Here is a 288,358-nt window from a genome sequence, read left to right as displayed (position 1 = left end):
CAGAATTGGAGCTGATGCCTTGCGCCACAGACCGCTCTATGATTTGAGGATTGTAAGCCAGTTCTGGGTGGGAGAGTGGCCCGTTTTTTTGCAGTAAGCCTGGGTCGCTTGTATGTGCGGCCTGCTCCTTTACCCTTCCCCGCTCCTTTGTAGTTATTTGGTGGCATTGGCGTGGGTTTGACCTGCCCATTTCGCTCTAGTTGAGGCTAAAAGGATACCTTAACGCATAGCGCTCTGTATTCTGTGTAGTCTGCTTGCTAAGGGTTTGAGAATATAGACGGGAACCGAGCGCTCATACTAATCCTCCAGCCGCCGACCAGCTTGCAGGTTGGTGGAACCTGTACCTAATCTGTACTTTTAAGGGGAGAACTCACGGCAACAAGAACCTTCTACTTGCTGCCCTGTCAAGGATCCTGGGGGTTGACAATCTCACTTTCAGGATATTTCCAGCCTGCCGTATATTATCTGATTGCATGTTCTGTGGGGGGTGTAGCATCTACTTTAGTTTTGCAAATCAATATATTAGAAAATGTGTTTTGAACTGTCAGGACCAGGACTCTGTCCTGCTTTGAGGTATAGACATATGTGCAGACTTATTGCCTCATCACGTGTTTGGCGGTAACCCTTAAATGCAGCGGTAATGTTATTACCACTGCATTTAAGGGTCTGCCAAATCACGAGTTTGGCAGGATTTACCTCCAGCTATCAGCTGGGGGTAAATCCAATGCGGATGTGCCTATTTTCAGCGTGATTACCATGCAGTAATACTGCCGACGCTAGTCCCGCTGAAAATTCCCCATTGGGCCCAACGGGGAATTCCTGAATGGGCCCGATGGGGAATGGGGAATTTCCGTTCCGCCAAACCAGTGATCCGGCACTAATAGCACTGCAGGGTTTGGCGGTAACGCTATTAGTGCAGGCGGTATCCTGGTGGGAATACCACCGGGATACAGCCCAACTCGTGATGAGGCCTTTAAAGTTTTCCACCTGCCCACTCCACAATCACTGGGTGGAGCTCAAAAATGCACCATTGTGTTATTGCGCATGTGTGAAGTCTGGGGATGTAGCGCTCACTATAGCAGCCCTAACAGGAAGCATTTCTGTTCAATGTGTACCCCCCATATTCCACCTGTAAACAGTCCGTAAGTTAAAAGCTTCAAGTGAACCCAGGCTGGTTGAAACAGCTGGTCTCTTTGGCGACCAAAAGACTCACAAAAAAGACCCTGCAAGTCTTGTAAGTTGATTGCAAACGGTAAATGACCCTTAGGTTTTAGATACTAATTTCAAAAGAAGGTCGCAGGTCACTGGATGAACGGGCAGCCGGGAGAACCCGTCATAAATGACTAAACAAAAGGGGAAAAAATCCAGGACGGAGCGCCCAATCAGGTGCAAAAAAGGTTTTTTAATTATATATTTTCTTAACACAATGGCCCTTAGTGTGACACGTGTTTCTGCCAGGACGGCCTTCATCAAAACAGGGCTAAATACATTCCTTACATAATCATAAAGTGTATATAACAAATGTTGCGTGAGTATAGACAAAAATCCAAAAAGAACATTATAATGAAAATGATATGACTATCCAATGCCATGCCAACCAATATTTGCGTGCAAATCATACAATGTCAGTAACATAAAACCATTAAAAAGTCGTATGTACATGGATTAAATCAAAAAGCACAAAAATCCATTTGTAATGAGCACCAGACAGAGAAAAGAGGGTTGGCAATGGGGGGATACAAAGGAATTAGTGAGAAACAAAATATTGGTTTTGTCCCTTGATGTTACGACATCAAGGGTCCGTCAGTTAAGCCCTTGATGTCGTAACAAGCACGTGAAATGGTGCACCAATGTGTGACCTGCTTTCCGCCAAAGTGCGTTTAAAGCTGGGCAGCACTGGGTGCATTTCAAGATGGTTCTTGTGGCCACCACGTCAAAAAAATAATCTGGAATATGGCAGATCTCAGAAGCAAAGTGTTTGACATAGACTGGGTGGATAGGGTGAGAACGGCTGATGTGGCTTGTTTTCAGGAAACCTGGTTGGCGGACACTTCCTGTTTAGTGGAGTGTTTCCCAAACTTTGCAATACATGCTGTCGATCCCAGGCCATCTAAAAAGAACAGACTGAGGTCCGGGCTGGTAACTCTGGTAAAGAAGCCATATTACTCCTCAGTAGTGGTCCGGGCCTCAGCTAACCCTGCTTGATTAGCATTGTCTATCTGGGGCAAGAAATCAAAAGGGGAATCCTTTTTGACAGTAATTAATGTGTATATACCCCCGAAGTATAAGCAGATATCTAGTCTTAATGAAGAATGTATTTTACCCTCTGCTTTACAGCACTCTAAACTGGACAACGTATTATTTCTGGAAGATTTTAATGCTAAGCTAGGCCCAAGCCCTGTGACTCCTCAAGACAAGTTGTAGCTGAGTGAATGTTGTGGAATTCCTAGGAAAACGATAGGCGGCAAATGCTCCGGTCTGGGGGGACTGATGGATGTATTCATGACAAAATACCTTTTTGTTGAACTAAATGGCAGGACCAAGGGTGACTCTTCCCCAGGTCCAACTTTCTCAGTTGGGAATAGAACTTCAATCACTGACTATGGGCTTGTGAACTGCTTTTCATTTAGGAAAGTCACAGACTTTAGAATCTGATTTTGCCCGGAAAGCGATCACAGCCCCATGGTCTTACATTGGATGCTTGATGGGGATGCAAGTGAGCTCCCAAATCTGGAGCGGTCTTTAAAGCGAATTTGTTCCATGAAAAAGATTTTGAGAACAGAAGTTCGTAAAGTGCTAGCAGATGAGGATATTTCTAAAATATGGGACAAGATATTGAAGGCTTCGTCACATGCTGAGGTGATGAGCCTGTTTGAATGTATTCAGCTGGGAATTAGCAAATTAGTTGTGCCCGCCTCCGTAGCATTTCAGCGCGTTATAAGGACAGTGAGGGCAGATGCCCCCTGGTTCCATAGTAAATGCAGGCAGATGAAGCGGGCAATCCACGTAGCCTCTCGTACACAGAAGTCCACGGCAGGCCACCTCTTCCACCTGAAGAAGTCATATAAGAAATTGCTTAAGAGAAAGAAAAACCTGTTTGTTGAGGCCCAGTGGGACTTGTTGGACAAGTCAGTGAAAGATGACAACCAAAAATGTTTCTGGGGTCTAGTTTCAAAGGGGTTCTCAGGTGCTAAAACAAAAGTGGCAGGTGCAATTATTCCAGAACGCTGGGCATCTGTTGTGTCTTGAATTCTCTGCATTGGTCCTGAATGAGTGCTTGCTTGTGAGAATGCCTGATGGAATGTTATGCTTATGGAATGTTGTGGTGTGAGTGCCCCTGTAAACTCCATGAATGTCCGTTGAAGTGAAGCAGCCTGTGAGAGCAGAGGCTGGTGGATGTATCGTATATTCCTTCCTAATCACTTACCCTTGGACTTATCTGATGTATATACCGTGTTACTATAACTTAGTGAAGAAGTTTCCTTCCCTTACCTGAGTATCTGATCTTTAATTTCACTCTGCAACACTGGCGGCAAGCTGACTTGAGTGAGCTGTCGAGATTGAGCAGTGTCTTGAAGCAAGGAAGGAGGCAGTGAGACCAAGGAGGGCAAATCTACCGGCCCCCATACTCCAAAAGTGAGCAGACCCCTGCGCATAGCATAGCGGCAAAGAAGAGGCAGGCAAGGGGCAGCTGGGGTTGGGAGCGCAACTGCAAAGGGCAGTCATAGGGCCTTGAGTACACTGAGGCGGCTGGGACAACCTGCATCTCAGCCTAGAAGTGACAATTCTGGCAACCATGGGCCTGTGAGAGAGTAGCAGCTGATATGAGATTTGCCAACCTGTGGTGGCAGGGTCTGGCAGTCTAGGACTGGGAGAAAGGCTGTGTCAGCCTCTGTTCCGCAGTTGGAGTGCAAGGATATGTTGATTGAAAATAAAAGGAACTGGAAAAAGGGTCACAAGTGGTTAGATTGTTTGCCACAGCCTTCGTCTTTCTCTGGGCGGCAAAGAGCGGAGTTCCCCATGCAGCCAGCTGTGATGGCGGTGCTGGTTAGCAACCATGTTTGCCAGTAATTATATCAAATGGGAATCTAGGCTTGGAACAACCCGGGAAGCGCTGCACACACCTGCTGCATTTCTCAGAACCATTGACGCCAGAGCTCCTGTCCGTGTGGCTCCGGGGTGGAAATGATGTGGACGTTGCAGAAGGATCCTGCGGACATGGCGATTGCTGGGAGAGTTTCCGAATGAGGATCTGGGAAGTGTGAAGTGCTCTCCGAGCGGCGGCGTTGCTTGGTGTGCGCGTCAAATTTGTTTCAACATTTTAGAGATGCTCTGCTGACCATTGGTTGTTTTATCATATGAAGTGAATATATAAAGTTCAGTAGATGAGACCCTGAAAATAGTCTTATGCACAATATTAGATCTAGTGTGAGGCTTGTTTTTAGAAAAATATGGTGCATGATTATTGAAGTGGGTGTGGCTGTGTTAAGGTAGATGTGTGGTATAATTAATGTGGTATGTGAACTATATACAATTGACTTGGCCTCTGGTTCTAGTAAAATGATGTGTGACATGACAGCAATGCAATTTTTAAGTGTGATATGCATTGCACTAATGTTTCTTCCACAGACCAATGTGTACTTTATGGACTTTTTCACAAAATGTTTAGAGTTTCAGTATTTGGTATGCAATATATCATTTTGTGTGTGATGTGCGTTGTGAGAATGGTGGAGGTTTTTGCTTGGTAACAAATTATGGGGGTTGGGAACATGGCACACATTTTATAGGGGTGTGTTGCCACCCACACCACAAGTTTTGGAGTTTTGGAACCCTGCAAATGTGTTATAGCGGTGTTTGTCACCCGTGCCACATGTATGGGGGTTTGGAACCCAGCACTGGTTTTTTTAGGGGTGTTTCACCACCTGTGCCACAGATTTTGGGGTTTGGAACACGGCACTAGTTTTATAGGGGTGTTTTGCCACCCGTGCCACTGTATTGGGGTTTGGAACCCGGCACTAGTTTTGTAGGGGTGTTTTGCCACTGGTGCCACTGCATTTGGGTTTGAAACCCGACACTAGTTTTATAGGTGTTCTGTCACCCGTGCCATTGTATTTGGGGTTTGCAACCCAGCACAAGTTTTATAAGGGTATTCTGCCACTCGTGCCACAAATTGAGGGGGTTTCCTGGCTGTGCCATGTGGAGTTGGACGCCAGTACCTTAGAGGGTGGTCCTCTTCATTTGCCGTGCACAGAGTGGGTGACTGTGCACTGTGCATTTTGAGCTTTGATTAATTGTTCTGGTAATATACTAGAAGATGAAGGGTGCACTGTGTTTCAGTGCACCTTAGTTGTCGGCAGCAGGATGAATGAGGGTGTTATTTTGGGATCATGTGGGAATGCTGGCGTGTTGAGAGGTAAGTCTGGTTCCTTGGTCTGAGTGTCTGTGGTAGGCCTGCTACAGACTCTGAGTTTATTGGATAGTGGATTGTCTGCTTTGCAGTTCGTTAAAGGGACTATGTTGATGGGAGCATGAGGCATGCCTCCTTGTTCTTCAGAATGGAGTGAGTGAGTCTTGGATTGGAGTTTTGGAGTTTGGAGTGGAGGTGACCAGAATGTTGTTGGTTCATACTTTGGTCGCATTACCCTGTGTATTTTCCCTCACACTTATTTCTCTTACTTGGTTTATGTTGAGGAGGGAGATGTATTGTCTTTTGAGTTCCCTGCCTTGGTCCCGCATGAATGATTGCTTGTGAGAATGCCTGATGGAATGTTAAGCCTGTAGAATGTTGTTGTGTGAGTGCCCCTGTAAACTCCATGCATGTCAGTTGGAGTGAAGCAGCCTATGAAAGAGAAGTCTGGTGGATGTCTCCTGTGTACCTTCTTACTTACTTACCCTTAGACTTATGTGATGTATATATGTTGTCACTGGAACTTAGTAAAGAAGTTCACTTCCCTTACCCGAGTATCACATTTTTAATTTCACCCTGCAGCAGCATCCTATTTTTGAAGAAATCTTGTGGGACCCGGCAGTGGGGTCTTGCATCCCTACCGTATCTGCAATCCAAGGTAGAACTGGGCCAATGTTTGGGCCTAGTATTAACTGAAATTGAAGGTCAACTAAGAATTCTAAAAAAAGGGAAAGCCAGGCCCAGATGCCCTAATTCCCGAAATGTATGGGGAGGCCTGCGACTGGAAGGCCCCGATATTGTGCAGGTTTATAATTCCCTAGCCACCCTGAATGCCCCTCTTATTGCCTGGCAAATGAGTTTGATTGTCCCCCTATTTAAAAAAGGAGACATTTCCGACGCACACTGCTATCGCCAATAGCACTGTTTGACGCGTCATATAAGGTTTACGCGGCCTGTCTGGCAGACAGATTGTGTGTGTGGGCCTCTGGGAATGATGGTTTTCAAAAAGGTTACTCAACAATTTCCTACATGCGATTGTCAAGAAGTATGTTGAAAGACAGAGGCTGCGGCTATATGCCGCATTCCTTGACTTGTCCAAATCATTTGATTCCATTAACCGTGCATTAATGTGGAAGAAATGAAAATCTATTGGACTGTCGCCTGCTCTTCTGGCTGCAATTAAGTTAACGCTTTATATGCAGACACCAGGATATCAGTCAGGTGTGATGATCAGTATGGTACTTGAGAGAATTTAGTAGTAACAAATGGGTGAAACCAGGTTGCCCCCTTGCTCCCCTTCTATTCTCTCTATTTTTATGTGATTTTAATCCTTCGCCCAGACAAACATCTCTTATCCCACCCTCTCTTAACGGGGTCCAGATAAGCACATTATTGTAAGCAGATGACACAGTGCTGCTGGATTTAACCCCCAAAGGCTTACAGCTGAGTTTGCACTATGACAATATATATTTTCAAAACTATCGGCTGACACTAAACCTTGTAAAATCTAAGATTTTGGTGTTTGAGAAAATAAATGAAGCACACCCCTAGTTGGTCACTTAAGAGTGTATCTCTTGAGGTTGTGAATGAGTATAAGTACCCAGGCCTGCTATTCACCTACAATGGATCATGAAAAAATCATATAGGCATAATTTCTAACCAAGCCCAAGTCGCCTTTGGCGGATTCATGCGCTTCTATCATCAATTCAGAGCAAAACACCTGGACAAATGTTTGCAGGTAATGCAGCCCAAGATCAATTTGGCTACTCTTTATGGGGTGGAAGTGTGGGGTGCCAACCTGTGGTGGCGTTTGGAGATGGGGCAAAACAAGGGTCTTCGCAGGTTGATAGGTCTATCTCCCAACTCCCCTGCAGATGCTGTTCGCTTTGAACTAGATGTGATAAACATCTCCCTTTTAGTAGAACAGTACTTTTTGGACTATTTTGTAAAGTGTCTACAAGGCCCTTTTTTTAACCCAAATTTATTGGCGGCAGTGTTGGAACTCAGCAAAAAAGGAAACAAGGTCTGCGAAAATTGGTTCCTGTGTGGGTAGAATTTAATGTGTCGTTGGAAAATGACGGCTAAGGGTGGGACAGGCAGCGCATTTAAGAGCTGGTCTCAAATCCATTATTAAAAAAAGGGCAGCTGAGTTGGAAGTGGGTGCCTTCTTCGAGCGCATGATTACGCTCCCATCCTTATGCTTCTATGACCCTGTCTTGGTGTTTACGAAACCCTCACCAACAATAGTAGGACTACACTCTCCTAACAGCCGCAGGTTGCTGCTTATGGCACGGATAAATATATTACCATTGCTAGCAAGAGTGTGGTGTACGGTGGATCTGATTAATTTATTAACAGTTTGTAGGTTCAAAATTCATGTGAGAGGAGGCTGGCTAAGGCAGCATTTTAACCAGAATAATATAAGAACCTAAACAGGGGCAATTAACTTGTTTATGAATACTAATTATGTAACATTTTTATCTGATACATCCAATTTTATTAAGGAAGCCTTTAAAGTGTCATATTGTTTATGGAAAAAAGGAATCTAATTTTACACAGCAATTGTTGATAATTTTATGTATTGTTGTATCATTTTGTTAATGGACCCATTGTCAGAATAAAATTAATTTCTCTCACAGAGAAGCAGGGGGTTTGGATACGTGGGGCAGGACCCAGATTTGGAGGACCATGTTTTATGGGTGGGCAGAAGGGACACTTTGCATGAAAGACCCCACCTGGACTACAGCAGCCAAGGGTGGCCACAGGCATATGTTCAACCCATGAAGCCACAAATGCAACTAATCCAGCAACAGGCGCAGCCCACACAACCACAGATGCAGCAACCCCAAGCACAAATGACACCACAGCAGGGGCAGGTGCCATTAACACAGACAATGCAGTTGCCCAGACACCACAGGTAAACACACAACAGCAGACAACAGTACCACAAAATGCCTTAAAGGCTCAAGCACAAATATACATGAAGGGGGACAGCACATTGCTAGCTCAGAACACAAACACATTAGACGGGAGTCACAGTTCTTGGGGTTCACCCATTCCCATTTCCAGAAGAAGGCCCAAATGCCCAATAGGCCAGCCCACAGAAGACACATGTATGCCCAATCCTTTCAGTAGCTGAAGATCCCAACGTGGAACCCGAGATAGCAGTCATGATTGAACAAAAATATTTCTAATTTTTGGTCAACATGCAGGCCACCAAATCCTGCATTAAGGACAATGAGGAGAGTGTTTTTCCCCTGTCGACAGAATAATGGACACACAGGGATTTTCTGGGGCCATTGTAATGGTTTCTATCACAGAAGACCTACCAACCACAATAGGCACACAGCAAATAGTAGTGCACATATTGTATTCAAAAGGCACTCCTATCAACATATTAGGAAGAGACATAATGAACAAACTAAATATGAAAATTGGATTTTCAGAGAAGGGCATAGTATGCTCAACACCCTGTATCTTTGAGTGAGTTGCAGCCATCAAACAAGCATTTTGCACACACAGCACTTTACGTGGGTCACCACGCCACCCAGAGGTATTCCTTCATGGGGTACAAGTATTGCTAGGGTGGGTACCCAGAATGAAAGACAAGGTATTCCGATTGACCACAGAATTTATTTTCAGACTAGAATTACACAAAGTTATAGTGCCAGGAACACACACAAAGGAATGACATGGTAATTTTTTATGGGACAGATGAAGACAGTAAAGGTTTTGCGCCCGGTCCTCTGAATTGATCTGACAGTAAGATTAACAGATTTCACTGACAAACAGCTGTTCTCAGAGGACGAAGAGGAGGATGAGGTGGTATTTCAGATATACATCCCATGTCAGGTAGACATAAAGGAAATACAGCCCCCTACATGATGCAGATAGTGAGCACAGCACCAACTCACTTGCCGGAAGATTAGACAAAAGTACCAAAGGTACTATGGACCACTGGCCCTCATGATTTAGGGCTGTTGAAGGGAGCAGTGACGGTCCGCATAAAAGTGAACGAAGGGGCATTAATGCCCAGGGTTAAACAATACCCACTATTACGTGAAGCAGACAAGTGTATATATGACACACTACTCGTACTATGGCGACAGGGCATAATATAAATGTCAGAATCACTATGTAACACTGCCATCTAAGCTGTCAAGAAATCGAAAGGTGGGGCGTGGAGATTCATTCAAGATCTCCGCCCTTGAACAACTTAGTGGAAGCAGAGCTGCCATTCATACCAAACCTAGCCACAATATTATGCAACATACCTAAAGAACCGACATGCTTCACAGCCATTGATTTGAAGACTGCATTCTTTTCCAACTCATTGCACCCAGAATCACAGTATCTCATTGCATTCACTTACTGCGGAACAAGGTTCCAACATGCTCATTTACTACAAGGGTGTTGCGAGCCACCTAGTGTGTTCAATAGTGTGATCCAGATAGACCTAAGCAACTTTGAAAAAGTACAGCACAGTCATCCAGTGCATGGATGACCTCCCTGTGTGCAGCAAAATGGAGGACCAGTGCAGGAAAGATTCAGTTACACTTCTGACATTGCTAGTAGAGAAGGGGTACAAGGTAGACAAGGAGAAATGTCAGTACTGCCAAATAGATGTAGTGTACCTTGGACAGATAATAACAGTAGACGCAAGGAGAATCACTCTGGAGAGAGCAGAAGTGATACACAGCACACCACAGCCAAGCATAGTCAAGCAGATGCAGAAGTTCTTAGCCCTGTGCGATTATTTCAGGGGTTGGGTCTTCGATTACTGCACATTTATGAAGCCCCTCCCTTAAGGGATTAAAAGAAGCACATAAGATAAAAGGACCCAGAAATGAAGGAAGCATTATCACATGCACCAGTTTTAGCAATCCCAAACTATAAATAAAAACTTGTTCTGTTTCCACATTCTGATGGCAAAGTGATGGCGGCTGTCCTCACTCAAAGGAAGCCGCAAGGACACCAGCCACTGGCCTACTGCAGTGGTCTACTAGACCCAGTAATGCAAGGCCATTTCACATGTGAACAGGCCCTTGCTGCAGCAGCATTTGCCATCGAGAAATCAGCAACAATAATGATGGGCTGCACTGTCACTCTCTATCTGTAACATTTGCTTTTTACAATACTAGAAAAATAAAAGTCCACATTGAAAACTTAGAGAGCTTAGGGTATGAGGTAATTTTGTCCAATCCAGTGATTGAGGTAGTAAATTGTTGGGTTGTCAATCCAGTAACATTAATAGCACAGCTCATGGAGGTAGGGAAGTATGTGCATGAATCTGCCTCATATATGGACGGGATGGGCGTGACTCCAAAGTATACGAAGAGTCCATAGAAGGAGGAGAAATGCTCTTTGTTGATGGGTCATCAATGATAAATTCAAGCACGGGTTGTTGGCATAAAAGTGCGGCGGTGGTTTGTTATCATGGAGAATTTCAGGTATGGACTCAGATAAGGTTGCCACTACACTATTCAGTAGAAGCAGCTGAACTGACAGCTCTGATAATGACTGTGAATATGTTGGAGGGGCATGCAGTGAACATTTTATCAGATTCAGCCTATGTCACATCTACAGTGCATTCGGAATTGGCCCGCTGGGAAATAAGGGGGTTCTGGAGGAGCAATGGCTCCCCCGTACAACATGCAGAGTTATTGTCCCGGTTAATAGAGGTACTGCCCCCTCCAGCAGAACTGGCAATAATAAAATGTGCTGCCCATACCAACAGCATGGATGTCATTTCATAAGGCAACGATAGAGCCGATTCAGCAGCAAAAGAAGCAGCACATTTACCTTTACACACAACACTGTTCATGCCTTCTAAAAATGATCAAGCACCTTTGATGGCATTGCTGCAAAGGCAGCAACCCACACTTGTGGAGCCAGTTAATGCATAGCCCATTGTCCAAGTGATTGAATTACAGGGGGGTGCACCCAACAAGAAGGGGAGTTTTTTTAAAAAGAGGGGCCCTGGTGTGGAGACAGGACAGTACAGTGAAGCCTGTGTTGCCCTCAGGCGCTGCTCCAAACAGCCCTGGATCAGCTACATTATCTAGCACATGCGTCCAAAGAGCCTGTAGTTGCCATTGACATTTGTGACATTTTTGATGTCATGTTTGATGTCCTGGGTGTTAGTGTTAGCAGTGCATGGTGGCGCGAGTTATGGTTGCTTATGTTACCATAGCTGCCGAATTTCAGGGGTTTTTCGGTTTTATTTTGAAACATAACGTCCCTTTAACAAAGTTTTTTCACTGAATTTCATAGGTTTTTAGTAGCGCAACTTAACCATAACTTCCCTTTAACAACGTTTTTTTACTGAATTTCATAGGTTTTTAGTAGCGCAACTTAACCATAACGTCCCTTTAACAAAGTTGTTTCACTGAATTTCATAGGTTTTTAGTAGCACAACTTAACCATAATATCCCTGACTTCATATACATGTAACATAGAACATACTAACCCCCTCATAGTGATTTTCATGTCCGCGGACTACCGCCATGTCCGCGGACATATCGAAAATCTGAGCGTGGTGAATGTAAATTTAAATAGTGTGCCCCATTTCCCCTTTGAAGTTGGCTCTGAAAAGAGCCGTTTTTTTTTTTACAGATGCTTGACAGACACCTGTTATTTTGTATTTTTTTTCTTGTTTTTTTTCTTACTTTACTCCTAAAATCTTCACATAACCTTCTCCAAAGCAACCCTTACATTCCAAAATAGAAAGGCATTTCCCGTAAAAGATAAAGAAATGCCATCTTCTTTAAAATTAACAGCATTACTGGCATCAATATTCTCATTATTACAGAAGAACATACCAGCTCTAAGCATGAAGGCACACATGCCTCGGTTGATGACACACCTAGCAATGTTTTGCTGAGAACAAAAAACTGAACTATTGTCCCATATTGCCCTAGGTAGTAATCCAGAAAAAATTACTTTCGCATTTGGAAGGATCTTCATTACGGCTTGAACCAAGCGTTCCAAATCAGCCAACAAAGTAGGGGCACTGACGTTGCCCAAATGGAAAGCACCATAGTGCAAAACTACCACATGCGGACTGTTCATCGTGGCCATATCCTCACAAACTTGTACAATTCCCTGTACATTGCAATCAGGCACAGTGCTCCACACCACCTCCACTCCTTTCACATCAAAGTTCTTTTCAACATGCCTGCATTGAGCGTACTGTTGTAAACCATACACAAACATATCTCCAAGCACCAACACCCTGACTTTCTCTACTTCTGCCATCTTCACCACACACAGTCTCTTTCAACACAAATCCACAACCTCGACATCTGATTGGCTGATCCGTACAGTCTTCTTTCCATGTTGGATTTCCTGGAAAAACCCGGATGTAGCACGCCCTGTCCACGAACAGCTGCGGTGTCCGCGGACGGCGTCCACTTTACTCTCTGTGCCATTTCCTCATTGCATACAGCTAAGCAATCACACAATACGAATAACGTCCTCAGAACACCCCCATTTTGTGAATTTTCGAACATTTCAGGACAATTATCATTTCATTATTCAACATATTAACATTACAAATATTATACTTTCATCTTGTACTCTGCACACAATGCTATGTTTCTCCATTAGTAGCTCAGTATACTAGATAGAATCCCATAATACAATGCTATTTATATCAATGCATCGTTCAAAGCACTAATAACGGTATGATATTTATTGCAATATCCTGGACACTTTTTTTGCAACATTATAATAAAAATCTCTAGTACACAAATTCCATGAAAAGTACATACACATGTGATGTCATCAGTGATTTCATCAATGACATTTGCGATGTCATCTTTGATGTCCTGGGTGTTAGTCTTAGCAGTGCACGGTGGTGGCGCAAGTTATTTTTCATAGCTTACCATAACTTGCGATTTTCCGGGGTCTTTCGGCTGTACTTAGAACCATAATGTCCCTTAAACAAACTTTTTTTAATATCACGCAAACAATATACAAACATGGCGTGCAAAAACCAACTTCTCACAGATGGCTTTACACAGAATGTTGCAAAGTCAGAATTTATGCTCGTTCACAGTGACGGTCAGCTGCTTCCATTTTTTTCTCGGGCCCCGGAGAGGCTCACGAAGCGGACTATAAGGTTGTATTGTGTTTTGACCTTGACAGACAGAGATTGTGATGAAAGACTTCTCTTGAAGGAGTGTTGCTAAAACATAAGAGAAGATAAAGATGAAATTTCTGAAACGAAACCACTTTTATATATTATATCACTATGCGAAAGATCGTTCGCACACGCGGAATCGTATTTTGGGACTGCACTACTCGTAGACAATGGAAATTGCAATTGTACTGTAAGTAACCCTTTAGATTATTTTATACCAAATATAATTACAATAGCGTAGCATTAAAGACCGCTCAAGTTGAACTTGTTCGTTGAAAGTGGCATAATGTTTTTTACCGCGCACTTTCACCGCCGAATTGATCCCCTGTCATTTAGAGGGCTCTGAAAAAGGCAGAAAACACAGGGTGGGTTAATAGAAATAATTTAACCGGTCTATAGGCGGTCAAGCGCTCTACTCGCTGTGCCACTTCACTGTAGCCTGTCAAGTGGTACAGCGAGTACAACGCTCGCTTTGACATCAGTGCACAGCTTGCTAACGCAAGTTCGAATCCCGGCAAGGCCAAACTCAGCCTTTCATCCTTCCGTGGTCGACAAATGAGCACCACACACTGTGGTTAATAATAAGCACCGCTTAGATACCTCACGGTTCTTAGCGCTATATGAATGGGAAAATATTATTATTTTATTATTAACAAACTCCGTTGCACTATCTTCGATAGAAAATAGTTTCACGCCCTAATAAATGAAATGATGATTTTTAATGAAGATCGGCTGGTGAGACTAATTTATGTTTTTTAAAACAGGTATGTGGCCCCATTTTGCCTATGTTACGATTTACAGACTCCAGCGGATGGGGTCTTCAACTGCCAGGTGCAGGTCCAAATATGCAACTTCATGACCCTTACCATTTTATGGGACAATCGCCAAGGACCAATATGCCCTTACGCAGTACTAGCGGCTACAAACAACATACCAACCAATAGTGTGGTCTAATGGCTCGTTGTTGGAGCAACCTTCCGATTATCAGAGCGACCATTTACTGCTTTTATCATAAACCAACAGCCTATCTACCGCAAAGGAACAACGCGTGGCTCAAAATAAACTTTTGCTGATCGACAGCAGAGACAATAGCAAATCGCTGAATATTCACTAAACATTTCATGTGAAATAAATGTACTTTAACAAATGTACAATCCTGCTGTTTACTTTTAAACCACAGTTTCATATTCCGAATTGTGGCGCACTGAGTTGTAAGCTGATCTAACACCCTCTGTACCGCAAAGGAACATCGGGTGCCTCAACATGAACTTTTGCGGATCGACAACAAGACAAATGCAAATTGCTGAATATTCTCTAAACATTTGATGTCCAATAAATGTACTTTACAAAATGTACAATCTTGCTGTTTGCTTTTAAATCACTGTTTCATATTCTGAATTGTGGCACGCTGTGTTGTGACATAATATGTGTTGTCTTCCGGGTTCTCTGTAAAGACACTTAGGACTGCAGAGGACTGGGCGCGTTTGATGACGCACCCTGTAACGTCACGGAGAGAGGCGGGGAATATGAATGCTTTGATAATATCAGGCTTAGGGGCGGGAGATATGATTAAGTGTCGCAAAAGCAAGTCAGCCAGGTCAATAGCGCCAGTTATAGGATTATCACATAATGTCGGCGCACACTAGCCGGATTTATCGTTTCTTTAGTGGACAAAAAGTCGGTTGACGCCCATAGGAAATTGTACCATTAGCGGACAAAAGGAGTGGTCTTAAAACACTTTCACCCTGACAACGAACAATACAAAGAACGTTCTCAGAACACCCCCATTTTGTGTAATTGCAACCATTTTGGGACACCGCGAGTGTTCTTAGAACACATTCAACTAGACAGATTACAATACGGACAGCGTCCTGGGGACACCCCCAGTTTGTGTATTTACGAACAATTAAGTACACTGCGAGTGTTAATAGCTCATTTTTACCTTCCTTGCGAACAAAAATGACACATACTCCGTCCTCTAAACACCCCACCATTTAGTTTATTTACAAAATGTCAGAACAGCCGTGTTCTCCGCGGACAAATCGAACGCAACAAAAACGTCTAGCACATAAAAAAACAAAACATTGAACCTATCTGTAACGCTCACCTGATTCCCGCAGAGGCGCCGGTCTTGACTGGGTGAATGCCGTATCTTCAAAGGTGATGTGTAACACACGGTTGGCTCTTTGGGCTGGACCTCTGTGCACTGTATGTCTGACTCGAAGAGTAAGATGTCTGCAGATAGAAAGTATGGGATTAATGAACTGGGGTTATTGGGTGCCTCTCTCCTCTTCCCTTTCTCTTCTCCTGTAGAACCCCAAAGGTTAACGCCCTCACCTTAGGTAAGTGAACGCCGAGCTCTCCATCTGCCTCGGGGCAGGGTGCCGTAACCAGTTTCTTCACTGGATAAGGGTGCAGGCCTCTTGACCTCAGAGGACTGCTGTCTGTCGTTAACTGCACGAACGGTAAGTTCTGGGCACTTCAAATGTCTTAAAAGTCTTTTGTAATGATATCTCTTGTTTTGCAGGGTTCCGGCGATGGCGGATGGCGGGCTGATGCGAGTTGAGGATCGAACCCGCGTGAGGAATAGAAGCGCCTGGAAGCACGTAAGTAAGCGCTTGTAGCCTGCTTCACGATGCGCACTAACTGTCCCTTTTATCTTGCAGGTACAAGTTCGGAGCTTTAGAGAAGCTGAAGGGTGCTGGAATACCCACTGGATTCGGCGTGGGAAGGAGTAATGGCACGTGAGTAATAAAGTTGCCCAATGTCTTTAAACGCACCTTCTTTTGTCTTTCTGATGCGGGATGCAGCGCCGAAGGCCTCCGGAGCGTGCGAAGAGCTGGTAAGCTTTTGTCTTTCAGATGCCGGAATGCAGTGCGAAGACCTCCGGAGCATGCGAAGAGTAGGTAAGCCTTTGTCTTTCAGGTGCCGGAATGCAGCGCGAGGCGTTGGTGACAGCCGATGCACCAGGTAAGAGATGCGCTGCCACTGAAGACCGTAGTGCTAACCTGTTCTTTCTTTGTCTTTACAGGTGCTGCTGAAGACTGGATTCCAGGATGGTAAGCCTTTGTTCCCTTAGGCCCAGGATCAGAAGCAGAAGACACGATGAGCGTTCTGCTGCAGAGAATGCAGAATAACGCAAAGCAAGATTCATCCATTGGGTGTGGTTTAAATAGCCTCCTGTAGTGCTTAGATGTCTCCTTCCACAGCCACGCCTAGGTAAGAAAAGAGTTCCTGCTTTCCAGAAGAGTTCCAGTGTTCTGAACCTAGGGAGTGGCTCCTGCCCCACCCAACAGGAAAAGTAGTCCCAAACAGAAGAGGATCAGGGGTTCAACTGGCAGGTAAGTAAGCAGCATGGTCTGCTGCAGGTAAGTCCACCCAAGCATTATGAGCCCCGCGCTTCCAGCGCTGGGACTGGGCATCTTTATGAGCCTGGTGCCACTGGCGCCAGGACAGGGTCCAAAAGGTCCCAATTGGGACTGGCTGGCACTCGGAACCGGGATTATGGGTCTGCTTCCAAGGGAGTCGAGCAAGTCCTGATCTTTTGGAAGCAGAGATCATGACACTATCTCATACTCCCCCACCCTCCCCAAACACTCTTACACACCAACACACGGCACGAAATACAATTTTTTATCCACGTTTCACCGCGCTGTACGCGGTCGACGGTGAATACATGATGGCGGGCGCCACAGAAAATCTGACGCGCTCCACGCCCCTCGCCGTCCAAACAGCGAACACGTCGCATGTCCGCGGACATGACGCAAGGCCATGGGCCAATCGGGGCGCTGTCTGCGGAGCGAACAGGGAAGTCCGTCCGCGAAGCGAACACAGATATCACTAATTTTTTTGCCTTACGTTTTGGTCGTTTTATTAAAAACTACTGGACGGATTTACACCAAATTTGCAAAAGCACTCTTTCGGGACCAAGCCCCCGCTCCTGCCGCAAATTTGGTGTAAATCCGTCCAGCGGTTTGGCCTGTGGTCGTGCGCAAAGTTTTTTCCCATTATGTCTATAGGAAAAAACACAAGTTTTGGGACCCCCCTATAACTTTTCCCCCCCTGGACGAATCCTCACCAAACTTTACAAAAAAATTCAGAGTGGGCCATATACTTTATTTGCAATGTTTGGTGAGGATTCGTCCAGAGGGAGCAAAGTTATAAGCCACCCAAAAAATGCTCTTCCTATGGAAACACCAACTTAACCATAACTACATGGACGCTACCACGTCCATGTAATATATATATAGACATAGGGGACTGACGTAGTTCCTCCAATTAGCTTCTGTGACCTGCCCTGAAAATGTAACTAAAATGTTGTATGATAATTCTCTAAGAAGATTATAAATGTGTAGCTGCAGTGGACAGTGTTGATAGATCATTTCATTCAGTTCAGTTTAGTTACACAGGGCGGTTTAAACCTTGCTTCCCAATTGTTTTAGGTCCAATACATTTGCGCTACTTCTTGCTTGATGTACGCTTCTTTTTATGATTGTTTTTTTTTGTTCCTGTGACTACTTTTACAGGAGGTCCCCTCGTACATTTCAATGAGATGATGTCAGGGAGATTGGGTTACTCTTAACTATACCAAGCAGCCTCTTGCAATCGTGGGAAAAGCATAGCATTTGTGATCAGGTTTTAGGAAGACAGTGTAGGTTTTTCTTTTCTATGTGGAGACAAGAAAACTAATCAACATATGGAGGTGAAGGGATTGAGTGTGCTTCCGTTTTGTGAATTCTTGGTGAATAGTACATTCTGAGCTCTTGCATTCCGGCCGTGGGGAAGAAAGCAATCAACGTGGCACTTACTAGGTTGGAGGGGTTTATTACACTGTAGACATGTGATCTTGTGCAAACAGCACACCCATAGCTCTTGTGTTTCAATCAAATAATCAGCAGTGGAAAGTGAATGCATTATTACAGTGCGGCCTGGTGAATTTATTCAAGCAGTATATTCTGAGCTCTTATGCTCTCTTATGAAACATGCACACAACACTGGACAAGAGCCTTTCTTCCATTGATTTGGCATTTGTTCGAAAGAGGCTCTCAGTTGGCCACACATCACGCGTCAACGGGCAACAAAGGCCAAGCCTCTTCCGCTTACAGTAATGCAAATAAAGGCACCACCTATACTTCTATACCTGGGTTAAACACATTAAATGTAATACTAAAGAAAGCTAGCACAAGGTGGGTGGGATACATGCAGACCCCACAGTGACACACTGCGCTTCTGCTTAAGAGTCAGAGATGGGGGAACCAGGGTGGGGGAACGTGCAAGCGTTTCCCCCGGGGTGATTTTGGGCACTGCCTGCGCATAGAGCGTCGCAGGGCTATTAAAGGAGGCATGGAAGGTTTGGGAGCAGGCAAGAGTTGGGACAAGCGTTTGTCCAAGTCGCTGCTCCTGAGCCTTCCCTGCGTTGGTGCCTTGTTCGTAGTGGCAGTGAGGTAGGGCGTAGGGTCGGTTATAGTTAATAAGTTATAGTGGGGGTCGGGTAGATATATAATTAAAGAATACAAATATAATTTAGGGAGTGCTGTAGATAAGGCACCTCCCCTTACCGTTGTCGGAGCCACATCTTCTTCTTCTTAATTATGGGATGCATGGGCGGACCCACGCAGGCGCTTCCCCATCCTAAAGGATGATGTGCACCAGACCCACCAATCAATACTTAGCTTACATAAACTCACAACTCCTCCCACCGTCCCGTTTGCCTCGCAAAATCCAACATCACACTATTCCTCCTCCTGCCTCTCTCCCCTTCACCTCCCAGCAAAGTCTTCCCACTCAGCTCAGCCACACCCACCGCAGACAATCGAACCCTCATCAATTCTCTTTCCTCAACATGTCTCTCACACCTACGCAGAAAATGTCCCACAGTCTCAGGCACACCACACACCGCACAATCTCTCGACTCACGTTTCCCCACTTGAAACAATCATTCAGTCCCGCATGTCCTATCCTCAACCGATTCAGCATCACCTCCTCCCACCTCCTCCATTCCAGACTCCCAGCATCCACCTTCACCGACACTTTCCCACGAACACCAAACATCCACCTGCCCTTCACCCCACTCACCCACCTCTCCTGCCACTCATCTATGGCCCGTCTCACCACCACCGCCTTCACCTCATCCACACTCAAAGGTAATCTCACATCAACCGCTCCCCTAATCATACCCGCACCCGCCGCCAGATCCACTAACTCATTACCCAAAATACCACTGTGACTGGGGACCCACGCCAACTCCAAATCCATTCCCCCGTGTACGCACCGATCAATCTTCCTCCTGATGTCCATAATCACGTCCTTCCTATCACCATCCCCCGCCATAATCGCCTGCAACCCACTCAATGAATCTGAAAATATCACCACCTTATCTAACCCCAACTCGCACACCCTATCGATCGCCAATGCAATCGCCACCAACGCAGCTGTACAAATTGACACATCATTCGTCAATCATCCCACTTTATACTCCCCAGTGCTTTCCAGATAATACGCCATACCCACTCTCCCAGACACAGGATCCTTCGAACCATCCGTAAACACCTTGCATTCTTCCTTTCCTGCCACATACGCCTGGCCCAAAGCTTTGATCTCGCTCTGCAATCCTCTTTTCTTCGACACCACATTCGCTAACTCCAAACACACCTTTGGAGACCCCATCATCCACCTCGGCCATCTCTCCAAATCCGTATCTGTTACAGTCATAAAATCGCCCACACCCCACTGCACTCCCTTTTCCCACATGTGAAACCCAAAAGTGCCTCCTTTCCTCCTCCACCGGTCTCTATAATAATTAAACCTCCAATTATACTTCAAACATTCACGCACCGGATGAGCCACACTCTTCGCACTGCGCTTCACCCATCATCTCATATTCAACGCATCTCTCCTCAACCCCAACGGCATCTCCCCCACAAGCACCTGAACCGCATTCGCTGGAGAGGACCTCATCACACCCGAACACACCCTCAATGCCCTTGCCTGAACCCTGTCCAACCGCAACTTCTGACTTGCTGTGAAACCCACTGACACTTGACAACCGAAATCCATCACACTCAAAATTAACCCCTTATACAACATTCGTAGACGCTTCTGTTGAGCACCCCACTCTTTCCCAGTGACCGCCTGCAACAAATTCAACCTTCGTTTGCTCTTATCCACCATTCCATTCACCTGCAAATTCCAGTTTAACTTCCTATCCAAAATCACCCCCAAATACCGAAACTCTTCCACGCTTTTCACCCTCTCACCTTTCAAAACCAAGTCCAACCCTTGCTGCACTCTTCTCCTTGAGAAAACCATACTCACGCTTTTATCCACAGACATCGAAAAGCCCCATTTCACACACCACTCCTCCATACGCAGTATCGCAGCTTGCAACCGATTCTGCATCAACAAAAAACTTCGCCCTCTTACCCATACCACACCATCATCTGCAAAGAAATCCACCTGACACCCGAAACCCTCCAAAGCTCGAATGAACCCGTCCACCATCACATTAAACAGCATCGCACTAATCACACTCCCCTGCGGTGTCCCATTCTCCATCTTCCAAACCTCTGACAACACCCCCCTCACTCTCACCTGAAAGGACCTGTCAGCCAAAAACACCTTAATCCACCGAAACATCCTCCCCTTCACACCCATCTCCAACAGTCTCACCAGCAACCCACTCTTCCACACCATATCATACGCCTTCTCCAAATCCAAAAAGAACGCCCCCACCATCTCCCCATCACACAAAGCCTCCTCCACTCCACTCACCAACCTCACTAATGGATCTGCCACTGACCGATTCTTCCTGAACCCACTCTGAAAATCGCTCAGACACCCATTCGACTCCAAATAGAACCCCAAGCGCTCAACTATCGTCCGGTCCATAACCTTACACATCACGACAGTCAGCGCAATCGGCCTATATGACTTACACTCTGTCGGGACCTTGCCACTCTTCAAAATCGCTACCACAATCGCTCTCTTCCATAATCTCGGTAAAACTCCACTCTTCCAGATCTCATTGAACAATGCTAACACCTCCAACTTACATTGCACCGACAACTTCTCCAAAAATACATACATGACTCCATCCACCCCTGGACTTGACCACTTCCCCTTCCGAATCGCCCTATACAACTCCGCCATAGAAAACAGAGCCTCATACTGCTCTTCCCAAGGCCCAACATTCGCCAACAACTCCCGCATCTCCTCCTCAACCACTCCCATACTAAGTCTCACTGCCTCCGGGAAGTTCTCTGAACTGTGCACTCCCGCAAAATGTTTCCCCAGCAAATTCGCCTTCTCCCCATCTTCACTGACCACCTCCACCCCTTTCAACAACACAGACATGCCACCCTGCGACTTCATTAACCCGGACATCCGCTTGAACTGCTTCCAAACCTCACCCACATCAGAATTACTCCTCAGAGACCCACAATAGCTCCTCCACTATCCGCGCTTTCTTTCCCTAATCACCCTCTGCACCACCGCCTTCGCCTTCTTATATGCCAACAAATCCTCCAACATTCCCGTTCTCACTGCCCTGGCCCTCGCCTTCTTACGCGCTGCCACAGCCCGTGAACATTCCACCGACCACCAAGGAATCTCAACCTTCCCCCCCTTTCCCCTTCTCTATCTCCGTACAGTCTTCTTTCCATGTTGGATTTCCTGGAAAAACCCGGATGTAGCACGCCCTGTCCACGAACAGCTGCGGTGTCCGCGGACGGCGTCCACTTTACTCTCTGTGCCATTTCCTCATTGCATACAGCTAAGCAATCACACAATACGAATAACGTCCTCAGAACACCCCCATTTTGTGAATTTTCGAACATTTCAGGACAATTATCATTTCATTATTCAACATATTAACATTACAAATATTATACTTTCATCTTGTACTCTGCACACAATGCTATGTTTCTCCATTAGTAGCTCAGTATACTAGATAGAATCCCATAATACAATGCTATTTATATCAATGCATCGTTCAAAGCACTAATAACGGTATGATATTTATTGCAATATCCTTGACACTTTTTTTGCAACATTATAATAAAAATCTCTAGTACACAAATTCCATGAAAAGTACATACACATGTAATGTCATCAGTGATTTCATCAATGACATTTGCGATGTCATCTTTGATGTCCTGGGTGTTAGTCTTAGCAGTGCACGGTGGTGGCGCAAGTTATTTTTCATAGCTTACCATAACTTGCGATTTTCCGGGGTCTTTCGGCTGTACTTAGAACCATAATGTCCCTTAAACAAACTTTTTTTAATATCACGCAAACAATATACAAACATGGCGTGCAAAAACCAACTTCTCACAGATGGCTTTACACAGAATGTTGCAAAGTCAGAATTTATGCTCGTTCACAGTGACGGTCAGCTGCTTCCATTTTTTTCTCGGGCCCCGGAGAGGCTCACGAAGCGGACTATAAGGTTGTATTGTGTTTTGACCTTGACAGACAGAGATTGTGATGAAAGACTTCTCTTGAAGGAGTGTTGCTAAAACATAAGAGAAGATAAAGATGAAATTTCTGAAACGAAACCACTTTTATATATTATATCACTATGCGAAAGATCGTTCGCACACGCGGAATCGTATTTTGGGACTGCACTACTCGTAGACAATGGAAATTGCAATTGTACTGTAAGTAACCCTTTAGATTATTTTATACCAAATATAATTACAATAGCGTAGCATTAAAGACCGCTCAAGTTGAACTTGTTCGTTGAAAGTGGCATAATGTTTTTTACCGCGCACTTTCACCGCCGAATTGATCCCCTGTCATTTAGAGGGCTCTGAAAAAGGCAGAAAACACAGGGTGGGTTAATAGAAATAATTTAACCGGTCTATAGGCGGTCAAGCGCTCTACTCGCTGTGCCACTTCACTGTAGCCTGTCAAGTGGTACAGCGAGTACAACGCTCGCTTTGACATCAGTGCACAGCTTGCTAACGCAAGTTCGAATCCCGGCAAGGCCAAACTCAGCCTTTCATCCTTCCGTGGTCGACAAATGAGCACCACACACTGTGGTTAATAATAAGCACCGCTTAGATACCTCACGGTTCTTAGCGCTATATGAATGGGAAAATATTATTATTTTATTATTAACAAACTCCGTTGCACTATCTTCGATAGCAAATAGTTTCACGCCCTAATAAATGAAATGATGATTTTTAATGAAGATCGGCTGGTGAGACTAATTTATGTTTTTTAAAACAGGTATGTGGCCCCATTTTGCCTATGTTACGATTTACAGACTCCAGCGGATGGGGTCTTCAACTGCCAGGTGCAGGTCCAAATATGCAACTTCATGACCCTTACCATTTTATGGGACAATCGCCAAGGACCAATATGCCCTTACGCAGTACTAGCGGCTACAAACAACATACCAACCAATAGTGTGGTCTAATGGCTCGTTGTTGGAGCAACCTTCCGATTATCAGAGCGACCATTTACTGCTTTTATCATAAACCAACAGCCTATCTACCGCAAAGGAACAACGCGTGGCTCAAAATAAACTTTTGCTGATCGACAGCAGAGACAATAGCAAATCGCTGAATATTCACTAAACATTTCATGTGAAATAAATGTACTTTAACAAATGTACAATCCTGCTGTTTACTTTTAAACCACAGTTTCATATTCCGAATTGTGGCGCACTGAGTTGTAAGCTGATCTAACACCCTCTGTACCGCAAAGGAACATCGGGTGCCTCAACATGAACTTTTGCGGATCGACAACAAGACAAATGCAAATTGCTGAATATTCTCTAAACATTTGATGTCCAATAAATGTACTTTACAAAATGTACAATCTTGCTGTTTGCTTTTAAATCACTGTTTCATATTCTGAATTGTGGCACGCTGTGTTGTGACATAATATGTGTTGTCTTCCGGGTTCTCTGTAAAGTCACTTAGGACTGCAGAGGACTGGGCGCGTTTGATGACGCACCCTGTAACGTCACGGAGAGAGGCGGGGAATATGAATGCTTTGATAATATCAGGCTTAGGGGCGGGAGATATGATTAAGTGTCGCAAAAGCAAGTCAGCCAGGTCAATAGCGCCAGTTATAGGATTATCACATAATGTCGGCGCACACTAGCCGGATTTATCGTTTCTTTAGTGGACAAAAAGTCGGTTGACGCCCATAGGAAATTGTACCATTAGCGGACAAAAGGAGTGGTCTTAAAACACTTTCACCCTGACAACGAACAATACAAAGAACGTTCTCAGAACACCCCCATTTTGTGTAATTGCAACCATTTCGGGACACCGCGAGTGTTCTTAGAACACATTCAACTAGACAGATTACAATACGGACAGTGTCCTGGGGACACCCCCAGTTTGTGTATTTACGAACAATTAAGTACACTGCGAGTGTTAATAGCTCATTTTTACCTTCCTTGCGAACAAAAATGACACATACTCCGTCCTCTAAACACCCCACCATTTAGTTTATTTACAAAATGTCAGAACAGCCGTGTTCTCCGCGGACAAATCGAACGCAACAAAAACGTCTAGCACATAAAAAAACAAAACATTGAACCTATCTGTAACGCTCACCTGATTCCCGCAGAGGCGCCGGTCTTGACTGGGTGAATGCCGTATCTTCAAAGGTGATGTGTAACACACGGTTGGCTCTTTGGGCTGGACCTCTGTGCACTGTATGTCTGACTCGAAGAGTAAGATGTCTGCAGATAGAAAGTATGGGATTAATGAACTGGGGTTATTGGGTGCCTCTCTCCTCTTCCCTTTCTCTTCTCCTGTAGAACCCCAAAGGTTAACGCCCTCACCTTAGGTAAGTGAACGCCGAGCTCTCCATCTGCCTCGGGGCAGGGTGCCGTAACCAGTTTCTTCACTGGATAAGGGTGCAGGCCTCTTGACCTCAGAGGACTGCTGTCTGTCGTTAACTGCACGAACGGTAAGTTCTGGGCACTTCAAATGTCTTAAAAGTCTTTTGTAATGATATCTCTTGTTTTGCAGGGTTCCGGCGATGGCGGATGGCGGGCTGATGCGAGTTGAGGATCGAACCCGCGTGAGGAATAGAAGCGCCTGGAAGCACGTAAGTAAGCGCTTGTAGCCTGCTTCACGATGCGCACTAACTGTCCCTTTTATCTTGCAGGTACAAGTTCGGAGCTTTAGAGAAGCTGAAGGGTGCTGGAATACCCACTGGATTCGGCGTGGGAATGAGTAATGGCACGTGAGTAATAAAGTTGCCCAATGTCTTTAAACGCACCTTCTTTTGTCTTTCTGATGCGGGATGCAGCGCCGAAGGCCTCCGGAGCGTGCGAAGAGCTGGTAAGCTTTTGTCTTTCAGATGCCGGAATGCAGTGCGAAGACCTCCGGAGCATGCGAAGAGTAGGTAAGCCTTTGTCTTTCAGGTGCCGGAATGCAGCGCGAGGCGTTGGTGACAGCCGATGCACCAGGTAAGAGATGCGCTGCCACTGAAGACCGTAGTGCTAACCTGTTCTTTCTTTGTCTTTACAGGTGCTGCTGAAGACTGGATTCCAGGATGGTAAGCCTTTGTTCCCTTAGGCCCAGGATCAGAAGCAGAAGACACGATGAGCGTTCTGCTGCAGAGAATGCAGAATAACGCAAAGCAAGATTCATCCATTGGGTGTGGTTTAAATAGCCTCCTGTAGTGCTTAGATGTCTCCTTCCACAGCCACGCCTAGGTAAGAAAAGAGTTCCTGCTTTCCAGAAGAGTTCCAGTGTTCTGAACCTAGGGAGTGGCTCCTGCCCCACCCAACAGGAAAAGTAGTCCCAAACAGAAGAGGATCAGGGGTTCAACTGGCAGGTAAGTAAGCAGCATGGTCTGCTGCAGGTAAGTCCACCCAAGCATTATGAGCCCGGCGCTTCCAGCGCTGGGACTGGGCATCTTTATGAGCCTGGTGCCACTGGCGCCAGGACAGGGTCCAAAAGGTCCCAATCGGGACAGGCTGGCACTCGGAACCGGGATTATGGGTCTGCTTCCAAGGGAGTCGAGCAAGTCCTGATCTTTTGGAAGCAGAGATCATGACACTATCTCATACTCCCCCACCCTCCCCAAACACTCTTACACACCAACACACGGCACGAAATACAATTTTTTATCCACGTTTCACCGCGCTGTACGCGGTCGACGGTGAATACATGATGGCGGGCGCCACAGAAAATCTGACGCGCTCCACGCCCCTCGCCGTCCAAACAGCGAACACGTCGCATGTCCGCGGACATGACGCAAGGCCATGGGCCAATCGGGGCGCTGTCTGCGGAGCGAACAGGGAAGTCCGTCCGCGAAGCGAACACAGATATCACTAATTTTTTTGCCTTACGTTTTGGTCGTTTTATTAAAAACTACTGGACGGATTTACACCAAATTTGCAAAAGCACTCTTTCGGGACCAAGCCCCCGCTCCTGCCGCAAATTTGGTGTAAATCCGTCCAGCGGTTTGGCCTGTGGTCGTGCGCAAAGTTTTTTCCCATTATGTCTATAGGAAAAAACACAAGTTTTGGGACCCCCCTATAACTTTTCCCCCCCTGGACGAATCCTCACCAAACTTTACAAAAAAATTCAGAGTGGGCCATATACTTTATTTGCAATGTTTGGTGAGGATTCGTCCAGAGGGAGCAAAGTTATAAGCCACCCAAAAAATGCTCTTCCTATGGAAACACCAACTTAACCATAACTACATGGACGCTACCACGTCCATGTAATATATATAGACATAGGGGACTGACGTAGTTCCTCCAATTAGCTTCTGTGACCTGCCCTGAAAATGTAACTAAAATGTTGTATGATAATTCTCTAAGAAGATTATAAATGTGTAGCTGCAGTGGACAGTGTTGATAGATCATTTCATTCAGTTCAGTTTAGTTACACAGGGCGGTTTAAACCTTGCTTCCCAATTGTTTTAGGTCCAATACATTTGCGCTACTTCTTGCTTGATGTACGCTTCTTTTTATGATTGTTTTTTTTTGTTCCTGTGACTACTTTTACAGGAGGTCCCCTCGTACATTTCAATGAGATGATGTCAGGGAGATTGGGTTACTCTTAACTATACCAAGCAGCCTCTTGCAATCGTGGGAAAAGCATAGCATTTGTGATCAGGTTTTAGGAAGACAGTGTAGGTTTTTCTTTTCTATGTGGAGACAAGAAAACTAATCAACATATGGAGGTGAAGGGATTGAGTGTGCTTCCGTTTTGTGAATTCTTGGTGAATAGTACATTCTGAGCTCTTGCATTCCGGCCGTGGGGAAGAAAGCAATCAACGTGGCACTTACTAGGTTGGAGGGGTTTATTACACTGTAGACATGTGATCTTGTGCAAACAGCACACCCATAGCTCTTGTGTTTCAATCAAATAATCAGCAGTGGAAAGTGAATGCATTATTACAGTGCGGCCTGGTGAATTTATTCAAGCAGTATATTCTGAGCTCTTATGCTCTCTTATGAAACATGCACACAACACTGGACAAGAGCCTTTCTTCCATTGATTTGGCATTTGTTCGAAAGAGGCTCTCAGTTGGCCACACATCACGCGTCAACGGGCAACAAAGGCCAAGCCTCTTCCGCTTACAGTAATGCAAATAAAGGCACCACCTATACTTCTATACCTGGGTTAAACACATTAAATGTAATACTAAAGAAAGCTAGCACAAGGTGGGTGGGATACATGCAGACCCCACAGTGACACACTGCGCTTCTGCTTAAGAGTCAGAGATGGGGGAACCAGGGTGGGGGAACGTGCAAGCGTTTCCCCCGGGGTGATTTTGGGCACTGCCTGCGCATAGAGCGTCGCAGGGCTATTAAAGGAGGCATGGAAGGTTTGGGAGCAGGCAAGAGTTGGGACAAGCGTTTGTCCAAGTCGCTGCTCCTGAGCCTTCCCTGCGTTGGTGCCTTGTTCGTAGTGGCAGTGAGGTAGGGCGTAGGGTCGGTTATAGTTAATAAGTTATAGTGGGGGTCGGGTAGATATATAATTAAAGAATACAAATATAATTTAGGGAGTGCTGTAGATAAGGCACCTCCCCTTACCGTTGTCGGAGCCACATCTTCTTCTTCTTAATTATGGGATGCATGGGCGGACCCACGCAGGCGCTTCCCCATCCTAAAGGATGATGTGCACCAGACCCACCAATCAATACTTAGCTTACATAAACTCACAACTCCTCCCACCGTCCCGTTTGCCTCGCAAAATCCAACATCACACTATTCCTCCTCCTGCCTCTCTCCCCTTCACCTCCCAGCAAAGTCTTCCCACTCAGCTCAGCCACACCCACCGCAGACAATCGAACCCTCATCAATTCTCTTTCCTCAACATGTCTCTCACACCTACGCAGAAAATGTCCCACAGTCTCAGGCACACCACACACCGCACAATCTCTCGACTCACGTTTCCCCACTTGAAACAATCATTCAGTCCCGCATGTCCTATCCTCAACCGATTCAGCATCACCTCCTCCCACCTCCTCCATTCCAGACTCCCAGCATCCACCTTCACCGACACTTTCCCACGAACACCAAACATCCACCTGCCCTTCACCCCACTCACCCACCTCTCCTGCCACTCATCTATGGCCCGTCTCACCACCACCGCCTTCACCTCATCCACACTCAAAGGTAATCTCACATCAACCGCTCCCCTAATCATACCCGCACCCGCCGCCAGATCCACTAACTCATTACCCAAAATACCACTGTGACTGGGGACCCACGCCAACTCCAAATCCATTCCCCCGTGTACGCACCGATCAATCTTCCTCCTGATGTCCATAATCACGTCCTTCCTATCACCATCCCCCGCCATAATCGCCTGCAACCCACTCAATGAATCTGAAAATATCACCACCTTATCTAACCCCAACTCGCACACCCTATCGATCGCCAATGCAATCGCCACCAACGCAGCTGTACAAATTGACACATCATTCGTCAATCATCCCACTTTATACTCCCCAGTGCTTTCCAGATAATACGCCATACCCACTCTCCCAGACACAGGATCCTTCGAACCATCCGTAAACACCTTGCATTCTTCCTTTCCTGCCACATACGCCTGGCCCAAAGCTTTGATCTCGCTCTGCAATCCTCTTTTCTTCGACACCACATTCGCTAACTCCAAACACACCTTTGGAGACCCCATCATCCACCTCGGCCATCTCTCCAAATCCGTATCTGTTACAGTCATAAAATCGCCCACACCCCACTGCACTCCCTTTTCCCACATGTGAAACCCAAAAGTGCCTCCTTTCCTCCTCCACCGGTCTCTATAATAATTAAACCTCCAATTATACTTCAAACATTCACGCACCGGATGAGCCACACTCTTCGCACTGCGCTTCACCCATCATCTCATATTCAACGCATCTCTCCTCAACCCCAACGGCATCTCCCCCACAAGCACCTGAACCGCATTCGCTGGAGAGGACCTCATCACACCCGAACACACCCTCAATGCCCTTGCCTGAACCCTGTCCAACCGCAACTTCTGACTTGCTGTGAAACCCACTGACACTTGACAACCGAAATCCATCACACTCAAAATTAACCCCTTATACAACATTCGTAGACGCTTCTGTTGAGCACCCCACTCTTTCCCAGTGACCGCCTGCAACAAATTCAACCTTCGTTTGCTCTTATCCACCATTCCATTCACCTGCAAATTCCAGTTTAACTTCCTATCCAAAATCACCCCCAAATACCGAAACTCTTCCACGCTTTTCACCCTCTCACCTTTCAAAACCAAGTCCAACCCTTGCTGCACTCTTCTCCTTGAGAAAACCATACTCACGCTTTTATCCACAGACATCGAAAAGCCCCATTTCACACACCACTCCTCCATACGCAGTATCGCAGCTTGCAACCGATTCTGCATCAACAAAAAACTTCGCCCTCTTACCCATACCACACCATCATCTGCAAAGAAATCCACCTGACACCCGAAACCCTCCAAAGCTCGAATGAACCCGTCCACCATCACATTAAACAGCATCGCACTAATCACACTCCCCTGCGGTGTCCCATTCTCCATCTTCCAAACCTCTGACAACACCCCCCTCACTCTCACCTGAAAGGTCCTGTCAGCCAAAAACACCTTAATCCACCGAAACATCCTCCCCTTCACACCCATCTCCAACAGTCTCACCAGCAACCCACTCTTCCACACCATATCATACGCCTTCTCCAAATCCAAAAAGAACGCCCCCACCATCTCCCCATCACACAAAGCCTCCTCCACTCCACTCACCAACCTCACTAATGGATCTGCCACTGACCGATTCTTCCTGAACCCACTCTGAAAATCGCTCAGACACCCATTCGACTCCAAATAGAACCCCAAACGCTCAACTATCGTCCGGTCCATAACCTTACACATCACGACAGTCAGCGTAATCGGCCTATATGACTTACACTCTGTCGGGACCTTGCCACTCTTCAAAATCGCTACCACAATCGCTCTCTTCCATAATCTCGGTAAAACTCCACTCTTCCAGATCTCATTGAACAATGCTAACACCTCCAACTTACATTGCACCGACAACTTCTCCAAAAATACATACATGACTCCATCCACCCCTGGACTTGACCACTTCCCCTTCCGAATCGCCCTATACAACTCCGCCATAGAAAACAGAGCCTCATACTGCTCTTCCCAAGGCCCAACATTCGCCAACAACTCCCGCATCTCCTCCTCAACCACTCCCATACTAAGTCTCACTGCCTCCGGGAAGTTCTCTGAACTGTGCACTCCCGCAAAATGTTTCCCCAGCAAATTCGCCTTCTCCCCATCTTCACTGACCACCTCCACCCCTTTCAACAACACAGACATGCCACCCTGCGACTTCATTAACCCGGACATCCGCTTGAACTGCTTCCAAACCTCACCCACATCAGAATTACTCCTCAGAGACCCACAATAGCTCCTCCACTATCCGCGCTTTCTTTCCCTAATCACCCTCTGCACCACCGCCTTCGCCTTCTTATATGCCAACAAATCCTCCAACATTCCCGTTCTCACCGCCCTGGCCCTCGCCTTCTTACGCGCTGCCACAGCCCGTGAACATTCCACCGACCACCAAGGAATCTCAACCTTCCCCCCCTTTCCCCTTCTCTATCTCCGGAACTGCTGCTACCGACGCCGCTCTCATTCCCTGCACCAAATGCTCATTCCATTCATCCACCCCCCATCCTTATCCCGAGAAACAATCAATTCCTGACACAATTTCTTATACAACTCCCAATCAGCCTTCCTAAAATTCAACCGACTTCCAAGCATCCGGGACCTGACCCCTACCTCACCGCTCACAGTCACTAAAATGCCAGAGTGATCACTCCCCATATCCCCATCCTCACGCACCATCCAGTCACATTCACCCGCAATCGCAGCAGACACCCAGGTCAGATCCAAACACGACAACTTCCCAGTCCTCACATCCAATCGTGTGCCCGAACCGTCATTCAGCAAAAACAGACTCAATTCATCCGCCATACCCTCCAACAGTTCCCCATTTGCATCCGTCCGATCACTGCCCCACAACGTATTTGCACTGTTGAAATCACCACATAAAACACAAGGTCCCACATGTCCCCTTATCACTTCAGACAGCACACCCACCTCCACCACCTCACACGGATTATAATAATTCAACACTAAGACTTCTGATCCTCCTACCCGAATCCCCGCCCCGATAACCTCCACTGCTCCATCTACCACAATCTCCCTTGCAACCAACCCCTTCCGAACTGCCACAGCTACGCCCCTCCCTCTCCCCTCCGTCCTATCCTTACGAAACAACTCAAAACCCGGAATCACAAACCTCAGATCACCCCTTAACCACGTTTCCTGAATACAAACCACATCAACATTCAATTCCCCACACAACACCGCTTTCAACTCCTGCCCATTCCTCAACAAGCTCCTCGCATTCCACTGCAAAATTCTCAGGCCGACGCCCCACTCTGTTTCCGCACTTTAGTAACCTTCTTGAACACATCTTCTTCCGACACATCTACAACATTCAAAAACCTCCTCCCTGCTTCCACCACTCCTTTCGTAAGATTCGACACACTGACTGACAAATTCCCCTGAACCAGCTCCAGCACATTTATTATAAAACACATAAACTCAGTTTTTGGGACAACCACCATTTCTACGCCTTTCACCTCTTTCACCACTCCCTTCCTTCCTGCAGCCTCATCCACCACCGGCTCTCTCCTACACATTTCACTCACTACTCGAACCGGTTTCACCTTAGCCACAGCCTCCGCATAAGATAAACCTTCCGCAGCCCTCACCTGCACCACCTCTCTCGCCACTCTTTGACTCTCACACCCCCTAAACGCAGTAGAGTGCCCCCCCCCCACAATTCACACACTTCTCCGGAGTTTCCACCTTACATTCTTTAATATCATGATCTCCACCACACCTCCCACAGTGCCTCTCATTCCTGCATACTCTCGCCACATGTCCAAACTGCTGACACTTATAACATCTCAAAGGCAATGCTACATAAGCTTTCACACGAAACCTCTGATATCCCAAATTCACCACCTCCGGACACTCCGCTCTCGCAAACCTCACTGCCACAGTTGTAGACACCACATTCCCATGTGTATCTCTCCTCCCCAGCCTCCACGCCTCCACTACCCCCACCTCTGCCAGCTGCTCCTCCACCTCAGACATATTCACAGTCAACGGTACCCCATACAACACCCCCTTACACGACACACCACTCTGATCAAACACTCACACCGCGCGCCTACCCAGACAACCCACCTCCAGTTTCTTAGCCTTACTATCAGCACCCATCCCCTCCACCAACAACCGACCCCAGACATCACTTGCACCCGAGTGACATTCCCCACAGCCTCTTTCAACCACCCAGCAATCACCATCGGATTCTCCCCCTGAAACGTTTTCCCACGATTATCTGGCTTCAACACCACCTTCCACACACTGTCATACTGCATCTGCTCCTCCCCAGGCACACCGCTTCCTGAGGCCCCCAGCCCCTCCAAAATACATTTTTCCTGGGTCCCCGACCCTGAGATATCCCTAACCGTCCCCCCACCATCATTCTTTTGTGGAGACCTGCTGCGATGCTGCCCTCATTTCCCCGCTTCCCCCTCCACAGATGTAGACTTCACAGTCAGTGTCCTCCCCCTTTTCTCCCCTTCCTCCACCCCTCCCTTCATTTCAGCCTCCCCCCTTTCCCATTCTTACCACTTCCTCTGAGCACACTCTCCCCCTGCACCCTCCTAGAGAGTCCATTCTATTTCCTTAATCCCAGCTCCCTCCACCCAGACACCGCTCCGCCCTGCCTGGGTCCGCCCACTTCCAGAGTGCCAAAGCGCTTATCTCCTCACACGCCTTCCGACGCGCCTCTTTCCCGCTCACAGCGACCGTTACTGGCGCTCCGCCATCTATCCACTCCGTGTTTTCTGACTGGCTTTTAGATTCGGAGCCACATCTATGTGCCCTGCACACGTCGCGCTCACGAGTGCCATATTAGCATCCGGGTTTTTTGTGGGTTGTGCAGCGGCGGCGAGCCCAGTTTGACCCGTCAGGTCGGAGTGTCCCTGTTAGGTCTGGGGGTGAGTCTTTTCCCTGCTTGCTTTCTCCCAGTGGGAGGGGTGGGGTACGGGCGAAAAGGCACAGTTAATCGGGAGTTTCTGTAGCCTGCTTGTCCCAAGGCTGCTTCTCGGCGACATGTGCACAGTAGTGCGGTGCCATCCTTCTGCCACCAGGGGGCAGTGCAGAGCCCTAAAAGGGCAGCACACGTTTGTGGGCTGAGCAGCCACAGTATTAGTTACCCAGTAGGGTACATTGTTTTCTTTTACCCCGCAGGGAGATAATTAGCGGGATAGGGTTAAGAAGAATTCAGATTCTAGTATAGATTGCTGTGGTCACGTTCCCCTGCCATTTCCTTGCTTGTAAGGAGCATTTCCTTGTTTTTCAAGAGGTCAGTGCCTGGCGGCCATTTTGGGGGATATTATAATCACAGGGGATTTATACAGGTTTTCAGATAGGAACCCTGGTATTGCTTCCAAGAGATATACTGCAGGTCAGGCCCTGCAGGGAGATACTGTTCAGGCTCGGGTGCCAGCTTATTTTGGGAGGGCGGCAAGGGGCAGAAGCATTAAATTGAATTATTTTCAGATTACAACAGGATGGCAGGACAGGGCTCTGGAAGTAGGGGCTTGGTGGTTGCACAGGAATTGAGGGCAGTTCTGAGTAGTTTTAGCAGGGCAACTAAAGCCCAACTGGAAGGGTCAGTGAGGGAAGTTATGGGGGAAAAGGGGGCTAGGGAGGGAAGGCCACAGCACAGAGTGGCGTTGGATGGGCCATCGCTGCAGTGGTGGCTTGTAGCCCTTCAGCGGGAAGGGGGGGATATGGGACAGGGGGGTCAGAAGGATCAGGAGGGAGTACCTAGGAGAGCAACCAGGAGTGGTGGATAAGTAGGCAAAGGGTTGGGTAGTCAGATGGGAACATAATCCCAGCTCCCTCCACCCAGACACCGCTCCGCCCTGCCTGGGTCCGCCCACTTCCAGAGTGCCACTTGCGGGGAGCCCGCAAATGGTGCAGGAACAGGTACAGAGGCGGGCGCGAGGCAGGCTAGGGGCGAAGATAGGGTCAGCGCGGACCAAAGAGGGGCAGCATGGCAGAAGGGCAGAGGAGGTAAATACCTGCAAAAGAGTGCAGGTGGGAGGAGGAGGGCTCTATCCCTGCCGGTTAGCGAGAAAAGGGGAAGGTGCGGAACGACCTCCCCGCCTAGGAGGGCTTTGGACGGAGGGTGTAGTACGACCCCCATGGTTTGTGAGGAGGTGGCAGGAGAGGGCTTGAGAAGGCCCCTCTGGAAGACTGCAGAGAGTAGACTAGAGGGCACAGCACAGCCCCTAGCACAGAGGAGCAAAGGGTGGAGGAGAGAACCGCTCGTCCAAGAAGCGAGGAGCAGGTAGCGGTTGGCACGGCCACGCTGAGAAGATGTCAATGGAGTGGTGGGGCAGATGCCCCGGGCTCACCCGAAGAGGAGCTGCCCAGACCGAGTGTGCGCTCGCAACTACAATGGTATTTTAATGGGGGTGATGAATGGGAAGAGGAGAATGCTGGACAGTGGGAAGGTGTGGAGCAAAATGGGTTACAGGGGAGGGAAAAGGTGAGGAGGGGCTTAAGGTTTGAAGGGGAATGTCAGTTTGGGGGGCAGAAGTGCAAGAGGATGGCAGGGAAATTGGTTAGGGGAGTCTGCTGATGTTTTTTGTTCCCGCAGCAGGAGCCTGGTGAGAAAAGAGAAGAGGAGTGTTGGAGTGGAGGTCAGGATACCGCGGCTAGGTGACGGTGGGGCATAAAGAGTTGAGCAGGAACGGGAGTGGTCAGTGGCATGGCACAGGTTGGACACAAGGTGGGGGACATTCAGGGAGGGAGCTGGGGCACAGGGGACAGGTGGGGAAATTGAGTCTTTGACTACAGACGCCTTGGTGAGGGAGAGGGGGGAAAGTGTATCCTCAGCGGAAGTACTAACTGACAAGGTGGCGGAGCCAGTGGCTCAAGGGATGATTGAGGTTCCTAAGGAGACTGCGGAAGGTACAGGGAAGGACAAAAGGGTGTTTTATATGGGAATTACAAAGCTGCTTTTTAAACTCCTGAACAGGAAGGTGAGAGCGGAAGAAGGGTCTAAGGAAGAGGAGAGGGAGTCAGCCACAAGACCAAAGGTGCCAGTCATGATTGACAATTGGACATCAGCTTTTTATTATATATGCAAGTGTTTACTGTAACATGTTTCCAGATAGGTGTGTAGCGTTATTGAAATACATGGATGTGATAAGGAAGGCGTTTACGAGTTTTGGGGGTTTCGCATGGATGAGATACAATGAATAGTTTAGGGTGAGGATGGTGAATGATAGCCAAGCAGTGTGGGGAGAGATTGACATGGATCTCTGGCTACAATGGATGGCTCCTACGCGGCCAGCACCAACGCTGCATACAGCGACCGGTTTACCTGTGCCTTACCAGCCCTTTCATGGTCGCCCCACCTCGGAGGGTGGAGGGGAGAAGGTAGCGGTCAGCCCTCAGAAGCATGTTGGGCTTTCCATAAAGAAGGCAGCAGAAGGACGATGTGCAAATGTAAGCCCGAGTGCAGCAGATGCGCAGGACGTCATCTGGTTATGCAATGTTTCCAATCAGGGTACAGAGGGAGAGGGCGGGATGCAGGAAGGGGAGTTGTGGGGAAAGGCCTGTACTCCAGTTAGAGTTGTGGTTTTGGAGAAGTGGCTCAGCTTTTACCCGGACAGAGAAGGGGCCAAGATTTTGGGGGAAGGTTTTCACAAGGGTTTTAGGTTCGGTTATCAGGGTCCAAGGTCAGCGTGGGAAAATGTTGAAGTGGTCATGACAAAACTGCACATGGAGGAGTAGGGCCATTTACAGATTTGACGGAAGACTTGGTGGTGTTCCCGTTGGGGGTCATGCCTAAGAAGGTTACGGGACAATTCAGACAAATCCACCATTTATCATTGCCAGAGGGCATGTCAGTGAATGATTTCATTTCACTGGAGGATTTCGGGTTGTCCTGTGTCCTGTGCTAGTGTGGACCAAGTGGTGGGTTTGGTGAGGGAGGAAGGTTGTGGGGTGTTCATGGCCAAGTGCAACATCAAGGCAGCGTTCCGATTGTTTCCGGTGCATCCAGAAGATTTCTGGCTGCTGGGGATGCAGTTTGAAGGACACATTTATATAGACAAACTTTTGCCTATGGACTGCGCAATTTTATGTGCATTGTTTGAGATTTTTTGTTCCTATCTGCAGTGGGATTTTACATACAGTTCGGGATCTGAAGGAGTGTTGCATTATTTGGATGATTTTCTGTTTATCAGTTGGGCGGGCAAAGAACAAGAATGTCGGAGGATGCTGGGGATGTTTCAGACACTGATTCAGGACTTGAGAGTGCCATTGTTGGAGGACAAAACTGAGGGGCCGGCAGTGGTGTTGACCTTTCTAGGGATAGAGTTGGATTTGGTGGCCATAGCCACATGCTTGCCACACAACAAGGTGATCAGGCTGGTAGGTTTGCTGTAGATGGCAAGAGCAACACACAAAATGACATTGGTGGACATGCAGATGTTAGTGGGGCATCTCAATTTTGCATGTAGGGTAGTGGCCTTGGGGCACACCTTCTGTAGAAACATGGCACGGTCTATGGCGGGGCTAAATGCCCACATCACAGGGTGAGGTTGTCTGGAGCGGTTAGGGAGGACTGCAGGATTTGGCTACTATTTTTGGAAGAGTTCAATGAGGTGACCATGTGGCTACAGAGCGATCCAGTTTCGTGGGAAGTGCATGTTTTTTCAGATGCAGCGGCTCATGAGGTTTTGGAGTGTTCTGTGTCGGGGGGGGTAAGTGGTGTGCAGAAAGGTGGCCAGAGCAGTGCCAGAGAGGAAGAAGAAGCATAGCCTTTTTGGATTTTTTCCCTTTGTTGGTGGCAATGGAGTTGTGGGGCAGAGAGTTGAGGAACACGAAAGTACATTTCAATATCGATAACGAAGCAGTGGTTATCAGAAAGGTCTGTTCCAGTGGATATAAAAAAAACCTGAGTCACCCCCATAATGAAAAAAGCTGGCCTTGATCTTATTGAAAATCCTTGATCGCATTGCATACAATCAAATTTCGAAATACCTCAACAAATTCCCCATCTTGAACCCTATCAATCAGGTTTCAGAAGGGGTTTTGGAACTGAGACGTCATTACTGGAATTGAAACCAAGACTTTTGGAGCGATTGGATAAAGGATCTCTGTCTCTCTTAATATCATTGGATTTGTCAGCTGCATTTGACTTGGTTGACCACGCCATTCTGGTTTCCAGAATGGTGGAGGTGGCCAATCTTTCACCTCTCGCAGCTCAAAGGATAGGGTCTTTTTTAGCCAATAGAGAAAGTAGGGCTTCTGTGGATGAGGTAGAGGCTGCTCCGGTGCCAATGGACTTCGGGGTGCCACAGGGGGCCTGCATCTCCCCATGCTTTTATAACATCTTCATGGCTCCCTTCTTTGCCCTTTTGGAGCAGAAGGGAGCCATGTTTTCTAACTGTTTTCTAACTATGCTGATGACACTCAATGTGTCATCCCGCTGACTGGCTTTCATGCCACAGATGAAGGTGAACTTAATAGAGTCTACTCTCTGATTGAGGATTGGATGGATGGCAATAATCTCTCCCTCAACAGAAGTAAAACTGAGGTGATGACTGTAGACCCTGCATCGATGCTAGCGAAGTTGAACCCTGACTATTGTTGCTTTAAGCTTGGTGAAGTGAAACTTTATCCACAGGCAAAAGTAAAAATCCTAGGGGTTACTCTTGATCAACCATTGAATATGAGGTCTCACGTGGCTTGGCTTGTCTCAGCAGCTGTTTATTATGTGAAGCTGCTGGCCCACATGAGACCTTTTATTTCCCAGGATAACGCTACAACCATAGAGAGAGCTATTATTTGTTCTAAGATAGATTATTGTAGTAGTACTCTGGTGGGCCTATGTATAGCGGACATCAATAGACTCCAGAATATCCAGACTAGAGCAATCCGAGTCGTAGTTAGTCTCTCCCGCCGTGACCATGTCTCAGCGTTGAGGCGGACTCTGCATTGGCTCACGGTGGAAGCTCGAATCCGCTTTCGCCTTCTGGTCATTACATTTAAATGCAGATCCAGCCTTCTGCCCCTGCATTTGCAAAACCTCATCCGTAAAAAGGTTAATAGCAGATCCCTTCGGACCAATAATCAAGATCTGCTGGTCCCGCCTAGATGTAAAACGAATAAGGTTGAAAATTGAGTCTTCTTCGCTGCAGCCCGAAGGCTTGGGACTTGCTCCCTTCCGAGCTATGCAGTCTTTCCTCCCTGAGTTTTTACAGAATAAAGCTGAAAGCGTGGCTGTTTTCATATCTTGATTGGACACGTCCCCTCCCTCCCTCCTATCTGACTAGTTCTGTACTCTGACCTCACCTACTTCTTATTCCCCCCTCTGTGTTTCTTGGTGTCTGTCTTGTTACGCACCCTAATGCCTAAGGGTCCATGGCTGCGCTATATAAATATAATAAAGTGAAGTAAAGCAAAAGTGAACATTGTTAACAAGCAGTCGGCAAAAGACCAGAGGGTGGCTAGATTAATGAGAGAATTTGCACTGCGTTGTATGAAGTGGAATGTGGTGTTTCGAGCAACGCACGTGCCAAGGAAGGATAATGTCATTGCTGATGCATTATCTCGTTTTCAGTGGCAGAGATTCTGTGGAATGGCACCAGAAGTGGACTGGAGCAGGCATCGGATCCCGGAGGAACTGTGGCAGCTAGGAAAATTAGAGCACTGTCCTTAGTAGAGGGTTCGCTAGCTCTGGCGTCTAGGACTGCATACAAGAGGGCATGGTCGGAAATGTATAATGGGGGAGCCTGCAGCTGGAAGGGCAGGGAGGATGCAGAGGAGAGAAGGGATGATGTGGTTAACTTTATACTGTAGGGTATAGACAAGGGCTGGTTGAGGGCAACAATATTGGGGAAACTGTCAGGCATTGCTTTTTACAGGAAATGGTTTTGGGGCTTTTAGCCAAGTGGCGGCGAGATGGCACGTAGAATGTTGGAATTTTGGGCAAGAGAGAACAGGAGGGAAAAGGATAATAGGAGACCGATTTCAGCAGCCCTGTTGGTGAGGTTATGTAAAGCATTGAAGGGGGTGTGCTGCTAAGCATGGGAGAGGGACATGTTTTCAACATGTTTCACTTGGCAGCACAAGTTTTAGGAGTCATGAGGAGGGCTTTGGTGGCCGTGGGTGAGAGAGCAGAGGTTTTTGGAACTCATTCTTTCAAGATGGGGGCGACATCGTAGGGTAGCAGGATGGGGCTATCAGAGAAGGATGTTAAAAGCTTGGGGTGCTGGAGGTCGGGAAAGTACAAGGAGTACATCAGAGAGTTTGGAAAAGGGGCCGGTTAAGACCATCGACAAGAGCATGGGGTGGGGGGTGGGGTTGTTAGTGTTGGAGAGAAACTCACAACATTTTTTCTTTTGCAGATGTGGCATGGAGGAGTGGTGAGTTGCCACAGATATGGATTTGTGGACATTCAATTGTTAAATGGGCAGGGAAGGAGGCGCAAAATATGATTTTTGGGACACAACTGGATTGCAGCTACAACACTGCCTTATTGAGATGGCCGGGGGAAGGGGGGCTTAGGTGGGACCAATTGCTGCCCATGTTAGCGGGATTGAGGGAGCGCCATGGGGTTCCGGAGGGAGTCATTGTACAGGCAGGGGAGAATGACTTAGTTAGAGACTCAGGAGTATCATTGTTAAGGAAGATGCAAAGGGACCGTAGCTGGTTAAGGGCGATATGGCCGATGGCAAGGCTGGGTTGGACACAGTTAATGCAGAGGAGAGTTTGGAGGATTCATGACTCCATCAATCTTCAGGGAGGCTGTGTTTCTTTTCCTTTTCAGGTGTGTCTTCATTTCCTTTTCAGGTGTAGCAAGTTCATTGAATTTAGTGTCTCTAAGGATTCTGGTACTTGTATTTTTCACATTTAATTTCTCTTGCAGGTGAATGGAAACAACTCCCTCTATAGCACCAATTTTACCCCCGATAGGGGGAGGGGTAAAGCCATGATTGTGGCTCTCCATTGTAAGGCATGGTGACCCTGGTGCTACAGCCTTTTGAGCCCGGCACTCCTGGAACATAATGTTTAAGAAATAGTGACAGACCACGCACTCTGTTGCCAGTCAAGTTTTCCTGCATTGACTTCTCCTCCAAACGCATGTTTTCATGACTCCATCAATCTTCAGGGAGGCTGTGTTTCTTTTCCTTTTCAGGCGTGTCTTCATTTCCTTTTCAGGTGTAGCAAGTTAATTGACTTTAGTGTCTGTAAGGATTCTGGTACTTGTATTTTTCGCATTTATTTTCTCTTGCAGGTGACTGGAAATAACGCCCTCCATAGAACAATTTTTGTGGTTTGAGCCCTTCACTAGGGGCATATGGGGACCCATCTGCCCCAGGGGGAGCCCTAAACTGCAGGCCCCATCCTTTGCCTGCACACACTTTCCTAGTGGCCCTCTCCCCCCCAAATGGAGTGAAGCACCTCATGTAGTCCTCCCTGGGAGCAGATAGGGGCAGAAATCTGCCTCCAGGGTGAGCTACAAGGGGTGCCCCCATCCACTTAGGGTGGAGGGGAGAGGGCCAGCCCCCTTTCATGGGAAAGAAATACCTGGTAGCTAGTGGCCCCGCACCCCCACCCAAATCTCCATTACCTTTTATTATTTTTTTTATCCCCTTCCCTGGGGGCAGATAATCACCCATCTGCCCCCAGGGGTCTCCATAGGTGTGGCCCCATGCTTTCGGGGCTTGGGGGCTGCTTACCTAGTAAGCAGCACCCCCTCCCCCACATCACAAACAGATCCTGGTGGTCTAGCGGAATTGCTGGCCGCGGATCGAGCGCTCAACGCCCGATCCGTGACCGGCAATGCTTTCAAAAATGGTGTCATTGGAAAAGGGAGGGTCTCCACTTTCCAACAACACCTCCCTCATTCTCCGGCTTTCAATAAAGCCAGAGATCGAGGGATAGGGAGAAGGGCTCTTACCTTCCCTCTTCACCACGGCGGCTGAAAATGGCTGCTGCAGTGAATTTACTTTCAGTTTCATGTCGGTGTGCATTACGCACGCCGTTGTGAAACTGAAGGTAATCCAACCCCCAGGCCTTGAGGAGGGACCTCCTCCTCACATAGCCCAGGGGTTGGATTACTGTTTTGTGCGATCTCTGCTTTGCAGGGATCGCACACAACAAAGTGCCTAAAAGGACGAGCTATCTCGTCCTTGGCAACAGGGAGGGAATGCCAAGGACAAGAAACCTAGGCCTTGGCACTTAAGGGGTTAAAATTCCTCCCTTCCTATGCCTTGTTCCCTTCCGTCTCCTTAAAATCCTCTCAACCTTCATTCCTGCTTTCTTCCATCTTCTCCCCGAGGCCACGCCCCTCCTTCTTCAATACCTCTCCCCCCTCTTTGTACCCCCTAGGTAGCCCGTTCGTGCAAACAGCACCACCCCCTTCCATTGTGCTTCCTCCACCCCTCCTCCAAAGGGTTATGCCCCCAGCACCAGAAAAACCCTCCCCTGAGGTGTTCTTTCTGCCCCACCCCCTCCTACCCTAGATTTTCCTCTATTTCCAACTCTTTATTATGTCTTCCACCACCAACCTAATGTCCACTAGGTAATAACTGTTTCCGTATACCAACAGATGCACCCCGTCCTCCCGGAAAACTGAAAAACCCTCATAAATTATTTCCTGATGCTCCAATGCCTGCACCCCCAAATCACTACAAAACTCCCACATTTCCCTGTTAATCTTCTTCCTCGTCCAGCTTTGCACAAGTCATACGTCTGTGGATTCCCACGGGTGTCCTCTTTTCGGAAATGCATGGGTTCCCTGTTTTCCTTGGTGGATTCAACACCCTATGCCCAAATGTGTAGGTTGTCCGCATGAGCAAAATTCATGAAAATCTTCTGTGCCGAAAGACTTGGGATAACCCGTGTTTTAGGCTTTTCCCTTTGCGCCCAGGTAGGTGCACCCACACATGTGAGGTACCGTTTTCATCGGGACAGCTTTGGAAACGCAGGAAGGTTGGCCATGTGGTGCTGGTGGCGTGTTTCGTTGGGTGAGCAGAGTGGAATGTGTGAAAATGGTGTCTTTTTCACCACATATCGGACTTTTTCACCACATATCGGACTTTGCCAGGGGTTCTGGGTAACCATTTCTCGGCCGATTTGCACAAGTCTGACCTCTGTGGATTCCCACGGGTGTCCTCTTTTTGGAAATGCATGGGGTTTCCTGTTTTCCTTGGTAGCTTCGACACCCTAGGCCCAAATCTGGAGGTTGTCCGCTTGAGCAAAATTCCTGAAAATCTGCTGTGCTGAAAGGCTTGGGGTTACCCGTGTTTTAGGTTTTTCCCTTTGGGTCCAGGTATGTGCACCCACACATGTGAGGTACCGTTTTCATCAGGACACCTGTGGGAACGCAGGAAGGGAGGCCATATGGTGCTGGTGGCGTTTTTTGGTGTGTGAGCAGAGTGGAATGTGCGAAAGTTGTGTCTTTTTTGCCACATTTCAGACTTTGCCAGGGGTTCTGGGTAATACATTCTGGGCCGATTCACACAAGTCAGACGTCTGCGGATTCCACGGGTGCCCTCGTTTTAGAAATGAATGGGGTTTCCTTTTTTCCTTGGTGTCTTTGACACACTAGGCCCAAATCTGTAGGTTGTCTGCATGAGCAAAATTCCTGAAAATCTGCTGTGTCGAAAGGCTTGGGGTTACCCGTGTTTTAGGCTTTTCCCTTTGCACCCAGGTAGGTGCACCCACACATGTGAGGTACCGTTTTTGTCGGGACACCTGTGGGAACGTGTTAAGGCAGGCCATGTACTACTGGCGGTGTGTTTCGGTGGGTGAGCAGAGTGGAATGTGCAAAAATTGTGTCTTTTTGCCACATTTCGGTCTTTGATGGTGGTTCTGGGTAAGAAATTCTGGGACGATTTGTGCAAATCAGACATCTGTGGCCATGGCCGAAGGCAATGACTAGAGGGACTGAAGAAACCAACTGGTGCAAAATGTACAGTGTGCACGGCCGAAGGACATGGCTAGAGGACCCCAAAGAAACCTATTTGTGCAACAAATACAGTGTTCACAGTTGAAGGCCATGGCTGGTGGACCCCCTAGAAACCTACTGATGCAACATGTACAGTGGCCATAGCTGATGGCCATGGCTAGTTAGCCCCAAAGAAACCTATTGGTGCAACATATACAGTGACCACTGCCGAAGGCCATGGTTAGTAGGCCGGAAGAATCTAGAGTGTAACAAAACCCTTGAAATTCTTTGAATAAACTTTAGTTAAGAGAGAGTGAAGGTGATCAAATTAAATGTTAAAAATCCACAGCAACAAAAAATTTGAAATTCAGTGAAACATAACCTTGGTTAAGAGAGAGTTATTGTAATCAGATTTCACACAACAAAATTCCAGAAATTCAGCAATCACATTTTGAGCAAGTTCACCTTAACTATGCGCCCCCTGTTGTGCACCATATGACCACAATGATGACATTAGAGATGACATCAGAAATGGCATTATTGGTGATATCACTAATTACATCATACATGACATCACTGATGACATCATATTGCATCATCCTAGACATCAATGCCGTCACTGGTCAGATTTATTTCATTTTTAAATATGACAACTTTTTTAAATAACATATATGTACATATTTCGTACTTACACAATTGGGAGATGGGGTGGGCACTGCTTTAATTTCTGTTAGTTCCTTGTTCTGCAATAAGTTGTGGGGGCTCACCCTTGAGCCTCGGCACCAGGGTCTGAACAATATCCACACAGTAGGGCTGGAAAACTTCCAACCCTGGGTGAGCTCGCTCTGTCTCCCCTCGACGGGTTTCAATTCACTCTTCAATGCTTTTTATGTACTTCATTAAATAATCACCATTCTTAGTATAGTATTACATATACTTCAGGTATTTATTTATTCCTGGACAATCAGTGTTTCAAAGTTATTGCCAATGCATTTCGGACCTCCGTCCATCATCAGGGCCATTAACACTGTTTGGCTTTATGCTTCCAAAGTGTCCATTCACCACTGTTGCCAGTGTCATTATCTGCACGTATTCTTATTTCCTAGAATACGTGCAGATAATGACAGTAGTGTCCTCCCACTTACATACTTCGCTACGTGGGCTGTCTGGGTGATGTTGTGTCCTTTCCTCTCACCCTGATGGCTCTGTCCAGGTCTTTCCATTGCTTGCTCAGCCCCGGATAACTATGGCTGACAGGTGGGTACTCTCCGCTGCTGCTCAGGTCAGGGAGGCCTCCCTTCCCCCATATATTGTTTCTGCCCTCAGATTGCTCCTGTGCTGGCCATGTCCGTGGAACAACCTTGGGGACAGGCGTCTCGTTGCCTGTGCCTGCGAACCCCAACATTGGGCCCATTCGGGTGTTATTCTCACAGCGTATCTTGCTTGTTCCTGATCTGCTGCATGACTGGGCACTGGGAGGCACAGCCCCCAGCTGCACTCTCTTGCTCTGCTTCCCACTTTGTTGCTCCTCGAGTGTGTTGTGTTCTCCCACGTTGCGCTGCCCTTTCTGTCCGTTTCTGTGCCCTCGCAGCCCCTGGCAGCGCTCTCTCACTTCCCCTACTATGTTGCGGAGGTCCGCTCCTTGTCGGCTTGTCCCCTGTGCCTCAGGATGTTTCGCACAGAAACTGTCCCTGTGAACTTATGGGTCTGCCTAGCCCTCTAGTGCAGCGCCGGAGCTCTTGGACTGGCCAGTAATGCTCTTGGCCTTATGGTGCGTCCCAACTGCGGTCCGGTGGACCCAACCTGTGCCTCCAGAGTAAGATGAATGGGTCTTGACTCTCCCGATCGGGGGCTGGAGCCTGCTCCGCTCAACTTCACCTTTTGTAGTTGTTCTCTCTCTTCCTCGGGGTCCACCGGTGCTCTGGGCCCCCTCCAGCGCCTTCTCTTGTCTTCAGTGCTGTCCCAGCCTCCGGCGCTACACCACCTTCCAAAGGCTCCTTCCCCGGCCTTGGGTGCTCTGTCCCCAGCTGGCGGGTGGACCGGGATCCAAAGCGGCTCTGCCGGGGTTCCTTGTGAGCTTGTTAGCCTCCTACGTATCGAGAGGAGCGGCCACAAGTTTCACCGCTGCGTGTCCAGCAAGAAGGGACAACATCCCGTAGTTACCCTGGATGTTCAACATGGGTCTCTGGTGCTCCCCACGAAGGAGATGGATGGAAGGGAGGTCCAGTACACCCACCACGCCCTGGGTGTCAGGGCTCCTCAGGTCATCCGCTCAGGCGCCAGGCTCGCCCTTCCCTGTCACCACCAGGTCACCGCTGGGCAATTCCCTGGGCTCCAGACCCTCTGATCACACCTGCTTGGTGAGTGATGTCCTTCTCGCTGTCCGCCCTCAGCTAGCACTGTGCTCCACACGTGCTTCCTGGGTTGTTCGGGTGCTCCGTGGTGAACCGGAAACCTGTGTCGCTCCCTAGCTCCGCTTCACAGGTCAGAGACCTCCTGTTAGCGTTGCTGTCCTTCTGCATTCTCGCTCTCTTGCCCTCTCTGTTGCGGGCCACCCTCGTCACCTCAATCACGCTGGCTCCTCCAAGCTTTGCTTCAGTTTAGATTCGCCATTTTAGATCAGCGGTGCGGGTCTGTGCTGTCTTTCTTCGTCGTGTGTTGTCTTGCTCGGATTCCGGTCCCGAGCGAGAGTTGTCCCTGGTGTGCGCTAGACATTCATGGACCCATACGTCTGTTTTTAGCAATAAATTATGCAATTCTCACCAGTTTTGGCTCTTTTGATGTCAGGATCTCGCGGAGCCCTGAAAGCTTGCAGCCTACCACATGGCCGCTAAGCGACGCCCCCTACCACATATACTTATTATATTATGTTTGAAATCCCTCAACTAGATTTACCCGAATCATGTACTTTCCTTGCAATGTAGTATTTATTTATTGGCTATTCATGAAGCGCCTATACAGCAAATGGTGTTTCAAGGCACAACAAGACAAAAAGGGGGGGCAGGGAAGAAAACAACAATAACGGTCCTACTAGGCCTTGTGTCATTCGGATCGTGCAAGTGCAGTAACAAGAAGTGCAGTGGGAAGAGGAGTGGGGAGGTGGAGTAAAGGGCTAATGCTAGGGTGAGAGGGAATGCAGGGCAGAGTGGAGGCACACAAGTGCAAGGGGGGAGGAGGAGGGGAATAAGAGTGCCCCTGGGGCTGGGCAAGTGCTAAGACGATGTCAGGTGGGCAAGTGCCAGGGGATGCAGGGAGTGAGGACCACATATAAAGTGAGAGGACGGGGATGGACCAGGCTCAGTAGGGATGCACACCCCACCAGCCTAGCGAGGAGAAGGGGGCCCAGAAGGGCAAGTACAGGTTGGTGGGGAAGGGAGGGTCAGGGAGGCCAGGGTAGACTGGGCGAGGTGGGTCTGGTGCCCTGTAGTACTCAGAAGGGACCAGGCAGCCAGTCAATGCGGCAGAGGGGGGCATTAGCAGTGGAGAGGGAAACAACAAGAGAAAAGGCGGGGCTTGAGAAGGTTCCAGAATTTAGGTAGATACGGCTCAAGCCTGAGATGGGCAGGGAATCCATTTCAGAGGGAGGCTCCTGCTGAAGAGTGAAATCCCCCCACCCGCTTTCTTCTTGGAAAAGCGGCTGATCCACAGAGAGCTGGAGCTATAAAAACGAAGGGCTCTAGCAGGGAAGTATTTATTGATAGAGTTGGATGATGCAGAGGGTTTTGAACTTGATCGTGCAGCCACCAGGAGCGAGTGGAGAGATTTTAGGGCTGGAGAGATGCCGTCCCTGGGCTTGAGGATAAGTCTTGCAGTCATATTTTGAATTAGTTGAAGGGAGCAAAGGGAGGATAAAGGCAGATTGAGGAAGAGGCTGTTGCGGTAGTCCAGCTTAGAGAGGACTAGAGCTCTGGAGACATTGAGTTTCTGGAGGAAGGTGAGGAAAGGGAGAATGCCTCTGAGGAGGTGTAGCTGAATGTGGGCCTTCTTGCTAAGGTCAGCGATGTGGGGAGAGAAGGAGAGAGAAGAGTTGAAGATAATGCCAAGGTTTTTAGCCTCACAAGATGGTGAGGGGAGGGGACCGATGAAGGGCAGCCAGAGAGTTGGAGGGAAGTAGGGAGGAGGGGTCCCAATGAGAAGGATTTCAGTCTTACTGGCATTAAGGCAGAGAACATTAGCAGCACATCATGCCTGAATAGCAGTCAGGCAGTCAGGAATGAGCGAGGACGAAGAGGAGGACGTGGAGGGAAGCTTGAAGGAAAGGAGTGCTGTGTGTCATCTGCATAACACTGTAAGTGAGGAGAGAAGGTGGAGATCAAGTGGGCAAGAGGGGCAAAGTAGATGTTGAAGAGCCACGGCGAGAGGATAAAGCCCTGAGGGACACTGCAGGTGGAGAGTGTGGTGGAGGAGAGGAAAGGGGCCAGTTGAACCTGGGAAGGTAGGTTAGATAGGAAGGAGGTCAATCAGCCCAGTGCCAAGTCTGCAATGCTAAGGGAATCACAGAGACGATTTATAAGGCTGGCATGATTGACTGTATTAAAGGCAGAGGAAAGATCAAGAAGGATGAGAATAGAAGGAGAGTTGGAATGGAGATTTGAGAGCAAGTCTTCACGGCTGTTCAGGAGAACAGTGCCTCTAGCTGCTCTGAACCCAGACTGGTGGTCGTGGAGAAAACCAACAGAATTAGTGTGGTGGATCAGTTATAGATGGCCTTCTTCTCCAAGAGTTTGCCCAGGAAGGGGTAATTGAGATAGGGTGGTAGTTAGCTAGGCAGGAAGAGTCAGCGGATGGCGTTTCAAGGAGAAGGTGCACAAGGGAGTGCTTGAGGGGTAGTGGGAAGGAGCTAAAGGCAAAGGAGTGATTTAAGAAATCAGCCGAGGCTGGAGCAAGGGAGGCAATGTTTTCCTTGATAGTTCTGGAGGAGCAGGGGAGCACCTGTTTGGAAGAGACTTTCATAGAGAGGACTTGTTTAGAGACCTCATCCATTATTAGGAGCGAGAAGGAGGAGAGTAAGAGGGAAGAGGGGAGGGATGCCAGGGGAGGCCTACGAATGGGTGAGGGAGCAGGGTGGGGGAAAAGGAGAGTGAGGACAGGATGTCCTGAGTTATGGTTGTGAAGTGGGAGGCCAGTAAAGTGCAGGGGGCCTGGGATGGCAGAAGAGGTGTGGAGACTGCAACAGGACGGGCGAGTTCCTTGCAGATTTTGAACAGTTCAGCCTTGTTGTTGGTGGCCCGAGAGATGCAGGCTTGGATTTGGGATTTCCTCTTCGAGTCAATGGAGAGGCTGTATTGCCTTTGGAGCCGGCAGCAGGCCAGTCTGTCAGTGGATGTGCTTGAAGCCAGCCACTTCCGTTCAGCAACTCTGCACTTGCATTTCAGAGAGGCTTGATCTGAGTCATACCAGGTGTTACACTTGGAGGCAGGCTTCATGCTGATCCTCATGACAAGGGCGAGAATGTCCAGGGTATTGAAGATGGAGAGGTGAAGGTTAGCAAGGGCTGTGTCAGTGTGAGAGTCCGTGGCTGGAGTAGGAGGGGGAATGAAAGAGGAGTCCAAAGCAGCAACTGGAACTCGCTTCATCGGTTGAATGACAGAAAAGGAGACTGGCAGTGCCAGTAGAGGCTTAGCTGGGGGACCCAAGCGATTCAGATGAGAGGACAGGAAAGCATGCTCAGACCAGGAGAGAGATGTAGTGAGAGGGTTGGAGATGGGGATGGCTGCTGACAAGAGATCATTGAAGGTTTGTCTGGCGGAGTTAAAAATGATGAGGGAAAGAGAGTCACAGAGGCTGCAGAAGAGTCCAGTGGCTGCATGAGGAGAGTCAAGGTGAATATTGAAGTCTCCAAGGAGGTGAAACTTGGAGGTAGAGGACAGGTGAGAAGAGGTGAGGTCAGATCACTCTGAAAGGAACAGGTAGACCAGACAAGGGGTCCTGTATATGGTGGCAAGAGTCAGCAAGATGATAGGAGAGACACCAAACCTGCAGACAAGGCATTTTAAGGAAGAGTAGGACTTAGTGGCTAGCATAGTAGCAGGGACCCATTCAGGGAACTTCAAGGCCACTCCGCCTCCAGACCGGTTAGGGCTGGGCTTAGAGAGGATTTCGTAGCCCTTAAGGAGTGTCAAAAACATTGACAGAGCTGACAGTGAACTACGTCTCAGTGAGAGCAAGAACATCAAGGTCAAAGTCTTCAAGGAGGTGACATATGTCAGAGGAGTGTTTAACGGAAGAGCGAGAGTTGAGGGTAGCTAAGTGAAGCTGGTTGCCATATTTGATGGTCTTCCAAGTAGAGGTATAGGGATGTGGTACACCCGTCGGTGGTGGCAAAAGGGCCAGTGGGGTGGCAGAAGGAGGAGTGGCAGGAGAAGAGAGGAGGTTGATGGGAGACAGAAGACACCTATCAAATAGAGGGAGGTTGGGTTGAGAGCCCTGGGCCATTACAGTGCCGGTTTTGTAGACATTAATGATGCACCTAGAGGATAGGAAGGGTGCCAACACTACTTCCCATCTGATTCCACCATTAATGGATGAAGAAAAGAAAGGCTAGAGGACTTAGACCATATGGGGAGTCCATAGTTCGAGAGAGGGAATGACAAAGAGGATATCAGTGACAGTCTGCCTGGAAGAAGCATTGTCGTAGGTGTCAGCGATGGGCAGGGCAGGGTTGTGGGCCAGGAGATCTTTCTTGAACTTTTTCCTTCTAGGCTTCGAAAGAAAGGTATGATAAGTGATAGAGTAGCAGTTAGAGTAAATAGGGGGGTTGGAGAGCACCATGGAGGGAAAGGGCAGAGAGATTAAATGGGGAGCAAGACAGAGAAACTGTACAATGCATGATAAACTCACCAGGCAGCCTAGCAGCAAGACAGGCGCAGACGAAATCAGGTGCACAATGCCACCCAGGTCGCCGAGCAGGGTATTGCCTTGATCCAGCAGCAGAGGAGGAATGAAGGCGACTCAGGTGGGAAGAACCCTTCTCCGGAATAAGAGGAAAGTGCCTTAAATCACCAGTCACAAAGCACTTCTTGTGATTGCATTGTTATGGCAGCTTGAAGCTGAACTCGATGCGAAGGCTGGAACTGAGCTGAGCTGCTGGGTGAGCATTTATATGAGTGTTTTGTGTTCAAGTGTCTAGCATGTGAGTGACTGGTGTATTTCATTTATTTATATGACATTTTTATGGCACCCATACACAGGTGTATCCAGGTGCCACAAGACAAGGGGGGGGCATGGGAAATCAGAAGAATACAACAACCAAGAATGGTTATATTGGTCTTTTGACAATCCTACCATGCAAGTGCATGACAAGGTGATAAGTGCAAGGGTTTGGGGGTAGAGGGAGAAGCGCAGGTGCTGGTGGGGCCGAGGTAGCAAATGCCAGGGGAAAGATGGGGGAGGGGAGGAAGAATGCAGTGGACAGGGAGGACTAGGTTGGCATAGTCCAGGAAAGGGAGCCCGAGGGGAAGTTCTGGCAAAGGATGCTGTGGAGGGACTGGTGGGGGGGTCGTCTGGCCCCTGTCTGACTTTGAAGGGACCAGTCGCCAGATGTATATATTAGTAGCATGTGAATGTTTAATATGATGTCATGAAATGCACATATGCTATACACCACCTATACATAGGAAAACTCACATTAGAATCTGGTTTGATTTTGATGTGAGGTTTTATACTGAAGGTGTATAAGAATTCTACAGTTCGAACATGTACACAATTTGCATCTCTTGAAAACTGACATTAAAGTCAGTCCTGACTTTCATGTGAGTTTTCTGATGTATTCAAGTGTAGATGTCTGAAATGCACATCTTCCACACATATGTGAACAGATCATATATAAAATGTGCAATCATTCTTCTCATGTATTGTACACCTCCAATATGCATAAAGGCTCACATTAAAGTGAGTTCTAACTTTGATGTGCATTTTAAATGCATACATGAGGCATGTATGAGTGTTACAGTTCACACATATAGGCAAGCTACATCTCTGAAAACTGACATCAAAGACAATCCCAACATTGATGTGAGTTTTAGGATGTATATTAGTGTACTTGTCCCACACCTACATGTACATTTTGCATATACAATGTACACTCATTCTGCTTTTGTATTATAAGCCTCCTATACATATAAAATATCACATTAAAGTGAGCTCTAATTTTGTTGTGAGTTTTCAATACATTTAAGAGGCATGTAGGAGTTTTACATTTCATACATGTATGCAAATTAAATCACTTATGCATCTTATATACATATAAACATGACATCATATGCAGTCTTAATTTTTATGTGAGTGTTCATATGTACAGTAGAGTACATGTACATAATGTACATCTTCTACATGTACTGTTCCTATACTGTTCATATAAAAGATGCACATTCATTTTGCTCATGTGTTGTATATTTTGAATGCAAATATCTCAAAAGTGGCCAGCTTGATTTAAAAAAAAAAATGTCAGTGCACCAAGTCATAATAATATCTCGGTGCATACCAAAGATCTTCAAAATCAAAGCCGGTAATTTTGAGATATTTGGGCTGAAATTAATTTTTCTCTATGAGAAAACCGCATGTTAAAAGCTGTTCAAGGAGCAAGCAAAACATTTGTTTGAAATATGAAGCTGCCAATGAACAATTCGAAATTGTGTGGCTTCCTTGGAATTTTACGTTCACATTTTTTACAATTCTTTTCATGGAAGGGATCAAAATGTATTAAACAAAGTTATTTTCTGAAACTCCATGGACTCATTGGCCCTCATTCCAACCTTGGCGGAGGACCATGGTGCTATTAGCACCATGGTCCATGCCGCTAAGGTTGCAATTCCGCCATGGTGGTAGGCGGACTTACCGCCCCATTCCGAGGTCGGCGGGGCGGTAAGTCCCCAATCCCCATTTACCCTTCCCCATTCCCATTTTTGCCCAATAGGGCATAATGGGAGTGGGGAAGGCGTTAATTACGCCACCGTAAATTACGGTGGCGTAATTAACTCCATGGTCCCTTAGCGCCATGGATTTTAACACCTGCTAAAAGCAGGTGTTAAAAGCTCCATGGCGCTAAGGGACCTCGTACTCAGGCGGTAAGGGTCGGCGCTGTTTACGCTGCCGTAAACCCCTTACCGCCTGGGTCCTAATGAGGCCCATTGTCTTAACCTTCACTATTCCATGTGCTAGCGTTATGGCATAATACATAATCTATATATCCAAATATGTAAAACAAACAGAAGATAATACTGAAAGTGAAGGCACAGCGGCCCAATAGGGAAAAAGAGGCGGAAAAGAAAGTGCATTTCCAGCATTCAGGAAGGCTTACACACATTGGGAAAAGCTCAACATAGACATTCACCAGTAGTTATACAAAATCAAGCAAAAGCATTGTCCTGTGTTACAACCCTTTGTAGAATGCCAACTAAGCCAATCAAGAAAGGGAATTCCGGGTTGTTAACCAGCTGATATGACAATTTAACAACAATTGTCTGCAGAGATTTAAATCTCTGCTGGTTTGATCAGAATGGACTAAGGACATTAACTACATCAAGGTCCTCAAGGTCCTTTGAAAAAAAATGAAAAATGGCGACGTTGCTGGGAAGACGATCTAGCCTGCAGAAACAATGAGATGTTAAACGGTAACACGACTGGGGATGTTCCAGCCTGTCCAACATGGAATAGAAACAGCAGCAAGAAAACGATTCACTACATTTGGGCCTCAAACAACCTGACTCCAATGATAAAGGCTCTTAAGTAATACAGATGAAAAATAGTGATCATGATGCCCTAAAATTAATCGGGTTAATGGCTGAATCGTCACTAGTAGAATCTTATGGAAGTAGTTTGCGAGTGAATTTTGGTCTGAATCGTTTGAAGATCAATAGAACTGACACAGAGTCTCTGTGCACTGCCTTAGCAGCACTTAACGATGAGACAGGTGGCATTGTAAACCACTAGTCGGTTCTTGTACAATTTCAATCTGTAAAAAACAGCTCTTGTGCTAATCATCAAATGGACAAATACCGATTTAGCAAATTAACAAATTTGGGCTGCAAAAAAAAACAACTACAGAAAGATATAAAAGCATTGAAAGCAATAAAAGTCTTAACCTCAAGAACCGCAATAAAAAAACGCTGCCAGCAATACAGGAACTGGTTAATCGATTTCAACATGCTTCGTGATCAGAAAAGAGGCAAAATTATGCTGACATCAATTATAGCAAAACATACCAGAGATATGAGGGATCCTTATCCCAACAAGCGCATCAAACAACTAACATCAGGGCAGAAGTCTGGGAACTGCATTATTCCGCATTATTTAAAGAGACCAATAAACTTGAAGGATCTGTGAATTGAAAATACCTTGGACAATAGAAACAGATCATTCCAAGATTATTGGAGCCTTAACTAAATTATAAAATTCTGGTGCGGTCGGTCCTGATGGACTAAGCAATCTAACCCTTCAAAAGAACATCGACGAATGGGCGAGCTTTATCCAAATACTGTTCAAATGGATCAATGCCTTAGTGATGATCCCAGAATCTTGGCAATCAGCGGTAGTGGTCCCTATATATAAAAAGTGACCGAAACGATCCAAATAACTACTACCTGATTGCCTTGATCTACGTGATTGGAAAGATATTTGCCTCTTTTTGCAACAGCAACTAGCAAAGTGGGCTGCAGAGGTAGGTATGGTGGACCCAAGGCAGACCGGCTTCACCAAAAGAGTCGGGCCAAACTCAATCTGACACTGCTAAACCTGCTAAAGCTATAAGCATTGAAAAATGGAAGAAACATGCTTCTTTGTTTCATTGATCTTCGTCAAGCTTTTGACAATGTTAACCGTGACAAACTATGGGCAAAACTGCAACATTGGAACTGCCCCGCAGCCCTGTTACAAGCAATAAAAGCCCTCCATACCAATACTTCCAAACGAGTGAGGCTTAACACCAAAGGAGAGCTCTCTGCCAATATCACGACCGAAAAGGGGGTTAAGCAAGGATGCCCCCTTGCCACATTGCTATTCAAGCTTTACATGGTTGACTTGAAAATATCCTTCTTAAAAATTGTTGCTTTTCCACCTAGGCTGAACAGCCAACAAATTAAATGGGCTATTTATGCGGATGATTTAGTGCTGATGGATTCAACACAAATTGGCCTTCAGAGACTATTAACTAATTTAGCGACATATCTGGACAATAAAAACTGGAAAATAATGCAGCCAAATCGAAAATGATGGCCTTTGGATCCAAGCTAGGCCATAGAGGAAATCAATTTAAATGGTATGCCGCCGGTGTCCTACTGGAGATAGCGACAGCAATGCGATATGTGGCCATTATGTTCAATAAGTCTCTACATGAGTGGGCATGGACCAAAGACCTGAAATCCAGGATGCAAAACTTAGCCCTACAAGGGATGAATATTCATGCCACTTAAGGGAAATTCACTGTAAAACCGATTGCAAAGTTCTACCGCCAAAAGGTGATGGCGATAATGTCATTTGGCAGTGAGGCTAGTTTCAACATTGAGCGGCCCGTTTGGGACACACTGGAAGGGCACTTTTGCCGGAAAGTGCTCTGCTTACCAAAATGTGTACCTATAGCGGCAATAAGATACGAACTTAGATTACAATCTCTGTATTCCATGGATATTTGGAAGTCAATCTCGATGTGGACAAAAATTATGCAAAAGCCAGTCACCTTGCCATATCAGCTGTTGGCCCCTCAACAAACTAAATCAGACGGAGGACTGCTAAATTGCTGGTCCATAAAAATTCAGGAGAAATAGCAGCAGAAGACATAGACACAGAAATGCTGCAAAAAAATCCATGCTCAGCAGTGGCTAAATTGTTGTTAAGTGACTGGATCACCACTCGAAATAAAAGAAGCCAATATGTAACAACATTAAATCTGGGATTTGAAGCTAAAACTCTGAACAGTTTGCCTAAGTACTTGGACAAATTACCTTCCAGATTCCACCGCGACCATTTCCTACGTCTACGTTTGAACTTATAGGCTACAAAAGAAATGTTGGCCTTAAAACATCAAGCCGTGCCAGGAGACACACAATGTCGCTTTTGCAATAAGTCGGTGGAATCACTTAAGCATTTGTATACTGAATGCAAAGGTCTTGAGAATCAACGCAGCAATTTCCTTGGAAAGTTTGCACCAGCCAACGGAAACATGGATGAATGGTGGCAACACTTGCTATCAAGTAGGAATGTGATGCTAATATGTGCAGCAATAGATGTTCTTGATAAGATTCTGTCAGAACAAGAATGTATGAACATTTTCGATTTTGGAAACGATTTTGGAAATTATATGATTCAAAGGACTATAGATTTCTGATGGCTGGGTTATCTGTAAGGATGAGATTTAATCAATGACATAATCATAGTAATATGACACGTCAAATGTAAAATTGAAGTTTGTAATAAACCAATATATTTTTGCAATAAAAAAAAAAGAATTAACCAGCTGTTGTACAGAATTGTTCATTCCCAGATCGCTGGCCCACTCCAAACTCCCTTGGTGACTGCTCATGCACACCTCCTTGCAATCACCCTAGCCCCTATTTCCTCTTGCTCCTCCATATCTCTATGTAGGTTGTCAGCAGAGCTGCCCTTTGCTTAGCAGGGCTTCACTCGGCATTCACTGGCCCTCTTCGCTGCTCCAACAGCACTCTCTTCCTTTCTACATGGCTGCCACGTTGCCATAGCAAAAATCAGATTTTCTGGAGACCCATTTGCCAGCGCTCCCCTCTCCATGCACTAATGTTTAAGTGGACCATCACAGAAACGTACACAATCCCATTAAACTTCATCTGGAATGGCGCTTGGCAAATGGGGCAGATGAAAACCCTAAACAGGGCCCATTTTACCCTAAATCATTTTGTTCTGCTTGGATCTGTTAAGTGTCTCATGTAGTTCAAATGATCGGCAGTCTATGTTTCACCCCTTCATCTCCTGATATGATATGATAGGTTATATATACCCAGAGGTTTCTAATCGTGGACCTGGGGATCGAACCTGTGTTGTTCCAGGTCGTCTTAATCCAAGGCAAGCACGTTGCTGCTGACCTATCCTCCCAGTCCCTGGACCATGACTTGCCTAATTAACCACCTTAACCACTGTAAAGAAACCGATTAAAGGCATGGTCTGGCCATGGTGATCAAAGTGCCCTTGTCTTACTCAGTGCAGGCAAATACTATAAATACAATAGTAGTAGTAAGATTTCTTAAACCATCTATCACCATAACCCAGAAATATTGCTAATTGCTGCTAGCATAGACTACTACTGCCAGACCCAATTTGCCACCACATTGGTTTCCCATAATAAAACCAAAGAACCCCTTGCTACTCTATAAATGGTTTTCCATTCTCTGTGCCTGATTACTAGCAGATGAGATGTAAGAGGGGAAGAGGGATTTGCTGAACATATTGTACCATTTAACACCTATAACACCATGTTCATGAGTAGAACCAAAGTCTGAGAATCAGTAGCAAATGCATTCAGAGTAATAATTGTACCATTGCATTCTCCATGTACTAACTTCAATATTAACCTCCATTTCAGCATGCTGGGTCGGTCCTATCTACCTTCATTGTGATCAGCAGCATCACACAGCTATAATCAAAGACATATGATACTTTCATACTCTGATGGATTGCTATTTGGCAGGGGTGTAGAAGCCCTGGCTTTTTTTTTTAAATAAATACAATAATCCAGGTAATTCCATCTCTGGAAGGGTGATCCGCAGATCAGATTTCCATTTCATAAGCTACATGCCAAAAGCATAGTGTGTATCTGTCCCTTGCTGCATCAGCAACCTGATCTGCAGTGCCTGCTCAACCAGTGGCACAGAGCAGGTTCAGAGGTCACAGGTGCCCATTTGACAACTACAATGACAGCCAGGTCTCAGCAGCACAGGGCTGCATTTAAGATATGCACCCCTTTTCCAGAACTATGATCATCATATGTACGCGGGTTGGTGGCATGGTAAACTATAAACATAAGCTAGGCCTGGGTTAAGGCATGGTGCACAACACTACTCATGATCATTGCAGCCACATTCAATTTGATATCCCACATTTGTCAGCTCCTGTGAGACAGCTTAGCTGCGGAATGTGCTGTGTATTCTGGCCAGACAGGCAGAGTCTGCCAGATGGCAGGAACCTGAATGACCATGCCTCCTCTGTGATCTCTTTGTGAGAGCAGCTAAGTTAACACCCTGCCCCAGAGACAGCGGCACAACTGGCCTTGGGCCAGGCATCAAAGGACTACACCCATTCAAAGGGAGCAGCCTTACACAAGGATGCTGTATTTCAAAAGGCTTTTCATCCTAGTGAGAAGGGAAGAGGGCAGGGTAAGAGAAGACAGTAAGGTTCTGTATAGTTGAGGAAGACTTCCACCATCGTGCTTCTCTTAGACTCTCTCTCTCCTTCCTGTCCCTTCCACTTCCTCTACAGCAAAGCATTTTGGGTGTGATGACACATTTGCAAAGTTAATTTCTTTCAAGAACATGGATTGGACCACTAAGGGAAGCTAGCTTTAGTCCATTCACCTGCAGACATTTACCTTTAAAAGAAGGGGTTGCTGTAACAAAATATTGGGAGGCCATGCTCAACATATGGCTTTCCCCCCAGTTAAGAGAGGCCACTATATATACCATACATTTCAGATTTGGCAAGCTCTATCTATGACTCACATAGCGCCACGTATATCCCTCCCCCGGTGCCAACAACGAGCCAAGAATCAGGCCGAGGTATAGAGAGAATGTATTTTTATTGAAAGTATTTGTTCAATAAATATGTTAATGGTTACACATGCCATCTGCTCTGTGGCACACAACAAAGCTTCAACCTTCATAATAGGTTCCTTGTCATAATAAACAGGCAAATATTACTTGATAAAATTTAGATAGAAAAAAAGCAGTTTCGATTATAAAACAAGTTACACATTACACATGCCGGGTTAGATACATGGGGTTTCCCTGCACACTTGAAAATGCTTGCAGTTTTAAAAACACACAGACTTTGGAGATACTATTTTATGTATAGAATCTTTCTTTCTGCACCCAAAAGGCAATACCCAAATCGTTCTGCTATTAGTGTCGCTTATTACCAGGAAAGAATGTATATTTTTCAAAGGAGAATTACACAGGGTTTCACTTTGCAAAGCACTTCCCTCCCCAGTTACCAATAGCCCAGGCATCAGTTACATGCAGCACCCCTCTGTTTAGAGGCCAGGTCTAGGGATTGGGGACAGTTTAGGAATTTCGTTTTGGGCCAAGGGCATCCCTTTGTTTACATTAAGGGGCCGATTCATGGAACAAACGTGCGCCGAAAATCTTTGCGCAAGCAGGCGCAAGCAGGCGCAAGCGGAAAAAAACAGGCGCACGGGATGTGCGCCAAACCCGTGCATGGCGCACACGTCACTGCAAAATCCCAAAAGATCCCAAAAGACGTGCGCGACGCGCACAGTGAAAGCGCACAACCTCGGCGCATACACTAGAAAGTGGGCGGAACACGGGGCGTAACGCGCAGAATGGGGAACAACTCGCGAAAACAAGGGCGTAACTGGGGATGTACTGCAGGGAAGCAGGGAACGCCCACACGCACCCGAACCACACGTATTCATGGAATCGAATAGGGCAAAGCCACGCACAGCGAAAGACACGCACAAGCCGAAACACGTCCGCCACACGAAGGCAGGCGGTAGCATCCCTGCTCATTACAAAAGTGGCAACATACAGCAATTGGGCCTGTGCGAGCGGGGCACGTGTATATCAGGGGTGCGCGGGAAGTTACACACGCGATTGAGCGGGGCACGTGTATTTCGGGGGTGCGCGAGAACTCTTTCACGCGATCGGGCCTGGGGGAGCGGGCTACGTGTATTTCAGGGGTTCGCGTGAACTTTTTCACGCGATCGGGCCTGGGGGAGCGGGCTACGTGTATTTCAGGGGTTCGCGTGAACTTTTTCACGCGATCGGGCCTGGTGGAGCGGGCTACGTGTATTTCAGGGGTTCGCGTGAACTTTTTCACGCGATCGGGACTGGGGGAGCGGGCTACGTGTATTTCAGGGGTTCGCGTGAACTTTTTCACGCGATCGGGCCTGGGGGAGCGGGCTACGTGTATTTCAGGGGTTCGCGTGAACTTTTTCACGCGATCGGCCTGGGGGAGCGGGCTACGTGTATTTCAGGGGTTCGCGTGAACTTTTTCACGCGATCGGGCCTGGTGGAGCGGGCTACGTGTATTTCAGGGGTTCGTGTGAACTTTTTCACGCGATCGGGCCTGGGGGAGCGGGGTACCACTCACCGTCTGCCTTGCGTGTAGAAGAACGCGTAGCCAACACCCGCTGTGAAGTAATAGTGTGTGAACCCCAACGGATGGAAAACACACGCACCGCACGAAAAGCACGTACAGAACATAAAGGCACGCGGGATCTCCAAGCCCTGCCAGGGCAACGCCCGTGCGCAAAACGTCACAGACGCGCTTACGCTGTAAGGGCCTTTGGTCCAATGAAATCGCGTACGCGTGCTGACGCGCTTACGCGCTAAGGGCCTTTCCTCGATTTTCACGCTGACGTGCAGGATTTTCACGTGCCAAATCACTCCGTATCAAGCTGGCCACGCGAAAACACACGGAAGACCACGCTCCTGCCCAGAAGGCCGAATTACTGCCCCCCAGTGCCCCGAGCAGCCTCCCACGTGCCATCTGCTGCTGCCTGCCTGCCTGCCTGCTGCCACCGCGCCCTGCCATTTGGTGCCTGCACATCAGCCATCTGCAGGGGTCCAGTTGCTGTGTCCACCCCTGCTGGAACAGAAGACTCCCGACTGGGATAACATCGCTCCACAGCCCAGCCCCAGGACCCAGTTGCCCACCCACTCCTGCCCCTGGGGTTGCCATGTCGGGCACATCCACATCTGGCACCAGTGGCAACCCCCGGCCAGAGGGGCAGAGGGGCACCAGCTTCACTGCCACCGAAGTTGGTGTCCTGGTGGAGCAAGTCCTGGGGCAGTATGATGCCCTCTTTGGATCGTCCCGCGCCAACAAGGAAGGACGGGAGAGGATCTGGTCCGACTGTGTGGTTGCCATCAACGCGGAGGGGGTGGCAACCCGCACCATCCAGAAGGTCAAGAAGCGCTGGGAAGACTTGAGGTCCAGGACCCTCATAAAGGCCCGGCGCCTCGTGGAGGGGGGCCGGGGCCGCATGAGTTCCATCCAGATGAGGGTCCTGGAACGCGTACACCCAGCGCTCCACGCCCAGGTCCTTGAGAGGGAGACCCGTCTGGAGTTGAGCGGTAAGTGGCCAAGCATTGCTGTGTGAGACAGGGCATGTTGCAGTGTGCTGGTTGTCTGATACTCACCTGTATGTGTGACATAGGCCATGTACGCATGTATGTGTGCAGGGATATCATGGTAATGCATGTGCGACCAGTAATGTGTGAACCGCACGGTCGTTGCATGTGTTTAAATGCGACATGGGGAGCCCTATGCAGATTGTACACATGAGAGCATGGCAGTCTCTGTTCCTGGACATGGGTGGGGGTGAGGGATGGGTGCTGATGCCAGGTACATATATGGTATCCATGTCTGTGTGCCTGACCTGCGTGTCTGTGACTTGTGAATGCCATGGATGCATGACACATGTCAGTGACAATGTACAGATTCACTGATGCAGCCTAGTCATCCTTGTATCCACTGTGATTGGGGTGTACGGGGCCAGATGGATGTGACTGAGGTGAAGTGTGTGCATGTGATAGGCATGACCCATGATGCATGTGAGTACCATTACATTGTATGTTTCGAGAGTCCATTGGACATGTATGGAAATGTCAATGGCATGCACCATGACTGTCACTGTGTGTGTTTTGCCTGGACTGACACATGTGTTGTGGAGGGACATGATGGAAGTGTACTTTGACAGTGGCACTCATCTGCTATTGCTTCCTGTCTAGGGGACCATTGTACAGTACCCTGATGCTTGTGTTCTATGTCTCCCTCTACGCAGCGGCTAGTGAAGAAGAGGGCGGAGACGGCGCTGTGGAGCAAGGCGGCGGGGATGCCCCCACGGCTGCAGCGGAAGGGGTGGGTGAGCCCCCACAGGGGCCTGCTACGGCGGAAGACGGTGAGGAGCCATCCAGGTTGGTGGTTTCCACAGAGGAGGAGGAGGCCGCCACTGAGGCGCACATGGGGCCTGGTGGGGGCATCCCTGCTGGTGCAAGTGGTGCAGTCCAGGGGCAGGGGAAGGAGGCAGCACAGGTTACCGTGGAGGGGCCTGTGCATGTCGCTATCCCTGACCCTGTGGGTGCACCACCATGCACCAGCAGGGATGCCCCGTCCCAGGCCCGTCCGCAGGTAGAGGGGATGTCCATGTCATCTGACTCCCCTCCACCTGCGGACGAGGGGACCCCTGGCCGTATGGAGAAGGTCCTGATTGGGGTCGCGATGCGCACGGCTGTCATTCGTGATGCCGTGCGTGCTTCCCAGGAGGAGCACGCACGTCATCACGAAGAGCACCGTGCCGACGTGGCCCAATTGGGATTGTCCATGTTCGGGGGTTTCCTGCATGTGTCGGCCAATCTGGCGGCCCTCTCCTCCTCTGTGGAGACTATACGCCAGTCGTTCTCCTTGCCGTCTTCTGGCCCAGATGCCACCAGGGCCCCCTGTGGACCTGCCCTGACCAGTGCAGCCAGCTCGGTGGGGATCCCATCCCTGCCACAGTCGGGAGTCAGAGGTCCAGCAGGGGTGGACACACCAGCAACTGGACCCCAGCAGATGGAGGATGTGACGGCATGTGGGGCCTGGGTCCTAAATACCTTCAACTCTCTCTTCCCAAATATCTTCCTTCCCGAGCCCTTCGCTCATCCGCCTCCAACTCCCTCAGGGTCAGCCGCTTCTCGAAGCAACGAGCTGGGGGTAGATCTCTCTCCGCGGCAGGGGCCTCCCTCTGGAACAGCCTTCCTGCCTCCCTGAAACTTGAGGAGAACCATCTCCGGTTCCGGAAGCACCTCAAAACCTTCCTCTTTGCTTCTGCTTTCTCTCTCCCTCTCCCCTGCTGAACAGCTAATATCCTTCACTGAAACTGCACTGATTCTGCAACTGGACCACTCTTAACGGCCTCAGTCCTGGGCCCAGCCACTCTCCACTTGCACTGATGCACTGGAACCCCTCTGCACTGCGGGACTGTCTCTGTATCCCTACAGCCCCCCCCCTTCCCAGCACTTGTTCTGCACTTACCTTGCACTTGCCACCAGCTGGCCCTATTTATTTATTACTTTACGCCACTTACCTTGTACTGCACTTCCCCCCCTCCCCTTCCCCTTGCACTTTTCCCCCTCCCCCACCCCTGCACTTGCACGATCTGAATGACACCTGGCCTAGTAGGATCGTTGTCTGTCTTCCCTTGTTCCTCCCCTCCCTGCCTCGTCGCGCCTTGAAACACCTGTGTATAGGCGCGTTACAAATGCCATATCATATCATATCATATCATCATCGGGCAGGGCACGTGCACAACGGCGTCGGTGGTTTCCATCAGCCTGGATGTCGTCGTGCTGGCACAGGCAGTTGCGTCAGAGGCAGCAGCAGGCTCAACGTGGGAGGCATCATGGCTCGGGGCCATCAACATCAGGGGTGCAGGCATCGGCCGGAGGGCAGGAGAACCCTGGAATGGGAGTGGCTTCCGTGTGGGAGCGGTTGTGCCAGCAGATAGGTGCGAAGCGGCAGCGGGCAGAGGAGGAACGGCTCACAATGGTCAGGGCGGAGGACTCCATGCGGAGGGCGCTGAGGCGGGCTGAGTGCCTCGAGGGTCTTCGCAGGGAATTGGAGCTGGACACTGCATTATTCCTGCGGGACCTCGGGGCCAGGGAACATGCCCGCCTCCAAGCCATTGAACGGGAGTTCGATGATGCCCTGGCCCATGACAACAACCAGTGAGCCGTCGGACTAGCCCACTGCCTTTGTATATAGTTATATAGTTAGTGGTAGGTTTCCTTTAAGTTATTTTTTTTTTATTTGGTTGCGATTGGACAATGCGCCACATTTTTGTATATAGTTCAGTTTTTAGTTAGTTGTCATAGTTAGGTTTCATTTGGTTGGGCTCATGGACCCGGGATTATCTTGTAAATAGTTCTTCAATGGATTTTTTGATTTTTTTGATTTTTTTCATGGACATTCATCTTCTATTTGTTGTTTTGCTTTGTGGTTTTTCTCATTTCATTTCCATTCAAGTTGATTTTCAATACATTTTTATTTTCATCCTTCAATGTGTCGTATCATCTCATTACTTTCATGCATGTCATGTTGGGTGTTTTAACATTCACTTGCAGCCATTGTGTGTGACAGACATGTGTTCATTTGCATTATTTACATTGGGTGTGTAACATGTAATTGCCTTTGATATGTGGGTGGATGTGATAGTTGGTTGGGCCTTTTGGCAGGGGAGGATGGCCATTACGGGCATGATTGGGGATTGTTGGGACCCAGGTGCAGGGGGGCATGGATGGGACATGGGCGAGGGCCTGGTGGAGGGTGCCCCTGCACTGCTGGGGGGTAGGGGGGTGGGGAACATGAGTTGGACATGGGTGGGGGCCTGCTGGCAGGTGCCCCACAGTGCTTGGGGGTGGGGGTGGTGGGGGACATGAGTTGGACATGGGTGGGGGCCTGCTGGCAGGTGCCCCGCAATGCTGGGGGTGGGGGTGCAAGGGGACATGAGTTGGACATGGGTGGGGGCCTGCTGGCAGGTGCCCCGCAATGCTGGGGGTGGGGGTGCAAGGGGACATGAGTTGGACATGGGTGGGGGCCTGCTGGCAGGTGCCCCGCAATGCTGGGGGTGGGGGTGCAAGGGGACATGAGTTGGATATGGGTGGGGGCCTGCTGGCAGGTGCCCCACAGTGCTGGGGGGTGGGGGTGGTGGGGAACATGAGTTGGACATGGGTGGGGGCCTGCTGGCAGGTGCCCCACAGTGCTGGGGGGTGGGGGTCATGGGGGACATGAGTTGGACATGGGTGGGGGCCTGCTGGCAGGTGCCCCGCAATGCTGGGGGTGGGGGTGCAAGGGGACATGAGTTGGACATGGGTGGGGGCCTGCTGGCAGGTGCCCCGCAATGCTGGGTGTGGGGGTGCAAGGGGACATGAGTTGGACATGGGTGGGGACCTGCTGGCAGGTGCCCCGCAATGCTGGGGGTGGGGGTGCAAGGGGACATGAGTTGGACATGGGTGGGGGCCTGCTGGCAGGTGCCCCACAGTGCTGGGGGGTGGGGGTGGTGGGGAACATGAGTTGGACATGGGTGGGGGCCTGCTGGCAGGTGCCCCACAGTGCTGGGGGGTGGGGGTGGTGGGGGACATGAGTTGGACATGGGTGGGGGCCTGCTGGCAGGTGCCCCACAGTGCTGGGGGGTAGGGGTGGTGGGGGACATGAGTTGGACATGGGTGGGGGCCTGCTGGCAGGTGCCCCACAGTGCTGGGGGGTGGGGGTGGTGGGGGACATGAGTTGGTGATCATTAGTGCAAGGAGACATGTGCCTTTGCTGGGGGGCATGCCCATGTTGGGTGGGCTGCCTGCGGGACATGACCAGGAATGCAGGGTAGTCCCCTGTGGTGTGAGCTGCCTGCAGGGGCCGTGGAGGGTGTACAGGGAACACCTGGGAGGACCCACACTGGCAAATCACATGTAGGACTCCCCGGCACCCCTGAAATACACGTACCCTGCTGAAATCGCGTGTAAAACTTTCCGCGCACCCCTGGTATACACGCACACGCTCCCCCAGGCCAGATCGCGTGTGGAACTTCTCGCGCACCTCTGAAATACACGCGCCCAGGCCAATCGCGTGTGGAACTTCCCGCGCACCCCTGAAATACACACGCCCAGGCCAATCGCGTGTGGAACTTCCCGCGCACCCCTGAAATACACGCGCCCAGGCCAATCGCGTGTGGAACTTCCCGCGCACCCCTGAAATACACACGCCCAGGCCAATCGCGTGTGGAACTTCCCGCGCACCCCTGAAATACACGCGCCCAGGCCAATCGCGTGTGGAACTTCCCGCGCACCCCTGAAGTACACGCGTCCAGGCCAATTGCGTGTGGAACTTCCCGCGCACCCCTGAAATACACGCGCCCAGGCCAATCGCGTGTGGAACTTCCCGCGCACCCCTGAAATACACGCGCCCAGGCCATTTGCGTGTGGAACATCCCGCGCACCCCTGAAATACACGCGCCCAGGGCAATCGCGTGTGGAACTTCCCGCGCACCCCTGAAATACACGCGCCCAGGCCAATCGCGTGTGGAACTTCCCGCGCACCCCTGAAATACACGCGCCCAGGCCAATCGCATGTGGAACTTCCCGCGCACCCCTGAGATACACGCGCCCAGGCCAATCGCGTGTGGAACTTCCCGCGCACCCCTGAGATACACGCGCCCAGGCCAATCGCGTGTGGAACTTCCCGCGCACCCCTGAGATACACGCGCCCAGGCCAATCGCGTGTGGAACTTCCCGCGCACCCCTGAGATACCAGCGCCCAGGCCAATCCCGTGTGGAACTTCCCGCGCACCCCTGAGATACACGCGCCCAGGACAATCGCGTGTGGAACTTCCCGCGCACCCCTGAAATACACGCGCCCAGGCCAATCGCGTGTGGAACTTCCCGCGCACCCCTGAAATACACGCGCCCAGGACAATCGCGTGTGGAACTTCCCGCGCACCCCTGAAATACATGCGCCCAGGCCAATCGCGTGTGGAACTTCCCGCGCACCCCTGAAATACACGCGCCCAGGCCAATCACGTGTGTAACTTCCCACGCACCCCTGAAATACACGCACCCATGGCAATCGCGTGTGGAACTTCACGCGCACCCCTGAAATACACATACCCTGCGGAAATCGTGTGTGTAACTTCCCCTGCACCCTGAAATACACGTACCCTGCTGATATCGCGTGTGGAACTTCACGCGCACCCCGAAATACACGTACCCTGATGGAATCGCGTGAGGTACTTCCCGCGCACCCCAGTGATACACGTAGCCCGTTTGCTGTGCTGGTACAGGGTTAGCGCAGCCCTTTGCGCTGGATTGGGTATATTGATGGCTTTTCCCTGCGCGAGAGGCGTTCTTGGGGGCGTAACTGGCGCTGCTGCAGGGTCGCTGCGCCACTGTGCGCCACGGCTGGTTTTGGTGGCTGGAATCCATGAATACGCTGTGCGCGGAAATGGATTTTAGCGCACGCGGCTGGCGCAGGGATTCGCACGCGCACACTGTGCGCCAGCCGCGTGCGCCACTTGTGTGCTGGATTCTATGAATTACCCCCATAATATTTAAGGAGTGGTGACAATTGCAGATTTCATTTGTTTTGGGCCAAAATCAACTTTTGTTGAATGGCAGGGTTTGGGGAAATGGTATCAGTTGGGAATTTCAATGTGGGACACGCACCTTTCTGTTTTAAAGACAAAGGGCACCATTACTAGTTTGCTGATCCAGAAACAACGGTCCCACTAAGCTTACCGGCACTGTTGTTTCCGGTCTGGCAAACTACGAGTCTGCCTACTGGAGCCGCTGTGCCCGACAGGTCGGAGCCTGCTGGAGACAGCAGCCACGGTAGGCAGACTGTCACAGAAGCACTGGCACTGTTAATACAGTGCCAGTGCTTCCGTGGTCCCCATTCTGGGGACTTACAATTTACTGGCATTTGACATTCCGTACCGCCGGGGTTGTAATCCCCCGGTGTTTCCGGCAAGTGCAGTGCTGGTAAATATTTATGGGTCTGGCGGCAACCTGCCGGTAATACCGGCATGGTAACCGCCAGGCTCGTATTGAGGCCCAAGGTTTGGGAATGGTGTCAGTTGGGAATTTTGTTTCATGGCACAAACACCCTTGTTCATTAGGGCATCTGGGGTGGACAGGAAAAATAAAAGCACCCAATTACTTTACGGGACTATAACTTTATTCCTGATAGGAAAGAGGGCAGCCTTTTCTAACTCTTCCCCGCTCTCCCCTCGGTCAATCTGTTTGGTAGTTAATTAAATTAATATACAGTCAAATATGCCAAGGGCCTACACAATTCCCCCCTCACCCACTATGAAGGGAAAATATTAAAGCAGGCATATCCCACCACACACTTGGCTTCAAATGGATCAATTTTATTTAGATTGGACCTCTGTTTTGGGGCTCTCAGGAAAGACTGCCAGGCTCCTCTGGGTGAACAGCTCGGGTCTGGTCACAGGCTCCTCTTAAAGATAGTCCCAGCATCCATCCCTCAGTTGGCTCTCCTTAAGATTCAGAGCCCAGTCAGCTGTTTGCTTTCCCAGTTTCTCTTTCTCATGCAAAGTTAAGGGTCCATTAATTGTAGGTCTCTCCACCCCAGTAGGTCAGGCAGTGTCTCAGGATATCCCCAGTTGGATTAAGGGCAATTCTCCTTCAAGATGTTTAGAACTTTTATCACTTAGACATTTTTTTTTTTTGCATGACAACTTTTTCACTCACTAAGTCCCTACATAGTAACATTTAGTAATGTACTAATACATCCCATAATATATGGATATTAATGTTCCCCTACTTATGATGAAACGGTATAGCTTACTTTCATTTCAGGACGTTATTGCACGGGTGTGCTATGAATTTTCACACTCTATGTGAAAACTAACATAGTTGGGCATTGAAACTTCATAATCAAATACCTAATTTAACAAGCCATTATCTCCCCAACATTCATATTTCTAACCTTTTTGGGGAAGATAGAAACACCTTTTGTGTTGTAACTAGTCAGATCACTCTTTTTTCCAGTTTGAAGTGCTATTGATAAAACAATTGAAGAATAGAGAAACACAGAAAAATTGGATTACATCTAGAAATTTTCATAGATGAAAGCCGGAATCTATCGAGGCATGGATCGACCTACTTGCTGAAAATCTTGGTAATTTAGAAACATCAGATCAAATATTAAAAGCATATCAAGAGACAATTTCGACAGCAGTTAATATTATTGCCCTGCTGAAAACGAGATTGGTGGCTGATAGAAAAAATAAGGCCTGGTTCTCACTTGAATTACAGAAGTTAAAAGCACAGAAAAGGACATATTTTTACATCTGGAAAAATGCGGTAACAGACAAAAACAAAGAGGCATATAATACTGCGGCCAAAAACTATAAACTGACAGTTATAAAGGCCAAAAAATGTATGTATGAAGTTCATATAGTGGACTCCCAACATGATTCAAAAGACAATTTTAAGATCCTTAGGGAACTAGAAAATCCTTGTCCTAGGATTAATAAGGAACCACTTAAGGATGCCAAATGGTGCACAACTATTTAGAAACATCAGATCAAATATTAAAAGCATATCAAGAGACAATTTCGACAGCAGTTAATATTATTGCCCTGCTGAAAACGAGATTGGTGGCTGATAGAAAAAATAAGGCCTGGTTCTCACTTGAATTACAGAAGTTAAAAGCACAGAAAAGGACATATTTTTACATCTGGAAAAATGCGGTAACAGACAAAAACAAAGAGGCATATAATACTGCGGCCAAAAACTATAAACTGACAGTTATAAAGGCCAAAAAATGTATGTATGAAGTTCATATAGTGGACTCCCAACATGATTCAAAAGACAATTTTAAGATCCTTAGGGAACTAGAAAATCCTTGTCCTAGGATTAATAAGGAACCACTTAAGGATGCCAAATGGTGCACAACTATTTAAGAGGCCATGATTGGCAAACTTGATAAGATCAGTCAAAGCATAGCACAAAAAAGAACAATGACACTATTATGGAAAAGCACAAACCTCAGTTTGGGGATAAAGATCTAATAGATCTGTCTGATTGTTTTAGATTTAAACCCATCTCTGAAGAAGAACGCATGGCTGTCATCAGTAAATTAAAACCCACTAATTGCAAGGTGGATATATCCAGGGCTATAATCGTGAAAGCATGTGCACTCGCTTTAATAGGTGTCCTTCCTAAATGTGTTAATGCGTCACTGCAGAAAAATCATGTACCAGACAAATTGAAAGAAGCCAGGATTACACCACTGTTTAAAAGACCTGGCTTGGATCCAGATATCCCAACAAACTACAAACCAATTATACCCTTTTTTATTAAAAATAATGGATAGAGCGGCATATGAACATATTCTTAGCTGCCTGATGAACTGAAACATACTGAACAAGAGGTAGTTAGGTTTCACTCCAGTTTATGGGGCCGGGGCTGCACTGCTAGATCTTAAATCCAATATATCACAGTACATGGACAAGGGGAAAATCTCCCAGCCCATGTTCCCGGACATGTCTGCTGCGTTTGACCTGGTTGGACACACACTACTTATTAAAAAACTTAAGAGTGTGACCAATTTCAGTGATAATCCAGCAGCATGGGTGAAGTCCTTCCTAGAGCACATGTCTATTAGAGTCTCCAATAGTTCAGTAGAATAATGTCCAATTCAACTTTAATACAGTGTACCTCAGGGGGCTGGTCTCTTGCCTTCCCTATACTAAATATTTACAGCTACCTTATTCTGGCTATTAGTGGATAGAGGCATATATTTTACCAAATATGCAGATGACACACATTGCATAATACCCCGATCAGACATCCATGAAGGAGACACTCGGTCATTAACTGATGTACACGTACTGATTGATGACTGCGCATACACTCAATAGGGAAAAAACAGAACTCATAGTAATGGGTACTAACACTAGAGTGACAAAACTAGGAGTAGAATGCCAGTACTTCCATTTAGCCAGCTGTCAAATTGCAACAAAACAGAAGGTTAAAACACTGGGTGTATACCTCAACCAAAATCTAGGTATGCAAGAGCAAGTGAACTCACTTGTGTCATCTGCAGCCTACTATATTAGACTGCTAACACAAATGTGTCCCTTCCTCACTACTGAGAAGTGTGAGACAGTGGTAAGGTCCATAGTAGGCTCAAACATTGACTATTGCAGCAGTCTCTTAGTAGGGATCAATAATGGCGACTGCACAAGACTTCAAATAATTCAAAATAGCATGGTTAGAGCAGTGATGGGACTGGAAAAATCAGATCATATCGCTGCGGTAAGACAAAAGCTTTACTGGCTGCCCAAAAGCCAGAATAGAATTCCGCCCTCTGGTAATCACATTTAAATTACTGAATGGTCACAATCCACTATATCGTGCGGATATGATGACCTTGAAACCTGCTCTGAAATCTCTCAGATCCAATAACATGAATTTGTTGATGGTGCCCAGATTCCAGCTCACTACAGTAAGCAATGGGGCCTTTTTTGTTGAAGCCTCCGAAGTGTGGAATACTATGCCACCTGATCTGAGAGAAATTAAAATCCTCAACAAGTTCAAAAAGAAACTTAAGACCTACTTATTCAGATACATTCTCCTCTCGGTCACCGACTCTTTGGTCAGTGTTGATTTTTTGTTTATGTTCATATGATTGGTTCCTCCTTCCAACATCTGATATCGCCATATGCCTCTGGGCCTTATTGGTTGCACTATATAAATAAATCAACATAAATGTAACTAAAATTCCCCAAATTGCATTAGCATGAAAGTTACATTAATACCATCACCTAAACATTTACTTCAAAATGACATCTGTCACAACCACGCAAGTATTATGGTCTCACAATGATAAAATATAATGACATTTGCAATGTAAGTCAATAGCCATATATTTACACATAGGTTTAAGGAGTTTCATTTCTCCGTTTCCTTGAAACCACAGGGTCCAGAGCATCTGCAGTCTCTGGGCTGAATGTTTATTTAAGACTGGGGTAAAAACATTAGCATTTTGTTCTTTGAGAGCTGATGGGCTTAGGAGATTCTTATCCTGCAGCAGATGACTCACTTCTGCCCTCTGACATCATGAGGCCATGCTGGCATTTGCCATTTTTTCCTTGAAATCTTGAGGTGGCTACAGTTGAGATCTAATATTTTGTATTTTCAAGCACGGTACCCATCCAGGGCTGGCTCTGTGTTAATCTGGCAGCTTAGTAACCTCCCCATAAAAATCTTCTGCCATAGCCTCAAAGAGATCTCCCTTCAAGTGAAGGAGCCAAACAGGCCTACAGTGGGGGAAGGCACTTGAGTATTCTGCCTAACACCTGGAAGCATTTGTCTGTCTTGGGCTCATAAGAGATATACATGTGGCATCTGAAAACAAAATAGCCTTCTCAAATATTTCATTCTTTGCCCAGTGCAGCATTTTACTTATTTAGGTGACAACCTGAAAGTGAAGGGCTGCTGATCATTTTGGTCATTCACAATGGGCATTTCTATTTAAAATTATGTCAGTTTCTGTGTTGAAAAGTGGGCCTTAGGCATATGGCATGAAAAATACAAAAATGGATTTAATTTCAACTGCGAGGCCCAGTTTGTGCTTTTAACCTTTCGTGGTGAACAACATTTTGATGTGTGGTAGTTCCAATGAAAAATGCTGCTTTTTTTCTCTCTCCCAACAACGTGCCTTTTACATCTTCACATAATCCATGTGTAATCTTTCAAAAAGACACAAATTTTGCACTCAACAGGCTGTTTCTCTGTGGTTGAGGTTTTAGGCCTGTCATTTTTCCTGTGTCCCTTGCCTTAAGAACGATGCATGCCAAATTAGAGGCCTAACCTGGCCTTTCCTTTTGTGTGCTAAGGCTGTCAAAACACCCCACACATCCCACCGGCTCTTTTATGGATCATTTGTGGGAAAGAGCAGGGGCGAGTGGGGTTTTCTTCCCAAGTCCTTTTTCGTTTGAACCCGTCCAGCTCATTTTCCTTCCTTGGGGAGTAGGTGCGCTGGCCTCACCTTCTGTATTTTTGGTTGTGGCGTATGGTATGGCACCCCTACATTTCCTTGGTCCAATGGGTCCTCCCTGGATTCCCCTCCTCTGGTTCCCCATGCTGGAATGGAAGAAGGTTATTTGTCTATAAATATGAAGAAAAAGATAGGTAATCTGGCCCCTCTATTTTGGAATGACCTCTTATTTTCTTCCAATAGATAGTCATCTCATTAGAGGTCACCAGATTATGAATTGACTAGATCAGTTTGCCATGCTTTAAGGGTTTGTGTTTGGCACAAAGCATGCCTCAATTCTTCCAGTTAATCAGGTGCTTTACAAACCCATTCCTGACATAATCTGTGAGCGATTATGACCAGTTCTTTGAGTTGGTGGTGGACTACGGTGAGGATGGTTTGGTAAACAGCCATCAGCTCTGCCACCTGACTACCTCAGGGTCCTATTTTGTAACCAGCGCAGGGCTTTGGGGTATCATTCACCCAGGCATTCCCAATGCCAGCCACAAGTTATTTTACCCTGTTATTTTCAGGATGATAGGAGTACCCTTCAACAAAAATGGTCGGTATCCCCTGGCACATGTCTTCTTCATAGACCTTGTGAGGGGAAGTTAGGTATTCCTCCATATTTTTGTTGGTAATTAGACGTTCATCCTTGAGACAGTTTTCTTGAGCACAATCATGCAAGTCCGTCAATCCTTGCACTAGAGGACTCTGACCTCCACAGAAAAGTCTTGCATGGACAGAATCCAGGAAGTCATTCTGGAATTTCTGGCATTCCCTGCCCAGATTCCGTCACTTTGTAAATATTGCAAGGGTTGGTGAGGAGTCTCTATGATGATGTGCTCCCCTGGATAAATGGGTGGTCATTTTTCAATGCCCAGACTTTTGCCAGGAGTGCCTTTTCACAGTCATCGAATTTTTCCTCCACAGAGAGCAACGTTTTACTCACAAACAAGATCACTTTTTTGACCTTGCGGTGCTTATGATACAACACTGCTGTTAGGCATGTATCTGAGAACCCTGTCACCAAGAAGAACTACTTGTTCTTCATGGGGTAGGCCAAACAAGGAGCCTGGGAAAGGCTTCTTTTCAGTTGTTTAACTTCCTTGGATTGTTCCGGACCTCACTCCCATTTGACTCCACCCTTTGATAAATGGACCAAAGGTCAAGTGACCCATTTCAACTATAATTAGTGAGTCCAAGAAGGCTTCTTAAGTCTCACAGAATAGTAGGGTCTTTTAATTTCATTAAGGCTTCCACCATCTTCGCCTGGGGATTGAAAACCTAAGGGGTGATCTTCTGCTCTAAGAAGTTCACTCAGGTCATACACCACTGTGCCTTCTGGGAGGATAGTTTTGCTCTGGCTTTCTGCAACTGGGTCTGGACATAGCAGATTTCTGCTATATGTTCCTCTACAGTTGAGCTCTTTATCAGAACATAGTTTACATAAGCCAGGTTTCCCCTTTCTCCCAAATCGGGCATGGCTTTATACAGAAAGATGTTAAACTCATTGCTGGAGTATCCAAAGGTGGTTTGGGTCCACATTAATTGCTGCCGGTTAGGCAGAATCACATGTAGTACCCTTTGGAAACACTACATGCAATTAAGACTACAAGTGTCAGTACAATTTCACCTTTGGTACAAGCCTGTACTACACAGTTATGTGGTAGCAGCGGCTGAGCAGCCAGACATATCTCAAGAGTTGAGTGAGCAGTAGAACAGGTTACACAAAGGATGAACAAATACAGTGATTCAAATATACACTTACTCAAGGTTTCTTGGTAAAAGAATATACATTTATTTACACAGTCAGTTTGAAAACATTACACTAGCAAGAGCAGCTCAATATCAGATACTAATACACTACAAATACACATCCAATAAGTTACTGAACAAGTTCAGCTCCCCTGAAGTGGGAGCGAAAGGACACTTCAGATACTTTCAAAAGGGGTAAAAAGACAAGATTATAAGAATCAGTAGCACACATACTTGCATAGGCAGGGAAAAGGTGAACTACAGTCAGCAATTTAGTTCATAGGCCTGGGCCAAAGTCAATGGTTCAGAGTATTTGTATAAGATAGCACAGTCCCTGGTAGTAAACGGTTAAGTCTTTGCCACAGAATTTAGAAGAATTTGGCTAGGCGAAAAGTTAGACAAATGTTTAGGGAAGGACAAGCCTTCGAAGTTGGGAAAGTTCCACAAAGTTTCACAGTGGCCGAAATGATTTCCGGACTGCGTTTGCACAGTACCTTTAAAGCGAAGAAGAGCTGTAGCTGAGGCAGTTGTTCCTGGCAGTTCGAGCAGATCTCGCAGTTTCTGAGCTTCAGTCGTGGGGACAAGAAGGAGGACGTCAGGAGGTTCCTGCACTGCCCAGGGATGAGGCCACAAGCTTGGCAAAACGTTGGGTTAAGGTGTGAGTGCCTTAAAGACCACAAACTGGTATCCTTCCCACTGGCTATCTGGTTTCCACAGCACTCTACAGAAAATTTGACCAGGAGGGGACGTTGTCCAGGCGGCTTACGAGTTGGTTGTTCCCACCAAACTCAAGGGAAGAAGTTAACCTTGAAGGGCTTCTCTGTCGATGGAGTTTCAGGCAATTCAGACCTGCAGCAGGGCTTCACTGGTCTTCCAGGAGTTGCAGCAGTCCTCTTCCTTCAGCTCGTCTTCGGTTCTTTCGTTCCAGTGGTCGACTCTGCTTTCCAAGTTCCAGAGACCTGCTTTTAAACAGTTTTCCCCCATTCATTCCAGCATGGCTGTCAATCACACAGCAGGGTGGCTGTCCTTGCCGGACGGCCAGCCGGCCAATCATGCCAGAGTGCATTCATGCTCTCCTAGGAGACTGAGCACAGGGAGTTTCGGGCACCTCCCTCACATCCTGTCCACCCCAGATACCCTGGCGCCAGAGGAGGGTTTCAGCACTGAAGCCCGCCAAAGGCCAATGAACAAAGGGACCAAACCTGGTTTGGCACGCAGAGACAAACACAAGAAGGACCTTTCCTAAAAGAAATGGCGAAAAAAGTCGACCAGAATCTGTAGGTCTTGGGTGCGATATTTAAAAACATGGCTGACCCGATTTTTAGCTACAGTTGTTCGCGGCCGGGAAAAATCATAGTAGTTTGATCTAAACCACTACCACCAGCCATTTAAAGTAGGAAAGGGTTACATTTGACTATTACATGAGTGTTTTGACTCAGGGTAATCTAGGCAACCCCTCCAGCACTCTATAGGAAGATAGTGTGTGCTGGGTCTGTAAATTTAAAGTGACTAGTAAGGTCAATTTAACTTTACATGCTCTGGGAGACAGTAGTCAGTCTCAGAGAAGTTATTTAAACGTTGGGAAGTCTGAAAGACATCCCTGTGCCACTGCACTGAAGGTGCTGTGTGACACACAGAAAAAGATGATGCCTATGGAGTTGTTTTAAAACACCATAACCAAAGAATACAAAAGTAAAGCACACCTCAAAATACATGTAAGAGTGGGAATAAAGGCTCACACTCTTCCCTGGTAAAAAAATAAAATCCTAGAAATCCAGCAAAGTTGCGGAGTCTCAAAAGGTAAGGGAAATTAGCACATTCTTGAGAATTCTCCCTAACACTGCCCCCCGAAGGTAAAGGCACGCTTGTATTGGTCTTCCCTACTAACGGGTACTGTCCAGTAGCCGTCGGTCAAATCAATGGCGGTGTACACTTTTGACCCTTGGATAAGTGCCAGCCCTTGATCGATGCAGCTTAGCGACCATCTTGGCATGTGGATCAATTTTTTCAACTCCTTCAGGTCTGCACAGGGTCTCCATTGGCCATTTGGTTTTATGTATCCCCAGTACTGGGTTGTTAAAGGTACTGTGGATTGGTCGAATGATCCTATAGGATTCTAAATTTTTTATAATCTCTGTGAGTGACTCTATGATTTTGAGAGGTAACCGGTATTGCTCAACAAATACTGAAGCCATCTCGTGGTCCGTGGGTATTTTGGTTGAATGAATAGATGTAGGTCCATAATCATACGAGTCAACTGAAAAGATATCCTGCAATTCTTGGAAGACCTGTTTCAGCTTTTGTATTTGCTCCACGGTCTCACAGGCATCAGCAAGATTGATCTATCAATTTTTTTGGGGGGGGGGGTTTCCAGACCTACTTCCCGTTTATCAATCAATTTAAATGTGGGAATGGTCTAATCTTTTGAGAGTTTGCTGAATAACCCATTGCTGGTGAAGTTTTCTCTATAATTCAGGCATTCTCTAGTGAGCACAGGCTCCTCCTTCTCATTTATCTGAATGGGGAAAAACAACAGTTTGCCCTGTTTGTGAATGTGCATCAGACTTTGAGCTGGTTCTTCATTGGGCCTCATTATAAGTTTGCCGGTAAAGTACCAACGGAACCGGTAAGCTTGCCGGTACTGTTGTTACCGGAACGGCAAACTACGAGATCTGAAAGAGTGCCTTTGCGCCGGCCAGGACTGACCTGACGGGCAGACTGGCACCCGTGAGCAGACCATGCTGGATGCACCGGAACCATTCACAAATGGTGCAGGTGCATCCGACCTCCCCATTCCCATTGAGTTCAGTGGGACTCAAATGGGAATGGGGAGTAACATATTCCGGCGCCCGGGAAATGGGCAATTACCGGGTCCGCCTGGGCTGTAATGTCCTGGTAATTGCCCATTCCCAGGCCCCGGAAATAAAATGACTCCGGCGGCAGCCGTGCTGGTTTTAGCCAATTTTTGCCCAATTTTTATTTCCAGATCCACAGTCCCTTCGACGGAAATGTCATTCCCATCGAAATGTTGGAATTGTCTGGGATGAGGTGTGAGGGGAATTTGTTGACCCTTCCCCTTCCCGAGTTGAGTTGGTCATAGGCCTTTTTGGACAGCAGAGTAGCTTGGGATCAAGTATTCACCAGAGCTGATAATTTACACTCTGGACCTTGACCGGGGCATAAAATATGCCTTCTTTCTCTTCAAGAGTGCAAAGAAAGTGTGAGTTATTGGCTTGCTCTGCGGTCATTTTCTTTAAATTTGAACTCTGACACTGTATGAGCTTGGATGATTTTTCATGTCAGAGATCGGGAATCTGTAAGGAAAATGTTATAACTAACAATGGTCGGATTTATGGGATCCTCTTTCTCCCCGATTCTTTACTGTCCCCCTTTACCGGGAGACAATACTCAGAACTCATTTGTGGAAAGGACGCCTGCTCCGTTTCTACTTTGTCTGACTCACATTTTTGGCCTTGAATAGTTTCTTGATCTGGGTCGTTCTCCATACTTACCCTGTCCAACTCAAGGTCTTTTGGGACCCTTTTTTCTTTGGGAGGGATCCCCCATTCCTGAAAGGGAAGATTTGCTCTTTCAAAGGGGATTGTCTTTAGCTCCTCCACAATGCAGGTTCTTTTTTGGTCTCTCCCGCTTACTGCTCTTTGGGTTCTGACTTCCCTGGGGTAGGAGAGTCACTTTTAGGCTGAGAGGTCCAGGGGTTCTGTCTGGGTGAGAACTGAAGCTTTCTCCAGGGCTTGGCATCTCCCCGCCACCCGGGCCCCGCCTCAGGAGCCTGAGGCTTGTCGGAAGTTTCCTTCCGCCATTTCCCCCCTGGGGCATCATACCCAGGCAATGGAGAATTCTGAGAAGCAGGGTTATGTTAAGGGTTCGACTGAGCCCTCAGCATGCGCCTCAGATCGTCGGTCAGTTGCTGGACCTGTTGATCCTGCTGCAAAATGTTTTTTTGGGTTGTAAGGACGTCTCAAATCATACCTCTGCTGCTCCCGACAAGGGTAACTGTCCCTTCTCCCAAAGTAGCTTGGGTACTGGACATTTCCCCCATAATTGTCTATCCTGAGTCTCCTTTCTACTTGGTTCAGTCATCTATTGCCCTGGAACCGAGGAGAGAGAGGAGGATGTTTGTGGAAGTTCTGATTCATAGGTTATCTCGGGAAAACATTCATGTTTGGAGGTGTGGTGATACCTTTCTCCTGAGGGAAGTTTGGAGGGAAGTTACCCAGGGCTGTACTTACTTGGATGGGTCCCCACCCCTGGCCCGCGGGAGAATATACATATCCCAGGATTTGTTTGGTACACTTGGACATATGGCTTACAGAGGGGGCATGGTCAGAGGGATCATTGTGCCTCATTCCGAGTAATCTGGAAAAATCTGCTAATATCGGCAATCCAGTGTTAGTGTTTCCGGCAGGGCAGCTGCTGGAATCCCTGCCGTATTATGAGTACACGGGCGCGCACAAACCCATGTTGGAAGTGGCATGCCAGTATTAGCAGATGAAAATAAAAGCACAGCAATACAGATGATAAACAGCTGTAACAAAGTCTCTGTCATAAAAAGTGGCAGAAAGACCGGAAAAGCGCTAATACCGGTGCTTGAAATAGAAATGGCACTGAAACCAGAAGAACTGTGGCGGCCATCCTTAAAAACACAATCCAACACAATCCACTAGTTCCCATAGCCATCGAGGCCCAGAAGTGAGAAAGAAAGATGCCCCAGAAGATGAGAACCACGGGAAATTATTCCTGCCTACGGAAACCCAAGTTTGCTGATGCAGAGCTAACAGCCCTGGTGGATGCTGTGCTGCAGGATGCAGACAAACTGTTTCGGCCAGGAAGCAGAAGACAGGCAGCCAAAAGAAGAGTGCCATATGGGGAGAGGTGGTGGCCAATGAGATGGCTGGTGGGACCATCCCCCGCACAAGAAAGGACTGTTGCAAGAGGTTGGATGGACTTAAAGCAAAGGTCCTCAGTGCCATAGCAAAGCACAGGAAGGAGTGCACAGACACTAGTGGTGGCACTGTGGAACCCCTATGACTCATGTCATCGGAGGAGCGCTTCAGCAGCATCCTCCACATGGAGGGAAACAAGGGCATTGAAGTTACTAAGGCTGGAGCGGGGACCCACAGAGATGTCAGTAAGTACAAGTGCATATGCATGCACCAGCATAGTGCAGAGCAATAGGCATGGCAAGTGGCCTGATCCATGGCATGTCAAGCAGCACACACCCATCAATGCCAGTGGTATCCCAAAACAATGCATATGCGTGCACATTGCACACACCCAGAATGACCCCCCGTGCATGGCCACACCTCTGAGCCCATTTGAGACACATGAAACTAACAACACTGGCACACACACATCATGGGATGGGTTGAATGCATGACCGACGATGTGTGTGGTAAAGTGGTAATGACCTATATCAATTCTCCAACCGGTACCCTCTCTGTGGACAGCGATGAGGCAGGACCCTCACACACAGCCACAAAAACAGCCCCCATACCTGCGCAGGCCAAACCCACTGCAGGGCAGCCCTGCCCAGCCACCATCCAGAACACATGCAGCTGCTCAGCCACCACCAACAGCAGCTGCCCAGCCAGCACCACCAACAGAAGCCACCTAGGCAGTACCACCAACAGCAGCTGCCCAGACAGCACTACCAACAGCAGCTTCCCAGCCTCCACCAGTACAACCACCAGACACTGTTGATCTATTAAAGAACAGCACAGGTGGTAACAGCACACACGTGGCAATGGAAATTGCCCTGACATGCACCAGCACTCCCCTGCGGCATGCACCACAATGCAGGCACAGTTGGACAGTGCAGATGTTTCTGACACCAATGAGAAAGAGGAGGAGGCTAGGGAGGCAAATGAGCCATATTAGGGGGGACAGCACACCTGGCTTCAGTCCAGCCACACCCCCAAAAACACATGGTCTACCACCACTGGCGGAAGGACACCTGCGGGAAATCCGTGCAGGCCTGGATCATATTGAGCACCATGGCAGGGGAACAACTGTCCGCAATACGCAATGCGTGATTGCATGCATGGGTGCACCCGTCACATGGCACACTCCCTGGGACATGTCACTGCTGCGATGGTCACACTGGGCCAGAGGGTCTGCGTACACAGGGATGCCACATCTGCCTCAGCAGAGGCACTTTTACAGGCCAAGCAGTTGATGCTGCAGTACATTTGTGCACAGGGATCCAAGCCCCTCCACCTCCAATACGCCCACTGAGGGCTCCTTCGAAAGCACGCCAAGGCGACGTTCGATGCACCGCCTCACCACAAAGTTGCAGAAATCAGACCCAAAGCCCAAATGTGCATGAAAGTGAGGCATGGACACAGGAATGTGTGGATATGTAGTGCTGATGTGAGTTTGGGGAGGGTGTTGTTGGTGTGGGTGATTGAGGAGGGTGTGGTTGGGGTGGGTGATTGGGGAGGGTGCTGTTGGGGTGAGCAATTGGGGAGGGTTTTGTTGGGGTGAGTGATTGGAGAGGGATGGGACATCTAATCCAAGTACATTTTGGTTTACACTTCCTTACATACATACTTTTCACTTGCAGCATTGATCGGACATTAGTGATTGTGTTCTTGTCTTTATTGTGTGCAATTACCAATGAAGAGTACATTGGTAGAGATAGTGGATGCCAACATCAGAAGAAGTTCTCAATGAGCTCTTGGCATGCAATCCGACACAGCCTTGCCTCTGCTCACGCAGTCTCTTTATGTGTGCCACCCACAGGAACTGCGTTGTTATCTTCGGGGGGGTATGTCCATATCTGGGGGCAGGAGAATGTTACGCCAGATGCATACGTTGTGCAAAATGACACATGCAAGCACAATCTTGCCCACCTGGTCTGGCCTGTACATCAGAGCACCCCTGTACAATGTAGACACCGGAAGCATGCCGTCAACAGGCCAACTATACACTCAATTGCTACCCTGGTTCGGATGGGGGCACAATTGTTTGCCACCTCCTGTGGTGTCTGGGGATTCCTCAGTGGAGTCATCAACCATGGGAGCTGTGGATATCCGGAGTCACCTGCAAGGAGGACAGACATGTGAGCATGGCATTGGGTAAGGTGGATGGGTGCATCATTTCAGCAGTTCCACAATGGTCAGGGTACATGACAGGTTACATGTGTCAGCCTAGTATACCTATTCACATTTGGGCATTACATATGGAGTGTACTACATAAGGGTGTGGGGGGGGCTACAGACATGCTTAATCTTGTTTACACCCCAAATACATAGAAGCCAATGTGTGTGGGAACAGAGGAATGGTCTGGGACACATGCCATGTACATTGCTACTGAGGGGTCCCCCTGTGGCATTTCATCTGGTTGGCATGTCATGTATGGCAATGTGAGGCACTAAGTGATACGGTGTGCACCCCATCTATATGATTCCCCTTGGTGTGATGTGGGCCTGTTCCTTGCTCCTGTCCATCCGCATGCACAATGGGTGTCTGGGGCTTGGCATCCCATGCTGATACACAGTTTGCTATGCAGTTGTTCAATTGACTTGTGTAATGATGTGATGGGTGCTTCTTCTAAATGTGGCTAGTCACACTTGTGCTTGCGTGTGTTTTTGCATGTCGTATATGCACCTCCTCTAGGGCCATTTGTGCCCCAGAACACATTGTGAATGGAGGATAGCACAAGGGCAACATGCTTGTCTTGGAAGCAAGACCATGCAGAGCAACAGAGGTTCAAATCCCGGATCCGCACTTAGAAACTGAACTCAGGTACGGTATTAGGCGCGTCATAAAATAAAAATAATACAATACGTTTTGCTCACCCTTGCAGACCATGCATTCTCTGGGTTTTGCATGGTTGCGTTGTGGTACCGGTAGTCCAGTGTTTGTGGCCTGTTTGGGTTGCACAGCTTGCCTATTCACTACTGCTCAGTGTGTCGAGCCCCATTATGCTGACCAACAGCCTGCATTTTCTTGCGGGAGTGTGGGTCCAGTGTTTGTGGGGCCTTTCCAGGGGATACATTAGCATTGTGACAACAACCCCCACGCAGCAGCCTCAGTGTGCTGTCACTTGCACTCATCCAAAGGCCAAGAACTTTGGCCTTTGTGGCCCTCCATGTATGCTCCCAGCATGCTGTTCAGCAGGCCCATGGCATCATGGGTTGAGCCTGGGACCCGGGCACAGCAGTGGGTGATCGTGAGGTCTGCATCACAGGTGACCTGGATGTTCTGTGAATCGTACTCCTTCTGGTTCCTGTACACTCCCTTTAGGGCAGGAGGTGCAACCAGCTCGACATGCGTGCAATCCAGGGCAGCTACCACATTAGGCATGCCTGCTATGTCATAGAATCTTGCCTTGGTGTTATGCACATGTTCCATGGTGGTTGGGAGTGCAATATGCTGTCCCATATGAAGCAGGAATGTATCCAGCACCTCCACCAACAGTTTTGAGAATCTTGCCTGCACTAGTCTGTGCAGATTGCTGTAAGTGTGTTAGAATGTGCCCATTGCAAGGAAGTGCAGGACTGACACCAGCTTTACTAGCGGTGGTATGGCTGTGTGGATGCCAATCCTGCTCTCAATGTCTTCCTGGATCATGGTGGGGACATATGCCACGCTCTCCCTGTCAGGGTACTAAAGGGTTGGGATTTGAATGCCACTTAGGGTCCCTGGTGTGGCCCATACACATGGTATGGGTGCACACCTTGCATGGTGCCTCCTCCTCCTCCTTCTTTCATTCCTTAACATCCTCCTGTCCACTGCCTCTTGGCCCTCTGTTAGTCCTCCAGTCCCTGCAACCCTATGTTGGCCTGGAGCAGCTACAGGTCAATGCTGACTGCAGTGACAGCATGGTGGTGTTTGGAAGTGTGTCTGTTGAAGGTGTGGCCTTTTCCAGCTCCTTCATGTTCCTTTGGGAGCACCTGGATGCATTGGGTGCACCTGTGGTCTCATTTCCCACAAGTGCATGCATTTTCTTCCATTTACCGCCTGCTGTCAGGTGGAGGTTTCGCCGCCTAGATTTTGCCTGTGTTACCAACATTTTCTGGCGGTGTTACCGGAAGGAGCAGCCTCGGGATGTGGCGGTGCTTCTGTTGTGGCATTAATGCCACCAATGGTTAGGAGGACGCGAGGTACTCATCAGCGCCGGATTCCCTGGCGCATTTATTTGCAGATACTTATTTACCTGTGCAGGTGTTTCTGGCACTTGTGGTCTGCCTCACATGTAGTTTGCCCGTTCAGTAAAAGTCCTGATATATGTTGATAAGGCCACATTTGTACCAGACAGGCAACCTTGGAATGAGGCCCATTGTTCTGGACCCCTGCCTTACTATCATTCAATTGGCCCGGGTGGTGGTGTCCCTTCTCCCTTCTATTTTGCTTTTTGGCAGGAGGAGTATTTTTAGGGCCCCCCCATCTCCAGGTTCAAAGGAGTGGTAGTACTCACCTCCACCACCTTTGCAGCAGCAGGTGTGTTAGATGGTTTTATGGGTGTTTTTACTCTCAGTGGGCTTGTGGACCTCATAAATCCTGGTGACTTGTTCAGGTACCCAATCCAGGGTCCTATGCTCATGCAAATCCCACACAACTGAGCCATAATGTATTTGGGAAGAACATGGAAATAGGTGGTCACAAACTCCCTAGTATTGGTGTTCTCCTGCCGGGAAGTCTGCACAGTTTTGCTCCTGCACAAACTCCTTAGGCACCCGATCCATCCCACATTACACATTACATGCAGCCTTATGGGTCTCCAAATGGCTTGTTCAGAATGGCTACCTTATAGTTGGACCATTTAAAATGACCCTGGTCCTCCAGTTCGGCACAGAAAATGGAGTACTCAGGTCAGAATGTCCATTTAGGAAATGCTATGCAATTTACATAATTTCTGATCTGAAATGATGACATCATTTGCTCATAAAGATCCAAGTGCTCCCACACCGAATACTCAGCATTCTTATGTTATGGGGTCAGGAAGCTCTTTATGGCCTTGATCTGTCTGATTGGGTCTTTAACAATGCCTTTTCTCTGTTTTTCTGCCCTTTTCTTTCTCTGCACCTGAGTCAATTTATTTGCTGACTCATAGCTGCTATTTGGATCCCATCCCATGTTCTCTAGGTGCTCCTTATCTCTTTGAGATTGAGAATACCTCCCAGGCTCATAGGATCTAGACTCCTTTCACCTGGACCGCATTGAACTCTCAGGTTCACTTTCCCTGTTGTCACTTTTAGATCCAGGATAACACACCATTCCGCCATCCCTCCTTTCATAGAGTCTGGGGAAATCCCCTCCTTCCCCTGAATGCATGGATGTTTCTAGTATGCTCTTCCTAGGTTGAAGCTCTGGCTTTTCTCCTCCAGCAGCAAAGGCTAGGTGGTCTCTTTGTAATATCATCTTCAGCCAATCTAACTCTTTGATTTTCTCATTATAGTAGTTTTCATAGTCTGAAGCACTCACAACATTCTTCTTAGTCTTGCAGACACGCTGGTCCGGCCCCCTTCCCTTCTGTGTCATAGAGATGAATACTCATCAATGTGAGGACTGGCCTTCTGGATCAGTTTGGCTAGGCCTGGGTAAGTCCAATTGCCTCATGTACCCCTGTTCTTTGTAGGTGGTTTGCCTCAGGTCAGTTCCTATTTGTACATTGGAGGTTGTTAATACCTGGCCTGATGTCCTTGATGGGAGGGGTGTCTCTCCTTGATCAGAGGGCCCTATCCTATACCCTAATTGGTCAGAGTGCCTCAAGGCCTGTTTATATTTTTCAGTTTCATTTATAAAATTCTCACACCTACTTCTCTCTGTCCTTATTTCCTGTTGGTATTCAGAGAGCTGGCTTTTTAATTCTAACATGAAGGCCTGACTAGTCTCGAGCAGCCTGCTCTGAGCCACTAATCACCACTACATTTCCCTTTCTTCATCCTGAGATGTTTATTCCTCCTGAGATGTTTCATTTTCTCTTTGGGAGTCCTGCATTATGCGTGAATATTACAGGTGCTTGTCTTTCAAGAAACAAATCTCTTTCTCTCACGCGCCCCTACAATTCGCTGCTGGTGACAGTTCAGCTCTTCTGCTTGCCTCACACACTCCCCAAGCTCCATGTTCCCTCCTCTAATTCTGTAATTTCCTGAGAATCTGACTGACCCTATGCTTCATCCCTTTTCAATTTGAATGCATCTTGGTCTTTACTCATTTGTAATTTCTGTTGCTTCAGAATATTTAAATCCTGAAGCAATTTCTCAAATTCCTGATCTGTGGGCTTTAAAATCATTTTGTAATTGTTCAATGTTTAAAGGCCAGATCTAGGGAGTGGGGACAGATTAGGAATATAGTTTTGGACCAAGGACAACCCTTTGTTTAAATACAATGTTTAAGGAGCGATGACAATTGCAAATTTAATTTGTTTGGGACAAATACACCTTTTGCTGAAAGGCAGTGTTTTGGAAAGTGGTATTAGTTGGGAATTTCGTTTTGGGACCAGCATATTTCTGTTTTAAAGGCAAGGTTTGGAGTGGTGTCAGTGGGAATTTTGTTTTGCGGCAGGAACACCCCTGTTCATCAGTTCAATCTGGGATGGACAGGAAAAATAAAAGCACCAGATTACTTTACGTGACCATATCTTTATTCCAGCTAGGAAAAAGTGTGGAAGTTTCAAACACTTCCAAGCTCCCCCCCTGCGTCAATCTATTTGGGAGTTAATTAAATTAACAGAGTCAAATATGCGAAGGGTTTACAAAATGTGCCCCCCACCCACTATAAAGGGAAGATATTAAGGCAGGCAGATCCCTCCACACACTTGGTTTAAAATGGATCAATTCTACTCGCACCGGACCTCTGTTTTGGAGGATGGTCCCAGCATTCATCCCTCAGTTGGCTCCCCTTAAGAATTAGGGCCCACTCAGCTGTTGGCTTTCCCAGTTGCCCGCTGCCATACAAAGTGTAGGCTCCATTAATTGTAGGCCTTTCCACACCAGCAAATTCAGGCGGCTGTTTTAGGATACTCCCAGTTGTATTAAGTGGAGAGGTACACACCTTCTAACATTTGCAATTTATTTTGCATGACAACTTTTTTACTCAATAAGTCCCTACATAGCAAAATGTAGTAATTTACTAATAAATGCCAAAATATGTAGATATACATTTTTCCCCAGCTCATGAAAAATCGGTGGAGCTTACTTTCATTTCGGCATGTTATTGAAAAGGTGCAATGGTTATTCACTCTTCCTGTGAAAACCAACATAGTTGGGAATATGAAATGTCATAATCAAATAACTAATTTAACAAGCCACTGGCTCCCCAACCTTCATATTTCTAACCATTTTTGAGGCAGCTAGAAACACCTTTTGCCTTGTAACTAAAATTCTGCAAATCATATTAGAATGAAAGTCACATTAATATCATTGCCTGAAAATGTGTTTTAAAATGGCATCTATCACAACCCTGTAAGTATCATGGTCTCAGAATTCAGAAGTAAATGACATTTGCAATGTATGTCAATAGCCATATATTTACACGTAGGTTTAATGATTTTATTTCTCCATTTACTTAAAACCATGTGGTCCAGAGCATCTGCAATCTCTGGGCTGAATGTACATTTAAGGCTGGAGTAAAAACATTCGCCTTTTGTTCTTTGAGAGTTGATTGGCTGAAGAGATTCTTATTCTGCAGTAGATGGCTCACCTCAGCCTGCTGAGAACATAAGGTCATGCTGCCATTTTCCATTATTTTCTTGTAATCTTAAGTTGACCACAATTCAGATCTAATAGTCTGTATTTTCAACCACTGTATGCAACTAGGGCTCTGTGTTGATCTGGCTGCTTGGCAACCTCCCCATACATTTCATCTGCTATTGCCTCAAAGACATCTCCCTTCCACATAAGGAGCCAAACAGGCTTGCAGTAGGGGAAGGCACTTGAGAATTCTGCCCAACAACTAGAGGTATTTGTCTATCTTGGGCTCATGAGAAATGTGCATGTGGCATCTGAAAACAAAATAGCCTTTTCAAATATTGCATTGTTTTCCCAGTGCAGCATTTTATGTATTAAGGTGACAAACTGAAAGCGAAGGACTGCTGTTCATTTGGTCATTTACAATGGGCATTTTTATTTTAAATGATGTCAGTTTCTGTGGGCCTTAGTCACACGTCATAAAAAATACAAACATGGCTTTAGTTTCAACTGCGAGGTCCAGTTTGTGCCCTTATCGTTTCATGGTGCACAGCATTTTGATTTGTGTTAGTTTGAATGAAAAATGCTGCTTTTTTGTCTCTCACCCAAAAATGTGCCTTTCCCATCTTCACACAATCCTTGTGTTATCTTTCAGCAAGAAACATATTTTCCATGATACATTGTTCATTATGTCATTTTCAGCAAGACACACATTTTACACTCACCAGGCCCCTTTTCTTTGTTAAGGGTTTAGGCCATGTCATTTTCCAGTGTGCCTTGCCATATGAATGATGTATTTCCTTTTGTGTGCTGGGGCTGTCATTAAACCCCACGTCTCCCATCATTTCTTTAGTTCAGTCTCAAACATAAACCTGAGGAAGAATTTATTGGACCTTTTTTGGGAGAGTGGATCTCTCCAAAGTCTTCCACCAGTGAGGCCTCCGCCAACCAAGGCAGAAACAAGCTATGCCCTCTAACCATCACCAGGGACCATTGGGGTTGACCTACTGCTGAGACAAGATCGGCCTCACTGCTAGCCACAACAGTACCCATGACTTCACCGCATTGTAGAACACCTGCAGTTGAGGACCAACCTAGTGCTTGGGAGATGGAGAACAAGGACCAAAATGTATCCTTGAGCCCCTGAATTGAGACTCACAGCAACCAGAGGACCAAGGCTGCCAGGAAACCTGCATGCCTACTGCTGAATCACTTTGAGCCGTGATTTGAGCCTGTTTGACACCTTCAAACTCACAGGATCCTTCAGAGCTACTGTTGGCACTCTACCTACTCAAACCCTCGTCCTGAGTGTACGTACCTGTTCACTGCCGCACCATGCCAGCCGAGTGCATTGTTGCCTCGGCTTGAACTAAACACTCATAATTGCACATGCCACATTGGAACCACCACTCAAACTATCAGCATATTTGCTGCTGATTGCCATCGCCAGTAAAACCGACCTTGGTGACCAATTGAGACACGACAATCAAATGCTGCATTAGGCTACTCGATGGGAACTGTGTATCAAGTCTGCAGCATCTTCGCCATAGAACAGACCATCATACTGATCCATCCCACTAATCCATCACACTGATCCATGTGCCCCTTACGATCCACAGCTCCTCAAACGCTTGATTGAACTGATCCTGCCGATTCATGCATGCAGTCTTCATTCATCTTTGCAGTCAAACCAACTGTTGAACCGACTCTGGTGGCCCCTATGATTCCCCCTTCTGAAGCATTGTGTTAGAAACGCAGTGAGCCCCGTTCAAACCCAGCTTGACACTGCTGCCCACTCAAAACAATGTGGCTGCTGCTCCTAAACCGCTAAACTCCATCCTCGAAACAGGTCTCCCTTTGCCCTGCACAAGGTGAGCATGTCAGTTCACTGGCTCAAACCTTAAGATCCTTGTTGCACCTGCCTCTTTGAGCCGCTAGCATCATTGCTGCAGATCTACATCAGCAGATGACCAGATCCAGCGGGGACTTTCCAACTGCATTCTTCAAACAGTGCACTGCAGCTGTTCCACTGAAACCATGAATCCAGTAATCAGATACTTCACTACTGAACAAACGCAGTTGTCCCTCATGAGCCACACTTCTTCAAACCACAACAAGCTTCAGCTCAACACCTGCTCCCCATTTGGAACAATGCAGCTGACCCAGTCAAACCCGATTACAACTTGTCCCAGGAGGATAGCTCAGTGGCAACGTGATCGCCTTGAAACCGACATGGAGCAACACGGGTTCGATCCCCGGGTCCACGCTTAGAAACCTCTGGGTATTAAGCGTGTTATAAATAACCTATCATATCATATCATAACTCTTGGAACAGCACCATAAAGCCTGTTTCGATGCTGTCAATCTGTCAAGCAACCTAAGAAGAAGGTACTACTCACTCTTAACTGCTCTCTAGGCACAGTTTCGGCTCCAGAGACTGGTTTGGTCACACCTTTCCCTTTTATCTTCAAGGTCTCGGGAGGATAGCTCAAGGGCAACATGCTCGCCTTGAAAGCAAGATGACACAGAACAACACAGGTTCAATCCCACGGGTCTGCGCTTAGAAACCTCTGGGTATTAAGCGCATTATAAATAACCTATCATATAATCATATCAAACATGTCCTTTTGCAAGAACATTGTGATGTTCACTTGCCTTACATCCCTGAAACATTACCCAGAGTGCTGCATTGTGCTATCTGTGCTTATTCTCTGTTATTTTCTCAGGGGTGAGGTTTGTGTAATGTTTGGCCATTCAGCTATTTTGCAGATGGTGTGTTTTATTAATGTATATCTATTTTTCTTAGAAGCTTCATTGGACATTCCCTTTATTTTGGACTGTTATGCTTTGCTGTTTGGGTTGCTACTGAATCATATTCACTGCCCTCTTAAGAGCTTAGCCTTCGCTCAGCCCACGCTACAACAAAAGGCGAAGAAGGTATCACTCTTAACTTTGCCTGTTTTACCTTTATGATTGTGTTGGCTATTGGTTTGTAACATTGTGATGGCTGAGAGAGCACATTTTCGCCTCTACACATTCTTGTACTTCTGGGCAGAATCCAAGCCATCACGCAGAGCATTACCAAATGGGTCTGATGTAGGACGTCTTACCATTAGAGACTACAACAAGCAGTCCACTCCCCTATTGGTATTTTGCAAAATACAATGGGTCCATCTCAAATTCATCTATTAACTGAACAACAATAGCTCCATTCAAGATTTTACAGTTAGTCACAATCAACTGTTTTCCTCAATTAAAGCAAATTCAAAGATTCCCTGTTATATAGAAACATTTTACTAAATAAAATAGATACTTTAGAAGATTTGCTTAATTAAAGATGCATCCTGAAACCCAGCGCCATCGCTGTTGTTATCACAAGTGGCATCTTTGCAGCTAATGCGTGTCTAATTTGTAACACCTGAACAAATACAGAAACTGGTAACAACCATGAATTTAGATACAACAAAAGTGCTCTGATACCGTGATTAACAACAGCCATTAAATCTGTGAGTACATTCCATGATTGCAGTTTAATTTATATGTTTCAGTGGTTAACATTAGATAGTGCCTATATTAGAATTCAATTTACTATAAAATTAGCAATCCAAATGCATCCCTATTGCCAATGGAGCTTGGATTACAATTCTATTCAGATTTGTTTTCTAATTTTTGCACCAATGTGTGTCATAATGATTTCATAATGATAGCAAACTAATTCAAATAACAGGACAACATGTGTTTCACATTATTAGAAAGATACAGCCCTCATGATTTTTCAGGGCATTTTCCCAACTTTATTTTATAATTCTTTTTAATAAATCGCTGCATTAATAAAGTCACATAAATTCTACATTTTTGAATGCTTCTCTCAATTCTGAGAGTCCCTGGATATGGATAAAGTGTTTCTTCGATAATAAAACTGTCCTATACATAAATAATTCTTCAAATAGTTTGTGTATAGGTGCAACTCATTTCAATTGATGATTCCCATTGTGCGCACAAAGCCACAACGCTGTGATGCCAAGATGCCACAACAAGCACCATGTTCAGGCTCAAGGGTCAAGCTGCAGCCCTCATCAAGATGGTATGGGCATTTGGGGCCAACTCAGAGCATTCCCTCGTTTCATTGTCTCATTAAAGTGCTTCTTGTAGTGACTTCTGAGCCCCAGACTGCACTGCTTACCTTCCTTTAGCACACAGGTCCATGCCATGTGACAGGTACTCTTGTTTGGGCATTGTTAATGCTGGGTCACTGGACGTGTTTCTCAGGCAAATAAACAGGAGACGCTCTGCAAATTTGTGGCCCCCAGAATCATCAGGTACTTCCTGGCTTCACCCAACCCTCCTCTGTTCACGTCCCGTCTGCCCCTGATTGGCCAGATAAAAGCCCTGTCTCGGAGAGGCCTTGCTAATGCTGTAGCACGGAACAAGATGCAGGGGATGGGCAGACCATCTGCCGTCACCTGAATGATCAGGTGGTTGGGTTTCACCATGCACCACTCACCTGCTTTTGGCATCCAATTCGTCAGATCCAAGCAATGTGACTCAGAAACTCTTATTGTTCAGTTATCCCCTTAAGGGTGTCCAGAACATAGATAGCTGGGAAAGGGTAGTTGTCTAAGTGCTCGCCCTGTTTGGCGGATTGCTGCCTCACCCTCAACCATAAACGCGAACTGAAAACTGATTTAATAGCATCAAACCCTACCTGACATCAGGTTAGTCTTTTTACGTTGGGGCAACTAAATAAGTAGGCAAGTTGAAACTTTTCAGTGGACTGGCAAGATTCCAGTTCTGATAGCAGACAGGGGAAAGGAAAAGCAGGTAATGTTTACAAGGTTTTTGAATTGTAGGGTGCAAACAGATCTACAGGGGCACACGATGGATTGGCTGCCCAGACGTTGCCCCGGGGATGTGAGCCAGTTGAGTAGGTGAGGACAAGAAGATGGAGCTGGGAACTGATGCATTAGAGGTAAGAGACAGTGCAAAGAAGTAAGAGGAAGAAAGGGCGATAATAGGGTAGCTATGATGACCATTATTTTGGAGATTTTAGAAGCGAAGTGCATTGCAAAGTCACTGGCAAGGATAAAGAAGGAGCTTGAGTGTGGGTAAGAGGGGACCCGATTTGCCTGTAGGGTAGAGTAGAGCTTGCGGGCATAGCGAGCATCCACCGTTGTTGATTTACACACTTCCACTGACTGGCCAAATGAGATGGACGCCATGTCCTCATGATTGGCAAGGCATGTCCACCTGCTTCTCCTTAATCCTCAGATGTTCTTTTCTAAACGTTTGAACACCCTCATGCTCAACGTCTTGTTACTAGAAATCTTACTATTATCTAATCTACTGGCCCCATTCCAATAACCAGAAGCCAAAAGGGATGACCATTCATATCTATGGTTAGATTCACTAAGGATACATCCTGACTCATTTTGACTAACCCCATGGAAAAAAGGAGTAAGCTGTGCATGTGGAAGTTACCCCAATTCATCAACGGGTACATACCCGATTCACCAAAAGGCATAAGAACATCCACTGACCTTACACCAATCCATCCTAAATTACAAATATAGTAATTTAAAAAATCAGATCTTCTAAAATACAAAGAGAATCTGGAAAAAGGACGATTCATCTCGCATAGCAGAAAGTTAAGAGTTCCCTGTTGCCTCTTTACTAAGGATCACCTGAAAACACACAGCCACTCCAAGGCCATGGCACTCTTACACGTGCACCCACACCACCTCACCTGCACTCTCAGGAGTAAATGACTGTGACGGAGCAAAATCACCAATGCATCATTGAATATTAAAGGAATAGTGTGCTCCAAATGTTCATTGTCCTGAGCGTTCGAGCATGTGGTTTTATGCAAACTGTCATCGATCGTAAAAACCTTTCATATGCACTTCACCTTAGTTTCCCTCACTTTTACACATGTGAAATCAACGCGCGGGGTGCGGCCATCTTGTGCTTATCTTATCCACTGCCTCATTGCCCTAAGTTCGACTGCCCTTGCGGCTTTCCAAATCGAATAGAAAACACAAATTTTAAAGGAAACATCAATACTCTGCAATTTACAATGTTCTTTTATTTCACAAACAACGCTCCGAGAACATCTGCAGATTTACATTTAACACCAATTTTTTAATGTCCTTGCGTTACAGGATCAAAACTTTATCATGAGGCACACAGTGTTCCTTTCGGGAGAAGATGCGCATTAAAGGCTCCTCGATTCGCAAGGCTTCGGCATCAGCTTCTTGCTAGACCACCGTAAACAATGACAGGTTGCTCCTTGTCGCTCGTACCGCGAAAGGGCAAATCGGTCACGGGCGATCGTCCCACGTCAGCGTAATAGACATCCATCCATTTAAGCGTATGTGCCACTGCTGGTTGAAGAAACCATCACTCGGCATCTGGAAACAATGGCATTCGCAGAAAGGAAGTATGTATCTGTGTAGAAAACAGAATAAATATATATTTCAGTAGCCGTTCTTTATTCAAATGTATCCATTTACCCTTAATAACCAACACAAAACACAAACAATGAAAACACAAAGAAAACATCGGGGAAAGTTTGAGTCTACCATGTGATTCAGAGGTTAGTGCTGTTGAGTATGTTTAGCTCCCAATGGGATGCAGAAGCTTATGGATAAATTCGAAGAACACACAGCATTATAACAGAATATTAGCAACGAACTTGGGGTTGATGGAACCTGGGGGAACCCAGACATGGACTCTATGCTCACTGTGCTCAGAGAGGCAGAGCTCCACCTAACTGATGAGGCACAACAAGACGGAAACATGTGTATGAGGTTGCTGTAGCTACTCTAGTTGATAAGGGAATTGCAAAAGCATTCCGGTGCAGGACTGCCCATGTGCCCAGGATAAAGACAAATATGCAAATGGATATTTTCCATCTGTGAAAGGTACATTGAGCTAAAGGCGATGGCTGCAGACACTCAAAGTGTCAAAAAAAACTTAACAGTTTATCATGCCATATTCTTTCTAGAGAGGGGCACCTGCTACCCAATAATACAACGTTGATAGCACACACTGATATGCCATGGGACAAAGTGGTTTAGATATCGCTAGCCTGCATCAGGTTGTGTTTACGTGTCGTCACAATATGACCCACCCATCAACCCATCGCAATGTAAGCAAGCAGTACCAGTCAGAAAATGAAAGCTTTACTCCTGTCACCGCTCTGAGGGTGCTGTGTTTGTGAATTGGTTTGACATGTTTGCGAGCTGTGCCTGCTGCTAATCTTTGCCATGCTCGTAGCCTCTCAATGACCTTTGACCCCACCCCCTTGAGGATGCTTGCGGATATAGACACCTGATCAGCACCCTTGCAGCGTTAAGCCCATCGCCGCTCTGAGGGCGCTGTGTTTGTGAATTGGTTTGACACGTTTGCGAGCTGTGCCTGCTGCTAATCTTTGCCATGCTCGTAGCCTCTCAAGGAACTTTGGCCCCGCTCCCTTGAGGATGCTTGCGGATATAAACACCTGACTAGCACCCTTGCAGCATTAAGCCTATTGCCGCTCTAAGGGCATTGCGCCTTGCTGTTTGGCTGTTTGGTGGGTTGTGGGCTGCACCATAAAGGATACAGCTTCTCCCTCATTTATTGCGACGACTTCCACTGGAACACCGAAAATGGAAAGTGTAACTCGTCTGTCCTTCTTGGCATAGTACCTATCTGCACTACTACGGTGAGATCCAGCTTTAACATCTCCACACAGATAACATACAGCCACTAGATCCCCATAGCATTATTGCACAGACTGTCATTCTTTGGCAGAGCGGGGGGAGGAGAGTCGGACTAAGGCTGCTCCTCAAGCTGTCGGGCGTGCCCTGCCTCTGGCCACAGCAGTCCGGTACTTTTCTGGGGATAAACTAACATCCCAAACAACTCTGCATCTTCATCACTCCTGGGTGCTGTAACTTTGTTGGGGGCTGCCAGGGTCTCTCCCTCACTTCGTGACAGAAAACCATGTGGTTTTGATATTACCATCAATATTGATCACATCGCTTCTCAGGACATTCATTTTTATGTCTATATGTTATTACCGTTTGAAAATCTGAAGCAAAACTCTTTTTAAATACGATTTATCCTCCTTTCATGGTCATTTATCTTGTATTTTATATTAATTTCATGACATTGAGATTATACCTAATCATTGTATTACTTATATGGTATGAATGAATTATACACGTTTTTCATTTACTACACATTGCAGTCTTTATTTGTGATAAGCTCTTGAAAGCTGTTTTTTCAGTGCTCATTTCCTAGTGCACTTTAGCTCCGGCTCTCCGAACTCAATTGCAACTCCCTGAATATAGGTCTTGAAATTTTACCATTGGGAATTTCTATTGTACTAGTGTTGCCTAAGTACACAATTGGACCGTAATAACCCAGTAAACAGGCTGGTTTTTTGTCCTGTTAGGATAGCAAACCTACAAGAACATTAGTAATGTTATCTATACTTGTCACACTGCGTTTCCCTGTAAGTGGAATACACAGAGAATAGCTGCATTTTTGCCTCTCAGAATCCCACCCCTTTGTTTACAACAAGGATGTCTCCTAAACTGCACTCACAAAACCAAAGGGCGAAAAAATGGAAGCCACTACGGAAAATACAACTAAATCAAAATAACACTTATCATTCCATACATTGAAAATCTATGGCCCTATAGCGCCACAAGAAGAAACTAATATCAAACAATTTGGCAGACATGAGCAATGTTATTGGCATAGATCTATTAGCCACTCCAGACTTAGACAAATATGCCCAAGCCGAAGATGCAAGTATAGCAGAAGATGAGTCCTGGGGCACAACAGATAATCTTAATGACAACTCCTTGAATTTAAGCTTGGGTAATATAATGGAAAAATCACTACATTTGAATGAAACTTTTGATGCTATGAGAACCACCATAGATATACTCCTTGGCATATGTAAAAATCTATTAAAAGACCAAGATGTGATCAAGAATCTGGTCATAGAATTGGTAGAGAATACAAGAGATTTGGGGATAATGATTGAGGGAATAAAAGATATTCCAACAAAAGCATCAAGGATTGAACGGGACAAGGTTGAGGACATTTCAGCGGTCTTGAGTGAGTTATGCATGATTATTGATAATGAAGCTGAAAATCGTAACACCCATTAGATAGTAAAGCCAAAAAAATAGACACTAATAGTAATAATAGCATCTCAGAAGAAGATCTGAAACCCCACATGGAACAAAGAAGCGTACAAGACACAAACGGAAAAATAACCAAAATCATAAAGGCTGGGGTAATACAGCAAAAAGAAATAAAAAAAAAAGCAACTAAAAAGAAATTAAAAAAGAGGGCACTTTAGAAAAATGGCTGAAAAATTATTCACAAGAATCTGTAGATATTGAAGTCAAAGTCGTGGAGGAAGAGGGTAATAATGAGAGCTGTTTGGATAATAATATTGAAGGTGAAGAAATAAATGAAGTAGATAACTTCCAATGCCTAAATATACCTATAAGTAGAGTTGCCTAATACCTTAAAAGGCATGATAAAGAAATATACATTAGGGAAATGGAAAGATTGGCTATGCATAAAAATCAAAATAAGAATAATGTCACTGACCAAATACAGGATAATTATACTCTAGGCAAGAGCATTAAAATTATCGGAAAATCACCCTCAGAGGAGAACCCATTTATGAATAGATCTTGGCTACTGGAACAATTGCATAAGATCCCCCAACTTCATACTATAAAATCATCCAATATTGACCTAGTTATATTACCGGAACAAGGAAGCTGAGGAAACTCGACCATCGTACAATTTGGCACTGCAGAGATTGTAGATTTAATCAGGAAATATTCAAAACAATTATGGAGTACCAAACTTGAAATCCTCTTCTGCAATAATACAATAAAATCTAAATTGGTAGTTAGCATACCCCAAAATATATCTCAGAAAATGCAAAAAGAAAGGGAGATGAATGGACAAAAAATGTGGATCTGTGGGTCCCTGATAGAGAATACTTCCCTGACTACTGAGATGAGGATCTTGAAATGGGGGTCGCTATTCTCTCTTGGAATGGTAGAGGTGTTAACTCCATCAAGCATATAGATGGAATTAAACTTCTAAAGGAAAGTGATATATTTCCAAGAAACCTGGGTGGGGGGAGACTTATTACTGGACGGGTATAATATTATTTACAAAACAGCTATTGGAGGAAATAAGGGACAATTGGCGGGAGGCCTATGCATAGGGGTTAAAGATCATTTCCCCATTTGAAATTATGACTGTTCCACCTATTCCCCATTCATTATGGGTGCCATTGTTGGCAATATGGACTTCCTTGGGGACATTTTAATTATTAATGTATACTCACGTCCAGGGGGTGTTAATATGGTAAGTATAACAGCCACAATTGAAGGCTGGTTATTGGAATCCCCAGGTTCTGAGATATAAGTATGATTTGTATGTGATCTAAGTATGATTTTACCTGATCAGTTTTGGTCTGCCATATACATGGCAGAAAATCTGGTCTACACTGGTGCTGCTTTTTATATTTGGAAGAGATTAATCTCAAGCAATTAAATTTATGGAGAAGGGATACCATGTTCTGGAAAAAAATTGAGTAATAGAATTAGCAAATGGATTTGAGATTCTCTGCAATGATGTAACATATCTATATTTAATTTGCAATATGAAATGTCCTGTGTAAATATTTTGTACACATATATTGAGCATCTAATTCTTCTATTTATTTTTTCCCATGCACTGTATGTTTTACTTACTATGCATTTTTAATTTCTGTAATAATACTATCAATAATGGGTAATTTTATTCTTACTGGGATGTAGACAAAGAGATGATGGATAAGTGGGATCAATTGGATGACGAGCTCATAAATATGGCTCCCCCGGTATTAGGAAAATTGGGACCAAATCGTAAATCTCAAACTCAAGCTATGAATGGAATTACCTGGATAAAACTACTTTCTAGCTGGGGACTCAAATATCTGGAACTTGCTGAAGGGATTCAAATAAAGGTACCTAGTCAAATGGTAAAACTAGCTCACGATTAGACTATATGTTTGTTAGCCAAGGGACAAAGAAAACGATTGTATCCTTTGACCATATATCCACCCCGTTGGGCGATCACAAAGCACTTAGATGTAATCTTCACAAAATAACTTCATATCAATGGAAGAATGGTGATGATATAAATAGCCAGAGCTCTGTGGTGGGAAAACAGGATCTTATGGAACGAAAAGAATTTGGTAAAATTTGATAACATGTTTTACATACTTCCCCTGTTGGGCCAACACATAGTATTAAATGGCTTTAAGATAATAGGAGACTTGTTGGGCATGACCCAAAAAAGCAATTGCAAGCTGCGGATTAGCCATAAACAGGGGAAACTGCATATGAATAAATATGATAGCGAAAGAGAAGAGAGAAAAAAGAGAAGAACAAAGGAATTAAGAACATCAGAAGAAACCCTGAATTAACTGAAGAAGTTCAAATGTTGAAATTTAAAAATATTAATACTAGGTTCAAAAACTGGTTAAAGGCACACAAATATAGCATCAGTAATGCAAACTGGAATATCACATATGGACTCTGCAAAACACACGACTCCAAGAAATGTTGAAATGTTGGTACCTCTATCGACAATACTTATTAGAAGATACGAACAAACAAAATAATGATGTGGGACAAAATGTCTGTAAAATTACATCTCTCAACTCCTCTACAGGGACAGTAGACCTGCTACTATATATAGAGAACATGTGATAAATAGGCATCAGATATTCCCTTATGAAGTCCTGGACATATTAAAAATCATAAATAAAATGAAATCCTCTAGAGGACCGGGACCCAGCGCTTTGGCAAACATTGTATTGAAGCGCAATCCAAGAAAATGGGCAGCATTTCTACATATAATATTTTCAAATATTTAGGAAACTGGGACTATGCCGGAAAATTGCTGCAAGGCGATGGTTGTCCCTATACATGAAAAATGGGATAGGAGAAACCCAGACAATTATCGCTTATTAGCCATGATTGATAGTAGCTTTAAGATGTTCTGCTCCCTTTTGATAGGTAACATTACTACATGGATTAATGAAAAAGATCTCCTGCCTATCCAACAAACTGGATTTCCGCAAGAACTATAGTACTAGACAATCTGGTTATGCTGAAATATATAATCTTTGACATACTGGACAAAAAAGACATGAAATGATTTGCCTGCTATATCGATTACTTAAAGGTGTTCGACTGCATCAATAGGGAAATACTTTGGAAGAAATTAGCGTAAAAGAAGTTATGCCCCACGATTCTTTATTTTCTACAAGAAATGCATAGAGAAAGCAAAGTGGTTATCTTCTTGGGTAAACGTAAAAATATTTCCCCACAAATTAAAACTAACATAGCCCTCAAGCAGAGCTGCGTAACCTCCCCGATACTATACAATTTCTATGTGTCAGACATCTGGGATAGATTTATCAGATTAAATAACCCCCCCCCCCAGACTGGAGGGGGTTTGTAATTAATGGTCTCATGTATGCCGATGATACCATACCTTTAGACAAAACACCAGGGGGGTTGCAGAAGATGCTTTTTTAAAAAACTTTCTTTATTGGTTTTCAAACAACAAACAGACAACTATAACAGGTTAACTTCAGCCCATAGATCTTCCCATCCCACCCCATAACGTGCCGCATTATAGCCAAGCATATACATACATTATCAGGTTGCCAGTAGTACCCATCGGGGAGAGGTAGTGTTCACACCAGATCACCGCCAGGTTTACTGAGAAGGAGCCAAGGTGGCCATAGCCATGTGCTACTGAACAAGGTCCGGGGAACAGGCAGGAGTCTGCACCGTTGAGGCTATATCAGCCATGTATTGTCTCAAAGGGGGCCAATAGTCGAGGGGGCGGCTGGTGGCTGGAATAGTGGAGGCATATCCAGTCTCTTTATGCTTGGATGAGTTCATGATTTCCAGCCATTTTGAAAAAGTGGGCAGATTGGGTCTCCCCCAATTTCTGGCTATAAGGAACCTAGCCAACACAGAGGCCATACTTAATAGCTTCTTTTCAGCATGGGTGTCGCCCTCTATCAGAGCCGGCAACCAGAACTCCGGGGAATAAGTTTGTGACAAGGGTAGCATTACAGTCATTGCCGCCTCTATGCTGGACCAGAAGGGCCTAATGCAGGGAAGGACCAAGCCACGTGATAAAAGTCTGCGTCTTTCTCACCACACCTTTTGCATGCAGAAGATCTCCCAGGGAGGAACTTGCTGAGAGTAACGGGGGAGTAATAGGCCTGATGGATGAATTTAAACTGTATCAGTCTCGGGTTTGCATGCCGACCTCCCTCCATTGATTCTCACTCAGAGGCTCTCTGACAGCGGTTCCCCATATGTGTTTATAACTATGGTTCTCACACTTTCCTCTGCTTCTGATCAGTATATATATATATAGTAGACACAAGTTTCCCAGAAGACAGTGGCTGTACAGTGTGATTCAGAGCTGGGTGTGAAGAGGGGGCTCGAGGAAATTCCAGCCATACATCTTTAAGTGCACCCCTGAGCCTGTAATAGTGAAGCAGAGTCACCACGATATACACACCTCTGGTTTTAATTAATTTAGCATTTATATAGCGCTACGAACCCTCAGGTATCTGAGCGCTGCTTATTATTACCCACGGTGTGTGGTGCTCATTTATCGACCTCGGAAGGATGAAAGGCTGAGTTTGGCCCCGCCGGGATTCGAACCTGCGTCAGCAGGCTCTGCACAGATGTCAAAGCGAGCGCTCTACTCGCTGTGCCACTTGACCGGCTTAGTCAAGAAGCAAGCTTCTCCCAGGGCACCATTTGATCATTATACACTACATCACGAAGAGTCTGTAGCCCCAATTTCTGGAAAAGTTCCTTATATGATTTTTCATGTGTGAGTGGAATCCCTACTACATTATAAATCGGGAAGCAGGGTAGGTAACGGGAAGTGGACTTGAGCAGCTATCATATTTTATCGCAGGCTTTCCATGTCATGGCTAGTGGTTGGACCTCCCCCTTTGGGGTGGGCTCCCTGTGGCCCCACAATAGACCCATGAGCGCGTTAGGAGAGGCAATCGCTGCCGCTAGCAGAGTGTGGGGTGCGTCGGGACTGGGAGAGCTCCATCCGACAATGTGTTGTGCCTGAGCTGCAAGGTAATATAAAAACATATCAGGGTATTCCAGGCTGCCCTGTTCGTATGGCCGGGCAAGGGTTTTGCATGCTACCCTAAGCTGTTTGCCAGCCCACAATAGTCTCGTCATCATTCTCTGGACACAAGACCAGAAGCATATCGGAGGCCACAGTGGGACGTTATTGAAAATGTATACAAATTTAGAGAGGACGACCATCTTGGCCAGTGCAATACGGGCAGCCTGAGACATAGGGAGCAGTATCCACGCCTCTACCCTCTGCTCCAGTACCTCCAGGGTTTTGGTATAGTTATCCCTGTATAGGGCCTCCGGTGTGGTGGAGACCGTGACCCCTAGGTAGCGTATCCCCTGCGGGCACCAACGAAACCCATCTCCCACATCCAGCTGTTGCACAGAGGGGTGGGGTTGCAGAAGATGCTTGAAGAAAATAATCTAAGTATAAACGTAAATAAAACAAAGGTGATGATTTTTGGGGGCTCAAAAAGGAAAAAAGTACAAAGTTCTTATAGATGGAAGATCAACGCTAACACTCTTGAGGTAATCGATATATATCCATATCTAGGGATACCTATCATGAATCAAGCTCCCAGTGATTTTTATTTTGAGGTGGTTGAAACTAAAGTTCTGTAAAAATGGAATATCATGAAAAAACAAAAATAAAATAAAGGAGGATATTCCATCAAAGTATTCTTAGAAATATACAAGAGATGCATTATTCCTGGTGCCCTTTATGCATTGGAATCAGTGGGAGCCTCAGAAATGGAAAATCCTGGGAAACTAGATCGACCCCCATTGAAGCAATATAAGGTGAATTGGGTCTGGTTTCTCTTACAACACTTTAGAAAATATGTTGCTGTAAGCTTTACATGAAGATTATCTCAGGAGACGAAGAGGGAGAGAGTCTTTTAGGCTTAATTGGTAAAATATGCCTACGCAAGAAAAATTGAATACATATGTGACCAATTTGAAGGGAGTTGCACTTTCTTTCCTTATGGAAATAAATATGAAGATGCCCACTACAACGGAAGAAATGAATTTGACCTGCAACCATCTTAAAAAGGAGGTTTTTGAGTGGGATGTACATTCAAATTTGTTTTATCTTGCAAAAAAGAACTGCTACTCAATTTATGCACTCCAAGGTATAAAAGCCTCGACGCCTAAACATTATTTGTTCAAGTCTGGAAACAGAAGCTTAATACTATTTATTATCCTTCTTAGATTTAATATATTGCCATGCATGGAATATACAGGGGCTTGGTCAAGCTTAGCATTGGAAGAAAGATTATGCAGACATTGCAAAAGGGAGATAGAATCTATTAGGCACATACTCACAAGATGTGAAAAATTACAGGAATGGTATTTCAAAGGCTATGGTAATTTTGTATGTGATCTAAGTATGATTTTACCTGATCAGTTTTGGTCTCCCATATACATGGCAGAAAATCTGGTCTACACTGGTGCTGCTTTTTATATTTGGAAGAGATTAATCTCAAGCACTTGAATTTATGGAGAAGGGATACCATGTTCTGGAAAAAAATGGAGTAATAGAATTAGCAAATGGATTTGAGATTCTCTGCAATGATGTAACATATCTATTTTTAATTTGAAATATGAAATGTCCTGTGTAAATATTTTGTACACATATATTGAGCATCTAATTCTTCTATTTATTTTTTCCCATGCACTGTATGTTTTACTTACTATGTATTTTTAATTTCTGTAATAATACTATGTTGTTACATAGTGTATAAGCTTTTAACTAACCAATTTGCACTTTAAAGCAAAAAAAAAATATTTAAAAAAAGAATCCTTTACTCGTTTGTCTACAAACTCAGCTTTGGTCAAACTTACATGATATTTGGTATTTCCATTCTCTCAGCATAATGCAGAGTGTCCGCTCAGAACAACGTTTTTCATAGAATGAAAATAAATGTTCCAATGTCAAGTTTAAAAACAGTGAACCTTATTGTTTTTTCTGGTATTCCACAACTTCCATCATTCAATCCATAACAAATCCTCCTTTTCTTCCAAGGTCGAACAACAATTGAACCTTCTAAGGAGAGTGTATGGTAAGTTTAATTTTTCGGAAGGAAAGCCACAAATCAAAAACATACTGTACAAGATGTGTCGGTGTGAACTACAGAAAAGCTACATCAAACAAAGTGACCTTAACTCGATGGGAGTGATTAGCCCACTGGCCGACCAACGTGGCATTTGAAATATGTTTGAAAAATAAACAAATTGTTTGCTGGCATCCACCAATGCCATGCTATCATGAATACTTTTTTAGTCATCAATAGTTTTGGAGAACAGTTTTGGAAAACAGTTACAGTTAGGGTAAGTAAAACAGATAACGATTAAACCATTTTCAAATAGGCCCAATTACATCTTCCTACTAGGCCTGAAAGTCCACCTCTCTCCACCTCTCTTTGTACAAATGCAATGCTCCCATCCCCTGCTTGTAGCGCAGCAAGCCCAACCCATGTGCTCGCCACGTCTGCGTGCGCATCTGCGTGCGCGCTGTTCTCTTAGAGGAATGTGCTCTGCGGATCACCTGAGAAACTGACAAGTCATAATTTCAAGTGCCAATTCTTCTCCACTGAACTTCCAGTGCACTAACAACCTACACTCCGCCATGCTTGAGCCCACCAGCTCAAATCCTGCAGTTCCTTTCACTGCTGATATCCATCTGACCCTGCAAAACACAGAGTTACACTATGGCCACCTATGTCGAGCTTTACAGACACCAAGCAACGACAGACATGCATGTTATCGTTCGAGATATAAATTAATGAATCATAAACTGGATTAAATGTGCATAGTCAAATACTTCTTAATACTTTTAATAACTTTGAAATTTAAGTTAAATAGCATTCTATTGTTTATGTACGAACACTGCTGCAAATCATTTATACCGGGAAGTCAACTGTTCAACGAGATCTGCTTTAGGTGGACAGAGCACGTTTGCAATGTTTTGTGGCAATGTATGTGTCCTAGGAACAAAATCAGGATCGATTCCATGAGTATGCATGTCCAACACAGTCAAAGTGAGATCTTTAACTAAATTGAATTCCATTTCCTGGTATATTGGCTTGGCCACCCATTTTTTGCTTAGTTTTGAAAAGGCTATTGATAAACAAAGCATCCCAATGTTTCCTGTAATTCTTGATTGTTCTCTCCCTATCTCCAAATCTCCAGTGTGACAGAATTCTGTGAGTCCCTTTAGGTCTCTTGAAAGAGATTTATGAACCACAATCTTCTCAAGAGCTTTGTGTGGAGGTGAAGATGGAACCTGCCACTTCTTCTTGCGTTGCTTCTCCTCCGATAAAGGTCCATGTGCACATTGGTGAAAATGTTAGTTTTCTGTCCATGAGTGAACAGTGGAGCATTAATGAGTGTCATTTTTCCACAGACCCATCACAAGTTTTAGAGCACCACCAAAGATGGTTGCTGAAAGACTGAGACCACTGTAAAATATTTTCCGAACCCTTTTTTTTACCAGCAGCTGTGATTATTTTACTCACTGATTTGGCAACGTGCCATACATCAAATTTATGATGAATGCTTGGAAACTGCTCTCACATGGCCTTGGCTATTGAAACATATCTGTCGGTGGCTATGAGGTCTATTTGCATTCCCCTCGATTGAAGATGTTCTAGGGATTTTATGAAACCATGTTTCTCCATGGCCAAAGAGGATTTACATTGGGACACCTGCACGATCTCCGAACTCACAATATTTTTGCTTCCATGTCTTGAAAGTGGTATGTGCAGTACTTTGCTGAAAATCCGGGGCTGTCACACTTTCGCCAGATATCCTGAAACGTTTTCCTGAGAATGTGCTTTCAATTGACATTTGTTCAATTTTCCAGGCTTGACTAATAGCAGGGAATAAGAATTCTCTTTGATATTTGTAGTACTGTGTTTTAGCAAGGAAATGAACTCCCACAAATTATAGAAACTTGACAACTTACTAAAAGTAGAGCCACGGAAAAGTAAAGCTACTAAACTCCACTCCAGGTGGCATTTTGCCCAGCATCAGTTGAGCGGACCATGAAAATGTATCATTGAGGTGGGAACAGGTGGCTTGGATTTTCAGGTTAGTTCCTTGTAATACACGAGTCATATTCACCAATGGCTGCCCACATATTTTCCCCCTCACTGGATGGACACATTTCACCATCAGTACAATCTCTACCAGGCAGCTGTCGAATACAATGTATTTCTGATCCTTTATTAGCCAATCGTCCTGCATGATTGTGGTTAGTGACTCAACTGTGGTGGACAAATCGGCCAAACTAGACAAACTATAGTCGAGATCTTTGGCAAGTTCCTCGGTCAATTGCGTAGAAGCTTCTGTCTCTGTTAGTTCAGCTTGTGTTATTTGCACACGAATTGGAGAAACCAGCAATGTCGATTGTTTATTGGGTGGACCTTTTTTTGCGGGTGTAGATTGTGTCAAGTGGTCTGCAAGGAATTCCAATTGATCTTCATTATATTCAGTTTCATCTTGTAGAGTTCTCACATTGTAGCAATGGTCCAAGAACACTTAGCTGGCTTCGCCGGTCACATTGCATTCAGTTTCAGCCATTGGGCAAAAGCATCATGAGACTGCTTATTGAATGGACCACGCTGCGCCTCAAATAGTAGTTGCTCCATGGTGAAATCTGTTTGGCAAGCAACATCTTTAGTTTCATTTGCTGTCTTCTGTCTTTATACTTCTTTTTCCTTTTGGGCCTCTAGGAGTTGGGTTGTAAAAATATGTTCAATGTATAGCACACATACAGTAGATAGCACTTGAAATACAAAAACATGTTATGAAGAAAACACCAGCCCAAAACACTTCTAGAAAATTAAGGGGCCGATTCATGGAACAAACGTGCGCCGAAAATCCATGCGCAAGCAGGCGCAAGGGAGCGCAAGCGTGAGAAACGCAGCGCACGTGCACGCGCACGTGTGCCATTCAAGGAAGACGCTGCGTGTGTTTCCCGCTGTCCGTGCGCCTCATTCCAGCCATGGCGCACTCAGGCATACACGGCGTGCGCGGCGCACACAACCAAAGTGGGCGGAACACTGGGAGTAACACGCGGAATGGGGAACAACGCGTGAAAAAGAAGGCGTAACTGGGGAAGTACTGCAGAGAACTACACAGAACGCCCACACGCACGCGAACAACCCGTATTCATGGATCCGAATACGGGAAACCCGCGCACAGCAAAAGAAGCGCACAGGCATCAACGCGTCCGGCACACGAAGGCAGGCAGAAGCGTCCCCGCGCACAGCATAAAAGTGCACGCAAACAACAAACGCGTATATATAGCTACGATGAATGCCCCACTTGTCGCAGCACTGATCGTGGGACACCGCAGGAGGAGGAGAATAGCCAGGGCACGCATTTTCGCACCACGGACAAGCCTTTTTGGCAGGTATAGGTTTCCACTCCATATCATCCTAGACCTGGTCAGGGAGTGGGAAGATGACCTTACATCCCCCACCCTTTGCTCCCAAGCATTGAGCCCCTTGGAGAAGCTGCTCAATGTCCTGCATTTTTTGGCCACTGGGTCATTTCAGCGGACCACTGCCATAGTGGGGGGGTCTCACAGGCCACGCAGTCACGCTGCCTACACCAGGTACTGGCAATCATGACAGCGTGCCCCTCAGTCCGCAGGCACATATACATGCCCAGAACACCCGCAGAAAGGCAGGCCGTTGTCCTGGATTTTTTCAGGGTGGCACACTTCCCCAAAGTGCTCGGTGCCATAGATTGCACCCATGTGGCCCTACGTCCACCTAGGGCCACTGAGCACATCTACCGAAACCGCAAGCACTGGCATTCCATCAATGTACAGGTGGTATGCGATGCAAAGGGAATCATCACCTCTGTCTATGCAAACTACCCTGGCTCCACCCATGACAGTTTCATATACAGAATGTCTGCCCTGAGCCGGGCCCTGGAAGCTGGGCAGCATGGCGACACATGGCTCCTAGGTCAGTACAAATGCCCTTGCACATACATGCAAGTCACACACAGACAAATATCCAAACCCTAATAATCTCAACTATTATCACCTCCCCAGGGGACAGTGCCTACCCTCTGAGCAACCACATGATGACGCCAATCCGGAACCCCACCACACCACCCCAGGTAAGATACAACGCCGCCCATATTGCAACCAGGGCCATAGTGGAGCGCACATTCGGAGTGCTCAAGTCACGTTTCCGCTCCCTTGACCGCTCTGGTGGGCAACTACTCTATGCACCACCAGTAGTGTGCAGGATCATTGTGGCAGCATGTGTCTTGCACAATGTTGCAACACGGCAGGGCGTCCCGGTGGACATGGTGGTGCCCTTACATCCCCAACCACAGGCACAGGCACTGCCCATGGGAGGGCACAGGGCACGTGGCGAGGAAGCCCGGACCCAGCTTGTGGCCACATTTTTCACCTAAACTCCCACCCCTGCGGAGTGCACACAGGCCTGGCACATACCAGGTGACAATCGATGATGACAAAGAGACAGTCAACTGTCACAACCCTACCACCCTGAGATAGTTGCCATGGAAGTGCCACATCGTCTGCATCCCTAGCTACTTAAACACAAGCTATCCTGTGGGACCAAAAGGCACACATATGACATATGACATGATATGGCCTATACACAAGTATTTCAAGGTGCGATGAGGCAGGGAGGGGTGAACAAGGGAAGACAGACAACGGTACTACTAGGCCAGGTGTCATTGAGATTGTGCAAGTGCAAGGGTAGGGGGAAGGGAAAAGTGCAAGGGGAAGGGGGGGGAGTGCAGTACAGGGGAAGTAGCCCAAAAATAATATACATAGGTCGGCTGGTGGCAACTACAAAGGTAAGTGCAGACAAGTGCTGGGAAGGGTGGGCTGTAGGGATAGAGAGACAGTACCGCAGTGCAGGGATTGCCAGGGAGGCAGTGCAAGTGGAGAGTGGCTGGGCCAGGGACCGAGGTCGGTGAGAGTGGCCCAGTTGCAGCTCCAGTGCAGTTCCAGTGAAGAATTCTGCAAGGGAGAGGCAGAGAGAAAGCAGAAGCAAAGAGGAAGGTCTTGAGGTGATTCCAGAACTGGAGATGGTTCCCCTCAAGTTCAAGTGAGGCAGGAAGGCTGTTCAAGAAGGAGGGTCCTGCCGCGGAGAGAGATCTACCCCCAGCTAGTTGCTCTGAGAAGCGGATGACCCTGACATGCAAGGTGTGCATCACACACACCTGCAAAACAGGCCATGGCCATCACTGTCATGTCACTCAAACCCTCCCAAACCACAACATGACATGGCAAGCAATACCCATACACCAACACAGTAACGATAAGGTACACATTGCCATGTCCTAAATGTACAGTGGCATCAGACAATGATGCCTGACCCGGAATCAGATGAAATGACTGACCAACAAAATTTCCCACCCAAAATAAGTCATTTCCAAATGCATTACAAGAGTCGTAGACGTAACATAACAATGAATGCCTGTCTACATGCACATTGTGCATTGCAAAATCAACACTGCAGCTCATGTGTGCAGTGTCCAACTCCTGTAACACACTGCTCAGCGCACAGCACAGTGAACAGCCATTGTGTGTGATGCACACCCTGAGCATCACATCTAAGTGACAGACCACATCAAACAGCAAATTAGGCATGTACAGGATCCATAATCGGTCACAGAACATGTGCTGCAGGGACACAGTGGGCACCAGAAGGCAAACAGTGTAGACGTGGATATGCAAGGGTGGGAGTACATGTAGTGCATCAGAGTGCAAGTGTGTGGTTCTGCAAGGACATGCACTCCACATATGCATGTGCACTCAAGTGACCATTAGTGTTCTCTACACATCACATGTGAACATTCACCATGTGTACACCCCAGCATGTCAAACCACAACTATCCCCTCGCACCTGAAAGGTAAACACAACACATGAACAGGCATTGATCAGCAGAACACAACATGTACATAGGATACCACCATTACAATGTCAGAGTTCCCATCACACTACAGGGCAAGGCAACTATCAACAACAACCCCCCCTCCCTCACAAATGACCATGACCCACTGAACAACTGCACCTGGGTCATGGAGCCTTCAAACCTCAATTCCACCTGGCCACAGGATCACCTTTACCCTTCGTCACCATCTCCCACCTTGTGTGTAAAAAGGTGCCTGCACCCTCATAATCAATGTCCAAAATCACAAAATCCAAGCCAGAAAAACGAACCAGAACACCCTCCAGTAGATGACCTGACGTAGCAGTACCTCACAAAGGCCAAGTACTACCACAATGATGCAACAACCAAGGTAGCACAGCAAAACAATGTCACGACAGGATGTGAAACATGTGTGGTACATGACATAGGATGATGCACCATAAACGGATGTGTACTGTCACAGGTCCCCTGTACAGGCGCGGGAGTGTCACGAAACAACCACCCCCACCATGTCCCGGGTGCCTGCAAGGTCAAACTCACACAGGCCCCTGAGACCCTAGTGGGGAAGGAGGTTCAGGGATATGCAGTCGGGACAGGTGTTGACACACTGGATGACTGCAATGAGTGGCAGGAGAGGGGAGGAGGAATGACACATGAAACTAGGGAATGCACGAAAATGTACTACCTGCATGAACACATACACAATCCAAACAAACTTGGACATCATTGTCATGGCCTTCTGTAGTCCAGGCTCAGGAGTGGTACGAACCAACCACCCCCTCTAGGGTTTTGGCGCCTGCAAGTTCGGGGCTTACACAGGCATCCGCAACCGCAGCGGGGAAAGAGGGTCAGGGAACGTTGCTTGAATAGGTACGGGAAGCAGGAACACCGGGTAGAGGGTACAGGGTTCAAAATTGCATAGGATCACGGGTGATTAGGGAGAAAAAACATACCAAATTGAACCACACATACATCCATGCATTAGTACACTCCCCAGCAAGCCTATGCAGAGCAGTTCGAAAGAAAAACAACAAGATACTTAGCTCTGGTTTTGAGTGCTGGCCTCCTGCCTGCGCACTCTCAGGTCCGGATACAGGAGCACTGCAATGCTGCAAAGAGAGCCACAGTCAACAACCTGTATGTGCCAATTACACAAAAACACAACACCAAACATGCCCCATAGCAACAAACTACTCTACAAACAGACAATCTGGTGTAGATGCTTCGTACCCATATAGAACATCACCCCTGTGACGGGTCATACACAGTCAATGCAGTAAGTCAGCCGCTGGTGGGTGCGTGGCAAATGGAACACCAATGTGTCACAATTCACACAACATGCAATGTTCCCTGGGTAAGCAGACAGACACATACAGCAAGCCATGACTTCAGAGCAAGTTGCGTACCACCATGACAGAAACAAAGTTGGCAGTGCATTTATCATAAAGTACATGGAAAAGACATGCACTGCACCCGAGTATGTCCCTTGCTGTATGTCCCTGTGAGCTGCCCCTTTCCATGTCTCGGAAGGCTACATGGTTGATACAAGTGCCTCAATGGACCTTGGTGTACCGGAGGGTATGTGCCACTGCCCCTGCATGTGTCCCAGACAACCCTACTATCAACAGCCATCAGTCCACCAACACATCTGAGCTGCATTGTGTGCTTCAACACCAATATTCGTCTAAGCTCACCCTCAGTGCTGTGACTAAGCCTGCATGTGCAACTCGCCTGGTGCAAGCTTTGCTGTTTCGTGGCCCCCCTGTGCTGCTCACCTTGCCTGGAGTTCCTTGGAACATGTCAGCAGTTCTAGGATGTGGGTCTGCAATCCCTGTGCCTCTGCTTGTGCACACATGTGCATGTGGGCACCAACAAACGGGTCCAGAATTCCGTCGTCCAATGGCCCATGTCTGCCGGCAAAGGTGCTCTGGAGGCTCATCCCCCTGCAGAAAGGGCATGAAACACATGATTAATGCTTCAAAGTCATCTGTGTGTGTCTCATCAGGCATCTCATTACTTGACCATGTCATAGAGTCACATCACAAATCACACCATCAGTCCGTCTTTCACATCCAAAGTGTGGAACACTATCTACAGCATGAATTGCAACAAGCACGTGTACAGGAAAGATATGAAACATACTACACAATGCATAGCAATCAATGTACACATTAATCATGACACACCCCATCTAGCAAAAGCTGAACAGTGGACAATAACACCAAAATCATCCCCACTAGGGGTGTCAACACAAGTCACACAGCACCAGACATGCCACAGATATAACAGTCCAAAGCCCTTGTGTAATATTCTGTAACACCGAACCATCCTTGCGAGCCCATGGATAAGGGAGGCAGGAGTGGCATATGTGAGTCAAGGACCCCAAGCAGCAAACACATACACAAGACAAGCCTGAAGGGCCCAGCTGGAACAGACAGTGGATGCCTTCAAAAGCCACAAAGCACTGCACCGTCACATGAAAGCACAATAGACTAGCAATTTTAAACTAAATCAACTATTCACTAATTACACTAACAATGGAAAACCTACATTACCTAATTAAACTAACTATCAAACAGAAACTTAACTAACTAAACTAAAAGAAAAAACAAAAATGGCCACATATGACCCGGGGGGGAGGGGAGGCACCCAGGAGGGGGGAGGTACGGGGTGCTGCTCAACATCCACATGCGATGATGCTGAGCCAAAAAAAAAACCTCCATGGGCTCAACGCCTGCACAGCCCGACCTATATGGGAGATAGATGGTCGTCCGAGTCTGGCTCATCCTGGAAAGGAGGACGTGGCACAGTAGCCTGGCCACGCCTAGCCGTAGCTTGCCCCTCGTCGGCAGCAAGTCTGCCGGACGGGTGAGCCTGGTTCTGTGTGGCGATGTGACATAGGTCTGCATGCAGAACCTCACATGATACACTTGCTTCCTCTTGCAAGGTAGCAAGTGTAACACAGAGTTCCTCCTGCAAGGCCTGGCTGGACAACCGCTGCACCTCCCGGCAAGCCTGTAGCTCAGCCGAGATGGTACGCTCAAGCTGTGTAAACCTCTCCTCTGCCTGCTGCCTCTGGGACATCATAAGGACACCCAGAGTGGATCTGAGGGAAGCATACTCCTCCCTCAGGGCATCCATGTGCGCCTCTGCGTGAGCAGCAATTGCTTGACGCAGAGATGACATTTCAGCCTGGCGTGCCCTGTCTGAGGCCGCCATGCCCAGCCTGAGCGAGCGGACCGTGGACCGTGCCGCCTGCTGCTGGAGAAGCACCTGCCTATCAGGGGGGAGCACAGATCGGGCCACACGCTCCATGCTCTCAGCGATGTTCTCCATTGCTGCCCCCTGCCGTTCTGAATTGGCAGTCATGTCTTGCTCCCTCTCAGTATACAGAGGTTGCGCGCGGCGACTGCGTTGCCGGGCTTGACCCCTGCGGGACCCAAAGACCGGGGGTCCTCGCTGTGTTGGCACCGCCCGAGGCTGCACGACTACATGCCCCCGTCGACGTGATGTCCCAGGCACATCACTGACTGGTGTGGAGGGTGACCCTGCGTCCTGATCCACCACGGGCGGAGGAACCAAGACTGTCTGATCCCTCAGTGCAGGGGTCACAGACAGAGGAGTGTCCACATCAGAATCACTCACCCCTGACACATGGACTTGATGCTTATCCAACTCAACATGGACGTCAGAGTCGTCATCAAGGCTGGACTCATAGGCAGCCAGAGACAAGATGGACTGCAGCACTTGGGGGTTTTCGTGGCCTACCACCCCACGACCCCCACTAGTGCCGGGTTGATGTGGTGTTACCAACCCTGTGTCTGGCGTGACAACACCATCCTCCGCCTCCATTGCGTCATCACCTGAAAAATAGAGAGAAAAAAGGTCACTACACATGTCAGAAGCACACGACACACACACACCGAGAGCAAACGCATCCGGCAGACATGTAACACACAACATATAACCTGGCATGCATGCTGGGTCAACTTTGAATAGCTTCTGTGATCAGACCTGTTGAAAGGTGGCAGTTTCCATGGAAGTGGGTCTATGCAGTACAGAAAATGTGTACGCCACTCACTACCTACATGTACAAGCACTACATGGTGTGCCATGAAATGTGAAGGCAGTGCAATGTCAAATTCAGACATCACGTGCATTGTGCATTCAATGTGTACCATATCTAGAAGCCAAGCACCCCTCCACCCCAGTACCAAAGCAGGGATGCCTAGCATGGTATCAAAAGGCTGACCATACACCTGTGTATTGACAGGCAGTGTTGACTGGCATCAACAGCTTAATGTGATTCAAATGACAACACTGCAAATGATGCTGGGACAGTAGGCAGGACACATGATGAAAACTCCGGAGGCCGCCACGTGTGAAGAAGACACAACAAGAGTTGGACAGAGTCATTGGCCATTGAACAGGCTGAGGCCTGTGAGCCACACAGATTGTCAGAGCCTAAACATGTGTGCAACGCAGGACTGAGCCACAGTTGACATGGGAAGGCTGATGAGATGGCAGGCAATGTATGTAACCAAGGACTTATATTACAGTGATCATCCAGTCAAGGACACATAGGGGCATGCGTGCAATGCACATGGAGCATGAATGGGCACTCATGTCCCTGCGGGACATCTGACCCATGCACAGTACAAGTGAGATACCCTGCATCGAGTACTAAGGCTGTACCACACGGCATATGTCTGGCAGATTCGACGCTGGAAGTTAGCATCTACACAGGACACATGAACAAGAAACTACACATTGGCAAGATTGAAGCAGACCAGTGCAAAGGTGGAACTGGGGTGCAGAGTGGCGAGGAGGGGCAAGGGAGCATGCCTACATGGAGTCCCGCATGCAGGCAGAGGAGACATGCATGACGGAAGCATTGCATTACTTACACATCAGAACCATGTACACGTCACATGTAGCAGCAATCATGCACAACACATCCCACAAGTGAAACACACACGTCCTCAACAAACACGCATCAACAGTCACTGGACTGCGCATCAAAGTCCAGCATCTCTCCCACTCCTTCGACCAACTCAGGTGGTATGAACTCCGCAACGAGAGCCTCATGCGGAGTGAGCTCTTCCTCCTCTGGTGCAGGCCCACCGCCAGTCACCAGAGTCAAGTTGTAATTAGAGGCACGCTTAGCCTTAGTGCTGCGCTTGATGTCATTCCAACGCTTTTTGCACTCTTGCGCTGTGTGCACCTCATGGCCGAATGAACTGACATGTTCCACAACATGCTTCCAGTGGGTGTCACGTTGGGCAGCCGTAGTCTGACTATTGGCACCCACTAGCATGTCACGGCTGTGGCCCCGCACGTAGTCCACGAGGAAGTCCAGTTCCTGCTTACAGAAAGGCTTCTTCCTCGACGTGCAGGAGGTCGTGGCTGTGTGTGGGGTCCCAGCCTGTGCTGCAGGTGCAACCTTCCTCCTCTTGGACTGTGGCGCAGACCCTGGCTGGCTAATGCCGCCCTGACCAGTATGGCCAGTGGGTTCGGTGGATTGAGCCAAGGGAGTGGCTGGTGGAGGGATGACCAAAGGCCTGACTTGTGTCAGTGGCAGCTGGATGCCCACTAATGGACCCTGCGCAGCAACATCAGCTGTGGCAGGGTCATTGACCGCAACGGTCCTGGTTGGCAGACTCACAACCGGGGTGCTGTTGGGTGCATCTGCCCCTGCACTTGCCAACACCCGGCTGTTCGGGGCAGCAGATGACATGACTGCCCCAGGGACACGTGTCTTGGCCTGAGCAGCCCGGCCTGCCCCTATGGTTTCCCCCCTGGCCTGTTGGAGATCTACCAAGGGCTCTTCAAGTGCCAACGCAGCCTGCGCTGGCAGACCCTGAGCCTGGGTGGCGGTGTCCACAGCTGCACCTGCAGCTACCACTACTCTTGGGCCCGTGGCAGTCGATGGAACGGACTGCCGGGTCGAATGGGTGCCAGTGCCAGATGCAGGAGCTGCATCCCCTGGAACCACAGGGGGTGGTGGCATGACTGCACCGACACATGGCACAACATTGTGCTCAAGTGGCGCACCCCTGCCTCTTCCCCCTCTGTGGCCGCCCTGGACACCCTGGAGTCCCCCTACTCCCTGGTCACCACGGCCACGTCCCCGACCACGCCTGCCACGAGGAGGACGCCCAGCTGAGGCGCCCCTCACCTTTGGTGGCCTCCCAACCATGGCACTGATGTAGAAGTGCTGGCACAGATGGAGTGGTGCCAATGGGAGGTGTACACCACAATTGACCTGGGCAATTGGGGTGAAGGGGGTGGGAAGCAAGATGTTAACAGCCCCCCTGCACCTGCAAGGCTGTATGTGACCCCGGTGATGTGGTGACGGGTCACGCAACGCTCAGGCACCCCAAAACTGCAGTAAAACCGTGCACCCAACCCTGCAGCCTACGTGCGTGGATTCAACCTCCCGCAGTACGCGGTGGCACCCAGTAACACGAATAACGCGTACGCGTGGGACACGCAGGCTACTATGACATCGAAAATGGGTGCGATACACAGGGGCACCTGCAGTGGGAAAAAGAGCGTGTGCGACTCACCGTCTGACTAGCGCGATGCAGAAAAACACGCGTAGCCAATACCCCCGCCAAAAGAAGAGATACGTCCTTGATAGCTGTGAAGTTGTGATGGCGCGCGAAACAACAGGAAGCAGCAACACACGTCGGTCTCCACAAAAGGCACGTACAGCGAACTGCTGGGCCCGCTCACCTTTAACCCGTGCTGAGGGAAACGCAGGCGCGCGTCACGTCACTTATGCGCATGGGCCCTTTCCTCGTATTACACGCGGACGTGCAGTTTTTCACGCGCGCTTACGCGCATGGGCCCTTTCCTCGTATTACACGCGGACGTGCAGTTTTTCACGCGCGCTTACGCGCATGGGCCCTTTCCTCGTATTACACGCGGACGTGCAGTTTTTCACGCGCACTGAAATGCCCATGCACAACTGTACGCGTCACGTCACAGGGGCGCTTGTGCTTGAGGGGCCTTCTGTCCAATGAAAATGCGTATGCGTGCAGACGCGCTTACGCGCTAAGGGCCTTTCCTCGAATTACACGCTGACGTGCCGATTTTTCATGTGCCAAATCACTCCGTATCAAGCTGGCCACGCGTAAGCACACAGAAGACCACGCTCCTGCCCAGAAGGCCGAACAACTGCCCCCCAGAGCCCCGAGTACGCTCCCACCTGCCATCTGCTGCTGCCTGACTGCCTGCTTCCCACGTGCCCTGCCATTTGCTGCCTGCACATCAGCCAGGGGTGCTGTTGCTGTGACCACCCCTGCTGGAACCGAAGACTCCCGACTGGGATTCCATCGCTCCACAGCCCAGCCCCAGGACCCAGTTGCCCACCCACTCCTGCCTCTGGGGTTGTCATGTCGGGGCAAACACCTTCTGAGACCACTGACAACCCCTGGCCAGAGAGGCAGAGGGGCACCAGCTTCAGTGCCACCGAAGTTGGTGTCCTGGTGGAGCAAGTCCTGGGGGAGTATGATGCCCTCTTCGGAAGTTCCCGCGCCGACAAGGAAGGACGGACTCGGATCTGGACTGACATCGTGACTGCCATCAACGCGGAGGGGGTGGCAGTCCGCGACTTACAACATGTCAAGAAGCGCTGGGAGGACTTCAGGTCCAGGACCCTGAACAAGGCCCGGCACCTCTTGAAGGCAGCGGATGCCAAGGGGCGCCGGGGCCACTTGTCGGAAGAACAGATGAGGGTCCTGGAACGCATATCCCCAGCGCTCCACGTCCAGGTCCTTGAGAGGCAGACCCGTCTGGAGTCGAGCGGTAAGTGTACATGCATCCTGATTGTGAGATGTGCGTGTGGTGATTTTTCAGTAGTGTGCAGGTTGCACATCTGTTTGTATGGGGTCGAGTATGGGTGGGGGTGTACAGGGCCGTGGGGCTAACACATGCGAGGGCTGGAATGTGTGAGACATGGATGGTGCTTGTGTGTGTAGGCTTGCATGCCAAATGCAGTTGTGTGGGCACACATGTTTGGATGAATGTGTATGTAAGTAGACATGTCCGTGATGTTACGCATGTATGTTGTTTTCAGCTGCATGTATCAGCACTGTGTACATGTGCATCTGTGTGTATTTGACAAGGGTGCAACAGTGATGCGACATGGATGCATGTGACAGCGGTATGTGGAAGCCTGATCGGCAGATGTGACATGGATGCCCATCTGAACACTGCGACACTTGGCTGAGGTGTACACATGCATGCAAGTGTGGTGGTGTGTGTACAAGTGTGGTGCACTTCCTGTGTTGCATGTGATGTCTGGCTCACCTTTGCCTGCTCATGCTGTTGTATGTGTATGGATGGTGCTGGCAGTTGCGATATGGCTGTGGTATGGCTCATGTGTGCGAGTTGAAATGACATGTGTGTTGGGGATTGTGATGCCATGTCTGAGGTTTGCCAATGCCACTCATGTACAACTGCCATGTGTGTATGTGTCCATTGTACAGTGCCCTGATGCCTTTGTTTTATTTCTCCCTGTCTGCAGCGTCAACTGATGAAGAGGGCGGAGAAGGTGCTGTGGAGCACAGTGGCGGGGATCCCACCGCCAGCCGGAGACGCAAGGCCCGGCTCCCCTCCCATGTTGTCATCTCGTCGGGGAGTGAGGAGTCCGGTGCCGCGTCCCAGGCCGCAGCTGCCGGGGGGAGGTCCAAGAGGCGGAGGTTGGAGTTGGACTCCTCGGCAGCAGAAGGGGCAGCTGGGACCCCACAGGGCCCAACAGGGGAAGATGGCACGGAGTCATCCAGGTTGCTGGGGGGTTTGGTGGAGGAGGAGGCCGTGCAAGCACCAGAGACGGGGTGTGGAGGTGGGGATCCCACTGGTGCTAGTGGTGCAGTGCAGGACCAGGGACACGGGGCAGCATAGGCCGCCGCGGACGTGCCTGTGTGCAATCCTGTCCCTGATCCTGTCCCTGCATCATCTTGCATCAGCAGGGATGCCTACGTCCAGACCCGTTTTCAGGCAGGGGATAAGCTCACGACAACTGGCCTTCCTCTGCCTGCGGACGTGGCTATCCGGGTCCGGGTTGAGCCTGTTCTGACTGGTGTGGCGTTGCGTGAACGGGCCATGCGAGGTGACCTGCAGTCTTTTCATGAGGAGACTGCACGTCATCTCGAATGGCTCGTTGACCACGTCAGCCTGCTGGGACAGGTCACCCAGGCCGGATTCCTACGTATGATGGTGCTTGCTATGACCCCCTCCTCAACTGAACCCCCTACGCGCCAGTCGTCCTCCGTGCCATCTTCCCACCCATCAGTCACCTGGGTGCCCTGTGGAGCTGCCTCTGACGGTGCGGCCAGGCTGGTGGAGGAGGCATCCCTGCCACAGTCGGGAGTCGGACGTCCAGCAGGGGTGGCCACATCAACGACTGCACCCCAGCCGGCGGAGGATGTGCAGGCAGCAGGAGGCAGTGCACGGGCAGAGGCACAGCAGCAGCAGCAACGTGATGGGAGCCATGAAGGCTCGGGGCCTTCAACATCGGAGGGGCAGGAATCGGCCGGAGGGCAGGAGGACCCAGGACAGAGAGTGTCTTCCGTGTGGCAGCGGTTGGGCCACGCCATAGATGCGGAGCAGCAGCGGGCGGAAGAGGCACGGCTCACAATGGTCAGGGCGGAGAACTCCATGCGGAGGGCCCTGAGGCGGGCCGAGTGCCTCGAGGCAATCCGCAGGGGTTTGGAGGTGGACACGTTGACGGCCCTGCGGACCCTCGGGGCCATGGAGGAGGACCGCCTCCGGGACATTGAGCAGGAGTTCGACATCCAAAAGTGAGCCGTCAAACTAGCCCGCTGCCCTTGTATATAGTTATGTAGGTAGTGTTAGGTTTCATTTTTTTTTGGATTTATTTTGGACCTTTTGGACATTGGCCACATTTTTGTATATAGTTTATTTTATTAGTTAGTGTAGTCAGATAGGTTTCCTTTCTTTTGTTGGGATAATGGACCCTGGCTTGTTTGTATGTACATTGTTCACTGCTGGATTGTATTTTTCTTTCACATTTTAACCATGGAGCAATGGTTTTCTTTTTTATTTCCCATTGGATTTTGTTTTGTGGACAGTGACTTTGGACACCATTACTTTGGATTTTGATTTTTGGTTTTGCTTTTTTTCACGGACATGCTTCTTTTCATTTTTGTACATTCCCATTTATGTTTCTTTATTTTTGATTCTATTTATGTTTCCTTTAATACATATTTTTTTATCAAACTTCAATGTGTAGTATCATCTCATTGGTTTCATGCATATCATGATATGGGTTTTGAGATTCACTGACACCCAATTGGGTGTATGTGAGGGAAATGTGTTTGTTTCGGAACTTGCAATTGGTGTTCTGTCATGTAATTGCCAATTATGAGTGGGTGGATGCAATACTCGGGTGGATGTTTTGCATTTGGAGGCTGACCATAGGGACCAGGGATCTAGATTGTGATGACATGTTGGCTGGGGAACATGAGTTGGACATAGGTGGGGGCCTGGTGGTGGGTGCCCCTGCACTACTGGGGGGTGGGGGGGTGGGGAACATGAGTTGGACATGGGTGGGGGCCTGCTGGCAGGTGCCCCACAGTGCCGGAGGGGTGGGGGGGTGAGAGACATGGGTGGGGGCCTGCTGGCAGGTGCCCCTGCACTGCTGGGGGGTGGGGAACATGAGTTGGACATGGGTGGGGGCCTGCTGGCAGGTGCCCCACAGTGCTGGGGGGTGGGGGTGGTGGGGAACATGAGTTGGACATGGGTGGGGCCTGCTGGCAGGTGCCCCACAGTGCTGGGGGGTGGGGGGGTGGTAGACATGGGTGGGGGCCTGGTGGAGGGTGCCCCACAGTGCTGGGGGGTGGGGGGGTGGGAGACATGGGTGGGGGCCTGCTGGCAGGTGCCCCTGCACTGCTGGGGGGTGGGGGGTTGGGGAACATGAGTTGGACATGGGTGGGGGCCTGCTGGCAGGTGCCCCACAGTGCTGGGGGGTGGGGGGGTGGGGAACATGAGTTGGACATGGGTGGGGGCCTGCTGGCAGGTGCCCCACAGTGCTGGGGGGTGGGGGTGGTGGGGAACATGAGTTGGACATGGGTGGGGGCCTGCTGACAGGTGCCCCACAGTGCTGGGGGGTGGGGGGGGTGGGGAATATGAGTTGGACATGGGTGGGGCCCTGCTGGCAGGTGCCCCACAGTGCTGGGGGGTGGGGGGGGTGGGAGACATGGGTGGGGGCCTGGTGGAGGGTGCCCCACAGTGCTGGGGGGTGGGGGGGTGGGAGACATGGGTGGGGGCCTGGTGGAGGGTGCCCCACAGTGCTGGGGGGTGGGGGGGTGGGAGACATGGGTGGGGGCCTGGTGGAGGGTGCCCCACAGTGCTGGGGGGTGGGGGGGTGGGGAACATGAGTTGGACATGGGTGGGGGCCTGCTGGCAGGTGCCCCACAGTGCTGGGGGGTGGGGGGGTGGGGAACATGAGTTGGACATGGGTGGGGGCCTGCTGGCAGGTGCCCCACAGTGCTGGGGGCTGGGGGGGTGGGAGACATGGGTGGGGGCCTGCTGGCAGGTGCCCCTGCACTGCTGGGGGGTGGGGGTGGTGGGGAACATGAGTTGGACATGGGTGGGGGCCTGCTGGCAGGTGCCCCACAGTGCTGGGGGGTGGGGGGGTGGGAGACATGGGTGGGGGCCTGGTGGAGGGTGCCCCTGGTGGCTGGGGTGCAGGGGGATATGCGTTGGTGGGCAGTAGTGCAAGTTGACATGTGGGTTGGCTGGGGGGCATGGCCATGGTGGATGGGGTGCCTGCAGGACATGTGCAGGGTAGGCCCCTGTGGTGTGAGCCACCTGCAGGGGCCGTGGAGGGTGTAGAGGGAACACCTGGGAGGACCCACACGTGCAATTCACGTGTGGTGCTCCCCGCGCACCCCTGTAATACACGTACCCTGATGGAATCGCGTGTGGAACTTCCCGCACACCCCTGGAATACATGTACCCTGCTGATGTTGCGTGTGATCCCCCGCACCCCGAAGTACACGTACCCTGATGGAATCGCGTGTGGAACTTCCCGCGCACCCCTGATATACACGTACCCTGCTGATGTCGCGTGTGAAACTTCCCGCGCACCCCTGAAATACGCGTACCCTGCTGAAATCGCATGTGGAACTTCCCGCGCACCCCTGAAATACACGTACCCTGCTGGAATCGCGTGTTGAACTTCCCGCGCACCCCTGAAATACGCGTACCCTGCTTGCACGGGGCCAATCGCGTGTGGAATTTCCCACGCACCCCTGAAATACACGTACCCTGCTGAAATCGCGTGTGGAACTTCCCGCGCACCCCTGAAATACACGTACCCTGCTGGAATCGCGTGTGGAACTTCCCGCGCACCCCTGAAATACGCGTACCCTGCTCGCACGGGGCCAATCACGTGTGGAACTTCCCGCGCACCCCTGAAATACACGTACCCTGCTGAAATCGCGTGTGGAACTTCCCGCGCACCCCTGAAATACGCGTACCCTGCTGAAATCGCGTGTGGAACTTCCCACGCACCCCTGAAATACACGTACCCAGCTGGAATCGCGTGTGGAACTTCCCGCGCAACCCTGAAATATGGGTACGCTGCTCGCACGGGGCCAATCGCGTGTGGAACTTCCCGCGCACCCCTGAAACACGTACACTGCTGAAATCGCTTGTGGAACTTCCCGCGCACCCCTGAAATACGCGTACCCCGCTCGCACGGGGCCAATCGCGTGAGGTACTTCCCGCGCACCCCAGTGATACACATAGCCCGCTTGCCGTGCTGGTACAGGGTTAGCGCAGCCCTTTGCGCTGGATTGGGGATTTTGATGGCTTTTCCCTGCATGAGAGGCGTTCTTGGGGGCGTAACTGGCGCTGCTGCAGGGTCGCTGCACCACTGTTCGCCACGGCTGGTTTTGATGGCTGGAATCCATGAATACGCTGTGCGCGGAAATGGATTTTAGTGCACGCGGCTGGCACAGGGATTCGCATGCGCACACTGTGCGCCAGCCGCGTGCGCCACTTGTGCGCTGCATTCTATAAATTACCCCCTAAATTGTTTGCTAGTTACCCTTGGTTTCTTGATTTTCTGTGAAACTGTGGTCTTCTGTGTAATGACCGCACCAGCAAGCTGATCCACCACCTCTGATCCATGTGCCTCAGGGATGTCATTTAGGGGTCGCCAGAGGTTGCAACTGCAACCTCTGAGGTCTCTCTTGCGACCTCCAAAAAAAAAACATATTTTTTTGGAATGCAAGCTCCTGGTCTGTGGCCAGCACCATGTGGCTCTTTACTTCTGGAGTGGCTGGCCTTCTTGTTTAGTTGTTTAGTCCCCTTAAAAAAAGAAGAAAAATAAGAACAGGAGTGCCACAAGTCTAACACTTTCAACACTGGCCCTAAATAAGAAAGAATAGGAATACCAAATAATGTGTCTTTCTAGAATTCTATACACTAATTGCTAGACTCATTAAAGGTTTATTTCAGGCACTTCAGGGTGTGTGTCATTGTTTCAGTCTATTCTTAAACACCTCAACTCAGCCTTTCATCCTTCTGAGGTCGATAAATGAGTGATATTGGGTGTATATTTTTTCTATATAAAGTGCTTAATAACACATCATTATCATTTGGTCATGGATGTCTGCTTGCATTCACAGTAATTTGCTAATATGGGCCTATACACAGATCTTAATGATACATATGGCGATCCATTCTTGTATGAAATGTACATCACATTATAGTGATATCGTAAGCATATTTTTCATAATGTACAATGCTATATGATGCCACTTTCTCTTTTGCCAACGGGTGAAAGGTCGTGTTCCATCGCTTCCCGCGATATCACTTTGGGGTGGGGTCAAATGACATCACTTCCTGTGATATCATCAGGGGGTGAAGGCTCAAGGGTCGTGTGATGTTACTTCCGCTACCCCTGGCATTTTGGTGAAATTACATCCCAGTCAATCATATTGGAAATTAAAATCTTTCATCGCACACATTGCTTAAACACATAACCTTGCAAACATTGCACATCATTTAGTCAAAATACACATTTCAAATTTCATCTGATTGATGGCAAGTGTACTTGATAAGAGATCACTGTGCAAAACATACTGATTGTAATGTTGCCCTCAAACATTTTGCAATGTATTCTGCATTAGGGAGGAAGTGTAACGTTAGAACTGCAATGAGAAAGTTTGAAACACTGCCTGTTTATATGTATGTCACTGTCTAATAGTATCCTATGTAGGATTTAATTTCTTTCATTCAATGTAATTGTTAGTATGCATACCTCATACTCTGTACCAGCTTCAAAGGATGATGTAATTGTAGTCGAGGTACCAGCATCCCACTGTAACTCAGTACTTTTTTTAAAACGGATGAAAACAGCTAAATGGAACAGAGACAATGGGATGCAGACAATGGTACACATAAAGAGAAAGCCATAAATGACACCTAGTGTAAAGAACTGACAGGATACATAAACATTTTCATATTATTGGAAATTCCAAGCATAATACATTCTCGTAAATGAAAAGTGAAATAAAATTACCTGATGAGCGCTTGAAGTTGTAGTTGACTCGTTAAAAAATATGGATGCAGAACCTTCATTTTCAGTGCATTGTCATGAAGTGGTAAAAGGGAAAATTAGATTTGCATTAGATATGTAGGTAAAATGCAACTGTCGGGAATATAAACTTCTGCAAGTCTGTGGGGCTCACCATTGGTATACTGGACATGTCGGTGGTTTCTTCACTTGTGACGGTCTGTGCTTCTATGAGTATGCTTTACAAAAAATAGACATGTCAAGCAACCGATCACGAAAACATTATGCTTCTTCTGAAGGGCACTGCGGCATGGGTTTCCATGGTCATAATTACTTCATTTGAGGTTTCATAAACCAGGGACAGATGTGTAGTAAAATGTGGCATACTTAAAATGTAATACAATCTGCTAAATATGCAAACTTTAGTAAGACACATTTACACCAAAAGCACCAATCCGTTCATGGAGTTACCTGTTCAGTACCCAACCGCCTACAGCTAATTCGTCACCCAAGACTCACCTGAGGCAGTGTGTGCATCAATAGAGTTGGAATTGCATTTGGAAGCAATTTACGAAACATTCTGGGTTGACCCTTTTTTGTGCTAGTCGATTGGTCGTACATATCCTGGCTAATGTGCAGGCTGCAGATGCGGAATCCATTGGCCCTCAAGTCTCCAAAGACAGCCTGGATTCTACTTTCAATCTCGTCCACCGCAAAACCACAATGTTGAATCCATCTTCTTATTAAATGAATATCCTTCGGGAATGTATACAGGATTGTGCCTTTGACTTTTGACATGGCTCCTAGAACTGCAACCCAAAACCATACAAGCAGGCATTCTTGAAAAGTCGATAAGATCTGTAGAAAAAAAGTATAAACAATTACCAAAAAATTGTACTGAACGCATGAGCTTGATGGAATTATATCACAGTTTTCTATTCCAAGTTTGTTTTGTTTAAAGAAGCAAAACCTGTGTAGCGTAGTCGAATACTACATACACACAGAAATTACATACATACATAATTGATTGATGTGACACTAATCGTAACATGTTACTCGTCCGTTGAATGTCCTTTCATGGATCAAAAGGAAACTTGCTTATAGACATGGTCCGAGAAAGATGCGATTCTGTTACAATTGACAATGATAAAATGTACTATATATCGAGATCAGAAAACTTGAAACATTAGACAATGATAAAGTCATTGAGATTAATTAACATTACACTACTTAGGTACATTTGGTCGAAATAGATAGAAATTTTGAGATCAGAAAGAGATAAATATAGTGAAGTTAAAAGGTGAGCTGCCCTTACCTTGACTAACAAACAATTATATTCAGCAAGCAGGGGAGTTAGTAGCAGGAGAACAGGTAGCACAATCAAGAGTTGACTTCCAATGCTCACAGATTTTCACAGGTAGCACGATCAAGAGTTGACTTCCAGTGCTCACAGATGTTCACAGGTAGCACGATCAAGAGTTGACTTCCAGTGCTCAGAGATGTTATGCGGATAAATATTAAGGGGTTTATAAAGGATTAGAAAAGTGGGTGTGTATGTGAATGTGTGACATATTTCTGACACGGTCTGCTTCAGGGGAGCCTGGAGACCCAGGATCTGGGGAGGCCATCTGTATAATGGCCCCTGTGAGAAAGATACCTTTGAAGTGTACATGGTGTTTGGCACCTTGGCTGTTCCCACCCTGCCATCCCCCTTGGGAGGACAGGGCCACAGGTGAGAACTGCCATTGATAGTGGGGGGGGGGGTGGATGGTCAAGAGGCGTGCAGACAAGGCTTGGAACACTGCTGAAGGGATTGTTAGGCAGAAACCTGTGCAGTTCCCTCTGGGACCACTGCAAAAGATTTAAGACTACAGGTGTTTGGCAGTAAACCCACTTGGTAGCAGTCTGTACCACACAGATTCACTTGGTAGCTGTGTCTGAGCAGTCAGACTTCCCTCAAGAAGAGTTAGGCAGTATGCAAAGTATACACAATAGGCACTCAGATACAATAGCACAAGCAAACACTGACCAGAGCTTTGGTATCAAGGTATATAATTATTTATTTAAAAACACTCTGATTGAAACACTCCAGCACTATTATTGTAAATCACTCTCAACACAGTTACTATTATTATATATACATCCCTTATTCCTTATCAGACAAGTCTTAGTTAACACCACTTATTTCCAGACAGAGGTGAGCGCTTAACTATAGATGGCACTCCAATAAGTAACGAAAAAGGGAGGGAAAAGGGCAGAATGTAGGAAAATACACCACCCTACTCTTTAGGAACTCTTAAGCAAGGCAGGAAAGTCATAAGTTACTTGTGAGCCAAAGTCCATACGCCGGCCCACTGTTGGAGAGAGCAGGGCACAAATGCACCCAAGATCACACAATGACAACAGGCTTAAAAAGTCTTGCAGGGAGTTCAGAAAGGTTTTGGTTGGGCTCAGAAAAGTTTAGCCAGGGCGTCCCAGGCTAACCCAGGTTCGAAAGCCGGGGGCTAAATCTACCCCGTACAGTCGGTTGCAAGGGAAGCCAGGCGGAACACGGTACCTTATGTGGAAAGGATCCTCCAGCGGGGGCAGTTGTTCCTGGCAGCGGGTGCAAGTTGCGGCGTCGTCCAGAGGAAGAGAAGATCTCAACGTGGAGGAAAGATGAAGGTCGTTGCACTGTCAGGGAAGAAACCAGCCACAGGCAAGGCGGAGGGTAAAAGAGTCTCACTCTTGTCAGGAGAGAAAAATAAACCCCAAAAACCCAGCAAAGCTGCTGGGGGACTCACTAGGTAAGGGAATTCAGCCTAAACAGAGAATTCTCCCTAACACTCGCCCCCCAGACTAAGGGACAGGAGGATTGAATCCACTCCTGGATGAACCTCATACCTCTAGTGGATGACATACATCCTAGAGAGTCTATCAGCATTTTGATGGTGACACCCTGACCTGTGCTCAATGGTGAAATCAAACGCTTGAAGGCAGATTGACCATCTCAATAGTTTTGGATTTTCCCCTTTCATTTGCATCAACCATCTCAAGGGTTGGTGGTCAGTCTGAATGACAAAAGTAGAACCATACAAGTATGGCCTAAACTTCTTCAGTGCCCACACAATGGCAAAGCATTCTCTTACAATTGTTGCCAACCTTGTCTCAGGATCCTTCAGTTTACGGCTGATGAAGCAAATGGGGTGCTCCCTACCCTTCTCATCCAGTTGGCTAAGGACTGCACCTATACCTACATTGGAAGCATCAGTATGTACAATGGAAGTTTGGTGGTAGTCAGGAGCTCTCAGTACTGGTGCTTGGCACAGAGCTTTCTTCAGGTTTTCAAATGCCTGATTGCACTCCTCATTCCATTTTACCTTTTTAGGGAATTTTGGAGAAGAGATTACATTCAGTGGAGAAGCTATGGTCCCATAGTTCTCTATGAAATTCCTGTAATACCCAGTAAGGCCTAGGAAGGCTATGATCTGGGTTTGAGTAGTAGGTGTTGTCCAATTCTGCACAGCTTCGATCTTGCTGAGCAGAGGCCTTATTTCTCCACCTCCTACCTCATGCCCAAGGTAGACCACTTTACTCTGTCCAATTTGGCATTTACTTGCCTTTATGGTCAGATGGGCCTGCTCAAGAGCCTGCAAAACGTGTCCTAGGTGGTTCACATGTTCCTCCCAGGAGTGGCTGAAGACTGCAATGTCATCCAAGTGTGCCATGCAGAAGTCCTCCATCCCAGCTAGAACTTGGTTTACCATCCTTTGAAATGTAGCAGGTGCATTTCTCAGTCCAAAATGCATAACCTTGAATTGGTATAAGCCAACTGGGGTAGAAGATGCAGTTTTCTCCTTGGCATGGTCTGTCAAGGCTATTTGCCAATAGCCTGACGTAAGGTCAAATGTGCTGAGGTACTTGGCTGAGCCAAATCTATCCACCAAGTCATCTGTCCTTGGCAAAGGGTGGGCATCAGTCTTGGTGACTGCATTAAGAGCTCTATAGTCCACACAGAATCTCAACTCTTTGGATCCTGCCTTTGGTACTAACACAACTGGGCTAGACCATGGACTAGTAGAGGGCTCTATTACCCCGAGATCAAGCATCTTCTTGATCTCACCTTTGATGTGGGTTCTGACATGTTCTGACATTCTGTACCCTCTGCTTTTGACTGGCAGACAGTCACCAGTGAGAATATCATGCTGGCCCCAAGGGGTCAAGCCTGGTGAAAGTGAGAACAGGGAGGCAAACTGATTTAACATAGATTTGCACTCTTCTTGTTGCTCAGGTGTCAGATCTGAAGAGAGATTAACTCCTTCAACCTTTTCGTCCAAAGGTAAGCCCCTAATGAGGTCAGGTAGAGCTTCACTCTCCTCCTCCTCTTCCGATGAAGCTAGAAGCAAGGCTCCTACTTCTGGTCTATAGACATAGGCTTTGAGCGGTTGGTGTGGAAGACACTGGGAGCTTCCCTGGGTTTGCCCAGATCCACCAGATAGTTGATCTCTCCAAGTTTTCCCACAACCTTGAAGGGTCCCATCCATTTGTCTTGCAAGGCCCTGTGCCTTGTTGGGAGCATAACGAGAACTAGCTGGTCTTGAGTGAACTCAACCATGTTAGCCTTCTGATCATGCCAATGCTTGACAAGAGCTTGTCCAGCTCTCAAGTTGTCACTTGCTTCTGCCATCATGTGTGACATTCTCCGTCGGAGACCTATCACGTAGTCAGTCACTCTGACTGGCTTGGGGGAAGGAGCACTCTCCAACCCCTCCTTGATCAGGGCCAATGGACCTCCGACCGGATGGCCATAAAGAAGCTCAAAGGGAGAATAACCTACTCCCTCCTGAGGGACTTCTCTATAAGCAAAGAGAAGGCATGGCAGTAGAAGGTCCCACTTTTTTTTAAGGGGTAACTCTAAAGCACCTATCATGCTCTTCATGGTTCTGTTAAACCTTTCTACCAACCCATTTGTCTGAGGGTGGCATGTTGTTGAGAACTTGTAAGTAACTCTGCAGGTTTTCCACATGGCTTTCATGTAGTGGGACATAAAATTCGACCCCCTGTCAGAGATTACTTCCTTAGGAAACCCAACCCTGGTAAAAATACCAAGGAGGGCCTTAGCCACAGCCGGAGCTGTCACAGTCCTCATAGGAATTGCCTCAGGGTACCTAGTAGCATGGTCTACTACAACAAGGATAAACCTGTTGCCTGAGGAGGTTGGGGGATCAATGGGACCAACATTGTCAATCCCTACCCTCTCAAATGGGACTCCCACAACTGGGAGAGGCACTAAAGCTGCCACATTCTTGGAACCAACCTTACCAGAAGTCTGGCAGGTATGGCAGCTCTTACAATACTTATCTACTTCAGCCCCCATCTTTGGCCAATAAAAGTAGAGAGAGAGCCTTTCCTTGGTCTTCTTGAAACTCAAGTGACCAGCCAAAGGTATCTCATGGGTTAGTTGTAAGAACTTTTGTCTGTTTTCTTGAGGTACTACAAGGCGCTTGTAGTCTCCAGGTTCAGACTCAGTTGATTCACTGTAGAAGAGGCCATCTTCCCAGTGTAACCTGTACTTCCCAGGCATTTGCCCATCAGCCTGAGAAGCTGCCTGTTGGCCGAGACCTTCCAGAGTTGGACATTCTCTTTGGCCCTTACGGAAAGCTGATCTGCTGGGTCCACCTTCTGCCAGTAAAGACTGCAGCTCAGGATGGTCAGCTGGATCTAAATCTCCAATAAGGTCTTGGCCTCCTACTAGCTCTTCTTCAGAGTCTAGTTCAACCACACAGGGTTCAACCACCCTCTGAGCCTCAGCTGGAGGGGGAGTTACGGGTGTAACTTTGGACAACCTAGGGGAAGCCCTTGTTGGAAGCACTGGAGTGCTTGCTGCTGGCTTTTTCCTTGGAGTCTTGGGTTGCCCCTTGACTCCTGATCTGGTAGTCACTGCAGTAAGTTGCTCCAAGGGGAGAGGAGTGATCTCTGTCATCATCTCCTGAGATGACCCTCGCAGGGTTTTCTCTCTTGCAGGTTTTGTGAGCTCCTGCAACCTTTTACTAGGAGGTCTTCGACACAACTCGAAGAGCTTTCAGGTCATTACCCAACAGAACCCTTCCTGGCACCTCGCATTGTACGCTGACAGGTATCTTTACAGTCATATCATTGCACTGGATGAGAACTGGTAACTGGGGACACATCTGCACAGGCCCTCCAGCTAACTTGGTGAGGCATGTGGGTGCCTTAGCAACATCCTCTGCCTTGAAAAATGATTCATCCACCACAGTTATGCTGGCCCCAGTGTCCCTAATGGCAGGAGTCTCCTGACCATTCACCTGGACACTGTCCTTATATTACTCTTTAGTATTATCTGGGATAGAATTATATACATCTAAATTCTGTTGTTCCCACAACCCCAGAGAGACTAAAGAACCACTGGCTGAGACTCCCATGGGTTCATCAGCCTGCAGTAGAAAGTTTCCACTTGCCATTGGGATTTCCTCTTCTTGAGCGAAGGCTAAGGAGGCAAGTTGGATCCCTGGAGGTTTACCCTTGCATCTGGGACCTCCTTTCACATGGTCAGTGGCCTTACAAACTTAACAAGAGCCAAAGGCTCTCTGGAATGGAGGCTTGTTCTGACCTCCTTCTGGTCTGGGACCAGAAGGCACTCTAGCCTGATTCGATTTCCCTTGTGGCTTACCCCTATGGTTTTGTTTGGGGCCCTCTTTGGAATTTGCAGTATTAGAATTCTCTTTGGAGTCCTTTTTAGGCTGTTTCCCCTCATCCTTTTTCTGAGTTACCCCAGAATCCTTGTGAGTGGCCCTGTTGGCAACCCACAAGTCAGCAGCCTTAGCTAGTTTTCTGGAGTCTAATTCCTTTGTATCAGCCAAGTGCTGTCTGAGCTCAGGAGAGCAAGCATCATAAATTGACTCCAACATAAACAGATTTCTCATACCTTCATAAGTGTTCACTTTGTAACCCTTAATCCCTCCCTCTAAGTTTTTCAACCCTTCACTCACCCAGGTAGCCCAAGGGGTACCATCATGCTTTTTGAGGGTTCTAAACCTCTTAAGATACTGGGAAGGGGTCTTCCCAAATCTAGCTATCAAAGCTAGTTTCACACATTCAAAATCCTTCTTATCCTCCTCCCCCAACTCCATTACAACATCACTTGCAACAGGGGGAAGCCTAGAGAACAACCAGGTGAGTAAGTCATTTCCTGTGATGTTCTGGAGCCCATGATTATATTCAAACAGAGACAACCAATCGAACACATCCAACTTAGGCTCATACATACCAATCAATTCCTTAGGCATCCGGGGTCTTTTAGGACTGGAACTTCTAGAGGAATCAGAGAGAGAAGCATTGTCTACAGATAATTTCTTCATTTCTAGCTCATGCTTGAGCTCCATTTCCCTTAGCCTGAGTTCTTGATTCAGTTCCTGGTGTCTTTGTTCAGCCTGAGTATTCAGTCTCTTGAATTCTAACTCAAGTTTCATTTTCTCTAGCTCAAGATATTGAGGACTAAGTGTGGGACCTGGCAAAGGTCCAGTAGGTACAGCTGGCAGAGCAGACAGAGGCCTAGGGGGGACAGTTACAGCAGCCTCACCCTCCTCTTCTGACTCTTCCTCAAGGTTATCAACATTTTGATCAACATCAATCTCTATACCGTTATCTACAGTTTCTGGCATGGTAGGTTCCTCTGAACCATCATCCAGACTTTGGTTAGCTAACAACCTTTCTAGCAATTCCATGTTCTTGCCTTTAGTCAGGAGATTCCTATGCTTACAGAGAACTCTTAAACAATCAGCAGTTTTTGTAGCAAGGGACTCTTGACTATAATTTTCCATAGTTGACATGTTAGAAAGATTACTTTTTCAGTGCTAAGCTTTGTGGTTAGTTGCACTAAGGTCTCTTAAAGCACTCTAAAATGTATACTCAATACAAATCCCACCGCTGTACACCAGTGTTAGGCAGAAACCTGTGCAGTTCCCTCTGGGACCACTGCAAAAGATTTAAGACTACAGTGTTTGGCAGTAAACCCACTTGGTAGCAGTCTGTACCACAAAGATTCACTTGGTAGCTGTGGCTGAGCAGTCAGACTTCCCTCAAGAAGAGTTAGGCAGTATGCAAAGTATACACAATGGGCACTCAGATACAATAGCACAAGCAAACACTGACCAGAGCTTTGGTATCAAGGTATATAATTATTTATTTAAAAACACACTGATTGAAACACTCCAGCACTATTATTGTAAATCACTCTCAACACAGTTACTATTATTATATATACATCCCTTATTCCTTATCAGACAAGCCTTAGTTAACACCACTTATTTCCAGACAGAGGTGAGCGCTTAACTATAGATGGCCCTCCAATAAGTAACGAAAAAGGGAGGGAAAAAGGCAGAATGTAGGAAAATACACCACACTACTCTTTAGGAACTCTTAAGCAAGGCAGGAAAGTCAAAAGTTACTTGTGAGCCAAAGTCCATAGGCCGGGCCCACTCTTGGAGAGAGCAGGGCACAAATGCACCCAAGATCACACAATGACAACAGGCTTAAAAAGTCTTGCAGGGAGTTCAGAAAGGTTTTAGTTGGGCTCAGAAAAGTTTAGCCAGGGTGTCCCAGGCTAACCCAGGTTCAAAAGCTGTGGGCTAAATCTACCCCGTACAGTGGGTTGCAAGGGAAGCCAGGCTGAACACGGTACCTTATGTGGAAAGGATCCTCCAGTGGGGGCAGTTGTTCCTGGCAGCGGGTGCAAGTCACGGCATCGTCCAGAGGAAGAGAAAATCTCGACGTGGAGGAAAGATGAAGGTCGTTGCACTGCCAGGGAAGAAACCAGCCGCAGAGTTTTCCGGTTAAAAGTACTACCCTTTGATTTGCGGTAGTGATAAAACGTGGTATCCCGGTTGCCGGGGTGTTTGGCACAGGCAAGGCCGCCATGAGATGCTCCAGGAAGCAAAAAAGGAAGCAGACTGGTTATCCCCACCAGTCGAAGGAAGAAGACTCTCTGGGCTGGAGATCTCCTCTGTCGTTGGGAAAAGTGGTGAGACGGTCCAGCAGGGCTCCACCGGTGGTGTCATCGTAGCAGGTTGGCTCAGCTTCTCCCTCGTCGGAGTCTTAAGTCCTGTGGCGACTTCTAAAGTTCCAGTCCCCAAAGCCCTGCTTTTATGCAGAAAACCCCCATTCACTCAGCCTAGCTGTCACTCAAACATGCAAAGTGGTGAGCCGGCCGGCTCACCACTTGGGCCAATCAGGATGGAGTGCAACTTGAGTTGCCTAGGCAACTCAGTCCAGGGTGCCTAAATCCCCCTCCACTCCTCCTAAGTACCCCAGACAGAGTGGCACCACTTTGGAGGGCTTCTGTGGAGAAGCCCGCCAAAAAGTGGAACAAAGGGCTCAACTTGGGTTGGAGTCACAGAAGCGAACATAAACGCCATTTTAGAACAGAGTTCTGGCAAAAAATACCAACCGGAGAATTAATATTAAATAAATAAACTGGCGGTATGTTCGAGGCTATAGGAATTAAATAATTAAAGTTGGTAGCCTCGAACAATGGGAAATCCCATAGAGATATATTTGCGGTCGAATATAAAAAGTAGTATGCACTGCCACCAGCCAAAACTCGATCAGGGGGGACGGAGACGTGCCCCCTCGACTAACAGACCCCGGGGCAATTGAATTGCCCCGGCCAGTACGTCCACAATATGATGGTTTGTACTGGTTCTGTTCAGAATTCGAGACTAGTAAAGTCAATGGTGACTTTACATGCCCTGGGAGACAGTAGTCAGTCCCAGGGTATGGAGTCTATATTGGGGGGTCACTATGATACCCTTCTGTTACTGCACTGAGGGTGCGGTGTAACACACATCACAAAAACACATGAAGCCCTATGGAGTAAAAGACCCCATAGCCCATTAAACACATCTAGAGTCAAAGAAACACACTCAAATAAGTGAGGGTAAAAGAGTCTCACTCTTGGCAGGAGACAAAAATAAACCCCAAAAATCCAGCAAAGCTGCTGGGGGACTCACTAGGTTAGGGAATTCAGCCTAAACAGAGAATTCTCCCTAACAGGGATACAGACTTATGTGGATTGCAGGGGCGCGGTCTAAGAGTGGAGCCTGGAGACACAGGATCTGGGGAAGCCATGTGTACAATGGCCCTTGTGTCGAAGATACCTTTGAAGTGTACATGGTGTTTGGCACCTTGGTTGTATTCCACCCTGCCAGCCCCCTTGGAAGGGCAGGGACACAGGTGAAAACTGCCATTGATAGTGGAGGAGGGGTAGATGGGCAAGAGGCTTGCAGACAAGGCCAGGAGCACTGCTGGCGGGAGACACACATACGTTGATTGCAGGGGTGCGGTCTGCAAGAGGGTAGCCTGGAGACACGGGGTCTGGGGAGGTTGTGTGTACAATGGCCTCTGCACAGAAGATACCTTTGAACTGTACATGGTGTGTGGCACCTTGGCCGTTCCCACCCTGCCAGCCCCCTTGGGAGGGCAGGGACACAGGTGCGAAATGCCATTGATAGTGGAGGGGGGGATGGATGGGCAAGAGGCGTGCCGACAAGGCCCAGAACACTAGTGAATGGAGACACACTTATGTGGATTGCAGGGGCGCGGTCTGCAAGAGGGGAGCCTGGAGACACTGTGTTTGGTACCTGGGCCTTTTATAATGGAGTGCGGTGGATTGTTGCAGAGGAGGAGAGCATAAAAGGGAACCAACCATTGTTGCATGTCACTCATAAACAAGTGCGCATGTCCCGAATTCACACAAAAATTGAAACAACTATTCGTAAAAGATCACTTGTATTTTATTTTGTTGCTGATGTTGATGGCACAAATGTACTACACATTGTATACTTCGGGTTGCAGCACAGTGTGGGAAAATCACCTGTACTGTTCGCTGTTACTGGGGAATTTGGTGTGAAATTGAAAAAAACATAAGATGACCACTATGATTTCCCCAAAGCGTGAGAGATATTTTGAATTGCTTGGCAGTGATAGATGAAAGTTACGACAATATAGTAGACAAACAAGAAATGTTAGTGGCCTCAGTGGTCAAAGTGACATCAAATCTCGAGTACACTTACTTGTTACTTGGATTGTGCGGGGAGACTGTTGCACAAAGTTCGTGCATAAGCACCATCATAATCCACAACACAGACCTTGTGAGGCAGGCTGCCCATAAGTCATGCAGCTCGGTAACGCATAGCTGCAGTGTCTCTTCTTCCGATATGTAGGCCAAGCATTCAGAGTTTTCTCTGCAGCAGAAGTTCTCCTCTTCGGTTGGCATGACCTTGCACCGATTGCAGGTACACCAGGTGGAAACGTCTTCCATGTGACTAGGCCAAAAGGGGCAGTCCAGCCCGAACTGCTAGGTCACATCCCTTCTGCACGAGACCACAAGCATCCCCAAACATGTTTCGGCCTTTTTGGGCCTCATCAGTGAGGAGTAGCTTGGGTCTCTAGGCCCAGCAGGCACGGGACCCACGTCTGGGCATACCCGTCCCACTCGGGGTGACAAAGCAAAAACAAAGAGGTGATGGCTGGAAGGTTTAGAATGAATCTTAACCACTGGCATTGCTCTGGGCAACCCTCTAGACCATCGTTCTTCGCCTGCCAAGCCATTACAGAAGGGGAAAGACCATATGCAAATCAGGCTTGGCCCCACCCCAAAAGGGGCAGTCCAGCCCGAACTGCTAGGTCACATCCCTTCTGCACGAGACCACAAGCATCCCCAAACATGTTTCGGCCTTTTTGGGCCTCATCAGTGAGGAGTAGCTTGGGTCTCTAGGGCCAGCAGGCACGGGACCCACGTCTGGGCATACCCGTCCCACTCGGGGTGACAAAGCAAAAACAAAGAGGTGATGGCTGGAAGGTTTAGAATGAATCTTAACCACTGGCATTGCTCTGGGCAACCCTCTAGACCATCGTTCTTCGCCTGCCAAGCCATTACAGAAGGGGAAAGACCATATGCAAATCAGGCTTGGCCCCACCCCAAAAGGGGCAGTCCAGCCCGAACTGCTAGGTCACATCCCTTCTGCACGAGACCACAAGCATCCCCAAACATGTTTCGGCCTTTTTGGGCCTCATCAGTGAGGAGTAGCTTGGGTCTCTAGGCCCAGCAGGCACGGGCCCCACGTCTGGGCATACCCTCCCACTCGGGGTGACAAAGCAAAAACAAAGAGGCTCAGTATCCAGCTGGCTCAGGATCAAGTGATTCGTCTTCCCAACTGTCGTCCGTTGCCCCATCGTTTCCGCATCTTTCTCTATCAACTAATTTTGCTTCGGAATACCGTGGCTCATACTGGTAGGACTGTATTGTTGCCATAATACAACAAAATTAAATTCAATAGTAATGCTAGTACAAGTATCTGTTTGCACGGGCTCCGAGCAACGAAGATAGATGAACAGAGAAGAAACGAGTCACAGGCTATACAAAAAAAACAGTGAAACGATTGAAAAAGCAACTCTGATGGTGTCTGCTGAGAAGCGGTCTGTTTATACTTATTGAGGAAAGAGGCGTCCTGCCGTTTCCATGGAGACACATCATTAGCTGGGGCACAGAGAACGTTGACACGAGATATGCATTTGTGTTGTGAAATGGGCCATCCGTGTCTAGTGATGTCAGCTTCAGGGGTGGGTGATATGATTTAGTGCCGCAAGGGCAGTCGAACTCAGGGTGATGCGGCAACGGATAAGATTAACACAAGATGGGCGTGCCCCCCCTCGTTGATTTTGCATTTGTAAAAGTGAGGAAAACTAAAGTAAGGTGCATAGGAAATGTTTTTACGATCGATCACAGTTTGCATAAAACCACATGCCCGAACACTCAGGACAATAACATTGTTTAGCGCACTATTCCTTGAAGCTTCTGAGAGATATCTTGTAGCAGCATGTACGCATATATCAATGTCTATTTATGTATCTATGCACCCTACTGTCAGGCAACACCCCCTTGCAGGAATGATAACACTGCTTCCTAAGCTCCTCTGTAGGAAATCAATACTGATGAAGCAGTCTCCTGTTGCCTGAATAGAAACTACAGCGAGCTACTATTCAAAGCTGCCATGAGTTTGAGACTACAATGGTGAATTATGACAAATAAAGGCATGTGGCACCACTGCCCAAGAATACTATTTGAACCAACACATGGATGTAACATTCTCGCAGACACACAGAATACTGTGAGATAATTCCTGGCTCAAAAATAACACGTAAGCACATCCCTCAATCAGGGACGTCATTTCACCAAAATGCCAGCGGTAGCAGAAGTGACATCACACGACCCTTGACCCCTGATGACATCGCAGGAAGTGATGTCATTTGACCCCAGCCTGAAGTGATATCGTGGGAAGCGATGGAACACAACCTTTCACCCATTGGCAAAACAGGAAGTGGCATCACATAGCATTGTACACTACGAGAAATATGGTTACGATATCACTATGATGTGATGTACATTTCATACCAGAATTGATCGCCATATGTATCGTTAAGATCAGTGTGTATAAGCCCATATTACCAAATTACTGTGAATGCAAGCAGACGTCCATGACCAAATGATAATGATGTGTTATCATATAGCACTTACACTTAAGCGCTTTATATAGAAATATTATACACCGAATATCCCCCAACCTGTGTTGGTACTCATTTATCGACCTCAAAGGATGAAAGGCTGAGATGAGGCGTTTAAGAACAGACTAAATCAGTGACTCACCCCCTGAAGTGTGCCTGAAATAAACTTTTAATTAGTCTAGCAATTATTGTATAGAATTCCAGAAATACACATTATTTGGCATTCCTATTCTTTCTTATTTAGGGTCAGTGCTGAGAGTGTTAGACTTGTGGCACTCCTGTTCTTATTTTTCTTCTTTTTTTAAGGGGCCTGAACAAGAAATCCAGCCACTCCACAAGCAAACAGCCACATGGTGCTGACCACAGCCCAGGAGCTTGCATTACAAAAAAAAAGAAAAAAAAAAAACTTTTTCACAAGGGAGACCTCAGAGGTCGCAAGGGAGACCCCAATGACGTCCGTGCCCTCAATGCAGGACATGGCCTTTTTTTTACACTGTCATATGAGGGGGAAAAATAACGGGGCCACCTGTTTGCAACCAACATAATCACTGTGAGTGTATGCATAAATGGAAGGAAAAAAACATGTAAAGCATACACAGCTTCAATTCCAGCAACAACAAATATGCCTGTGTTAAACTCACCAGACGCCTGGCTATTCATGTGTCTGAGGGGTAAGGACAGAGATCCATGAAACAAAGCCATTCCATTCCATGGGTTTGACGCCATTTAGAGCCATGTACATGAAATCGATGTGACATAGAACTATCGTCCTGCGTACACAAGGCACTGCTACCCCGGCAGAAAATTAAATGCCTCAGATGCCTCTATTGAATTAGGCCAATGTCACAGGTTATGTAAGGAGGCCACAGTTAAAGGCTACAATACACCATTGTTTAAGACACATCAGCACTTCCGCATCACATACTTGTTTCATGTCTAATGGACATGCCTGGGACAGTATTTCTTTCATTTCCATGACGTTATGCATTCTGGACTAGTGGTCACAGAAATCTCCATTGCGCATCTGATGAAAATGAAAAATACAAACTACTGATGACGTATACCTACAAGGGCAAAGCGAAAGTCGATAGCTAGGCATTCTCCAGGAAAGCAAAACTCTCAGGATCGCCATGGCTATTGCTGCCCAACCATACTAACATAATTGTGTGTTACAGCACTACAGACCAGCAATGGGTAAGCCCATACAATCAAACAGGGAATCCATGCCACATGGCCATAGTGACTCTGTTTGAGGCAGGACAAGGGCAGGAAGCTCTGCGCTACTTACTCAAAATTATGTCTGCAGAAATTCAAAATGTGCTTCCAGAGGTTACAAATGGAAACTAGGTTCTGTGCTTTGGTTGTCCCCGTTATTGCCATGTCACATTACCTACCTCGAGTCACCCAATGCCCATTCCCGTACATCAAAGTAAGAGAAGACTTCACAGCAACGTTACCTGGCCGCCTCAGACTTTTCTTCGCCAGCCCCCAGCATGCTGATGTCACACAGAGCTGCTAGGGGAAGACAGGAGATGGAAAACGCGAGGGGATTGGGCCACAACACAATGTTCCGTAGCCAATCTGAAGGCATATGCACGGTAGGAAAAGCATATCAATGTACACAAAATTACCAAGAAGGTCCCCAAACTGTACTCAAAAGTCAGTCCTAACAACCTCACATGCCCAAAACTGGGCCAATGAACATGACACCCTAGACATTGACCACAATGTCTACCATCTATATGCATTATGTGGAAAACCACAACACGCATGATGCATATACATAGCAGGCAATTGAGAACGATCATGCGATGTGTAGAACTGAACATCAGGACAAGTAGGGATGTCAGGACCCTGGTCTATGATGTTCAGTATTTACTAGTGATAGCAATGCCAAGGTGTATTGTAAGGTCAGGTGTACATGTGCAACCCACATGAGCCATCGCCACACACCTGTAAAAGTACTTGTACCCCATTATGGATCTTTTCTGGCGGGTTTCACCTAACTCATTCTCACCAAATGAAGACAATTTGGAGTATGTTATATTGAAGCCCTATAAGTGATATCTAAAGGGATGCAAGTAGAGGCAAGTCAGTTGCGGCTCACTGACTAGACTCATTCTGGTATGTTTTGGGCACCGTCGTAGAACTAGGCGAAAACACCTTATCACACTTTGGTCATCACAGCCAGTGGGCACGATCAATTTACCTCATGCGCCTCTCTAAATATCATGGCTCCGATTTTGCATGCTCCATTTTCATTCTGTTCAACCCTTCAACCCAATGTGTTATCAAGCACAGACATGCAGACACAACAGCAGGGCTTTAAGGACTATACCGCACTGGCAACACGTTTTTGGTCCTTTCCCAATGGATTACCCCTATGTTCCTCTTCCCTGTCAAAGTGGTCAAATATTGCGGTCTTAAGCTTACTTCACCCTCCTTGAGACGGCTGTCATGCAACTGACCATCCAGAATAGACACAACATAAACGCAACCTCGTATGGTGTAACACCTGTCACATTATACAGGGTGCCCACCTAGCCACCTGGTCAGCAAATTAATTTCCTTTTCAACACTTGAATATTGCATAATGCACCACTTCACAAGCAGAGGTGCCCGGCAAGGCCCGAAATCATGAACGCACCTTGGGTACACCTGTTGTCAAGTACTCACAAACATAAAAGGATGCAGACCAACCATGCCTACTCCAAGCAGATCTCGATCCCACCACAACCCACTCAGCTGCCCCGAGAGCATCAGTGAAGTTGCTGGATGCCTTGCTTTTTTTTTTTAGCTACCAACGTATTTCAGAGAACCACTGTCAGAACCGCTGTCATATCAAAAGCCACTTTCTCACTAGGGGTTTGATGCAGCACCACACAGAGTCAACAGAATTCCATGCCACAATCTGTGAATTAAAAGTGGCAGGTAACATGTGAGCACTATGCAATGCGTTGATTCCCCCCTGGGTGTTGAGTGCTGTGGACAGCACACAAACATAGCCCTACAGCCACCACAGAATCGTATCTCAACCCTTATAATCAATGAGCCTATGAAATTTGATACCAGGGGACGTGTCACTGATGTGTATGCCATCTTTCTGGGATTGACACATGACACCCATATCTTGCACCATTCAGTGGTGTATACCTGATTGCAGGCTGGCCACTGTGGTTGACACGTGGTTACCAGGTGAGTGTGGAAACACGTCATGCCAAAGCTATACCAAAGTTATACCAAACGAGACTTTGAGGAACAAAGACACTCGAATGTTCTGGAATTTAATTAATGACATGCAGGGTTCCCAAGCTCAACAAAGAATTACATCTGTATCGAGCAACAACGGGTTTCACATTTTGGCAAACATTTCTCATTTGTAAGTGTGGATGAAAGCACCCCCAGTACAATAACTAACAATGCTAATGGAAACTGGTCGTTGTTATTCGATCGAGAATCCAAAATCGATTTTTCTGCAAGATTAGTTCATCTAGAGCACCTGGTCCAAATAACCTCTCTAACATGCTTTTTAAAGCAGACCCTAACAACTGGGCTACCATCCTGACCATTTTGTTTAAGAACATAGCAGAAACCAACATTTTCCCAGAAACATAGTCAACCGCTCACATTGTATCGATCTACGAAAATGGATGCCACTCGGACCCAACTAACCCCTGCCCAATAGCAATCTTAGATGCAGATAGCACAGTTTTCTCTGTAGCCCTGCTGCAACATCTGGAATCATGGCAAACATCTACTAACCAGATCTCAAATTGGCAAACTGGTTTCCGTAGAAACCATAACATCATGTTGAATGGCCTGATGCTGAAGGCGACTCTGAGTCAAATCTGGCACCATAGATACCACTCAGTTTAATTGGCAACAATTGATCTGTCTGCCCCCTTCAATGCTGTACATCGGGATCTGTTATGGGCAAAGTTGGATAGATGGGGGATTCCTGCTGCTTTACTACGACTCTTAATTTGTTTAAACACAAACTCCAACATCAGGGTTCCGCTGAACTGAGAGGGAATATTGTCTATAAGTGTTCGAACCTCGAGAGGTTTCAGGCAGGGTTGTGTTCTTGCAGCCTGCCTGTTCAACCTCTACCTATGAGATATAGGTGGATGCATAGGCAAGGCTGCACTGGCAACTCCTAAAGTCCACACTCTGCAAACTACTTGGCTTGCCTATGTGGACGATTTTCTTATATTTGATACAACACCAATCAGTATTTATTTGGGATTTCCGATTTATGTTAAAGAAAAAAATGTTCTTATTAAGGAGTGGCTAACCCCTCAGGCGGCTCGTATGTGTAATCAATTCCTATTGATCTACTCCAAGTATGCTAAAATCTCTCTCCTGCCATGTATCAAATGTTATGAGCAGATAATGGTGCCAAAACTCCTATAGAGCATTGAGAGCCTTCCATGTTGGGTTTTAGAGTTTCTCCCCATTATTGAGTGAAAATTAAAGAGGAGAATTGTGCATGTTCCAAATTGTGTTCCGCAGGTCTCAGTGATATATGAACTAGGTCTTTTCTCCCTAAAGAGTCGTGCACAATGGAGATATTTGTCACTTTATTATAAGATATTGAGTTCAAACATAGTCTCTTTCCTGTACACTGATCTGAAAAAGATCATTGCGGAAAGAGGGAACAAATTCTTATGTGGATTCTCAGATGTTTGTTTGGGAATTTTGGTTGACTTGGGGTTGTCTCCCAATGACCTAATTGAAAATCAAGTTAATGTAAAGGACAACTTGTTTAGGCAGGATTGGGCATTAACACTCGATTCTCTTCACTCATATGAATCCTTGCACCATCTAAGATTCGATTTTAAAGCCGCCGGGGTAACTGCGCCCTATCTAACTATCTATCCCCATCCCTCAGTACGACGACTATTTATTAGATTTAGAGATTTAGATGCAATCTCATTCCAACTAGGGAGATACAGACCTGTTACAATTTGGTATCGACATCAATTACCTCATGTTGTTTCTGCAATATAACCAACTGAATGATACAGTCACACTGCACGTATGTCCTAGGGGTTAATTTTAATATTTCAGCAAAAGATTCATATTGTTGCGACAAGCCGACATGTGTTTCAAGCTCAGAGCATTCACATTGTTCTGCTGAAAGGCTGCTACTAAGCATTACTCAGGGCCACACTTGTGAAGATATATATGATAAAAGTGGGATGAGAGCATGTGCCTAGAAATCAATTAGTTGAGACCCTGCACACAAAGGACAGTAAGCACAGAACTCGAAGAAGAGCAGAGCTTGAAACACGTGTCGACTTGTCTATACAATATGAATCTTGTGCTGAAATATTATAATGAACCCCTAGGACATTTGATTCATTTGTTTATATACTTGATTGCTGGAGACCTGAGCAGAGGCTCCTCTACCGGATACATTGACCTGCTGCTGTTCTTTATAATTTAAGTGTTGATTTCGAATGGCATTGTTTAAGCGCTGGGTTTCCAGTTCTTTTCTGCTCTTGGGATACTCTTGTTTCTGTAATAGTCTAACTCTGGTTGAGACGCTTGAACATTTGCTAACATTTGCCCTGCACTCAGGGCAAATGTGAGGTATACCTTATGAGATTTGCATCACTGTTGGCCCTGGACAGCCATGACACATTTTGGCATTTCTGTTTGGCAGGCCGCACAGCATCTCTGGTTCTAGCGGTCACCGGCTACTTAAAAGCACTGAACTTGGAGTAAATATTGGAGGTTGACTAATTATTTTTACCCTTATCAAAGGAGATTTAATGGGATTTTATTCTAGTGATCCATGATATTAATTGTAGTTCATTAAACTGTTTTTCTTTTTCATATCTATATGGTACATGTATTCACTGTTTTATCATGTTTTGTCCCTTTACATTTTTGTTTTGTCCTTAAAAACTTAATGATTTTGTAATTGTTTACTTTGTTAAAGGTTAGAAAAGGCTATACCAATATGCATGCATACACACAGCTACCCAAAGAAACCACCAATGGGAAAGAGATGTAGCAGCACTGACATGCACCAAGATAAGGTACACTTGGCAAATGTGTAGTATTTGTACACTTATATATTACATTGTGTCTACCCCTGTGCACTTACCCGCCTTTTCCACGTAGGTGACGCAGGCTAAGCTACAACCAACATCCCTGTCTCCTGATCCCAATTTAGAGCCCTACCAACAGGCCACAGCAGAGGTACAACTTTTCACTCAGGGCCACCAGAAGCATCATTTAGTGGCGTTTTGGCATCTTCAAGTCTCTGCTTCAGATGTCTCAACCAGAAAGGTTTATACTCTTTTACAGAACAGCCACCATGTGCATCATCATCAAGGCCTGCTGTGTCTTGCACAACATTGTGGTGCGCAGGAGACTGCACATCTGCACAGGCCCTGACCTGGGGCCACTGCCACCAGTACCACAACTACCACATGTAGTTGGGCACAATGTCATAGGAGTAGGGATCAGCTGGTGAACAACTATTTCCCCTGAGAATGGCAGGTTCATGGGTGCTGCAGTGACATCTTGTAATTTACTGACAATGGTGATGGGGTGACTAGTGGGAACACACAGTCACCCACATATCCCATTATGAAACAACAGAGGAAGCTCCAAGCACTCAAGATACATTGATGTCATTCTTATGATATGGAAAGGCAATTGTTATGATCTAATGGCCTTTGTTGCAAATCTGAATATTAATGACTATGGTATCACTTTCACATGTAACAGTCAGAAGAGTCAAATAGAATTTCTTTATCTAATAATTTATGTAGACAGCTCAAATCTCAAAATACGTACATTCAGGAAACACACAGACGTTAATTTTACACTCTATGCTATGAGCTGCCACCAGAAATCAGTCATTGAAAATATACCTACTAGTGAATTAATAAGAGCTCGTCGTAACTGTGCAGACCAAGATGTGTTTCAGAAGTGTGCCAACTCCTCAAAAGCGGATTTCAGGAAAGAGGCGACCCAGAAAAATGTATAGAGAAATCTCAAGACATAGCTATTCAAACAGAATGAGAGAACACACTGACAGCCAAACAACCACCAATTAAAAAAGGTAGCACACACAACTCGATTTATAACATAATTCTCCAAGTACAGTCATGTGATCAGCATCATTTTGAGAATTCAATGTCACTTATTGCTATTAGTTAAGGCGCTTTAAAGACAGCTTGATGCAACTCCTAGGATTATTTTCACAAGGACACCTACATTAAGGAATAGACTGAGTCCTTCATTTTTGCCCAGTGCTGATACCAGAATGACAATCACCTGGTCAGAGCTTCTAGAAGGGGGTTCTTGAAGTGCGGCACCTGCATGATGTGCAAGTACACACAAGCCAATACTCACGAATTCATTGACTCACAAGGAATAAGAATCAGGATCACAGACAATATCAACTGCCGATCCAAATTTTTAGTTTACGCTATCCTATGCATTTATCAGAAAATATACATTGGCAGCACAATGCGGCAGTTTAGGACCCATATCAGAGAACAGTTGTCGACAATTCAAAGTCAAGACCCAAAATGTCCCCTTGCCACCCACTGGCAGACAGATTTAAAACTCATCGGACTTAAGAAAGTCTCCCTTGGAAAGAGGGGCAGAGACAAGGAGCGCAAACTCAGACAGACCGAGTATAAAATGATATGCCAAATGCGAACAATACAAGTTGCATTGAACACTGACCATGAAATGGGTTTCTTTTTGTGAAGACACTGGTCATCCCTGGAGTTTTTATAGCAGATAATTGTTTAAGGAGAAGTATATGTCTCTTCTCTCTTTCCATGTATTTTTATGATTACCTTTACAGAACCTGTACAGATGCCCAGCTATGAGCATGATCAGTACTGAATCTACTCAAGCTTAATAGGTCGAACATACCCTGACATGAACCACACTGGAATGGAAGTATACCTTTCCTGGAGTGATTTAGCAATATGCACTTCATCTTGTCACTACTAGAATATCCACACATTGTTGTCATCAAATCAGACCTATGCCACTTTAGATTCAGGAATAATACCGCCCAAAATATCAGGACCAGAGCGCCTTACACACGCTACATTACTGACACATCATGGAGTTTGCCCGCTTCTCATGAGGGAAAAACTGGATGACAGGGTAAGTAGCGTGTATGCTCACATGCCACACAGTGACGAGAAGCACAGGAGTCGTTGTGAGGAGTACCCCTCTTTATTTCACTCCTTTGCAAACTGACTGCTGCACAGACTCTCCAGTGCACATGCGCAAACTGCCCCACATCTCATTGGTTGATGGAGCTTCCTGCCTCTGTTAACCGTGTCCTCTCCGGGACACTACATCTCCCCCTTCGGGCCAAAAACAAAGTCACTCACAGTCCTGTCCCTTAACATCGCCACAATTAGGCAGGCTGTCTCCTGATGCATCGAGTCTGCCGGGTAACTTGCTCCATTTGCTCTCCTTCTGTCTCTTGTTTCGAGGGCTCACCAGTTGTTGCGGCAGCATCGTTTTCCTCCCTTTCTTCCTGGTCTTCTTCTCTGTACAGCTTGAAGTGAGAGACATTTCGCGTGACCACTCTTCCAGGAGAGCGAGCAGTCACCATTGTCCCATTCACATGGGAGATTGTCAAATGTTCTGGGTCAAACTTTGATTCTACTGTCTTGTCTCCTGCATGCAAGTACCTTGTCTCCCACTTGTATGTCAGAGCTCTTGGCTTGGCACCTGTTGTGGGTGTAATCCTTCATGCCCTACTTCCTGAGAGCATCGGCATCTCTAGTCAGTTCTGTGTCCTCACTCAAACTATTCACTAGGTGAGGGAGTCTGGTTCTTGTCCCTCTGCCGAAATAGTAATTCTGAGGGACATTTTCCTGTCGTGCTGTGCGGCCAGTTCCTATAGTCCCTCAGTATATTGCACACCACCTGGTTTAGAGACATTGGCCGCAGTGTGGTTTGTTGGAGAACCCTCTTGAGGCTGCTCATGAATTTCTCCACCATGCCATCGGCCTGGAGCCATAGTGGAGTAACTTTTCTGTGGCGGATGTCCATGTAATGCATGAACCTTGTGAATTCCCGGCTGCTGAAGGGTGGACCGTTTCCGACTTTAGTACCTCTGGGATTCCCCATGCTGAGAAGATGCCTTCCAGCACTGGTATCACAGAGTTGGCTGTGGTGGATGAGAGCATGAGAAACGAGAATGTTCGTCCATGATGACAAGCCAGTATTTGTTGTCACCAAAAGTGCCAAAGAAGTCGCTTGTGAGGTGAGTCTACAGCATTTCAGACATCTGTAAGGGTTCTGGATTGTTGGGTCTGGAGGTGCTCTGGCACAGGTGGCATGTGCTGACTGTGCGCTCTACCATCTGGTCTATTCCTGGGAATCACATGGTGTCCCTTACTTGTCTCTTTTTGGACATCATCCCTCAATGGCCTGCGTGAGCTAGATTCACAACTTGTTGTCGGAGGTCAGTGGGGATTACTATTTGCTGTCCTCGCATGCCGATGGGTGAGAAAGTTGACATACTCCTCTGCAATGGATTTATTGGAGGACGGTCTGGCAAGGAGTGCTTTGTGACATGAGATCTGCAGGGATATGTTATGTTATGTTATGTTATGTTATGTTATGTTATGATATGCTATGTTATGTTATGGCATTTAAGCTTGTACAGCGCATGCTCACCAAAGGTATCTTGGCACTCAAGGAGAGAGTCAGAGGACCACCAAATATTCGCAAGTTTGTTAGAATACAAAAGTCTTGAAGGTCCTTCTAAAGGCCAAATGATTTGACAAGGCCTTAACTGATAGGGGAAGATTGCTTGCAGTGGCTACTGAGAAAGCCCGGCCCCCAATGCGTTAACAGCAATAGGGCGGCAACACCAGCAGACCAGTCGATGCCGAGTAGTGGGTCGGGTAGTAGCGAACAAACATGGACTGAAGGTATTCTGGTCCTAATCCATGCAGCGCCTGATGAACAATACAGAGTGTCTTAAACTCAATTCTCACTTCCGATCAGCCAGGAAATACAAAAACCAGGCTAGAACCTGACCTGCAATCCCAATCTGGGACAAGGGTGTCAGCAGTGTGGGGTGGTGTGGGATGTTTTTACCCATGCATCCGATCCCTACCACAAAAACTGTGCATTACTGGCATTGAAAACATCATGATGGCCAGAGCTTCCCAGAAAATGCACAGGGAAATGCATGAAGAATAGGCTGCCACCCATTTTTGCCGATGTTATGGGCACAGAAGGGCACTGCCTAAAACCACCATTGGGCTACACACAGTATCCTGAAACCATTGCAAAAGGGGCAATGCTGATTGCCAAAAGCAACCCACAACTATTGGGAATTCATTCCTTCAACGGGCACAAAATTATTTTACTGCAGAACCACACCAGTGCCATGTGCTGAACCTGGATAATATACTTCCATGTAAAATCTCTTGTTTGGAATGCATTTATTCAAGACTGATCCAAAAAATGGACGCAGTACCGATAAATACCTCAAGGCGGCGCTAGCAGTCTAAACTCTGACAGGAGAACGGCTACTTCAGAAGCCAATCTGCCTTCTGTGACAACTGAGACATCAAACGACTGCATTTAATTAAAAACTTAACCACTTGCTGTTCCCAGAAGACAATCTGATTTGATTAACAAGCCAAAAGGCTGGGAAACCTCTCACCTCCAGAGATTCACACCAGGAGTTAGAATCTCACATGACCTCTTGATTGATGGAAGGCAGACTGGCTGGCAGCCTCCTGGAGACCACACAATAGGCTCTTGCACTTGAATAGAATATGTTGATTTTGACTGTTTCCTGTCAACAAAGACCTGCCGGCCAGGAGACACATGTGATCACTGACCCACCCAAGTCTTCGAGGCGGACTCCAACACTCTGAGAACTGAATTGAAAGCAAAATATATATTTTACAGAAACACTGATAACTCTTGGTAACCGGATGACAGAAATGTGAAATGTGGGGAACCTTAAAATGGAAACTTTGCCTACAATTCAAGCCCAAACTCCAATTTGTGTGATGTTCTGGGGCAAAACCCCGCTATTTATTGACACCACAGACACTGTATTTAAGCTAGACAAATGGAAAGATACTGATATATGTGTAGTAGGAAGGTGTACATTTGTATACATTTTAATGAAAAACCAATATTGCAAAACCAGTTAAAAAGCGCAAAATGTTGCCATTTCTGAATGCAAGCCCCCAGGAAGAGCAGAGTTTGAACAGAGTATACCTCATGTGATATGTGATGGGTGCATGTACTTTTAAACAACTGTGCATCTGTGCAATATGTATTTGGGTCAAATATAGATTTGTGTGGAAACTGACCAGGGGAGGATCCTCTGACCCATAAAACCTACAGCATCACTCTGACTCACATTTTCTTCCCCCAATCATGGGAGAGGGGAGAATTGGGCCAATGACAAGTAGAGAGGGGCAGGCTTAGCTAGGCCCAGGCACACACCCATTTTCAAAACACATAAAAAGAGACTGCTGGGACTGGTAGAGACATTCAAAATCCAGTTGCTGCGGAGCGTTTTGCTGGACCACACAACATCCAGAAGATACCAGTTCCAGACTGACTCCAGCTACATACTCCAGAACCTAGAACTTATACTTTAGAACCTAAATCAGAGGCCTAAAACCACAAGCTGAGTTCTCTGCAGCAGGCCTCAAATCACTGCAAGCTACTCACAGCCGGGTGAGCTGCTTGGATCCCTTGCCAAGAACTTTTGCTAGGACCAGTGCAGAGATCCAGGAGCCGTGCAGAGACCACTGTATCCGGACAGACCAGACCAGTGCCAGACCAGCAGAGCAGAGACCAGATGCTGTGCGCAGAGACCGTCCGTGGCGAGACCGGAACCGAAGTCCAAAACCTGACAGATCCGTGGCGCGACCCAGACCTTCCAAATATATTGTGAGTACAGCTAGGACGGGGCAAAACCGAATCTCTTAGTTTAAAGTAATATAATTCAATCTATTTAACCTAAGTAGAACTGCCTCCTAACTGTCACCTATCATTTGTAAAGCTGCACCACTGTCATTTGTCAATTCTGCAGCTGCAAAGCTGTCACCTGTCATTTTGAGTTTACTTTAAATCCGAAAAATGACCTTTACAAAATCGTTCATATCTCTGGAACCGTTTGGGCTACCGTTTGGTTTAACTTTCCTCTGAAAGCTTAGAATCTACGCTTTCCAACAAGCCTAGAACTGACTTCCTACTCCTTATACTTTTTGCGCAATCACGATTCACGCACTTGCGAATTTTACCGCTATTTGCGATTTGGTTAAAAATCCAGCCACGTGTAACCATCAGCAGTCATTTCTTTCCTTGCTAAAAATTCGTTTGCCTCTTAATCACCATCTCTGAATCATTGCTAAAGTGAGCCTGCACTCATCCCGAGTATCTCTCACTCACCCTGAACCTCCTTCAGGGAATTAAAAGCATTTTCAGCATATTTCTCACTTCATTGCCACCACATTCAAAGCACTTGGGCCTGTGTTTTAAAACTCATACCTGTTTTCTCTAAGCTTGCTGGTGAGGGAATTGAATTTAGTATTGTCTTTGATTGCATTCCTGAGAACTGTGTGCTCCTCTTTCCATCTCCTTCCATTTCTTATATTGCATCGGGGAGGGGGGTTAATTGCCACAGAAAAGTGATTATTTTATCTTTTGCTAAAATCATATCAAGTATTTCTGTACTGCATTTTATTTCTCATTGCTTTTCCCTTGAAATCATAAAAGTAGTTTTGCTACTTTATCCATCCTATACTAACTCCTCATTGATTGTAAAGAAGTGTGCTCGTGCCAGATTACCCATTGTTGATCAACATCATATGTCTAAGTGTACTATCAGATATTAATTTATTATAAAGTGTGATATATATATATATTGTTTAGATTCTCAAATAAACCTTTTAAACTTGCAAAACAGAAATACTTCTTGGCTCAGTGGGGTCAGGGGGATTCTAAGAGAGGGGTGTTATATAGGGGTAGTCATCCAGAACTCATGAACTGGACATAAAGATATATTAATAAGGGTTTCCATTCAGTATCCCAGACTAGGCATTGACTTAGCTGTAGTGTTGAATTGAATCCTCTTACAAAGTGGGGGCTCGTCTGGGATATTCTGGGTTAGATTTATCACTTGTGCAGATTAATACAGTGTGCTAACTGACAGGAGACATACATCCGGTCGGATCACCACGCTGTGTTACGCTGTAAAGCACTCCTCAAAGGAACGCTCTAAGGAAATGGTCTGTTTTGCAAAAATAAAATACAAACTTCTGTATGTCAGGAAGGAACTCAAATTCCAGAATGACGACACTGGTAGACATCAAAATAGCCAGAGAGCACTTCTTACATAAGCTATTTGTGAGAGGTGAGTGGACTTATCAGGACCAAATGGTCTGGTTGCAGGCAATCGCGCAACAGGTCACTGAAACAGGGTCAGATATATGGGGAGATCAGGGTCCCCTACATGTGGCCCTGAGTGAACTATATATGGCCCCTAAAGCCAAAGATGAACATAATAAGATTGCCAGGATAGCGGCATATTTGTATCTATATATGGGAGCCATACAGGACAAATGTGCTGAAGGCCAAGATCTGGCAAATAGGCAACAGATGGTGTTAGAGAAGGCCCAATCTGATCTGGACTCTTCTGAGCAGAGGCTGCTCAGGAGCCAGGAGTCAGAAAAGGACAGCAGACAGTACATCACTAAAATAAAGGAGGATATGAATGTGCTGCAACAGGAAAAGGCAGACCAGGATACCAGATTTCTGGCCTTGCAGAAGGAGTACCAAGAAGGTTTGGACTCCCTACTGCAGAGCCAGAAAAAGCTGGAGCAACAGTTAGACTGCAATAGGGCATGTGCTGAGCAGGTAGTCACCCTGCAAAGCCACCTAGATAGGGAGAAGGCAGAGAGCAATAAACTGATTTTGAAAGACCTGGATACCCAGGCAGAGTTTGACCAGGAGCGCCAGAAAGCTGGTGCCTTCCAAAGGCAAAGGGACGACCTGGCGGCACAGATGCAGGCTCTTAGTCAGGAAAGGGATACCTTAGGCCAGGAAGTCTGCACTGAAAAGGAAAATGGAAGAAAATCACCTGGCCCTCCAGGGACTGGGTGACCTCCAAAAAGAACACCAGAACTTGTTAGAGCACACCAGGAAGGTGGAGGATGCTCTGGCAAGAAAGGAACAGGCCAATAGGGACACAGCTCAGGAGGTAACCCTCCTGCAGCAGAGACTGGCCCAGTACTCCAGGACCAATCATGACGCACGGAGAGAAAATGAGGCTCTCTGTCAGCACAATGATAGGCTCCAGCAACAGGTAGCCATGCAGGAGAGACTGATAGAGTCTAGTAAGGCCTTAACTGAGGAACTGAAAGCGCAGGCTCTTGCATTGCAACAGGAAGCAGGGGCGGATAGAGATGAGGTTTGCTGGGAAAGAGAAACTCCTGAGCATAACCTCAGGAGCCCTAGTACCAGAGGCCTTCATCTCTCCCACTCCCTGGACTCTGCCACCCCCATGTCCCCTCGCGCACATGAGCCCAGAGCCATGGGGATTGCAGATTACTATCCAGCTAGAAGTATGGGGCTCATAGGCCAGTACCTCCCAGGAATGGATGGGCGGGCATCCGGGTATGGGCACCCAAGCACAGTGCAAAATAGTGGGGAACCCCAGGAGAGTAGGCCCATTAAGGGCATCCTGAAAACTTCTGCCCAGTTAGGTCAGTGGGGGGGTACCCATCAAATCCTGGCAGCAAGGAGGAATCTGAAGACTCCTCTGAATGGCGCAGGACACAGGAGACCAGGTCCCCACATTCTGCCAGCCATTCCCAGGCTCGCAGAATCCGGGAAAACCTGGAAGATCAGACAGGAACCTCTGGGAGCAGTGCCTCAGAGTCAGAGGATGAATGCACCAGGGTTACCCGAACCAAAAAGGCCAATAAGGCAAAAAGGGCCTTGCTTAAGGACCCATTGAAGCAAATAAAGGCAATAAGGACTGTCATCACGCCTTATCATAAGAACGCCAAGTATTCCGTTTGGGAACACTTGGAGCTCTATGAGCAAATGATGGAGACTTTCCATTTGAAGGACAGCAGTAGCTGCATCCAGTACGTCAAATGGACATTCTGCTCAGAATACTCCAGTTTCTTTGCGGGGCTGGAGGACCAAAATCATTTAAGATGGTCCACCTATAAGGCGGCCATCTTGAAACATTTTTCTGTTCACAGAAATCCTCAAGAGGCTCGCAAGGCAGCCTACAATTTGCAATGTGGGGAGGATCAGCCCCACAAGAGTTTGTGCAAGAATTAAAACGTGCTTTTGCGCAGACCACCAGAAGGGTGCGCACGGATAGCAGAGCATTTATTAATACGTTTTTCCATGCCTTACCCAAATACCCAGCTTGTGAGAGATTTTCATGAGAAAAGATCTTTATTTTTTTTATTTTTTTTTTTATTTTATTGGTTTTTTCAAACCTTTAAAAGTTACGACACATGTACAAACAAAACAACAATACTTAGACAATACAAGTAAACAATCATCCGTATTAGCCTTTTGTGCGAGTTCCATTCACAAGGTTATTGTACTGGTTATACCGTGTCAGGTTTTACTAATTTGGTTCCCCTAATGGTGCCATCATCAGATGTTTTTCAATTTGCTCCAAGAAACGTGTTAGTGGAAGTATCAGTTTCAAGTCGGTTCCTTGGTACATCTGATTCCACCAGTCATCGGCACAAAACGATGGATGGTTTACGCTCCATGGGCCCAGGTTGATTGATCTTTCAGATTTCAGCTTAGGGCAAAATAGCACTAGGGCCCTCATTACGACCCTGGCGGAATTCGGAAAACGATGGCGGAAATGCAATACCGCCATCGAATAGCGCTCGGTGCGACTATGACCCGTCACCGCAAAGTACGATGCCATTAGCGACACCGTAGTGAACGCCAACGCTAACTGCACCAAGCACGCGCGCGCGCGCCATGCCAAACCGTAAACACCACCATGGCGCAACGGTACGCCAATTCCGACCCCAGCGGACATGTACCTAACGCCATCAAGCATGGCGGAATGCACCATTCCGCCATGGTGAGAAGTACGGCATCGCGAATCAACCGTAAACGGCCCCACTGACTGCCCGTACACCGCTCCCTGCCCACAAAGTACAACTCCCCGTAGGTGCAGCGAAGCCACAATGCAACCAGTGAAATGCACAAGTCACCCATGCATGCCAACGAACAAATGAACCTCAAGAGGGGCCAATGGGAGCTGCAGGGCACAGATGGCACGAATACAGAAGCCATCCCAATGGACATGACCACAGTCCCCCACCAAGAAACGCACGCAAACACAGGCACCTGTGACCAGCAATATTCAGAAAATCACAACATTCCACCAGTCCACCTGGCTGACCGGCATCTGTCACACAAAACCCAATCCCCCGCCCCTGAGGATGACAACATTCAAACTGTCATATTGGCAGCCCCCATCCCTGACCTCACGGGCTTCGTAGGCAAACGCGCCCAGTACAGGACCACGCAACAAAACTCCGAAGCTGGAACCCAATGCAGATCCCCTCACAATACATCGCTCCCCAAATAGGAATATGCCACATCACTTGCAAAGAAGAACGCTACACGGCCCATATCAGAATAGAATTTTAATGCACATCAATATCACCAAGCCCATACAGCCATCAGGCCATGAACTCCAAAACACATTTCACCATTGTGGGCTGCATCCGCAAGAAATGACCAGCCACTACTTGTGTGACGCCCTGTTCCCTCATGGTACACAGAGCCACATTCACGTACGAAAAGGCAACATGGAAGCGCACAGAACCGCAGGGCCGTCCCAATGGGGTGGCACTAGTCCAGCTGAAAGGCCGAAATGTTGCTCCGAGCCACCAGTACTGCGTAAGGGCATGTGGCCCATTGGCGATCGTCCCATAAGATCGTAATGCTGCTCCACTGATTAACACGAAGCAGCAGGTGTCGGGAGTAAAACCCATCTGCAGGAGTGGCATACAGATGGCAGTGGCAAAAGGGGAGGAGATACCTGTCAACCAAAAGAAAAGAAACAGAATAGAATGGCCATCAGAACTACATTCGAACAACTCACTTCAATGATCACACTAGATCCACAGCCATATGCATGCAAGCCCACTCCAAAGGATCATCACCACCACAAAACCACTTGCGAATCATAACTATCTATATCGAGGTGAAAACACCATCACAAACGAGTGTACCTGTGCATGCGTCTGTGAAAACAGAATCCTTCAGATGGGATTGGTAACGTGCATGGACACAAGTGTCTGAAGGCGCGTCGAGACAGGGAGGGCTCAACAAGGCCAGATAGACGATGGTCCCACTATGGCAGCCCTGCATCACATAGCGCAGGGGGGGCGGACAGATCCCAAGAAGCCCTGTACATGGCAAACTCTGTATCAAATCACCTGCCCATGCATCCATTCATCATTCCCTCATCCCGTAATGAAAACGCCTGAATATTTACTCACATAACATTAGAAATATCCATTGAGTCTGTGCGTTATGCAGCCTGCAAAATCCACAGTGCCCCAACACGTAATTCCAGTCTAGTGAAGTAACATGTATTTGGGAACGTCCTGCCTTATCGTCCACTACGCAATTGCGCATCCCATACTATTCATATCAATCATAGCATTCTCGCCATGGCCCCTGTCCCAAGGACATTGAACAATAGAACGTTATATTTGCAGTCAGACCTGTGGGCATCTCCTCGCCGCTAGCTGAAAACCGAAAGCGCCGCCCTTCGAATTCCTCATTTGCAACATCACGTCGAAGAGGCATCTGTGGCCGTTTGAAAACACTAATTAATCCATCGAGTGCGGCTGTGTGTGAAAATGGCAACTGCCTTCACCCACGAATGGGACGCCCCGCCCGTCGTTGCAACTCGGTACAGTGATGAATGAGGGCCCACCGTTACTCGAGTACTACGTTCCACTGACCCTTCACAACTCTGTTCGCGACTGCACAGATAGTATGTGAAACAATGGGACCACAGCAGAATGAACATATCAACCAATGTTACACGGCCATCGGGTACAAATACAAGATTGCAATAGCAAGATGCCATTCCACGAATTGCAGCGTTGTGCGCGGGACGTGCTCGGCCAAAGGGGAGAGCAGTTTGCACAGGTGGAATGAATCACCACAGGTGGAGGCCATTCAGCCTGGAAACACATAAATTGCACAGCCAGTCTCCTCCCACAACCACACCGAAATGCTACCGGCAGGACTCGCGATGTTGGCCCTGGGGGACCTGATAGCACTGCAAGTACTCCAACTCCAAGAAGAAGACGAACACCAACTACAACCGGCCGCACGGAGGAGACGCAGGAGGAGGAGGAGGCCAAGGCAGGGCTAGCAAGGGCCGCCAGCACAGCCACTACCACCACGCAGGCAGCCCGCAATCCCACGCCTCCGAGCACATCCGTTCAACCTCACTGATGAGCAGATCCACACCCTCTACCATCTGGACCGGGACACCATAACCGCCATTGTGGACATGACACAGGCTGACCTTGTCAGCATGATAGATAGCCCAACCGCCATCCCACCCCTACTGAAGGTGGTGTCTGTACTCCACTTCCTGGCCACAGGCACCTACCAGCACACAGTCTGACAGTTGCATGGCATTTCTCAGCCACTGTTCTCACGGACACTATTGCAAGTGCTCGATGCCCTCCTGAAGCACGCAGACGACAACATCTCCCTACCACGCTCGGAGCTGGAAATTACCAACACAAAAGTGGGATTCCATGCACTTGCCGGCATACCGGGTTGCATTGGTGCCATCGACTGCACCCATGTGGAATTGGTCGTCCCACATGCCATGGAGGCCCAGTACCGCAACCGAAAACAATTTCATTCTCTGAATGTACAAATGGTGTGTGACTCCAACAGGATCATTACACATTGTTGTGCCCGATTCCCTGGATCAACCCATGATTCTATGGTCTTGAGGAACTCTACAATACCACGCTACATGGAGCGACACGCAGGGAACAGATCCTGGCTACTCGGTGAGTCTCATTTCATGCATGATGATGTGGGGTATGTGATTCGGCAATGACCTGGCAGGAAGGGGGCGGGGGGGGTGTGCGTACGTAGCAATGGCATTCCACATCATACGTTTATCGTCCACATACAGGTGATGCTGGATATCCACTGAAGAGATGGCTCCTCACACCAGTCCGGAACCCACAGAACCAGCATGAGGAGGACTACAACCATGCCCACTCACGTACCCGTGTAGTCATAGAACAGGCATTCGGCCTACTGAAGACTCGTTTCCGCTGCCTCAGCAGGTCTGGCGGGGCACTCCTGTACCGCCATGAGAAGGTTGCAAAGATGGTGATGGCATGTGTCATGCTCCACAACATGTGCGTACGTAGAAATGTGCCCATGCCCCCTGACGCAGAACTGCAAGCACCTGAAGATGGTCATGATGAGGGTGGGGATGTGGCAGCACCTCAAGGAGTCTGCGAGGCACCGGAGGCCCGTGACATTCGTCAGCATCTCATTGATGTATGCTTCTAGCACTCACGCCTGGTGGCTGATACATGGACACGGGACTCGTGGCACTGTGTGTGTCTGGGACATGCACAATATGGACTGTACGCCTATGATGGCCTCGTACACAAAGATCAATGTCCACACATCTCATTGGTTGATCGTGCACTTTTTATGGCATATGTGATATCATGTTGTACACCCTATCGACCCGCCACCCAAGTGAGCCCAACACACCCCCTCCACCCTCCCACCTCCCCCCCGAACACCAGTGTCCAAAGATGCTCATCGTCAGTGGGCAGTCGCTATTGCAAGCCCCCTCTGCGGGTATCAGGGGCACCCCTGCCTGTGGAGCGCAGGTTCCTCCCAGATCTACGTTGGGGGCTGCCCTGGACGGAACTTGCAACGGATGATGTCTCTGCCTGCTCACGTCCATGCATGTCCCTAAGGGTTTGCGAGAGCTCAGTGAGCACACGGCGCACTGCGGCAAGTTCACCACATACGTCTTTGGACGTCGCATGCAGTTCCCCCCTCAGGCTCTCGGTGCTTCTCTCCATTTGGACTCTCAGGCTCTCGGTGCTACTCTCCATTTGTGCCCTTAGTGTCTCTGTACCTCTCTCCATTTCTGCCCTAAGTGTCTCAGTTGATGTTTCTATGTCTGCCTTAGTGCCCCCACATTCATCGGCATGGTCCTTGAGGAGCGTGGCCAGTTGCTGCTGTTGCACTATTAACTGGTCGAGGGACTGTTGCCTCTGCTGGGCCATGGCCATTTGCGGGGGTGTCACAGAGGGGGTGTTGTCCTCATGTTGCCCTGCCACAGGGCTTGTGGAGGATGGCCAGTCGTCGTCTTGTGGGTGCCCCTGCGTGGTATCCTCATGTAGTACGGGATGGGACAGACAGGGGGATTGGGACAGGTCATGGATGGATCTGACTTCGACATCCCCGTCTTCTGTGTCGGAGCATGCTGCCATCAATGGGGTGTCACCTATGGTGCTGCTGCCACCGGAGGCAGTGCCTTCTGTGGCATCCGTTGGGGGGACCTGTGGTGGTGGTGTTGTGGGCATGCTGGCTGCTGGGGTGCCTGTTGATGTTCCCTCCTGTGTGCTGCCACCTGATTTGTGCTGCTGCCGTGTCTTGATGCGTGCAGCTGAGGTGGAGGGTCTTTGGCCGTTGGTCTTGGCCCTCTTTGCAGGTGTGCTGGTAGGTGTGTCCTGCAGCTCGTCGTTTGGATCGGACCCTGTGGTGGAGTAAAGGAGGGCGAGGGTTATTGGTGGGTCTGTGGGAATTGGAATGGCATTGTATCACATGCATTGGGGTGGTACCTGAGGGTGATTTGGGTCGGGGCCTTGGAGGTGCTTCCATTTGTGTGTGGAGTGAGGGTGCAGTTGTTTGGCAGCCTGCAGTTAGGGTGTGCCTGCTGCACGTGTAGTGCGTGTTTTAGGGGTTTTTAATTATTTATGTATTTATTGTGGGTTTTAACGTGCGCTATCAGGACGATGTGTGTGGACGTTCTCCTGGACATGTGTTTCTGTTGCACTATGGGGACACATGGTGCTTCACATGGATGGACTTTGTGGTTTTGGCATTGTTTCATTAGGCCCACCTACCTGATTCTTCGGATGTCTGCACTCCTTTCTCCATCCCTCCGACTCCCTCTATGCTCTCCATTCCGATGGTGGAGGCACAGATTTCTTCCCAGGGGGTCAGCTTGATGGGTGATTCCGACCCTCCCCCGGTGGCTGTGGCAATGTTGCGGTTGGCAGAGAGTATGCTGCGGACGCGTATCCGCAGGTCGTCCCATCGCTTACGGCATTGCTGTGGGGTGCGGGGTGCGGTCCCCACCGCACTTACCCGCTGTGCCACCAGAGCCCATATGGCCTTCTTGTTTGCGAGTGCCGTCCTGGTCATTTGCGTGGAGAAGACGACGGCAGCATTCTCCTGGAGGGTCTCTGTTAGCACGGTGAGTTCCTCACGGGAGAAGTGGACCTGCCGCTTGCGGTCGCACGCTTTCTTCGCTACTTTTCCCATTTTTCTTGGTTTCGCTAGGGTGGATGACGGGTTGGGTTGTGTCTCAGGGTAGTGATTTTAGTGGTTGTGTGGTTTTAGTGGTTTTATAGGTGTACGGCGGGTTGTTTCCCGTTCCGGGCCCGTGTTTTAACTTCCGTTTCCGTATATTTCCGGTCACCGTACTTTACGGTAGGCGCACACTGCGGTGTCCGCTGTGATGGGTGGCGGTATTGCACCTAGGGCGCCGTACGGCGGCGGTGTGGGCCGTTTTGGGTTCATTTCCGCCATCGCGGACTTTGCACTTCCGCCATGCCGTGGTGCTCGTGCCCGATGGGTCGGAATGGGCCGCACTTTGCTCCTTCTTGCAATGGCGGAAACGCTATTTACGCTGTGGCGGTCCGGTCAGTCACTTTCCGCCAGGGTCGTAATGAGGGCCTAGGTGTTTTAGTGACTCTTTGGCTAGCAGACAAAATCGACATTCAGGTTTTAAGTGCTCATTGTTCTTCCATAAGCGAAGACGATCAGTAGTTTTGAACAGATTTAGCCTGAACAGTAAGAACAGCCTTCTTGCTTGTGGATCTGGAAACAGGGTGATATAGCGCTGCTGGGTATTGAAGGCGCGTGCTTCCAGTGGCACATCACACATCGTTTTGGCCATCGCTCTCTTTGTGCATGTAAGCTCCCAGTCGACTCGCCAGATTTTAAGCTTTGCCGCATCCGGATTTTCATGGAGCAATTCGCTCTTGATATCGAGATTTTGTAGTAACTCTTCACACCTGTTTGACCACATTGTGATGACGTTGGAGTCACTAACTGAACCATCATAGAAGATGTCAAATTGAGGGATTTGTGCTCTAGAACATGTCTTACGGTACAAGTTTAGTAAACTCCAGCAGATCCTGGCATGAATCGATATTATCGACAGTTCATATCTTATACAAGCAGTCTTCACACCTTTCGGGAGTGTTAACACTTTGGACCAAAAGCAATTCTCTAAAGAGTCCCAAATTTCGTGAGAACAGCCAAAAGCATTTTCAGCCCCGTATGTCAGTACGGGGATTACCTTCTGAAAAGATCTTTAGACTGGGTCATTGAACAGGCTACCCGGATCTATGAGGTGCAGAAGCCTATCGAAAATAAAAATAATGCGCCGAAAAACCCCAAAACCAACAGCACCCCTGCTGCTGCCAAGGTGGCAGAGGTAAAGGTTGCCCCCGTTTTAGATTTGGAGATGGGGGGGCCTAAAAACCTGCCTGCACCAAATAATTCACAGCCCAGAAGGCCCTCGGGCCAGTCACAGACAGGGAGTCGAAGAGGTAGTCCCACAAATGGGGTCCCCCGCTCCCCTGACTATGTAAGTCCCCGCTATAAGGGAAACCGACCAATCCTGGGTTATGTGTGGACTCCTCCAGCCCAAGGGGGGGGATCCAGCCAAGCACCTAACCCAGGGAACTTCCCTCCCAACTTCCCACAGGAAGGCAGAAATTCTCCAAATCCTGGGCAGAACTTTTTCCCCAGGTATCCACCCAATTTCCCGCCCCAAAATCATCCATCCTTCTTTCCCCAATTCCCTGAGCCCAGACAACCTAATCCGGGAGAGGGGAGGCCAAGGGTGGAGGGGTACCAAAATCTTCCCAACCAGGGGTACTACCAGAGAAGGGATAGCTACCCTTCCCGGGATCAGCCCAGGGGAGAAAATAGAGCCCCGTATCAGCCTGAGCGGGTTTCCCAGTTAGAGCGCCAGGTCCAAAATATGGCACGGGATCTGGGTCACATACTGAGGGCTCAACAGAACCCTCAGATGAGCATGCCACCGCAGAATGCCCCAAACTCTGGACCTGGTGCTCCAGAACAATGACGGGGGCAGCACCCCGATAACACACCGGTTCCCAGGGAGGAGGCACAAGGGGAAGGGGGGTGTAAAGCCTTGGAGGAAGCTTCCTTCCCAGCTTGTAAACAGCCCCTGGAAAACCAGGAACCAGAAACAAAATCTCCTACCCCTGAAAGCCTGCCTCCCAAGGAGCAGAGGGGGGGGGTAGGAGAAACAAAGGACCCAAACAGACCCACTTTGTGGAGGAGGTACAGGTCTTCCAATTTGAGGGAGAGGGATCCTCAGAAGATCCTGGGAAAAGGATCTTCTCCTTCAGAGATGGGGGAACTCCTCCCAAGGAAAAATGGGTCCCAAGGGATGTCAAGTCAGACTGGGGAGATGTGGAGACTGAGCTACCGCCGCCCATCATCTCATCCCAGAACCGACTATACCAAAATCCCCTGGTTCAAACCCATCCTGGTGACTGCCTCCAAAAAGGGGGGGCGGCCCAGAACCGGAACCAGGGGAACCCACAATGGCTCTGATCTCCAGTTGCCAACTTTTTCTTTCAGATGCCCAAGACTCTCCACAGAATTCTGCCCAAATCTCTTCTCTAGCAATGTCCAAAACCAGAAAGTTAGCCCACCAGTTGTCCAAAAATGTGCATTATCTGTGCCCCCTTGAGGAGGAGGGAAGATACTATGCCCCGGTACAAGTACAGGGGCAGGGTACAATTTTGGCACTGGTGGACACTGGATCCCAAGCTACCCTTCTGTCCAAAAGGGCCTTCGAGGAACTAAATGCCGGAAGGGGGGAGAATTACCGTATTCCTCTCACCTCTCTTCCTGGACAACTGCAGAACTTTGACAGGAAGGAAATTCCCGTTGAGGGGACTGCAGACTTGGACATTAAAATTGGGCGACACAAGGTGAAACACCCTGTCATAGTAGTGACTCCAGAGGGCACCCCTTGTTTACTAGGGAATGACCTCCTGAGAAGGTTGTCACCCCTAATAGATTGTGTAAACAAGGTCCTCTGGACCCAGACTAGCCGACCAATAAAATTAAAACAGAGTGTCAACCATGTTAGTTTAAACGGCACCTGCCACATGGTTGAACAAAAATCTGACCAAGTAGAATTTCACTTCCGGAACAACCAAACTCCAGACGTGACAGTAATAGCAGTAGGACAACAGACTGGTGATGGGGGGTCCTCTCTATTTCTGAAAATCAACCTTCCTTCCAGTTTAAGGTGGTATTCCACACTGGAAGGAAACTCCCTGGAATTCTTTACTAATCCACAATCAGAAACTCCCACTCCTATAGTCCAGAAAGATGTGAAATCAGCTCAGAGCCTGGCTGATATTCAGCAAATTGGAGAGCAGTTGTTCATCCCTGTTCAGTTAAATGATGGGAAGGACTCTGTTCTCGCTCGAGTGTGTGTGAACAACGGTAAGAGCTTCATCAGCGAAGCCATGTTCCGCCAACTCCCAAAAGATCCAGCCATTCCCACATTCAAACTGATAGACAAATGGGAAATGGACCTGGAAGCACCCAATTCCAAACATCTCCTGCCAGGCAGGTGTATGCTCAAAATCTCCATTGGCAACAAGAACATATTCCATAATTGTTGGGTCGTGCGAGACGTCACTGCTGCCTTTTACTTAGGCAGTGACATTCTCAATCGCTTTGCCATTAGTTTGGACCTAATAAACTTCAAAGCTTGGTCCCGATTAGCGGATAATCCCATGGGCTTTGATGATCCAGAAAAAGCATTTAGGTCAGCTCAATTGCTACCTTATGCAGTTGAAATTCAGATCAAAGAGGAAGTCACCATCCCAGAAAGGACCAGACAATTCCCCCTGGAAGTGAAAGTTAAAAGAGGACAAAAATTGCAAAACCCTGATGCTTATATACATCTAAATGCTTCTCTCCAACAGCAAGGGTTGGGGGTAAACCCAACTCCATTAGTCAACATAGAACATGACACCAGTCCAATAGAGGTGGATAACACCGACTTAAAGAGTATGACTCTAGCCGCAGGCACCATTATTGGAATGGCGGTTGATGAGAGACATTTCTCCATTGATCTAGGAAATGAACTGTTAGGACCAATCCCCAAGGACTGTTTTGACAGTGACAGTGATGACAACACAACACCAGACAGGATTTTCACCCGGCATGGGGGGAACTTCCTGGTGTACACTTCTTGCCCTTATGGTAAGGAAGTTGTGACTTGTGACTTCAGGAGGGATGAGGTGATTTTCCAGGTCCATGAGGGCTGCCTTTCCCACCTGAAGCCTCCAGTCCAAATCAGCACTCTGACCAGGGACTTCTCCACCCAGCTGGAGGAGGCCGCTGAAATAGCCAAACCAGAAGTCTTTCCAGGCTTCAGGCAGATGGTGGAAGAGAGAGTCAACCTAGCTGATGCCTGTGTGACTCTGGAACAGAAGCAAAAGTTGAAACAAGTTTTCTTGGATTTCCAAGATCTCTTTGCGGTAGACTTATATGACTGTGGTCGCACCGACATCCACACAACAACAATTCCCACGGACCCTGGAATGACTCCAGTGTTTGTGAAGCAATATCGTTTGCCTCTCGCATCCATGGAGTGCCTTACTGAAATAATTAAGAACCTTGAGTCCCGGGGAATAATTCGTCCAATACACAGCACCTTCAATAATCCGGTGCTGGGAACATTGAAGCCAAACGGCCAGTGGAGACTCTGCGCCGACCTCAGGGAGCTCAACAAACGGGTCCATACTTCCCGATGGCCTCTGCCCTACATTGACCAAGGGCTGGCCCAGATCCAGGGGTCACAGGTATTCACTGCAATAGACTTGACCAATGGATACTGGACTGTGCCTGTCAGTAGGGAGGACCAATACAAGCTGGCTTTTACCTTTGGGGGCCAGCAGTACACATGGACCCGGACTCCCTTTGGATACCTCAACTCCGGCAATGAATTCAACATTTTCCTACACAGGGCCATGCCCGACCTGGGTGCAAGGGGTAACCTGGCTTATGTAGATGATGTCCTCATCAAAAGTTCATCTGTGGAGGAACACATAGCGGAGATCCGTTATGTTCTGACCCAGTTGAGGGCCGCCGGAGCAAAACTTTCCTTTCAGAAAGCACAGTGGTGTAGAACCCGTGTTAATTTCTTGGGGCATGAGATTACTCCTCAGGGTCTCTGTCCTCAGGAAAAGAAAGTGGAAGCACTTCAGAAACTGAAAGACCCCACAACTCTGCGGGAACTAAGGAGCCTCCTTGGACTGACTAATTACAGCAGAAAGTTCATTGAGGGCTACGCAGAGATCACCAGACCCCTGATTCATCTCCTGAAGGGGGGGGTCAAGTGGGAATGGGGTCCAGAACAAGCCGAGGCAGTAAGACAACTCAAAAGAAGCCTCTCACAAGCACCCTGCCTAGCTTACCCTGTCAGAAACAAGGAGTTCTTCCTGGAGACAGGGTTCTCTAATACGTGCTTGACGGCAGTATTATACCAAAAGCATGACAAGGTCAATAAAGTAATCTCCTATGCGAGCAAAACTTTATCCTCTGTGGAGGAAAAATTCAACGATTGTGAGAAGGCACTCCTGGCAACGGTGTGGGCATTGAAGAATTACCGCCCGTTTAACCAGGGGGAACACATCATAGTGGAGACTCCACACCAGCCTCTGCAATATTTCCAAAGTGACAAAATCTGGGTAATGTGAGTAATTCCCAAATTATTTCCTGGATTCTGTCAATGCAAGGCTTTCCTGTGGAGGTCAGATATGGCCAAAACAAGAAGAGTCCCCTCGCGCAAGGTCTGGCTGACTTGCATGATTGTGCCAGAGAAAACTGTCTCGAGGACGAAAGTCTAAAAATCAAGGACAACACAGAGGCATACCTTAATTCCCCACACAAAGTCTTTGAAGAAGACAAGTGTGAAGGAATGCCCACTGTCTATGTGGATGGATGCTCTTACCATGTTGACAACGACGGGGAGAAAGAACTGGTGGCTGGCGTAGGGAATGCATGGGTGAAGGAGTTCCCAGAACCCTCCGCTGGATACAAAATTGGTCCCCAAAGTAGTCAGGTGGCAGAATTGATGGCTGTGCATCAGGCCATCCTCTCTGCTGTCCATCATCAACTCCACGAACTGGTCATAATCACAGATTCGGATTATGTACGGAACGGGTTCGTGGAGCACCTGGTCAACTGGAAAACCAGAGGCATGTTATGCGCTAATAACAAACCCCTGAAACATGGGAAGTTAATCCAAAACATTGATGATCTGGTCACATCGAATGGGATGACCATCTACTGGAAAAAGATCAAGGGTCATTCCAAAGTAGAGGGACCAGACAAAACTAGAAATGACTTAGCTGATCAGCTGGCCAAAACCGGGGCCATCCCAGGGGATCTAATCGAAATAGAGTCCCTGTTGGGGGAAATCAAGGTCACCGCTATAACTAGGTCCCAGACAAGTGCTCACAATGATCTTTCAACTGCACAATGGAGTAAGGAGATCCCTGATGCTGATTTGATTACAGCTCAGAAGGGGGATCCAATTATTGGTAAGTTTTACCAACACCTTGAGGACCCTGAGAACTTTCCCCTGACGGATACCGATTACATTGGGAAAGAGGACCTAAGAGTGTTGATGAAATGTCCAAAAATGTTCCGAATCCAAGACGGTTTGCTGGTAAGGAAATCCAAAGCTGGCCACGATCAGTGGGTGGTTCCTACCTCATTCCGAAGCCTGATGTTAAGTCACGCCCATGATGCGGCCACCGCCGGTCATAGGGGGTTTCACACAACACTGGAAATCTTAAGAGAGGTTGCATACTGGCCACACATGGGGCAGGACCTCGACCAATACTTGAAGGGGTGTCTTGTGTGTGCACAATTTCAGCTATCATCCCTCACACACCGTGCGCCTCTCCAAAAGAGGGGGATGACACTGCCATGGTCAGATTTGCAAATCGACTTTGTAGGCCCTGTGATTCGCTCGTCTAGAGGAAACAAGTACATGTTGACCGTTACATGCTTGTTTACCAAGTGGGTGGAATGTCTCCAAGCCCCAAACTGCAAGGCAGAAACAGCAGCTGCCCTGATGATCAACCACATCTTTTCCCGTTTTGGTCTACCTCAAAGTATTGAGTCAGACAGGGGTAGCCACTTCACCAGTGAAGTAATGACAAAGATGTGGGAGATACTGGGGGTTAAAAGGAAGCTACACATTGCTTACAGGCCAGCTTCTTCTGGAGCAGTGGAGAGATACAACCGAACCATTGTGAGCATATTAAAGAAGTTTGTGGCAGATTCTGGGCCAAGTTGGGATATCCGATTACCTCTGGTCCTAATGGCCATCCGATCTACCCCTTCATCTGCAACCAAAATGTCACCATTTGAGTTGATGACTGGACGCAAGATGGTGCTTCCCCAGCATTTGCTCTACAGAACCCAAGAGCAAACGTTGATAAATGCCTCCACAACTCATGAGTATGTGGAGAATTTAAGGAAACACCTTCAACATGCTTTTGCCTATGCTCAGCGGAATCTAGAAAGATCAGCTGATAGCATGAAGACCCACTATGACCTGAAAACTTCCCGGAAGGAATATCAGGTGGGAGACCGGGTCTATCTATACAATTTCCAAAGGAACCAGGCCAGACAGCGCAAATTTTTGCCTACATGGAAGGGACCCTTTGAGATTATAGACAAGATCTCCCCTGTTGCCTATAAGATCTGCATCCCCAAAGGTGGTTTGGCAGAGGGGGAAGACAAGTGGGTCCACATAAACCAGTTGAAGTGTTGCCATCCCAGGCACACTTTGCAGCAACTGGAGGAGTCCTCTGCAATCCCAGAGGGTACCGCTCCAAAGTAATTCAATTCCAACCCTAAAATATCCTACATATAGCCTATCAAATTCTGTGTTTCTCAAGTTTATGTGTTCCTGTCTCTTAATTTAAAAAAATGTGCATGTTCATATCTGTTGAGTTCTAAAATATATATGCCACCCCACTATATCAATGGTGGGGGAGAAATGTCCATGAATAGGTATTGCCGCTCTTCCTTTGTCGTCCTAGGAGAAAGAAAACCTGGAGACTGGCCAAGGAGGAAGATCCGGAGACCGGGAGCAGAGACCCAAGGGGCCCGGGGTACCGCCCAATATTCCCATCAGGACCGGCGAGGAGAACCGATCGATCAGTACCGGATGGAGAAAAAGATGCTGAACTGTGCCATCTAGCGGAAGAAGATGAGGAGAACATCCCAGATCTTGCGAGTTCCATCAGTGAAACAGAATGGCCATCGCAAGAGGGGGTTTGTGGGATGTTTTTACTCATGCATCCGAGCCCTACCACAAAAACTGTGCATTACTGGCTTGCTGGTGTGGGAATTGAATTTCCTATTGTCTTTGATTGTATTCCTGAGAACTGTGTGCTCCTCTTTCCATCTCCTTCCATTTCTTTCATTGCATAGGGGAGGGGGTGAATTGCCAGAGAAAAGTGATTATTTTATCTTTTGCTAAAATCATATCAACTATTTCTGTACTGCATTTTATTCCTCATTGCTTTTCCCTTGAAATCATAAAAGTAGTTTTGCTACTTTATCCATCCTATACTAACTCCTCATTGATTGTAAAGAAGTGTGTTTGTGCCAGATTACCCATTGTTGATCAACATCATATGTCTAAGTGTACTAACAGACATTAATTTATTATAAAGTGTGATATATATATATATTGTTTAAATTCTCAAATAAACCTTTTAAACTTGCAAAACAGAACTACTTCTTGGCTCAGTGGGGTCAGGGGGATTCTAAGAGAGGGGTGTTATATAGGGGTAGTCATCCAGAACTCATTAACTGGACATAAAGATATATTAATAAGGGTTTCCATTCAGTATCCCAGACTAGGCATTGACTTAGCTGTAGTGTTGAATTGAATCCTCTTACAGTGGTCAACGGTGTCAAAGGCCGCTGACAGATTTAGAAGAATCAAGCCTCCACCCAACCAGCATCAACCAACCTGGCCATGTCATCCTGAACGGACACAAGCACACTTTCCTTACCCCGCCAGGCCTAAAGCCTGATTGGCCAGGGTCAAGCAGTGTAGAGGATTCCAGAAAAGAAGAACGAAGAGGGGATACCAAAGACTCCAGAAGCTTCATAGAAAAAGAAAGGAGAGAAATGGGATGGAAATTAGAGAGGAGATAAGAGTCCAGTGAGGGTTATACTCCTTCCCAGGCTTGTACAATGGTGGAGTTAAAGTCCTACAATAGAATGATGGGTCCTGCTCCTGACCCATCATTCTATTGTAGGGGGTATCTTGCAGTTGGAACTCCCATAAATGGTTAGCAGGACCTGATGGTCTGTTACAATTGTAAATGGTTTCCCTAGAAGGAACATCTGAAAGTGTTTGAAGGCCCATACAACAGTCCTTCCTTCTCGGGCTGTGAATACTTTGACTCCACCTCAGACAGGCGCTTGCTGGCATATGTTATCACAGTCCTGAGGTATTCTCACCCTGGTTGATGCTGCGCTAAAAGTGCCCCTATGCCGACAGGGCTGGAATCCACTGTTACTTTCGTGCACATTTTTGGATCAAAGTACGCCATGCGTTCTGCTGAGGTAACGTTTGATTTTATATGCGTGAATGCTTCCTCACATTGTTGCGACCATTGAAGCGCTCTGCTTTGCTTGGTGATTTCTCTGAGGGGATCGCTGGTGGTGGGGAAATTATGAAGATACCGTCCACAGTAGCTGGCCATCCCTAGGGACGATCGGACTTCGCTGAGATTTTTGGGAGCTGAGATTTTTGAGATGGCAGCAACCTTGCTTGGGTCAGGACTCATGCCCTTATGTGAGAAGATGTGACTGAAAAACTTCAGGTGAGACTTATGAAATATGCATTTCTCGCTATTCAGAGTCAGACCAGCCTCTACTAGTGCTGTGCATACTTCTTGGTGAGCTTGATCATGTTGTGCCGTGGTCACCCCAAACATCAGAATTTCATCACTGTAGTTAAAACAGTTACTCACATGGTGGATTACCTTTCTCACACTCTCCTGGAATATCTCTGCTGCTGAGCAGATGTCAAAGCTAAGTTTTATATATCGAGAGAGTCGAATTGGTGTGGCGAAAGTGGGGATATATCTAGGAAAAAAGGGGGTCCTGGCTACCTTGCAATTCTGATTTTCGGGAAAGTAGATTCTACACGCTCTTTGCTGTTTAATTACACAGTGCAGGTTTATTTATTAGTAAAGTGTGGACTCATAGTCCTAGTAGTGAATAATCAGCGCTCGATGAATCAAGGAGGAAGTAGGTTTATACCACGAGGCCGAGGTATGGGTTACAGAGGATGGGACGGATTTCAGAATACTCAAGGTGGGTTTCTAAATGGGCAGAATCAGAATCAAAATATGCAAGGAGGATTTCATAAATATGTGCTAGTTATACGAAACTCTCCTGTATGCTGGACGTCTGGAATGAAAGGAAACATTGTGCGCACATGTGGGAGCCAAGGGTATTCAAGAGGGGGGACAGCTTATCCTCCACCATATAGGTCACAGGCTAGGGATGGATTTGCCCAAGATCAGACAGTATATCAGGCACAAGCACCACAATTACAACAGATACAGCCGCCACAGCAATCACAACTTGCATCATTGAGTTTACCACAAGGGCAGTCGCAGCACTCCCCTATGCAAATGCAGCAGAATACGAACACAGGACAGGTATTGACACCTAGAATAGGGCGTGTTACCGTAGTGGGAAGGAATATCTTCACAGGTACAGGGGTATGTATGTATCCACAATAGGACACCTTACAGGGCGACTTGATGTGTTCAGTAGTACCTGTGACACCAGACCCTCAAGAGGAACCAAGGGTTGATGTGATGATAGGAGGCAAAGCCTTTTCATTTTTAGTTGACACAGTGGCTACTTGTTCATGTATACGAGGGGGAAAATACCCAATGTCGGGAAATGCCATGAATGCTCAAGGATTCTCTAGAGCTACAAGCAGAGTTTCTTTTACTGATGAATTGCCAGTCTCCATAGGAGAATGTGACATGTCTGTTCCATTATTGTATTCACGACAGACACCAGTTAATTTTTTGGGAAGAGACTTAATGACAAAACTTAACATGACGATTTCCTTTACTGATGAAGGTGTAGTGTGCTACACTACTTGGATACACTATATTAATGTGAGTGAGTTTATATTGTCATGTACAGGGAAGATGGCTCTGCAATGTGTGCTGATAGAACCGGAAGTTTTCCTTTATGGAGTGAGCATTCTGTTAACATAGCTACCTGGTTTAGTGGGGAAAACTATGAGGATACCTGATGAATTTCTGTTTAGACTACAGGTACCTATGGAAGAAGAGGGGGGACAGACAATCCCCTTAGAGGTAGATGCAGCTATAGTAGAAGGGGAAATGGCAATGCTTGAAGGCACCGATGACAAGGGTAGACCATGGAGTATTGCCATTGGGAAGGGTGCAGATTGACTGACGTCACTGACGTCACTGGCGATGACATGTTTAGAGATGATCCATCAGATGATGAAGTGATGTTCTTTATGAGCATTACACATTGGATCAGAATAGAGAAAAGAGAGATTCCACAGTGCATGGCAATAATGCGACAGCGCCCAGCATTTTTCGATGATGACTTGGAGAAAGTGCCAACTGTTTTACGTACTACGGGCCCATATAATGTAGACCTGTTAAAAGGAGTAAGAGAGGTCAAAATAAATCTGAAACCAGGAGCAATTTTACCTCGAGTAAGGCAATATCCAATGTCTCGAGAGGCAGATGAGGGCATCTTTGAAACTATTACAGCTTTGATGAAGCAAGGTATTCTGGTATCGTCAGAGTCATCGTGCAATACTGCGGTGTACCCTGTGAAGAAATTAAAGGGAGGCTCATGGAGATTCATACAAGACATGAGACCGATTAACCAAATTGTAGAGGCCGAGTTTCCCTTACTTCCAAAACCGGTGATGATGTAATGCAGTATCCCAGTAGATGTGCAATATTTTATGGTGATTGACTTAAAAATGCATTTTTCTCAATTCTGTTACACAAAGATTCACAAGATTTAACTTCCTTTATGTTTCGCCAAATTTGACTGAAAGATAGTAGACTGCCCCAGTGGTACTGAGAGTCTCCATCGATCTTTAATAGAGTCCTGCAGATGGACCTTGGCAATATTGATTTGAAAAGCACTGTGATACAGTACGTGGATGATATTTTAATTTTTAGCATGCCAGAAGATGAGTGTAGACAAGACTCAATCCAATTAATGACTATTCTTGCAGACAAGGGATACTAAGTAGATAAGGAGAAGTTTCAGTATTGTCAAGAAGAAATGTTGTACATAGGTCAGTTGATCTCACACAAGGGTACAAATGTGACCCCTGAAAGGGCTGAAGCGATCATGAAAACTGTCAAACTGCAAACGATAAAGCAGATGCAACAATTCTTGGGATTATGCAATTATGTAAGAGCATCGGTATTTGACTACAGCTCATATACAAGACCCCTATTGCAGGCTTTGAAGAAAGCACAGGTGAAAAAGGAAAAAATAGAATGGAAAGGAGAGGAAGGATTTGAAGAGTTAAAAAAAGCAATTTGTACAGCTCCTGTTTTAGGAATTCCCAACTATGCAGAGGTTTTCTTCTTATTTTCACACACTGATGGGACATCCATGACGGCAGTGCTAACACAAAGAAGTATGTTGTGGTACAAACCTCTGGCATATTACAGTGGGATTCTGGACCGAGTTATGAAGGGGCACTTCCCAACTGAACAGTCATTGGCAGCAGCCGCATTCACAATTGAAAAGTCTGCAAGCATTGTAATGGGTTGTCCTATGACACTGTCTGTAGAGCATGCCTTGTTTGCTATTTTGGAGAAACCTAAGGGTATATTGACATCTCAGAGGCCTTCTTTGTACAAAGTTATTATATCTAATCCAGCTATTAAAATTGTAAGATGGAAAGTGGTGAACCCTGCCACATTTGTAGTTGAACCATTGGCACAGTGAGAGCATGTGCATGATTGCGCGAATTATGAGGAGTTCTATGAAAGCGTACCACGTACCAGGCGTTAAAGAAAATGCACTCTCAGGAGGGGAGATTCTTTTTATTGATGGTTCTTCAAAAATGTGTCAGACCAGTGGGGAAAGGCATTCTGGTGCAGCTGTAGAGGGGAATAGAGCAAACAGTGAATTTTAGATTGTGGCAAGTGCAAGACTACCGTCTCACTTTTCAGCACTTATGGCAGCGCTTCAAAAACACAAAGGACAGGAAGTGACGATATAGAGTGACTCTAGCTATGTGATGTCTACTGTACACTTAGGGCTAGCATGTTAGAAAAGGAGGTGATACGTCCCAGTGGACGGCACTCCAGTGCAACACACACCTTTTGGATAGGCTTATTAAGGCACTACAATTCCCAGTAGCCATAGCGGTTGTTAAATGCACAGCGCATGCTAAGCAAGCTGATGTTGTCTCTCATGGAAATGAAGTCAAAGATTCAGAATCAAAAAGAGTTGCTAACGCACCAGATATTTCAAGTTTTGATGCTCCAAATGTTAAAGAAAAGGTGGTAAACAAAGGGTTTAACCATTTGCCCAGAGCCCAGTTGATGGAAGTTCAAGGCAGTGCTCCACAGGAAGAGCAAGAATTGTGGAAGCGAAGGGGGTGTTCTTTATTCCCCACAAAGCATTATGGCGGCAGGACAGTACCGGAAAGTCAGAGATGCCAGTAGCATTATTAAAAGTTGCTCTGGAACAGCTGCACTACCCAGCGCATTTAACTAAGGAGAGTCTTGCTTCAGCTATTGCAGAATACTGGCTTGTACCAGACATGCTAGAGCATGTTGCATTTTATGTAGTAAATTGCATAGTTTGTCAAACATTTACTGCTGGGCATACACTGCGAACAATTAGAGGAGTGATTCATAGACCTAATGGTCCATTTCGGTGTTTACATATTGATTATGTTGATATGCTGCAAGTATGTAGTGGGCATAGGAATCTTATATTGGTAGTGTGTCCCTTCTCTAAGTGGATTGAAGCAGGTCCTCATACACACCCTGACACCACTTGCACAGCAACGTTTTTAGTACGTGAAGTTTTTCCAAGATGGGGAGTGTGTGAAGTGCTGAGATCCGATAATGAGCCACAATTTGTTAATGAAGTATTTGAACAAATAGGGTTGTTATTGAATATTAAGCACACATTTTCTTCTGCTTATCACCCTCAAGCAAACAGAATATATGAGAGACTCAACTCTCTCCTAAAGGAGAGATTTGCTAAGCTAAAATTGACACTGATGAAGGGATGGCTATATTGCCTACCGATAGCTTTATATGCCCTAAGGAATCAGCCTAGTTCAGACCATCACCTCACACCCCACAAACTAGTGACAGGGAGACAAATGAGAATGTCTTTGACTCCTTCATCGAGGAGCAGAAGTGATGCCCAGAGTTCTGCAAAGCTGTTAGGAGTGAATTAAATGAATACTTGACATGTATGACCGCTAGTATCGCTGTCATTTCAGATCAACTGAAGCGCAAGGGGGGTCGGGTTCAGGACATAGACGAATACCACTCAGCAGCTGGAATTGGTAAACTATTACCAGCACCAAAAGTGTTTGTTGGAGACATTGTGCTAATCCAGAATTTCACTGGAAAGTGGCACGGACATAGGTTTGTGGGGCCGTACATTGTGGTAAGTGTCACTCCTTCTGCAGTAAAGGTTCAAGGCAGAAGGGCCTGAATTTATCTCAACGATGTTTAAAATTAAAATTCACAGCAGAGGCTGACACACCCCCAACAATTGATCCAGAAGTAAGACAAGAAGAAGAATTTTAGCATGTGCATACTCGATCAATGAGGAAGAAGAAGGACGATAAACCAACCGATTGACTGAGAGGTGCAGATTTGCACTTGGACTGTGGCTCCCCTGAACACTCCTTATAGATATATTAGCAGGCATGTAAATCTATTTCTTGAGCCACAGAGTTCTTTGAAAATGAACTTTAGAAAGTTGTTGACATATTGTGGATATGATTAAATGGCAGCAGCTAATAAGGAGTTGGAAGCATGACCAGTACGCCGATTCTTTTCATAAAATGCAATTGTTTGGCTGAACACATGGTTTTGACAAACAACAATGCCCATAGGATCTTACTTGCAGTTTTTGTATATTTACTTCAAACTTATTCTGCTATCATTGGCCGTAGCATCAGCATACCTATTTTTCGGCATTATCCTAAAAATGGCCCTGCGATAAGAAGGCTGCTTACAGCAATAATTTAACAGATTATGCAGTTACCTGATTTTCCTGAATTGCCTGATTAAAAATATGTTTTACTCCCTTTAAGGTAGTATAGAGGCATGATGAGGACATTTGAAAATAGCACGATTTCAGGGAATAAACAAACACAAGAAATACCGGAATGGCACGAATGGTGTGGATTGATATTCTGGTGTATAATATATGCACGTACAGTGTCCATTTTTGTCTTTCTGTTTCTTCTGGTTCATACCTTTTACTTTATTGGTTCAGGAACAATGGAAGCTGCTTTCTGCCCAAAGCAGAGCTGCTTTCGAGTTGTTTCCATGGGCTGCAACCATTAGGTTGGGAAGACGCAAGAGAAATGCAGAGGCAGATGATGATGGCATTAACACATTTTTAGACAGTACATCACACTTGGGTAATAACATGTGGTATCAGCACATGAAAAAGGTGGGTAAAAGTACATCTAAGGAGGGTTGCTACGTTTGCTCTCTCATACCCTATGCCATCACTAGTGCCTGTACTTTAATTCCTAAAGAAGTATCAGAGTATGATGCCGGATGTCTTGCTCACCTTGCTGCATGCATGACCCGAGGACAGTTTCAAGGAAATTGGGCCACCTTGCGATGACAATCGAAATGGTAATTTCCATTCCAGGATGATTATATCAAGACTACACAGATGGAGAAGGAGCCTGCATGGAAGAGAAAGATGCTCACATACCCTACGGCAGGACAGGATGAAGTAGTCATAGCAGAAATGAAGAGAATGGACTGTCCAGATAAGATGAATTGGCTTGGATGCCTAGATGCTGGGAGAGAACGCAGATCCTAGTTTATGGACAAGTAAGGAGCAAAAAAGGATGGGAAGGAGGATTGATGTCCTGAGCAGCTCATCTTTTAAAGAAAGAATATGTACAAGAAGTACAAAAGGTGAATGACGACTGTTTAAAGTCATGGGCCAAACATGCCAAGCTGCTGACATGGGTAGAAAACGAATCAGGACTGATGTTTGTAGTCCCACTGATGAATGCAAAAAGCGAAAAGGGAGAAGACATGTGGGAGATAACATAGGTTTATTTATTTATTTACCTTTATAAAGCGCACAACAGCCCTTGGGCATCGCAGCGCTGTTACAGAAGGTTTACTTAGTTACATAAGTGCTCAGATAAAGAAACATACACGTGGCCTGAGCCCATGTTGTAGGGTGGCTTACTTAGTTATACTAGTGCTTACAAAGATATACAGGTTGCCTAACCCTATGCTGCAGGGTGGCAGCCCCATACAGATGCGTAATGTTATTTTAGGTTGCACAAAACATGTTGCCCAGCCCCATGTTGCAGGGCAGCAGCAGCATACAAATGCAGAAAGTCAGTTCAGGTGGCATAAACATGTTGCTCAGTCCCATGTTGCAGGGCGACACCAGCATACAAATCCGGAAATTCATTTTAGATGGCACAAACATGTTGCCCAGCCCCATGTTGCAGGGTGGCAGTAGCAAACAAATGCGTAAAATCATTTTAGGTGCCAAAAAACATGTTGCCCAGCCCAATATTGCAGGGCGGCAGCAGCATACAAATGCAGAAAGTCAGTTTAGGTGGCACAAACCTGTTCCCAACCCGATGCAGCAGGGCGGCGGCAGCATACAAATGCAGAAAGTCAGTTCAGGTGGCAAAAACATGTTGCCAACCCCGTGTAGCAGGGCAGTGGCAGCATACAAATGCAGAAAGTCAGTTCAGGTGCCATAAACATGTAGCTCAGCCCCATGTTCCAGGGTGGCAGCAGCATACAAATGCAGAAAGTCAGTTTAGGTGGCACAAACCTGTTGCCAACCCCATGGAGCACGGCGGCAGCAGCATACAAATGCAGAAAGTCAGTTCAGGTGGCACAAACATGTTGCCAACCCAATGTAGCAGGGCAGCATACAAATGCAGAAAGTCATTTCGTGTGGCAGAAACATGTTGCTCAGCCCTATGTTGCAGGACGACACCAGCATACAAATCAGGAAAGTCATTTTAGGTGGCACAAAACATGTTGCCCAGCATCATGTTGCAGGGCTGCAGCAGCATACAAATGCAAAAAGTCAGTTTGGATGGGCGTGGCTTGGAGGAGAGGGAAAAGGGGATGGGGATGACAATGAGAGGGTGGGTGGGAGGGAGGCACATATAGTAACACAGGTGACCATAGGAGGTGTGGGACATACACACATCAACACAGGTGACCATAGGGGGCCAGGGGGCATACATAACAACACAGGCGACCATGGTGTAGGTAGGGGGCACACACATCAAGACAGTCGACCTAGGAGGGGGTGGGGGCACACACATCAACACAGGTGACCATGGGATAGGTGGGGGCATACATAACAACACAGGCAACCATGGGGTGGGTGGGGGGCTTACATAACAATACAGGCAACCATGGGGAAGGTAGGGGGCACACACTGCAACACAGGTGATCATGGGGTTGATCGGGTCACACACTGCAACACAGGCGACCATGGGGTGGGAGGGGGTCATGCACATCAAGAAAGGTGACCATAGGGGGGTGTGGGGCACACAAATTCACACAGGCAACCATGGGATGGGTGGGGGCATATATAACAACAGAGGTGACCAAGAGGAAGGTAGGGGGCACACAGTGCAACACAGGCGATCATAGGAGGGGGGGCATACATAACAACACAGGTGACCATGGGGTAGGTAGAGGGCACAAACATCAAGACAGGCAACCTTAGGGGGTGGTGGGGGGCACACACATCAACAGAGGCGACCATGGGGTGGGTGGGGGCATACATAACAACAGAGGCAACCATGGGGAAAGTAGGGGGCACACACTGCAACACAGGCGACCATGGGTTTGGACGGGGGCAAACACTGCAGCACAGGCAACCATGGGGTGGGTGGGGTCCAAACACTTCAACACAGGCGACCATGGGTTGGGTGGGGGGCACACACCACAACACAGGCGACCATAGGGGGGGTGGAGGGCAACACAGGCGATAATTTGGTATGGCAGTAATACAGCAAGTAAGCAGGGCATGGCAATGATAAAGACGGCTTGTATTATAGAATAATAGTGCAACATTGGAAAAGAGTAGACGTCTTGACAGAGGATGCAAAGTAGGTTAGTGGATTGATGCACACTTCATGAACCAGTAAGCGTGGAAACATCCATTGAACCAGGATCCATTAGTAATGTGAAGGTTATTGTGTTGGAGATATGGGGCCGAGATGCATGAGACCCACCTTATTAACAGTGCATTGACCAATGGGAGCTAAGTGGGTTGCATGTCAGCGCAATGGTTATGGATTATGGTGCAGTGACCATTGTTCTGTCCTGCAAATGTTTCAGAAGAGATTCAGGCAGTAACGGTACGGGTGGTAGATACAGGCAGCTGCGGGAACGCAACTCTCAGCAGACAAGAAGTAAAAGAGGCTCAAAGGAAGGATAGGGAGTAAGGATAGTGGGCACTTGCATCAGGAAGGTGTGGACAACAGACAGACTGTATCGGTGAGTAATGGTCAGATTAGAGAGAGCCTGATAACATGCACCTCTTACATGAGGAGACATCATGGGCTCTCCAGAGCATGCTCAGGTGATGGAGGGCCGATATTTACACAATGGGCATGAGGGCAGTTCTAGGCAGCAGAAGGGAAAGACAGGGCTCTTAGACTCAGCCCTTGGATATAAGCCCAGCTTGGCCTCCCGCCTCCGTCAGGTTCTTGGATTTGCAGGATCCAGCAGCCAATCACGATGCTGCATCACTCGGTGTGCCTCTCCAGGCAAGACAAGGAGGTCAGGCACACACGAAATACTGTTGGCCATCTTGATGGTGGTAATGAAGCCACTGGGACCCATGCTGGTCCAGTCAGGATAAAACACTGTACCCTGGTGGAAAGGGGGCGCATCCTTCTGCAACAGGCAGCAGAAGGGAAAGACTATAGTTGTAAGACTATAGTTGATGTTTCCGGTATGGGAGCAGGAACAGTGTTTCTGATGGATCAGTATTGTGCATGTGGACCTAGAGCTTGCATGAAGTTGCCCAAGGATTGAGGGGAACATGTTCTTAGTGGAAGTTCATGCTCCAGCATTGGTGATTCTGAAAAAAGTGACCTGAATATTGGTGAATTTCCAAAGGCAGATGCCCATTTGAGGAGAAGGAGATCAATCGAGTTCCTTAACCGAACAAGGAGAGAGAATTACTTTTCAGCAAAATCGATAGAAGCTTTCAATGCTATTCCTCATGCGCACAGGCTGTTCAGCAAGACTGCCTCAATATTCACGGCTATCATTATGCCTGGGATCCAGACGATGACAAATGCCAAATGGCTCAAAAATTACCAGTTGGCAACCAGATGGCAACTCTTGCAGATGATCAACACTACCATTAAGGGACTCAATGTGATCAAGGAGGAATTGAGAGCTATAAGACTGATGACTCTCCAGAACAGATACCTTCTCATGATGACGAGAATGGGACCTTGACAGAGGCTATAATGTTGCTGACAAAGTTATATAACACGATGGAAGACGAGACAGAAGATATTGCAGATGATAGCTGGTTTGTGTCCATCTTCCCATGGGTTCCACGATGGATGGCAAACATTTTCAAGCTCTTGGGAGCCATACTTGTGATGGTGATGTTTGGATTCTGTGCAATCAGGATGATAAATACACAGTGCAAGAAGACAACAAAGAAATCAGGAGTAATGAAGGTCATCATCGATGTTGAATCAGGGTTTGAATCCAAGGAATTGACAGATGAAGAAAATAGAGACTACATAAAGACCAGTATCGTAGCACCAGAGGGAACAAAGTTCCTGCATCCAAGAAACCAATGGAAGTATATGGGATGATGGATTTACTGCAACCCAAATGGCTGATGCAGCCTTATGACCTGGAGTGTTGATGAACATGTAATAGCAGCAGTATCTCTGAAAGGAGTAGGGAACATTTGGACTTCGAAGAAGCACTTTAACAAGAGAGGATGTTGAGATGTTGAAGTTGATAAAGGAGTGGTCGATGAATCGACCAGAGGGGGCAGTTTAGAGGAGCAGCCAAATGCCTCTACAGGACGTCCCGCCCCTATTCTGCCTATATGTTGTAAAATGGAAAATGCGACACCTGCAACGTCAGAAAGGATAGCTATACTGTGAAGACTCTTCGAGACAAGGTATCCGTTGAGAAGACACTATGAAAAGTAACCCCAAAAGGCTGATGATCTCCTGAGAAAAGCGCCTGAAGAAGTGTGAAGATGTGAAAAGGAGAAGCTGGTGACATCATGGAGAATGAGAATGACTCACTGAGAAGGATAACGAGAGAAGAGAATACATAGGTTTATAAAATCTGATGGTGGAGTAAAAAATTGAGAAGACTTTCATGTGCGGAATGAAGATTGCACGAGTATGAAGAACAGTGAAGAAAATGCAAGCCGTTCAATAACTGTACAGATGCTGTAAGTAGTCAAAGTATTCAAACGGCTAACTATATGTAGTATATAGACTGCAGATGGTGCCACCAACATACATGTATATAGAGTTCTGGACATTCAATGATATATTTTAGTAAGCGAGTTCCCATGAAGGAAGATGGATTCTAAGCTGTGTGTGTCGCAGCAAAGAATAGGCTTAAATTCGATACAAAATCAGAAAGGCTGTCTGGCTTAATGTCAAAGACTGGAAGCAACCAAGAATTGGTTATCAGCATGCGAAGAACAGTACACATGAGAAGCCAAGGCATCCCTTATTAAAGTTGCAAAGAAGGAACACCATGGATGCCAAGTTTCTTCATTTAAGACGAATAAATGCTATAATACGAGCAAATTCACGGTCTCTGATCACGTGAGGTGAGGATGAGAATAGATGAAGAGCGTAGTGCACCGGACTGAAGATAGCAAGTGCTCACACTCCCCTATATTCCCAGAGATTAGGAGCTAATGCAATACCAAGTTAAAATACAATGTGAATGCCATACAGCATGAGTGATGAGAAATGGCAGGCTAATTGGGTGGGAAGATAAGGTTGAGTCTACCGACCAGCACCTAGGGTACCATCGTATGTGCTGTTAGAGTCTCGAATGTACCAAAAGGGTACAAGCATGCCAAACAATTATAGAGGGCTGTATAATGAAGGGCCTTATAGTTTAAGAGCCAATGAGGTGTTGTGTTTCTAAATATTGTTGAAGATGACTTGCACAAAGGGAGGGCATGAGTAGCCCACTTTACTATAGAGACCCAATCACAGTCCCAGCCCCTATGGAAGTATATGTAGATGTTCCCCTTTGAGCCAACCATGATCCCATGTAGGTTTTCTTAATTTGCCACATAGTATTACATCATGAATGACGTGTCTTTGCAAGAAAGATGTGATTGTTTGTAAAAGTTGTTGAGATCATGCTTTGCGACATCCATTGTTGTCCGGTGCACTACCTGTTTTAGATAATTATTAATAAAACAGTGCTATTTGCCAACTTCCTGAGTCCGTCTTTTTGCATAGATTGAGAAGTTTTTCTCGCTCCCATCCATAGTACGGCATGTTACCTTGAGTAAAAGGGCCTAAGGGTTCAGCACCCTCCTATTATTCTTAACCTGATGCCCTCTTCGTTCGTGAATTTGTGAAATTTGCAGTGCGCCACCAACTTGTGAATGCGTGTCGCAAAGGCATCAATGGACTCACCCGCCATCTGGGTTGCCATGTTGAATGTGCCTCTCATGGTCGATGTTGCGTTGGGGGTCGAAGTTTGCGTTTACCGCTACCTTAAGGCCTTTGTATGTTTTGACGTCATCTGGCCAGAATTTGGGAATGAGATCTTCCGCCTCGTCTCCCACCAGTTTCACTAGCAGCCTTATGGCAAATTCGTCAGGTGCACTTTCATCGTGGGCATGTAGGTAGTTCTCAAACATTCTTATCCTCCTTTCCTAGCATGGCCCTAGGGGTTGCTGATCGCCCATGTCAAATGGTCCTGACCGGCAAAATGTTCCTGCGCTGCACACATCTTCCTCTGCTAGCTCAGCTCCTGACATCTCAGTGGCACATGGATTTCATCGCTTTCTGGGCAGTGGTGTGCTGCTGGGCTCTTGTCTCTTTGTCATTTTGAAAGAGGACTGCTTGGGGAAGTGGTGGTCCTTATTGCGGGACAGATCCCACCCTTGTTGCTATTGTCTGCTTCTCTGTGTCTATTCGTGAGGTAAACACTGGATGACAGGGTAAGTAGCATGTATGCTCACATGCCAAGCAGTGGCAAGAAACACAGCAGCTATTGTAAGGGGTAACCTTCTTTATTTCATTCCCTTGCAAACTGACTGCTGCGCAGGCTCTCCAGTGCACATGCGTGAACTGCCCCGCATCTCATTGGTTGACAGAGCTTCCTGGCTCCGTTAACTGTGTCCTCTCTGGGACACTGCCGAGTTATTGCACAATTTAATAATATATTTTTTATAGTGATAACGATCAACATAATTGCAGCACCATTCTCTGTTATCTCCAAGAATTGATGGGAGTGCTACTAAATAAATAATTTATCTTTCCCGCCAATACAAGGATGCCATAACTCCAGGATTATTAACACTGCGCAACGGGATACTATAATGCTCGTGCCACACTCAGATGTACATCAAACTTAGTAATTTTCCTTATTTAATTACATTGACAGCACACAAATAACTGTTTTACTTAATTGTTGCCTCTAACAATGTACGTATAATATTTAAAGGTTACCAATTATTTCATTCTTCTTAACATGACAACTTGCTCTTAACAATGTCACATGTATTTCTTACTCATACTGATACATTATATGGCAGAGCTAATGCAGCCACTGCTGCCACCTCCATTATGGCACCGCCAATACAGCAACGGGCAATGTATGATGTCACGTGCATGCGCATGATGTCACTGTTGCTTTCCTCAACATTAAGGATAATCCTAATGTTGGCGCCATTAGCCTCGGGATCCCACAGTAACACTGGAATCACCAATATCTGAGGTAAATTAGCAGAGTTCAACGAATCAACGAAACCAGTCAGTATTGGACTATGCACATCACAGTGCGAGGAGCTAATTAAGCAATAGGCCCCGAGCGGGGGGGGGCGTTACCACTTCAGGCAATCCCCAGGGACCCATAGTTACAGGCCTGAGCAAAGCGAGGGCCTTAACAAAGGCCTTGGTGTATTACCTCAAGTGGTAATCCCTCCCACCCCTGCGAGGGTCCTATTGCTATTAGTATCCTGGCCCATAAGACCAGGGAACTCGCGTTTCAGAACTGAAACAAAATAAAGGGAAAAAAAAATGGTCGCTGGGAAAGGGAAAATGAAGTCTGTTTTCACTTTCCATGGTGGCCATTGAAAAAAATTGAAAAAAGGAAACTAAAAAAATGGCTGCCATGGAAACGGGACAAGGAACTACACTTAGTCTGTTCTCTCTTTGTGTGGCGGCCATTAAAAAAAGTAAACAAAAAATGACCACCATGGAAAGGAGAAGGGACTATACTTAGTCCCTTCTTCCTTTCCATGATGACCTGTTGTAGATTGGGAGTGGACGCGCTGGGGATACAAGTGTTCCCAGCGTGTCAGTTCCTGAAATGGAAAGAAAAGGAGGTAAGTGGGGGTAGGAAGGTGGGGAGGGGATTCTGTGTTTAGGGGTGGAGGAGAGGAATACTTAGCTCATTCCCCAGCGAGGGGAGATGGCAGCCGCAAGCAATGAGAAGGCTCAGGACGGCAGGATTACCATCCGGTAATGCCCGCGTTCTGAGCCTCCCCATTGGCTGTGAGGCCGCCACACCCCCCCTTGCTGGGTACCAATATACACATTCTCACTTTTGAAACATGAGTTCGTTCAGCTTATTTCTATCTATGCCACGCATATCATTCTAGAGGAGTGTGCATGGTACCTTCACAGGGCGCATCAAGAGATGCTTGCATCCCGGTCTGACAACAGGATACCTGCAGCAGATCAATTTTTATTAAAGCAGCGGTTACACTTTTATTATCTGACATGACTGTCAAATGCAAATGCAACTACTGGCAGTATAAACATGCCCACATATAGGGTGGGAAAGTGTATGTTGCTATATTTTATAGTTCACACGTATAACAAGACTTTTTGTTGTCATCTTTAACCAACCCTGTAAATGGTCGAGACAAGTTTCTGGGTTAATTATGTATTGTTGTGCAGGGTGGGGTGTGAGAACTTGTGGGAAATTGGGCCATTTGGATTTCAATATCTCCCTGAATCTATAATACAGAAGTAAAGTCACAGCATTGTGTTCCCCATTTGTTCGCAGTACATCCCATTTAATGAATGAACCATCCTTTGCCATGCCACCTAGGACCTGAACCCCCAGGGACTGAAAGTGCATTTCAAAGAATCTTTCATGTGTGAGTGGGATTCCTACTACTTTATACACTGGGAGCTTGGGGAGGTAACAGGTCTCTGTCCCCAGGAGTCGGCTAATCTGTACCCGGGCCTTGCACGTCACGGCTATGGGTTGGATCTCACGTCGGAGTACCACCCCTCTATTTCCCCAGGTCATTCCCATCAGATTGTTCAGGATATTAATTGCCTTGGCCAAGAGAGAATGTGGGGAGTCAGCCGTAGGAGACCTCCACTCTGCTATGTATTGGACCTGCGTTACCAGGTAGTATATGTGCATGGTTATAGGTCAAAGGATCGAAAACAAAAGGCTTGAATGCCTTTTTTTCGACTCCAAAAGAACCGAAAAAAAGGGGCGAATTTATTATTATTATTTTTTTTTTTTAAATTATGGGGGGGTTCCCGTAACCCCCGTTTTCTTTTTACAAAAACCTTTTTATGCATACTACACTTAAAAAATATATAAATATTTAAAAAAACATTCAACCCTTTTTTTTTCGATCCTTTTGGATTCGAACAAAAGGGCATTCGATCCTTTATTTTCGATCCTTAGGCTGGGCTGGACACCTACGTGCATGTCTGTGTATTCTAGCCCGCCCTGTTTGTAAGACCATGTGAGGGTGTCATATGCTATTCTGGGTTGTCTCCCCATCCAAACCATCTGGGTCATCATGCTCCGGACACGGGTAGTGTGATGCAGCCCATATAGAAACGTTATTGGAAATATATAATAGTTTAGGTAGAATTACCATTTTGGCTATGTCTATGTGGGTGGCCTGGTATATTCCACTTTTTGTTCCAATGTTTCTAGCATTTTCAGGTAATTATCTCTTTTTAGGTCGCCCACCCTTGTGGCAACCCTAATACCCAAATAGCATATCCCTTGGGGACACCATCTGAACTTGTCACCTCCATCTATCTGATGTACCCCGGGTGTCAGGGGAAGCACCTTGAATTTGGTCCAGTTGATTCTTAGTTCCGAAAGTTCCCGAATCAAACAATCTCTTGGGTCACAGTTGGAAGATTCAGCCTGGGATCTTTGACATAGAGCAAGATATCGTTAGCATACAATGACACAATGGAGAGGTGTGTTTGCACTTGGATCCCATTGTGCGCATGTAGTTCACGAATATGGCAGGCCAAGGGTTCCATTGCGAGGGCAAATAGGATGGGGGCGAAGGGGCAACCCTGGCGCGTGCTCCCAGAGGGGTAAATATGATCTGTGACTACTCCGTTTTTGCACACTGCCGCGGTGGGAGCTTTGTACAGCAGTTTAACCCAGCAGATATATGCAAGGTCGAATCCAGGGCGTCGGAGGACCTCGAAAAGGAAGGGCCACTCGACCGAGTCGAAGGCCTTCTCTGAATTGAGGGCTGCGACCGCCAACGGTACCTCGGGGTCCACATTATGTATTAAGGGGAATAGTCATCTCAGGTTGTTCTGGGTAGACCGGTCTGGGATGAATCCAGCCTTGTCCGGCAGGATTAAAGTGGGCATGTGCGGGAGGATACGATCTGCCAATATCTTGGCAAGTGTTTTATTGTCGGAATTGATCAATTACAACGGTCTGTACCTCAACAACTGTCAGGGGTTATTTTCAGGTTTTAGAAGCACTGTTTCTAGCGCTGACCTAGTGGATTCTGGAAGGGTGCCCCCTGTCAGTGCGTTTTCATACATGCTCAGGAAAATGGGAATTAGTATGTCTATAAAGGCCTTATAGAATTCTGAAGTTATTCCATCCAGCCCAGGGGCTTTGCCATTAGGGAGGGACAGTATAGCTTTACAAACCTCCTCTTTGGAGATTGGGACATTTAATGCCCCCTCCTTTGTTCCTGGTCTAGCCAGCTGAGGGCAATCTCATCGAGGTATTGTGTCAGAGCATCGTGTCCCGCTCGTATAGTTGCTTATAGTATTCTTGGAATGTATTATTAATTCCCTCAAGGTCTTTAAAAGAATCCCCATTTAGGTCTTCAATCTCCATTATGGAAGTGGGCTTGTGTTCCCGCCTAATGGCCCAGGCTAGTGTTTGCTAGGGTGGTCACCCTCCCCGTACTTTGCTGCTACTATTGGGCCTCCTCCCTGATTACTAGCTGGAGCAGGTCTTCTCTAAGAGCCCTCAGTTCATGGCGTAGCTCGGGTGAATGTCGGGTTCCCTGCTCGTTCTCTGATGGAACCCTCCAATGTCCACATGGACCCTCGTAGTGCCTTAAGCACACCACCTGCCTTGGAGATGCAACACCCTCTCACATACACCTTAAATGCCTCCCATATCGTGCCTTGATCTGGTACGGATCCTGCCTTGGCCTGGAAGTAGATCTGTATGTCCTGACTGATCTCTGACCGAAAAGCTATGTCCTCCAGGGCTGTGGCTCTGACCCGCCAACAGAGCTGTCCTGGGGGTCTCGTGAGGCCAGTGATGGTGAATGATCACATAGGGTCTGGGAGAGTATGGTAGTTTCCTAGGCCCTCCTATTAATAGGGGTGGTTGCCATGATATAATCGATGCTGGATGAGCTGTTATGTACCCCAGAGAAAAAGGTGTACTCTCTATTAAGTGAGCGCGCATCACGCTAAATGTCATACAGCCCATGGTATTTGGCAATGGAGGCCCATGATTTGGCTGCCTGGGGGGGTCTGCTGAGTGGTTCTGGATATATCCAGTTCCAGTGTGAGGGCCACATTGAAGTCCCCTACCCATATGATTTCATAACCTGGAAATTTGTGGATATGCTTAGCGCACTGGAGGAAAAACCCTGGAGAGTCCCTGTTGGGTGCGTAAATGTTTATAAGTAGGAAGTTTGTGCCATGCACCTCCCCCACCAGTATAATGGTCCGCCCCTCCTATCTTTAATCTGATCATGTAGCTTGTATTGCAGGGTTCCATGGATATAGATAGCCACTCGATGGGCGTGCGTGGTGTAAGAGGAGTCATATCTATGGACGCCCCATTGCGCCAACCTGGGGAGGGGTGCCCCCCGGGCAAGATGGGTCTCCTGTAGACACAATATGTTTACCCTGTAACGTTTCAACCATATTTTGCTATTAAGCGGGATTTCTTCTGGTTAGTGAGACCCCATGAGACCCTGTATGTTCCAAGATAGTATTGATAGCGCAAAACCAGACTTCCCTCCAACGGCAGGCTCACCCATACTGCGTGTTGTCTATCAGCATTCATGTCGACTTTAAGGGTGTCTTTTCATTGCCAGTAGATGGGCAATGGTTGTGTGATGTTATGTTTTACCATGTACAATTGGAGCGTATACCATATATGAGCCCCCAAACCACCTCTATAACCCCTCGTAACTGTTGACGTTGGTGTGGATAACCATTGTTGTACCCCCAAACCTTCCATCTCCCTCTCACACCACAAACAATAACCTACCGGCTCCCATTCCCTCCCCATACCCAAAACTTCCCTCCTTAACTGCTTAATGTTACGTGCAGTGGCGGCGGGAAGTGGAGTATTGTGGGCAACTGGTAGACTCCATATGGCTTCGGCCTTTGTGTATCACTCCTTGACCCGAGATAGCACCCCAGGAACCTATTCAACATTTGGGTTGGGACCCAGTGTCATGATATATTTCCATGCGACAGTGTATTAGGGCTGCCGGGCAAATGTCCATCGTAGCTCCCCTTTCATCCTAGCCGCTTGAACTAGGATGTCCCTGTCTCTGTAGCTGAATATTATAGCAATGATCGGACGTTCAGATGGTCCTGGGGGTGGTTTGGCCGCCAGCGATCGATGAGCATTCTCCACCATAAACATAGCCATGAGGGGAGGGTTGCCTAGGAGGTCCACCAGTAGGGTTTCCACACATTTCTCCATGTTGTCGATTGGAGTTGACTCTGAGACACGTAGGATCCTAATATTGTTCCGTCTTGATTGTCCCTCTAAATCTTCATTCTTGGCCGTTATTTTCTTGCCAGATTGTTGTAACTCTGCTACTTCGTGTTGCAGGGTGGTCACCTTGTCCTCTCCATCTCTTATCCGTTGTTCAGCTTCTGACATGCGCCCACAGAGCTTGTCAATTTGTATGGCCGATATGTCCACCCTGCATGTCAGGGCATCAACCTTAGTCCCTAGGTTGTCCCTAGGTTGTCAGTGCTGCTTTTCAGGGCTAATAGGTTCTGGTTCAATGCAGCAACATCTATTTTGGATGATGCTTGGCTCTGTTCCTGGGATGGTGTTGGCTGCAACTGGTCAGCTTGCACGAATTGATCCATTTTGGCCTGTTTTTAGGGTTGACCATGGCAGAGTCGTTTATCCAGATGGGCCTCCCCCAATTGATGCTGCTGGTGAGGCTAGTTACATTGTTTGTTAGATGTTCAAGTTGTCTCGGCTTGCTGAATTCACCGCGTTGTGCTGTTTGATCTTTTGTTACAGTATTGGGTCAGGGCGTCAGGCCTTTATTGACTTACTTTGTTGTTTGAGCTTGTGGGGAGCACTCACTGCCAGCACCCCCTCACCCAGTGGTGCACGTCCACCCCTATGTTGTTAGGGTTGCAGATCAAGGTTGTTGTAGTAGTACAGGGTGTGGTGGTATCTCATTTGTATTGCGCTAGAGCGCTGCATTGTAGACTCTACTTTCTTCCCCAAGATGGCAGGGTTATGATCCAGTGATTTGGAGGGGAGGAAGGGTCCCTGAAACTGGCTCATCTGTTATATTCCTGTGCTCCAGGTGTACTCTGACCCTAATGTCATCCCTTCGCCTTTGGGCCCTTGGGGCCTTCTCCGCTTGCTGATTACTTAACTCAGCAGAGGTTGTGCAGTGCATTGCAAAGCAGTCTTTGCGGATTTATGCCCCCGGCTGTTCATAATGTCAGCAATCCTTATAGTCCCTTGCTCAAGGCGAAGGGCCCCTCACTGTGCCCGTTTTACAGCCAGCGTTCTGGGGGGCGGCCAGGTCCTCTGTGTAGTTGTGCCAGCTGGGGAAGGATTAGGCGAATTGATTTTGGAGTGACCTGCCTCCCCAGTCGTTGCTGCAGCGCTGTGCCCTGCTATGATGACTCGTGCCCGATTGGGATCCCTTAGGGCTCTATACCGGTGGCACGACAAAATTCCTCCAATATTCCCTCCCGGGGTATGTGTTATGTATAGATTTATTGGTGTTTAGTGATGAACTCTACCCGCACCTTCCGACGTACGGGATGGTGTTTCTACACTTGTGTGGGGTGGAATTCAGTGCTCCCCCCAGCCGGGTAGAAACATTCTGGTGTTGTCCTCATTCTGTGCCTGGGAAAGTGCGTCCCGCCTCCTGAGTGCTCTCTTTTTGCTGGTGCAATATTTTCCCACTTGTATTTGTGCCTTACGGCTCACGGTCACAGGCCAACAAAGTGTGCGCAGCGTCAGAGTGGCCAGGGGGCAGGGGTAGCATCTTCAGGGAATTCTCCCGCTTGGAGAGTGTTCAGGGGTCTTCCACAAGGGTTTTGGAGCTGCTGGGACACGGGAGGGGTGGAGTGCACATAAATTCTGCAAGTGCTTAGTGCATGGATGAGCGGTCTCCCCCGCCTTTCCGGCTCACCAACTGTGTTTGCTCTGGGTCAGTTGTGGCTCGTAGTGTAGCATAGGTATGCTGCGGCTTTGACCGGTCCCTGCCCAGAGCATGCTGCCGTGCAGCTCCTCCATGTGTTATCAGTGGCTCACGGGGTGGTATCGGTGTCAAGCTCCCCAGTCTCAAGGTTCATCCCTTGCACCTCCTCACAGCTGTAGAATCACCGCTGCAACTCATATTGCTGTGGCCCAGAGCAGCGATTAACTGTCACTGCGCCATTAGCCAATGCGACCGCGCCTCCCACAGAGGGCTTGCAAAAGCCAGGCCGGGGCCTCCACAGAAAGGCGCTCCGTTCAGTCCCCGGGTTTGTCGCGCTGGGCAAATATTTGGTTCTGGTTCGTCCCAGTATTTTCACGCATATATAATTTGGCTTCTAAGGATGAATGAGGCCATGGAGCAGAGGATTTCTGCAAGGATATAGAAGCCGTCTCCCGAGCTTTTCAGGCAGCAGCCATTTTTCAGACGCGCAACAGCATCCGCCATATGATTACATTATTCAATAGATTAAATAGTTCATGATAGGTCTCCCGATCACTCCTGACATCTTGTTACCAACATTATAAACACAACCCGCAGGGATCTTCATCAGACTTAATTGCACATGTGATGTTATCAGTGATGTCATCAATGACATTTGTGATGTCATCTTTGATGTCCTGGGTGTTAGTCTTAGCAGTGCAATCAATGTGGTGGCGTGAGTTATGGTTGCTTAGCTTACCATAACTGGCGAATTTCTGAGGTTTTTCGGTTTTACTTGTAACCATAATGTCCCTTTAACAACATTTTTTCATTGAATTTCATAGGTTTTAATTATCTTAACTGTAACGTCCCTTTAACAACGTTTTTTCATTGAATTTCATAAGTTTTTATTAGTGCATTTTAACCATAACGTCCATTTAACAAAGTTCTTTCAGTGAATTTCATGGGTTTTTACCAGTGCATGCTATTTTCCTACAACTTACTAATATCAGACTCACCCCAATACAGCAATATTGTTGTCCAATTTCCAAAGTTTCACCTTAAAACTCTGCCATTTCCCACCATTTATCATCATTTTTAACACTTTTGTACAATTTGTGCAACTTTTTCCACTGTTTTTGCGTTTGTCGACGTCTACGAACGTCTGACATCATTGCAGAACTTCCAGATAGTGCCACGTGACCATGCACTCGCAAGCGGCATGATGATGTGTCCGCTAGCGCGTCCGCACTTCGCAACCATGTCCGTGCTTTGAGGACAGTTCAGAACTTAATTTTCTACTGATTGAGGAACTTTCAAGCTCAAAATGTATCCTTGCACAGCTCCTCACCTATTCTTACTCATTATCCATTAACAATCTAGTACAAAGCACACACTTGGAAGAATATTCGCAAAACTTCTATTTATCTTAAAAATGGCATCAGCTATTGCCAACCCTCCTCCCCAGGAGCCACCAGCACCACCAGCTGGAGGACCTACACAACAAAAAAAGTGCAGTACTTCTAAAGACAATGAAGAGGACCAAGAAGATGAGCTAGAGGAAGTGTCTACCTCTAGCACCCAGAGAGAATGAGGGGTGGGGCAATTCTTTACCATTGTTGGGAATGTACCAAAGGCGAAAGGTACCAAAATGCAACTTTGTAATCAGTCGCGGACTACCTCGACAGTACTCCTACGGGACCACCTCCATGCACTGCCACACCAAATCCATCCACCGCAATTCTCTCAAAAAGGTTGTTCCTTTCTTAGCAAGTAGTAGGCAGTCTTCCTCTGCCTCATCTTCCACAACCAATTCATTAACCACACAGCCTAGGTCTGTGGGAGACAAAATCCCACCAGCTATCTCGCAAGCGATAAAAGAGGCTGTTGATCCATATCTTTAAAGGCAACAGTCCTCAGCATATATTGCAACACACCACTCTGCAGGGGAAAGCAATTTCAAAGTGCTTTTGAAGCTGTAATCAAGGAGTATGAGAAACACTGCCCTCTACCTTAGAAGTAACACGCGCACAACATCTTCCCCTGTCCACCTGCCCCTCTATATTAGTGCTTGGTGCCTTTTCCCTCATTTCCCTCGCCACCTAACATTTTAACCTCTCCTGCAAAAATAAAAAATACATCAAAAAACAACAAAAGAAAGGTTCCCTTAGGAACCACTTTTCACAGTTAAAAACTCTCATAGACTCCATCTACTTTATATTTCCCAGTGAAGTACATAGACTCAATAAGATTTTCCAACATTTCCATTAGCATTTTGTGTTATGCTAATGGGAATAATGTGGAGTTCATCCCCCGTTCCAGTGACTGGAACGGGGGATAATGGCCCGGCAGCCCAAGTTATCGGCCCTAGCGAAGCGAGGGTGGTTAACGAGGGCTTCAGACCATTATCCCCCCATTCCAGCCTCTGCAATGGTGGATGGAAGCCATTAGCAGCCCAGGGTGCTAAAAAAGAATGTTTTCTTCCTACACCGGGACACCTGCGGCGCCCTGCAGTAGGAATTAAAATCATTTTCCAAGATGGCCATCACGGAAAGTGAAGGTGGGGCTCCGGACAGAGCCCCTCCTCCCTTTCCATGGCAGCCTGCAGAAGGCAAAGAGAGAACCCTATGACCATATTATCACAGACACATTTCCCCCCCCTTTTCCAACCTATCCCACTTTCGAATAACTTTACCACATAGCCAGTCCCAGGTGGACATGGCCACTTTAACCCCATTTGTTGCCCCTTGTGGTCTTGGCCAGTAGCCATATTGTCCTGGTCATGACCTTATGCCATGACCCAGACAATCCCACCACTGACCATGGCCACAGGCTATACCTCAGTCACTAAAGGTATATCACAATTTATTGTACCTACATTATGACACTTGTCAAAAAATAAAAAAACACGGGCACATTTGCAAAACCATGCTTAAAGTTCCTTGCCAATGCTCCTTACATGAGTTTGCTGGAAATCCACCCATGCTTTATTTTTTCAAAAGTGTCAAAATGTATGTAATACAATAGTCATATAACTTAGCCCCCACTTGACAAAACTCATTCAGACTTTACACAAAGATTCATGGTTGGGTCTATAATCTTTCTGAAAACTTTTGTCCACATTCGTCAAACGGCAACAAACTTATAAGCCATCAGAAAATGTTGAGACCCCCCCCTCTAATTTAGTCCCCTCGTGACAAAATCTCACCAAACTTTACAGATACATGTATATCTAGATCTAAAATATGTTTGCAAACTTTTGTGTGGATTTCTCAAATGGCACCACATTTATAACCTTTTACAATATTTTGGTACCCCCCTCTAATTTAGTTCTCTCTTGACAAAACAGTTCCACATTTACCAAATCCATTCAGAATCAGGTCTAGAATAGAATTCCAAAGTTTCCTGCAGTTTCATTGAGTGGCACCAAAGCCACCCAAAAACTGCTTTTTACCAACCCTGTAATGGAGAAATAGTCATAGATGCCACCGAACATCTGAAGTGTTTGCGAACATCACAGGACTGTAACCGGACATCCGGACCGTTTGCGAAATTCGGGGGTGAAAAACACATGTTTTTTGGCTTCTTATGGCCATATCCCATCCCATCCTCATCACCCCCACCTCCCCCAGAGATTGTTTGGTGAGTTTGACAAGTGCCATGTTGCGTTTTTTTAATAGGTTTTTACTGCGATGTTCGTGGACAACGGCGGCTGTCTGCGAATCCAACATGGCGGACGTTTCCAAAAATCTGATGCACTTCATGCTTTCCATATTCAATCAGCGGGCACGCCCGACGTCCGCGGACCTCACAATGCCTTCTGTACCAATCAGAGGCCCGTCCGCAGACAGAACACGGAAGTGACTCTGCGGACCAAACCCAAATAGCACAATTTTTATTTTACCTACTTTTGGGCCATTTAAAAAAAAACGACTTGACGGATTTCCACCAAATTTACAAAAGCATGCTTTCAGGACCAAGCCACTGCTCCTGCCGCAAATTTAGTGAAAATACATCCAGCGGTTTGGGCTGTGGACGTGAGCAAAAAGATTTTTCCATTGCATCTATGGAAAAAAAATTGGGACCCACCTTCAACTTTGTCCCCCCCTTGATGAACCCTCACCAAACTTGTCAAAAAATGATTCAGAGGGGACCATATACTTTTTCTGCTAAGTTTGGTAAGGATTTGTGCAGGTGGAGCAAAGTTATAAGCCGCCCAAAAAGTGCTCTTCCTATGAGTTCAGCAACTTAACCATAACTACAGGGCCGCTACCGCAGCCCCTTTAATATAGGAGCCATTATTGGATTGACCATTGTGAAGAATTATCACAAGATTGTAGCCTTGCCCTGGCAGGCCAAGACTTTGGAGGAAATTGTGGCTTTGCAGCTGCAGTGGCATGTGGAAAATCATAACTCACTGGACACTTTGCAGTTTGACTTCCACGCCACACATGGTACGGAATGCACTCTAACCTCCGTTTGGGCTGACATGCTTTTAATTGGGTATGAGGGGTGCCTTTCACTGCTACTGATGTTGGACCTCTTGGCAGCATTCAATACGGTGGACCACGCCACCCTGATTTCTCACCTCATCGAAGCAGTTTTTTTTTAAGTGGCTCTCAGCTGATTTTGCTCCATTTTTTTCAGCTAGCAATCAACGTCTAGGACTGGGCTCTTTTCTCTCAGACCCAGCCCCCATCATCTGATGGGCAACGCAAGTGTGACCATTTGCCTATTGTTTTTGAATATTCACATGCAGCCTCTGATCTTCCTGCTTGATAAATTAGGTTTGCGCAAACACACGTGTGCTGACAAAACCTAGGTTTATCTCAAAATCGCCAAGCCAATGTATGGCTTTTCACAAATCAATCAAATCAAACTTTATTTCCACATTTTCATTTCATGAAAGTTCACAATAAACACACAAATTACAAATCCCCAAGACATCTAATAAAATGCACAAACTATTTACATAACATTTGATTTTCTCAAATGTAAAGCATTTTCAATAAAACCATAAATAGCATCGGCCACATTCTTGCAGGGAAGAGAGAACATCAGCGTCTTGGCCTCGCCTAATGCACAACTGTTATAGAGTGTAAAAATAGGTAGGAGAAGCTTTCTTCTAAGTATCTTTAAATTAGGACAGAAGAAGAATAAATGAGTTCATTCTTCCACTTGTTTATAGGCGCGTTATAAATGTCATGTCATATCATATCAGATCAGATCATATCATATCACGTCGTGTCGTGTCATTACAGGTACAAAAAGGGGACATGGTCTGGATCTTGTTACTAGACCAGCTAGCCACTACCGAAGCTAGTGGTAAGTGATGTGCTATGAAATTAAATATGATATCCGCGTGGGTTGGCAATCCAGCTTGTATAATTAACAAGACTCCAATATGCTCCCAAAAATATCACACTGTACACTTTTCGAGCTCACAGCTCCGCCGGGTTAATTCTTTTTCCTACGAGAAGGCGGCTTTACGTTTTGAAACAGCAATTTCCCTTTCCTCGAAGGGCCTAATTAATGAATTACTGTATCCCAACAAGGAGAAAACGTGCTTTATAAATTGCAGCCGTAGGCACAAATCATAAATGGCTTGAAGTGAACGTTTGGAGGGTACATATCGACATTGCATCTAGACCCTTCGGAAACCAAGGTGCTATCTTGGGGTCTAAACACGTGTTAATAGATCCAGCGAAGCCCCCTCCCTTCTTAGTGCTTTGGTCTAAATAATGTATATGCTAAATGTGTTAAAAATATGTGTTTCCGTTGGGAGGCCAGTCTCAGCAGGAGTCAGCAGGTAGGTGAGGTGGTAGAAACAGCTTTCGTAAAGCTTTGGCAAATTTGCAGGATTCCTCGCTACTTACATAGATCTGACTCCTTCCTACAAACCTCTTCCCTTTCTGCTCTCTTTCTGATACTCGTGGAAGTGTTATCCCGGACATCTGCACCCAGATCCAGCTCACATTGCCTGCATTGCATGAAATGAATACAACCAACCACGCAATCAATCAGGGTCAGTGCCAGGGGTGGACTGGCCTATAAGGAACTCTGGAGATTTCCCGGTGGGCCTCTGCACTGTGGGCCTCTTTTGTGTGGTATTTCCCAATGTTCTCATAGGAAAAGCATTGGGCTTGCTGAAAATGTGTCATATGGGGTCACTTTGAAAATTATTTCCAGAGCCTCTTTTGGTCCCCAGTAATTATTTCCAGGGCCTCTTTTAGTTCCCAGTCCACCCCTGGTCAGTGCAACAATGTATGCCACCCCAGGTGAAGTGCCATTTTGTCCTCCACCTTTGAAATGTGCCCAGCTTTGGTGTTTTAGGGACATAATAGTGCCCTCCCGTGTCTCTCTGCCCATTGGGCTCTTGGCAGTGGCTTTGCATTTCCTTATTGCAGCAATGGCCCGTCTTTACTGAGAAAAGTAACAGAACCAGAGCTTGTTTCATTAGGTACAAGCAGTGAGCTCACAAAATAATCAGGGATGTATGATACTTGTCTTAAATTCTACCTGCCATCTTTAATGCATCAGGAAGTCAACATTAACTATGCATTGCCTGCTTGACCCCCAGACTGCTTTCTGATTGTTTTGAATGGAGAACGTGCTTGATCTGCCCCATAGCAAATGCATCTGTCTCAGTACATTACTGCCATGGCTATTTTACCTACAACTGTTTAATAGGAAGGAATTGCTGCACGTTACATCTGGTTACTCAATGGCATGGCCCCAGTTTGCTGGAGTAAACTCCCCGTAAATCTCTCCGCGTGTCTTTTTCATCTGTGGTTTGGGGAAACAATAAAAACACATCTATTTCAACTGAATGTGTCAACGAGGTTGTTTTGATGTTGTTATTGTTTGGATTGCGTTTTAGGTACACTTTACTCTAATGTTCGTTCTCTTCTGCAGTCACGCAATTGGTCTACAGTACATGCAATAAGTAAATACGGTTTATTCGTGGGGCCAAACGTGCATGAGCTCAAAGGAAGGAGTATGCTGGAGCATTCAAGGAATGGAGAACCTCTGCACAGGTTTCACGACTGTGCATATGCCCACATTAATTTAATCGAGGTTTGTGCTATGCGAGTGCATGTCACAACTGAGCTTTATTCAGAGCGTGAGAGCCTTCAGGCTGAATGGTGGGCAGCTTGGCCACAGAACCCAACTAGACTTTCATTCTGTGCTGGATCCACAACCTTTAAGAAAGTTGAGCTGTGAACTTCAGGTTCAGCTGGACGTCCATTTAAAGAGGGCTCAGGCCATCGGCTCTGGAGGGGACGATTCACGCACAATCCAATGCGAAACGTCCTCTCCAGAATACATGGAGAGTGATAGGGGACAGGACAGTCGAGCCAGCAGAGTTGGAGGAGGTGTGGTAAGTGGTGAGTGACGCAGCGAGGCAGCGAGCAGAAGGTGGAGTAAAGGGAGGTGGGAAGAGAGTGAAGAAGGAGTGGTAGGAGGGGGGTGACTGGGGTTCCAGTCGTGCTCCCTGGGTTGGAGGGGAGAGGGAGAAGGAAAGGGCAGGGGTTCCAGGCGTGTCTTCTAGAAAGGCAGGAGACGGAACAGGAGGTGTGTGGTGGACATAGCAGGAAAATTAATCCACTTTTCAACTTCCGATGCACAAAACATCTGTCCAATAGGATGGGGGGGTGGGGAGGATTGGGGCCTTTTAATGGAATAACTTTACAAAAAGAACAAATAACCTTGAAAGAGTGGTGGTACCATGACATCTGTGCACGTGATTGTGCCCTGTCCCTTGAAAGGGATGGGGGATAGTCAGGGGGATTGGCATCTGGCCAAAGACTTGCTCCAAAAGGACTCCTTTACGCTCTTTCCTGAACCAAATCTTTGCAAGTTCTCTTCATCCTTAGGGGATTGGGTAAAAGGAATCCAGACTGGGGCACCTTGGCACTCCTGGTTTTTCCTCCATGCTTCTTACGTGTTGCTGTTTGACAGAGAACTAATGCAGTCTTCCTCGATCTTAAGTGTCTCGCTGGGAAGGAAGTGGGTGCCACACATCGTGGGTAATAATAAGGAGCGCTCAGATACCTGAGGGTTCATAGCGCTATATAAATGCTAAAAAAAGCAAAGAATATCCCAGTAGGTCTATGGGGCCAAGGATGCGCTATTCCCTTAATGCACTACTTGTTTAAAAATGTTTACTGCTGCACCATGCAGTTCCACCCATCTAGTCAATTAAATAAAGCTTTATAGTGTCCCTTCTTGCTTCTTATTCCTGAAAGGTGTTGAATTTGTTTATAGCATGCACACTGCCTTAGAGTGTCCTCAGAGCACTAAAGGGCCTACATTAATAGCAACATAACATCTTACTGTGCTTTGACGCCACACACTGCACTGCAAAATGGCCTTTAAATATTAATATCTGGGAACGAGTCGGTAAATCCCAGCAGGGACATGTATTCTCACTGCACAAGTGTATGGTATATTAAACAGGTCCTTGCACCATAACCTTATGATTGTGCGCAAGCACAGGCACTCACTGGGGAAAAGGATATATACCTTACTGAGATTGTTAAACAATGGCGTGGGAGCCCCTCTACTGAGAACGAACATTGGTCAAATACCCTGTTCTATGGAATTTCTCCCACTCAGGAGGGTCTACAACCACGTTGTAGCTCAGAACCACGTTTTAGCTCATTGCACCCCTCACAGAGGAGAATTATGCATTGGCATATCAGTCTTTGTCCCACCCACAAGGGCAGTCCAGCACTGAAATGTTAGGTAACTCTCCTCTGAACTAGAGTACCAACAGCAACCCCAGACACGTTTTTCGGCGTTGTTGGGCCTCATCTGTGAAGTGAAGCTGTGCCTCTTTAAGCACAGTGAGCAAGGGGTCCATGTCTGTTAGGCAGAATCCCATGCAGTGCCCTTAGGGACCACTGCACAGAGTTAAGACTACAAGTGGTAATACAAGTTCACCTTTGGTACAAGTCTGTACTACACAGAAAGAGTGGTAGCAGTGGCTGAGTAGTCAGGCTTATCTCAAGAGCAAATGAGCAGTAGTAGAGATTACACAAAGGACTGCAATTACTGTGATTCAAGCAAACACTGATTCATGGTTTCTGGTTAAAAAATATAAGTACATTTATTTTTAAACCATCTGTTCACAAAACACTTCACTGCTAGTAAAATAAAACCACACTTCAAATACACTACACACAACCAATTCCCCTTGTGCAGAACAATTCAAGGTAAGTACCTTAGGATTTGACAGACCGGTGTTATGAAAAAAAGACGTTACCGGGAGGACATATGCGATCACTTTTTGACAGTAATGACAGTTCGGTCTTACTAAAGATACGTGTACCCGCGGGAAGAAATGGAACCGTAGTCAAGCACACTTAGCACATGAATAAACATAAGAGAGTTGGGGATAAAAATCATAGGCAATACTTTTGTCAAGGCAGAGAGAATCAGAGGGCACTTTCTAACAAGAAGATAAAAGTCAATAGGTCTGAGTCAGTGTCAAGTGGAACAGGGTTCCTGTTGCCGAGGATCACATGGTTAGTACAGTTCACGATTCAAGATTGCCAGGAGTACTTAGATATTATCAGAAGAGGAGGCAAAAGTTATAAGACGAAAGGAAGAAAAGGACAAGCCTTTGGTGAGAAAGAATAGCTGACCCCAATTCCTCTAAGTCGGACACAGTACCTTATTCGTTGAAGAACGCTGGTGCCACGGCAGTTGTTCCTCTTAGTTTCCTGCACGACAGTTGTTCCTGTTAGTTTCCTGCAGACTCACGATTCCTGAAGCTTCAGTTCTGGAGACAAGAAGGAGGACGTCTGGAGTGATCTGCACTACCCAGGGATGAGGCCAGCAGCAGCGACGGTGAATAAAAGGTGTGCTCCTTTAAAACAGGAGAGGCTCTTCAAATGGCTATCCGGACCACTACAGCAGGGTGCAGTGATTTCGACCACGAAGAGGATCCTCTGGCTGTGGAAGATGAGCTGGTTGACCCCACCAGGCTCAAGGGAAGAAGACTCCGGACTGGATCTTCTCTGTCATAGCTCAGGACTGCAGCAGGTCTTCACCGGGACTCGGGGGTGCAGCAGCCGTCTTCCTCTGCGCTTCTCTTTGGTTCCTTGCAGTTCCAGTGGTGACTCTAACTTCCAGCCCAAGAGTCCTGCCTTTTATGCGAAAATCCCCCATTCACACAGCCTGGCTGTCAATCACTCAGCAGGGGGGTTGTCTGGCCTAGCCAACCACCTCGGACAATCAATACAAAGTGTGACTTGGGTCTCCAGGGAGACCCTGTGCAGGGGGTGACTACACCCCTCCCTCACATTCAGCCCACCTAGACACCCAGGCAACAATGGAGGGCTTCTTCGTAGAAGCCCGCCAAAAGACGGTGAACAAAGAAGGCAAAGTAAAACACAAGAAGGACTTTAACAAAATGAAATGGTGACTAAACCCCAGCACAGCCGAAATAAAAAGTATTTGGGCAAGCGGGTTTATGTTTGAGGCTAATACAATAGCCTGGAACAGTACCACGTTTATATAGTATAATCGCGGTAGAAAAGTTAGGGTAGACACCACTGCCACCAGCCAAGTCTAAATGTTAAAAGAGAAAAACAAAGCTCATAGAGGCACAGACAAAAAGGGGTAGGAATTAACCCTTTCCAATACTCCATGAAAGATGGGGTGTACTGGGTCTGTAGTTTTAAAGTGACTATATAAAGTTAATGGCAACTTTACATGTTTCTGGGGAACAGTAGTAAGTACCAGAAAAGTTGAGTCAGTGGGAAATCTAAAAGACAACCCTGTGTCACTGCACTGAAGGTGCTGTGTAACACACACAAAAAGTGGGGCTCCTGGAGTGGTGTGCTCCAGAGCCCAAGATCACACAAAAAGTAGAAATACACAAGGCAACACATGTAAGAGTGGGAAAAAGGCTCACACTCTTACCAGGTGGAAGAAATAAACCCCTGAAATCCAGCAAAGCTGCTGAGGGACTCACTAGTTGAGGGAAATTAGCCATAAAATGAGAATTCTCCCTAATGTTTGCATTACCCTTGGTCACCCAGGGTGAAATACCAAGTTCCTAACCATACACAAAGAGGTCTGGAGCTCCTCTACCGAGAACAAACACAAACAAGTAACCTGTTCTCTGGGAAGGTGCCCACTCGGGAGGATCTACACCCACCTTTTAGCTCACAGTACCTCTCACAGAAGAGAATAATACTTTTTATGACCATATTCATCATTCTATAAAGAGAATGGGTCCATTCATGTCCTTGTGCCAGTGTAAAGTTGTAATAGGAGCCTTAGTTATTAGTCACTTAGACTATTGCAATACCCCAGCTGCAACACCTTGTCACATGTGGCACTATGCTTGCACCTACCCTCTCCATTGCCGAGACCACAGTTCCACTACTTTTTCATGTACACCTCTACTGCTGGTTATTGGGCTGTGTTCATTCTCGGTAGAGGGGCTACCAGACCTCTTTGTGTATGTTTAGGAACTTGTAGTTTCATCTTAAATTACCCAGGGTAATCCAGACATGGACCCCTTGTTCACTGTGCTTATAGAGGCACAGCTCCATCTCACTGATGAGGCCCAACAAGGCCAAAGCACGTATCTGGGATTGCTGTTATTACTCATGTTCAAATGAGAATTGCCTACCATTTCGGTGCTGGACTGCCTAAATTGGTGTGACCAGACATATGCAAATGGTAATTTCACCTCAGTGAAAGGTAAAGTCAGCTGAAACGTGGTTGTAGACCCTCCTGAGTGGGCATGTTCTGAGAGAACAGGTCATTTGGCCATGCTCGTTCACAGGTAGATGGGCTCCCAGACCTCTTTGCGTATGCTTACTCAGATTGTTGCCTTTGCTGCACGTGAATGACCTCAGCTCTACAGTGTTGAGCAATTCCATAACTTGCAGGAGTATGTCATTTCAGAAGTCACATCAATCCAGACCTAATGAAAAAGACCCATTGAAGACTGTATTGCGGGAATTATCACTAGGGGAACATTGGGCCTCAATACAAGTTTGCTGGTCCGGTAACTACAGTACCGGTAAGCTTGTTGGTACCGTAGTAACCGGACCGGAAAACTACGAGTTCTGCTCGCAGGTGCCTTTTCGCACGCCAGTTCAGACCTGGCGGGCGGAACAGCACCCGCGAGCTGAGCATTTTGGACGCACCGGCACCATTCTGATTGGTGCCGGTGCATCTGACCTCCCGGGAATGTGGAGCATTTATCTCCAGCCCCTGCAAATGGGCAATTACCAGGTTCGGTGAGCCGTAATGACCCAGTATTTAATTGGCCATTCGTGGGTGCCGGAAAAAATTGCAAGTTTGGTGGCAGCCTGCCGGTTACCACCCAATTTGTAATGATGCCCAATTGCCTAATTGCACGATAACATTTTTTTGCACAGGGCACTAATGCGAAATATGCCCTAGTGCAAAACGTGGATTTAAAGAATATGTTTTATGTGCTAAGGTAGTTTTTCTTTTAGTACTAATTACACTTGCACTGGGGTAAAGTTTCTGTAATATGCCCCTTAGAATCTTCTGGCTATGCGAGACTCCTCATGCACACCGTGCGCGCGGTGGTGGATATTCCCTCGCTATGTCCTAATAGATTCATGCATTATTCAGCTCGGGACAGTGGAGGCATAAAGACGTGCAGAAAATACAATAAAATGTGTGATATATGGAAGGCAGTAAAGATGCCAAAAACATGCCTGGGAAATTTGTTGATTTGTTTAATCTTTACTGCTGAAAAAACGGAAAACCTAACTGTAATTTATGATGCTGTGTGTTACAATTAGGACGTGCACAGATGGAAAAACCCAATTACTCACTCCCACTTGTTCTGCTACTTGTAGTAATAAAAAACTAGACATAATACCGGCGGCAGGTCAGCCAGAATTTAAACACTGCCACCCAAAACAAATGCATCAATCACCCAATACTCTATAAACACTCTGCTCCCTGCTTTTTTAAAATGGACATTTAAAACGTCCAGTAATTTGTAATTTGTTGTGATTTTATCCACTGTCTCAGCTAATATTCTCAAACTGGTGCACGGTTTGCAATCCATATTTCACAGTACAAATATGTTTAAGCCACCAAAGTGTTCTCTTTGGGGTTTTATTTTGTATGAACACAATCCCTTTTTCCCCTTGTGTGATGGTTTGTTTTGTATTCCATGATCACTGGTTTCCTGCTTGTACTGACTTGATTAACAAGAGTGTGCTTCTCTGAACTATGTTGTATTTGGTTATTTATAACGCGCTTAATGCCAAGAGGTTTCTAAGTGCGGCCCGGGATGAAACCTGTGTTGCTCCATGCAGTCCTGCTTCCAAGGCGAGCACGATGCCCCTGAGCTATCCTCCTGTTTCAACTCGAGAAATTCTTTCTATTGAGAACCTGCCCTCCGAAATCTACTGCTGCAGCCACCCAACCAAGTCAATGCAGTCATTGTTTGCGGGGTCCGGCCACAGAAAATTAACTCAAAGGCATCATTGCAGTATGTTTGAATAATGGCATGAAGTCAGATAGGGCGGGCTATCTCACCAAAGTGGCGTGGAGCCGATTGCTCAGCAAAGTGGACCTGCAATTCTGTAGCCACATGATCCAGCATGCACGTCCCCCCCACTTTTACCTGGGATTGCTTGACCCCACAGCAAGCCCTTCCATTGATATGTGTAGGGTGAGTTCACTAGACTTGTATTTACCTCGGCTCCTTGCACCCACCTTGATGTAGGATGGACATTTTCGATGTCAGAAATATCTTTCACGTTCCAGAGACGCAATGTAAAAGAAAAGTTCAAAACGTTCACACTTTCAATGCACTTTTGTACCGGAGGCATAGAGATGACCGCAAGGTATGTGCAGACACCTGTCAGCAGAAGAAACATATTTAGGGGCTGTCACATCCCTAAGTGCATTAGCAATGGTCACAGGGGTCCGTTTTGGCTTACTGCACAAAAACCCAGACTCGCTTGTAGTGGAAAAGGTCGCTTTAATGTGACAGACCAAAGCTCACAAATAACTGCTAACCTGGCTCCTTTGCCTCACAGACTAACAAAAATGTTTTAACAACCAATTTAATAATTCAACAGTTTCATTTCCCCCAACAAATAAATAATTAATTAGATCCCGCTTTCTCCCCGGGGCCATGCCCCTCCATCTTCAAAACCTGTTCACCTGGGGTAGCCCGTTTGTGCAAACAGCACCACCCCATCCTTTCCCGCGCTATTCCCCCACTGTGCTTCACTCCCCCCTCATCTAAAGGGGCCATGCCCCCGGCAACAGAAAAACCCTCCACCGTGGTGTTCTTTCTGCCCCACCCCCACCACCTCTTTCTACTTCCAACTCCTTACTATCTCTTCCACCTGCAAGGTCAAAATCCGCCAGGTAATAACTATTCCTGAAAATTGACAGGTGAACGCCATCCCCCCTGATAATCTTGAAACCCTCATAAACTATTTCTTTGTGCTCTCAAACCTTCACCGCCGCTGAGGCACAACATTTTCCATTTCTCTATGTATTCCCTTCCTTGCTCGTTTTATTGTTCCCTCATTTCTCGCTCCCCTCCAAACTCTCTGCGGCAACAGCTTAGTCCAAACTATGTGTGCTTTGGGCCACATTTCCCAGACCCATACCAACTCCCTTTCCATTTTTCTAAGAATAGACCCACTTGTGTCTCTTACTAGGTCATTTTCCCCTGCATCAATTATCACACCCTCTGGAGACCCATAGCGCTCCTTCAGCCCTGCCAACATAGGAAGCAGCTGATCCCAGCGAAGCCCCCCAAAACCGGACCACCTTACCAATGCCACTCTGTAGCTGCAACCCAATTGTCTGCCAAAAACTCTTTTCTCCACCTCCTTCCCGCCCACTTGACAATAGAGTGGCCCACAAACCAAATCTTCGGCATCTCACCCGGCACCCGCGCAGCATCAGAAAAAGAAATTACAATGTCACTTTCCAGTCACGACCACCCCACCACCTTCAGCCCTCCCCTAGACCCCCGACCATATTTCAAACCACCCCTTTACCCAATTCCCTAATATCCCCTTTGTACCTCCCAGACCTGCACCAACCCAAACCTTTCACCTTCCTCGGCTATGCCCAACCCACTACCTTCAGATTATGCACCCCTCCTAAGCCAATGAGTTACAAACTCCTACTCCCATTCCCCCACCGCTAACCACACCTTCCTCAGGCAACCCATCCTCCTCTGACCACCTCCTTATTCCCGCTACGGAAACACCCCCCGGTCCTTTCCTACCTGTCCCTCTATAAATTGCACCTTAACACCCATCCTTTAAACAATGCACCCACTCCCACTTAGACCCCCTTTCACCTCTATCCTCTTACCCTCTTGTTCACCCTTGCCCCCCACCCTCCATCACCTTCCTAATATTGCCCCGTGTTGCAAGCCCTGCACCGGGGGCCCACATGCACCCCTGTCCATGCAGGCCCTTTTCCTCATTACTCCTCTCCACCACTGCACAAGGGGCCAATCCTGCGCCCCATCCACGCAGTCCAATTCATATAACTTACTCTTCCAGCACCTTGCGTCCATTACACCATGTTTCCCACCTGCACCAGGGGCCCTCGTGCACTCCTATCCATGCAGTCATATCTCATCACTTCACTCGGCTGCACCAGGGGTACACCGCACCCCCGTCCATGCAATAAGCCCAGTTCCTCCCTTGCTGTGTGTATTCAATTCCCGCCTAGCATGTTCCCTATCTCCTGCCGCTCCTGCGAACCGTGGCTACCACTGTAAGCTTGACGTTGCAATATCCTCTTAACCCCTGTGCTTCTCTCCGTATCTACTCTGTGCCGCTATAACCCTCTCATGTCCCCCCAAAGCTTACTCACCTTGTCGTGTGGCAAGCTTGAGGGCTTTGCCACCATCTTCCACGCCCTCCCAACGATGGCCACCACCCCCTAACATTTTTCACAATTACATCCCCCCTGCAGCCCTCCCCCGCCTTACCTAAGCGTCTTCCTCCTCACCCCTCTCCTACACCCTTGGGATCTCTCCCCAAAACCTCCCCCCAAACTTTGCACCCCCCCTCCTTTTCTGATAAACTGATGCCCCGCACTGAAACCCACCACCTTACCTGCCCTACGGTCCTTCCTCCCCACCTCCTTGCCCCGCTCCTCACCCTTTCCCTCTGTCCCCTGCCTGAAAACACTGTGCAATCGGATGCCGACCCACACACCTGCTGCACTAGCGTTTAAATTTGCACATTATCCTCGTGCAGCCTTCTTTATTGAAAGCCCAACATGCTGCTGAGGGCTGACCCCTGTCTCCTTCCCCGCCCCTTTTGGGGTGGGGCGACCAATAAAGGGCCGGTAAGGCATGGGTAAGCCGCTTGCCGTGTGTACCGTTGGAGCTGGCTTCGTCGGCGCCATCCATTGCAACCAGAGATCCATATCTATCTCGCCTGACTGTCCTCCACCACCCTTGCTCTAAACTCCTTGTTATAACGCACCCACGCAAAGCCCCCGAAACTCGTGAATGCCTTTCTAATCACGTCCATGCACATCAACAGCACCACACATCTCTCTCACATTTCTCACAATTGCGTAGATAATAAATGCCGATGTACCCTTGGGCGCGAGGCCGGTTCCCTCTCTTCCTCCTTAGAACCCTCTTTGGCTCTCACTTCCCTGTGAAGCAACTTAAATCCATCCACAAATTCCCCTGCCTGTATCTTATCTTTCATTGTTGTCATCAAATGTGCTCCCAAAGGTTTCGTGATGCCATGTACAGTAGCTTTTTCTCCTTGCCCTTCACCTCTGCCTTTTCTTTTGAAACTTGTACCTCGAGCCCCAATGGCTCAATCACCTTGTCTGTCTGCACCTCCACCGAGCAATTCTCCCTTGCACCGACCACTGCTCCAATAGCCTGCACACCAATCTCTCTTCTCACTCCTTGCAATCCTGACCCTTCCCTTCTTGCCCCCATTCTTGTGTCCCCCCTCTGCCATGCAGTTGACCAGTCCCCTTCCCGCTCACCTCTTTCTCCACTGTCATCGCCCGTCTGCAGCCTGACCTCCACTCCGATGCTCCTCGTCTCCTTCCTTATTTGGGCTCCTGCTGCGGGGACAAAACATGCCAGCGGTCTCACTCAGCCAATTATTCCCCTGACCTCTTGCCCCCAACCCCCTTGCTCCTGTCTTTCACAATCCCACCTAAGGCCCCTTCTCGCCCTCCCCCTCCTCCTTACAGCACTGTACCCTTTATCCTCCCACTGCCCCACATATTCTTCCATCCCTCCATCATCACCCAAGTAATACCATTGTTGTTGCGAGCGCATGCTCGGGCCGGGCATATCCTCCTCTTGTGAGCCTGGGGCGCCCGCCACTCCGTCGATCACTTCTCAGCGGGGCTGCAGAAGCCCCCTCCTGGTCCTCTTCTCTTGGGCGAGGTCTCATCTCCTCCCCTCTGTGGTCTTCCCCGCTAGGGGCCGTGCTGTGCCCTCTAGACTGTCCTCATAAAGTTCATGGAGGTGCCGTTCGAATACCCTCTCCATATTCCACCTCTGCAACAGCAGAGGCTGCTCTATGCCCTCTGCCCGAAATCCTCGTAACCGGGGGGGGCCATTTCACGCCCATCCCTAACCTCACTAATCGACGGGGACCACTCTCTCCTCCACCCACCCGCACTCTTCTGCAGGTATTTTCCTCCCTTGCCCCTCTGCCCTGTCGCCCCTCTCTGCACCCCATCACCTCCACTTTCATGCTCCACCCGACCTACACCTTTTTGGACACTCCCAACGTCCCCTTCATCCACCTGGTCATCATCCCCTGAACCACTTTCTGACCCCTCTCTCAACTGCATTCCCCCCCTGGATGCTCTCCTGTCAATTTCCCTCCTCATCTTCCTACCCCTAGACTCCCAGACCTCCCCTCTACCCGCCGAGAGGCTTCAAGCCACCACTGCCACGAGAGCCCCATCTGCCACTGCTCTCCGCTGTGGCCTACCTCCACCTTCCTCCCCTTCACCCGTAACCTCAATCACAGCCCCTTCCAGCTGGACCTTGGATGCCCTGCTAATGATCTCTAATACTTCCCTCAGGGCATTAGCATCCACCAGTCCCTTCTTTTTTGCTTCCTGCCCCACCATCCTGCTCAAGCAGTGCTACCGCGCACTTGCGCTACACCCCGCTGAACTACCTAACTAGCCCCGAGCCTTTCCCCCCTTAAAAGTGCTGGGCAACATGGTAAAACCTGGTGCCAATAATAGCCCGACAATGGCCTCTTTAAATAAATCCTACCAAGCTTAGATATTGAAACTGGCTGGCTGCCAAAATTACCTGGCCCGCCAAAATAATGTATTATTTCCTATATAGTCCTTTTTATTTATTTATTTCCTGCCCCCAGCTTGCTACTAGCCCGGAGAAATAAAGTGTGGTGACATCCCCTTACTCACTGAAATCAGACCCTAACTACCTTAACTGCAGATTGAAAGCTATATAATTTAAAAAAAAACATTTTTTTTTGAGCCACCAATTAATGACCTAACTGAACTTCCTACCCGAAGTGTAGGCTAAAGGAGATGAAATAACCACTGGGATTAATCCGAGCCCACACGTAAAAATAATGTTGTGGGCTCTGCTGTAAAATAGAGTGCAGCCCTTTAAGGGCTCTGCACTGCCCCCAGTGGCCGCTGCACCACACCGCGTGCACTGTCTGCTTCACAACTCGTGCAACCTAATGGCGTCTGCCCGCTCCTTACCAATATGCCCAGGCCTTCCACAGACCACCTGCTGCGGGCCGCAATGACCCCCCAATAGCCCTCCCCCATCCTGGGGAACACCGCCAACCGGAAGCCGCTCGGTCCCGTGCCCAGAAAACAAAACCTGTTTGGCGAACTGCAAACAACGTGCAGGGCCGGATTGAAGATAAACCCTGCCCCCCGCATGTAACAGACCAACGCAGAAAACCACGCTACTACTGTGGTAAGGGGGGTACCTTATCTCCGGTGCCCCCGGCTATTTTGTAATATATATATATATATTTTTTTTTTATTAAATGATGCACAATAAATGTTCCCTGGCATTATTCCTAACCTACCCCACTGCCTGCCCAAAAGCCCCACCTCACCTCCGCTAACGCCAAACCTAGGCCCAAATGCGCAGGGAAAGCTCGGGAGCAGGCGACCAGGACAAACGCACCTCCTAGCCGTCGCCTAATCCAGAACCTTCCCTGCCCCCTTAAATACACCCTAGGGCGCTCTATGCGCGGGCCAGCTCGCTGGCCTGTGCAGCGCCAAAAATCACCAAACCCCATCTGGCCGACTGTGTGGGCAGATTCACATCTATGAATCACCCAACCAGAGAAGGCTGGATTGCTCTCCACTTGCTAGCCCAATATGTACTCTCTAGTGGAGAGAAAAATGGGGCTCATTCCGAGTTGGCCGGTAAAGCAGTGAAAATACCAGCGTGCCGGTATTACCATTTCCGGTGGGGAGATTGCTGGACTTTTACAGGCTGCTTTCAGGTGGAGGATTTGCCACTGGCTTTGGCCGGTAATATCGACAAATATCTGCTGGTATTACCAGCAAATACAGGCTCAGGATATGCCGGCCATATCATTGTGCCAGTATTACCAGTGGGTTTGTGGCCCGTCCGGTATTTTTGGTATGAGTGATACCAGTGCCTGTAATTCCGGATACATTGATACTAGTGCCAGTGATTCAGGAAACTGTGTTCAGACATACCCGTAGTTGGCTGGTCTGGTAAAAGTGCTAGTAGATGTTATTACTGGCATTTGTAACCATTTACTGGCCAAGTCAGAATGAGGCCCAATGTGATTTACCTGTGGTATGTGTAAGAAACCCATCAACTTGGGTGTAATTTGAACCTTTTGTAAGCTCCATATATCAGCCTATAACCAGCAAAGCTTTCAATGGGGCTAGAGTTCTTTTTCAGGAGACTAGTGAGGCCGGCCCACCGATATATCTGTATGAGATAACACAAGGGCATAGACAATCACGCTAACCATTAGGGATGGTAAGAAAGCCTTTAACGCTCTGAATAAATGAATCTGAATATTTGGCATTTTAATTAGTGTCTTCATGTGGGTAACGGGTAACACAATTACAAATTATACTATCCCCAAATGGCAACCTGCCGCTAAACCAAGCTGGCAGGTACTGGAAGGGTAGACCAAAAATCAGAAAGGGAAAAGATAAGATTTAGGCAGACATTGAAGAAGAAGAAAATTGCAGCACGATGAGTTTTTTCCACAAGGTGGCAGGTGGTGTGGAGAAGTCTGTACCTCCTTTAAGTGAAAGATGCAAGCGAGGTACAATAAGACACAGAGACACACTGGAATAAAGTAGGCAACGCAGGATAGAGGGTGTAAGTTTAGATATAAGAAGATCAGGGCTTGAATAGTAGAGTGTCCAATAAAAAAGACAAAGGCCCTGATTTACAAAGCGCTATTCAATGGGATTGAGCCGTTGCAAAACGCTTTTGTAAATCAGGCCCAAAGTCTTAAAATCAATCCTTTGATGAATAGGTGGCCAATGGAGTTCACTCTTGAGGCAAGCAGTGTTGGCACGAAAAGGAGCTTTTAGGGTGAGATAAAATACAGAGTTATGAATGATATGCAGGCAAGATTGGAGATATGCAGTTGGCGCTAGAAGAAGAGAATTACTATAGTTCAGACGTTCAGCTGATTGAGACGGCAAGGGTTTTAAGTGCCAGCAGCATGAGAATTGAAGTTGAAGGTTGTGAAGTAAATCTGCTAAAATGAACAGATAATGTTAAAAAGGAAGATGGGAAAGAGCAGAGTCCTGTGGCACTTCACATCAAAGCAGGCAAGGATTTGAACAGAGAAAGAGCATATAAATAGAGATACAGTCTGAAAAGTGGGACTTAAACCGTGATAGGATCCTTCCTGATGTCCCATCAAGACACTCCCGGCATGACACTCCAATAACCTGGAGTAAACAACAATGTCAAACACGGCTGACAGATCAAGTAGAATCACACTCAGGTTGTCTTTTTCCGGGTGGAAGCCATCCAGAACGGTGACCAAGTACGACTCAGTCCCACAGGCAGGACTGAAACTGACCTGAATGGGATCAAGAGTGGCAGAGTCTTCAAGCAAGTCACAGCAAAGTGGAGTAACTTCACAAGAGGTTCTAGGGAGATTTATTTTCAGCAAAGGAAGTAAAGGTACTGCTTTAATGGCTCCTTGAAACGTACCTTCATGTAGAGAAGAATTAATTAATCTTGGAAGAAAGGGACAATAACATGGCGTGAGTCATGTTTATTGTAGCAGAATAGTATCAGTGAGTGATCCCAACATTAGTTGCATTAAAAAAAGGGGCTACCTCCACCACTGAGAAGGGAGGGAACTCAGACCAAACCTTGGTTAAACTGGGTGCCATGAAAATAGGATTTAAGCAAGGTGGTGCAATGAGAATAGATGCATCGATATAATCATGGGAAATGAAAAGCGATAATCTAATGATAGGGGGATTATTTTACATTGACTGTGGGGGATATTGGAAATCACACAGAGGAAAGTCGTTTTCACACTGAATCATGACCCGTTCCTGAGTGTGCGTGCACTCGGCAGCTTGAATCTAACCTCTGCGCACTAAGATCCTGAGCTTCTTGATGGACAACAGACACCAAGAACAGATACGATTCGTCTTAATTGACGCCGTGCAATTCTAACTGATCATAGAGATGTCCTGTCTAGTTATGCATAATGGACTCATAGATTGGGGTAAGCATTTTGGATGCGGTGGATCCTTCTTCAGAGAGCTGTCTGTATGGGAAATATATGACATGTACGAATCCTAGAACAATGGCAATTCCTTTGTTTCTGGAGACTGAACACTTCAAGCACCTCCAAGTCCACAAAAGAATTTTCAACAGTGAATTGACTCATTGGATTCACTGGTTTCTCCACTTATGAAGTGTTCCAAACCCTTTTGACACTACCCCGGGCACAGGCCACACAAGTGAGATTGCCGCTGTTCCAGGGATCATACGATTCACATACAGACAACTCCTTGATGATACCTCACAGTACTAATATTACTTTAAACCACTATTTGTTTGGCAGCGTGGTTCAGTAAATGGAGGCACCCAGTACCAAGGGAGGCTCTCTTGCTCCATTCTTTGTTTCAATATACAAAGATCACACACTCTGTCAGAACCATTGAACGCAATCTCTTGCCTGTCTCCAAACAAATGTGTGATGTTCATGTACATAAAACTCTGCTGGAACCTGAGATAAGGTGTAAGTTGGCCACGTTTTACTAATAATATGGAGTACTATTAAAAACCGGCATATCTTACAGAGAGGCTAGCACTGCATTGTGCATCCAGTGTAAAAAAAATATTGATAACAGAATGCGAGCCAGAAGACATCGTTGTTAATCTCATATGTGCTCCATACTCTACTTTCTATTTATCTTCATGCAATAAGTATCCCATAAGAGCCCAACCCATAATTCATTTTTTTTAAACACAGGGTTTTCATTTTCAATGGCCTGGAGTGGTAAACCAAGCTGTAAATTCAAGAACCACAGCGTAAAGTGGTTGAAGCCTTGGTTTACTGCTCTTGGAAGCTCATTTTGTTCAAGGCCGTAATTTGGCGGCGGGGAGCCGTTATGTTAGCAATGCAACCTAAAAGTCTCCCCGCCGTCAAATTTTGCTCATTTGTGGATCGGAGTCCAAAAGGCAGCACAGAAGCGCGTATACAGCCTTCTGTCCTGCCCTTTTGTACTTCGTTGGGCAAATTGAGTAAACGCTGCCTGCATGCACGAATGGCAAGCAGAGTTTACAATAGACCCCTGGCGCATAAAGCCGGCGAACCCTATGGGGATCAACAGCATTTGCGCCGGCATGAAACTCCATGCCGGTGCAAATGCTGCTGGATGTGTATGGTGGAGAGGAAGGGAGGCTGAAGAAAATGCAAGTTGCGTTCCGCCTCTCATCTCCACTATGCAAATCATGGAAAATGAGCCGTGACTGAGAAAATGCGTAAACGCCTTACGCAAGGCTTTGATACATGTTTCTTACTTTACAGCTCATTATAAATGAGCCCCTGGATCATTTTGAATATGAAGTTGGAGACAGGACGAGGAATCTGTTTCCTCTGTGTCCTTCTGGGTTCCGCCTGCAAAACCTCTACGTTGTGCACTGAAAGCATGCATGAGTACAAGTGGGGGAATCCATAGGAATCCATTCTAAATGCTGCATGCAAAGCACTATTTTCGGACAGCATTTACATCTTTTACAAAACGGATAGTAAAAGTAAAGAATAACGCATACTGCTCCTGTTTTTACTTATTACATTTGAAGTCCATTTTACAAAAGTCGAAAATTTCCCAACAGTAAGTAAGTGCTTACGTTGGCGGTCACCTGCTTGCAAATAGCATTTTTTTTTTTTGCTAAATGACCCCCTGCGCTCTCCCCCAGGGTTTTTAAAATGCCACATGTTTCTACAATTACCCTAATACTCATAATGAGGCCCCATATTTTGGATTCCTAAACAGTACAGCATGCTGTCCATGTGATGTAAATGCCTAGGGGGTAAAGCATTAAGCACAGAACGAAACCGTCTCCAGTTGTCCCTCCGCCTAGACAGCAACTTGAGCTAATTCCTTAATTGACATCAAACCTGCTTGTTCCATGAATTGTATGGTCCATGATTTGTCTTTCCTTCCACTCCCTTCGAAGGCCTCCCCCTCCTCCCTAAAACGCTCTAAAGCAGCTGAAGGGTAGTGTTTATGCTTTATAAAAAGGTAAATAATACAATAAAAATCCAAACTTTTAACAGAAACATGGGGACTTATTTCAGATTACGATAGTATTATAGCGTATTGGTATAGCAGCCGTTTCAGTGACACGTGTGAGGTGGGAAAATGGCCTCTTCTTGTTTTATTCGCCCCTGAGTGAAAAATCAGTGCTTTGTCCTTCAGAAACTGTGAAACCGGTGCCATAAAAGGCTGAATAATAGCACATATTACTGGCTAGAACAATCGACTATTATTCAAGTGCCTAGCAAAACATCAGTATGTAGTGGGCACTGTATAGATAGTCCTGCGATTAGTCATATTAGTGTTGTACATGTCCCAATGTCCGAACTACAGTATAGATTTGCTGGTTTCTATTTTTTTAAATTTTTTTATTTAAAGTGCATTAGCCACAATTTGACTTTTAACACATTTCACAAACAAAATATTACATAAACAATAAAAACAAACCTTTACAGTTTTTAAGTACACATATCTCATAATAAAAAAATAAAAAAATCAAGATAAAAAGACAAGATGAAAGAAAATCTAACAACCACATTTTTTACAAAAGAGAATTCAAGTTGTTACTAGCTTCCATTCCTTTAAAACTCTACCCACTTCAATTGATAAAGCCATCTCATTGCCCGACGATAACCTCGCCCAGAAATCATCAGAATTTAAATGAGACTCATTATGAACAAATCTGCCAAAAGAACTAGCCCTGACACTCCAAGTCCCAGGGCACTTAGAAAGTAAATGCTTAGTGGTCTGAACTTCCATAGTTAAGCATCTATCGCAGATTGGAGCAGTACCCCCTTCTTTATCCCTTATAGCAAGTAATTCCAGGGTAGGGAGTAGATTTAAACGAAATCTCAAAAAAGCAGATTTAAACCAAAAGCTAGGGGACTTCTTAAGATATGCCAGAAGGAACGATAAATGCTTATCTAAGAGTTTGAGGGAAGCTGATCTTTTAGTTCCCCGTATCTCCTCAATCGTATGAATCCAATCAGCCAGTTTCAATTTTTTCTTCACTTTTAAAGGGTTCTGTAGGAGAGACTCAGCATCAGAATCACAACGGGACACTAATTCCAAACATGTTGATTCTAACCTACATAGAAAAACGTTATTGCCATGTACCCGCTCTACATCAGAATCTTCGAAAAGTGAATTCTTAGGGGGATCGAGAATTGACCTATAAAGAGTAAGCCACTTCTAGGCTAGCCATGATCTGAGTGAAGACAGACCAAACTCATATCGTAGGGTAGACGATCGGAACACAATCAGGGAGTCCCAAAGAACGTTTCCAAATCTTTGATTCGAAAACATCCCAGTCTGAGTCAAAGGCTAGAGGATTGTAGTCCATGCCATATAGAATAATGGGAACTACCTTTCCGATATAAAATCTTATAAGGGGAATGATGGTAAATCTGCCAAACTTAGAATGGATTTTTTTCATCTGGGCTCCCAACCTGATCAATTTTAAATCCATAGAAGCCATCAGATTAAACCTAAATGGGAAAGATCTTAATTCTGCTCCCAAATAGGTTAATTCAGAGACAACCTCTACCTGAGAGTGGTCTAACTTACAACTCAAATTCTTCACTATTTTATTAGGCCTCCTGAATACAAGAATCTTAGATTTTGAGGGATTTATTCTTAATTTATTAATCCTGGCATAAGATTCTAAAGCACTTAGCAGGCGCTGCAGCCCCACTTGTGAGTAGTCCAACACTACTATATCATCGGCATAAGCTAGCCAATTAATTTTGGCATTACCGATGGAGGGAGATATCAACCCAATGTTCTGTAGCCAATCAGCTAGGTCCGCCATAAAAAGGATGAAAAGCAAGGGAGCCAATAAACAACCTTGGCGAACCCCTCTAGTTATCCTGATTTGGTCAGAGAGGAAACCGGACCTACCCAGTCTAACCCGCATATGATTGTTAGAATGCAACTCTATTAGAATAGAGAGTAAGCCAGCGGGTATATCCCAGGCCACTAATTTTCCCCATAGTAGATTTCGATCAACCATATCAAAGGCCTGTGATAAGTCAATCCAGGCTCCAAAAAGAGGAGGGCCTCCCTTGGTGAAGGACTTCGCAGCTGGTTTCTGCTGACAAACTAGCAAAAGATTAATCCATAGTTACTGTGGCTCACACTCTGATGCACCCAGCAAATGGCGGATTGTGAACTTCGTAAAAAACAAAATAAATGCATAACAAAGGCCCTGTTTGGTTCAGGACAGGCTGTTCGTACATTTTTACTGTATGTTTACAGGTCAACGATTCAAAGTCGCCTAGACCCTTTGTCTATCTGGGGCCAGATTACAGAAACTCTGCACCAATGCAAGGGCAAAGCTGCACGGTATTAGCACTAGGGCAAAGTTTGCCCTATTTTTAAAAACAGTGGCACACACTAGAAAACTACTGCACCATGACAAGGGCAGTTTGGCATATTAAAAACACCAGGGCATATATTGCCTTAGTGCAAAAAAGATACATTTCTACAGCATTTTTGCACCAGGGCAAAGTTTTCCCTAGTGCTAATACGGAATGGTATTAGCACTAGGGCAAACTTTGCCCTGATGCAAAAATACATCAAAAATTTACCTTTTTTGCACTAGGGCAATTTTTGCCCTGGTGCTTTTAATATGTCAAAGTGCACTTGTCAATGGTACAGTAGTTTTCAAATGTGTTCCAGTGTGTTTAAACATAGGGCAAACTTTGCCCTAGTGCTAATACCGTACAACTTTGCACTTGCACCGATGCAAAGTTTCTGTAATCTGGCCCCCGGTGCTCTTTGAAAGTTTCTGACACAAGATGCCATTTAAGAAGATATATTACCCATTCTTTGTAATGGTATATGTATTGACTTCTGCTCCAGCGCATGTTATGATTCATCGCTCTTCCAGGTAAATTGTGGCCTTGCCATTTCCTTGGTCACTCATGATCTGTTTACTTGGGTCAATACCAATTATGGCAAAAAGTCTAGGAAAACAGATTCGTCTAATTTATAAAGGAAGGGCATAACAAAGGTATAGTATACACTAAAACTCCTTAATACCTATCGCCTTTACCAAGAGGTCAAGGATGAAAAGAAGCTTTAGAAAATGCCTTTGAAAAAGTGTTTTTATAAACATAACTCTCAGCTATCAATTTGCAAGCTGCAGTTTAATGTTAGCTGTAAACAGGCAGAATCTAATCTAATGGGAATTATTACATTTTATGCTATTGCCTTTTTAATTCATTCAGATTGACCACATTCTAAGCTAAAATGAAAGCAGGGGCGAAGTCCTAAAAATTAATGTGGGGGACTCATCAACAAACGCAAGGGGATGTTACATGGTCGGAAATTAGCATATCAAGGTGAAATATGCACATTTCATTAAATTGGCTTTACATAACTGCCCACATTGCACAGGGCGAATGGCATTTGCCTTTCATAAATGATATTGATGTGTTATTTATATAGTGCCTTAATCCAAAGCGCTTTACAGAGCACATATTTACATACAATATCACCCAACCGAAATTGGTACTCATTTATCGACCTAGTAAGGATGAAAGGCTGAGTTGGCCTTGCCGGAATTCGAACCTGCAACCTGCAGATCACACTCAGATCGCAGTAGCGAGCGCTCAAACTGCTGAGCTATCTTATGCCTAAATAAGCACACACACAATGCCAAGAGAGAATATTTTCTTCTAATAGTGTTTTTGAAAACGTTAAAAGGTGTGCTTCAATACAATTGTTTTCTCTGGAACTTGCAGTACTGAAATGGGACATTTCACCTTTTGATGTATGTTATTTTTAGTCATGTTATATAGAGCAGTGGTGAAGTGTCCGGTGTGCAAAGCTGACGACTGCGGTTTGATTGCTGAGGTTGGCTTTAATTCATAAATTCAAAGAGGAGTTTTAAGGTTTCTCATTTTAGCTGGGGGTGACTCAGTCCACCATTTTAAAGATGTGGGGTGGACTCCGACCACCCTCGTGTACCCTCGACTTGAGTCCTGGATGAAAGTGTGAGCTTTTATATTAATGGATTTGTAAGCACAGCAATGTAGGCGTCCGCACAGTTATGGCACACTATTCTGAATTTAAGCCATTTATTTATTGGAGTTTTTGCTTTGTAGCACCTCAGGCAAAGCGAAAGTAAGTGGGAGAGCGGAGTTTGGAAACATTGGGACACTCCAGTGTGAGGAGAAAGGCCAGATGGTAAGAGGATAGGATAAGTGTGAGAACACAGTGAAAGGAAAATACATGTCATATCAATAAAAGGTACGTTCTAAATAACAAACCCCGCCGAGTACCCTCAGAGTACTGACTGCACGTCTGCACCCGACTGTTGCCTCACTACTGCCATACCGCTTCACTTTGGATTACCGTTTTCTACGCTTCACTGGACATTGTGGACTTCCTTGAGCTTAGCCACGCCCCCTGTGACGTCCACCTTACAAATTTGTATTCTGCACGCACCTGCGGACGCGCACCCAGCCGAGTACCCGCTGAGTACTGACTGCACGTCTGCACCCGACTCTGCTGCCTCACTGCTGCCATACCGCTTCACTTTGGATTAGCGTGTTCTACACTTCACTGGACATTGTGGACTTCCTTGGTAATATTGTTGGGACTGCCATGCTGCCATACTGCCATACTGTCATACTGTTGGCCCCACAAGTTACTTTAAGACAGTTAATATATGTTTATTTCCTTGTTTTAGAGCTTAGCCACGCCCCCCTGTGACGTCCACCTTACTAATTTGGATTCTGTGTTCACCTGCGCGCGCACCCATCCGAGTACCCGCACAGTACTGACTGCTGACTGCTGCACCGCAGTACAGCGAGTCAGCCACTTACTCTGCCGGCGGCTTCTAAATTGTATTTCTTTAACTTTTCTTTTTTCTTTTTTTTCTCTCTCATTTTTTATCTTATCTTTTTGCTCTGTCTTCACTCATTTCCACCCTACCCTACTTTTCTAATTTGCCCCTGTTATGTTATTCACATTTGGTAAACAACTGCCATTTCTATTTCTATTTTTTAAAATCTCCTGCAACAATGAACCGACTTACTGCAGGCATGCCACGTGTCCCGAGCCTCTTATCTCATCGCCAGAGCATAACTAAGTCACCAGTAAGTGCATGTTTGCCAAAACATGGAACAACTTCGAAAAAAAAACATAGGTTTCTCTCCCGACATACGCCACTTCTTAAAGAATCCTGAGTCTTCAGAAGCAATCAACGCCGACATTTGCAGGAGGAGTGGTGGTTCCGGGGTATTAGCTAATTTGGCCCTACTAGAACAGCACGGTTTTAACAGTACTAACCAGCCTCCCTGTTTGTCAGATGCAGCAATGCAACGTTGTGCATTGACTGCCTCAAGCCCCTCGACCAATGAGCTATTCCACACGCCCACTTATCTTCCTGAATTTTGTGTGGAACCCTCCACCACAAAATACATACAACCCTCCCAATCTCATGTGCCGCAGGCACTATACACCCAAGTGGTGAACCCCTTGTTTACCGAGTCAACAGGTCTTAACCAAGTTGCATTTACTTCACATAACTTATGCATTCCATCTTTTCCAATATCTCTCCCGATCTCCTCTTCAACGCAGATGTTACTCTCACAAAATCCATCCTTTTTCATTCAGCAGCCCCGAATGACATAAACATTTTGGCGCTGTCTAAAACTCCAGAATTATACACCGCTGATTCCTCTGATGACATTATTTCACCTGGTGAGTCCCAATCATCACTAGTTGCCTCTTTTTCCAAGCCTCTTCCGCGTCCATCTTTTGGATTTCCATCTATTGCTAACCCAGCACTAGAATCAGCATTAACTGCCATCAATACTAGCATTTTTTCAGTGGTTAAATTGTTTCAAGTATTGGATCTTAGATAGCACGAGTCTTTACTCCTTTTACATAAAAAAATTGACTGGCTTGCTGCATTCAGGAATAATTCTGTTATGTTGAAAATAGTGGTCGAGCCTCACATTGTAATACCTTTGGAGAAATCACCAATGGAGGAGGCTAGTGACATGGTCCAAGCAATAATTCATCCTTTTCCAATTGCTGGTCCCATTGAGTCAATTACTAACTCTCCTGACTTGTTAATTATCGAAAAACCTCTATATGAGGTATTTTCCAAACCTGTTCGCATTAATAGACAAAGAAGGCGAGGCAACATAAAGCGTACTTCTCAAAGTTTTAATATATCCAATCGCAATTTGGATATTGAACAAAGACCCCCTAAGAAATCTAAAAACGCTTCCCCTCCACCAAAAAATAAAAATTCTAAATCCAAAACCAAAAAATTCATTGCTAATCTGGTTTCTGTTGATCTCTTGTCCTTTGAGTCATCTAGTAAATTACCGGAACAAGTGTCAAATTTGCCTATTGCTTCCCTAGCATCTACTTCGCCTCTGGAGTTGACCGGTGATCTCTCCAAGGTTAAGTAGCTTGACCTTATGCCGTATGTAAGCAATGATAATGAGGAGTCAAGTCATCAAATTAAGAATGACACGCATGAGCAGCTTTTGAATTTATCTGTTTATCCCAATGATCCAATCTTAGATGATGTCTATCACGGTTTACATAATAGTCTGCCTAACAAACAACAGTTCATTTCGACATTTCACGTAAACTTTGACATTCACCCGGTCCCTTTTAAAACCTTGGATCAGAGAAGGAATGACAAGCAGCCAGGTGTATCTGTTACAAGTGAGAGACCTATATCCTCACTTTCTATTCCTTCGAAACATACCAAATACTCATATGAATACAATACATCATCAGCCATCCTTGAAATTGCCATTAGTAAATATTATTAAACAGACATCGCCTATTCCCCTACGCGCCCTGTCAAATCGTATGCAATGTTAATCTTGAACTCGGTACCGTCACTGCGCCAAATAAATTCTAGCGATATAGAATCAGTATGGTATCCCATTCCTGCACAACAAGACATTAGTGCAATCAATGTTCACTCAAGAATTGTGAGAAACTTGATATGGAATGAAAGACAAGAACTATATAATAGAGGTCTATGCTTGGAAGCCTTTCTTCCTCCTCCTGTTCCCAAAAGATTCCATCTCAAAAAATCCAAATGTCTTCTCTAATCAAAATGATAATAAAGAGACACCTTGCTGCACTTGCAAGTCGGACTCTCGTCTGAGTAATATACCCCCTCTATCAAAATGGGACTGGCTAAGAAATACGACGAAGAACTCCCTGGGTCAGATGAACCATTAGAATACACTCCAGGGCGTACCTCATAGCTGTTCTTTGATGTCGTGGAACACTAGAGGTTTTTCTCATCTTCTCTTTAATAACTCATCAGACTTAAACAAGTATGACATAGTTCTCTTGCAAGATACATGGATCCAATCCATTCCCATTTGGGAAGATCACCAAAGCAATACAGTCCCTGCAACTAAACCTACGAGAGGGTGCCCAGCCGCGGGTTTACTAGCTGCTGTCCGCAATGACTCCCAATTGTCGCTTAGACCTTGGCTATCACCTGATGTTGGGATTCAAGTAGTTGAACTGCCCACCACTAATAATTGTCATCCTTTATTTCCAAGTTCTCTAATAGTAAACATCTATTGGAATCCGGTTTCCCCTACAGAACCACAGTTCATTGACAAAATTGACAATCTCCTAAATCAATCTTTAATGAATCCCAACATCAAGACAGTAATAATAGCTGGATATTTCAATCTCAATTGTATTTCCCCCAATGCCAAATATACTTCAAGAGCATTTAGATGGTTAAAACTGGCTTCGCTGAGAAATCTCTCGATGCTGAATGGCTCGACGCCGGAAGACTCTCCAGCGAAGCCAAATTGGAGTCGAAATGAAAGTAAATCCACCTTGGATTATGTCTACATCTCATCAGATGCCAACAATTTGATACCGACATTCCAGGTTCTCCCGACAAAGCTTAGTGATCATAATATACTTAGAGGCCGATTCATGGAATAATTAGCGCGGCGCAAGTGGGCAAAAACGTGCGATTCGCAGTGGAATAGCGAAAATCGCAGTGAACGTGCGAAAATCGCACGAAAAGCAGCGCACGTCGATTCATGGAAGGCCGTGCGCGAGAAAACCAGCGGATGTGCGAAAAAAAAGTGCGCGGCGCACGTTGGCGCACGTTGGCGCACAGGCCATCTAACAGCGTGCGCCAGGTCACAGCGAAAATCGCACAGGCCACAGCGAAATTCGCACATAGCGCGGCGCACGCAATAAAAGTAGGCGGAACACGGGCGTAACACTCGGAATGGGGAACAACTTGCCAAAACGTGGGCGTCACGGGGGAAGTACAGGGCACAAGTGCGCGGAACGCCCACACGCTCGCCTACAACACGTATTCATGGAATAGAATAGGGGAAAAAAGCGCACGCTCAAACCAGCGCACAGGCACAAACACGACCGCCACAAGAAAGGAGGCGGTAGCGTCTCTGCGGCTGTAAGAAATGTGCGCCAAAAGGTGCGCCAACAAATAGCACCTATATACTGCCATGATGAATGTCCCATACTGTGGCCCTCCAGGAAAAATGACGTGCAAAGGGGTACCCACAAACACGGACACCCGCTGACAAAAAATACGTGTGCATGTATACCGGGATGCGCGGGAAGTGTCACACGCGATTTGCAGGGTACGTGCATCACAGGGGTTCGCGTGAAGTTATTCACACGATCGGGCCTGGGGGAGCGGGCTACGTGTATTACAGGGGTTCGCGTGAAGTTCCTCACGCGATCGGGCCTGGGGGAGCGGGCTACGTGTATTACAGGGGTTCGCGTGAAGTTCCTCACGCGATCGGGCCTGGGGGAGCGGGCTACGTGTATTACAGGGGTTCGCGTGAAGTTCCTCACGCGATCGGGCCTGGGGGAGCGGGCTACGTGTATTACAGGGGTTCGCGTGAAGTTCCTCACGCGATCGGGCCTGGGGGAGCGGGCTACGTGTATTTCAGGGGTTCGCGTGAAGTTCCACACGCGATCGGGCCTGGGGGAGCGGGCTACGTGTATTACAGGGGTTCGCGTGAAGTTCCACACGCGATCGGCCCTGGGGGAGCGGGCTACGTGTATTACAGGGGTTCGCGTGAAGTTCCTCACGCGATCGGGCCTGGGGGAGCGTGCTACGTGTATTTCAGGGGTTCGCGTGAAGTTTCACACGCGAATAGCCTGGGCGCGTGAATTTGAGGGGTGCGCGGGAATTTCCACACGCGATCGGGCCTGGGGGAGCGGGCTACGTGTATTACAGGGGTTCGCCTGAAGTTCCTCACGCGATCGGGCCTGGGGGAGCGGGCTACGTGTATTACAGGGGTTCGCGTGAAGTTCCTCACGCGATCGGGCCTGGGGGAGCGGGCTACGTGTATTTCAGGGGTTCGCGTGAAGTTCCACACGCGATCGGGCCTGGGGGAGCGGGCTACGTGTATTACAGGGGTTCGCGTGAAGTTCCACACGCGATCGGGCCTGGGGGAGCGGGCTACGTGTATTTCAGGGGTTCGCGTGAAGTTCCACACGCGAATAGGCTGGGCGCGTGTATTTCAGGGGTGCGCGGGAAGTTCCACACGCGAATAGGCTGGGCGCGTGTATTTCAGGGGTTCGCGGGAAGTTCCACACGCGAATAGCCTGGGCGCGTGAATTTGAGGGGTGCGCGGGAAGTACCACACGCGAATAGCCTGGGCGCGTGAATTTGAGGGGTGCGCGGGGAGTTCCACACGCGAATAGCCTGGGCGCGTGTATTTCAGGGGTGCGCGGGGAGTTCCACACGCGAATAGCCTGGGCCCGTGTATTTCAGGGGTGCGCGGGAAGTTTTACACGCGAATAGCCTGGGCGCGTGTATTTCAGGGGTGCGCGGGAAGTTTTACACGCGAATAGCCTGGGCGCGTGTATTTCAGGGGTGCGCGGGAAGTTTAACACGCGATTTCTGCACGGTACGTGTATTTCAGGGGTGCCGGGGAGTCCCACATGTGATTTGACAGTGTGGGTCCTCCCAGGTGTACCCTGTACACCCTCCACGGCCCCTGCAGGCAGCCCACACCACAGGGGACTACCCTGCATCCCTGGTCATGTCCCGCAGGCAGCCCACCCAACATGGGCATGCCCCCCAGCAAAGGCACATGTCTCCTTGAACTAATGAACACCAACACATGTCCCCTTGCACCCCCACCCCCCAGCACTGTGGGGCACATGCCAGCAGTCCCCCACCCATGTCCAACTCATGTCTCCCACCACCCCCACCCCCCAGCCACCAGGGTCACCCTCCACCAGGGCCCCACTCATGTCTCCCACCACCCCCACCCCCCAGCACTGTGGGGCACCTGCCAGCAGGCCCCCACCCATGTCCAACTCATGTCTCCCACCACCCCCACCCCCCAGCACTGTGGGGCACCTGCCAGCAGGCCCCCACCCATGTCCAACTCATGTCTCCCACCACCCCCACCCCCCAGCACTGTGGGGCACCTGCCAGCAGGCCCCCACCCATGTCCAACTCATGTCTCCCACCACCCCCACCCCCCAGCACTGTGGGGCACCTGCCAGCAGGCCCCCATCCATGTCCAACTCATGTCTCCCACCACCCCCACCCCCCAGCCACCAGGGTCACCCTCCACCAGGGCCCCACTCATGTCTCCCACCACCCCCACCCCCCAGCACTGTGGGGCACCTGCCAGCAGGCCCCCACCCATGTCCAACTCATGTCTCCCACCACCCCCAAACCCCAGCCACCAGGGTCACCCTCCACCAGGGCCCCACTCATGTCTCCCACCACCCCCACCCCCCAGCACTGTGGGGCACCTGCCAGCAGGCCCCCACCCATGTCCAACTCATGTCTCCCACCACCCCCACCCCCCAGCACTGTGGGGCACCTGCCAGCAGGCCCCCACCCATGTCCAACTCATGTCTCCCACCACCCCCACCCCCCAGCACTGTGGGGCACCTGCCAGCAGGCCCCCACCCATGTCCAACTCATGTCTCCCACCACCCCCACCCCCCAGCACTGTGGGGCACCTGCCAGCAGGCCCCCACCCATGTCCAACTCATGTCTCCCACCACCCCCACCCCCCAGCACTGTGGGGCACCTGCCAGCAGGCCCCCACCCATGTCCAACTCATGTCTCCCACCACCCACACACCCCAGCACTGTGGGGCACCTGCCAGCAGGCCCCCACCCATGTCCAATCCATGCCCCCCTGCACCTGGGTCCCAACATTCCCCAATCATGTCCGTAATGCCCATCCTCCCCTGCCAAAAGGCCCAACCAACTATCACACCCACCCACATATCAAAGGCAATTACATGTTACACCCCCAATGTAAATAATGCAATTTAACACATGTCTGTCACACACAATGGCTGCAAGTGAATGTCAAAACACCCAACATGACATGCCTGAAAGCAATGAGATGATACCACACATTGAAGATTAAAAAAATAATATGTATTGAACAGCAAATAAGAAAAAACACAAAGCAAATCAAACAAAACAAGATGAATGTCCATGAAAAAATTTTGAAAAAATAAAATAAGCCAATCAAGAAGATAATCCTGGGTCCATGAGCCCTACCAAATTAAACCTAACTGACTACTAACTAAAAAGGGAACTATATACAAAAAAGTGGTGCATTGTCCAATCGCAACCCAAAAAAAATTCAAAAAAACAAAGGAAACCTAACCCTAACTATACAACTATATACAAAGGCAGCGGGCTATTCGGACGGCTCACTGGTTGTTGTCATGGGCCAGGGCATCCTCGAACTCCTGCTCAATGGCTTGGAGGCGGGCATGTTCCCTGGCCCCGAGGTCCCGCAGGGATAACGCAGTGTCAAGCTCAAACTCCCTGCGAAGACCCTCGAGGCACTCAGCCCGCCTCAGCGCCCTCCGCATGGAGTCCTCCGCCCTGACCATCGTGAGCCGTTCCTCCTCTGCCCGCTGCTGCTCCGCACCTATCCGCTGGCACAACCTCTCCCACACGGAAGCCACTCCCATTCCAGGGTTCTCCTGCCCTCCGGCCGATGCCTGCACCCCTGATGTTGATGGCCCCGAGCCATGATGCCTCCCACGTTGAGCCTGCTGCTGCCTCCGACGCAACTGCCTGTGCCAGCACGACGGCATCCAGGCTGATGGAAACCACCGACGCCGTCGTGCACGTGCCCTGCCCGATGATGCCGTCACATCCTCCATCTGCTGGGGTCCAGTTGCTCTGGTGTCCACCCCTGCTGGATCTCTGACTCCCGACTGTGGCAGGGATGGGATCCCCACCGAGCTGGCTGCATTGGTCGGGGCAGGTCCACAGGGGGCCCTGGTGGCATCTGGGCTGGAAGACGGCAAGGAGAACGACTGGTGGATAGCCTGCACAGAGGAGGAGAGGGCCGCCACATTGGCCAACACATGCAGGAAACCCCCGAACATGGCCGATCCCAATTGGGCCACGTCGGCACGGTGCACTTCGTGATGACGTGCGTGCTCCTCCCGGGAAGCACGCACGGCATCACGAATCGCAGCCGTGCGCAACGCGACCCCAATCAGGACCTTCTCCGCACGGCCAGGGGTTCCCACGTCCGCAGGTGGAGGGGAGTCAGGTGACATGGACATCCCCTCTACCTGCGGACAGGCCTGGGACGGGGCATCCCTGCTGGTGCATGGTGGTGCACTCACAGGGTCAGGGACAGCGACATGCACAGGCCCCTCCACGGTGACCTGTGCTGCCTCCTGCCCCTGGCCCTGGACTGCACCACTTGCACCAGCAGGGATGCCCCCACCAGGCCCCATGTGTGCCCCAGTGGCGGCCTCCTCCTCCTCTGTGCAAACCACCAACCTGGATGGCTCCTCACCGTCTCCCACCGTAGCAGGCCCCTGTGGGGGCTCACCCACCCCTTCCGCTGCAGCCGTGGGGGCATCCCCGCCGCCTTGCTCCACAGCGCCGTCTCCGCCCTCTTCTTCACTAGCCGCTGCGTAGAGGGAGACAAAGAACACAAGCATCAGGGCACTGTACAATGGTCCCCTAGACAGGAAGCAATAGCAGATGAGCACCACTGTCAAAGTACACGTCCATCATGTCCCTCCACAACACATGGGCCAGTCCAGGCAAAACACACACAGTAACAGGCATGGTGCATGCCATGGACATTTCCATGCATGTCCAATGGACTCTTGAAACATTCAATGATATGTAACTCACATGCATCATGGCTCATGCCCATCACATGCACACACATCACCTCAGTCACATCCATCTGGCCCCAAACACACCAAACACAGCGGATACAAGGGTAATTTTGCTGCTTTACTGAATCTCTGCATTGTCACACACATGTGTCATGCATCCATGGCATGCACAAGTCACAGACACGCAGGTCAGGCACACAGACATGGCTACCATATATGTACCTGGCATCAGCACCCATCCCTCACCCCCACCCATGTTCAGGTACAGAGACTGGCATGCTCTCATGTTCATAATCTGATTAGGGCTCCCCATGCGGCATTTCAACACATGCAACAACCATGTGCATCACACATCACTGGTCGCACATGCATTACCATGATGTCCCTGCACACATACATGCATACATGGGCTATGGCACACATACAGGCAAGTATCATAGAACCAGCACACCGCAACATGCCCTGTCACACACAGTAATGCATGGACACTTACCGCTCAACTCCAGACGGGCCTCCCTCTCAAGGATCTGGGCGTGGAGCGCTGGGCGTACGCGTTCCAGGACCCTCATCTGGATGGTACTCATGCGGCCCCGGCCCCCCTCCACGAGGCGCCGGGCCTTCACAAGGGTCCTGGACCTCAAGTCCTCCCAGCGCTTCTTGATCTTCAGGACGTCGCGGGTTGCCACCCCCTCCGCGTTGATGGCAACCACACAGTCGGCCCAGATCCTCTGCCGTCCTTCCTTGCTGGCGCGGGACGATCCAAAGAGGGCATCATACTGCCCCAGGACATGCTCCACCAGGACACCAACTTCGGTGACAGTGAAGCTGGTGCCCCTCTGCCCCTCTGGCCTGGGGTTGCCACTGGTGCCAGATGTGGAAGTGCCCGACATGGCAACCCCAGAGGCAGGTGTGGGTGGGCAACTGGGTCCTGGGGCTGGGCTGTGGAGCGATGTAATACCAGTCGGGAGTCTTCAGTTCCAGCAGGGGTGGACACAGCAACTGGACCCCTGCAGATGGCTGATGTGCAGGCACCAAATGGCAGGGCACGGTGGCAGCAGGCAGGCAGGCAGGCAGGCAGCAGCAGATGGCACGTGGGAGGCTGCTCGGGGCACTGGGGGGCAGTAACTCGGCCTTCTGGGCAGGAGCGTGGGCTTCCGTGTGTTTTCGCGTGGCCAGCTTGATACGGAGTGATTTGGCACGTGAAAATCCTGCACGTCAGCGTGAAATCCGAGGAAAGGCCCTTAGCGCGTAAGCGCGTCAGCACGCATACGCGATTCTATTGGACCAGAGTCCCTCAGCGCGTAAGCGCGTCTGTGACGTGACCCGCACGGGTGTTCCCCACTCAGGACGTGATGACGGGGCACACGTGGAGATACTGCACGTCAGAGTGTCATCGCGTGTAATTGGACAAAAGTGCGCGTACACGCGATTGGCCTATGTACGTGTATTTAATGGGTGCGCGGCCACTTACACACGCAAGTACGTCAGCGAACCGGTATCCCGTGGTGCGTGTGAATTTCCACACGCTATTGGACTGGCAACAGGATTCCAGGGCTGCGCGGGTCACACGCTGTATCCCGTGGTGCGTGTGAATTTCCACACGCTATTGGACTGGCAACAGGATTCCAGGGCTGCGCGGGTCACACGCTGTATCCCGTGGTGCGTGTGAATTTCCACACGCTATTGGACTGGCAACAGGATTCCAGGGCTGCGCGGGTCACACGCTCGCCTAGAACACGCGCTAAGCATAAATCGCGGACTTTAACAATAACAAGCTCAGACGCCAGGATGAACATACCGTTCCTAGCAGCAGTGGCAGTGGGCTACCAAAGGAGGAGGAGGATAGTCAGGGCCAGAATATTCACACCCAGAACCAGCCTTTTCGGGATGCCTGATGACCAGGTGTATGGGAGGTACAGGTTTCCACCACACATCATACTGGACCTGGTGACTGAGTGGGAGGATGACCTCACATCACCCACCCTGTGCTCCCAAGCACTCAGCCCCCTGGAGAAGGTCCTCAATGTACTGCACTTCTTAGCCACTGGATCATTTCAGCGGACAAGTGCCATAGTGGGTGGGGTGTCACAGGCCACCCAGTCACGCTGCCTACACCAGGTCTTGAACATCATGACTGCACGCCCATCAGTCCGCAGGCACATATACCTGCCCAGAACACCTGCAGAAAGGCATGCTGCCGCCCTGGATTTTTACGCAGTGGCACGATTCCCCAAAGTGCTAGGTGCCATCGACTGCACCCATGTGGCTCTACGTCCCCCCAGGGCATCTGAGCACATCTATAGGAACCGCAAGCACTGGCATTCCATCAACGTGCAGGTAGCATGTAATGCCAAGGGAATCATCACCTCAGTATATGCCAACTATCCCGGCTCCACCCACGACAGCTTCATTTACCGAATGTCCACCCTAAGCCGGGACCTAGAAGCTGGGCGGCATGGCGATACATGGCTGCTTGGTGAGTATGTATGCCACTGCACATGCATGCATGTTGGATACTGAGCAAGGTCACAACCTCACCAATGATACCAATCCCCACCTCCACAGGGGACAGTGCCTACCCTCTCAGCCCCCACATGATGACGCCAATTCGGAACCCCACCACGCCACCCCAGGTAAGATTTAACACAGCCCACATCACAACCAGGGGCATAGTGGAGCGCACATTCGGAGTGCTGAAGTCACGCTTTCGCTCCCTTGACCGTTCTGGCGGGCAGCTGTTATACGCTCCCCCAGTAGTGTGCAGGATCATAGTGGCAGCATGTGTCCTGCACAACGTTGCAACACGCCGGGGCCTGGCCGTGGACATGGTGGTGGCCCCACATCCCCAACCACATGCACAGCCGCTGCGCATGGGAGGGGAAAGGGCACGGGGGGAGGCAGCCCGTACACAGCTAGTGGCTAATTACTTCACATAGAAATCACACCCCTGTGGAGTGCACACTGCCCTGGCACATTCCATCTGACAATCAATGATGACTCAACCTGACACTGATCCTGAATGTGTGGAGAATGAACCGGGAATTCCATGTCAGCCTGAGATTGTTCACCTGGAAGTGTCACAATGTGTGCATCCCTACCCACACAGACACCACCAATGCAGTTTTGTGAAGTTACACATTGAAGCAGCTAAAATGAATACCCACTTGCAAAATGCAACAAGAGGACAGTGCCATGTCAGCCAACCCAACCCCAGCACTGCCACACGACACACCGTGCCATGACATGCTAATTGCAGGTAAACAAAGTAATCCACACAACATGACATCACTCTCACTATGTACAGTGGCACTATTAGAAACCTGCAACACCTGAAATGCTCACAGCAATGCCGGACCAACAACATACTTGAGCACGTAGTACCATTAACATGACATCAAAAATGTAACATATTAGTAGTCTCACCACCTGGAAATGCCTGCACTCCCACCACTACCAACTGTGCAGTGTTGGCGCCATGTAGAGTTGTAGGTGCACTGCTGCCAACATGGTCCCCATCGCCAGACTAGAGGTCCTTGTGTGGACTTGAGGAAGGGACCTGCAAATTGGGAGGTAGACACAGAAGAAGAGTTACACATCAATGCAACATGCAGTGTACAACACAACAGCAATATGCACTAGGAATGTATACACAGTATTGACTACAGACTGGCCACACAGTTAATGGGAGTCCAACGTCACTGTGTAATTCACTGTCACTTGGGCACACCCTTTGCAAGCCCATGGAAACGGGAAGCAGGAGGGGTGTGTGTGACTCAAACCCAAGCATCTGAACCAAATACATTACAAGCCTGCATGTGCCCAGCCACAATGCAGCGTATGCCCACAGGAACCACGGGAGCCAACAGATCGGAGCCAACAGATCGGAGCCAACAGATCGGAGCCAACAGATCGGAGCCAACAGATCGGAGCCAACAGATCGGAGCCAACAGATCGGAGCCAACAGATCCTCCCAAAAAAATTGGGAATAAAAGAAATCAAAATAAAAATGAAAATAAGAAAAAATCAAAAATGGCCATTGATGGGCCCGGGGGGGTTGGGGAGGCCACCCAGGAGGTCCGAGGACAGGATGCACACCAGAACCCACCTGCGTGGATCCTGGGAAAATAAAACACCTCCATGGGCTCATGGCCCACACGGCTACCCTATTGTGGGAGTGTCACTGCTGTCGCTATTATCACCCTGTGCAGCTGCATCCGGAGGTGGTTGCACTATGGGAGGCAGCCCACGCAAGGCCCTAGTCTGCTCCTCCATGGCTGCAAGCATGCGGGTGTGGTAGGTCTGGTTCTGGAGGATGAGTGTGCGGAGGTCCCCATGCAACAACTCACGGGATGCCCGGACCTCCGCCCTCGTTGCCTGCATCTCAGCTGAGAGCGTACGGGTGAGACGCTCCAGCTGCTGTTCTGTCCTTTGGTGTGTGGAAGCCTCAAGCTCAACAAGAGTCGTCCTGAGGTGTAGGAGCTCCTGCCTCAGGGCTTCCCTGTGGCCCTGGGACTCAATGGAGATGGCCTCCTGCAGAGTCGCCAGTGCCGCCCGCCTGTCCCTGTTGGACCCCAACATGTCCTCCCTGTGTGACTGGCAGATGGAGTCAGTTGCCTGCTCTAGTCGCTCCATCAGCCTTTCTGGGGGGACAATGGAAGTGGCCACCCTATCCATGGCCTGAGCCATCATCTCGGATGATGCAGCCTGTTGGGTAGCCATACCGTAAATGGATTGCTCCCATGCGGTATTGCCAGGTGGCGTACGGCCACCACGTCGGCGGGCACCACACCTGTCTGGGGCAAGGCGAACTGCGCCTTGCTGTGCCGGCACTGCCTGAGGCTGCAGGACTGCATTCCCCCTCTGATCTGCTGGCCCAGGAACAGGATCAGATGTCGCGGAGTGTGACCCTGCATCCGTAACCACCAAAGGCGTAGCTGCCAACACTGACATCCCCATGGAGGGTACTGACCCTGGTGCAGGTGGGTGAGACAGAACAGAATCCCTCCCTGGAACACTCACCAGCGACGGCACGTAGGTCTCATCCGAATCAACACCTGAGTACAGCTCGGGGGAGGTGCAGCCAGAGACACCCCTTGAGAGCACGACCTGCAGCACTTGTGGGTTCTCCCCCACCACCACACCACGTCCCTCACTGGTGGTTGGTCGGCCCTGGGACACCTCCTGGGTCTGCACCATCTCCACAACCCCAGCAGTATCAGGTGCGTCTTCCCCTGCAAAGACATGAAAACAAAGTAATGGAAACAGGCATTAGCACCATGGCACACATTGAGGGCTGAGAAGCAAGAGAACCAGTACTTGATTGACATGTCCCACATGACTAAAACCCTCCCATGCATGCACCCTCACTGCGTATGAAGTGCAGGCAAACGGCACACACTGATGACACCAAGATGGAAGATGAACAAATTTTCTGCATGCTGCCTGGCAGTGGCATCACACATTGGCCTGTGATTGGCAGGTGAAACACACATGCCATCACACAGATGGCATGTACCATTGCTATTGAGTGAAGATGGAGAGGAGGGCAGCACCTATTCATTCAGTCCAGTTCCCGCATGTAATAGCTTTTCTGATTCTGACAGGTCAGATTTTTCACCTGGAGCTGCCAGTCTGTAATGGTCAAATTGCACAGGGACATGTGTGTACAAATGATATCCAGGTAACAAAGTCACTCCCCTTTACCATACCCATGTCAGACATGTGACTAGTGGACAGCGACATGCCTAGTGAAAGTGGTGGAATGCAAACAAACTGACTGAATGAACAGTGAAAATTAAGCAAATCTGTTGTGTCAAGGTGACACTTCAAGGGCAACTGGCGTGCAGTTGTGCTAGATGTCTACTGTTGGCAGAAGGGATACTGCTATGGCCAAATGCAGCTGCGCAGGAAGTATTGCATGAAGCACATGGCTGACCCATACGACTGAGGCGCACACACTCTCTCCTGGCACCCAAACAGAAGCCCTCACACACACACCATGCACATGTATGACACACACATGCATGTGCACTCACCGGACAATGCCTCGTAATCAGCCAGATCTCCCACGCCTTGGATCTGTTCCTCCGTGACGTAGGTCCCAGCGACTGACTCATGTGGAGTGAGTTCCATGTCTACTACTGGAGACCCACCTCCAGTCACTAGAGTTGCGGCATGACTTGAGGCCAGCTTACTCTTTGCCCTGCGCTTTAGGTCATTCCAGCGCTTATAGCAATCATTGGCTGTGCACCTCACGATTCCAAGGGCACTTACGATGTCCGCAACGGTCTGCCAGTGTGCCTGGCGTTGTGCAGGTGTGGTCTTGGATCCTGCAACAATGACCATCTCGTTGTCATGTCCGGACACATACTCGACAAGTGCATTCAGTTCGTCATCCGTGAAGCTGGGCTTCCTGGACGGGCCGGACTGTGTAGCCGTGTCTGGGGCATCAGCCTGTGCCGGACGAGCACTCTTCCTCTTCCGCTTGGAAGGTGGTGGTGATCCTGAGTGTCCTGCGCCGCTCTGGACACTAGGGGCAGGAGCCCTGGTGGACTCTGTATCAGGAGTGTGGGATTGCACACTCAGCATGGGAGTTGGTGCAGGCATTGGCTCGAGTGTGATGGTGTCAGGGGGAATGTCAGCAGCATGGACTAGGACCGACACTGTCCTGGCTGGGTGTGTGAGGGCTGGGGTGGATGGAGCCGCAGCTGCCCCTGCAGCCACTCCGCCCTGCCTCCTTGGTGCAGTAGATGACCTTGCAGCCCCAGATCCACGTGGCATGATGGCATCAACGTGCACCAGCGCACGTGTCGTAGCCCTGCTGACCTGGAAGTCAGCCATGGAGTCAGCCAGGTCTGGTGCCACAATGGGCTGGTCCAACAAGGGCTGAGCATGGATGGTGTCAGCCACTTCAGCCTCAACGGGAGGGGGGGAGGGGGGGGAGGGGGGGGGGATGATGGGTGCCCTTGACTGGTCCTCCACACATGGGGGGTCAGGCTCACCCTGCAAGTTACGACCACGTCCCCTACCGGATCCACCACGGCCACCACTTGTGGCTCTTCCACCTTTGCCACCCTTACGGAATCCTCGCCTCCCAGCCATGGCACTGATGTTAATGTGCGTATGGGAGTGGCTGTAGACAATTGTCCTGGGCAATTGGGGGTCAAAGGGGTTGGGTACCAGATGGTAATTGTACCCTAGTGCTCTAGCACGGCTGATTGTAACCCCTGGGGAAAGATGACGGGTCACGCAACGCACAGGAGGCCCAAAAAAGGGAGATGACGTGCACGCAACCCCTCCTAGACCACGTGTGCAGAAAGAAAAACCTGCACTACGCTGTGGCACCCAGTAACACAAGAATGAACGTATGCGTGTCACACGCAGCCTAGAATGACCTCTGAAGGGGTAGGCAACACACGGGGCAAGCACAGAAGTTGGATACGTGCGTGACTCACCGTCTGCCAGGTAAAAGAGCGTGAAGAATGAGCGCGTTTGGCTGGCTAAACCCCCGCCAAAAGAAGATGTGTGCGCTGTCTGAGAAGACAGGACAACAGTAGAAGGGGACACTGTTTGAGGGAACAGGCCCAGGTAAACCAGTAAAAGAGAAAAAAGAGAAAAAGCTGTCAGAGGTAACAGGGAATACGAACTGGAAACGCCGTGAAGTAAATCGCGTGTGAAACGACAAGAAGTACAGATTTCACCCACTCGCTCTCCACGAAAAGCACGTACAAGGAAATGGTGTTCTACATGTACCTTATATACAGGCCCACACGTACAGCGTCACTTACGCGGCGTGTACGTTCACCAATCACACGCTTTGTCAGTCCTGCGTGTAGATCCATTTTCACCAATCACACGCTTTGTCACTTCTACGTGTACATCCATTTTCACCAATCACACGCTTTGACACTGGGACGTGTCACGCAACAATTTCCTGCACGTGCAGGTGACTATAGGCGCGCATATGCTGTTGACGGGTTTACGCGCTAAGGCCCTTTGCTGACGTGTGGGATTTCACTACCTATCAGGCTGTCCACGCGTTCACACACGAGAGACTACGCTCCTGGCCAGGAGGCGAAATTACTGCCCCCCAGAGCCCTGAGCACGCTCCCACCTGCCATCTGCTGCTGCCTGACTGCCTGCTGGCCACGTGCCCCACAGTGCTGGTGGGTGGGGGTGTTGGGAGACATGGGTGGGGGCCTGGTGGAGGGTGCCCCTGCACTGGTGGGGGTGGTGGGAGACATGGGTGGGGGCTTGGTGGAGAGTGCCCCTGGTGGCGGGGGGTGGTGGGAGACATGGGTGGGGGCCTGGTGGAGGCTGCCCCTGGTGGCGGGAGGGTGGGGGTGGTGGGAGACATGAGTGGGGGCCTTGTGGAGGCTGCCCCTGCACTGCTGGGGGGGTGGGGGTGCAGGGGGACATGAGCAGGTGTGCAGGGTAGTCCCCTGTTTTGTAGACTGCCTGCAGGGGCCGTGGAGGGTGTACAGGGAACACCTGTGAGGACCCACCCAGCCTAATCGCGTGTGATGATTCCCACGCACCCCTGTAATACACGTACCCTGGCTAATCGCGTGTATAACTTCCCGCGTACCCCTGTAATACACGTACCCTGGCCAATCGCGTGTTGAACTTCCCGCGTACCCCTGTAATACACGTACCCTGGCTAATCGCGTGTTGAACTTCCCGCGTACCCCTGTAATACACTTACCCTGGCCAATCGCGTGTTAAACTTCCCGCGTACCCCTGTAATACACGTACCCTGGCCAATCGCGTGTTGAACTTCCCGCGTACCCCTGTAATACACGTACCCTGGCTAATCGCGTGTTGAACTTCCCGCGTACCCCTGTAATACACTTACCCTGGTCAATCGCGTGTTAAACTTCCAGCGTACCCCTGTAATACACGTACCCTGGCTAATCGCGTGTTGAACTTCCCGCGTACCCCTGTAATACACTTACCCTGGCTAATCGCGTGTTAAACTTCCCGCGTACCCCTGTAATACACGTACCCTGGCCAATCGCGTGTTGAACTTCCCGCGTACCCCTGTAATACACGTACCCTGGCTAATCGCGTGTTGAACTTCCCGCGTACCCCTGTAATACACTTACCCTGGCCAATCGTGTGTTAAACTTCCCGCGTACCCCTGTAATACACGTACCCTGGCCAATCGCGTGTTGAACTTCCCGCGTACCCCTGTAATACACGTACCCTGGCTAATCGCGTGTTAAACTTCCCGCGTACCCCTGTAATACACGTACCCTGGCCAATCGCGTGTTGAACTTCCCGCGTACCCCTGTAATACACGTACCCTGGCTAATCGCGTGTTGAACTTCCCGCGTACCCCTGTAATACACTTACCCTGGCCAATCGCGTGTTAAACTTCCCGCGTACCCCTGTAATACACGTACCCTGGCCAATCGCGTGTTGAACTTCCCGCGTACCCCTGTAATACACGTACCCTGGCTAATCGCGTGTTGAACTTCCCGCGTACCCCTGTAATACACTTACCCTGGCCAATCGCGTGTTAAACTTCCCGCGTACCCCTGTAATACACGTACCCTGGCCAATCGCGTGTTGAACTTCCCGCGTACCCCTGTAATACACGTACCCTGGCTAATCGCGTGTTAAACTTCCCGCGTACCCCTGTAATACACGTACCCTGGCCAATCGCGTGTTGAACTTCCCGCGTACCCCTGTAATACACGTACCCTGGCTAATCGCGTGTTGAACTTCCCGCGTACCCCTGTAATACACTTACCCTGGCCAATCGCGTGTTAAACTTCCCGCGTACCCCTGTAATACACGTACCCTGGCCAATCGCGTGTTGAACTTCCCGCGTACCCCTGTAATACACGTACCCTGGCTAATCGCGTGTTGAACTTCCCGCGTACCCCTGTAATACACTTACCCTGGTCAATCGCGTGTTAAACTTCCAGCGTACCCCTGTAATACACGTACCCTGGCTAATCGCGTGTTGAACTTCCCGCGTACCCCTGTAATACACTTACCCTGGCTAATCGCGTGTTAAACTTCCCGCGTACCCCTGTAATACACGTACCCTGGCCAATCGCGTGTTGAACTTCCCGCGTACCCCTGTAATACACGTACCCTGGCTAATCGCGTGTTGAACTTCCCGCGTACCCCTGTAATACACTTACCCTGGCCAATCGCGTGTTAAACTTCCCGCGTACCCCTGTAATACACGTACCCTGGCCAATCGCGTGTTGAACTTCCCGCGTACCCCTGTAATACACGTACCCTGGCTAATCGCGTGTTGAACTTCCCGCGTACCCCTGTAATACACTTACCCTGGTCAATCGCGTGTATGACTTCACGTGTACCCCTGATATGCACGTTTCCCGCTTTGCGTTCCTTGTTTGGCAGCCCTGTAACTGGTCCAGGGTTAGCGCAGCCCTTTGCGATGATTTAGCGATTTTGATGGCTTTTCCTTGCGCAAGGGCGTTCTTGGGGGCGTTACTGGCGCTGCTGCAGGGTCGCTGCGATACTCTGCGCCACGGCTGGTTTGGGAGCATGAAATCCATGAATACGCTGTGCGCGGAAATCGGTTTTAGCGCACGTGCCTGGCGCAGTCAATCGCACGCGGACACTCTGCGCCAGCCGCTTGCGACACTTTTCAGCGAAATTCTATGAATTACCCTGTTAAAGTCACTTGGTTACATCATTGTGTGGAGAACCAAGATTATTACACAGCAACTCTTGATATAAATAATGCGGGCAACTGCCTGAAATGGTATCCTGCTCAGATAACAAAATTGCAAAATAAAATTTTAGAATTACACCATTACCCTTCTGGCTCTCCCAATGTTTTTTACAACAATTGCATCCTGATTCTCAAACAAGAAGCATGCAGATTGTCTCGTCCCTCTTACACACACAAATATCCATGTTTATTACAGATTTCAAACCTTAAAAAAGAACTGAGACATAACTTACGTCACTCTTCGGTCAGATAGTGTAAATTATCAAAAAATCAAATAAAAACACAATACAAAATTAAAATCAAGCACATTATACATAATCATTAACAAGAGCAAGCTGAAAGCATGTTAAAAGCATTAGTAACTAAATCCTCAGGAGAAATATGGAAAGTTATTAATAACGTAACTTCCAATGCTCACAGATCCATATTGTTGAATCCTATTTCGGAAATTGTTTGGTCCACTCACTTTCAATCACTCCTTCAAAAATCTAATTTGGAGTGCAATCTTGAATTCATAACTGATCCTGTTCTAACAGATCTCAAATTTGATAAATTAGATATTTTAATCTTAATAAAGAAACTAAGCAAATCGAGAGCACCGGGCCCCGATCAACTCACACATGTAAAACTTAAAAACAAATTCCAAGATGTGGGCTCTGGTGTTGAAAAGGATTTTCTCTAGAGTCATTGAGTCAAGTAAAATCTCACCTTCCTGGCAACAGGTGATAATAATTCCCATATTTAAAAAAGGTGATAGGTCTGATCCCAACAATTACAGACCAATAGCACTGTTAGATGCTCCTGGGAAAATCTTTGCAAAATTAGTTCTTAGCGATTTCTCAAAATGGCTCAGTGAAATTAATCTTCTTGATGTGAACCAATCGGGTTTTGTTCCAGGAATCGGAACCACGCAAAATGTATTCATACTATTGATTTTAAAACAACAAGCTATTTTATCCAAACAACCTGTTTTTATTGCTTTTATAGATTTTAAGCAAGCCTTTGACTCAGTGTCAAGAAAAGTCCTAAGGAAAAAACTCCTTGATGCAGAGTGCCCTCCGTATATCAGGTTCTTAATTTTTTAATGTTATTCTAATACTACTATAAAAAAAAAAAGCATGTTCATTTGCTTCAATTATATTCAATTTTTATATTAATGACGTACACCTTGCTTTTAATTCCACACGTTCATTTGCACCAAAAATGGATGGTCATGAAATCTCATATTTGTTATATGCAGAGGATCTTATGATATTAGATAGAACACCTATTGGTCTCCAAAGGAAACTTTTAGCTTTATTCGAATATGCCCAGATGAATGAATTGATAATCAACTCATACAAATCCAACATTCTGGTTTTTCAATATTAACGTCCGTCTGGCGATTACAATTTCAAATGGTAACTGGGAAATAGTATTTTAAGTGAAGAACATGAGTATAAATATCTAGGGGTGAATATAAATACACACCCCTTGGATCTCCCGTATCAAGGAGAACTCGCAGCTTGAATGAGATTACTCGCCATACAGGGCAAAGCCCTTCAGAGAAACTACGGAAGATTTTCCATTGTTCCATCTAGGATTTTTTATCTACAAAAAGTACTACCAATAATAACATATGGAAGTCAAACAAAGATAAACCCTAAGGCTGTCAAATGGGACACTCTGGAAGTTATCTACTGGAAACACATCCTTCCGGTTCCTCAATGTACCCCCATCTCCCTTATAAGATTTAAATTGGGTCTCATCTCTTTAAATGCCTCAGTCTCTTGGCTTATGTTAGCTCTTTATAGGAAATGTTTAATATCCATTGACACAAGTAAAAATCTGTTTCCGGTACTAAGAAAAGTGTTAAACAAATTATCATTTAAACCACTTGTAGAATGGAAAAAATCATGTACTCTAATTCTTCAAGAAGCTGATATTTCTTTAGATCAATTATTAGAATTTCCAGATAAAGCCAAATTGAAACTATGGAGAAGTGACTGGATAAACACTATTGACCAAATGAAAGTATACCAAGCTGTCAAAAAGGGTGCCTTTCTACTGCGTGCTGTAAATGTTCTACCACAATATTTAAGCAAGTTTCCAGACAGAAAATATGCAGATGACTTTCTACGTTTTCGGTTCAATTTACTTCCCACCAAAGATAAACTTGCTTCATACAATAACTCGTCAAAACTATCTAGAATATGCACCTACTGTAAAGCTCCGGAATCGATCGAGACCACAAGACATCTTCTGATTGATTGCTCAAATTTATCAGATATGAGAATTCGTTATCTTTAAAGACACTTTAAACATTGTCACCTGTTAACTCAAGATGAATTATGGGAGTCGATATTCAACACCTCTAACACTTCTCTAATTATAGGCATCGTACATTTTTTGAAAGAACTTAAACTAATACATTTTGTCTAAATTTCATTTAACGAATGACAATATCGTGATGGTATTTGATACTTTGACAAGCAATCAATTTATGAAAATATTACTCTTGAAATGTAGGAAGGCGTATTATATGAAGACTACGTAACTTACATCATCCTAAATTCTGAATAATGAATCTAAGATATGAAACCGAAAATTTGAGTGCCTTTTAATTGTAATTGTAATTTTAATTAGTTGTAGTATAATCTGCTTTGGTCAATGTTGTTTCATTCACTTCCAGTCTTACTATGCATAATGCTCTGTATGATGTCTAACTAAATCTGTTTATAAAATGAATTATTGATCAAATTGAAAATGAAGATTTAAATAATTGAAAAAGTTGTTAATTCAACTAAAACAATTTATCAAAAAAAAATAATAATAGAAAAATAATAATAACAAACCCGTCCTGTGAACGCCAGCCCAACTTAAGTGCTTAAAGGGAAAGAGGAGAGACAATGAGATAGGGAAGCTCAGGTCGGAAAGGAAAAAGTACAATAATCCATATGGAGGTACAGGGATTGGAGCCAAGTGATTACCAGAAGAAGAAGAAGGTTTTTAGTTTTCTCCAGATCATAGATACTTCTCGACAGATTTGACTGCCGCGGGAGGAGCATTCCAGAGGGACGTGGCTATTGTATCCAGAGCCCAGCACCCAGCTTGTTTTTTCAGAAAGAGACAACCACAGTTGTTATGTTTTTTGAAAAAAGCAAAGGCAGTCAAAACAAAACTGGCCCACAGCGATTCCATAGAGTAAGTTATGTTTCGAGTTGTCTTGCAGAAGGTCATGCCCGCTAAAGTGACTGCTTCATAGCAAGACATTTTATTAGAGAAGGGGGAAGGGTTGTGTCCAAATGCGCCAAATGGTAATAATATTCAAAATAATAACTGACACTTGTTCAAATGTATAACAGGTAGTTTTAATCTTCTTTTTCCACTACACTGTTATCACAGGTATCCTTATTTTGCTGCAATAAGATCCTTCTTCATCACTCAATTCATATTACCAAAAGGTTCTGTACATTACTCTCTCAACACGTGTTTCACCAATTTATGCATTGGCTCATCAGGAGAGATGTCTAAAAAATACATAAAGTTTGCATAAAGTCAAATGTTTTCAAATAGTGGTAACTTCAACTTTGATACATCATGAATCAATGTTACACAGTCATTATTGATTTGCCTAATAAAGTTCACTACTCACCCTAGAAGGTTTTATTCCTAGTGGTGAGTTATTTCCTCTTTGGATAGTGATTTCACTTAAATATTTGTTCCTTATTCTTAGGTCAATACGTTTATCCCGTTTTTTCCTTCTTCTTCTAGTAAGGATTTGTGAAATACCTCAAAAAAGGGAAGAAAAGGTAAAAGGTATGATCATAATCTGATCAAGGGTGGGAGGCCTGCTGTGGTTGTTTAAATTAACAATAATCTTAAGAGTTTGATAAAGAAAGGTGGCTATGTTGTGTAAGAATGCAGCACTTACCATTTAGCTCTTAGGATTATTGTCACATTTGTTATGTTGCCTGCAGATCTCACAGGCCTGGAAAGTAGGAGTTTCTTAAACTTGTGTCTGAGATAGGCATGTCTTTTGTTCTGATAGGCTATGTCAATAAGGCAGACAGGTTTCAAGTTGATGCATGCATTAACTGGACACTGATGCAGAGAAGGATATGCTGGTGTGATATGGTCCCATGGTTTAAGGTCAAGGGCTTACATGGCTGTCTTGTTATGTATAATCTGAAGATGATTTGTAAGACTTTTAGGAAGACCCAACATGATGCTGTTACAATAGTCAAGGCAAGATAGCACTGTTGTGAACGTGACATGGAATTTCTGAGATATGGTAAAGAGAGTGAGGCTACTCATGAGGATGTGGAACTGGGAATGGACTTTCTTATTAAGATATTGAATGTGCGGACAAAGGAAAGGACGTTGGCGAAAACAACACCCAGGTTCTTCTCAGAGGATCACAGGGTTGGAGCTGCTACAACAGACGGGTGCCAGGCACATGGAAGAGAAGGAGGGATGGTAGTGTGAAAGTATTTGATCTCCATCTTAATGGCATTGAGGCAGTAATCCATTATCACATCTTGGATTTGGAAAAGGCAGGCCACAATTCATTGAAGGAAATGTGGGGGCCCATGGAGACTGGTGACAATTTGAGTATCAATAGCTTAAGTGTGAAAGGCGGTGGCATGGGATATGAAAACATTGGCAAAAGGATACAGATTCAGAGGCTCATTAAAGAGTCAAGGATGAAAATAGTATGAAGCCTGTTGGGACTGCACATCATAGAGTGGTAGGCTCAGAAAGAGGAGAGACATATCTGTCCTGAATCTCTCAAGATGAATTTGGAGGCAGACCCAGAGAAACCAAAGGAGGCGTCAAGGTGGCTGAAGAATATAGCATGATTGACAGTCTCAAAAGCCGCAGAGAGGTCCACAAGCATAGGGATCAAAGGAATGTTGGCATCCAGTGACCTCAGGATTTGATCTCTAATTTAGAGGAAGGCAGATTATCTGTCTCTGGTTAATCTGTCTTGTTGTACTCCTGCAAGAGTATGCCGAGATAACTGGATCAGCAATGGATTTCTTGAGAAGAGGAGATATGTGTTTTCTTCAGGGGGTGTGGGAAGACCACTGATCCAAAATGAGCTGTTGGTGAAATCAATTAAGGCTGGAGCCACAGTAGTAATATTGCCTTTTAAGATTTTGGCAGGGCAGAGGTCAACCTGCTCAGAGGATACACTCATGTTCTTGTCGAGTGATACATGCTCTGATTCTGAGATGCACTTAAAAGCCGGGAAGGAGGCAGCAGTGTTGGGGTTAGGGACCAGCATAGTGGCCAATCAAATTAGGGCAAAGATAGTTGGATTGATAGTTTCAATCTTCTCAAGGAAAAAGCCCGAGAAGGAGTCTATAAGTACCTGAATCGATATTGGGGAGGGAGAATATTAACCAGAATATCTGAGTTCTTTGTAAATTCTCAAACATTTCAGCAGATGGATCTGAAGACTGAGCAATGCATTCATGAGTGATTTCCTCTCATGAATAATGGCTGCATGTTCTCCCTTTTTGAATTCTACGCCAGATTTCCTACAGTCTTGGTCCTGGGCCTTAAACCGTTACTGCTGCTGTTCAAGAGCCCTGTTTTTATTTTCAGTCCTTCTAGATCAGAGCCAAACCAGATATAGGTTTCAGAAGGCAGTTTCATTTTTAATAACTGTAGCAAGGAAGTCCAAAATTCATTCCAATGAGTTCCTGTGACAATGAAAAAAGTAATTTGTGCAATAGCAGACTTCTGTGGGGCAAAAGTCGAATGAATCTGTTGTTGGCAACTATTTCCAACATAAGGATTTGTGTCGAAAAGCACATGGGAGGAAAAAGCAGATGGAATTTCCATGATATATATATATGGATTGGCGAAATGATGAGTTGTACAGAATAGCAGTCGCTAACTTATATCCAGGAAAATTAGGGTTCAAATGTAATTAGACATACGGTGAGGGTCGAGCAGGTTTAGGTGATCTGGACAAGCTTCAAGGAAACAAAGGAAAATCAGAGAAAAAGGAGGTGACGTGCCTATACGTGATAGGGTGCACTGTTGAAATACACTCTTAAACCCTGCTGCAAGCACATGACTAAGTAGTTCATGTCTGAAACAGTTAGAATATCTAGAAGTGCCCTGATGTTTACTCTGATTGCAATAAGAACAGGTTATAGAGATGTACTCAATGGTAATGTAGATACCGATCAGGTAATGTCTTTCTATAGTGGAGTGGCAATGAGAGGTGTAGAAAGTGGAGCAAGGGAATCACTTAGCAGATGATTTAACTCAAATCATATGGGTGTTTGTTTTAGGGTGGTTTGATGAGAAACTGCTCTTCCGATGGTACTACCCCAGAACGCCTCCACCACATCCAGAAATCACTGGACCCGAAATGCTGGCGAAACTGTGCTGTGCAAGGCACCTGCATGCACATGTGGTGGGGGTGCCCCACTGTCCAGGCATTCTGAGATAAAGTCCTCTCCACAATCGAAGCCATCACGTCCATTAAACTCCTGAAAGACCCTGAGGTGATCCTCCGAGGGGCTCCGATTCAGAAGGTTTATCCGAGCCGAGGGGTGAGAGCCAAACTTATTACTCTACTACTCTTGGAAGGTTGGATCACAAGCGCTCGCATCACAAGCGCAACACCAGAGGGGGCAGCGTAGCCATTATAGCGAAAGAAAATCTCCCCATAAGACTCCTCACTCCACTCCCACTTAAATCCTGTGAACTACTCACGGCCAAATTGCCTATCTCGAACTGCCGTACTTTAGCAATTTATCTGATATATAGACCTCAGGGGCCTTGAAGAGGATCTATCCAATCTCCTAGCTAATAATACCAAAGACTCTTCACAAATTCTAATGCTAGGCAACTTCAACCTAGGTTTCAATGATCCAGAGGACAAACAGGCCCAATCTATAGCAGCCTTGCTAGCTGAACATGGACTAACCCAAAAAGTCCTCAACCCAACCCATGAAAAAGGAAGGACCCTAGACTGGGTAGCCGACCTAAACTGCTCAACTACCATCACTAAAATAACCCCTCAACAATGGACTGACCACCACTTAATTGACTTCTCCATAACTATGGATAAACAAGCATCCAAAGCCAAAGTTATGGCACCTCCACTCCCCACTAGATCTAACAAAAACATTACACCTGACAAGCTCTTACCCCTCCTCCTTTCCTCCATTAATGCTCTCTCAAGTAACTCGGATCCTGACTACCTTGTGGAGCTCTAAAACAATACTATGACCAAGGCCCTGGACACCATTGCGCCCCTCAAACTACACAAGAGCAAACAGCAGGCACACCTCAATGCCTGGTTTACCCCTCACCTTAAAGCACTAAGACTCCATAAAAGAAATTTAGAAGCCTTGTGGTGACACTCCCCCTCGGATGAAAACAAATGTAATGATCATAAAGACAAATTACCCACATTGTAATTACTCCATCATGGCCGCGCCTGGTTGTGACCATATCACTAGCAGCAGTTTAGTAATTTTTTCCCATAGAGCAATGCAGGACGATGAGATCACTTCCTTACCTGTATATCAGTCGGGAATCCCAGAAGATCGACGCATTGCTACTCTCATAGGAGTAAACAACCGCTACGTGAGTATAGCCATTGCTACCCTTCTACCTCTCTATTTTCTTACATTTCCATTTGTTGCCTCTTACTCACCTCTTTACTCCTCATTCCTATTTTACAACTTGCTCACAGAGCTCGACATTAGAACAGAACGAGGTATCTGAAACCGAAAGTAACAAGCCACGCCTCTTTTGTCCACAAATGCATTCGGCTTTGTCCCGTGTTTACCATCCAGGTCAGCTTCCCTTTGTAAACCTGCGTATTGCATACCCAATCTTTACTGGCTGTAACATCATTATTATAGGAAGCATTGTATTCTCAATTGCAGAGCAGTTCCTTGCGTACGGAAAGGAAGCTCCAGGCGTCAAGCTGTCTCTTTATACTAAACAGCTGAGTACTGTCATCTGTCTTGAGCACGTATCAGCAGGTTTTTCTCTCCCGTGAGGGTTTCCCTGTGATCCCTCCGGCAGCCAAGCATTTGAGCTGGGCTCCGGAGGGGTTTCCAGAGGGATTCCTCAACTCAGCTGAGAAACAACTTCATACACACACTCCATTTTTGATCTTCACTTCGAATATAAAGCTGACCAGGATTCTACCGCCCATCTGTCTTTCAGGTAGGAAATTCTTCGTTTTTGTTCCAATTTGCAAACGCTGTTCCAATTACGAAAGACAAGTTGAGATTGAATATAACAGTTAGCAACGCCTAAAAAAGTATAGACTGTCTTATACTATTGGAACAAACTTTAAGAATGTCATAGAATGGATCCGCAACAGCAGATCCAGCAGCTGATAGCTGCAGTCCAATCACTGACCACCGAGGTTCAGCAACTCCAGCAAGAGAATGCTGCCCTGAGACAAAACCAACAACAGGCAGCACAACAGACAACACAACAGGTAGTCCAAAAGGTAGCAAAACAGGTAGCACAGCAGGCTGCTGCCTCCCGTATCCCACATTGTTCAGAGGTTCCACCAGGACCACTTCCTGGGGGTCAATTCGATGGGAATCCTCTTAAGGTTAAGGAATTCTTAGACTCTTGTACCGTACAATTTGCCTTCAAGAGTTCCTTTTTTCATACAGACCGGGACCGTGTGGGTTATACGGTTTCCCAGATGACCGGGCCAGCACTAGCCTGGGCTACACCCCTGATCACAAACAATAATCCTATTTTGGATTCTCATACGGCCTTTTGCAACAGCATCCGCACTATGTTTGGCAGACAGGAAATTCGGGTGGCATCCCAAGAGCACTTACTTGACTTAAAACAGGGTAATCTAGACATTTTGGCTTATATCACCAAATTTAAAAAGATGGCCAGTGAAACCACTTGGTCGGATGATGCCCAGGTAACAATCTTTAGGAGAGGGTTGTCAGAGGATTTAAAAGACGAAGTATCCAGAGTCTCACGTCCCACTACGTTGACTGAATTCATCGCCCTGGTACTTCAGATAGATTATCGGATGAAGGAACGAATGACTGAAAGAAGAAGAGGATGGATCCCTCAGTTTTCTTCTAATCTCCCTACCTCTCCACGGGCACCACCAAATGAGGAACCTTTGCAATTAGGTGCTACGGCCAGGGGTCCCCTGAATTGATCCTGAAGAACGGAATCGAAGGAGATCCCTTGGTTTGTGTATGTATTGCGGTGCCAATACACACACTGTACAAGAATGTCCAATTACCCCACCAAGGCGATCGCGAAATGCCAACGCCCGCCGTTAGGGGAACCACGGTCCGGGATCCTAAGTCAGAACAGGGTTCTTCACAAATATTCCATTCATCTTCCTGTTCAAGTCTCTCTGATACCACCATGGTGGTATTAAAAGTATCTTTATCCTTTGAGGATCAGATATTACAAGATATCCCGGTCCTGATTGACTGTGGAGCTGCCGGGAACTTTGTTGACAATCACTGGGCAGCCTCCCACGGTGTTCCACATTCCTGCAAGACAGAGTCCATCCCAGTGGAAAGCGTGGATGGAAGCCCTTTGACGTCAGGACCCATTACAGACCATACCGGTCCTCTGTTGATGTCTATTTCATCCCACCGAGAAACCATAACTCTAGACATTATCCGGGCAGCACATCACCCTATCATTCTAGGTCTACCATGGCTCAGCAAACATAATCCTTTTATAAACTGGACAGCAGGGTCCTTCTTTCTAGGATCTGAATTTTGTGTAACATATTGCATTAAAGATCAGCAGAAGGTTCTGTTACATGCAAATTCACCCTCTCCGGGCCCTCAGAGTGTTACTACTCTGAACCAGATCACAGGTCTTCCAAAGGTTTATCACCACTACCAAGAAGTGTTTTCCACCTCTGAGTACTCCCAGATACCACCCCATAGGCGGGATGATTGTGCAATCGAGCTAATACCCGACCAGCCTCTACCCTTTGGTCGAATGTATATATTATCAGATAATGAAAAAGAGGTGTTACGAGAATATCTTCGGGTTAATCTAATGAATGGTACTTCACCTTCAGCCGCCTCTCTATTCTTTGTATCCAAATGAAACACAACCGAACTTCGTCCCTGCATAGATTTCGAGGGTCTCAAAAAGATCACAATACCGGATAAATACCCAATGCCCTTGATACCGGATATTTTGGAAGCAGTTAAGGGGGCAAATGTTTACACAAAATTGGATCTTAAAGGTGGATATCATCTGATAAGGATAAAATCAGGGGATGAATGGAAGACGGCATTCATGACACCGTTTGGCCACTAACAATACTGGGTAATGCCCTTTGGCCTCTCAAACTCTCCAGCTATATCCCAACGCTTCATGGACCATCTCTTCTCCGATCTACTTCTTCATAACGTTATTGTATACTTGGACGATATTTTGGTCTTTTCTTGCACATTACAGGATCATCTGAAGCATGTGGAGGAGGTTCTTCGTCGTCTTCATCAAAACCACCTTTATTGTAAGTAGGAAAAGTGTTCCTTTCATCAGCCTCAGGTAACCTACTTAGGATACGCTCTATCCGCAAAGGGGATAGCAATGGACCCTGAAAAGGTTTCTGCAGTACAGAACTGGCCCACTCCTGTCTCAGGTAAAGATATTCAACGGTTCATTGGCTTTGCTAATTTCTACCAGAGATTCATTCCTGGATTTTCCAGTCTGACCAAACCATTGACAAACCTTTTGAAGAAAGGTGTTAATTTTTCTTGCTCTGATGCTACTGACCAAGCATTTAGAAGACTTAAGGATCTGTTTACATCTACCCCTGTTTTACTAACACCCGATCAAAATTGTCAGTTTATCGTGGAGCCTGATGCATCACAATATGCCTTAGGTGCAGTTCTACCTCAACTTGACAATTACAATTAGGAACATCCCGTGGCATATTTGTCTAAGACATTGGCACCTGCAGAATTAAATTACACAGTGTTAGAAAAATAATTGTTAGCCATCAAACGGGCGTTTGAAGAGTGGCGACATTTATTACTCGGAGCTAAATATCCAGTTGAAGTTCGAACTGATCATCACAATCTCCGAATCTTACAGTACGCCCAGACTTATAACAGTCACCAAGGCAGATGGGCACATTTTCTATCACCATTCAGGATCACTTTTTCATTCATATCCGGAAAAGATAATTTAAGAGCAGATGCTCTGTCCCGAAAGGAACAACTTCCCAATGACTTCTTCAGATCAGAACCTATCTTTCCCAAGATAGCTATGGGTTTACATACTCTTCCAGATTTCCTGACATATCTGAGATCACAGTCTAAAATAGTTGGTCCAAGAAGATGGATGTTATTTTTATGGACACAGGGCTTTCATCCCTACAACATTCCTCCAAAAAGAAGTGCTGGATATGTGCCATAAGTCCAAAGTGGCAGGACACCGTGAAATCGCTTCCACTCAGGAGATGGTTTCCCGGTGTTTCTGGTGGCCCACACTGCAGAAGGACATAAAAGAATACATAAGGTCTTGTCCTGTTTGCTTGCAAAACAAATCACCTCGGAAACCTCTGTTAGGGTTATTGGTTAGGATGCTGGTACCTTCCTGTCCTTGGCAGATAATCTCCACGGATTTCATTGTGGACCTTCCATCTTCAAAGGGGTGTTCAGCCATCATGGTGGTCATAGATTCATTTACAAAAATGGCTCACTTTATCCCTCTCGCTGGAATACCTTCTGCGGCCCAGATGGCTCGTATCTTTATCAGTCACATCTTCTCATTTAAACCACTTTGTTAATAACTACAAAAAACAAATAATTTGCACCCCTAAAAATCTTTTCAAAGAAAGAATATCTAACACCAGCTCTAACACCAAGTAATTGTTTATGATCCTGCGGGAGCTAGAATCCCCCACACCCCGTCCAGACAATGTACCTAAAGACAAACAATGGTGCACCAGCATCCAGAACGCCTTAGCCAACAAAATAACAACACTACAAATAAAAATTGCCAAAAAAAGGCTCCCTGCCCTCTACCGAACAGCTACTCATCAGCCTCAATAAAGACATGCCCATTCCAGTACCGTTCAAATTCACCAAAATATCCATACAGGAAACTGAGAAAGTTATCGCATCTCTGAAGCCATCTAACTGCAAGGGTGACAATTGCCCTGCCCAACTAATCAAAGATGCTGCGAGAGATTTAGCACCCTTCATCTCAAAGCTAATGAATGCCTCTTTCTCAACCAATACTGTTCCAAGTAACTTAAAAGAATCATGGGTTTTACCTCTCCTCAAGAAACAAACCCTAGACCCCTCCATCCCTACCAACTATGGGCCCATCACCACAGTACCATTCCTTCTTAAGATAATAGACAGAGCAGCCTACTTGCAAATTCAGAACTATCTTGAAGCTAACCAGCTCTTGGGCTCCCACCAATCTGGATTCAGACTGCAACACGACACGGAAACGGCCTTAATTGATCTTAAAACACAAATTGGCGACCTCAACGACAAAGGAAACACTGCCATGTTGCTCCTCCTTAACCTGTTGGCAGCCTTCGACCTGGTGGACCATGCAGTTTTGTGCAAATACCTAGTGTCGGCAGCCTACTTCTCGAGTGAAGCTATAGCCTGGGTCCAGTCATTTTTAGATAACAGAACAATGAGAGTTTTCACCACATTCACCACATCGGCATCAGCGGATCCAATCCAGACAACATGAGGTGTACCACAAGGTTCTTGCGTCTCGCCAACCATATATTACATATTTACCAAGCCCTTATTTGACAAATTGGACAGGCTGGGTGTCACCTACACGAATTATGAAGACGACACCCAGATCCTTGTCCCCCTTTCGGGCAACTTTATCTCTGATACGGCCTTGGTAAATTAGATATACCTCCTCATTCAGGCATGGATGGCAACTCAATGCCTCTGCTTGAATGACGACAAAACTGAGATCTTAATTCTTGGATCCGTGGCCAACCTAAAAAATCTTAACTTTAACTACTCTGCTTTCAATATTGATGGTAATATAATCACAGTAGCTAAAGAAGTGAAAACGCTAGGATTTTACCTCAACTCCACCTTAACCTTAAGAAAACTGCCTGGCATCATCCACTGCCTACACATGCAAGCTTATTATGGCATGCAGACCATTTCTAACACAAGCCAGTTGCATCATCCTAGCCAAAGCCTTAATACTGTGAAAATTGAATTACTGTAATGCCCTATACATGGGAGGCAACAAATATATCACTGACAAAATCCAAATGTTGCAAAATAATGCCCTCAAAACTGCCCTGAACATACCTAATAGAGAACTGTTAGGGAGAATTCTCACTCTATGGCTAATTTCCCTCACCTAGTGAGACCCCCACAGCTTTGCTGGATTTCTGGAGTTTATTTTTTCCACTTGGTAAGAGTGTGTGCCTTTTCCCACTCTTACGTGCCATGTGTTTTTCTACTGTCTGTGTGATCTTGGGCTGTGGAGCACACCACTCCATGAGCCCCACTTTTTATGTGTGTTACACAGCACCTTCAGTGTAGTGACACAGGATTGTCTTTGAGACTTCCCACTGACTCCCTTTTTCTGGGGCTGACTACTGTCCCCCAGAAACATGTAGTAAGTTGCCAATAACTTTATATAGTCACTTTAAAACTACAGACCCAGTACACCCCATCTTACATGGAGTATTGGAAAGGGTTAATTCCTACCCCTTTTTGTCTGTGCCTCTCTGAGCTTTGTTTTGCTCTTTTAACATTTAGACTTGGCTGGTGGCAGTGGTATCTACCCTAACCTTTCTATCGTGATTATACTATATAAACGTGGTATTGTTCCAGGCTATTGTGGTAGCCTCGAACTTAAACCTGCTTGCCCAAATACTTTTTATTTCGGCTCCGGTCGGGTTTAGTCGCCATTTCTTTTTGTTAAAGTCCTTCTTGTGTTTTACTTTGTGTGGAAAACCAGGTTTGCCTTCTTTGTTCACCGTGTTTTGGCAGGCTTCTACAGAGAAGCCCTGCTCTTGGTGCCTGGGTGTCTAGGTGGGCTGAATGTGAGGTAGGGGTGTAGTCACCCCCTGCACAGGGTCTCCATGGAGACCCAAGACACACTTTGTGTTGATTGGCTGAGGTGGTTGTCCTGGCTGGACAAACCCCCTGCTGCATGATTGACAACCAGGCTGTTTGAATGGGGGATTTTCGCTTAAAAGGTAGGACTCTTGGGCTGGAAGTCAGAGTCGCCACTGGAACTGCAAGGAACCGAAGAGAAGCAGAGAAGAAGACGGCTGCTGCAACCCCGAGTCCCGGTGAAGCCCTGCTGCAGTCCTGAGCTATCTACCCTTCAACGACCAGAGAAGATCCAGTCTGGAGTCTTCTTCCCTTGAGCCTGGTGGGGACTACCAGCTCATCTTCCACAGCCAGAGGACCCTCTTCGTGGTTGAAATTGCTGCACACTGCTGTAGTGGCCCGGATAGCCATCTGAAGAGCCTCTATTGTTTTAAAGGAGCGCACCTTTTATTTACCATCGCTGCTGCTGGCCTCATCCCTAGGTAGTGCAGATTACTCCAGATGTCCTCCTTCTTGTCCCCACGACTGAAGCTCCAGGAACCGTGAGTCTGCAGGAAACTACCAGGAAAAACTGCCGTGGCACCAGCTTCTTCAAAGAATAAGCTACTGTGTCCAGCTTAGAGGAATTGGGTGAATCCTTTCTCCTCATCCAAAGCTTGCCCTTGTCTTCCTTCCCTCTTATAACTTTTGCTTCCTCTGTCGACAAAATCCAAGTACTCCTAGCAACCGTGAACCATGAACTGTCTGACTGTGTGATCCTCGACAACAGGAACCCTGTTCCACTTGACACTGGCGCAGGCCTATTGACTTATCTTCTCTTTAGAAAGTGTTCTCTGATTCTGTCTGCCCTGACAAAAGTATTGCCTATGATTTTTATCCCTAACTCTCTTGTGTTAACTCAGGTGCTAAGTGTGTTTTAACTCCGGTAACATTTCTTCCCGCGGGTACGCGTATCTTTAGTAAGACCGAACTGTCATTACTGTCAAATAGTGATCACATATGTATTCCCGGTAATGTCTTTGTTTCATAACACCACTATGTCAAATCCTAAGGTACTTACCTAGAGTTGTCCTACACAGGGGGAATTGGTTGAGTGTAGTGTATTGGAAATGTGGTTTGCATTTAATAGAAGTGAAGTGTTTTAAACAGATGGTTGAAAAATAAATGTACTTTTACTTTTTAACCAAAAACCTTGAGTCAGGTTTTGCTTGAGTCACAGTAATTGTAGTCCTTTGTGTAATCTCTACTACTGCTCATTTGCTCTTGTGATAAGTCTGGCTGCTCGCTACTGCTACCACTTTAACAGTGTAGTACAGGCTTGTACCAAAGGTGAACTTGTATTACCACTTGTAGTCGTAATTGTGTGTAGTGGTCCCTAGGGGCACTGCACAGGATTCTGCCTAACAAGAACATGGATCCAATATGCGAAGAGAACAACACCACTGGCTAAAAATAAGCAACAGAATCCTACTTAAAACAGTCTCGCTAACATTTAGGTGCCTCAATAACGCAGCCCCCCCTACCTGATGGAGAGAATAGTCAGAAGAACTTTGACTCTTCCCTCCAGAGCGGCCAACTCCTACTGCCTCCCGATATCTAGAGTTAGGCTAAAAAGAAAACGGGCGGAAACAGTTTCCTGGTAAAAACGGCCCAGCCCTGGAATGCACTCCATCTTGATCTCAGACTGGCTGAGTCCTATTATAGCTTTAGGTGTAACACCCTCAACTGGCTACGTTCCAATGATGTATGACCCTTATGACTAATCGATATGTACCCATGTATCAGCCTCCGGAACTTTCTCTTGCATTTGCTTGTAACTCTTGTATTTTCACTTGTATTTGCCTGCACCTTTTGTATCCAGCCTCTGCCTTACTGTATCCCTTCTATGAATGTACCCGACTGTATTCGCTTTAATGTGTAACCAAGTTTTAAGTATCCTTTGTACCTTGTTGCGCCCAGTTACCTAAGGGTTCGGTGCGCCCTACAAATTAATAAACAAACAAACAAACCTGAAAAGCCTTGAGGGCCCACTGACGGCATTATGCTGGGTCAAAATATGGGACATCCTAGTAGCGTAAAAGGTCACAGCGGTGAAGGAGGGATTCCTACACAGATTCACAGATAGTTGGGCTCCACTGCTGGAGTACGACCATTCCTACCCAGCACTAACCCTCAAACCCCAGCTACCAAGACTAACTCTGAGGGAGGTCACCTGAAGATACCACCCTGAACTTTCCTCAGCCCATAAGTACCATGGGTCGGGGGATTTGAACGCAATAGGGGGGAACCTCTATGGGAAGGTAAATGGGGAACAAATCTGCACAATTGACCTACTGTTGTTTCTGTTCAATGTAACATGTAAAAATGCTGTATGTTTGACCCCATGTCTGTGATCGAATAATATAAATTGTAAACAAAAAAAAAGAAAAATCCCAAATAAAAAAGGGAGCATGGAAATGAATAATTCAGCACATTTCGCATCTGTTGTGCTGATCTCTACATTCAGATGACAAAAGAAGTATGTACCTTGCAGGAGACATCAGTGCAAGATGCCCAGGAATTGAGACAAGGGATAGAATAAGAGGGTGAGAAAGGTAACACATTTTTATTGGAATGGGTTTGATTACAGGAAAAGGCCAAAGAAGTTAAGGAATATTCAGCTAGAAATTGGAAAGAGATAAATTCAAGTAAAGACCAGATTCCATACCTAATTTCGAAAATAAAGGATTTAGGAAATGTGAACTGCAAACATAATCCTATTTTTAAACTATAAACCAGGAAGGGGAGGTATGGCCAGGCAAAGACCCCCAACACCTCACCTTATTGGGAAACATGTTTTTGGTTTTAGAGAAATACAAATGATGCATCGGATCCCTGTGAGGACCGAGATGGGCTAGCTGAGCGAAGCATGTTTTTAATCTTCGTAGGGTATTTGCAGCTGTGGCTTTTTGTAACTGTCAAACAATCAGAATTGTGATAGTGAGGCCTTTTTTCCTTGCCTTCTGGTATAATGTGAGCAAATAATCTGCAGCTTGCTGATGAACACTGTAGAAATGCATGCAACCCCCTTCAATGTGAAGGGGCTACGATACTTGCCTGACTGAGGAATGAAGGCACATTAATTGCATTGTATCACTTCAAAGGAAAAAGCTAAATAAGTTGCAGTGAAGATATAGAAGTGAATTGGAAAATACCATTTAGGAATTTAAACATTTGGATGGGGAGATAACAGCCAGTGCCGAGTTAGAATAAAGCAACGCCTGTTGCAGGAGGATTAACCTTTAGCAGGAGGATAAACCGCAAGGAAAAAAAGAGAGTTGGTTAAGTGAGGGTGATGGAAAGATGACTTTCACTTTATTTGACTTTCCTTGATATTGAACGTACTTCCCTGTAATTGGTTTAGTTTCTTTTGCCTTAATAACAAGCAGTTTCTCCTCTTTTATTTTAATCTATTTAGCAGTTATTATAATGATAATATCAATGAAATTCCAAACTTTTGAAACCCATAGGTGCAACACATGTGTCAGCTCGAAGTAAAACCAGGGGCCTGATTTTCAAACAATGCTTTAACATGGGGAAAGTCCCATTGAAAACATTTGTGTAAAGCAGGCCCCAAGTGCTTTGAGGTAAATGCAATTGCCTGTCATTGAAAATCCTTTATTTCAAGTGATGGATGAAAAGGTGGACATTGATATATTTTGCCAATTTGTGCCTTGAGAAATAGACAGAACACAAACATCAAGGTTTCTCGTTAGAATACATGCCATATAGGGATGAAAATAGAAAAGATCAGATAATAGCAACGTTAACAATACATTGACCTGAAATGTAATAGTTATCTGTACATGTGTAGATATCTGATACATGTATAAAAGGTAAGGGAAGGGAGGTGTCAAGAACTGGAATATCAAAGGGCAGAACAGCCCCAAGAGAATCCCCAATGTGTTATAGTATGTAAGGGAATAGACTCCACCGACTAGGGGGCATGGGATCCTCCACCAGTCTGCTCACATTGATTTGGATTGCACCTTCCTTGGCTGCCCAACATACGCCTGGTAGCCAACCTAGAAAAGGGTGGGTTGTCTGGGTGCTGAGGGCCATGTGACCAGGCCACCCCTCGAACTTGGAAACAATGAGAAAACCAATGGTCCTGCTGCCAAGATTCTCCAAACTTCCAACTCCAAGGGGCACCCGGGCTCCACCATAATCATGTCCCCAGTGCAAAGAATAGCATTCTCACTGGCCACCCAAAGTCCTCCCAGCAACCCACCAGCAATCCAGCAAAAATTGGTTACTTGGGTACTGTTGACAAGTGACCGGGCTGACCCTTGATCCTTGCGGTGAGGAAGTAAAGTATATTGAATAGGTGACACTGTCTGTTCACATGGACCAACATCTGCATGAAAAGATCACCTCACAAGCTACCACCGCAAAGTCTTTATGTGCATATATTCTGTGTGCAAACACTGTACATTTTTGCTCCCATTCACACAGAGACACGCAGTAGCCTCCATTAGGCCCCTGACCACTGCCATAGACACCAAAAGTGTCCTCAGACCCTCAAAACTGCCCCAGATCCATACCCACACCCTATGTGGACTAGCACTACTACTCCTTTCCTTTTTCGAAAATGACCTTGACCCCATGATTGTTTATTTAATTTGTACAGTCCCATCACTATTTATCACCTTAATAAATGTCTCGCACGTTTCTCCCAACCAAGACTGCTGTGCAAGCACTGCACTCATTCACCTGGCTCCACCCTATGGTCCCAGCTGCAGGAAACCTCTTCAACTTTCCTGCTTATGCTTCTCCCTCCCTGGTCTCCTTGCCTGAGAAATCCAGCTATCATACTCTGTGCTTCTGTAGCTAGATCTTGTGGCCCTCGCCCGGCCTGACCAGCCTAACCTCTTCATGGCCCCAATTCATTGGACAGCTGTCACTACCATGCTCAAAGGATTTAAGGCAAGAGCTGAAGATCCTGTTGGATGGGATCGTGAAAGCAGCACCATGCCTAAAGCGGATAGATTTTGCCAAGACCCTAAAGCGCCAGTGCAAGAAATAGGGGAAAACAATCCAAGCATCAGTCAGTGTTGTGGCAACCACCTCATGTTGCGTTGCCAAAATCCAGAAGCACTAGGAGGACCTCAAAAGGCGCATTGGAAAAATGGTCACAGACCTCTGCAGGGAGACCTTTGCCACATGATGTTACTTGGCACCATTACCCCTGGAACTGGAGTCAGAGTCATGGGAGTAGGAGCCATGACCATCATTGAATTGTCAAGCGTCACTGGGGCTGGAGGGGTAGAGACTGGTTATGAATGCGAGTTCCAGAAATACATGCATGACTGTTTAAATGATGTGAGTTGGCATATGTGTGAGTGGGCAACACCATCTATTAATTTCTCTTTTATACGTGTGTTAAAAATGAGGTGCCTGGTTTACAGATCACTCAGAGTACCATGTACAAAAGGAAACTTTTTTACTTCGGTTGCAGGTTAAATAGATCAGGCTACAGTTCACAAGAATCAGGTAAATAGAGACACACAAGGACACATCAAGATCAGGGCCTGCAAATGGGAACAGGCATGAGGATGTAGAGGAGGAGGATGAAGAGGATGAAGAGGATGAGGTAGTGGCTACTACCAGCACTCGCCGTGACTCCTGCGTGTGGCAGTTGTTTAAAATTCATGGTGACGTACCAAAAGCACGTGGGAACAAGGTCACCTGCAACCAGTGCAAAATGGTGCTGAGTCGTGGGAGGCCTGGTTCATACAGCTTTGGTACGACATCCATGAAGCGACACCTAAGGTCATTCCACGGTGGGGCCGTTTGCAAGGTTGTACCTTGTGATAAACGTAGTAGGTTGAGTTCCTCTACAACATCGTCTGTTTCTGCTCCTGTCACCACAAGAGACACTCCTGTGGGACAGCGCATCCCTCCAACTGCCTCACAGGCCATTCATGATGCTGTTGACCCTTACCTTTCGAGGGTCACAATATTGTGTATGTACTGCGATGCAGTACTCTGCAGGGGGGAGAGTCTTCGGAGTGCTTTCGAGGAGGTGGTCACGGAGCATGAGAAGATCTGCCCACTACCTAAATAATGCCCACCCTATATATTCCTCTCTCCACCTGCCCTTTCTTATCCCTGTGGTTGGTGTCCCTTCCTTACCATCCTTTCCCCTCCTTTCCTTGTGTGTTGTGTGTAAAAAACCCCCAAAAATATAAAACAACAAAAACCAAAAAATATAAAACAACTAAACCCCCCCCAAAAAATGGAGCAGGACCCTGTGCATTTTTTTTTAGAAGTCTGCGGACAGTTTCGCAGACATCTAAAATTTTGGGGTGCTGCCCTATCAAAACCATTTCACTTTTCTCTGGGAGGAAGTGGTGAAAAGAGCCTTTTGGTGGTGTTTGTGAGTGAAAAACTTCAAATGGTCAAAACCTACTGCAAAATGGATGGCTGTCATTCCAAAAAAGGTCGCAATGCATTTTGTACATTTTTAAGATAAATCTGATTGCCAGCATAAGTAAGATGAACTCCATCTCTACGAAAAATTTGTCTCTGCACAATATGAGAAAAAATTACTTGAGAATTTGGAAACATGTCCATGACCTTCCCAAGTCCTTCTTTCATTGCAAATTGCAAAGAAATTCCAGGTACATGTCCTAAACTGTTCCCTCCACAATGAATTATAATTATGTCTGGATGTGCTGTGTCTCCAAAGTAGCACAGAGAGGTACCAAGTCCAGCCACTTCATTCCACGCACCCCATGCCAATGCACTTCCACATAAGGGAATCCAAGATCTGCAGCTACTCCACAGCGTTCTGCATGCACCTCCAACCAATGTATCCATGAGTCTCTCAAAATCCAGATAATCTGTTTTCTGAAACACACAGCCATAGCTATCTGTTCTTCTCTGAGAAAAAAGATTTTCTATCAAACTCTCTCCTTAGACAACACACCCAGTAAACTTTGTTGACCAATCTCTTGCTCTGCTCATTCTCATTTGCATGTCTCTCCACCCCAAAATCCCTGTATGTAATACACGATGTCCGCAGACTACCGCCATGTCTGCGGACATATCGAAAATCTGAGCGTGGTAAATGTAAATTTAAATAGTGTGCCCCTTTTCCCCATTAAGCTTGGCTTTGAAATGAGCCTTTTTTTTGCAGATGCTTTACAGACACCTATTATTTTGTATTTTCTTTCTTTTTTTTTCTCTTAGTTTACTCCTAAAATCTTCACATAACCTTCTCCAAAGCAACCCTTAAATTCCAGAACAACTTGGCATTTCCCATAAAAGATAAAGAAATGCCATCTTCTTTAAAATAAACAACATTACTGGAATCAATATTCTCATTATTAGAGAAAAACATACCAGCTCTAAGCATGAAAGCACACATGTCTCGGTTGATTGCATACCTAGCAATATTTTGCTGAGGACAAAAAAACAGAAGTATTGTCCCATATTGCCCTTGGTACTAATCCAGAAAAAATAAGTTTGGCATTTGGAAGAATGCTCATTACTGCTTGAACCAAGTGTTCCAAATCTGCCAACAAAGTAGGGGCACTGGCATAGCCCAAATGGAAAGCACCACAGTGCAACACTACTACACGGGGACAGTTCATCCTGCCCATATCTTCACAAATGTGTACAATTCCCTGTACATTGCAATCAGGCACAGTGTTCCACACCACCTCCACTCCTTTAACATCAAAATTGTTTGCCACATGCCTGCATTGAGCATACTGCTGTAAATCATGCACAAACATATCTCCAAGCACCAACACCATGACTTTCTCCACCTCTGCCATCTTCACTACACACAGGCTCTTTCAACACAAATCCACAACCTCAACACCTGATTGGATAATCCCTACAGTCCCCTCTCCATGCTGGATTTGCTGGAAAACCCCAGATGTGGCACGCCCTGTCCACTGACAGCCTCGGTGTCCACGGACCGCGTAACTCTTGGACAGCCCTTCTACCCTTTCCACTTCACTCTCTGTGCCATTCCCTCATTGGATACAGCTAAGCAGTCACACAACCATCCACCAATCACATCCAAGACCTCTACATCTAACTCCATCATCATAGTTCAGCACTTCAAATGGACTGTTGATCACTCTGAGTACAAGTCTCATATCATTGGAACGCACCTACTACAAAAACTACTGTACAAGTCTCCAAGATTTCTACTTGCAGCTGCATGCATATCCACATGCACGAATACAAACCACAGGTATGCATATTTTATGCACAGTACATATACAACTCTTATAAATGCATATAAACAAATTAACTGCCACTTAACCTGTATAAGCTATAAAATGAACTTATAATTATTTTTCCCATCTGCTATAATCAACTGTCACTTCCAAACCTGTCTGCTATCTAAATTCTTTTTTTACACACACAACTATCTAAAAAATTATAATATTACAAGATGGGAGAAATAACAATATAATTGTAGAAAAACACTTAGTAGTGTATTATAAAATTACACACAGCCAGGATGCATCTTTATACACTCACACAGATAGACACTATCATTGAAAATCTCACAGCTGAAATAAAACCACTCCCTGTACATCACATCCTTCTGCTTTATTACCCACACCTTCACAAATGCATACATTCCATGCTTTTCAATACAGTTTCTGCCATTTACCTTATAAAAATTGCAAAACAAGTACATCATTATTTCTTCTATCTCCTAACATGCAATAACAGAGCCCTAAGAAACCAAGTGAGTTTCATATACTTAGTATTCTACTCATTTGCAAAGCATGTTGAACTAACATATTGTAAGTAAAATATAAAGGCTGCACATAGTCAAAGGAAACTGCATACACCCACTATGTTCAGTTATCAAACAAGAATACTACTACAAAAACATAATAATCAACGTCTAAATTAACATTAGTGCTATAAAGAATCAAAATTACTAACTTATTTCGTTTACAATTGCAGTGAAGACCACTCTCCTGAAAAGCAGCAGCATCTGAAGTACAAACAACAACTCAGAAGAAACCTGCTCATTCCAAATAAAAAAAGTAAGTACAATACTACCATGATATTCTTACTGTTACTGAAACAAACTGTGGAGTTGATACATGGAATTTGTGCGCCAAAAAACAGAGATTTGTGCACCATTCTGCCCACAAATCCCCATTTGTTAAACAGGGATTTGCATGCACATTGGCACATAAATCCCTGTTTTTCGGCGCACAAATGGCATAACTCAGCCCGTAGCATGTTAGTATTGCAGAACAAAGAACTGTTTTAATTCTATACCATTAGATTTACTATCTCCTCACCACTAGCTTACTTTCTACTGTCATCTGAACCCCAGGATACTAACACACGAATAGAAGAATAGCCTTTCCAACTAGTTGTAGCTGTCCAATGCACAATGACACACCACCATATACATCCTTAACATCATACTCAGACACTCATGCACACAGCACACATACATTGCAAAACAGGCCAACACATACCTTCTTTTTTTTAACAGACCCCAAAGAATGCCTACCAAAAAGCAAGTCCATAGAAAGCAACGAAGAAGGAGAGCAAATGAAAATAAAAGTGTCCAAAATAAGCATCCATCTCTAGCCGAATTTCTACAAAAAGTTCAAACAAAAGATCTAATAAAGTCATTAAGCGAAACAAAACAAGCTTCCAGTGCAAAAACTTTCCCTCCTCTTTAAAAATGTAAAATGAAACAGAAACTGATTAACAAGAATTCAGCTACCACTACTGCTAACACTGCTCCTATAAATCTTGATGTAGTGGCAAGTAACCATAACAAAAAAAAGAAGTATTTTAGAAAAAAACTTTCGGCACAGAGTCCTTTAGAATCTTATAAAAACAGGAGAGAAATCATGCACAACCTTAAAACCTACGGTAGAAAATTGATCTTAGAAGGTTTCATAGACATTGCAATCCTTCTCAAAAAGAAGTTATTTATTTTAGTGTTAAACAGAATGAAACCACTAACAAAACTAACTACTAAATTACAAAAAAGACTTCTCAATAAACGGAATGTCAACAAAAATAACTTCTTAAATATATGAGGAGGTGAATGGAGTCACACCACGAGCACAGAACCATGTTTCAATGAAGAAGCATACAAACAAAAGCAAACAAAAACAATTGCCATAGATAGCAGTGGACGAGGGTATGAAAAACGTAATAATACCATAATGCAACAAGAAATACTGCTTACAAAAATATCCCCAGAAAATTCAGTATCACCTCTCAATTTGACTGAACCAGAACATTCAGTATACAAATGGCTGTGCACGTCAATGTGTAACATTGCCAAAAAATCTTTCAAATCTTTACGCCAGTTCCTCAATCAGTATGTGAAAGGCAAAGATAAAATCAAAATGAAACTACTACAAAATATAAATACCTGTCCAGTGCGCAAATACACAGGAGTACAAGGACATTCATTAGCCTGCATTTCAGGACCTATTTGCAAAAGCACCTTCCATCATATCAAAATGATATCAACACATCATTCAACTATAAGAAATCTAGTCTATAAACTGTACTATGCTAAAAGTCCTGCTTTAGCACTAGCCAATTTAAATAACAATCTTCTACATGGTACAGCCAAAGACCTACTCGAAGAAATAGAGCTTATCCAGAGAAAATATTTTGGAAGTGAAAGCCACTTACAAAATGCAATAACTTTACAACAGACTAGCAACGATTTTACAAATGGCAACCTTCTACTACACACATACAAAAAAGAAATATTAAAATTCAAAAGTACATCCGCTGAAGTACCAAACCATGTGTGTGTGTGTTGCCGCAGACATTTTATAAAAGTAACACAAAAACTGTAGATTTAACATACAAAACAGAAGACAATGAAGATTCCAAATGGTTTGAATTAGCTCTCTCCCTTATAGCAGAAAACAAATACAAAATAACTGACCCCTTAATACTTTGCACTTACTGCACTACAAAACTTGACAACAACCAAACTCCTTCACGTGCTATCACAAATAACTTGGAATTATTCCCACTACCAAAAGCCCTGCAACAACTCAATTTATATGAGAGCATCATAATTCAAACAGTGCACCCATTTCAAGCAATAATACACCTTCAACCAAAAACAGCAAAATTACCTCCCTCTGAATTAGTGAAAGGCATTCGTGGCAAAGTAGTTTATTTTCCATTAGATCTGAAAGAAAGTGTACAAACTATGGGAGTGCAACGTCCAATAGAGCAATCTTTAATTATCTTAGTAAACGGTGTACCTACAAAAGACCAAACAATTTGGCAACAACTCGTAGACTTACATAAAGTTAGACAAGCCTTGCAATATCTAAAAGACAATAATGAATACTACAAAGAAATGAATATTGAAGAAAACTTGAGGGAAAACACTGAAATAATTCAAGAGTCACCAGAAACTGGTGAATTTGAACTTCTAGACCCTGCTACAGTATCCAATATTTTAGACCATTATACAATTCATCCATTACACTCTAAAGACACCATTAGAAAAGTACCAAATGTGACAAACCAAAGGATCAGCAATCAGCATATGGGAAAAAAGTATAGAAGCATGTGCTTTTCCTCTACTCTTTCCCACTGGCAAAGGAGGAAGGTACAATGATAGGCCCATTCAGATAACAGCATCAGAATACCGCTCATTACAAATGTCTACTGAAGATCCCAGATTTAGACAAAATGTGGAATACATTTTTCACCTACTCTTTGAAAGTGAACTAGCAACTCTATGATACGGAGTTGCACACACATTGAAATCAGGTACCCACTTTCAAAATATGTCAGCTATGCAATTACTACAAAAAGTACAGGAGAAAGATGAGGTTTTACAATCAAGCATTACAAATCTGTCAGCAAACATGCATGGTACTAAAAAGCACTGGTTCCGACATCATGGAGATGTACGTTGTATAATAAGAAACCTTGGCCCACCCACTTGGTTTGTTACATTAAGTTGTGAAGAATATGCATGGGAAGATTTACATGATTTCCTACGCATATCAAACAAAAACAAAACAGACATAGATATACTAAGACCTGGAGAACTTTGCTCTCTAGATCCTGTTAATGTTTCAAGATATTTCCATCATTGCTTCATTGCTAAGCAACACTTTATTTGTAATCACACTGTTCCTCCCCTCGGAGAAGTGCAACACTTCTTTTAGAGAAATGAATACCAAGCCAGAGGAGCACCACATATCCACATGCTTTTATGGATTAAAGATGCTCCTAAATTTGGTCAAGACAGTGATGCCACTGTTTTACAGTTTATCGAAAAATATGTCACTTGTGAAATTCCATCAGAAGCAACAAATAGTGATCTTCATCCACAAATTGTACAATTTCAAAGACACAAATGTGGGATATATTGTCGTTGCAACTACAAAAACAAAGGGAAATACTACACCAAATTCCGCTTTGGTTTCTCTAGACCAGTTACAGAAACAGGTGAAGTGAACAACTTCATGTCTTCAGTTAGACATAGTTTTAAAGGTAAATCACCTAAGAACACATATTACATAAAAAGAACAGAAGAAACAAAATATATCAATGATTACAATGCAATCATTGCCCTCTTATGGAATGCAAACATAGATGTGCAGTACATTGCAGACAATTTCACTGCAGTTGCACGATATGTTACAGCCTTCTTAACAAAATCAGAAAAAAACAGAGCTTCAAGACCTCTGAGATGACCGATCATCGGACAAAACACTGTCTCAGAAATTGTACAGCTTAGGCATAAACATGCTCTCTCATAGAGAATGAGGCTGCTATGAAGCTGCAGATTGTTTAACCGGTACTGCTTTGTATGGAAAATCTGAAAATATTGTATGGCTAAGTCTTGGTCCTGCTAAATCTAGAAAAAGAGTTCCCAAATCATACAACGACATAGAAACAATAGCCAAAAATGATCCTAACAGCCAAGAAATTTGGATAAATAATGTACTAGACACATACTACCCAAACAGAAGTAGCACTTTGGAAACCATGTGTCTATACCACATAGCCCAAAACATCACATACAAAAATAATATAAAACCCGATGAAAATAAAGATAGATACAGAGTGACAAATTGTGAAGGCAGCTTAGTGAAACTTACCAAACGAAGCTTAATTAATCATATCAAATTGTCATTAAAAACTCCTAAACATAAAGAACTGTATTACATGTCCCAGCTACAACTTTTTAAGCCATGGAGAAAAGAAGAAGAGTTACTAGATATCTATGACTCCTATGAAGACGCTTTCAGAGCAAATGAAAGCACTATAACTGATTTAAACTTTACACAGTACAAACATTTTTTCACAATGAACAGCAGCACAAAGAAGAACTCCAGGCCCAACTCGATAAGGATGCTCCCGACAGTAGTCAACCTTCTGTAACAGGAAGCCAAGAACCACTGGGACAGCCACTAATAGCAAATGAGGCAGAATTAGCTATGACAGAAGTAGAAAACACTATGTCTCACTATGAAGAAGATAGAGAAGACTTAACTGTACTGCAATCAAAACTGAACAATGAGCAGCATAGCATGTTTCAAGAAGTAACAAAAGAAATTGCACATGGTGTACAACATGAAAATAAAGAATGTACCTGCCAAAATTAAAAACCTATACTACTATATGTCAGTGGTAAAGCTGGTTCAGGCAAAACATTCTTAATCAAAATCATCAGCAAGTTCATTCAACAATTGACAAACAACAAACTGTCAGCTGTTGTGACTGCCCCCACAAGTTTAGCTTCCTACAACATAGCCGGTGTCATTTTACACCGATTACTACTCCTTCCAGTAGAACACCAAAACAAATTAGAATATTACAAACTTTCCACAGAAGCTGCAATGGAACTAAGTAGAGTGTTAAAACAAATGAAAATGCTACTAATAGATGAAGTGAGCATGGTCTCCAACCTAATGTTGGCTTTGATTCACCTCAGATTACAAGAAGTACTCAAAACAAACTACGAAGAGTTCTTTGGAGGAAAACACATTATTGTTTTCAGAGATCTTCTTCAATTGACACCAGTGAAAGGTGAACCTATTTTTAAAGCCTTAGGACACAAACTCTGCCGTAGAACTGTGGGCAGCATAGGAAATGTTAACCTTTGGCAACATTTCCAATACAGAGAATTAACAGAAAACATGCGCCAGTCTGCAGACCTCACCTACACCAACATTTTAAAAAGTATTAAAGTTGGTGTACTATCTCAAGAAGCACAAGCAATATTAAAAACCAGGCACATCCATGCACTTTATGGCGATACCTCATGTGCTACTGATGTCATTGAATAATTAGCACACAAAAATGTCAATTGTATGTCCTTGATGCAAACTCTTGCAGCTGTTCCAAATTCAATGAAACAATGTTGAAAAAAGAAATGCAACCAATAATTGAAATTTGCTCCACAGACAAACATGGTATGACACTACCCATGTGTCACCAAGCCACAACAAGACTAAATACCTTAGAAAACTCTATCTCCAACACAGCTGGTTTGGAGAAAATATTAAAATGTCCTTTAAACTGTAGAGTAATGCTTAAACGTAACCTTGAAGTGGAGCAAGGATTAGTTAATGGAGCACTTGGTACAGTTGTTTGCTTTCAAACATACCCACGTGACAACAGCATTCAGTTTGTCAATATTCTCTTTGACAAACTATCAGAAGTAAAAAGGATAGGACGCTCAACAGCTCTATTCCTTCTTTTCAATGACATGTATGTACGCAGAGAATACTTTTCTCTAACTCTAGCATATGCAGTCACCATTCACAAATCACAAGGTCTCACCCTAGATAAAGCATTGATAGATATTGGGAACACAGTCTTCAAAGAAGGCATGAGCTACGTACACTTGACGGTCTATTTCTAATCAACTTTGATGCAAGTAAAGTAAACGCTGATATTCCTTGTATTTTAGAATACAATAGACTACGTTTACTATACACCACCCATTTAAAAACCTATCCTCTTCCACAAAAAGCAAAACGTTGTAAAAGAAAACTACTTAAAACAGAAATGCAATAGGATCTCACTGCAAATCCTCCAAAGAGAGTAAAAGAAGCTAATACTTCATCAATTACTACAACCAAAGAAGAATCTACTACTCAAAGTAATTCAGGTACTTCTTCAAAGAAGCAACACACACTCCGAAGAAATGACTTGGACACAGAACTATCGGGTCCATTCAAATTTTCAAATATAAGTGGTGTAAATTACTATGCAAATGTAGCAATACATATTCTATTTCAATTGCCACCAATTGTTGACAACATTTACTTACACAATACAGACCAATTGTGTTTGCAAATGTTAGTCCTTCATAGAAATGCAAGCAACAATCCTGACAACACATATAGTGTTCATGGAATAAGACAAGAATTGGACCACTGTGCTGGAATTCACTATAAACTCACAAGAAGATCCACACGAATTTCTAATGTACTTACTACAAGTACTGGAAAACAAAAACATACCTATAAATGAAATCTTCCAGATTTCATACATGTGGAAACATACATGCGCTCTGTGCAACAATATGGCACAGGAACAAATCCCTAATGAACTCTTCGTGTATGTATCCATACCTAACTGTGAATCAGTTCAATTTCAGCAACGTGTACAAAATGCAAACCATGGCAGATTATGTACTACCTGCAATTCAGATAATCGCTCTACCTTACAAATTCAAACACATAGTAAATATATAATATTAATGCTTATACGTTATAATGCAGATGGTACCAAAAACAACTGCAAGCTGACTGGATTCACACATGGTCAAGTATCACTTGGTAAGAAAACCGTCACAACAATAGGTATAATCTACCATGCGGGAGCCACAACCAATGCAGGTCACTATATTGCATATATAAAAAAGAATTGTGGATGGTTCGAATGCAATGATAGTACCATTACTCTAAAGCAGAGATTACCAGCAAATCTTATAAACGCTTATTTAATCTTCTTAAAACCAAAATTTTATAACTAATCTGTACAGAAACATTAAAAAACTTCAATTAGAAAACTATAAACAGAATACGCCAACAGGTATCTAACTGCCCCAAGATTCTGCAACAACCAAACAAATAAATCAATACCACTAAATTATAAGAAATAAACAGTTAGAATACACCAACAGGCATCTAACTGCCCCAAGATTTTGCAACAACCAAACAAATAAATCAATACCACTAATAACTAGTCTGTGTATAAACATTAATAAAACTTCAATTATAAAACTATAAACAGTAACAATACGCCAACAGGTATCTAACTGCCCCAAAATTCTGCAACAACCAAACAGATAAATCAATACCACTGAATTATAAGAAGAAAGAAACAGTTAGAATACGCCAACAGGTATCTACCTGCCCTAAAATTTTGCAACAAGCAAACAAATAAATCAATACCACTAAATTATAAGAAATAAACAGTTAGAATACACCAACAGGCATCTAACTGCCCTAAAATTTTGCAACAAGCAAACAAATAAATCAATACCACTAAAATATAACAAGAAATAAACAGTTAGAATATGCCAACATGTCAACTGCCACAAGAATCTGCAACAACCCAATAGATAGATTAGCAATTTGAGAATATAAATAGAAAACGATAACCAGTTACAATTTGACAACAGGTATCTAACAATCTGCAACAAGCCAACATTAGCCAGAAACAACAAGTAAACACTGAAAACAAAGAAAGAAATGTACTGTACCATAACAAAACGTTTTTTTTAATCCAACATGGATTGTTTTTCCCACAGACCCAATGATTTAAGCAACAAACACAGAAACTGAGCAAATTGCACAGTACACTGGTTTGTAAAATACTAAATATGAGGGTCGAAATAAAGCAGAATTGTCTATTATGCAATGTAATAAGTCTTTATAAACTACCTACACTAACATGATCTTTTCTTTTGTCACAGAAATTGAAAAAGAATATCTGCTCCAGTTACCCAAGCCATGAAAAAAAAATGTATCCAATCACAAAAAATCAAACAGTAAGTATGTTACAATAAATACAACTCATAAATACTGCTCCGTAACACAACCATTGAAGCAAACATCTAACCATACAGCACATTACAAAATGTTTACTTCCATGGATATGTTATACTGCAGTGCTTGTTACCAAACTCTACAATCTTAATGACATCACAATGCCAAAACTTCACATACAAACTATTCAAATCAAACAGTAGACAAACTGTACATTTGCAAATATTTGATAGATGTTTGATTCTATGGGTGTGAAATGCAGCAGTGGTTGTGGCCAGGGCCTAGAGTCTTGGGTGCATGGCCTACGGCCTTCGGCCATGCACCCAAGACTCTAGGCCCTGGCATGACCACCGGTCATGCACCTAAGACTCCAGGCCCTGGCCACAACCACCGCAGCATATGACACCCATAGATTACACCCATAGAATCATCCTGCCAATCAGCGAACACGTCGCATGTCCGCGGACATGACACAAGCCGATTAGCCAATGGGTGTCCTGTCCGCGGAGCGAACAGGGAAGTGTGTCTGCGGAGCGGACATAGATATCACAAATTATTTGTGACTTACTTTTTGTGCATTTTAAAAAAACTACTGGATGGATTTTCAACAAATTTACAAAAGGAAGCCACTGCTCCTGCCTCAAATTTGGTGAAAATCTGTCCAGCGGTTTGGCCTGTAGGCATGAGCAAATTATTTTCCCCATTCAGTCTATGGGAAAAAAATAAATTTTGGGACCCCCCTATAACTTTGCCGCCCCTGGACCAAACCTCACCACACTTTGCAGAGTGGGCCATATACTTTTTTTCCAAAGTTTGGTGAGGATTCGTCCAGGGAGAGCGAAGTTATAAGCCACCCAAAAAGTGCTCTTCCTATGGGATTAGCAACTTAACCATAACTACAAAGCCACTACCGTGGCTGTGTAATATATTCTCGTTAAATGGCCAAAGAAATCAATGCACATACAGGATAAACAACAGAGACAATTATTACAAAACATATTCTACAAAGCAGATGGGTCCCATTTTCTTTATCGGGAGTCAAAATTATTGTGGAATTTGCTGATTGAAACAGCTTAGAGATGGCACTTGCCCATCTCAATACCTGATTTAGCTCCAACCTCAAAACCGTACGCAATGGAGAAAAAAAAATGCAGAAGCTAACTGGAAAAAGCTCCCGTCACACTTGAACAAAGAAATATTCCCAAATGTCTCGAATAGCTACAAAACTGCCATACTCCAGACTAAAAGGGACACCTACAGTGACAGAATTATAAAAGCTAACTCCAGTACGAAAGAACTATTTACTATCCTCAGAGAATTAGAGTCCCCTGCACCCCCACCAGAAACCTGCACTAAAGGTGCTACCTGGTGCTCACATATCGAAAAAGCGATTCTCGACAAAATATCTCTGTTACAAACCAAAATCAAAACAAAAAACTTAGTCTGCCAGATAATATACAATTCATAGAGTCACAAGATTCCTTCTCAAATCACTGCAGCCCACTTGAGTTCACCCCTGTCTCTACTCGAGAAGTAGAGGAAATAATAACTAGCCTCAAACCATCGAGATGCCAAGGGGACATCTGCCCTGCAACAATTATCAAAGAGGCTGCGGAGGCTCTCGCACCTTTCATCACTACATTAATCAATGCTTCATTCGAAATGAGTATGCTCCCAACCAATCTGAAAGATGCTTGGGTACTACCTCTTCTAAAAAAAACTAGTCTTGATCCAAACATACCTACCAATTACAGACCTATAACAGTGCCTTTTCTCTTAAAATCCTAGGCAGGGCCGCCTACCTGCAAATCGAGAAGCATCTTAAATCTAACAATCTTCTTGGCCTGCGACAATCAGGCTTCAGACCAGGTCACGGCACTGAATCATCTCTAATTGACTTAAAAACTCAAATGGACGAATTAAAGGATAAAGGCAAGTTAGCCCTCTGTTCAGATGTATTTCTGAACTCTAGCCTGGTGGGCTGAGGTTCAGAAGGCCAGCCTAGTTTCTTGGAACAGGATAACCTTCTGGACAAGCCAGACCAATCAAGGTAGCATTGGTGGTGGTCAAGACTAGGTCTCAGGAGGGGTGAGGGTGACTGAAAGCCCCCAATGAGCACACAGAGTAAAGGACACTTACAAATCACTCCAAGTCAGGTGCATATATATTAAAAATACAAATACATTTATTCAAGTCCTTTGAGGTTCAACACACAGTAATAATCATAGTAACACTGTTAAACCAACACAATCCAACTAAAATACATATATACAAGACCAAGTGGCCAAAGGGGTTAATTCACGAGAGGGGTCCACAACCTAGAAAGGGAAGGAAGCAGGTAGTGCAAAGAGTCTTTAGGCAACTCTGCAGTATTCGTAATCCTAACTGAAAGCCAGTCCAGTCCCTACGATGAGAGGAGCCTATTGATCAAATGTACTTGCAATGCTGGTGCACACGGTAGTACAGATGGGCGAAACAGGGTCTTTTGTACGGTCTGTAGCAGCTCAGGAAGGCAGGTGAGATGATGCAGAATAGGTTCTCACTATTCGAGGAGGGTCTCCCCAACAGGGCAGAACAGGTTCCAAGATTTGGGAATAGTTTGATAGCTCGCACTATCTGTGAAAAGGAGACGGGCCCTCAGGGGCCACTTGTGTGTAAATAGAGTTGGCTGCATTAGGGGCCACTGGTAAGGGTTGTTAGTACTCACCGACCCCCGGCACACTCCGGACCAAACTTCGGCAGTCGAGTCCAATTCGGTAGCAGTTTCAAATGAGGCAGTGCTGTGGCTCTGCGGCTTTCAACGACAAAATTACAGCATTGATAACCAAATGGGACAGTGGTGATTTCTCCACTCCTGGCAGATGGATCAAGCCAGTTTCATTGTTGCAGGCTTCAGGGCCAAGAGGGGCACAGCAGCAGGGCACCTGCAAAGTTCGTCACCACGGCTGGGCGACACGGTAACCGGGTTCACTCCGGATCAGGCTCTCTCTCTTTACTCCAGACCTGGGAACACCAAGTGTACAAAATTTGGTGTGAGAGTGCCGCGAACACAGAGCTAGCGGTGTACTAAGTTTGCAGGGTCTCCTCGGAACGGTGGTGGTATCAGGGCAAAGGTCCTGCGCAAGCTGGTGAGCCCACTGGTTGGGCCAGGGACACTTCCAAGAAGGCTAACTTGAAGTGTTTGATGAAGGTGCTGAGAATAGTTAGTCCCACTATTCAAATGGGTCAAAGCGTCTTCGCAGACCTTCTAGTTCCATCATCAGATACAGCGGAGTCCAGTGGTTCCTTGACTCGGCTTCTTAGTTTCAGGATACTTGGATCCTATCCTTCGTTCAGTGAGAACTTCAGATATCGACATGGTACGGGTGTTTGGAGCCTTCTCTTATCCAAAATCTCCTTCGCGCCAAAATGAAGAGGACCCAATGGGAGATTGGCTCACATACAGGCACACCATACATGGACCAATCATGGACCACGGTGGTCCCAGACATTCACAGCACACCAAACTCTCTGGCACCAAGGATGTGTATTGGAACCAGACAGTCCAACCCACTTCCCGGAAGCACACGCACAAAGGCATGCAGAAGCCTGCAAAATCTTGGCATTTCGTGGGACAATGCATGTCCAAATAAGGTCTGACCCAGGTCGGCTCGACCTGGGGAAGGTGAAAGGGCAAGATGGCCAAAGGACAGGACAAAGAACCTTGTGGCATGGCCATTTTGGAGCCAGGCCACCTATTCGTGCCAAATGCGGTAAACACTGTTTACCTGGCATGAAAGGGTTAAAATTAAATGAAAAGATAAGCTGCCAATAGCCCTGTCCAAGGCACATCAGCACTTCTCCTAAATAATCCTTCGAGAGTATATAAGGCCTTTTTAAATGACTACAAGACCCAAGTGCACTGTACTGTAAGGCACATTGTGCACTTGCAACATGTTGCAGAAAAGTTGCAACATTGACAAGGAGTAAGGGAAACAAAGTCTCCCAGTACTGACTGTCTTTAAGGGCATGTCAGTTTCCCCAGAATAAAGTGAGTGAAAAGCCAATGGGAGTGCAGTTGAAGGCAGACTATGTGCAGTTGAAGTCAGACTATGGTGTTTAACAGCAGCAAAATGTTAGGGGGTACACAACTGGAGGGAAACCTTCACATAAATGGGAATCTTTCCTAACACCCTCCTCCTGCTAGTCGATCTTTCTGCTGCTTTTGATTTAATTAATCATAAAAGCCTTTGTAAACACCTTTCCACAGCAGCTCATTTCTCAACCAAAGCTACCTCATGGATACAATAATTCTTGGATAATAGAACTATGAGGGTATTTGCACCTACTTCGAGAGCCGAACCGGCCCCTGTCACCTGTGGAGTACCACAGGGTTCATGCATCTCCCCTACTTTATACATTATCTTTACTAAACCCCTATTAGACAACCTAGACAATATGGGTGTCACTACACTATCTATGCTGATGACACCCAAATTCTCATCCCTATCACAGTCGACAATGACAATCAACATCAAATTACTCAATGACATCTTCCTGACCATTCAAGCCTGGATGGTCATTCACGGCTTATACCTTAATGACGACAAGATAGAACTACTCCTCGTTGGATCCCAAACCAAATTGAATAAATTGGACCATCAATTCAAATCATTCGACATAAATGTTTTCATGGAAGTGAAAAGCTTGGGAATTTACTTACTCTCACCAAAGAGGTTAATGCTATACCCCCTGCCACAGCTTATACTTGCAAACTGATCAATGCCAGCAGGCATTTCTTATCCACGGAAAGCTGTAATACCTTAGCAAGAACCCTTTTATTGTCTAAATTAGATTACTGTAATCGATTTGCCTAAGGACCAATGAACGCAATGTAAAGAAATTACAAATATTGCAAACAATGCACTGAGGACTGGCTTTAAGATTCCAAAAACTGACCATATCTCTGTAGCCAGAAGTAACACCCACTGGCTCCCATTCCAAGACAGAATTACCTTCAAAACCCTAGCCCTAACCCACAAATGTCTCTCTAACTCAGCTCCTAAATACCTCACATGCAAATTCACAAGAAACCAATCTGACAGACCGACACGATCATCTCTCACCCATTGTCTCAAAGTTCCCAAATTCAAGCTACAAAAATCAGGGGGCAACAGCTTTCGTGTATTAGCTGCTAAACTATGGAATTCCATGCCAGTAGTGCTAAGAGCTGAACCCTCCTTCTGGTGTTTCAGAAAAAAAAGTCAAAACCTGGCTGCTCACACAAGAACGCACATAGAACGCCCATAAACAATACATACCCCAGCCTATGCTATTCATTTACATATGGTCTTGCAAACATGATCCTTGGTCTGTTTTACAATAGACTTGTATTATAATCTGCGAAATTGCTCAATACACCGATTATTTCTGCAATGTATAATGCAATGTTTTTGTCTTCTTCCTGCAACTAAACTCTTTTGTAAGTAGTTTGCACTTGCCTGCTTGTAATTGTAACTGTAATGTAAGCTTTCCTGTATGGGCCCAGACACTCCAGGATCAGGAGCGCTTTATAAATGAACAACAAACAAACAAACAAACAGTGTTGACGTTTGGCGCTGTGAGGGGGACTGTCGACACAGGTGTATTCGGCCACTTTAAGCAGTCCATGGTGCTTTAAATAGGGCAGCCTTCATCAGGACAGAGGAAAATTTGTGTGAAGACAATAAAAGATGGATCCTGTGTGAATCTGAGAAATATCAAACAATAGTGTTTGAGTAATTGAGTAGCCATTCGGGGTGCATCATTGATAACTGAATAGGCTATAATTGCTTTTACTTATTGAAAGAAAATCTCAAAGGGGCTTATGGTGTGGACCTTGTTGAACACGGTGCGGAACTCCACTTATGTTGATTAAGAGGGGTCCGGGTAAAGATGGAAATAGAACTTTCGTGGCCTTGTGGTTAACAGGCTGTTAAGGGAAAAAGGAGGGATGGTGGGCAGGAATCGCCTAGAAGTGTGATAATGCTGTGTCAACGGTGCATAACGATGAACAGGCCACTTGTGTGCTCCCCGATGGATTAGCGAGAAATGTGCATGGCGTTCCGTAATTATGAGTAAATGGTGGTACGGACCATGTGGTAGTGTATCATGTGCTCTGTACAGTATGAGGTAGCCCAGCTGATGCCTCAAAAAGGTTTGTGCCTAAAGCCCACCAAAACGTAAAGCGTGTGCCATTGACAGTGGTTAGTGAAAAGCCAGCACAGTGACATATAATGTGTCAGAAAAGCCCGGTCTGTGCAATAACACAATGTCATTATGTGCCAATCGACGGACGGCTTGTGTAAAGGGTCCTTGCTACGGCAGAGTTGCTTGTGAGACAGAGTGCAGTGCAGATACAAATGCGTGCATGTCTGTAGCGATAAAGACAACTGTCAATGCTTACTGTGATCAGAGTTTACATGGGAATCAACCAGTCTGCATGGACTCCGTAGGGGCTAATGTTGCTGCTAGGACTTCCATGTCTAAATATGAGTCCATGAGAAGTCCACTATGTATGTACTACTGGTGTATGGTGTAGGTATGTAGTAAAAAGTGTGCTTTTTACTTCTGCTGCTTCTGTGATTAGCATTACAGCATTAAACTATTTACTCTCCTTGTAGCAGCCATCCTATCACGGCAGGATGGTGCCTGGCTTCCGCCTCAGACACGCTTGGCGGTCTGTTTTCTATGCTCTTTCCCTGAGTGGGAGGGACTGAGCACCTTTCAGCTCTCATTAGAGCGCTGGGATCCCAGCAGATTATACTGGCAGGTACGGCCTGCATGTTATTAATTTTTAATTCATTTTAGCACACGTAGGAGTGTGGGTGGGTGACTGGACACCCAGTGTGCTTTTTGTTTCTGCTGCTGCTGTGATTAGCATAACACTATTTACTTTCCGTGTAGAAGCCGTCCTATCACGGCAGGAAGGTGCCTGGCTTCCGCCTCAGACACGCTTGGCAGTCTGTTCTCTATGCTCTTTCCCTGAGTGGGAAGGACTGTGCTGTTGATATGTGTTTGTATTTAAAGGACCTGCCCCAGAAGTGCAGCAAATGAGCGCAGTGGCCGAGAGCTCTGCGTGCCGAAGTCGCACCAAAGTCTAGCCCATCTGTGCTCGTCCATGTGCAGGCTTTGCAAGGGCATCATATAGTAAGAGGGTAATGCCTCTTACTATAGATCTGGTGGCCATTTGACTTGTGATGACCTGTTGCTCCTGGCCCCTATTGAGACTTCACGGACTGCTGTATTTTCCAAACCCTTTAAACGTGTACCCAAGGCCACTGCTCCCCACTGCTGCTTATTAAACACCCGCTCGTTGGTGGCGCTTGACCTTGATTGGCACGACTTGTTAAATACTTCTCAGCCTGATTTTCTAATTTTGACTGAGACTTGGCTTTGTGAATCCTCTGGCTCTGCCATCCAACTATGAGCTTCTTCATTCTGATCGCATTTCCATCTACCCCGGGGTTCCGGGGGAGTTGCCTTAATGCATAAAGACATTTTTAAAACTTCCTGTATTGTGGCCAACCATTCTTTAAAGATGGAGTGTCTACTTGTTCGTATCTCGGTTTCTCCCACTTTCACCTTGTCCACCCTGGTGGTCTATCGACCTCTGGGTCCTAATAGTATTTTTCTTCCTTTGTGTCTGAACTTCAGCTTAAGTATTTCAATATCCTGATCATGGGTGATTTTAATCTATCTGTTAGCACGGCCAGTGCCCTGTAGGACTCTACCTTCTTGGCTCTTATGTCTGATCTTGGTCTCCCCAAGCAAGTTGCTGACCCCACTCATCAGTTGGGTAACACTCTTTATTTTGTTTTTTCCCCTGAGGCTTTTATTACTATTTCCACTTCTATCCATGTGCTTTGGTCAGATCCCTGTGTGGTACCTTTTACCATTCCAGTATCGGCTGCACTGGTTATTCCCTTGCTTAAGAAACCCTCTCTTGATCCTTCGCTGCAGCTAATTTCCATCCGATCTCGCTTCTTCCTTTTCTTATGAAGTAGCTTGAGTCCTTGGTGTCCCTTTTGCTCTCATCCTTTCTTGAAGCCTCTTGCTTCTTTGATGCCTTTCAGTCTGGTTTTCACCATGGCGAGAGGCACTGAGTCAGTTCTTACATCAGTGATTGACAACCTTGTCTGCCTGGTTGATCAGGGTGGTGTCGGGGCACTGATTTTATTAGATCTTTCTGCTGCTTTCGACACTGTTCATCATCCCACCCTGATCTACCGGATTTCGTCCATGCATCTGTTGGGCCAGGTTTTGTCTTGTTTCTCTGCTTTTCTGGTGGACCTTTCTCAGTCTGTCTTTCTCTCCCTGTTTTGTTATTAACCTGTTTCTTTATCCTGGAGAGTCCCGCAGGGTTGTGCACTTTCTCCTATATTATTCAACATTTACATTTGCCCACTTCTCCACCTTATTCATTCCCATGGCTTTCGCTGTTACTCCTATGCCGTTGATACGCAGACCATGGTACACCTCGATCTTTCTTGGCCTGATTCTGCTGCATGGCTTAGGGGCTGCCTTGAAGACCTGGGTCTTAGGATGACAGAGAACTGGCTAAAACTAAATGGTGAAAAGACTGAGATCCTGGTTGTTGGCACATCCACCCCTCTGTCATTCTGGACCCCGGGCTTTTGGCCGGTTACTCCAGGACCATTCCCTTCCCCTGCCACCTCTGTTAAGAATCTGGGGGTCAACATCTCCTCCTCCCTCTCTATGTGTGACCAGGTTACCTCAGTCTGTAAATCTGGCCACTTTAAACTTAGAATTCTAAGGAAAGTTCTCCTGTTTGCTCGCATTCAATTCCAGGAACCCGTGGTGGCTGCCCTTGAACTCAGCAATATTGACTACTGCAATGCACTGTATTTAGCTCAGCCTGCTTATCTCATGCGCCATCTGCAGCTCATCCAGAATGCTGCTGCCAGGCCTGTTGTTCACCCTCCCTTTGGTGCCCATATGTCTCCTCTTCTTCGACATCTCCACTGGCTTCTGGTCAAGAAGCGTGTCTTCTTTAAGTCACTTTGTATCGTACATAGAGCCTTTGTTATGTCTTTATTTCTTTAAGATTTCCAATAAGCACTCACACCTTGTGATATGTCCTAGTATCTCTTTATTTCTACCTCAACTGAACTTAGCCCGCTCACCACGTTCCAGAACCCCCTTTTCCAACACTCCATATTCTACTTAAACTACTATTCTACAGAGAATCTAAATACAATAATATATGTTAACAATACACAACAACCCCCACCCCCTTACTTATCATCTTGGTGATTACCGGATATAACAACTATTACATTTGTTCAATTAGCCTAGCTGGCTTGCGAACCACTCTTTGAGGTCTGCCTGGTATGCTCATGCCCATTGACTCAGTACCAAAGTTCATGTCCATTGATTCTGTACATGTGTCATTACCTACTCAGTCCCTTACAACCAGATTCATATCCCTACCGGTACTCTCTCTCCTCTCACTTTGACCATCACTCTCCATTTGCCCCGCATCACAACCCAACATCTTCCCTTCCTCCTCATATAACCATGTTAAACCAATGTCAATTTTAGTATCATTTGACCCATCCCTTTCACCACCTTCCCCTTCAGACTCATTTTGCACTAGTTTTTTTAAAAAGGATACATTTCTGGTTATTTCACCAACAATACCAGCTGCCGTGACAATGGACCCTTTAATGTCCATGAACTTTAATAACATTGGCCGATATTTGGAATCCGTTTTCTTCTGTTGCTTCTGTTTGACTACCACCACATCTTCTTCCTGAAGATTAATATCTGCAGCCTTCCTTTTGCGATCCACCCATTCTTTTGTCTTCAATCGTTTCATTTGATCTCTCTCTCTAATCTCATTATCCTCATCAGCCGTTTAGTCCTCCACTCTAGGAAGTCTGGTCCGTGGCTTGTATTTTATCATCAATTCTGATGGACAGTGTCCTGTCATTTCATGAGGGGTGTTCCTGTAGCTTCTTAACATCTGCGAGACTGCCTGTGGAAATGACATATTATCCACAACTGCCTTTTGCCTTGTTCTTTTCAAAGTACTCATGAACCTTTCCACCACCCCATTTGCTTGTGGCCACAAAGGTGTTGTCCTTTGATGTTTGAACCCCACGTGGGCTGCGAATTTGCTAAATTCATGACCTTGAAAAGGTGCTACATTATCCGTTTTGACTATTTGAGGTATTCCCCATTCGCTGAAGAGCTAATCCAAGACTACCACCACGTGATGGAATGCAGTAGATCTGACTTGTTTTAGCAACGGGAACCTTGAGTATTCATCTATAGCCACCATTAGATATCCTCCTTCATCTAGTGGTCCAAAGAAATCAAGGGCCACTCGATTCCATGGCCCTGTAGGAAGTGGCACTATCTGAAGTGGTGTCGTCTGAGACTTGGGGGTTGCTAATTGACAAACAAAGTAGTGTTGTAAAATATCCTCCACAATCACATCCATACATGGAAACCATACTTGATTTCTTAGGATTTTATTTGTATTCACAACTCCTGTGTGGCCCTCATGAGCCAGCATCACTAATACTTTCCTCAAACGTTTCGGTGCTACGAGTCTGTTCCGTATTAGAAGTATTCCTTCTTTCGTTGCAGACAATTCACTGCTCATTCTCGCCAATTCCCACAGATCCTTCACATCTCCCTCTTCCAAACCTTTTTCCTGGTCAATACAATGTCATTTCCCAGACTGTGTGAGTCCAACTGGCACTTTTATCATTGGATCAGCTTGACTTCTATCTATGAATACATCCTTTGTTATTGCGAGAGGTAAGGCATTTAATGATACATAATTCACATATTCTTCCGCTTCCGTCTGCATCTCATGTTCCACCGTGTCCACTGGATGTCTTGATAGATAATGAGCTGGATTAGCATCTTTCCCTGGCCTATGGACGATCTTGTAATCGTATTCCTGCAATCGCATACCCCATCTTTCGATTCTGGTAGGCATCTTGACTCTTGGATTCCCAAAAAGTGAAATCAAGGCTTGATGATCCGTTACAAGTTAGGGCTTTCCAATTAGAAAGTGGTTAAACTTCTTGCACACCCACACAGCAGCCAGACTCTCTCTCCTTGCCTGTGAGTAGGCTTGCTCAATATCACTCAGCGCTCTACTGGCATAAGCAACAATATGCTGTTGTCTACACTCTGATTCCTTGCTTGAATACGTTTGTGCCAGAATCTCACCCAATCCTACTGGACTGGCATCTGCAATAACTTCAGTGTCCCATTCTGGATTAAAGTATGCTAACTGCCTATCATTAGCCAGCTCCTTTTTATGTTCTTGAAGCTCTCTTCACAGTTTTCATTCCACATAAATGCTGTATCTTTCTTCAGTAATTGTCTCAAAGGATCAGTGAGAGTGGCATATTCCGGTAAATATCTTGCACAATATCCCACCATTCCGAGAAAAGATCTCAGTTCTGCCATGTCCCTTGGAGGCTTCAAGTTCAATATCACTTCCACCTTCTCTGGATCTGCTTTCATGCCATTTTCTGGAAATATATGCCCAAAGAACTTTAGACTTCTTCTGTTTACATCACATTTCTGAGCACTCAGGGTCAGTCCACTCTCTTGTAATAACCTGCATACTTGCTGCAATGCTTCATCATGTTGAGCTTGGTTGGTCCCATACACTAGAATATCATCGCTGTAGTTAAATGCATTTTGTACTGGCGCGATGACTTTTATGATGGCTTCTTGAAAGATCTCAGCTGCTGAGTAAACCCCAAAGCTAAGTCTCTTATATCTAAATAAGCCTTCATGAGTACTGAAAGTGGTTATTAGTCAAGACTCCTGATCAATCACCAATTGATGGTATCCTTAATTCAGATTTAATTTACTGAATCTGTTGGCTTGATATAGGCGAATTATCATGTCTTCTATGTTAGGTCCTGGTGTTAGGGAGAATTCTCATTTATGGCTAATTTCCCTCACCTAGTGAGTCCCCCAGCAGCTTTGCTGGACTGCTGGAGTTTATTTCTTTCACTTGGTAAGAGTGTGAGCTTTTCCCCCACTCTTACCCATGTTTTGCCATGTGTCTTTTACCTGTTGTTGTGATTGTGGGCTCTGAAGTACACCACTTCAGTAGCCCCCTTCTTTTGTGTGTTACACAGCACCTTCAGTGCAGTGACACAGTGTTGTCTTTTTAGACTTCCCACCGACTCCATTTCTGGGGCTGACTACAGTCCCCCAGAAAAGGGTAAAGTTGCCATTAACTTTACTTAGTCAAATTACCACAGATCCAGTACACCCCATCTTCCATAGAGTACTGGAAAGGGTTACTTCGTATCCCTTTGTATCAGTACCTCCCAGAGCATTGTTTTGCTCTTTTAACATTTAGACTTGGCTGGTGGCAGTGGTATCAACCCTAACTTTTGTACCACGATTATACTATATAAACATGGTAGTGTTATAGGCTATTATATTAGCCTCGAACTTAAACCCGCTGACCAAATACTTTTTCTTTTGGCTCCGGTCAGGTTTATTCACCATTTCTTTTTGTTAAAGTCCTTCTTGTGTCTTACTTTGCGCGGCAAACCAGGTTTGCCTCCTTTGTTCACCGTCTTTTGGCGGGCTTCTGCTCAGAAGCCCTCCTCCAAGCGCATGGGTGTCTAGGTGGGCTGAATGTGAGGGAGGGGTGTAATCACCCCCTGCACAGAGTATCCTAGGAAACCCAAGTCGCAATTTGCCATGATTGGCTGAGGTGGGTGTCCGGGCCGGAAAACCCCCCTGCTACGTGATTGACAGCCAGGCTGTGTGAATGGGGGATTTTCGCATAAAAGGCAGGTCTCTTGGGCTAGAAGTCAGAGAGTCGCCACTGGAACTACAAGGAACCTAAGAGAAGGGGAGAAGAAGTCGACTGCTGCAACTACCCTGTCCCGGTGAAGCCCTACTGCAGTCCTGAGCTATCTACCCTTCGACGTCCAGAGAAGATCCATTCCGGAGTCTTCTTCCCTTGAGCTTGGTGGGGATAACCAGCTCATCTTCCACAGTCAGAGGATCCTCTTCTTGGTCAAAATCGCTGCACACTGCTGTAATGGTCCGGATAGCCATCTGAAGAGCCTCTACTGTTTTTAAGGAGCGCACCTTTGATTCATCGTCGCTGTTGCCGGCTTCATCCCTGTGTGGTGCAGACCCCTCCAGTCGGCCTCCTTCACATCGAAGCTCAAGGAACCGTGGGTCTGTGGGAAACCAACAGGAACAACTGCCAGGGCACTAGCTTCTCCATCGAATAAGGTACTGTGTTCTGCTTGAGGAATTAGGGTGAATCCCTTTTCTTCATCTCCAAGGCTTGCCGTTGTCTTCCCTCCTTCTTAGAACTTTTTTTTCCGAACATTGACAACATCAAAGTACTCTTGGCTACGTTGAATCGTGAACTGTTCGACTGTGTGATCCTTGACAACAGACACCCGGTGTCACTTGACCCTGGCTCCGACCCTTTGACTCTTGAATTCCTGTCTATGAGTGTTCTTCGATTCTGTCTGCCTAACTATAATATTGCCTATGATTTTTGCCTCCAACTCCCTCTGGGTTTCTCAGGTGCTAAGTGTGTTTTTGCCCCGGTAGCATTTCTTGTCACAGATACGCGTTTATTTAGTAGACCCAACTGTCAAAAAGTGATCGCAATCGTATTCACGGTAACGTGTCTTGTTTCATAACACCGGTCCATTCAAACACAGGGTACTTACATTGAGTCATACCGTACAAAGTGAATTGGTTAGTCATAGAATATTTTACGTGTGGTTTTAAATTTAATAGAAGTGTTGTGTTTATAACAAATGGTTTAAAAATAAATGTACTTATATTTTTTTACCTGAAACCTTGAGTCAGTGTTTGCTTGAGTCACAGTAATTGTGGTCCCTTTGTGTAATCTCTGCTACTGCTCATATACTCTTGAGATAGGCCTGGCTGCTCCGCTACAGCTACCACTTTAACATAGTAGTACAGGCTTGTACCAAAGGTAAAATTTGTATTGCCACCTGTAGTCTTAATTGTGTGTAGTGGTCCCTAAGGGCACTGCACAGTATTCTGCCTAACACTGGTGTACAGCAGTGAGGATTTGGAAGTAGAGTGATTACACTTAGAGTGCTGCTGTTGCTTGGGTTCAACTAACCACAAGGCTAACATCACTAATTCTATTTAACTAAGAAATCATGTCAAATATGGGAAACTACACTGAAGAGGGTCTCTTAAACTACACTGCTGAGGTTTTAAGAACCATGTGTAGGGAGAGGAGTCTCTCTGGTAAAGGAAATAAATCTGAATTGATTGCAAAGTTAATTGGAAAACAAAGTCTGGAGAGTGGGTCAGAAGGGCCTACCCCTCCAGCAAATGTGGGGACTGATGTTTCCGCTTCTGAGTGTGTTAGTTTTGAAGAAGTAGATGAGTTCTTGTTAGGAAACCCTACAACTCATTTGCCTGCTCAGAATGCACAACCTCTGTCCACAGGGACCCCCACAGGTCCTACACTTACTCCTGAGTTTATTGCACTTGAGAAAATGAGTCTTGAATTGGAAGTGAAACGTATTGATGCACAAACTGCCATGAAACATCAAGAGTTAAGGCTCAGAGAAATGGAGCTGAATCATGAACTATAGATGAAGAAATTGTCAGTAGAAAATGCTTCTCTCCCAGAGTTTTCTAGGTGTTCCAGCCCTAAGAGACCCCGTATGCCAAAGGAGATGATTGGTATGTATGAGACTAAACTTGATGTTTTGGAGTGGTTAGCAATGTTTGAGTATATCATGGGATTCAAGGTATCTCAGGGAATCAGTTGATTCCTTGGCTTTTCTCTAGGCTTCCCCCTGTTGCAAGTTATGCTGTAATGGAGTTGGGGGAGGAGGATAAACAGGATTATGAGTGTGTGAAACTAGTATTAATAGCTAGATTTGGGAAGACCCCTTCCCAGTATCTCAAGAGGTTTAGAACCCCCAAAAAGCATGATGGTACCCCTTGGGCTACCTGGGTGTGTGAATGTTTGAAAAACTTAGATGGTTGGGTTAAGGGTTACAAAGTGAACATTTATGAAGGTTTGAGGAATCTTGCAATGTTGGAGTCTATTTTTGATGTCTGCTCTCCTGCATTTTATTTTTTCCATTTTCCTTATCACATATTAACCTTACATACTCTTTGCTGTACCTATCGTATTCATATTCTTGATGATAATCTGTTGATAATCTGTTGTCGGTTCTTCCTCTTCATATGACACAGGTGGATTCTCATATGGGTCTCCATATTTTATTTCTTCTTGATCTTGAGAATGATTGTTTGGTGTTGTTCTCTGTCTTGATTCTTGAATATTTTGGTCTATTGTTCCAATTTGTAAATCATCCATGGCTCTAACAAAACCTGGTCACGTTGTTTGCAGGTTGGGTTTTGAAATGTGATAAGTTCATGTTTCTCTCTCTGTGGAGTACCGTCCTCCTATACTTCTTTGATTATCATACCTCCGGTTTGGTGTCATCTGAGAGTTACAATTATTTGACAGTGTATTTATCCTTTCTCTACACATTGTTTGGAAATGATTTTCCTGCCCACACTGTATACATCGCTCACCTATTGCAGGACAGGGGCCTTTGGGAGGAAACTCAAATCCACACCTGTAGCATTGTCCCTCTCCCATGCCTCTGCACATTAAACTTGGTGAACCCATGCCAAGATACCTCCTTTGCCATTGGATGTTCTTATTCATAACAGCAATTGTGTACATTCTCTTCAGATTCTCTATATTGGCGGCTTGCATATCTACTCTTTCATATACCCTAGCAAGTTCCAATACTTCCTTCATGGGTAGAGTTTTTTTAAACAAATGTTTCCTAAATTGCGACGATAAAGATCCTTCAATAATTCTCAGATGTATTGCTTCATCATCATTGAAGTTGACAAATTCACAAAATGTGGTTTTCTTTTGCAATCTCAGTACAAATTGAGCTATTGTCTTGTGCGGGCTTTGTGTACATTGATTGAAAACATATCTTTCATAATCCCTAATGAGTGGAATTATTATCTGTGCATTGACTGCTGCCACCAATAGTGGATATGTCATTCTATCTTGAGGTGGAATAGTTTTGATTATGCTTTTTATTTCTCTTCCCACTAGGTTCGTGAAAATGTCCATTTTGTTCGGGGCATTTTGATCCCCTACAGCCCTTATGAATTCCTCAAATTCATCAATCCATTCTTGCCATCTTTGGTCTTGTGTTTCCTGTGGTTCTAAAGTAAAGGGATTTGGCCTTCTCAAGTAATTCAGTGGATTTGTCGACATAAGCGTGTTTGCAGACATCTGAGGTGTGATTTGCTGTTCATTTGCATCTCCGGCTGAATTTGCATTTTCAATCGACATTTTTGCGAGACCACTTCACCTTTGGTATTTTAACAAAACTTAGAATTGTTTTATTTTATTGCTGTTTTATTTTATTGTTGTTTGCACTTCATTGTTATATACTGTGTTTGTATTCTTGCTTTGTAATCTGCATCCTTTCACTCAAATTGTTCTTTCCCTTTTACTTTCTAATTCCAGTTGGCATTGTTTTAATTTCCTCTATATTCTTTTATCTCTTTTTTATAGATTTCTCACATATATTAATGTGTGTCACTTCCAATTTTCATGTGCTTTGTTCCGATTCACTCGTTCGATCACGTGTTACACTTCCATTCGTTTTCTGATAGCGTTTGTTATATAATGTTTAAGTACGTTCGTGTTCATTCATTGTATACTATCACAGCACTCCCTAAAATGGCAGCACGTGTTTTCACGTTCGAGGGTCCTTTTTTCTATATTTTCCTACAGCAGAGTCACTTCCTTATCCCCGCACGCATACTGATGCGCATAGGTCCTTTTCTTTGAACCTGCCCTAGTCACGCTCAAGCTTGCGCACTGCAGGTACGTTATTCTGTCATTTAAAAAATGCTCCTTTCCATTAACGTTGTATGCTCATGTCTCCATTACTTTTAAATCAAAGTTACTTATTTTGTCAACGCCAATCCGCTTACCTCAAATTCCTTTTGATTTGTTTGGTATGTAGTCCACCCCGATTTGTACTGTTAGGCTTTTCTGTTTGTCCTCATTCCCTGATATCTTTGTCCACGTCCAAATGATCCCGTCGTCCTTTGGGTAACTTCCTTGCTTGGATTCGGTTCTCCCTCGTCGCCACTGTTATGTCTTTATTTCTTTAAGATTTCCAATAAGCACTCACACATTGTGATACGTCCTAGTATCTCTTTATTTCTACCTCAACTGAACTTAGCCCGCTCCCCACGTTCCAGAACCCCCTTTTCCAACACTCCATATTCTACTTAAACTACTATTCTACATAAAATCTAAATGCAATAATATATGTTAACAATACACAACAACCTTCTATAAATGTGGCGCAGAATATTTGCAGAGCAAGTTCTCCCCCTATGTTCCTTCGCGACCACTTCACTCTCAATCTGCCTTTCTTATTCAAATCCCTCATGTCAGACTTTCTTGCATGGGTGACTGCACCTTCTCAGTTGCTGCAGCTAGGGCTTGGAACTCTCTTCCCCTATCCCTGCGCTCTACTCTTGATCATTTCTCCTTTCATAGGGTTTTGAAAACCTTTCTGTTCTGAGTTACCTATGTTGCTCTCCGGCCACCCTGCCTGGTAAGCGCCATGATGCCTTAGGATGAACGTGCACTTTATACATTCTTTTAACATAACATAAAATCTGTACAGCTATTGATTAATAGGTTTTATGGATACCAGAATACAACATCCATTTGTGTGTTTGCTGGCTGGACTTTCCATCTGGGGCAAGAGTTATTTTGCCAGAAAACATCTAGAAAATACACACACATCAATGTCACATGGTCCAATGACAATTGGCTGGCTCTACATCTGTTGAAAGCCTTTCTATACAACTTTACAACACCGGTTAAAACACCTGTGATTTGTAGAAGGTTAGCCGGATAGTCTCAACGATGATCACTTACTACCACCGAGTATGGTGAATATTGTCATTGTGGACGATTCGATGACAGAGGGTGGTCAGAGCGCTGAATTTGATAAATTCTTTTCCCATTATTCACACCACCACAATCGAAGCATTTGCTATATCATGCAGAACTTGTTCAACAAGGGTAGTAGGAGTAACAAATCTATAACACTAACTGCTAGTTATATAAAAAAGAACAATTATTTTAAAAACCCTTAGATAAACAACAATTAGCCATGATAGCATGACAGATGTAACGATCCAAAACGCATTTCTTTATGAAGGCTCTTAAAGACGCTATGGATATATGTTGGTTGAAAAGAGCATCTAAAAATCTAGAAAACACCCTCAGCCAGAGTACTTCATTAGTAGCCATTACAGCTTTCAAAACTTGACAGACACGTCCGGTTCTTAAAAAAAACCCTCTGGTGCTTGTCTAGATGTAACACTGTGTCCCCATACTCTGGTATAGTTGATATGCTTTTGTTGATTACTCTGACAAGATCCTGTATATTTGGGTAGTATCCCTCGGTGAACAGTACCGGTAAAAGCATTTGCAGGGTTTGTTCATTTTATAATAAATGTGAATCCCTGCTGCCCAAAGTATCCCATGAACGGACGTATTGAACTTCTGTGACTTCTGTTGACTGTCCTTCAAAATGTATTGGTTTTGCCAATTTCACAGTGAAATTGGGATATTTTGTTCTCAGGGAATGTATCTTCGGAGGAATTGCTGTGGAGCATAATGTAAAAAGGTATAGGCTCCATGAATTTCCCACTATACACCCGTGGCCTCTAAAGAGCCAGCAACCACCCAACGTAAAAGGGGGGTGGGTACGGGGATAAAAGGGTTAGGGGGGTGGGTAAGTAAAAGTAAAAGGGGGTGGGTAAGGGGATAAAAGAAGGGTTAGGGGGATATGGAAAGGGATTAAATAATAGAGAATAGAGGTTTGAGGGGGAAGCCCCTAATTATATATTATTTAAACTGTCAATGAGTTTTTTCAATGAAAAGTTTATGTAAACAAACTCATCGAAAAAACCCTGGCAGCAAAAGAACATAGAACCCACCAAACTGGTGAATTTCACAGGCCACCCCAGCTGTTTCATTAGATATTGTTTCCTAGACCCTTTACTAGTTATGACTTCTTCTATTCTATAAACTATGAGTGGGTCTTTGTTGACTTTCTGGATCTCCTCCCTATACAAAACACCTTGAACAGCTTTCCCTAAGTAATCAATTTGTCTGTATATATAAAGACATTCCCATAGAGAAACTCCATCTATGATAAAGATCTTGCTACTCATTATTTTTCTCATTAGCTGAATGTAGTAACGCAGAAACGCAAGACAACTAGAGATCCTGAGCAAGTTTGCAGATGCCTATGGCAATTAACCCTATGGGAGTACAGGAGTATATATGGAGACTGGTAGGACCACGTGTGACTAATGTATAGGAAACATAGCACAGCAGAAATCATATTATAAGTCTAAGGAAAATTACAGAAGGCATAAATCCACAGAACACGAGAAAAGAGGAGCTGGCTCAGGCTGCACGAAGTGCAGATCAAGCTTACAGCCAAGGTCAGAGATAAACAGTCACATTCCCAACTACAGACGACAAGAGGACCAGCTGCAGACAAATTGAATACATCCTCACAAGTGCAGACCCAAGAGATCAATTTTGTGGTCCCCAAACAGGTGATGCAGCCAAACTATACAATGGGTATTCATCTGTGGTGGGAAGGAAAGCCGTTCTCAGCAACCCAGACGAAGAATGAAATGAGTATTGTAACATGAAGGTCACATCACCTTGAAGAGGTGCACAGAGGGCTGAGAACCGAGTTGGGTCCCAGGCCTGGGGAGACCAGCTCCAGCCAATCACAAGACAGAAATCAAGGGTGGATGGCAAGGGACAAAGGCCATTGGTAAGTCAATTACTCTGCAACAATGTAATAGATCGTTTCTGGGGGATGGGGCAGGTCTGCCACCTGACATGCGAGGACCAGTAGAATAACCTCTATAGGGGATACCCATATGGGTTACCACTCTCAGCACCCAATCAGCAGTAGGGATATTTTTTTGGGGCATGACCCAGGTCATGACGACATACAGCAGCAAAACTGGGGCGCACGCATTGTAAAGTTGATATGTATCAGAGAATCCTGATTGTCTTGTATGATCCCTGTTGGTTTTTGTAATAAAACACAGTGCTAACTTGCCATTGGCTGAGTCCTCCATTTATTCTGGGGAAGGGTTGTTGGGGCCCTTTGGGAGTCAGTCTATCCCCCATATGACCTCTGGCATACCTGGGAACCATCCCAAGAAATTGGTAGCAGAGGATAGTTGAGCTATGCTAGTCTGGCACGAAGCCGACTCTCTCGCTGCAGAGCCTGGAGGGCTGTGGGATGCCTCGCAGGTTTCGAGACAACAGGGAAAGTGCACTCCCTGTAAAGGCCATCAGGAACTAGCATGGGAAATATCCT

Source organism: Ambystoma mexicanum, chromosome 5p (assembly GCF_040938575.1).
Source record: "Ambystoma mexicanum isolate Mex_15411 chromosome 5p, UKY_AmexF1_1, whole genome shotgun sequence".
NCBI classification, from domain to species: domain Eukaryota; kingdom Metazoa; phylum Chordata; class Amphibia; order Caudata; family Ambystomatidae; genus Ambystoma; species Ambystoma mexicanum.
The sequence above is the reverse complement of the archived record's forward strand: the minus strand, read 5'-3'. Positions refer to the sequence as shown.